Consider the following 262,772-nt stretch of genomic DNA (forward strand, 5'->3'; position numbering starts at 1 on the left):
TTAACCCGCACAACAAGGAACCAAGGTGGGTGCTCTGACAACTGTCACAAACGTCCCTACCAGTCCCTCATCTGTCGTGTGGGGAAATGATCGCCTGGGGGCTCGCTGCGAGCTGCTCCTGGCCCCAGGCTCCATGTTATCCTGGACCTCACAGACTTCACTCTAACAGGGGCGCGACGATCTTTCAACTCAGAACCCAGCTCAGCAGCTCTTCAAACGTCTAGGTGTTTCCCTCTCCAAGTGGAATTACTGGCATAAATGGCCACAGGCCCCTCTAGGGGAAGTCCTGGGGGATGGAGTCCTCTCTTCAAGTCAGCAGTCCCTGGGATGAGAACGGGCTCACGCCTGGAAGCTGGGTAAGGGGCTGTGACATTTTACTGAAGCAACTTTCCTCGGCTCCCGAGCTCTGACTTCAGCTTTATCTGGTTGCGTACACTGCGTAGTTCTCCGGCTGGTTGGCTTCTGTCCTGCCCCTGATGCCATGTCCGACTGACCGTCACTGTGGTTCTTCCAGCTCAGCACGTCAGGGCCGCCACTGCAGTCTCGCTGCAGTAACTGCCCCCAGTTACTTCTGAAGTTAAAGTCGCCATCTGGCCTCTATCATGTTGCCACCTCGCCATGCTCACTGCTATTAGGGAGCCCAGTGCTCCCTGTAACGACGTCTCTGCCCTCCACCCCGTCCTGCACAGCCAGCACGGCCCTCATCGCATTTGGAAATGGAGGGTCTCCTGGGCTTTCCTAGGCACTGACTAGGTTTTCTGGGCTCCTGGAGCTTATCTCCTCTCCTGTTCCACGTCTCTAAGCACCGGGATGCTGTTCCCAGCTGTCTGCCACAACCATTGGGCATTTCCACTTCACTTCATGTGGGATGCTGCTCTTTACAAGCTTGCAAAGGTGCTACAAGCAGTCTGGGGTCCTGGCCAGGGTGCTGAATCCTGTATCATGGTTCAGTGACGCTGTGTCAGGGGACTCTAACCTGGTCTCCCGTGATGGCAGTCCTCTCCTGGGTCCAGCGTTCTTTGGCTCTGCTCCTGATTTTGCTCCCCTGGTCCCTCCAGCATGTTTCCCATGTTTGCAGATCCAGCACTTTCCCAGCTGGGAGATGCTGCTGTGCTGGGGAGTGGAGATGGATGCACAGCACAGGCACCGTCCCACAATCATCTCCAAGCACAGAGGGTGTATTTGCCTGTGACAGGGGAAGACAGGGGAAGGGGCACACCTCTTCAAGTGCAAAAGATTTAGGAAGGCTGGGATTCAAGGTTCTGAGTGCATTAATCCAGATGACACTCCCCCAAACCTCTGGATCACAGCAACCTTCCTTGGGTTGGGCCTGCAGGTGGACCTGGAGCACTGCGACTTTTGTGATTAAGTCCTTACTCTGATCCACAGCTTTTTTTTGGTTCTCTGGCTGTAGGAGAGTTACATGGTGACAAAGAAACCTTTTTGTCACATTTTCCTTAAATGGGTGATCTTCTCATTACCTTGCCCTCAGCAAGAACCTTCTGGTTCCAAAGCCCAGGTGATTCCTGCTTTTCCCAACCTCCCTAGTGCCGGAAACACTGCATCCACTGTGCCCCCCATGCTCAGCTCAGCCCCAGTCACTGGCAGGTAGGGGGCTCCCAGCTCTCAAACCCCATCACAGAGGCCACTCTTAGAACACTCCTGGTCCCAACTGTCTTATGCTGGTTTCTCTGGAAACAGACTCTGAAGCAGAGATCAGAGTGTACAGGCCTTTTTTGGAAGTGTTCTCAGAAGGGGAGTCCTGAGAGGGAGTGAGGGAAGGAAGACTGCATTGGCGAGCAGCTTGTCATCAAGGCATCTACTCCTGGGGCTCAAGCAGATCCTCTGAGAAACTTGGGAGGAGGCAAAGCTCTCCCAGGTCAGATCAAAAGAAGGCTGGCTTACTGCAGGAGCCCCCAAGGTCTGGAGTAGGATGCAGCAGCTATCACTGGGGGTTGGACCAAGGTGGGGCTGCTGCCCTAACCTTCCTGTTAAACCCCAGTAAACACCTCCTGTGAAGGTCTTGAGAAGATAAACTCCAGGAGATGACTGAGGACCTGGAAGGAGGCTCGAGTAGTCTGGGTGAAGAGGGTCATTAACTTTTCTCAATACACACGTCAACATTTCTTTAAGGAAGTGAGGAAAAGTAACAAAGAGAACAGGCCTCTCTCTTTATTATGCTTGTATTCTGGTGTGTGTATGTGCTTGTGTGGTGCTGGGCGCTCTGAAGCCAGAGGAAGGGAAGAGGATGTGAAGTTAGTAGACACAGAAGATGCTCTGAGGATGGTAGCCTGGGGGCAGGGAGGGCAGACAGGAGTGCACTTGGCCTTGTGAGAAGCTGGGAGCCAGGGTGGCCGAGGTCCGGGACCAGCAGGTTGGCAGCTGGAGGGATTGGGTCTCACCCGGACTGCCCGCCCCTCCAGATCCCAGGTCCCCTGCAGAGCCTACTCTGAGGGGGCTGAGTTGGGCCAGGGAATTCTTTTCCTTTTCCATCTTTAGCTTTGCGTTTCTTAAATCCCTGTGCATGTGTCTTCCCTCCCACGCCCCCGCCTGGTCCCCACACCCAGCACTCGCCGCCCCCCGCACACCCGGCTGCTCGGCCTGGTTCCCCTGCAGCAACCAGCCCGGTCGCCCCTCCGGTTGCTTCCCAATGCACTGCCTTCCTGCTCCCGCCGCCGGCCTGTACCCCGCACTCCCCGCCGGTTCCTCCCTGCCCGGCCAGGAGTCCGGTGCGGTCCCTGGGATGCTTCGCGGATACAAAACCTGCCCCTCGGGCCTGGGATGTGGGCGGAGCCTCCCCGCCCTCTTCGCCCTGAACCAATGGGCGGCTGGGATCGCGCCTTTGGCCGGACGGTGACGCCTCCGCCCCGCGGCGGGCTTTGGGCGACCGGGGCAGGGGGCGTGGCCTCCCCGCCCCCGCCAGCTTCCCCGACCAATGGGCGGGGTGTGGGCGGGGTGTGGGCGGGGCCGGAGGCGGAGCGCAGCGGGCGCGCGGGCGCGGGGTCTGGCCCGGAGCGCGGGGACTGCGCCGCCGCTCGGGCTCCGGCTGCTCCGCGGGGCTCGGCTCGCGGATCCCGGCGGACCCAGCATGGCGGTGGAGGAAGAGGGGCTCCGGGTCTTCCAGAGCGTGAAGATCAAGATCGGTGAGCTCCCAGGAACAGGCGGGGCGGCGGAGTCTTCGGGGGGCTCGCGGCGGGCTCCCCCTGTCCCCAACCCCTTCGCTGGGGTCTACGGCCCTGGCGCTTCCCGGCGATGCGCGCTCCCCGGTTGCGGCCCCCTCCTCACCCCGGGAGAGCCTACCCGCGGCCCCCTCCCCAGCACCAGAGACGCCCAGAGGCGGCCCTCTCCCCGCCTGCCCCGAGGGCGGCCTGGGCCGAGGGGGCCGGTGGCCCTGGGGGACTCAGCTCCCCGCCGCTGGCGTCCCCTAGTCCCCGGAGGCAGGGTCGACTGCAGCAGGGGGAGGTGCTCCGCCGGACCTGGGTCTGGTCCCCAGGGACTGCGTATCTGCGTGTGCACGAGTGCGCGCACGGGGGCTCTCCGGATGCGAGAATCTTAGGTGCCAGAAACACCCAGCTTGGGGTTCCGCGCCTCGCTGAGTGCGGCTCCCAGACACTTCCTTTGCTGGGGACGTGGGAGCTCTTTCACCTTCCCTCCGGGGCGAGGGGCCGAGCGGGTGGCTGACCGGAGCCTGGGTGTGCGGGCGGCTGTGTAGGTGGATGTGTCTCTGTGTGTGTCTGCCTGTGACTGTGTGCCGGCGCTCTGGCCCAGGGCTGTCTCAGGGCAGGGCTCCAGGACAGCCACCCCCTCCCCCTTCCATTGAGAACTGGCGGAGGGAGCTCTTGGCCACCAGGGCCTGCCATTCAGGTCGTGTCCCCAGAGCCGCGGGCAGCTCACTGGACCCAGGAGCTGGGGGAGGGGCTGGGAGGCTGTGTCTGGACTTCCTGGGTTTATGTGGAGAGACTTGCTTTTTCTGACTGGGAAGGGTGATGTACAAGCTCCCCCAAAACAAGACCGGTGCCTGGAGTGACCGTTACCCGTCATTGCCATCGGCGTGCCAGCTGAGAGGACAGCTCTCGCTGGAGAGAGCTTCTAAGGCCCACAAGAGCTGCCCTCTCAGGGTCCTTCTTGCTCACTGAACCCCCGGGTCCTCCACATTCCCATGTGAAAAAGGGCCTCTGGGAACCATGCCAGGCCCACAGTGACTGCTGGAGCGTCAGTTGTTGATGACATCTGATGCTGCTTAGGAATTCCAGCCACCCCAAATCAGCGTGTTGTTTCCTGTCTGCTTTATTTTGGTTTATGGATCATCGCTGAGACGCTGTTGATATTTGGCTCAGAAGCACTGCAGATTGGATGGGGCCACACTTCAGCCCTGAGGAGCTTGCCTGGAGAGGGTTTCTCTTGTTTACTTGGTTGGAATTTGCTGTCACTTTCTGCCGAGAGGTTCAGCATGGCCCTCCACCTGAAGTGAGGCAGGGAAAGTGCCTCTCAGCCCCAGGGCCAGTGAGCATGAGGGGGATTCACACCAGAGGCCTTGAGCTGCTTCCTTAATCAGGGGACAGGAAGGGGTGGGGCACGGCCGTGGGGGTGTGCCAGGCTTCTGGGTGCAGCAGGCAGGAGGGGGTCTGGGGACTTTGGAGTTCAAGCCCCGCACGGCCAGCCTGGACTTGTGTCAGGAAGCCGAGAAAATTGACTTCTTTCCAGAATGGCCCAGTCTGAGAAGCAGAGGGTGAGCAGGCCCCTGCAGGTCCAGGAGAGGGACTCTGCTGGCCTGGCAGGACGCCCTCGGGGAGGCTCTGGACCCACACAGATGGGCCAGGCCTGGAGGGAAGGGGCTTGGAGATGCTGCTTGGTTAAGCTCTCTCTCTTCTGTGTGTGTCACTTTAAACAAGTGAGAGGAGCGCCCGGCTCAGTGGGGGGTTAGTGCAGCCACTGAACATCTGCTGCTCCAACCCACTGGGGACTGGTATTATTAGAGCTGTTGGAGACCCCCCCTCCCTGATGTTTGGGGATTGCAGCAGACAGGATGAGCAGAAACGCCTGTCCATAGTGGTCCCGATCCCTGGGCATGGTTTCAGTTCTCAGAAGCCCCTGCCTTCTCCTGCCTTTGAGGGTCTTCACCCGCCGTGTGGGGTTGTCCCCTTTGTCGCTGGGGAGCACAGGTAGGGCCTCCTCCTGTGCTGGAGCAAAGAGGCGGTCTGGGCCTTGCCGCTGACTTCGAACCTGGGCCTGGCCCCAGAGGGGGAGTGCGGGAGCTGGTCAAGGGGCTTAGTCTTGTTCCACTGTGAGTAGGAGAGCCTGGCGGGCGGTGCCCCGAGCTTTCCACTTCTTTCCTGCTTCCCCTGCTGTGGCCAGTCTTGACTCTGACTTGCCTGAGTGCTGGGCCATGGAGGCAGGCCGATGAGGAGGGACACCAGCATTGACCCGGAGGAGGGGCGGCTATGCAGGCGGACCCGCCTCCTGGCTCTGGGGGACCCTGGCCGATCTGCCATTCATTCTGAACCCTGTCTTGGGGCTGGCTGGCAGCATGCCCCAGTCTGCTGGTGGCCTGCTGGCTGGAAGAAGCAGGGCAAGCACCCCCCCGCCCCTTTCATGGCCTCATTTTTCCATTTGCAAAATGCCGACAGTCATTGTCTGCAGCATCCTGTGGGAGCTTCCCTACCCCACCCCCGCCCCCCCAGAAAGAGACTGAGGAATTCTCCCTCCAGTTATACCGTCAGCAACATCACTGTTCCTAGTGCTGAGAGGAAAGGCAGAATGTTTTGGGGAGCTGAAGAGCTTTTCGGGGTGGAGCTGTAGTCCTCAGTCTGGAATATGTAGTGGTGCTTGGTCATTGAGAGGCTAACTCTGGGGAAAATGGGAAGAATCTCTTCCTTTTTTCCTCTTCCCCTTTCTTTTTCCTTCCACCTTTTGTAAATGAGATAATACATGAGAAAGTGCTGGGAAAAAGTAAGGTATTTTTATTGTAACTATTTCAAGTCCTTGTCTTAAAGAACCTGTGTCTTTCCCCACTTAAATCTTGCAGTTATTTTGGATGGTTCTTCTGCACACTTGGCTATCTTACCCATGGTCTATCTTTGGTAACAGCAGTGTCTCATGTCAAGTAAGACTGAGCACACTTCCTATGAGGCTACTTTGAGGAAGTGTGCTCTTCTGACTTTCCGTGAGTCAGGGCTTTAGCCCCGGGGGGGAAGCGACTGCGGGCAGGATGGGTGCAGACCCCCATGGGGAGCCCCCTGCCCCGCGCTACCGTTTGTGCCTGGCGCTCCTCTGGGACTTGTGACACGACTTGACTTTCCAGTGATGTTTCCCTTTTCCATGATAGCTACTCCTTGTTTTTAAAAGTGTCGTCTCAATAAATGTGTTCAGTTAAGAGCAATACAGAGGGGTTTCTCTCAAGCTAAAAAACAGATAATCCTGGCCTTGCACTTGAGGATAAGAAAAGCCCCCTTAGCCCAGCCTGTGGTTGGACTGTTGTTGGGTTTGAGGGCATCTGGGATCTGTGGTGAGTGTCAGGTTTGAGGGCATCTAGGATCTGTGGTGAGTCCTGAGTGAGGCCACGGGAAGGCCTTCCTTCTTGGGTCCAGAAGTGGCCCCCTTCTCCCAGGCGCTTAGAGCACCCGCCCCTTGTTCCTTCTCCATCTCCTGTCTCCTCGGTGACAGCTGAAGCCCTGTCACCGCCAAGGGCAAGGGCGGCCTGGGTGCAGCACGGGCATAGCAGGGAACCTCCGCGCCTCCTTGGCTGGCTGTGGGCCTGCCCACTGGCAAATACATCCTTCGAGAAGCAGGAGTCCCCTTGGGCCAGGAGGGAGCTGGGAGGGACCCTGGGTGGCCTGGCGAAGAAGCCCTGGACCCCAGGGGTTGAGAGTTCAGGATTCCAGGTCTGAGAGTGACTTTCAACCTGATTTCCACCGTGGGAAGCAGTGGTATGCCCATCACAGGGTCTGTGAGGCTCAGATGAGGGCTTGTAATTTGAAATGGTTTTTAATAGAAGGGCTTCACAGGGCTCAGTCGGAGGACACGGTCTGTGAACATGATGGGTGATGTCACAGTGTGTGTGTGTGTGTGTGTGTGTGTGTGTGTGTGTGATAGAGAGAGAGAGAGACAGTGGGAGGAGGGGCTGTGCTGGCCACACACGGTTCTTGGCGTCGGGGGTTTTATATTCTCCGGAGCTCTCTGATTCTAAAATTAACCTGGATATTCTATTAACCGAGCTAGGCTCTCAAGCTATTTTCAGCCCCTGAGGACCAGTGTGCAGGCTGGCTCTGCCTGGGGCAGTGAGGTCGGTCCTAACCCAGCCTGTGGCTCTGGGCTTCCCAGGAAGGGGAGTGTGCTGGCGTGTGGGTTGGGGCGGGGTGCACACCTCAGGGTCTGGGGTGCACACTCTCTCGCTTCACCTGTGTTCTCACAAGCCCGCGGTGTTGCTGTCGCCATCAAGGGAGGGAGGTGAAGTCTCCCACCACAGTCCCAGCCTGCCAGCTCGCGGGGCCCTGTGCTGCCTCCTCGCCGTGCAGTGAGCCTGGACAGCAGGGTCACCCATCCCCACCGGAGGGGACAGGCCTGTGTGAGGACGGGGTGCGAGGTCCCTGGGCGCAGGCGCTGGGACAAAGGTGGGGGACAGAACTCGTGCAGGTGGGGTTGGACAGGAGCAGGGACCGAGTCGGCTGCCCCCGTGGAGCCCGGCTCGCAGGGAGCAGGGCCTCGGGGGCAGGGCCCTGGGGACAGGGTCGGCACTTGGCAGGAAATGTCCGGACTTCTCCTCTCAAGCTAACGAGGCGCATGCTCGAGTCCACACTCGCACCCTCCCGAGGGCGTTTGGGAGTCAGCGCATCACACTATGGAAACAACCCGAGTGGGAGCAGCGAAGCTGAGAAGCGGCGCTTGGAAGTCGCACCTGAAAGTGGAGGCTGCAGGCACCCCTCCTGCTTCCAAGGGAGGAGGGTCCACTGGGTTCTGGTCGCTCAGGAAGGGCGGGCGGCCAGAGACGGAGTACTGGGCAGTTGCTGGCTGACTGCAGCTTCAGGCACGGCCAGGCGGGCTCAGCATCCGCGTGCTCTGCCGCAGGGAGAGGAGGAGCGGCCCCGGGCATGGCCCTTTGTGTGCTGCTCAGTGAGCCAGTGTGAACAAAGGCGCCGCGGTGCTCTGGTCTTGATGGGAGGAGCAGCTGGTGCAATTGGAAGCTGCTTGTTCAGTCAGTCCTGTAACAGGTTAGGGCTCCTGCCGAGTCAGGAGAGGAAGGCGAGGTGGGGAGGTGGGGTCCTTGCCGGCTGCCTGTCCTCTGCACCCTACCATCAGGATGGGGGTCTGTGTTCCAGCTGCTGTCGGTTGCTGGTGATGCTCAGAGGACTGAGAAATGCCAGTTGAAGGGGTGATTACACGATGAGCCAGGAGGGTTCTGCAGCTTTCAGAGAAATGAGCTGGAGCCCAGCCGGGCCATGTGACCTGCAGGAAGCCGCGGGTGCGACTGGACAGACAGCGGCGTGAAGAGCCCGCTCGGCTCTGACGGTCCCCCAGAAGAGCAGGGAGACAAACACCTGTGGAAACGACCCCACGCATGTCTGTCCACTGGACCCCAGCTGGGGAGTGTGGAGACACATCTGTAGGAAGAGAAAATAGATCTGTTGGAAGAAGCAAGACCATTACTGTTGTGTATATAGATGGCTAAACGAAGAGTTAAAAATCACAGCCACTTAAAATGTGAAGGGAACAATGCTCTGCAGAGGATACCGGGGCCCAGGAAGATGACTTCCTGGACTGCAGAGGCTCACGCAGGCAGGACAGGTGGCGGGCAGCCACCCAGCACAGGGTGCATAAGGCAGGAGCCTCGAATGGACGCGGACACGCAGGCATCTTGGGCTGCAGCCCTGTGGTTAGGAAACTCTAACCCGGATGACAGGGAACTTGGAGTCCCGCCGTCCACACAGAGGACCCTGTGCTTTTCTTTAAGTGTGAGGCAGCTTCCAAAATTCAACAGCTTTACACATTCAGGTTGCAGGGTAATCGCACGCTCTGTGATCAAGTCTCCCGACTCCACGTGCAGCTCGTGCCAGGGGTGGACCCACATGTGTTCCCACACGGTGCTGCTGGGGGGCTCAGAGCGGCTCGGCATCAGTGTCCGGGACGCTTCTCTGCTGGACGTGACGGATCAACAGGAGAGTGGGGACCAGGTGCTGGCCCTAGTCCTCCGAGTGTCTGCAAACACTCTCGTGTTTCTGTACACAGGGTGGCTCCCGGCCGGCCAGGTCTGTCCTAGGATTTGGCCTTGTCCGTTTTGGTCTTTGAGCAAGCCTGTAGCCTGTAGCGGGAATGGTCAGTATCCCACAAGGACCCCTTCAGTGAGGCTGCCTGTCCACCCCGAGGCCCGCCTGCTCTGGGGGTCTGGAACCCCCCTCAGGTTCGATCTGTACTATGCCCTTCACCCCTAAGTCAGACCAGGGGTGTCTCTGGGGCCTGTGTTTTCCTCTGCATAGTTTCTGCTCCTGTTAACTGAATGGTTTCCAAAGCGCAAGAAGTGGCTGTCTCAGCCCCATTGCCAGCAGGATGGAACCCGAAGGTACACAAAGTCGCCGCAAAGGACTCAGGGTGACTCGGCGTCTGGAGCCTCAATCAGTCGGGGCTGTGCTCCGCTAGCCTTGCTGCCCCGGCGCTGCTCCAGAGACAGTCCCGCTCGCTTGGTGGCCGCTGGTTCCTCCACAGGACCAGGACCAGGACCAGGGCCTGGGCGCCACCCTCTCCTGGCACTGGTTCCCCCTCGGCCGCTCTCCAGAGCTGGTGGGATCCCAGGAAGGGGCCTGGGCTTCTGGATTTCCAGGACATTTGAGGGAGGGATGCTGACAATTAACCTTGTCTGGAGCTTTGTTTTGAACTTGACAGTGGATCCGGTTAGGTATGATCTGTGTGTAGAGTCAGTTCAGTTCAGTTCAGTTGCTCAGTCGTGTCCGACTCTTTGCGACCCCATGGACTGCAGCACACCAGGCCTCCCTGTCCATCACTAACTCCCGGAGCTTGCTCAAACTCATGTCCATCGAGTCAATGATGCCATCCAACCATCTCATTCTCTGTCGTCCCCTTCTCCTCCCACCTTCAATCTTTCCCAGCATCAGGGTCTTTTCCAATGAGTCAGTTCTTCGCATCAGGTGGCCAAAGTATTGGAGTTTCAGCTTCAGCATCAGTCCTTCCAATGAACACCCAGGATTGATCTCCTTTAGGATGGACTGGTTGGATCTCCTTGCAGTCCAAGGGACTCTCAAGAGTCTTCTCCAACACCACAGTTCAAAAGCATCAATTCTTTGGTGCTCAGTTTTCTTTATGGTCCAACTCTCACATCCATACGTGACTACTGGAAAAACCGTAGCCTTGACTAGGTGGACCTTTGTTGGCAGAGTAATGTCTCTGCTTTTTAATATACTGTCTAGGTTGGTCATAACTTTTCTTCCAAGGAGCAAGTGTCTTTTAATTTCATGGCTGCAGTCACCATCTGCAGTGATTTTGGAGCCCAAAAAAATAAAGTCTCTCAGTGTTTCTATTGTTTCCCCATCTATTTCCCATGAAGGGATGGGACCGGATGCCATGATCTTTGTTTTTTGAATGTTGAGTTTTAAGCCAACTTTTTCACTGTCCTCTTTTACTTTCATCAAGAGGCTTAGTTCCTCTTTGCTTTCTGCCATAAGGGTGGTGTCATCTGCATATCTGAGGTTACTGATGTTTCTCCCAGCAATCTTAATTCCAGCTTGTGCTTCATCCAGCCCAGCATTTCACATGATGTACTATGCATAGAAGTTAAATAAGCAGGGTGACCATATACAGCCTTGATGTACTCCTTTTCCTGTTTGGAACCAGTCCATTGTTCCATGTCCAGTTCTAACTGTTGCTTCTTGACCTGCATACAGATTTCTCAGGAGGCAGGTCAGGTGGTCTGGTATTCCTATCTCTTGAAGAATTTTCCACAGTATGTTGTGATCCACACAGTCAAAGACTTTGGCATAGTCAATAAAGCAGAAGTAGATTTTTTTTGGAACTCTCTTGCTTTTTCGATGATCCAACGGATGTTGGCAATTTGATCTCTAGTTCCTCTGCCTTTTCTAAATCCAACTTGAACATCTGGAAGTTCACAACTCACATATTGTTGAAGCCTGGCTTGGAGAATTTTGAACTTTACTTTGCTAGTGTGTGAGATGAGTGCAATTGTGCGGTAGTTTGAACATTCTTTAGCATTGCCTTTCTTTAGGATTGGGATGAAAACTGACCTTTTCCAGTCCTGTGGCCACTGCTGAGTTTTCCAAGTTTGCTGGAATGTTGAGTGCAGCACTTTCACAGCAGAGTCAGGGCCTTTATTTCTGTGTGACTCTCCTTTCCAGAGGCCACACAGAGTGGTCCTCCAGGACCTCCTCACACTGGTGGCTGAGGATAGCTGCTTGTGCCCCTGGGTCATCTTGTAGCTTTGTCTCGTGATTTTTTCTTTTAAGGAAAAGATGTCATTTTCCTTTTTCATTCTGTGGGAGGGACTGGAACGGCCAGTTGACCTGAGTTTGTGCTCCGGCCTTTTTCACGCTGCTGGACCTGCCTGCAGGGCCCTGGACATGCCGGGGAGCAGCAGGTGTCCTTGCGGACACGGTAGCGTCCAAGTCTGGTCGCGACTCTGTGCCGTGTGTAGGCACATGTTTTCTCTGGCCCCTCCCCCAAGGCTCAGAGAGGCCAGGTCACTTTCCCAAAGTCACACAGTGAGAGAGGGGACTGCCTCAGTTGTCTGATGATGAACTTGTAATTACCCAGGTCAACGAGGAACAGCCTCTAGGGTGTGTTGTCAAGTCACTTCCTCAGCAGACAGCTGACTTCCCTCCAGGGCCTCCCCTTCCCTGAGAATCTTGGAAAGAGCATTTGGGGACATTCTCAGCCAAGCGACACCTGTGAGGTTAGGACAGCGAGGTCAGGGCCTGCTGACCACCTCCCAGCCAAGGTGCTGGACAACTGAGCAACTTCACCTGAGATCACGCTTCAGATGCGGGACTGGGCTCCGCGGGGACAGAGCCGGGGGCTGGGCTCCGCGGGGACAGAGCCAGGGGCTGGGCTCCCCGTGGACAACCTGCAGGCTGCTGTGTGGTGAGAGCAGCACTGTTTCTTCCTGGCGCCTGCCCTCTGGCTTCTGACCATCCCTTCCTCCTGCTGGCCCAGGGGTGGCCTTGTGCAGGAAAAGCTCCCAGACTGGGTAGGCAACAAGTGGTGGCCGGGGCGGGGGGGGAGGGGTGGGGGGTGGGGGGGAGGGGGGCGGCGCTGTTGAACTTGGGGGTGGGGGTGGGGGAGGAGGTTCTGTCCCAGCCTCGAGCCACTGGACCTCTGGTTGTTTGGGCCCAGCTGAATGGGGGCTTTCCAGGGAGAGCTCAGATGGAGCACAGAGCTGTCAGCAGAAATGCAGGAGCACGACCTGGTTCCAGGAATCCCGCCAGTGTGCAGACCCCAGGGGCTGCTGCTGCACCGACTCCTTGTGGAAGACTGCAGTGGGCTGCTGTGATGGGTGGGTTTTCCCATGGCCTCTGGGGTGCGGGCGGGCTGGGGATTTCCAGATCGTTCAGGCCTGTGGCTGGCAAGCTCAGCCTCCTCCGACCGCCCTGCTGGCCTGTCCTGGGGCTGACCGCCATAAACAGTTTTTAACTTACGATCAGACAATTGGGTATTTTATCTGCTTTGTAGGGGTGACTTTCAAGGGCAGAGAGCTCTTTGTATATGATGTTCACATAGAGGACACACCCCACCCAGGTGCAGCGTGTCCAGGGCCTTCTGGCAGCGTGCAGGGTCCCAAGGCTCCCCCAGAGAGGGCTATGCCCCTGAGGCCAAGGGCTTGGCTGGGAGCAGGAATTGTTTGCCTTTAGCACCTCACGGGGGCTCCTCTTGTCAGAGCATGATTGTGCGTGCGCACACGCCCGGGGGCTGTCTGGGGGCAGTGGCACCAGGGAAGCAGCCTTGTCTGTGCAGCAGGTGCGTGAAGTTTAGAAAAGGTTCCAGTTCCTCAAGCAATTCTCACTCTTGTTTCTTCCGCCGGGCGTGGTGACGGCTGCAGACAGGGCTCATGTGGGCCGAACCCGGGGGTCTGTGGGGGTGTGCTTGGGGGCACCTGCCATCTGAGAGCCCTGAGGGTAGCTTGGCCAGGTCCCAGCCTGCTGGGACCTCGCTACTGGGACACCTGCCTTTGCCGTTTCTGTGACTTGAGTGTTTTTTCTGCAGTTGTTTTTGATTTCTTCATGTTTTGTGTTTGTATCAGAAACCGTTGGCATTTTTGGTCTACAAGCCAGGCTCTTCCTGTAGCTTCTTTCCTGCCTGTGTCTGGCTGCTCTCTCTCCTGGCTCTGCTCAGGTGGGAGCCCCCAGCCCTTGGCGAGCTCCTAGGACTCCGGGCAGGGCCGGGCTGCCAGGAGACCACGGGATCAAGTGAGAGAACTTGGTTAAGGCGAGGGAAGCACCGTGAGCAGGGCGCATGAGCTGTGGTGGGTGGGGAGCTGGGGCCCCCCAGTGTGAGGCTCCTGTTTCCTGCCCGCCTGCCCTCGTGCGGAGCCCAGCTCCCTGGAAGCGGGCACCCTGCCTGGTGGGACCCGAGCCCCAAGCTGGGTGGGCTGCAGCTGCCTGACCACCCCGGCTCTCCTGGCTGTGCCCTGAGACCTGGCGACTCCTCTGTGATGCCTCCCAGGCATCGGGAGGGGCGGCCAGAGGACCCTGCGCCTCCTGAGCCCAGCTGGCCCCATCCGTCTGGAGTCCATGGCTTTCCTTTTTCTGTTCATCATTTCCTGCTCTGCTCGGCTCCGCCTCCGTATCTGGAGAAGGAGTTTCTCAGCGTTTGGACCCGAGCATGTGCTTGTGCGCGTCCTGACCGGAAGGAAAGGATCTCGGGGGCAGAAAACCCATGCCCATGGTTTTCTTCAGTCTCCGGACTTTCTGTTTGCTTGTTTCGTGGCGGGTGTTCCGGCCTTCTCCGCAGGGCCTTTCCCTCTCCGCCAGCGTCTTTCCCAACAGGCCGGCCTTCCCGGCAGGAGTGACGGGGAGGGACAGGCTGAGCTGCCCGAGTGGGGGCCTCTACGTCTTTTCTGCCGGCGCCCGATTCAGTGTGATTGCAACAATTTAGGTCTGTTCGTTCCGAAAGCGCTCCTGCCGGCCAAGCTGACTCTGCTACGGCTAACTGGGTTAGGACCCCAGTGTGGTTTCATGACGTAGGAGTTTCTGCGGCCAGAAGGAGCTGTTGGCCCGAGCACGTGGATCGCTTCAGCCCCCTCGTGCTGGAGGCCAGTCTGGATTTAGTCCAGATTTAGTGTAACAGGGCCTGAAAGTGGTCAAGGCGTCCTTTTGGACAGAAGATATCAGGACAGCTGGGAAGTTGCTGCGTGTCTGATCTGGGACATGTTAGAGGCCTGAATACACGTGCTGGTTCTGAGTCAGGGATGGGGTGGCTTGGTGGGCAGCACATGGAGGTCAGTGTAAGGGACTGGCTTTTCAGGGTCACTCCCAAGCAGCAGCGGGAACTTTGAGCTTGGCCTGATGTAATCACAAGGACTGGTTGCGGGAAAATTAGTTTTCAGGATCTCTTTTCCCTGCACATGGTGCTCAGGGGTGATTCCAAATCCCCTGGACTGACCTTTATGTGAAGTTGGCCCAAGGGTGGGGTGACATTTGCCTCCCTGCCTGTCCCACGGTAGCTGGACACCACCTTCACACAGGCCTGTGGAGTCATAAACCGGGCATTTCTCAGGCCTTGCCTTCCAAGGGTTTACAGACTGAATGGTAAATGAGACAAACCCATGTGCACACTCATGCGTTCTGGGAGTAACAGTAAGTGGGGTTTTCAGGCCTTGGGGGGCACTGAGGAAGACTGGATGGATCTGCCTGCTCCTCCTGTTCCCCCAGGAGTGGGCGCCCAGGTGTGCACACACATGCACAAGCGCACACACAGACCCGTGAGATGTGTGCACGGCACGCGCTGCACACAGCATGCTTTCCAAACCTGGAGAATTCTCAGAAATGATAGAAACTGTGTGCACAAAGATTTCTAAAGACAGTGACCCCCGTGGAACAAGAGCAGTGCCTACTTTTGTCATTAAGAATATGCTAAATGTCAGCACATTGCTTTCTGTTGTAAGGCGCGGCTTGTCCGAAGGTGTCCCTGCCCTGGGCCCACAGCCCCGGGGGGCGCTCCCCACGGCAGACGGGCAGACGACAGAGCTGTCTCGTCCCGAAGGCGTCTAAGGCTCCTTGCAGAGCAAAGGCGGGAGGGCGGCGGGACAGGATACTGCTTGTAGGTCCCCTTTAGTGTGTCTGTGTTTCCAAGGTGCGAGCCTCCTCAGGTAAAGTAGAGCCTGGACGGGGAGCCTGCTCGGGACCCGGCTGTGGTCCCGCACTTTGGTCTTCTGTCTCTTCCTCCTCAGGGTCCCTCGTCACCTGTGCGGTCCTCGTATCGAGGGCGCAGGGTGGGGGACAGAAGAGGAATGGCCGTGGAGAACACGAGTTGCAGGTGAGGCTCTTGACGGGGGCGACGTGAGGGATCGGTCTTCTGGGAGGCCCCTACCTGGGGCGTTGGCTGGCTCCGGGAGCTGAGTGACTCAGACGACACCCAGGAGCAGGGCAGAACCAGCAGGAGGCCCGCTTGTTCCTGCCTCGAGAGCAGACATCTGGGGATGGGCGATAGCCTCCCGTCAGTGCTCCAAGGGACCGCTGCAGGCTCACGGTCCCCACGGGTGCCTGGGCCAGTGTGTCTAGACCTTCTGCTTTCCTTCAGAGCCCAGTTCTAGCCAGGCAACCACCCCATGGGGACAGGTGGCTATGCTCAGGGACTTTTTGTTCATCACGCTGGTGGACCCGGTGGGTGGAGACCCTCCCCTGCAGTGCAGCGCCTGACTGTGCATGGGCGAGTCCCGGAGAAGGGGATGTGGTGGACCCCCGTGAACACCCGGTGGGTCCTTCACGCTCTCCACCTCGCCTCAGGAGTGTGGGGGCAAGGAGCAGCTAGGTCCCGTGCTTGCGTGATGGAGAGACGCCGGCAGTTGGACCAGCAGGTGCTGCCTGACGGCTCGGGGTGTGGGCGAGGAGGGCCGGGCCCTGGGTCCTGTGCAGGGACCCTGTGGCCAGGCAGCTGGGGACACTTCTACTCTGTATCCTATGGCAAGTCATGACCTCTGTGTGCCTCGGCTTTAGCGTCTAAAATGAGGGCACTAAAAGCTATTTCACAGGATTGTTACAGGGTTGAGTGTAACTGTCATGTCTTTCCCCTCCCTCCCTTCACTGGGAGGAGAGGGCTCAGAAGGGTTCAGACCTGCTGGAATCACAGCGTTGGGTTCTTGAGCCAAAGGTATTTTCGTGAGCAGTAGATCCAGGGCTGGGCTGCGGATTCTGGGGGCGGATGTGGCCATGTTGGGAGGGCCGGGCTGGAGAGGGTGGGCTCGTGTCTGCACAGGGGCCTGGCCACACCTCCCCAGCCGCGGGGCGCCCCCACGAGGGAACCCCAGGGTGCCATCAGCTCGGCCGTGGTCCTGGGCCCACACGTTCGCTTTGGAGTGCGGGTGCTTCTGTGGGCCGCCGACTGTGACTTCAAGGCGAAGAGCCCCCTGAGGAGCACAAGCTCACAGTCAGCTCGGACCCGCGGGAGCTGGTGCTGCGGCATCGCCAGGAGGCGGTTTCCGAGGCGGCAGCGGCCGGAGGAAGTGGGATGGGCTTCTGACTTCTGAGTGTGTCCCGGGGCACTTGGTGTGGTCGGAAGGTTCACACGAGGCTGCGTGTGTTTGGGGAGAAACAGGAAGAACAGCCCCCGTTAGGGACTTTAGGTGACAGTTGATGTTATTTACCATGTGTTGAATTCTGTAACTTTTTTTCTGGATCATTCTGTGGTTTTATCTCTGTGGCTCGATGTTCTCATGACGAGAAGTGGGCGTTAATGACTCAGTTAGCTATTTTGTAAACCTGGGGTGCTGTCTGCGGTCTCTGCAGCCCCCGCTGGGTGTGGACGGTGGCCCCCGTGCTGACTCTGCCCGGAGATGCTGGGGCGCTGCCCTGTCTCTCGTGGGGGACGAGGTGTAGACGTCACCCACCAGCGAGGGGAGCCCTCGGTGGGCTGGGGCGTTCTGCTGTAGCTGAGCCCCTGCAACCACGGCCTCTCCACTGGCTGGGCTGCTCTGTGCAGGTGGACACTGGCCAAGGGGGCGTCCAGCTTCAGTCTCCAGTCCTCGGTGAGTGGGGGTCATTCGCGGGTGACTTTGGGGGATCTGCTTCTCTTGCACTTGGAAATGGGACTACTGAGGCGTCAACACCAGACAGGGTGGAGGACGTGTTCAACCCCCTCTCAGCTCATTCCAGAAACTTGCCCCAACTTTATTAATGGGTAAGAGAAAACAAAGGCTAGTGAAGAGTGAAGCAAAACAAGTTGCTTTGATAAATATAATCAAATGTATAATAAGGTTCCACTCAATGGGGCCATGAAGTTTGAAGACCAACCAAGAGCAAGGCATTTTTTAGAGGTGGGATGAGGCCCTGGCCCGTTGTGCAGCATAAGCAGTTTTGTGGTCCTTCCCTGAGGGCCCCAGAGTGGGACACGCCCACTTCCACAGTTCCTCTGCCTTTAACTGTCCTCCCTTATATGAGAAAGGCTGAGGTGACCCAGAGTCCTTTCCAAGATAGACGTGGGCTCAAGTCTAATAAAGGAAACCCCAGGAAATCCAGAACAGACGTCAGCACGTGATCAGGGGAAATTGATTTTAAGCTCCTCAGATAAACTGCGGTTTGGCCTCCTCGTGCGGTAGCAAACGGCAAGTCATGCAGAGTCCCCAGGCCTCGGTGTCTGCTGGGCGTCATGGGTAAGTTCAGGAATAGCGTGCTAGCCAGCAAGTCTCTAGTAGACAGTCGTAGTCCTGAAATGTGGGCGACACGGGCTACAACCTGGCTTTCTCACTCGTCTATTTCTCTCTTAGAAGTTTGTTAAAAGCAACGTGGTTTTTCCTGATGGGCGGCAGGGATTCGGGTGTCTTTCAGGCTGGTTTGATGTTCCTTTCGTTCGTCACCCCTCAGCAGATGGAGGGAAGGTGCTGGGGCTTTGAGGGGACACCGCCTAGCCATAGCTGCCGGGTAGAGTGTGGGGAATGAGGCGAGGCTGTTGAGGGGGAGACCCCCTTAGGAGACCTGACGCTGAATAAGCCCCACCTATGCACTGCAGCCCGTGGGACGCACAGCCTCTGGGTCCTGTGGGTGTACCATCCAAGCCAGTGCTGCTCAGCCCGCTGCCCAGGACCACGGTCAGGAGAGGCTTCTCAGGGCCTCCAGCTTCTGTCGGCCTCTGGCCCTGGTGTCCCTGCTCTCTGCCACCCCTGCCCATCCACCTGCCGTGTCCCCTTGCACGCCCTGCCCCGAGGCGAACCTCTGCCTCCCCGAGGGGCAGGACCGCCTTTTGAAACCCTTTGCTCTGAGACCCTCAGCCTCTGCTGCCCCCAAGGATGAGAAGGCTGCAGGCCCCCTGGAGGTGGGAGAAGACAGGGACCTTCACCCGCTCCTCCAGTTTCTGCCCCTCGACCCGCGTGGATCCACGCAGGGCAGTGGCTCCGGAATGGGGCCCCGTGGTCGTGTTTTGAGGGTCCCAAGGCCTGAGATTTGCTCACTTGCTTGGTCAAAGCTGAGCCGGCCCCCGCGGTGCGCCCTGCACGGTCGTCTGCAGGCCGGCTGCACTCAGCACTGGGGGGCAGCTGTCCTCCTCCCCCGCAGCCAGGCTCCTGAGGGTCAGAGGCTGTCACTCTCCAGGCGGAGTCCCCCCGCCCTGCCGCAGCCCACAGCATGGAGCTGACGCCCAGGAGACACGGGGTGCCCCCCTGTATTTGCACCAGCTAGTCCTATCCCGCAGAGGCACCCCATCCGCAGAAGCCGGGACCCCAGGAGCTGGTCTCTCTTGGCTTCTGCGGCTTCCACACTCCCACCCCCCACTTTGGAATTGGAGGGAGGGGGAGTCTGTCAGCAGAAGTGAGGCCAGGCGTGTTCTGTGTTGAGTCGCCGCTACTGCGCGAAGTGACCTGGCCACAGCTCCGCGGGGTCGACAGCCCCCAGACTGCCCCAGGGAGGCCCTGATGCCCGGCCAGGCACAGAGGCTCAGCACACTCTGCTGTTAGTTCGGAGGGGCTTTGAGCGGCTTGTGTGGTTACAGCCACTTTGGAAGGAGCGTGTCACGCATGTACTTGAAGTGCTGAGTCTTTTTATGGTGTTGCTGGGAGGCCGGTCCTGCGTGCAGGCGTGGGGACGGGCCATGCAGCCGCATCTTTCCTGGAGACCCCAGCCCCCTGGAATTTTCCCCAAGCACATTGGTGGCATCCACAGGGTTCTGTAGTTCTAGCTGTTCCACCTGGAGCAGCCATAAGTGGGGACAATGTCAGCCCCGTGTCCTTGGGCCCACACGCCTAGAGGTTGAGAGTCAGTGAGGAGCCCCGTGCAGACAGGCTGAGCTCTGAGAGAGTCAAGACAGAGGTGGCTGTGAACGAGCCATGAGGGCCTGGCCTGGCCTGGTGTCCGGGCTGATGGGAGGAGCCTGTAATGAGTGGAGTGGGGCAGTGGACCGAGAGCAAGGTGGCAGCACTGCAGAGCGCCAGCTGTCTACCGTACCGAGACCTTGGCACTGCAGAGCACCAGCTGTCTGCCGAGACCTCGGCACTGCAGAGCGCCTGCTGTCTACCCAGACCTCGGCACTGCAGAGCGCCTGCTGTCTACCGAGACCTCGGCACTGCAGAGCGCCAGCTGTCTACCGAGACCTCGGCGCTGCAGAGCGCCTGCTGTCTACCCAGACCTCGGCGCTGCAGAGCGCCAGCTGTCTACCCAGACCTCGGCGCTGCAGAGCGCCTGCTGTCTACCCAGACCTCGGCGCTGCAGAGCGCCAGCTGTCTACCGAGACCTCGGCGCTGCAGAGCGCCTGCTGTCTACCCAGACCTCGGCGCTGCAGAGCGCCTGCTGTCTACCCAGACCTCAGTGCTGGAGGTTTGGACCAAAAAGAAGCCGCCAGACGTCCTGCGGCCACTCACAGAGCCAGGAGTCTGGCCGGCCATGGGCTCTGCAGAGGCATGTCCCTGGGAGCGCCCTGGGATTCTGACCCTGTCAGGCTGTGGGCGCCATGCTCCACGTCTGGATCCGGGTCTGCCCTGACCATACATGCAGCTCTGAAGGGAATGGTGACCTGCCCACTCGCTGCCGCTTCAGTGTGCTGGACGCCTCCCTGTGATGGAGTGGACCTTCCCTGTGATGATTGTGGAACCAGGATTTTGTGCAAGGACTCTGACTGACATCGGACCTTTGGGGTGGCTCAGGCATGCACACGCTGAAGGGCTTTCATTGTCACTGGGGGTCATGACACCCGCTGTGGACCCAGTGGGAGTGGACGCTCGGCAGGCGCCTCTCCCCGAGGTTCCAGCCCCAGGAGAGCCATGGTGTGGTGACCATGTCAGCCCCCACGTTGGGAGGGCTGAGCGGGAGCAAGAGGCTCAGGTGGCATGCAGGTGACAGGAGCCAGCATCTTGCGGGTGGCGTGTACCGGCTTCCCGACGGGGACGTGGGGTGGCAGCCACCTGAACTCTGACCTGGCACTTGGGGTCCCCAGGAGGGTGAGGGTGGGGCCTCCAGGGACAGGAGTGGGGACCCTTCCACGGGCAGTGACGGGCTGGGCGGTGGCATGAGGGCCGCGCGGGGAGGGGGCACGGGACAAGCCGCCAGGTCTGCCAGGCTCCGCTGTGGGTGCTCGGGATGTGCGTGGGCCGTGGGCTTCTGCTTCTTTGGCGCCCTTTCTCTGTGTTTCAGGAGTTCTGGGTGGTCGTTCTGCTGTTTTGACAGCTCACACCATGCTAGCTGCTTCCTGTGTTATTAATTCAGGGACATGCCCTCTGCCCTCTGCCTTCCCAGCCTTCATCCCCGTCTCCCTGCCTGGCCTGACCTCTGCCCTCTCTGGTCTTCTGGCCCGGTCCCCAGCCCTGTGGCTGGAAGCACCCCACCTTTCTCAGAAGCGGTGGTGGGTGTTAGGCAGGGCTCTTCTGTGAATGCAGGTCATTTCAGTTCATGAAAAGTGGTGAATTGGGCCGTGGTTGGTTAGCAAGCAGGCAGGCTAGGCCAGCCAAGGGCTCAGATTCTGGAGCTAAACACGTGAGTGCTGAGAGGAGTCGCTCCGGGGCGGGGGGTGGTGCTCGGCCCGGACGGCACGCGGCCGGCCAGTGGCGCGGCCGGAGGGGTTTCCGTAAAGTCCCGTGTTCTGCTCGGGTGCAGTACACCGTGAGTGGGCAGTGGGTGGTTTAATTCAGATAAGAATAAATTAAAGAGTAAATGTGGAGCATTCAGTTTATTAGGTGTCGTGAGATTTAAGCCGGGAAAGACTGTGTAAGAGGTGAAGGGCTGTGTGCCCGCTGTCTGCGTGGAGGCCCTGCTCTCTGGGGTGGGCGAGCTGTGCGTGGAAGCGAGTCATGGAAGTGTGCTGTCCCCTTGGGTGGATGAGGGGTGGAAGTGTTAGCTTGCGTGTGTGTCTCCTTTAGTGGACAGATGTGATCGACTCTAAAATGTTGGGTAGATATTCCTAGGTTCCTAACAGATAAGACAGTATTGCAGAGGACATGGAGCAGATCAGAACACATATGAGCACCTAATTCATAACAGAGACACACTGTGGTTCCCTGGAGAATGTGACATTGCCTTCTTTGGCCGTCTGGCTTGAAATAAGTTACATCCTAACTCTAACCATAATAGACAAATTCCAGATGGATTATAAGGCTGCTGTGGGTCCAGGCACGACACAGCCGTCCTCCACGGACTGTGCACCTGCTCCACATGGGCACAGGGCTGAGGACTCACCCCGCACCCCACCCCCTCTCCCAGCTGCCGGGCGTGAGCAACATTTTGGAAACTATTGTGAATAACCTGCAGAATGCGGGAGGACTTCTAAGTTGTCAGTGAACTAAACAAACGACGGATGTGATTATGTAAGAACACTGATCTCTGTCTGAGTGACAGCGGCTGCGTGCTCGCGCCCTGGACAGCCAGCAGGCCTTCGCTGCTGGAGGCACAGCCATGCCACCCTCTCTGACGTGGAACCTGATCTCGCTCTTGGCTGGTCTTTCCAGTAATGAATGAGAAAGGAAAAACCAAAGTCTTAATTTTACTGTTTCCTCCTGTCCTAAAACTGCCACGAAGACTCAGACCCAGTGGCTGGCTTGGGCTTGGCTTGCGGCTCTCTGCAAGCAGCAGATTACAGGCCGTCTCTGCGGGTGGGTCGCTGGAGTGGGCACGGCACTCCTGGAGGTCGCCAGCATCCCCGACAGCCGGGGTCCAGGGAAGCGCTTCTGCGAGGCTCTCAGCCCGTGCTCACGGAAGCTGGGCGGGCAGCAGGTGGGCCTGGGGCTCTGAGGCTGCGCTGTGGGGCTCCGGGCCTATCTTGGCTGCACATGGCAGGAGCCCACCCCTGGGCTGGGTCCGTGAGCCCAGCTCCCATGGGAGAAGCGAGGTCTTTGGAACAGACCTACCGGGCCTGGATCCCGGGATTCTTCTTGCTTGTTGGCGCCTGCAGGCCTCTCAGACCCTCACGCTCTGATGGGATGAGAACCACCTGGAGGAGGCCTCGGTTCTGGACACGCCCCCACCCAGCACTCAGCCTGCAGCCCGGTCGGTGCCCAGGGACAGAGCAGGGGCCACGACCTGGGGCCTGGGTCCTGCTGCATGTGCGCTGGTCAGCCTGCTCTGCACCTGCTGGCTCCCGCAGCGGTGGGCACGCTGATTGGTGAGCTCTGCGGGGCCCTGACCCGGCCGCGGCTCTGGGCAGGGCCGTTGACCCGTGATGACCCGGAGCCACATACAGCTCCTGGGCAGCCAGTCCACAGCCTTGCCCTCTGCTGTCTGTGTGTTTCTCGGGACCTCTAGTCATCCACAGAGACTCTGCTCCCCGAACCAAAAGGGATGACGACGGGGCTTCTCGGGGGAGCGGCTGTGTCAGGCCTGCATGGAGCCCTGAGGGCAAGAGTGAGGGTGAGTCCCTGGCAGGCTCCACCCCTGCTGCGGCCAGCGCCTGTCCGTCCCCGGTGACTGGCGAATCTACAGTGGGAGTGACCGGGCTCGGGAGCCGCACTGCGGAGGCTCGGCCCGGCATGGAGCTCAGCATCCTGGCCTGGAGGCCTGCCCTGCTGGTCGGGGATGCCGCCGTGATCGGGACCGTCCTGGACCTCGCTTCGGTGGCCTCTCGCACCCAGGGGCGCACACTGGGCTCTTTCTCGGGAAGCCTCCACCAGCCGGCGAGCAGCCGTTGTCAGAGGAATGGAGTCACATCGGAAAGCCCCGGCTTGGCAGCCACAGCCCGGAAGACGCTGAGTACCCAGTCCTCCAGCTCCAGAGGGGGTGGACTCAGCTCGCGTCTCAGACACGCGGCCTTCTGACTAAGAGGCACCTGCAGCATGGGCAGCAGCCCAGAAGTCCCTTGGTTCAAATCTGCCTGGTGGCTCTGGGCCTTGGTTCCCTGGCAAGTGGGTGTTGGGTGGCTGCGCCCGGAGAGGCTGTGAGGCAGGCAGTGGCTATCAGGTCATTTGACTCTGCTGGTCAGTGATGGACCCTCCAACCCCCGAGGCACACGGGCCCCCTTCCCCACCCTGGGGGCACACACACACTCACCCCCTCCCCTCCTGCCAGGAGACACGTGGTCCCAGCTGGCTGGTGGGTCTTGGACCCTGCTGCTGCCCTCCCGCCCAGGAGACACTTCCTGCCCAGGAGACACTCGTGTGGATGAATCACGGCTGAGCACAGAGCCTGCAACCCTTTAGAAGTAGTTCTGAAGCTTTTATTACTTCATTCTGTGAACCCCTGGTGAGGTCCCGCCTCCCCCGCCCCTGACCTGTGTGTCTTCCAGCTGCTTCTCTTCTTGTGGCCTCAGGCACAGTGAAGCCTGTGTTCCGGAATGTTCCCTGGGGTGTCCCGCCTCCTCTGGCTCAGCCAGCCTCCAGCCTCTTCTGGCCTGCTCCTCCTGCGCCCCTCGCCGCCTGCAGGGGTCCCGCCTCCGGGGCGCCCTCTGCCTCCCAGCCTCCCCACCTCCATGGCTCCAAGGAGCTGCCCCCTGGTCTCTGGGTGCGGAGCCCCGGCTGCAGTCCAGCTGCCTCTTCCCGCTTTCAGGGTGCCCTCTTCCGCCTCCTGATTCCTCTGCGAGGCGGTGCATGTGGCTGGCCACAGGGTTCCTGCTCATCCAAGAAAAGACGGGTAATGAGCCCAAGGTCCTCCTGCAGGCCCAGGCCCCCTGACCTCTGAGTGGGCCCATTAGTATCAAGCATATTCCTTGCTCGCCTGTTTGCTGAGAGTAGCCTGGCGTCTTGAACAGGGGGGTGGGGGGCGGGGCTGGCACCGCGGGTACAGGTGACCTCCGCGAAATGGCAGAGGCTTGAGGACCAGGGCTGTGGGCCTCAGGAGTCCTCAGGGGCCCAGCTGAGGGCTGTGCCTCGTTGCGGCAGGTCTGCTGTGAGAACGAGACGCCTGCCAGGGTTCTGGTCAGTGCTGCTCCAGTGGAGCTGCCGCGGCCGGCGTGCAACACGCGCGCTCACGCAGGTCCCGCATGCCTGCTGGAGGTCACGCGAGTGAGCAGACCGGCTGTGTCGTGGCTGCCGTCCTTCCCAGAGACGTCCCGACTGGAACAGGAGCTGCTGCGGATGCGGGGGGTGGGGTGTGCTGAGCGCAGAGGGTGTGGGGTTCAGGCCCTCCAAGGCCCCCACACTCCGGAGGTAAGCACAGAGACAGCTGACCTGGGTGAGGTCTGGCCGGTGTCTCGGACCTCGGGGTCCCCCCGTCTGAAAGGGTCTGGGCAGTGGCCCCCCCCAGGCTAGGCTCAAAGGGTGAAGGAACACCTTGCACTTAAAATTCTTTCCAAAACTTTGTGTTTTATACCAGATGTACTAGTGCAAGTTCTGAATTTATAAGAAAGAAAATGGTTTTTTTAATCTTTTGTTAACATCTAAGAACTTTCATTTCTCAACTTCTAGCCAGGACTATTTCAGAGAAAGGTGTGGGAAAAAAGAAAGAAAAGCAAAAGTAGCACCAGAGTAGACACGGTGGGGTCAACTTTGGATCACTTCTGGAAAACAAAGCTGGATCCTCCCTCTGCGGATGGAGGCCAGGTGCCCGCCCCTGCTTGCCGAGCCTGGCGGGCCCACGGCCACAGTGCCCTTGGCGACTTTCCCCAAAATCATATTTTCCAGATTGTCTTCCCTCCTGGAATCCAAAATAACGCTAATGCCAACTTTTAGGAATGTTCTGCTGGTCAGAATCCAGGAATCTGCACCCCGGCTGGCGGACCACTGGCAGCTTCTGGCCGTGGGGTCCTCAGCCCCTCCGGGCCGCACCCCACAGGGTGTTGGAGCTAGTCAGGAGCGTAGGTGCACACACACTTGGAAAGGTCAGAACTTGACAGCCGAGATCTCAGCTCCCGGCACCTCGTCTTCACGGTTCCGTCAGAATTGGGGTGCCAGCTCGGCAGGGTGGGTGTGGGGGAACTTGTCCTGCCAAGGAGGGGGAAGAAGGACAGGAGAGAGGCTGGGAGCGGCTTTGAGCCCCGAATAAATGGAATGGAATCGGGTCCTACAATAAGAGCCTTTTGTAACAAATGGACAGCAGAGCACACAGCATTTTTACCTCTCAGACTAGACAGGTGCACAGTTTTGATGACTCGGTTCTAGCAAGAATCTGGGAAGGAGCGTTTTCAAATGCGGTGGTCGGCCTGGCAGTTCGATAGATGTGTGTGAAAGTTACAAACTGTGGACCAGTGAACACACTTGAGCAGTGAAAATGGGATGGGACCTGCTGATGTGAGGGGGGCACTTGAGCCCTGAACTGACACCCAGTCAGACCACAGGGGCCCCTGGGCAGAACAAAGTTGCCTGGACCTGGGTAGGGGGAGGGAGGGGGTGTGAGGGGTGACGTGCTTAGTTGCTCAGTCGTGTCTGACTCTTTGCTCCCCGTGGACTGAAGCCCACCAGGCTCCTCTGTCCATGAGATTTTCCAGGCAAGGATACTGGAGTGGGTTGCCATTTCCTTCTCCAGAGGATCTTCCTAACCCAGGGATCGAACCCGGGTCTCCTGCACTGCAGTCAGATTCTTTACCGACTGAGCTAGTTGCACACAAACCTGTGAATGTGCTAGAAACATTAAATCGTTCATTTTAAATGGGTGAATTTTGTGGTCTGCTGACCCTATCTCAATACATTTTTCTGTTAAAAAACAAAAATCAAAGCATGCAGGTACACACCTGTAGACCCTCGCACCTGTAAGACGGCTGTGGGGGGACGGCCAGCTGTGGGGTGTCTCGTCCATGTCCACTGCCAGGCATTGGACCCCTTTCCTGGCTCTTCCTGGGTCCCCTCCCCATCTGAGGTCGTGGAGGCACGTCTTGTGGTCTGTTTTCTGTTCTGCACTGTCTGTGTCCCGGCACCTCCTGATCCTGCCCAGAGGCTCAGGGACCCCAGGGGGTGGCCTCCCTGCCCTTGGGGAGCTCGAGTCCAGGAGGCCTCATTCTTCCGGAAGTTTCCATGCTGTCTTCACCTTAGTTTGTTGCATTAAAACAGCATCTTGTGATACCCCTGCCATCTCTTTTATCTCCTTCTCCCTCTCAGCTACCTTGACTCCTTATCCCATGCCATTTCCTGATAACCTCCTGGACATCCCCGTGCAGTTAGTAACGCATGAAGGACTAGAGGGTGGAGGGTCTGTGGAGCCGAGCTGGGGGGCCCTGACTTGGGATGAAGCTGCAACAATCTGGCTTCAGCTCCTGTTTGAGTTGTCACGGTGTCTCACATAAGGGCATCCTCGACCCTATTGACTTAAGTAGCTTCCTTAGTTTGTTTTCCAGAAGCTTCTTTTTGAGCTTGGTATGTGAAAATTAATTGGGGGATTTGCAGTTTACAGATGTGTTCAGGCCTGTCGAAGCAGGCGGTCACAGTATGTGGTTTCTGGGAGGACACCCAGCTATTGCAGTCCCTGCTCCTTCTTTGAGGGGCCCAGATGAGGCGTGGGTGCCAGGGATGCCAGTGACGGGTGTCACTCCCTGAGGCTGGTCCAGGCCAGGGTGTGGGCGGAGGCCCCCGTGTGACCCCCACACCTGTCAGATGGTGTGGGAGGATGTGGGGGCCTGTGACAGGGCTGTGGCCTGACTGAGCGTATGTGCCAGCCCTCTCCCGTGTGTCCTGCCCCCGAGGGACCCTGAAGGGCGGGGCCCGCGTGCCCCCACGCCCCTCACATGCCTGCTGGGCTCCTGATGCCCGACGGCAGGTCCAGCTCCAGGTCCCGTCATCCGGGCAGGCTCGTTAGGAGGCTGCCTAGGTGTGTCCCCAGGCCGGGGAGACAGCCATAAACACCCTCCTCTTTGCTGGTCTTAGCAGCCCTTAGAAATGCAGCATTAGGTGAAAAAGTATTTCCTAAACAGAGGCACAAAATTTCAGTTTCCAGGGAGTCAGAAATACCTGTTCACCACAACGTTATAAAATAAAGGAGATGCGTGGTTTCTTTTTCCCCTGACTTAATTTCACAGCTTTTATTTCAGGACTGAGTTGTTGTCCAAGAACACTATTTTTATTTCTGGCTTAATTAGAAAAGCACAAGAAAATAATAGCATACCCTTTTTTTCTCATTGGGAAAAGACCGGCATCTAAGTGAAAGCAAAGTTACCTAACGTTTTGTGTTTCAGGTGCTGAATATGTTGAATTCAGTTCAGATAGAAGATCTAAGTGATTCTGGGGGTGTGTTGTCCACAAAACCGGCCTGAGCGTGACCCCCACCCAGCTACTTTGTGCCTGTGGCTCTTTTCCTCTGGAGCCTCAGTGACACTTGCCTTTTGACCCCGAGGACCCCTTACTGGCAGCCCAGAGAGAGCAGCGCTCCGGGTGGGCAGGTGGTCTGCGGGCTCTTCCGGGAGCGGCTACGTGAGGTGCCGCGAAGGGCAGCAGCGTGGGGGGCCCTCACCCGCCCCTGCAGCCCATGTGTTCCCGCTGGCTCAGACGCTGGGGGCTTCTGCAGGTGTGGGGGCACTGGGCCGGGGAGCCTGGAGGGTGGTGCCCGCTCCGCGCCCTGTACTTGCAGGGGTGCGCGGACCTGTGCCCCAGATTCCCCTCCCTCGGCCCCACAGGACCATCCATTCAGCCGGAGATGCCCAGCACTCAAGGTGACCCGTGCCTGGGCCATGGAGGAGACGGAAGCTTCTGGGGTGGGAGGAGGCCTCAGGCAGGAGGGGCGCCCCCGCATGGCCTGGGCTCGTGCTTGTACTTGGGGGATGCTTCCGCAAGGCCTAGGTGGTGATGAGATAAACTCTGCTGGTCTCAGCGCAGGAGGGCAGGCAGGGCCCCTGGGCGGGGCCGCCCCAACCTGGCCAGTGACCATCATGGTGGAGACGTGGCCCAGCACGACTGACCTTCTGAGTTCGCAAAAGGCGTGAGAGTTGGGAATTAGAAACGTGTGAAACCACCAGTGTTAAACAGCGTCAGGTAATTCAGAATTGAAGTCACCGCGTGGGGACAGCCGGCCCGAGGGTCGCCCACTGCAGTGTGCCCGTGCCCTGGCCCAGCTGCCCATGGCCCGCTGGAGCCCTCGTTTCCCCGCCGCACGGTCATCATTCTCAAGTCGGAGGGCCTTTGCGTCCGAGTCAGATGCACCAGGAGCGCAGGGCAGGGTCTCCTCACCCGGGGGGACGCCCAGGGCCTCCTGGGTGCACTGCAGCCGGTGCCTCGCACCTTTGGGTCGTCACCGTGGGTGGGGTGGGGAGGTGCCACTTAGCCCGAGCACCTGAGCATCTGAGCGCTGCACCGTCACCTCTCAGGACATCAGGGCAGCGTACGGGCTGGACATGCAGCCGGGAAGGAGCTCTGGTGGGCAGCTGGTGGGCAGGCTGCCCTGCGGGCTCTTGAAGCCTCTGTCACCGTGTGGGATGCTGGAAGGTCAGGCCAGCCAGGGCTTCCTGGGTCACCTGCATGGTAGCGGGGCCTGGCCTGTGGCTCCAGGCACAGAGCACCAGGGTCCAGCGGCCAGGGTGGAGGCTTGTGGCTCTGACCTTCCCCAGGAAGCCCTGCAGTTGCCACTGGTCTGTCAGGGCCCTGAGGCCAGCCCAGACCGGAGGGAGGGACATGGGAGTCCCCCCAGGAGGGGCGGCACAGGAGCTATGACGCCCCGTGCTGTGTGTCTGGGGAGAGGCTGCCACGTGGTCAGTGCCCAGCAGACCAGGTCATCACAGGTTCGCTCCTTGACTCGCTGGAACACAGGTTTCGGGAGTGCTCCCCGTCTGCCCAGCCGTGCTGGATGCAGAGAGGAAGTGGGAGCAGGCGTGACTGTGGCTCACGGTGAGGAGCTGGTGACCAGAGGCTCTGGGGTCCCTCTGCCTCGTGGCCCAGAGTCCAAGGGGCGACTCTGTGGTGTCCGTGCAGGGAACAGAGCCCCTTCGGTCTCTTCCCGGGGCCCCTGGCTGCCTGGGGGGCCATCACTGGCCCCTCCTGTGCTGCGTGCTTGTCACAGGTCGTCACTTGCGTCCCCACCCGAGTGCAGAGAAGAGCCCCGGAGGGCGTTTCTGCATCTTCTATAACAGTTTCTCGGAAGACATGCCTGCCTGTCTTTTCATAGTGTTTCTTCTTGGAGAGCTGGTGTGTTTCATTTTTTGGTAAATCCTGAGAATTGTGTGTTCTGCCGTTTCCACGTGTTCATTAGCTCCTGGGGACTCAGCGCCCGGGTGTGTCATTGACCCACTCACAGTGGGCTGGAAGGTGTAGCTCTCCTCTCTCCTACCATATGTTAGACTTTAATTTCCTTCTAGCAGCCTTATTTTATTCTTGTCTTTCATGTTGTCACCGGTTCTTTTTGGAAATTGGGGGAGATCTGAGATGCAGGTTTGCAAGGCTTCCTACGTCCTGGGTATGCCCCCCCACTCCAGTACCTGGAGCTGACCTTGCTGCTCTGGGTCAGCACCTTGGTCGTGTGCTCTGGGTTAGGCAGCTCAGCCCGGAGCCCTCCTGGCTTGTAAATCAGCCTGCGCTAGAGGAGGCTGCCTGTAGCTTGATTCAGAAATCTAGCCTCATCTGATTGTGGGGATGTTCGTTCTTTTAATGTGTGTGTGTGCTCGGTCGCCCAGTCGTCCAACTCTTTGCGACCCCATGGACTGTGGCCCACCAGGCTCTTCTGTCCATGGAGTATCCCAGGCAGGAATACTGGAGTGGGGGCCGTTTCCTCTTCCAGGGCATCTTCCCGACCCAGGGACCAACCTGCGTCTGTTGTGTGTGTCTACTGTGTTGGCAGGCGGGGTCTTTTTACCCCTGAACCATCTGAGAAGCTGTTCTATTTAATATCAAGTGTTAAAAGAAAATAGCAAGGCAGTTAAAAACATATTCAAGGAAATAGAATGAAACTGATCTCTGGCGGGAAATGGGCGTTTATGTGGTTACAAGGAGCTACACTGGCCGCCAGACTCCACAGCCCCATAGGCACTTGGAGAGAGAGACGGGAGCCCGGGGGCTGTGTCTCCCTCACCGGGTCCTGCCCCTGTGCGTGGGGAGGGCTGGGGAGGGCTGTCTCCGAAGGACAAGGGTCTGGGGCTCCTGTGGCTGGTCACGTGTGGTTACAGACTTTGGCCTGTAGCTGAGCTGAGGACCAGCCTGCGTAGTAGGGCAGAGCAGAGGTCCCGTGCTTCGTGGACACGGCAGATCTGAGGCCCCGGCTCACTGCTGGGCGTCTTCCCTGGGGCGGGTGAGGGCAGCAGCCGAGGTCAGAGCCGCTCGGAGGGGAGCCTGTGGACGTGGGGGTGGGCCGGCTGGACCAGCAACAGCCTCTTGGGGTGCAGACCACACTGCTGCCCCTGCAGGACAGTGGGCTTCCTGGTCTGGGTTGAACCTGGTGGAGCTGTGGAGACCACCCACAGCCCGCAGGAGGCCCGCGCCTCTGCCAGGTCAGGCTGGAGACTAGCCGTCTGCGGGGCTGGGTCTTTCTGGCTGTGATCACCTGGAGTGTGCGGGGAGCGTGGCCAGCAGTGGCCAGGAACCACGGCCTGATGCCTTAATTAGAAACAGGTTTGCTGCTTCAGCGCTGATTTATTACTGGTTTTTAGGTGCCACCTTTTATGTCTGTCAGTAAATTCAGCATTCAGGGATGATACTTGGCACAAATTTGCTGTCTGGATCAAAGCCACCAGCAGACAGTCATTCTGGGTGAACAGTATACATTTTGGAGTCGTGGTTAACAGGAGGAACACGTTTGGTAATGTGACTTATTTGGCTCTTAGAATGAAACCAGAGTTTACTTTCCTTTTTCTTTGCAGGCATTTATCCATCCATTCATTTATCAAATAGTCAGCACCTACTGAATACCAGGAGTGGCTTTGCCTTCTTAGGTAAACAGCTCCACACATGAGAAAAAAGAACACATCTATCTTCTTATTTGAGGGGCGAAAAGGCCCCATAATCTGTAGTCAGGAGGAAAACGACCTCCAGCCTGTGGTATAAGGGACGCACATGGAAGAGACGTCCTCTGCTCCAGTGAGGCCGGGACCTGCCCCTGCCCTGTGGCCATGGCAGGGTCCCCAGGTGCAGGGCCAGGCGGACGACGTGGCCAGATGGGGTACGGGCCTCCTCCCAGCCCTCCTGGCCTGAGTCACTTGTTAACATTGGCTCAGGTGCCTGGCTGGTCTCTGATGTTGCCATCGTCATAGCAACCAGGATGTTTCTGTAACCATGGGGGTGGGGTGGGGGGTGGGAGGCCATGCTCAGCATCTCACAGTTTTAACTGGTTGTTCAGAGAAGGCACTTCCATCTCTTCTGTTCTTGAAGAGAAGTGTCAACTGCTGCTGCTTGTGTTTTGAGGTTCTTAGGAGAATAAACAGGAAAAATCCCCGCCCTGTGTTTTCCACTAGAGGCCATCTCCAGTAAAACTTTTTAAAAAAGATTTAATTCTACTTTTAAGAAACACAGGCACTTGCAGCTAAATATCTCATTTCTTGCAAAAAAAAAAAAATTCCAACAGGAAGTGCAGTCACATCCTAGCAGTGTCAGCAGGGAAGTCAGAGTGGTTTCGGGGGAAGGTTTGTGAGCAGCAGTTCGGGAAGCGGGCAGGAAGTCTATGGGCCCCTTCGGATGCGTTTCGTCACGGTCTGCATGCACCTGCGTGAGTACATGTGAGTGCTTGCATCTGCCAGGAGCCTCTGGAAAATCTGTCTCTAGACACTTCATGACGGGGCTGGAAGCTGCCTGGAATCACGCACCCTTCTCGGCTTGTCTGTGTTTCTATGCCCAACTCCCCTAGAGTGGCCTGGTGTCCAGGGCCTTGCAGCATTGAGGTGTCATGGGGGTAATCGTAGGAAAACATTCATTGGTTATTTCTTTTTCTTCACCATCTGAGTCACTGATGATTCCCTGACGATTCCCACAGGAAAACCCCACAGAAGCTTTTGAGTTAGAGGAACCTGGGACGTGTGTCCTCACGCCTCATGGTTGAGAAGCTGAGGCCCAGAGGGGAGGCCTGGGGTCCCAGGCACGTGTGTGGCAGGTCCCGGAGTGCAGCAGGTGTGTGTGTTCAGGTTGCAGCCGGGGCTGCTAGGAAGCCTCAGAACACTCGATTTATTGGCACAGAAAACATCCACTTGGTTATTGCATGACTTCTTTACCCTGTTGCTCTCCTCCGTCCCAAGTGATGACATTAATGAGAAGCTTGAAAGAGAGGCTTCGGGCTCGCAAACTCGCCTCTGCCCGTCAGAGGCTGCGGCAGGAAGCTCAAACTGCGTGTTTCCCCGAGAGCAGAGTCAAGTGTGTTTGTGGGGTGTAGGTGTGGCCGTTCTGGGTGCCGAGCTCTGAGGAACTTCTGCTCTGGTTTCGGTTTGGTTTCTGTTGTTGTTGTTTTTCCTTCAGCTCTAACCGGGGGTGGGGGTGCGGCCCCTGGGTGGTGCTGGCAGGTGTCGCCGCCTGGGACTGCTCCGGTGGTGCTGGGTGTCAGACCCGGCCCCCTTCCTGGCCCTGCGTCTGGGGAACAGGAGGCCTCTGGGAGGCAGGAGCTCCTTGAGGGGCTTCCTTCCTTCTTACAGGGGAGGAGAAGCCCCCTCTGCTCCCACTTGGTCCACAAGCAAAGGGCCGAGGTGGCCCGCAGCAAGCTCACCCCGGCTCCTGGCAGAGGGCCCAGCACGTGGGACTTTGCCAGCGGTCTCCAGTCAGACCCAGGGTCAAAGGCACCATGGGCTTGTGGCACCAGGCTGCCTGCAGCTCGTGCCTTTTCTCCCAGCACGCAGGGGAGGCAGGGGCACAGCTGGTCCCCTGGACTTCTCGCTGGCGCTGTTGTTTGTGTGTGCACGCCGAGTTACTTCAGTCGTTCCCGACTCTGTGATCCTTGGTTGTTGCCCCAACTTTGACCTAATACTGTCAAATTAATCAGAATAAAAAGAGACCTGGGGATTAATAGATAAGCAAAGTGTCAGCCTCGAGAAAGAAGGGAATACTGAGTCAGGCCAGGACGTGGGTGAGCCTTGAGGACCTGGCACTGAGTGACGTTAGCTGGACCCAGAAGGGCAAACGTGGTGATCCTACTTCTGTGAGGTCCCTGGATCGTCAGGGTCACAGAGACAGAAGCTGGAAGGTGGGCTGCAGGAGGGGAAATGGGGCTTGTTGTCTCATGGATGAAGAGTTTCAGTTTTGTGAGATGAAAGAGTTCTTGAGGTTGATTGTGCAAGTGTGCTGTAGTTAACGGAGGATGCTGCTGAGCTGTATTCTTAAAGGTGACTGAAGTTTTAAAATTTCTGAGTATCTTAATAATTTAAGGTCTTCCCTGGTGGCTCAGATGGTAAAGAACCTGCCTGCAATGCAGGAGACGCAGGTTCAATCCCTGGGTTGGGAAGATCCCCTGGAGAAGGAAATGGCAACCCACTCCACTATTCTTGCCTGGAGAATTCCATAGACAGAGGAGCCTGGTTGGCTACAGTCCATGTGGTCGCAAAGAGTTGGACACGACTGAGTGATTAACACACACAATGATTTAAACATTAAAAATATTAAAGGGACTAATCACTGATTCAATGGATATGAGTTTGAGTAAACTCCGGGAATTGGTGATGGACAGGGAGGCCTGGCGTGCTGCAAGAGAGTTGGACACGACTGAGCGACTGAACTGAACTGACTGAATGTGGGTAAAAGGAAGCAATCGTTAATTTCTGATGGATCCCTACTTTTACAGGAATCCATTGTTTTAGAGGTTAATGTATGTCACCTTCATGTAACAGTACAAATGGTTTTTTCTTCAGCACTTTGACTGGTGGTGACAAGAAAATGTACAGAATATACAGAAGTGAGCAGGTGCCTTGCTGTGGAATAAACCCATCATTGGGAAAGATGTCTGAGATTAACTAGGAGACTAAGTAATTCCATGCAAAACTGATGGTAGATTTACATTTACTTTTAGGTGAAGCCAAAAATCTTCCCACATACCCGGGGCCAAACAAGATGCGTGATTGTTACTGCACCGTGAACCTAGACCAGGAGGAGGTTTTCAGGACCAAAATCGTGGAGAAATCACTCTGGTAATGTTTGCTGCTGCTCTGCTTGATGCTGATGATCCCTCATCTTACGTCTCCTTGTCTCTTGGCTCACTGGGCGGTTATGATGATGGTCCCTGAATGCTTCTAGTGCCCAGGACTGGGTGGGAGGATGGATCAGAGGCTGTTTGTCTGCTGGGAGGTGGGTAGGAACGTCCTAAGTTCAGATGAACTGGTGCAATAAGAGGGCAGATTAAGGATTTCAGAGCATAAACATTTGGGAAGCTTTTTTAACCGTCTTCCTTTTCCTAAAGAGGCTCAAGATGAGTGTAGAAGTCACTGCCCACAGAGGTCAGAGGCCTCGAGAGCGCTTGCTGATGGAATTTGAGGTGGGGGGAGGTCAGAAAGGGAGCGTCCAGGCCTGGAGACGAGGAGTTTGCAGCAGGAGAAGCAGGTCGGCTTGTGTGGGACCCCCGAGAGCCTGTTCAAGCCCCGCTGGTTCCCCGTTGGTTGGTTCTGGTGGGGTGTGACTCGCATTTCCCACCAGCTCCAGGCCCCCTGGCCCTGACCCCACCCTAGGGACCCCACCCTAGGGTAGGAACTGTAACGCCTGTGACCACAGCATGCTGGGGGCGGTGCCTTGCTGCCCCGCAGGTGGGTGGGGCAGGGGTGTGGGTCTGGAGAGACAGCAGAGCCGGGTGGGGTCCCGACTAGACTAGAGAGAGGTTCTGGCTGCGGCCCCACCCTTGGGCTTAGAACTGTGGGTTGTGTGGGTCCATCCACAGAGCTATTTTGGGCTTGAGAACATTTTTAGCGGATGAATTATATCCTTGCTTATTGCTGCTTCTAAGTGGGAACAAACAGCACGTTCTGATGACTTAATGAACTTAAGTTTTAGAAACCACTAAGATCTCCTGCCCCCGAAATGTGGAGACACTTCCCTTCACCATCTGCCCTGTCGCTGCCCACACTGGCAGGGCGGCTCCCGAGGCCCTGTGTTATTTCAGTCCACACTCCAGATCCTCTGAAGGAATTTGTTGAAGCAAAAGAAGACTGAGGAATTTGTCAAGAGTCAAGTGTGGCTTTGGGATAACCTGCAAGGGTTATTTCTGTGAGCTCCCCAGGAGAGGAGTCCTTCTGTGTTTAAATAGTCTCTGTTAGAGGATCATAAACCTAGAGAATTAGCATCGATCCCTGTGAAACTGGGCTCCCTGCAGACCTGCTGGGTAAGGGTCTCTGGGAAGCGAATCTGTTGAGGAACCTCTGCCTCAGGTGAGGGCGAGAAGTGAGGACCAGTCCTAAAAATATTTCTTATGGGTTTAGAAATAGAAACCATACTTTCTGGTTTTAGTGGCACAAGACACTGTGCTCTGGGGGCAGAGAGGGGAGACTGCGGGCTGCACAGAAGCCGGGCTGCAGCGGTGTCGTCCGGGTGGTGCGGCCAGAACCAGGGCAGCCCTGGAAGCTGGCCCAGGGGCCGGGTAGCTCAGGAGGGCCGGGTAGCTCCAGGAGGGCCGGGTAGCTCAGGAGGGCCGGGTAGCTCCAGGAGGGCCGGGTAGCTCAGGAGGGCCGGGTACCTCAGGAGGGCCGGGTAGCTCAGGAGGGCCGGGTAGCTCCAGGAGGGCCGGGTAACTCCAAGAGGGCCGGGTAGCTCAGGAGGGCCGGGTACCTCAGGAGGGCCAGGTAACTCCAGGGGGCCTGGGTAGCTCCAGGAGGGCCAGGTAGCTCAGGAGGGCCGGGTAGCTCCAGGGGGCCTGGGTAGCTCCAGGAGGGCCAGGTAGCTCCAGGGGGGCCTGGGTAAATCCAGGGGGGCTGGGTAGCTCCAGGAGGGCCCAGAGCACACGCTCCTTCTGACCCTCACTCACCATTCATGCTTCCCGCACAGGCAGTGTTAATATGCTAGCTTTTAAGGTTAATGTATTCATTAGCTCAAGTAATATTTATTGAGTGCTGATCTAATATACAAGATAAGGTCAGGAGTGCTGAAAGCAGAAAGTTAAAGCTGATAGCAAATAGACACATTTGCGCAAAATAATTCCAAGAGCCTAAAAATATACGAAACAATAAGCAAATGGGACCTAGCTAAACTTAAACACTTTTGCATAGTTTTTGATTCCTTTTTTAAGGAAACCATAAGCAAAATGAAAAGACAACTTATGGAATTAAGAGAAAGTATTTGCAAATGACACTACTGACAAATGATTCATTTCCAGAATATATAAACAGCTCATATAGCTTAATATCAAAAAACCAAATAACCCAATCAGAAAATGGGCAGAAGACCTCGACATTTCTCCAAAGACATACAGATAGCCAACAGGCACATGAAAAGATGTTCAACATTGCTAATTATTAGAGGAAAGCAAATCAAAACTAAACTATGCAAGACACAAGTTGTTTTTTTAGTTAAAAAACTAAAAACAGAACTACTGTGTGATCCAGTAGGCCCAGTCCTGAGTGTACGTCCAGAGAAAGCCATAGTTCAATAAGACACATGCATGCCAGTCTTCACTGCAGCTCTGTTTACAATAGTAAAAACGTCCAGACAACCGAAATGTGCATCAACAGATAAATAAAGAAGGTGTGGTACACACACACACACACACACACACACACACACGCGCGCGTGCATAATGAAATACTACTCAGCCATAAAAAAGAATGAAAGAATGCCATTTGCAGCAACGTGGATGGACCGAGAGATTGTTACACTGAGTGAGGTCAGTCAGACAGAAAAATGAATATCATATGGTATTGCTGACATGTGGAATCTTAAAAAAAAAGATACAAATGAACTTACTTACAAACCAGAAATAGACAGATAGAAAACAAGCTGATGGTTACCAAAGGGCATGACAGGGGAGGGCAGAGAGGGATTAACATATACACACCACTATATGTAAAACAGATAAACAGCAAAGATCTCTTGTAAGCACAGAGAACTATATTCAATATCTTGCAATAGCCTATAATGGAAGAAAATCTGAAAAAGAATATGTGTGTGTGTGTGTGTGTGTGAATCACTTTGCTGTGAACCTGAAACTAACACGTTGTCAATTAACTATACTTCAGTTTAAAAAATGGTTTATAATATGACTGTGTTTAGCATTGAGGCGAAAATCTTATTCACACTGGTGGGGGCCAAGCGGGTCTCCCCAGACCTTGATTCTGCAGTGTGAGGGCAAAAGCAAGTAACCTGCTCTATTAAAGAAGTTAGCGAGGGAAACTGCCTCCACTCAGTGCCAAACGCTTGAAATCAGAGCTGGCTCTTGTGAGTGTGTAGCCTGAATCCATACCACATCTGTGGTCTGGAAACCACAGTCCACGCACGTATATTAATACAGTCCAGGGTTAGTGGTTTGTAACACCCGCTGAGGCAATGATGAACCAGTCGAAAGCAAATCCAGTCTTCTCCTTCAACCCACGTCTCCGGATTCTGCAGTATAATGTTCCAGGGAATTTGTGCTCAGAGGAGAAAAGGCACAGAGGACACAGGAATAAAGCATCATGTGCATTTCCCAAGAGAAGCAATGGATAGCAGAAGTAGACTTGCAGAGTTTGCAGAATGTCAGCTAGCAAAGTTTAGCGAACACAGATACCTGGACTCACATGTCCTGGGGGACTCTCAGGGTCGGATGCCTCGGGGGAAACCAGCCTCTGTCCATCCCGGGCCACCTCCAGCAGGTGATTCGGGAATAGTTTCTGTCCTCCCAAGCGCAGCATCTTCCTGATGTTGCAAGTAGACTGGTTCACATTTAACTTCTTACAGCCATACTTTTTAATCATTTAAATGACAAATCATCATTTCTTTACCTTTAATTTAAATGTTAAGGCTCTATGAACCTTGGCCGTCAGGGTTGGGGCTGGATGGCTCCCTGCTTGGGGCCATGGTGCGCCTGCAGAGGCATCCTGGGGTCCCCGGGCTGGGGCAGATGGGACTGAAGACTGCCCGTGGAGGAACCCATCACCTTATCCAGTAAAAGGAGCATGTTGATACCACGGGCACACACACACGCACAAAGTAAAACAGAACTCTTGAGGGTCTTCCCTCATAGCTCAGTTGGTAAAGAATCCGCCTACAACGCGGGAGACCCGGGTCTGAACCCTGGGTTGGGAAGATCCCTTGGAAAAGGGAAAGGCTACCCACTCCAGTATTCTGGCCTGGAGAATTCCATGAACTGTGTAGTCCATGCGGTTGCAAAGAGTCAGCCACGACCGCGCAACTTTCACTTCAGTGCTGGGTTGGTCTAGTCCTTTGCAGGAGTATTCCACAAAGTGGCAGATCTTTATTTCCATTGGTCCACATAAGGGATCACTTTGAGGATGACGCTGTCCGCTTCTCCCCAGGGCGGGTCGGAAGGGGCTCCTGCTCTGACCCTCGCTCCCCCAGGGGCGCCTGTGTTAGGTGTGCTCTGCCTCCTCCCCCATCCCTCCAGGCCTCGGCTGTGTGACCTTGTGGGCCTGCAGCCCTGACCCCGGGCCCTGCCGAGTGCAAGGCGGGCACATCCTGCCCCCGTGTTTGGTTGTGTCTGTCAAGCAAGGAAGGCAGGTTACAAAGTTGCGTTAATAGTAAGAGGCCTTTTTGCTTAAACTTTGGGATGCTCTAAAAATGGCCTGGAGTGTGAGGAGGTAAAGGCCAGTGTGGTTATCATTTCTGAGTAGTGGGATCACAGGTGGTGTTTTGTTCTTTTGTTTGTAGGTATTGTCCATTTACGTAATTAGAAGTTTCTTAAACAACCGCTTTCTGGACCGCAGGGAGGAGGAGCTAGAGCATCGATTGGGCTGTAATTACAGAATCTCGGTTGGCCGCTCTTGCCAAGGACTTTCCCAAATGAAAGGCTGTTCCCTAGTGGATGGGCGCGAGCTTCCGGTTTGCAGCCAGAGGGAGCATGAGGGTCAGTGACTTGAGAGGGTCCTTCTGTTCCTTCCAAGAGATGCAAATTGCTCGGAAAATAGAGCTTTGTGTGATGGGAGTGACTAGACCCAGAAAGGCCTCCGCAGTCTTCCGAGGGAGAAGCTGTTTGGGGTTAGGGTGTGACAGGGGAGAGGAAGTCTGTGGTTTGAGGGGAAAGACGTCATTTTCTCAGATGTTTTTAATGAAAACCAAGTTGTTGACTAGAAAACAGCAACTGACATTATGAGACTGTACAAATAGCATCTTCTTTGCTTACATTTTTCTCTCTAATTTCTCAAGTTAAAGCTTAAAATATTTTTGACATCAATGCAGGTCTCAGGTCCAGACGTTTCATATCACCTGGAGTGGATATACCCCCCACAGTCCCGGGGGCTCTAGGGGGACCCTCCCCACAATCCCGGGGACTCTGAGGGGACCCCCCACAGTCCTGGGGCCTCTGAGGGGGACCCTCCCCCCACAGTCCCGGGGGGCTCTAGGGGGACCCTCCCCTTGTCGTCCTGGGGGCTGTCTGGTCCAGGGCGGGCCTGCAGCTCAGAGCATCCCCCCAGCACCTTCTCCATCCTCCCTGAGCCCCTGAGTCTCAGGATGGGGGACTTCTCTCTGAGCTCCCAGATGCCTTGCTGACCACGGTGTCCAGGCACCAACCAGGCCAGGACCCTGCAGGAGAGACCGTGGCTGGACCCCATCCACCCCTCTGAGGGGTCAGTCTGTCCCTGTGGGCCTGCGGGCCGGGCAGTCTGGGGGTCAGTTAATGGGACCCCTGGGCTCCCCCAGGGCTTCCCAGGCTGCTGCCCCCTCGCCCTCAGGGGTCTCCCCGATACCCTCCTTCCCTCGGGGCCTTTCTGAAGCTTCTGGGGTCTGGTGGCTTCAGTTGCTTTAGGGAAGAGGGCCATCCAGGTGTGACTTGTTGGTGAGGACACATGATTTCCCTGGGGGGTGTGGGGTCCCCTTGTGGGGTGTGAGCTGGGTGGTAGACCCCACGTGAGCAGGGGCTTCCAGGCGGGAAGACAGTGTGGGAGGGGAGAGGAGCTGCCCTGGCCACGGGCCCCTGCCCACAGTCTCATGCAGATGTGAGCGGCGGCCAGAGAGATGCGGCTGACTGTCCATGCCCTTGTGTGGATGGAGCAGCTTTCTCTCCGGAAGCTGGCCTGCTCTGCACTCTGGCCGTGACCCCTGACTGGGGGAACCTGAGCTTCTGGAGAGGATCTGGTAGCCTCAAACAGAAGCTGTCATAATGCAGGCTCACAGGCGCCGAGGGCCATGCTGCCTGGCGATTTTAAAGGAGTTTAAAACCGTTTAGAGGAAGTGCGAGAGGGACTCTGAAGAAGCTAGAAGGGGTTTCTGCTGCCTCTGGGAGCTGAGCAAGATCATGCCCGGGGTGGCCGGGCGTCGCAGCCCTGGGGCAGCTGTGGGTGAGGTGAGACCACCCCCCGTAGCACTGGCCCTGTGGATGCAGGCCCCGCCCTTCTTGACTCGTCTCCTGTGGACGCTTAGATACGGTGTTTGGCTTAATGAATTTCATTCCAGGTTTTAGGGAATGGCTTAACCAACGTGCAGTTATTAGCCAGACGCTGAGCTGCTTGATCTGGCCGGCGCCCTTTCTGGAGGCCTGGCCCTGCCTGCCTGGCTTCCGGCTCTCACTGCGCTGCAGCGTGGTCCTGAGCCCACTTCTGGACCCCAGGCTCTGTGTGGGCTGCCCTGTGGCACATCTGGGGCTCATGGGAGGCTCCCCTCTATTCCATGGCTCCTGCCCTCCCCTCCCCGAGACCTGGGAAACCGATGCCCGTGTTTGGACATAGGACAGCAAGAAAGGGGAAAACCGGGTTCTGTTTTCAAGGCTGGCCCTGGTGGGGGCGGGGCGGTGCCAGCCTGGCATGGTGTTGGAGGGTGGGGAGTGGGAAATGACTGCTGGCAGAGGGAGGTGTTTGCACATCTAGGCTCAGGGAAAGGGGAATCTGCTTTTGAACTTCTCCCTGTAATTAGCAAGGAAGGCGCTCTGGCTGACCTCAGGGCAGGGCACTGCTGGTATTAAACCCTTGTCATACAGCCGTAGTTCAGGCCAGCTGGTCCCTGGGCTGCATGTTCCCTTTATCTGGAGAAGCCTGCAACCGTGCCTCTATGACCTGTGTGTAGAGATGCCTGGGCAAAGGTGCCAACAGAGGGGGCTGGAGCTGTGTGGCCCCCTGGGTCCCCCAGAAAGGAGAGACCGTCTGACAGGCACATTAGGGAGTCTCACCCTGCTCCCCACCATCCACAGCTTCCTTTATCTTGGAAAAATGCTTCCAACTCTGTCCCCATGAAGAGACACTGTGGGCTTTCCCTTGACCAAGAGGGAGTGGCCTGGACCGTGATGGCCCAACCTTGTGCTCCCCTCCCCCCCGAGGACTGATCCCCCTAGGATGACACCCCCAGGACTGACACCCCCAGGGCTGGTCCCTTCCAGGACTGACACACCCAGGGCTGACACCCCCAGGCCTGGTCCCCTCCAGGACCGACACACCCAGGAACTCATGTCCCCCAGGACTGACACCCCCAGGGCTGACACCCCAAGGACTAGTCCCCTCCAGGACTGACACCCCAGGATGGTCTCCCCCAGCCCCGGTACCCCCCAGGACTGGGGACGTGGCTCACAGAGTCTAACAGTGTCCCTCTGTCTCCGTCTAGCCCCTTCTATGGAGAGGACTTCTACTGCGAGATTCCGCGGAGTTTCCGTCACCTGTCCTTTTATATTTTTGATCGAGACGTTTTCCGGAGGGATTCCATCATAGGTAGGTCCCGACCAACCAGCCAGGTGTATTCTTCATTTTCTCTGCCTCTTCTGAATGGGGACTTGTTCTGGAGGAACTGGGGCATCTCCTGGACATCCCATCTGAGCCAGAGAACTGCACCAGCGTCTCACCTGCCCTTGCTGGCTGTCCCCGGCTGGCCGTCAGCGGGTGCGGGGCAACACCCCACGAGCTCATGGAAACACATCCGGAGCCGTCCCTCAGGGCTAGAGTGGGGTCCCTGGACCTGCCCCCAAATGATTCCCAAGGGCTCCTCCAACGACCCCAGCCCCTGCCTCTCCCTGACGCCCAGCACCCACCTGTGGGGGGCTGTTCTCAAGGTGTTGGGGTGCTCAGAGGTGTTGGGGTGCTCTCAGAGGTGCTCTCAGGTGTTGGGTGCTCTCAGAGGTGTTGGGGTGCTCTCAGGGGTGTTGGGGTGCTCTCAGGGGTGTTGGGGTGCTCTCAGGGGCGTGGGGTGTTCTCAGAGGTGTTGGGGTGCTCTCAGGGGTGTTGGGGTCGTCTCAGGGGTGTTGAGGTGCTCTCAGAGGTGTTGGGTGCTCTCAGGGGTGTTGGGGTGCTCTCAGAGGTGTGGGGTGCTCTCAGGGGTGTTGGGGTGCTCTCAGGGGTGTGGGGTGCTCTGAGGGGTGTAGGGTGCTCTCAGAGGTGTTGGGGTGCTCTCAGGGGTTGGGGTGCTCTGAGGGTGTAGGGGTGCTTCAGAGGGTGTTGGGCGTGCTCTCAGGGGTGTTGGGGTTCTCTCAGGTTTGGGGTGCTCTCAGAGGTGTTGGGGTGCTCTCAGGGGTGTGGGGTGCTCTAGGGGTGTTGGGGGTTTCTCAGGTGTTGGGCGTGCTCTCAGGGTGCCTCAGGTGTTGGGGTGCTCTCAGGGGTGTGGGGTGTCTCGGGGTGCTCTCAGGTGTTGGGGTGCTCTCAGAGGGTGTTTGGGGTCTATCAGTGGTGTTGGGGGTGCTCTCAGAGGTGTTGGGGTGTCTCGGGGTGTTGGGTGCTCTCAGAGGTTTGGCGTGCCTGAGGGGTGTTGGGGTGCTCTCAGAGGTGTTTGGGGTGTCTTCAGGGGTGTTTGGGGTGCTCTCGGTTGTTGGGTGCTCTCAGGGGTGTTGGGGTGCTCTCAGGGTGTGGGGGTGCTCTGAAGGGGTGTAGGGTGCTCTCAGAGTGTTGGTGCTCTCAGGGGTGTTGGGGGTTCTCTCAGGTGTGGGGGTGTCTCAGGTGTTGCGTGCTCTCAGGGTGTTGGGTGCTTCTCAGGGGTGCTCTCCAGGTGTTGGGGTGCTCTCAGAGGTGTTCGGGTGTCTCAGGGGTGTTGGGTGCTCTCAGGGGTGTTGGGGTGCTCTCAGGGGTGCTCTCAGGTGTTGGGGTGCTCTCAGGGGTGTTGGGGTGCTCTCAGAGGTGTTGGGGTGCTCTGAGGGGTGTTGGGGTGCTCTCAGAGGTGTTGGGGTGTTCTCAGGGGTGTTGGGGTGCTCTCAGGTGTTGGGGTGCTCTCAGGGGTGTTGGGGTGCTCTCAGGGGTGTGGGGTGCTCTGAGGGGTGTAGGGTGCTCTCAGAGGTGTTGGGGGTGCTTCTCAGGGGTGTTTGGGGTGCTCTCAAGGGGTGTGGGGGTGCTCTCAGGGTGTTGGGTCTCCAGGGTGCTTCTCAGGTGTTTGGGGTGCCTCCAGAGGTGTTGGGGCCTCTTCAGGGGTGTGGGCGTGCTCTCAGAGTGTCGGGGTGCTCTCAGGGGTGTTGGGGTGCTCTCAGAGGTGTTGGGGGTGCTCTGAGGGGTGTGGGGTGCTTCCAGGGGTGTTGGAGTGCTCTCAGAGGTGTTGGGGTGCTCTCAGGGGTGTTGGGGTGCTCTCAGAGGTATTGGGGTGCTCTCAGGGGTGTGGGGTGCTCTCAGGGGTGTTGGGGTGCTCTCTGTGGTGTTGGGTGCTCTCAGGGGTGTTGGGGTGCTCTCCTTGGTGTTGGGTTTTCTCAGGGGTGTTGGGGTGCTCTCAGAGGTGTTAGAATGCTCTCAGAGGGTATTGGGGACTCTCAAAGATGTTCAGGCACTCTCAGAGGTGCCAGAGTCCCAGATGCGCCAGCATCCTGGAGAGAGTGAGGCCACCTTAAAGGGGCAGCGGCCCAGAGCTGCCCTGTGGTGGGTGCACCTTTGTCCCAGCAAAGCCCCATCAGTTCCTTGGCCCCAGAGACCCAAGCCCCCAAAACGGGCTCAGCTGTAGCCTCGGGATCCAGCTGATCATTGGTGGCCTGGCTGCTCCTGGCGGGAGCAGTCTCAGTCCTTGCTCTGGGGCAGAGCAGTTGACTCTGACAGCCCCTGACCCTGCAGCCTCCCACCCACTCCTGGGGCGTCTGGCTCACTCCACTTACCACTCACACGTGACTGGTCAAGGGTGTTTATGTCCAGGCCAGCAGCCCTCAGAAAAAGTCTGAAGGCAGTGCTGGCGCTGAGGTCCTTTGAGGAAGCGTCTAGCAGAGTTCCCAGCACATGGATCAGAGGTTCCCACACTTGTCAAGATGCAGATGCTGGTTGCTGGGTCTGGACAACAAGTAGCATTCTTGGAAACTGCTGAGTTTTAAGTAGAGGTCACCAGGGTTTGTTTGACAAGTGCATGGCCTGGATCACACAGGAACTCAGGCAATTCATAACTTGACTTGTTTAAGATGGAGCTGTGGTTGGGCTGCCAGCGGGACCTTTAACTCTCGATCCGGAAGGCTTTCCATGTGGGGGAGGCGGGGGACACTTTCATGCCGCTCACCCTGTAGGCCTGGCCACCTTTGCCCTCAGGATGGTGCCCGAACGAACCCTTAGCAGCTGTCAAGCCCTGGTGATTCCTCCTCGAGGCCAGACATGGGCTCCAGCCTCTACTGAGAGGTGCCTTTGTCTGGTGCCTCCCGACCTGGAGCCCACCTCAGGCCCTTCCCCGGTGCCCGTGTGGCCACCACCGTTGGCCAAGACCCTGGTCAGCAAGAGGCTGCCCCTCGGTGCATGCTATGTTCACCGTCACTGTGGGAGCGGCTCTTTTGTGTCCACTGGACCTCACTTCCCGTGGCCTTGGGCTCCCTGCGCAGTGCCGAGGGTGTCTCTGTCCAGCTGATGCTGGACACACCAGGGTTTGTTCAAGGAGCAAAGCGAACAGAGCAGTGGGTTTGGAATGTGACGTGTTACCTGACGGAGCAAAATGCCAGGCTGGATGAAGCACAATCTGGAATCAGGTTTGGTGGGAGAAACATCAATAACCTCAGGTATGCAGTAACACACCCTTATTCCAGAAAGCAAAGAGGGACCAGAGAGCCTCTTGATGAAAGTGAAAGAGGAGGGTGAAAAAGCTGGCTTAAAATTCAGCAAATTCAAAAAACAAAGATCATGGCATCACTTCATGGCAAATAGATGGGGAAACAATGGAAACAGTGACAGACTATTTTCTTGGGGTCCAAAATCACTGCAGATGGTGACTGCAGCCATGAAATTAAAAGACACTTGCTCCTTGGAAGAAAAGCTATGGCCAATCTAGACAGCATATTAAAAAGCAGAGACATTACTTTGCCAACAAAGTTCTAGCTAGTCAAAGCTATGGATTTTCCTGTAGTCATGTATGGATGTGAGAGTTGGACCATAAAGAAGGCTGAGCACCAGAGAATTGATGCTTTTGAACTGTGGTGTTGGAGAAGATTCTTGAGAGTCCCTTGGACTGCAAGGAGATCCAACCAGTCCATCCTAAAGGAAATCAATTCTGAATGTTCATTGGAAGGACTGATGCTGAAGCGGAAACTCCAATACCTTGGTCACCTGATGCAAAGAATTGACTCATTGGGAAAGACCCTGATGCTGGGAAAGATTGAAGGCAGGAGGAGAAAGGGACAACAGAGGACGAGATGGTTGGATGGCATCACCAACTCGATGGACATGAGCTTGAGCAAGCTCCGGGAGACAGTGAAGGACAGAGAAGCCTGGCGTGCTGCAGTCCATATGGTCACAAAGAGCTGGACATGACTGAGTGAGTTGAACAACAAAGATGTTTATTAATCATTCTGTTTAAGGCACCTGCTATTTTTAAAGATAACTAGCAAAATCATGGTTTAGCAATTCCTGGTGGCTTTAAAATTGGGATGTGTCAGGGTGCAGCCAGATTTAGAGTTTTCAAAATCGTTCTCACAGCCATAAAAATAAGAGGCTGTCTGATCTCCAGGGGTAATTTAAAGTTATGACTAGCAATTATGTTGTTACCAGGATGAGAAACCACATTCTAGGGTATAAATTTGTGTCACAGACACAAGCACAGTGTCACCGGCTTCTCACGTCTGCCGTGTGATCTGATGGCACGGCGCCCGGTTCTGCCCGTGCGGCCCCCATGTGGGCCCCCCCCACAGGCCGGGTCCCAGGTGCCCAGGGAGGCTGCAGAGATGCTCGTGCCAGTGTGATCAGGGCCGCCGGCTCTGGCAGGGTGGCTGGTGGGGCTGGCCGTGCTGGGCCGGGCTCCTCCCACCATCCCCCACTTTTGTCAGGATGGGAGGGGCATCCTGCAGTTTCTCTGAAAGGCGGGGGCTTGCTGTGAGTCCTTGGGCCCCTTGTCTGCAGGCCGGTTTATTGAGCTGCAGTCTGTGCACTGTGCCCGTTGCAGGGAAGTCCGCTTCTGCCCACTCATCACCAGATGGGGGTGGGGTTGCATCCCTTTTTTTGTGACTGTAAACAAAGCTGCCCTCAACTTTCTTGTCTAGGTGTTTGTGTTGACAAATGGTTTTATTTCTCTTAGAAAATACCTAGAAGTGAGATTGCTGGGGCATTCTGTAGGCTTTAGAAGACAGCAGAATTTGCCATCTCGAATAGGCCATTTTGGTATAAGGAATTGTTTGAGCTGAAGGCAGTTGAGAAGAAGCGGACACATGGAAATCTCTCTGCTCTGCAACCCGGGACAACTCTAGACCCTGATCAGCCTGGAAGCGACCCCCGAGGAGCCCACGTAGCGAGCCCTCTGGACCTCTCGTTCCCTGAAGCTCTTCCTCTGTGTCATCACTCCTCTGAAAATCCGTGACTGTTGTTTTAGGTGGAGATGCTCCGGGTTGCTGCTGCCTCCTGGAGTTACTCATCGTCAGGATTCCCCTCATGTATCTGAGATACATGTTAATAACCCTGTCTGTTTTCCCTTGTTAATTTTTCTTTCGTTACAGAGGCCAGAGACCCTGAGAGAGTAGGAGGAGAAAGATTTTCATGCCCTGCAGTGTGTTTCCCTCTGTTAGAAACTGACTCTGCTTTCCTAATGCGCCGTCTTCAGTTCTTTCCAGCACTGTGTCATCTTCCTTTATTTTCAGTTCAGTTTTGCCATTCTGATGTGTGTGTAGTATCTTACTGTCGTTTTTACTGTTTTTTCATAATGAAGAATTATTTGGGCATCTTTTCATGTGCTGATTTACCATCTATATCTCTCCTTTGGTAAATTGTTCACATCTTTGCCCTTCTAACTGGGCTCTCTTGCTGAGATTTTCAAAGTTTTTAAACTGTATTCTGGATACAAGTCCTTTATCAGATGCGTATTTGCAGATATTTTCTTCTAGCTTGTGGCTTGTCTTTTCATTTTCTTACTAGTGTCTTTTAAAGAGCAGAAGTTTTTAATTTTGATGAACTCCACTTTATAAAAACATTTTTATAGTTTGTATTTTTGGTATCATATCTAAGAATTCTTTTCCTACCGCAGGGTTATGAAGATCTTCTGTTTTTTTCTTCTAGAAAGTTTTTGTTTTTAGTTCTTATATTTAGATCTATTTCAAGTATATTTTACATATAACAAGATTTGTTTTTCTCCTTATAGATGTCCAGTTGAATTTCCGTAGCATCTTTTGAGAATCAGTTGACTTTACACGCGTGGGTCTGCCTGTGGCTTCTGTGTTCTGTTCCCCTGATGTGCACTCCTTTCCTCACACCAACATCACACTGTCTCAATTCCTGTATTTTCACAGTAAGTCTTAAATCAGTCCTCTGAGCTCATCAGCTTTGTCCTTTTCCACACTTGTTTTGCTATTTTAGGTCCTTTGAATTGTCATTTACATTTTTGATCTGCTTCTCAATTTCCAAGATAATTGAGATTACGTTGATCTGTAGATTAATTTGGGGAGAATTAACACTTTAAGAAAATTGAGTCTCAGACCATCGAGCATGGCATGTCTCTCCACATCCTTGGGTCTTTAATTTCTTTCATCAGGATTTTGTGATGTGTTTTCAGCATACACATCTTGCATGCACACACACATATATTGGGGAGTGTGTGTGTATGTACATGTGTGTGTGTATATTTATATGTACATATATTCCTATATTTATGTTTATACATGTGTGTGTACATGTGTGTGTGTGTATATTTATATATACATGTATCCCTATATTTATGTTTTTGATGCTGTAGACAAAGATTTCTCATGTAGTACACCAAAAGCTCAAGCCATAAAACCATCACTTTATGGGTGTGTGTTAGTGTCTTTTCAATTTCAGTTTCCACTGCCATTGCTTCTGTGCACAAATATACTTGATTTTTATGTACTGGCTTTGTATTCTGTGGTTTGCTAAACACAGCTACTCTACCAGCTTTTCCTGTAGATTCTGTAAGTAAAGGCTTATTTCTTCCCTTCGAGTCTGCAGGCCCTTGTTTCTCTCTCTGCCTCCGTGCACCTGCTGGACGCCAGGGTAACAAGAGTGCCGAGTGTCTCTGCCCCCGCCTGTCTTGGGGGGGCGTCCAGCTGTCCTTCCTTAGCTGCCGTCCTGAAGGTGTCACCCTTGGCTGCCCCCCTTCCCCCGCCCCTGTGCTGTACCTGTCCCCCCGTCACATGCCGCTTCTTGAACTACCTGACACGCTTGTCTCTTCTGAGTAGACCCCAGCAGGTATAGTGCCGCCAGAGGAAGTAACACATGGGACTTTCAGTGGTGGGACGGCTGTGCGCCTTTCCTCCTGAGTGGGTCCTGAGGCTGTCCTCCTGAGTGGGTGAGGCCCAGGGGACATAGTGACCTGATGTCACCCAGATCAATCAGGGAAGCGACGGATTATGACACGCTGGGCACATTTAAGTGGTTTGCAGGTCAGTGCTCCCCAGGACAGCCTGTGGAAGCACCGCCTCTCACATGTAAAGAGTGCACGTCCATATGTTCTTGACGTGGTCAGCCTCTAGAAGGACAGGCTGGCAGCTGGTGACAGAGGTGACCCCAAGGTGGAATCTCTGTAGCAGGGGAGAGACAAACTTATTCTTGGCTGTATTTTATATCCTTTTGGATGTTTCAGATTTTATTCTGTTTCTGTATTACCCACTTAAATTTGAATTAAGTACTTTCAAACATAGAGTAGTACTGATGTGTAAGTTGTAGAAGTCGTTTGAGTATTAAATATGTGACTCCTCCCTACTCCGGTAAAAAATCCTGAAAACACTGTGGTTACTTAAAATCTCAAACTTCGAATGTAGCCCTCGTATCCAGCTGAACTAATCATGGAGTCAGAAAATTTCTTTATCCCTTTTCAATGAAATGTGTTGCCCAATTCAGTTCCAAGAAATGTTTGTTTCTTGTGGCTTTATGCCTGCAAGACTCAAAGTCATATTCCCATCAGGGAAAAGGGTAGAGTTTTGTAGGAGCCAAGCAGAGAAGCAGCAGTCTTCTCCTGGGGGCTCTGCCTGCTGACAGGAGGTCAGAGGTGGGGGAGCCCACGTCAGGCCCTGGCGAGATGCCCCCCGAAACCAGGCGTGGTGGTGGGGGAGGAGCCTGGGTGGGTCGCTGGTGCTGACTGCAGGAAGGCCCTCCTGGCTGTGACCGGGCCCTCTGCCCTCCTGCGGCCTGTTCTCTGCGGCAGCCTGTGCTGCTGTGTGACGGGCACCCTCTGCCTCCTCACTGGCACGGGCTCCGCATCTGACCCTGTGTGCTGTGCCCTGTGAGGCCCGTGGTGGGCAGGATTCGGCTCTGCATGGCCAGAGCTGAGCCAGCGAGGTCGACGTGAGCAGGGTTGGGGCTGACCCTTGGAGCCGGGTGTGGTGCGTCCACTGTGCACAGAGGCTGGCCTTGAGCCACCGCGTGTGACGGTGGGAGGTGAGCGGAGGCCCGTGGTGGACGTGCCGATGTGCTTCGGGGACAGCGGGCAGGGGAACGAAGGTGAGGCAGGGGACGGCACCGCAGCCCCCAGCTCTCGGGATGGCATGTCCCTGTTTCATTTCTAACTTCCCACTGTGCCCGGCAGGTGCATCTGTCGATGTCTGGAGTCCAGGGTGTGAAAACTGCAGGGCAGAGACCTTGTCTCACCCACCTGGGCACTCCAACTGCCCTTGCAAAACTAGACAGAAGACAGACTAACAAGAAGAAACAAGCATTTTCAATTCCTCTTAAAGCACATGTGGCGGGGAGATACCTCAGCAATGAGGAGGAGCTGGTGACGTGGGTTAGCAGCGCATCTTAGTGAAGGGACAGCAGGTTTCGGAGGAGGGTCGAGACAAAGGAGGGGCTGGGGGGTGCGGGTTGTGCGGGGCCCTCGGGGCTGACGCCTGCTCACTGCTCCGGCTCTGATATCACCGCCTGTCTTGTGGGTGCGTGTCCTGAGCCCCCAGAGCCAGCAGCAGGGCATCCTTCTCCTCAAACCTCCCCACTCCTGGCAGACAGGGCCAGGCCCCAGCGAGGCCGCCTGCAGGTCCCAGGGTAGCCATAGAGGGGGGTGCATCGTGGGAAAGCCTGGTGGGACAGCGTCTGGGAGAAGCACGAGGCAGAAAGACAGGAAGGCAAGGTGCCTGATGAGGCAGGAGACCCAGAGCCTCCCAGGACAGGCCATCTGTTCAGCGACCTGCCGCCTGCCCCCAGACGGTTGCTGGATGAAGTGAGAGGACAGAAGGTTTGGGGACCCGCTGGGCAGGCCTGCCTGTGAGGCTGCCAGTGCCCCTGTCTCGTGGGAGCCGGCATGTACCTTTGCGGAAGCCCAAGATGGAGCACTCCTCCTGGGAGAGGAGGACTGTATGTCCTGGGTGAGGGCAGGGCTGGCCCACTAGCTCCGGGCTCTTCACTAGTGTTGCCTGTGATGACGAGACTGTGGTCCTGAGTTAGGCTATGTGTTCTGAGCTCCAAAAGGAAACAACTGAATTTAAAAAGCGTGTAATTGTATGTTGTCCTTTCTTGTTCCTATTTCTGCATGTGATTTACTGCATGTTTAAGACGCGTGTACATGTGTATCATGTGCACGCACATGTGTACAGGGGTGCTCACATGGCCAGGCTCCCACCTCCCCTCCCGTGGTGGGCAGCGTGGTCCCCATGCTCGAGGCCACGGAGTGTGGGGACATGTGGGCAGCCTGGTGTCCTCTGTCCCCCCAAGCCGTAGGCATGCATCTGCTAACTGCCCATGTGCTTTTTTGGAAAGAAAAAGGTGAATGAACGATGCATGATGGTTGTAGATATATATTTAAATACTCAATTCTGTGCCAGGTAATATACATCACACACGTGTATTTATGTATATGTTTTCACTGACGTTCCGACTCCTCAGTACCAAGCCTGCGTCAGGAATGTAAAACTTGAGAGTGGGCATCCTCAAACTTTGGGACCCCAGGAGTTCCCTGGGGACTTTGTGGAAATGCAGATTCCAGGAGGAATTCCTCTGGAGATTGCTCCACCCCGGAAGCTGCTTTCTCATCTGGAACAAGCCCGGGAACTTGCATTAGGAAGCCCTGCAGCTGTTTCAATGCAGGGGGCCCATGATCATATGTCGAGAAACACTGATTCATAGACCCGGTAGGGTGATAACTAGCTCATCCCTCAGGCCTGACAGGAACATGTGTGCACACATGCTATATAAGCTAAACACACACGTGCACACTGTGTGAACCAACTGTGCATGCTCCCATGAGCCAGGTGTGCACACGCGTGAGTTCTCAGCCGTGGCTCAGGCAAGCACACACAGTAGGTGTGCACACGCGTGAGTTCTCAGCTGTGGCTCAGGCAAGCACACACAGTAGATGTGCACACATGTGAGTTCTCAGCCGTGGCTCACGCAAGCACACACACACTAGGTGTGCACACACGTGAGTTCTCAGCCGTGGCTCACGCAAGCACACACACACTAGGTGTGCACACACGTGAGTTCTCAGCCGTGGCTCAGGCAAGCACACACACTAGGTGTGCACACATGTGAGTTCTCAGCCATGGCTCAGGCAAGCACACACACTAGGTGTGCACATGCGTGAGTTCTCAGCCGTGGCTCACGCAAGCACACACACACTAGGTGTGCACACATGTGAGTTCTCAGCCGTGGCTCAGGCAAGCACACACACTAGGTGTGCACACGTGTGAGTTCTTAGCCGTGGCTGACGCAAGCACACACACACTAGGTGTGCACACATGTGAGTTCTCAGCCATGGCTCAGGCAAGCACACACACTAGGTGTGCACACGCGTGAGTTCTCAGCCATGGCTCACGCAAGCACACACATTTCCAGGGGATGTGCGGCAAAGTCCTCAGCAGACACCACCCACCATGTGCCACAGCATGGATGTTGGGGCAAGAGGGGCTGTGACGTGGCTGTCTTGGGTTCCTGCCCCCTCACCCCATCCCACACATCCCGCCCCAGGCCCAGGCAGCACCCCTGGCAGAGCCGCCCCTCCGATCTGTAGGATTTCCACCAGGTGCCCCTGAGCCACAGTCTGGGTGACATGGGATGAGGAGCCCGCCCAGGTTCAGGCTGTGGACGCCATGGCAGTGACAGGCTGTGTTTGGGTGGACGTGGCACTTCCAAGACAAAATGTGGCCTCTGTGACCTTACTGCATTGTCCATCTCCCGATGCACTATTCTGGGTTTCCGCCTGAGATGACTGACGCTGACTGTGGAGATCCCGCTGGCAGGGCAGGTTGGGCGGGCAGATCGGCCCTTCATGACTGGTCTCCTCTGCGTTGGTCTTCCAGGAAAGGTGGCCATCCAGAAGGAAGACCTGCAGAAGTACCACAACAGGGACACGTGGTTCCAGCTGCAGCACGTGGATGCCGACTCTGAAGTGCAGGTGAGGCTCGCGGAGTCCACGGGACCAGGTGCCTCTGGTGGAGGCGATTGTGGCCAGAGAAACAGACGCAGGATTCTGGTCTTCAGCGGAAACAAGGGTTAGCAGACTGCCCCCTCGGCGTGTCCTTCTGGGTGGTTCATTTTGTTTGTTCATCGGTTGCTGTCAGACTTAGTTGTGCAGCTTAAAAATGTAAAATGCAAAAGACCGTAACAGATAATTGAAGATAAAAAGAGAATAAGGTGAGAAAACCTAGAGCTGTGGGCCTCTGTCTCCTGGAGGCACCCGCGCGTGTTCCTGGCTCCCTGCCCCAGGAAGGACTGAAGGGGTGATGAGGGCCCATGGCCTGAGTGTCCCGAGGGCCCACCCAGTGCCCTGGCCATGTGTTAACTGGGAGTGCCACCTTGACCAGGCCCGAGGCTTCTCCCCCAGCAAGGCCACTGCCCGGGCCCAGGGTCCAGGAGACGCTCGTCGGGGGGCCTGCTTGCGTCTTCTCTTCCCTGGTGACCCTGCCTGTGCTCCTCGTCAGCCTGTCCCCGAGCCCAGGCTGTGCCTGGAGTTCCAGGACCAGAGCCTCTGCAGGGGGTGTGGCAGCTCGGGGCCAGTGCTGCGCTCAGGGGAGCGTGGCCCTGGTGCTCTGGGCCTCGGCATCCTCACCATAATGCGAGGCTTTGTAAGCAGCAGGGTCACGGGCCACATCCTCTAGGGGGGCCCACGAGGCCTTCCCGGGGGTCAAAGAGCAGGGTCACGGACCACATCCTCTAGGGGGGCCCACGAGGCCTTCCCAGGGGTCAAACAGCAGGGTCATGGACCACATCCTCTAGGGGGGCCCACGAGGCCTTCCCAGGGGTCAAACAGCAGGGTCATGGACCACATCCTCTGGGGGGCCCACGAGGCCTTCCCAGAGTTCAAACAGCAGGGTCATGGACCGAATCCTCTAGGGGGGCCCACGAGGCCTTCCTAGGGGTCAAACAGCAGGGTCATGGACCACATCCTCTAGGGGGGCCCACGAGGCCTTCCCGGGGGTCAAACAGCAGGGTCACGGACCACATCCTCTAGGGGGGCCCACGAGGCCTTCCCGGGGGTCAAACAGCAGGGTCACGGACCACATCCTCTAGGGGGCCCCACGAGGGCTTCCCAGAGTTCAAACAGCAGGGTCATGGACCGAATCCTCTAGGGGCCCACGAGGCCTTCCCGGGGGTCAAACAGCAGGGTCACGGACCACATCCTCCAGGGGGGCCCACGAGGCCTTCCCGGGGGTCAAACAGCAGGGTCACGGACCACATCCTCCAGGGGGGCCCACGAGGCCTTCCCGGGGGTCAAACAGCAGGGTCATGGACCGAATCCTCTAGGGGGGCCCACAAGGCCTTCCTGGGGGTCAAACAGCAGGGTCACGGACCACATCCTCTAGGGGGCCCCACGAGGCCTTCCCAGAGTTCAAACAGCAGGGTCACGGACCACATCCTCCAGGGGGGCCCAGGAGGCCTTCCCGGGGGTCAAACAGCAGGGTCACGGACCACATCCTCTAGGGGGCCCACGAGGCCTTCCCAGAGTTCAGACAGCAGGGTCATGGACCACATCCTCTAGGGGGGCCCACGAGGCCTTCCCAGAGTTCAGACAGCAGGGTCACGGACCACATCCTCTAGGGGGGCCCACAAGGCCTTCCCAGGGGTCAAACAGCAGGGTCAGGGACCACATCCTCTAGGGGGCCCCACGAGGCCTTCCCGGCGTTCAAACAGCAGGGTCATGGACCGAATCCTCTGGGGGCCCCTGGAGGCCTTCCCAGGGGTCAAACAGCAGGGTCACGGACCACATCCTCTAGGGGGGCCCACGAGGCCTTCCCGGGGGTCAAACAGCAGGGTCACGGACCACATCCTCTAGGGGGGCCCACGAGGCCTTCCCGGAGTTCAAACAGCAGGGTCATGGACCGAATCCTCTGGGGGCCCCACGAGGCCTTCCCGGAGTTCAAACAGCAGGGTCATGGACCGAATCCTCTGGGGGCCCCAGGAGGCCTTCCCAGAGTTCAAACAGCAGGGTCACGGACCACATCCTCTAGGGGGGCCCACAAGGCCTTCCTGGGGGTCAAATAGCAGGGTCACGGACCACATCCTCTAGGGGGGCCCACGAGGCCTTCCCGGAGTTCAGACAGCAGGGTCATGGACCGAATCCTCTAGGGGGGCCCATGAGTCCTTCCCGGGGGTCAAACAGCAGGGTCACGGACCACATCCTCTAGGGGGGCCCACAAGGCCTTCCCAGGGGTCAAACAGCAGGGTCACGGACCACATCCTCTAGGGGGCCCCACGAGGCCTTCCCGGAGTTCAAACAGCAGGGTCATGGACCGAATCCTCTGGGGGCCCCACGAGGCCTTCCCAGGGGTCAAACAGCAGGGTCCCGGACCACATCCTCTAGGGGGGCCCACGAGGCCTTCCCGGGGGTCAAAGAGCAGGGTCATGGACCACATCCTCTAGGGGGGCCCACGAGGCCTTCCCTGAGTTCAAACAGCAGGGTCACGGACCACATCCTCTAGGGGGGCCCACAAGGCCTTCCCGGGGGTCAAATAGCAGGGTCACGGACCACATCCTCTAGGGGGGCCCACGAGGCCTTCCCGGAGTTCAGACAGCAGGGTCATGGACCGAATCCTCTAGGGGGCCCACAAGGCCTTCCTGGGGGTCAAACAGCAGGGTCATGGACCTAATCCTCTGGGGGACCCACGAGGCCTTCCCGAAGTTCAAACAGCAGGGTCATGGACCAAATCCTCTAGGGGGGCCCACAAGGCCTTCCCGGGGGTCAAACAGCAGGGTCACGGACTACATCCTCTAGGGGGGCCCACAAGGCCTTCCCAGGGGTCAAACAGGAGGGTCACGGACCACATCCTCTAGGGGGGCCCACGAGGCCTTCCCGGAGTTCAGACAGCAGGGTCACGGACCGAATCCTCTAGGGGGGCCCACAAGGCCTTCCCAGGGGTCAAACAGCAGGGTCACGGACCACATCCTCTAGGGGGGCCCACGAGGCCTTCTTGGGGGTCAAACAGCAGGGTCACGGACCACATCCTCTAGGGGGCCCCAGGAGGCCTTCCCGGAGTTCAAACAGCAGGGTCATGTACCATATCCTCTAGGGGGCCCCACGAGGCCTTCCCGGAGTTCAGACAGCAGGGTCATGGACCGAATCCTCTAGGGGGGCCCACAAGGCCTTCCCAGGGGTCAAACAGCAGGGTCACAGACCACATCCTCTAGGGGGGCCCACGAGGCCTTCCCGGGGGTCAAACAGCAGGGTCATGGACCACATCCTCTAGGGGGGCCCACAAGTCCTTCCCGGGGGTCAAAGAGCAGGGTCACAGACCACATCCTCTAGGGGGGCCCACAAGGCCTTCCTGGGGGTCAAACAGCAGGGTCATGGACCGAATCCTCTAGGGGGGCCCACAAGGCCTTCCCGGGGGTCAAACAGCAGGATCATGGACTGTCTGAATCCTCTGGGGGCCCACAAGGCCTTCCGAGAGTTCAAACAGCAGGGTCATGGACCAAATCCTCTAGGGGGGCCCACAAGGCCTTCCCGGGGGTCAAACAGCAGGGTCATGGACCGAATCCTCTAGGGGGGCCCACAAGGCCTTCCCCGGGGGTCAAACAGCAGAGTCATGGACTGAATCCTCTGGGGGCCCACGAGGCCTTCCGAGAGTTCAAACAGCAGGGTCATGGACCGAATCCTCTAGGGGGGCTCATGAGACCTTCCCGGAGGTCAAACAGCAGGGTCATGGACCAAATCCTCTAGGGGGGCCCACGAGGCCTTCCCAGGGGTCAAACAACAGAGTCATGGGTTGAATCCTCTAGGAGGGCCCACGAGGCCTTCCTGGTCTCCTGGCCCAGTGTCTGCATGCCTCCTCTTGGGCCCAAGGCCTCCGCTGAGCTTGCAGCTGTGTGCTGGGGCTCAGAATTTCTGCTGCGGACGCCTCGTGGCCGCTGGGGCAATGCCCAGACTGTGACAAGGAAATGGCACACAGGTGCGTTGAGACGCCCAAGGTGTGGTGAGGGTGCTCACGCTTGGTCGATCTGACTGAGGCCCATGTGCTGTGGGAGGCGGAGGGGCCTGTGATCACTCAGAACGAGGGGTGATGCCCGAGTCCAGGGGCGGTCCTGACTGGGATGCCTATGCTGGTGGAGGACAGAGGCCGCTGCTGCTCGGGTGCCCAGGAGGCCCCTCCTCAGGAGGGTTCAGACGCGTGTGCTGCATGAGCTTCACTCTCGTCCCCGCTGTTCTCCACCTGCAGCCGCGACAGACCCACTGCTTAGTCCCCAGACTTAATGCTGCTCTGGTGGCAAGTGCAGGTTTCCCTTATTTTTGCCTTTTTGAAAAAGCTTAGCTTTTAGTTCTGAAGGTGTTATCGAGTCGTAGGAAGTCACAGGAAATGCTGCCCAGGGCGTGCTGGTTAGCCTGTTTACACTCAGAGACACATCGGGACGAGGCCCTGTCCCTCCCCGGACCCCGCCTGGCGACGTCTGTGCACCTGGGCAGGGCCCCCGACACCACTCGGGTCCCGCCAGTCCTGGGTGTGCCTGCGTGTGCCCTCGTGGGCTGACGTGAGCACGCGTGGCACCTTCTGTGGATCTCAGCCACGCTATCTGAACCACAGCTGGTTTCCTGGAGCCAGCAGTGATGCCTCACTTTCATTTCTGGTTTTAGTAACTTGTATCTTCTTTCCCTTTTTTTTAGCATGGCTAGAAGTTTACCAATTTTACTGTTGTTTTTTAAAAATCACTTTGGTTTATGTATTTTCTCTATTGATTTCCTGTTTTTAGTTTCATTGATTGCTGCTTTGATTCAAGTTATTTGTTTTCTTCTGGCACTTTAGATTTAATTTCTGTTCTCTATCCTAGTTTCCTAAGGTGGAAGCTTAGATTATTGATTTTTAGACCTTCCATCTTTTCCAATATCTGGATTCACTGCTTTGAATTTCCCGCTAAATGTTGCTTTGGCTACATCTCATAAATCTTGATGCTTTATTTCATGTCAACTTATGAAAAGAAACAAATTCAGTGTTTTTTTTTCCTGAAACTTCTGCTTTGGCCTCCTTGTTATTTGGAAATGTGTTGTTTAATCTCCATATATTTTGTTATTTTAGCTATCTATCACTGAGTTCTAGTTCAGCTTCCAGTGTGGTCTGAGAGTGGCTGTGATGCTTTCTAGACTAGCTAACGTGTATTTAAAGCCAGGTTGGTCTGTCCCAGTGGACGTTTCGTGTGGGTCTGTGATGCTGTTCAGTCATTATTCCCCTTAAGTAAGACTGGGAAGTCTATGAAGTCAGTGTTTTCAATGCTCTGCCCTGAGTCTCTCTTCTCTCAGACCAGCATAACGCAAGAACCCTTGCCGAAGTCTTAGTACGTCTTGCCTGGGCTCACAGCTAATTAGCAGGATTCAGCTGACCCTCGTGTGGGAGGGGGACCACCCCAGCCCTCAGCCTGGCAGGGGTTCTGGAGCCACCTCCCTGGAGAGGTGAGGGCCTGGCTCCCGTTGGGGTCAGAGCAAGCCCAGGGGACACTTGCATGTGCCCCCAGGCAGCCAGTGGCCCCTGTGTCCGTGGGAGGTTTTGGAAAGGAACTTGGAGACAGTGACCCAGTGCCGCCGTCTTCTAAGGAGAGCCAGTCTAGTTTAACGTCACACTCACTCCCAGAAGCACCCGCACCGCACTCCTCCTGTTGGACTTTTGGGGACTGGTCTTCCCCACTCTGTCTGCAGCCCTGATAATGCCCTGGCTGTGTCCACCTGTCCGTCCTGCCCACTTGCTGTCCTCAGCCAAGGGCCCTTTGCACACACAGCCCCAGCCCAGCTGCGTTCCTCCAGCCTGCCCCCTCCTCCCAGAGCATCCGTGAGCCCTGACTTCATTCCTGAAGAGCAGGGCTGAGGCTCCTGACCTCTGACCAGCCTCGCGGCAGACACCAAGACGGCAGCAGGGCTGCCCTTTCTGCCCACGGCCCCCGACATGCCGTGAGCTCAGCCCAAGCGGCAGCCGGACACGCTGCAGACACTGCGCCCTCAGGGCCTTTCCTTTTCTTTCTTCTGAAGCAGCGCTTGCTGTTAGCAGCCTGCCCAACATAAAGCAGGAGGGCTGGAGGAGTAAACTCTGGGATCTGAGCTGGGCAGGGAGACGGGCCGTGGATGCCTTGCAGGGTCAGGTGTCACCAGTCCTTGATGGGAGCCTGCGAGCTCCCGCTGCTCATGGCCCCTGTGACCCCTGTCCTTGTGCCTTCCAGGGCAAGGTCCACCTGGAGCTGAGGCTGAGTGAGGTCATCACCGATTCGGGCGTCGTCTGCCACAAGCTGGCCACGCGGTAAGACCCGGGACGGCCCCACGGCCGGTCTGCTCGGCCCTGAACCTGACCGCTGGCAATGGGTCAGGATTCCCAGAAGCGGGGCTTCCCCAGAGACGGTCTGAACATCCTCGTGAGGCACATGCTTACCCTGGGGGCGGGTAAGCATGTTTGGTTTTTGCAAATAATCAGTCACTCAGGGTGACGTTTAGCAGAGGTTGGGGTCACGCCCCTGGCTTTATACTCAAGGAAATGGTGAGTTGGGGGCAGAGTTGGGGTTTGACCTCTGAACTCAACCCCCATATCTCAGCTGCTTCTACCCATAATGTTTGGTGAGTGTGCATGTGTGCATCTCTTTGTGTGCAGGTGTGTAGGAATGAGTGTGCACACCTGTGTGATTGTGTGCATGCAAATGTGTAGGAGTGAGTGTGCACCTGTCAGTTTGTGCTTGCAGGTGTGTAGTGGTGAGTGTATACACTTGTGTGAGTGTGTGTGCAAGTGTGAAGGCATGTGCACCTGTGGGTGTGTGCCTGCAAGTGTGCAGGAGTGAGTGTGCACCTGTTGGGTCTGTGCCTGCAGGTCTGTAGGGGTGAGTGTGCATGTGTGTGTACAAGTGTGCAGGAGTGAGTGTGCACTTGTGGGTGTGTGCCTGCAAGTGTGTAGTAGTGAGCGTACATACCTGTGTGTGTGTGCAAGTGTGCAGGAGTGAGTGTGCACCCGTGGGTGTGTGCCTGCAGGTCTGTAGGGGTGAGTGTGCACCCGTGGGTGTGTGCCTGCAGGTCTGTAGGGGTGAGTGTGCACCTGTGTGTGTGGGGTCAGCTCAGGCGCATACCCCAGTGGGAATGTGCCTTTTCCACTAAGACGGGCTCTGGGCAGATGGGCTCTGAACAGGCTCGAGTGCCAGGCTGTGCAGTGATGTCCCTGGGAGGAGGGCTGATGAGCCCACGACGCATCTCCTGTGTGCATGTTGCATCCTGGGAGGCAGCATGTCAGGTTTCCTTGTTCTCTGAGATGTTTGGGTGGCTGCAGTCAGGCTGGCCCCTTGCTGCTTGGAGCCTTCCGAGTGCTGGTCGGTGAGGAGGGGCGGAGCCGGCTGGCAAGTGGCTGTCTGGCGAGCGGCTGTCCCGGTGTCCAGACACATCTCCAAGACACCAGGTGTGGGAGGAACTGCTCCCCGACTAAGCTGCTGCCAGGAAACCTTTGTCCCTGAGGCTCCAAAGTGAACCTACCATCCTGCCTTCTTCCTGATTTACAACTGGATGTGATAAAAATCCTTTAGCCTTGAACTTGGGCCTTTGGCAGAGTGTGGGGCAAGTGAGTCCCTCCTCCTGCTTCCAGCCCCAGGGCCGCAGCTCCCCGCCCCCCGATTGAGGACCTCCTCCCACCCTCCCACCCGGAGGATCACCGTGTGTGCTCCTCCCAGGGAGGCGCACCCACTGTCCCCCTGCGGCTGCTGGGCTACCGAGCCCCCTGCTTCTCAGGGTGTCAGCCTCTCACACAAGCCCCTCCCCAGGCCTTTAGGGGTGTCACCCTCACAGAAGCCCCCTCCACGAGCCTCTCGGGGTGTCAGCCCCTCACACAAGCCCCTCCCCAGGCCTCTCGGAGTGTCAGCCCCTCACACAAACCCCCTTCTCAAGCCTCTTGGGGTGTCACCCTCACAGAAGCCCCCTCCCCAGGCCTCTCGGGGTGTCAGTCCCTCACACTAACCCCCTCCCCGGGCCTCTCACAGGAGCCCTTGACTAGCTCATGGCTTCACGCCCATCCCTGGAAATGTGCCTGAGATCCTGGTTTAGTGAGAAGTTAGTTCACGGAGGCAGGAGGATGACCCCAAACCAGGTCTGTAGCAGGGAGAGAAGTGAGACATTCCAGAAGAAGCGTGGAAGGGAAAGACCTGAAGGCGCTCGCTGACCTTCCTGAGGCCCAGCCCGTCCAGTGGGCAGAGGAACGGAGAGAGGCCGCCACTTGCGGAGCGGAAACAGCGGAGCTCTGACCGGAGAGAGGCGGTCCCGTAAAGGGTCAGGACCGCCAGGCCCCTCGAGGGGCAGAAGCCACCCAGGTGCCCACCTGCAGGAGTGAGCGGGACCTCGGTCTCCCCGAGGCAGGAAGGCGGGACACTCAGACCCTCGGCGTCTGATTGGGGTTAGGGCTCTGCTTCCAGCCAGGATGGGACGGTGGGACGTGTGCCCTCTCTCACCTCAAAGGACCAAAGAGCTGACGCCGTCTGCACCAGGGGGACGCGGGCGGCCCCCACAGGAGGAAGCAGACGAGGTCACCGCAGGCCCACTCTTGTCCTGGACGTGCGTTGGTGACGCACGTGAGCTCCCCCAGCAGAGCCCAAGGCGAGTGAGAAGAGACGCGGGGCAGGGCACTTGGTGGCCCTCCCTGGACCTGCATGAATGGGCAGGGTGGAGCCCCTCAGGGCCAGGTGGGCAAGAGGGCTGAGGGCAAAGGGGCCGCAGAGCTGGGGGTCATTCGAGTCTCCCCCAGCCCAGTGGAGAGCACGCTCTCACTCAGACACTCAGCAGACTCGGGGCCACGCCGGGCAGTGGGGCCAGACTGTCCCCAGACGAGGCCACCGGCGCCTCCCGGACAGAGCTGCAGAGCAGTCTCTCCAAACGAGAGACCACAACCTCTGATGGCACAGAGGAGCACAGAACCGGGCACCGACAGCGTGAGGTTCACAGCATCCAGCATCCGGCCAGGAGCTCAAACAGGAGCAAGGCCTGCCCCGCAGCAGAGCCGGGTGACAGGTGATGGACAAGGGTGGTCCAAGAGCTGGCGTGACCATGATCCAAACCCAAAGGGAGCCAGGAGCCAGGGCACTTGATGGAGCAAAGCCCGAGATGGGGTTTCCCTGTCCGAGGAGCACGCTGGAGGCAGCACACGGGCCAGGGCTGGGAGCCCCTGCAGTGCTGCACCCTCAGGCCCCCCGAGAGCACAGACCGAGTCCCGCTTCCTGCCTGACAGGGCTGCATAGACCTCTCTCGAGCTCCTGGGGATGGAAGGCAGGGGACTTGGCGCTGTGGACAAAGGACGTCACCTGCCGTACTGTAAACAGAGGGCCTTGCACCTCCAAGCCAGCAGCCACTGCAGCCGCCCCCAGCAGCGCCCCCACCCCGAGGGTCTCAGGGTGGACAGTCCAGGACTCTGGCCTCAGGGAGCCGAGGTGCCCATCAGAGGGATGATCTCAGTGAGCCCAGACTCCTGCCCGTATCTTCCCATGTGTGGAAAAGCACTAAACTCCTTAACCCAAGGTGTCTGGGTTTAATTATCAGTGACCTTTTGATGTTCTGACCACTGGTCTTTGTTGCAGGAACTCCTTTGTACCCTGGCACCTCTCACCTGTTCAGAGCCGTCTGAGAGGCTGCCTCCTGGGTCAGGTCCTCAGAAAGTCCCACGTAAACACGACCCTCAGCCCTTACACTGTGCCGTTTTCAGCCAACACTGGAAGCGTGTCTGTCCTTCCCGTGGGTGCACACACACTTCCTCTTGCCCCCAGGTGTTTGCTGCCCGCTGACCAGGGTGTCCATCTCTGTTCACTAGATGGAAGCCCAGGGAGCGCTTTGCAGGGACTTGTGGCTCTTGGCCTGAGCTACTGAGACATCTGCCCTCTCCGACCTCAGGGCGGCTGTGAGAGACGGCCCCTGGGCCTCAGGCGCCCTCCTGACCCCCGCTTCTCTCCTCAGCATCCGCGAGTGCCAGGGCCTCCCCATCGTGAACGGGCAGTGTGACCCCTACGCCACAGTGACCCTGGCGGGACCGTGCAGGCAAGTACCGCCTTGGCTGCAGGGTGGGTGAGGTCACTGAGGCGGGGCTTTCCTCAGAAAGCGGGTGGGCCAGGCAGGCTGTGTAGGTCTCACTTCCTTCTGTTTCCTTCATGGCCTAAAGTTTGTAAGAAGAAAGCCTTCCTGTTCTTCACGTGGGTGTCTCTGGCTCAGTAAAGGGTCCTGATTTGCATACCATCAGGTGCTGGAGACACAACCGCGTGTGGTCTGTGCCCTGGAGGGCCGGGTGGCCTGTGCCCTGGAGGGCCCAGCCTTGGTGGAATCAGCATCAAGTGTTTTCCATCCGATCCTTCTCCTCAAACGCAGGTCAGAAGCGAAGAAGACGAAGGTGAAGAAGAAGACCAACAACCCGCAGTTTGACGAAGTGTTTTACTTTGAGGTCAGTGTTTCAGTGGCACAAACACGATCGATACCCACACCCCAGGGTCTTTGGCAAAAGGGCCCTCGGTCACTGCTGCAGAGAGTTCTGGGGTGCTGTCCCTCATCTGGAGTCCCTCCCACCCTGCAGTGTGAACTCCCAGGAGCTCCTTCCTTCCCTGGGCAGAAAGGCTGTTTGCTGCTTCCAGCTTGACCTGGTTTTGTGTTGAATGATGACAAATCAATACTTTCCAAATTACCAAGACTTTGGGGTTTTTTGGCTGGCTTGGTTTGGGTTTTTTTGCTCCACCCAGTCTCCCTTGAGCAGCAGAGGGAAGCTTGTTTCACCACAAGTAGTGAGGGTTTTGGGGTGGAAGTAGTGCATTCAAACGAGAGCCCCCAACTGCCCCTTAGAACCAGAACCACCAGTTAGCTGGTGGGTGAGGGCCAGACTGACACAGAACTGCCAACCGCTGGCTCAGAGGTGCCAGCCCCAGTAACGCTCAAGGGGCCATTGTCCCCCCACAAAGGTCACCATAGGTGAGCGTGAGGATCTCACTGCCATCTCCGTGGTTCACTGCCCAGCGCAGAGAGGGTGGAGCAGCCGTGCCCTCATGCGGCGATATGGCATCAGGGCTCCCGGAGCAGAGTGGATGCACCACCGTCCAAGGGGCAGTGGGCAGGGCTTCCGGAGTGGGGCTTGGAAAGTGCATGGAGCACTGGAGCTGTAGGAAACTGGAGACGCTAGGGTGGAAAGGTGGAAGGGGACTTTGCAGATGAACTTGGAGGGGTGGGTCAGGATGCGCAGGGGTCACTGGCCTCTTCCGCCTGGGCCCTCAAGAGGATGGGCAATGTTGGCCTCATTGGGTGCCTGTGGGGGGCCAGGGGCACAGCCTGAAAGCCTGGATGAAGAACCAGTGCCATCCTGGGACGCGCTTGTTGCAGCCAGGAGCAGGTGGCCAGCCCTCCCTCACGGGGTGCGTGTGCAGGGCAGGGAGGCCTGATGTGCTCTCGTCCCCACAGGTGACCAGGCCCTGCAGCTACAGCCGCAAGTCCCACTTCGACTTTGAGGATGAGGACGTGGACAAGCTGGAGATCCGGTGAGTGGGGGTTCGGGGCTGTTTCCCAGGCGGCGTGCCTGGGCTGCTGTCTCCTGGATCCCTGCTCTGTCTATAGAAACTGGGCAACATCTGTGATACCTTATGGTGAACCATGTTGGATCGCAACCTCCAAAGATTTAGCTTCGGGCCAGGGGCCAGGCTTGATCACTCTGCCCCTTGTGTGGCAGAAGTTTTATTACAGTGAAAAAGGAGAGAGAAAGCTTCTGACACAGACATCAGAAGGGGAATGGGGAGTGCCCCCCTCACTAGTCTGATCAAGGCTTTATGTACTTTTGCCAGACCCACTCCCACAGCATACTCTTAAGATAGCAAGGTTAGTCAGAGGGTTCCTGTTAAGAGGAAAAAACGTGTCCTTGAGCAAGATATTGTTATATAATCATTAGTACAGAGCTTTAGGGAAAACATACCCTGGAGCAAGATGAATTGTTTTGTTGTATTGTTGTGTAATCATTAGCTCTAGGCTTAAAGAAAGTTAGTGTTAAAGACTGTTGTTATAACAACTCAGAGTTTAAGGTAAAATGTCTTATGTGACTAAGATAAAGCAATGTAGAAAAAAATGTTTGTCCCTTTCTCCTCCTAGAAGGCCCTGGACTCCTTATCAACCTACCTAAGATTTAACTCTCTCATCTATAGACAGGAACATCAGTTTTCTGGATCATTTTAACACAAGGATGCCAGGTGGTGGCTAGAGGCCACATGGTCTGTGTTCACCTTGCAGTGTCTTCCCAGGCGCAGAGCAAAGGTTCCAAGTCCCTCTGTGTGTGAGGCCTGGCCTGGCACACGGTTCCACTGCTTCGGGGCCCTGCGGTGGGGCCTCTAGTGCACAGCCCAGCATCCCTCTGGGCCTCGCCAGCCCTCTTGCCTCCCTGGCTGCTGCACCACCCCCGTGTCTGGGGACAGATCATAAGCCTGAGTCTGGGGTGGCCACAGTGGGTCTGACCACCATGCTCGTGAGAACCATAGGGCTTCTCCAGATGTGACACCGTGTAAGCTTGCTCTCCTGTGGGTCAGGATTTCCCTTGAAGCCCGAGGTTCTGACACTCAGTCGGGGACAGGCTGGGGTCTGTCCTGCAGGGCCCGTGGGGTGGGGCTCTGGGTGAGCAGCTCTCCCGCCAAGGGCCTGAGCAGCTTGGACCTCAGGCTTCAGCTGTGCTCAGAGTGGCCTGCGGGCCTGTCCTGCTCCAGCTCTGGGCTTCGGGGTTCCCGTTGCCTGGCCGCCTGGTCAGAGGCCTCGTGCTTTCTGCCTTCCAGGGTGGACCTGTGGAACGCCAGCAACCTGAAGTTCGGGGATGAGTTCCTCGGGGAGCTGAGGGTCCCGCTGAAGGTGCTGCGGCAGTCCAGCCCCCACGAAGCCTGGTGAGGTCCCCGCGGTCTGGCAGCGTCTGTGCTCACGGCCCTGGGTGCCAGCAGGCGGGCCCTCAGGTGCCCTGAGACCAGGACCCCGCCCCCTGCCTCCTGCCTAGACTCCAGGCTCCTGGGCCCACGGGTTTCGTCACCATGTCACAGGGAGAGAGCAGACCCCAGGTTCGCAGGCTGAGCCCCGACAGTGGCTTCCCCGCCCCGGCCCACCACTGGGGTGGGGGCAGGCGTAGATCACTCGCCTCACGCCTCACCCCAGAGCCTACTCACCTGCCAACACGTGGGCAGACGTTGGTGCTGTGCCCCAGGGAGCATCTGCCCCAGGAAACTGGAATTCCTATTTCAGTTCCCAGGCAGCCCTGCTTGAACAACAGCCTGCCCTTGGGATGGGGCTGGACGGGAGGCCAGCAGACGGTCAGTGCCTCAGTTGCTCGTACCTCAGGCTGCCTGGCATGGGAGCTCAGGGCAGCTGGGTGCTGCAAGGCCATGGGTGGGCCGGGAGGGCAAGGGTGTCCGTCAGGAGCACCGCTGGGTGCCCTGTGCCTGGGGCCACCCAGCCCATAGTACGAGCCCTCCCTCCCTACTAATGTCCATTTCTGAGCATCTTTCCACCCGGCGCTGCTCAGGGATGGCTGTTCTCAGGGGTCATTCTCCAGGGTAAATGGTTTTACTGCAGAGTCTCCTGCACTGCTCATGGCCATGTCTGTTCCTCCCACCCCACACCCCCACTTCTGAGTCTGTGGCTCTGTGATCAGCCCAAAGTGAGCGACCGTAGGGGCCACCCCCAATACAGACCCTTTGAGGGGATCAGGTGGGGGCCGCCCCAGGTGCAGGGACTCTGTGGGAGGGGTCGGGGTGGCCCCTGGGAGGTGGGTCCTGCAGTATCCGCGAGCCCTCTCACCTCAGACACTGACCCAGCCCATGTCAGGAGGACCACTGCAGCAGGGTCCCTGGGGAGCGGCGGCCTCATGCCACCCGTCCGTGTGTCCCGCACCAGGTACTTCCTTCAGCCTCGGGACAGTGGCAGCAAGAGCTTGAAGCCAGGGGATCTGGGCTCCCTGCGCTTGAATGTGGTCTACACGGAAGACCACGTTTTCTCCTCTGACTACTACAGCCCTCTGCGGGACCTGCTGCTGAGGTCTGCGGACGTGGAGGTACCTGCGTGGCCCCCATGGCCCTGCCCACCTCCACCCGGCACCTGGCAGCCTGCCCCCACTACCAGCCCTCAGCCTGGACCTCCCAGCCTGCCTAGTGCTCAGGACTGTCTGTGTCTCCCTTTACTGGGGGTGGGGACCTACACCCTACAGGAGAGCCATGGGAACCCCAAAACCCCACAGGAGAGCCACGGGAACCCCCACAGTCCACAGGAGAGCCTTGGGAACCCCACACCCTACAGGACAGCCATGGGAACCCCAAAACCCCACAGGAGAGCCACGGGAACCCCCACAGTCCACAGGAGAGCCTTGGGAACCCCACACCCTACAGGACAGCCACGGGAACCCCAAAACCCCACAGGAGAGCCACGGGAACCCCCACAGTCCACAGGAGAGCCTTGGGAACCCCACACCCTACAGGACAGCCACGGGAACCCCAAAACCCCACAGGAGAGCCACGGGAACCCCCACAGTCCACAGGAGAGCCTTGGGAACCCCACACCCTACAGGACAGCCACAGGAACCCCAAAACCCCACAGGAGAGCCACGGGAACCCCCACAGTCCACAGGAGAGCCTTGGGAACCCCGCACCCTACAGGAGAGCCATGGGAACCCCCACACCTACAGGACAGCCTCGGGAACCCCCACACCCCACAGGACAATCACAGGAACCCACACACCCCACAGGACAGCCACGGGAACCCACACACCCCACACGAGAGCCACGGGAACCCCCACACCGCACAGGACAGCCACGGGAACCCACACACCCCACAGGACAGCCACGGGAACCCAACACACCCCACACGAGAGCCACGGACCCTCACACCCCCAGAAAAATCACAGAACCCCACACCCCACAGGACAGCCACGGGAACCCACACCACACACGAGAGACACGGGAACCCACACCCCACAGGACAGCCACGGGAACCCCACACCCCACAAGACATCCACGGGAACCCCCACACACACACATGAGAGCCACGGGAACCCACACCACACATGAAAGCCACGGGAACCCCCACACCCCACAGGACAGCCACGGGAACCCACACACCCCACACGAGAGCCACGGGAACCCCCACACCCCACAGGAGAGCCACGGGAACCCACACACCCCACAGGAGAGCCATGGGAAACCCCACACCCCACAGGACAGCCACAGGAACCCCCACACCCCACAGGACAGCCACGGGAACCCCCACACCCCACAGGACTGCCACGGGAACCCCCACACCCCACAGGATGGCCACGGGAAACCCCACACCCCACAGGACGGCCACGGGAACCCCCACACCCCACAGGAGAGTCACAGGAACCCCCACACCCCACAGGAGAGTCACGGGAACCCCCACACCCCACAGGACAGCCATGGGAACCCCCACACCCCACACGAGAGCCACGGGAACCCCCACACCCCACAGGAGAGCCATGGGAACCCCCACACCCCACAGGACAGCCATGGGAACCCCCACACCCTGCAGGACAGCCATGGGAATCCCCACACCCCACAGGAGAGCCACAGGAACCCCGACACCCCACAGGACAGCCATGGGAATCCCCACACCCCACAGGAGAGCCACGGGGACCCCCACACCCCACAGGAGAGTCATGGGAACCCGGCAGGCCCAGGACGTGCGGTGTCTCTGACTGTGGCCCCAGGGTCGCGGGTGGGCCCTCTGCATAGCGGCTGGTACTGCTGTGGGCGGTGGGCGGGGCACCGGGAGCGGGCCGGGCGGGCGGGGGCTCACTTCCCGCACCCTGCCCCAGCCTGTCTCCGCGTCGGCGGCTCACATCCTGGGCGAGGTCTGCAGGGAGAAGCAGGAGGCGGCCATCCCGCTGGTGCGGCTCTTCCTGCATTACGGCCGGGTGGTGCCGTTCATCAGTGCCATCGCCAGCGCCGAGGTCCGCAGGACCCAGTGAGTGCCAGCCGGGCCCGAGGCCCTCTGGGGTCCCGGCCTGATGCGGGGCTGGGCGGGGCCCAGGCAGCTGCAGGCAGCCACGCGGACATCACCAACACGCTGGCTCTTCTAAAATTTTGCCTCTTCTCCTGGAAACGAGTTGGGGGGGCGGGAGAGCGGGGAGCCGGGTGCCTGGGGGCAGCTCAGTTCCGAGGTTGGGACTGCAGGGTGAGCAAGAAGCCCGGGTCAGGGGCCGGGTCCCTGCTCCCCAGGGCCTGCAGCTGTTCTAGGAGGCGGGCTCTGCTGGGAGCAACGGCTCAGAAAGACCCACACGTGTCTGTGGCGTTGTGGCAAGGCCACCCTCTGCCCCTGGTGCTGTCCTGTGCCCTAAAGACCAGATGAGGCTCTCGAAGTGCAGGGCCCGGGGGGCCCCGTGGTGGCTGCAGTGGTGGGGGGTTAGTTACACAGCAGGCAGGCCTGGACCCCTGGCTGCTGCAAGGCGTCCATTGGTCAGGGCAGCCCCCCACTCCCTGGACGCCTCCCTATCCGTGCTGTTTTCTAGGGACCCCAACACCATCTTCCGAGGAAACTCGCTGACATCCAAGTGCATCGATGAGACAATGAAGCTGGCGGGCATGCAGTACCTACACGTCACCCTGAAACCCACCATAGAGGAGGTGAGGGCCAGCAGGAGGGGAGGCCGGCGCCCCCGGAGCCCAGAGCTGTTGCCGCCACGCCAGCCTCCCCCGCCTCCCAAGGGGGCCTTGGAGCATCCCAGAGCCTCCCTCATTTTCTCAAATTAGAAAAATACTTCAGAAAGTCCGTCATTCCGCTCAGACAGGAGGACGCACGGGAGGACGCCTCCTTCCCCAGTCCTAGAGGCCGCTCCTCCGGGTCCCCTTTCCCGGAGGGGCGTTTCCTCAGAACCGTTTCACAGGAAACGGGTCCTTTGCAGTTGCGAGGACTGAGACTAGATTCCGGTTTGCTCTGTGAACCGAGCCCTGAGGGTGCCTTGTGGTGACCCGTGAGTGAACCCATGGGAGCTCACCCCCCTTGAGCTGGTGCTCCGTGGTCTGGCCAGGCCCGCTGGGACCTCCGCCCGCCTGGGCCCCAGATCAGCTCATGTGTGGCTTGTCCCAAACGCTCTTTGTAGATTTGCCAGAGTCACAAGTCCTGTGAGATTGACCCCGTGAGGCTGAAGGACGGTGAGAGCCTGGAGAGCAACATGGTGAGGCCCGTGTGCCCTGCCGCACACTCAGGATGGGCAGGGTGTGGGGCCAGGGTGCCTGACCTGCAGCGCTGTGGGGGCCACTCAGGCACCAGCCGCCACACTGCTCCAGGCCCGGCCCGCGGCTCACGCTGTCTGTGCCTCTAAGAGCCCAGAGGGGTCCTGGCCTTTGGAGGTCGCATCCCGTGGCCATCTATGGGCCCTTGGTCGGCAGGGGGGGCGGCCACAACGTGCCCCTCCGCCCTCCCTGGTTGGATGCAGGGTCTGGACTCCACAGCGCGCTGGTCCTGACCCGTGGCGGGAAGTCTTGCCTGAGGGCCCTGGGGGCTGCGGGGCTCTGAGCAGCCAGCTCCGCAGTCCCGGGATGGCTGGGTGCAGCCGGCACTGCCCTGCGCCTTTGCAGGAGAACCTGCGGCAGTTCGTGGACCGCGTGTTCAGCGTCATCACCAAATCGGGGGTGAGCTGCCCCACCGTCATGTGTGACATCTTCTTCTCTTTGCGGGAGGCGGCTGCCAAGCGCTTCCAGGGTGAGTGCTCGTGGGTCCCTCACGGAGAGGCCTCCAGGCCCCGTCAGGGTTAGGGCTCCGGCCGTTGCTGCTGGGAGGGGTCGGGCACCATCGTGGAGGGCCCCCTGTTTGCACCCCCAGCTCTGCCCCCGCTGTCTACTCTCCCCTGTCTATACCCGCCCCTGGGGGAGTCAGACCCCAGCCCGGCCCAGGGAGTCGCAGCTCCCAGCCGAGCTTTGTCCCCGTGGCTCCTGTTTTCTTCCCCGCCCTGGTTTCTCCCTGTGGCTCCAGAAGCCCAGGCAAGTCTGTCTGTCTGTCTCCACCACAGATGACCTGGATGTACGGTACACAGCTGTGAGCAGCTTCATTTTCCTGCGGTTCTTCGCTCCAGCCATCCTGTCCCCCAACCTCTTCCAGCTCACGCCCCACCACACGGTGAGTGAGGCTCAGGCAAAGCACACGGGGACTAGTCAACCAGACCCGCCCAGCCGCCCTGACCCGTCCAGCTGCCCTGACCCGCCCAGCTTCCCTGACCTGTCCCACTGCCCTGACCCGCCCAGCCCTCCTGACCCGTCCAGCCCCCTGGACCCACAGGGGTTAGGGAAGGTGCTGCTAGCCGAGTTGGGGAAGGTGCAGAGACAGCTCCACGTGGTAACTGAGTTATGGATGAGCCACAGGCCCTCAAGTCCTTATCTCCGGAAGGTGCTGAGACATTCTGATCTAAGTCATGTCATTAAAACCGTCGGATGGTATGACCAGGGCTTCAGCTGAGGGCTGACGCCACCCCACCCACCATGGGAAGACAGAGTGTGTCTGACCTTGGGCATATTCAGTCATATTCAGGCCAGGTGGTCAGCATGGACTTTTGGTGAGCATGTGCGCTCCCACCATGACCCTGAGCGAGGCCCACATCCTCATGCACAATGTGCCAGGCGGCCCCAGTGCTTGGTGGAAAGCCCAGGGTGATGGCCCATTCCTGGGTTTGAGTTCAGCCTGTGAGCGATGTGGAGGGCGAGGGGCCCCTGGGCAGGTCCTGGGAGATGTGGCCAGAGACCGGCCCCTTGGCTGGCAGCGCTGGGCGTGAGTGGCCCGAGGGCCCGCCTTTTCAGCAGTTCCCAGCCGTACAGGTGGAGGGTCTGCAGGGACCTGTGAATCCAGCAGGCTTGTGTTTAGCTGCTCCCTCACGGATGACAGGCACGACGGGACCGCTTTTAGGGGTGCGCTTCCTTTTATTGGTGGCAGTGCTGGGCTCAGCACAACTCGTCTGAGAGACCGTCACCTTCTTGTCTCTGGCAGGACCCACAGACATCGAGGACGCTGACACTTGTTTCGAAGACCATTCAGACTCTAGGCAGTCTGTCCAAGTCCAAGTCTGTGAGTCACTGACTTTAATTCTCTTTTCAATACAAAGGAGGACGTGGAATAATAGGATGAGGAGAGTCACCACCTGGCCTCCCCATATGAGGCTGTAAGAGCACCTTTTGGGAGGAACAGAGTAACAGCAGGTGGTGGTGGCATCCCCTGAAGGTGTGACGTCACCCATGGGTGGTGATGTCATGTCACCTATACATGGTGACTGTCCCGTTGGGCAGTGATGTCACCTGTACATGGCGACTGTCCCTGCAGGTGGTGACATCCCTCATGGGTGGTGACATCACCTGTACATGATGACTGTCCCTCTAGGTGGTGACCGTCCCCCATGGGCCATGATGTCACCTGTACAACAAGACTGTCCCTGTAGGTGGTCACATCCCTCATGGGTGGTGACATCACCTGTACATGGTGACTGACCCTACAGGTTGTGATGTTGCCTGTGGGTGGTGATGTCTCCTGTGCATGGCGACTGTCCCTGTAGGTGGTGACATCACCTGTACATGGCGACTGTCCCTGCAGGTGGTGACATCCCTCATGGGTGGGGACATCACCTGTACGTGGCGACTGTCCCTGTAGGTGGTGACTGTCCCCTGTGGACTGTGGTGCCGCCTGTGCATGGTAACTGTCCCCTGTAAGTGGCTGGCACTTCCACTGCTGTATGTGGATCTGCAGACGTGTGCCCTTGGCGGCAGACACTACCCAGCCCCACTGCACAGCTGGGCATTCTCAGCCTGAGCACTTTAAGGAAGTTGAGGCGCCTCCCAGTGACCAAAGCCTTCACACACAGCCAGAGGCAGCCCCTCCTTCCCCAGGCCCGAGCTCATTTGTCTCCCCTTCACTGGGGCTCCTTGAGACTGACTGCGGGGCCCTGAGGTCCACACATGAGGACCGTGGTGCGGGTGCTGGGTCCTCCATGCACGGGCTGTGACGTGGCCTGCTGCTCAGAGGTGGGCCCATCAGGCTTTGTCGGGAAAAGGTAGAGCCGCGACCCACAGGGGCTCCCGCCCCTGCCCTTCTCCTATGTCCACAGCCCCGCGTGACCCCAGCCCCCAGCCCTGCAGACAGTGGCCCCTGCCCCCCTACTGTGTTCACGGCCCCACATGCCCCACCCCAGCCCTGCAGACAGCAGCCCCTGCAGGCCAAATGCTCAGCTTTCTCAGAACCTAAGTGACACACACAGAAGCAGGCCCAAGCCCCATGCTCTGTCTGTCCGTCAGCCCAGCATCTGTCAGCCGAAGCAATGAGCGGGCCCCTGCCGGGCTGAGGTCCACACAGATCCCCTTGTAATAAAGTGACTCATGTGGACAGAGACCCCCAGGTTCCTCCTGCCGTTGACCTGACTCCTGAAAGTGAGGACCCCCCCCATCCCAGCAATGCATCTAGGAGCCACATGCCCGCGAAGGGTGTTGAATCGTGCGTGACAGGTCTCACCCAGGACCAGGACCCTGTGTAGTTGGCATTTTAAGCACAGCTTGAGTGGAGCCCCTCCTGTGGCGTGCGGCAGGTCTCTGCAGCAGGGGCGTGCCTGCACTCCGCACTGCTGGAAAGAGATGCCGGCCTCTTGTTCTCAGCCCCGAGCTGAGGCTTGTTGCGTCCACACTCCAGGTCTTTCAGGTTTGGGCCAAGCGACCTCAGGCTTCGTTTAAGTGACCTTTTCTGTTTTAGGCCAGTTTTAAGGAGTCCTACATGGCTGCGTTCTACGAATTCTTCAATGAGCAGAAGTACGCTGACGCGGTGAAAAACGTAAGTCTCAGCATCAGTTACACAGACTCCCAGAGGCGGAGGTGGGTGACTGGTGGGAGGCTGAGCTGAGCGGGGAGGCCGTGAGGGGCCAAACCTGGAGGTGGGGAGCTGGGAGGGAGCCGGGGTGGCTTCGAGCTCCGGGAAAGGGGAGGGTGAACCTCCACGAGTCACCTGGGGCCTGGCGGCTCTCTAGAGCAGGCGCAGCTCTGGGTGCAGCGAGACCTTCCCGGGAGGGGCAGGCTGAGGTGGGGCCCAGCCTCTGTGGTTCCTTGAGGGGCTCTGCCTGCCCCTGCGCTCAGACCCGCCTCTCCTCTGGCTGCAGGAGACGTAGGGTGCCCAGGCAGTTTTTGCAGTTTCCCCATAACTGTCTGCTTTCCATCCCACTTCAGTTCCTGGATTTGATCTCATCCTCCGGGAGAAGAGACCCCAAGAGCGTGCAGCAGCCCATCCTGCTTAAGGAAGGGTGAGGCGGCAGGAAGGAGGCTCGGGGCCAGGGGGCCTGCCCGCGGGGCCAGGGGTGTCCAGAGCTGCCTGGGGCTTTGGTCTGTGGCTCTGAGACACCTCAGAGCTGCACCCCTGTGCTTGTTCTCTGCTGAGGCAGAGAGGAGGAGAAACACCCGTCTGCAGGGCGGGGGTTGGGGGGAGACTGAACGGCCCCCAAGTAGTCAGAGGCTTCTGCCTGGTGGCTCCCTCAGCAGAGTGAGGGCCCCTGCCCTCCATCAGCCCCCCATGCAGGAGCGTCCCCCGCCGGGGCCCAGAGCGCAGGACGCAGCCCAGAGCCCCTGGCTTCCTACTGTCTTTGCCTCCAGTACATGCTTGCAGGGCCAGGGCCTACTGCCGCACTGGCTCTGGGAGCACCTTCAGCCCACGTTTTGAGGGCAGGAGGTGGGCTCCTTGTTGGAGCTCTGGGAGACCAGGGTTGTCAGCAACTTGCAACCTGAGGTTGACAGTTGACACCAACCCAGGGGCTAAACTTATCACAAGTAGAGGCCTTCATCTTTTGATTGTTAAATCCTGTCCCTTGGAAATAAGATACTGAAACCCCATAATCCGTATCAAATGTCACAGGAGTGGAAGTGGCGAGCTATTCTGATTTTGTGACTTTGGCCTGCGGGGGTGGGCAGACAGGTGCCCTGGCCCCAGCCCTCGGCCACTCACCCACCAAACTGGCCTGTTCACGGCAGGTTCATGATTAAGAGGGCACAAGGGAGAAAACGATTTGGGATGAAGAATTTTAAGAAAAGATGGTTCCGCCTGACAAACCATGAATTTACCTACCAGAAAAGCAAAGGTAACAAGACAAGGTCACTTTTTACTTGTTTTCACATATTTTATTCCAAGGGATCAGAGCCTCACCTTGGGCCCCGTGGGGCTCCAGGTTGCTTTTGGGGTGAGCACTTCCTTACATGGGAGGTGGGGGCTCTGAGAGGGTGGCCTGGGTGGCGTGTCTCGGGCTGGACACCCTTGTCCCGTATGGGTGGCCTGGTCTGGATGGTGGGCATCCCCAGGGGACTCGAGGCCCGTGGGAGCCTGCGGGGGGACCGGCCCCTCCTGGAGCTCATGGCGTGCTCTGCCGCAGGGGACCTGCCTCTCTACAGTATCCCCATCGAGAACATCCTGGCCGTGGAGCCGCTGGAGGAGGAGTCCTTCAAGATGAAGAATGTGAGTCCCGCACCCACCCCGCCCCACCCCAGGCCCTGGTCTGCTCCTGGACCTGTGAAGCAGAGAGCCCACCCTGCCCATCGGGTCGGCCAGGACCCATGGGGTTTCTCCCAAAGTCAGCTTTGGGCGGAGGCTGTGGGGCCCTCCATCCTGATGGGCCTCCCACAGGCCCACCTCTGCTGACCATCCGAGCGCTGGCACACAGCTTGGGGACCCCCGCTTTGCCTTTGCTCCCCTGACACTGTGGGGGCCGTGGGGGTGGAGGACAGTGCCTGGCTTCTGCCTGGCGAGCAGCGCCACACGCTGGGGAGGAGGAAACACAGCCACCCTGCCCCTCCTGTCCCCCTGCGAGCTCCGAGGGGGGCACAGGGGCCACACTGGCCGCCAGGACGACCCACTTTCCGAGGGGCTCGTCTCCGGGCGGCAGGTCCCTGCAGCCTCGTGTGGGCACCGTGGGGTCCTGGCCCTCCGTCCCCCCTCCCTCAGCTGTCTTCCCAGAGCCTGATCCGAGGGCTTTTCTGGGTTGTCTGTTTTTCTCAGAAAATCTGCGAACTTAGGTCCTGTTTATCCTGAGTCTGCTGCCATTTCTCTTCTCTAATTCTGTTTCTAATTTTTAAAATATTTTTTATATTTTTTCAGTTTCATTAGATGCATTTTGTGTAAGTCATGTGCAGTCTTTTTTGAAGGCAGATGGGGTGTAAATACTGATAGATAAAACTTGAAATCCTACACACGGTTCACTGGTCTTCCTAAGAGACCCTGACTGTGACCGGGAGGGTGGCGGACAGCGTGGGCCCCGCTGTCCAGCCGTCAGTGGGCGAAGCCCCGTCGGGAGTGTAGGCATCTGCTCAGCGGCCCCAGACTGAGCCTCTCTTCTCTGTGGCTTGTTTCCGTGTCCCGAGGGCTGGGTGGAAGGAGAGATGACCCCACTGGGTCTCCCTGAGGACGGTGGTGGCCAGGACACCCCTTCATCAGGTGGATGGAGCGGGCAGGAACCACCTGGCCAGGCGGTCAGCGCCTTGCGCTCTCCTCTGCCAGACAGTCGTCATCCTCAGGGTGCTCACAGGCCAAGTGGACGGCAGGCGGAGCCCAGCAAGGGGCCTCCGCATAGTCGGTTCCCCTTTATGTGTTGAGTCGTCATGGTTTATGGTTCTGGGGACGTTCCGGTTGAGCAGGATCCTGAGGATGGTCATCTGGAGCCCTTTGCACAAGGGACCCTCCCGTGAGGAGGGGTTTCATTTCAGTGTTCAGACAAGTTGCCTCCCATGCCCTTTGGGGCTCAGCGGGGTGCCCTCTAGGCTCTGGGCATCTGCGTCCTGTGTCCTCCGAGGTCACTGAGCACCCTCGTGTCTCGGGACCACTCCCCCATGACCATGCCGAGGAGGAGGACCTGGAGCTGGCTGGGAGCTGACCCCCTTGCGTGGGGGCAGGACCGGCCTGGGCCGACCGCGGCGCCCCAGACCCGCCTCCCCGCCTCCCCATTGTTGCCCCAAGCTGCTGCCGCAGCCCCTCCAGGCCCGAGCGTCCGGTGTCCACCAGTCCCTCTCCCGGCTCAGAGACCCTGGCCAAGTCTGATCCTCCCACCCCACGTCTGTCTGCCCCCGGCGCTGGACCCCTGCAGGAGGTCTGGTTTGCGTAGCTGCCTCCAGCTGTACGGGGTGGGTCTGCCTGGCCTCTGTCTGGTCTGAGGCCAGCCCCGTGGCCACAGAGGGTTAGTGCTGGCTAGGCGGATGGTCAGAGGCAGCTGCCCTCATCCCGCGCTGGCTCCTGACCTTGGCTTCCTCCCTGCCCCCAGCGCGATCTGAGGTGATGTCTTGGGCTGGGAGGTGGCCCCGTGGCAGGTGCGAGGGTGGTCCGCACCCTTGTCCTGCCCTGTGTGTGTCTGCACAGCATTGCGGCGCCCCCCAGGCCGGTGACAGGTGCCCCCAGGATGGGGCTGGGGGCAGCCCACTCCCAACGACCAGGGAGGGACACGGTGTGGAACCGTACCCTGAAGCAGCCAGAGTCGCTCATTCCATCAGGTGTAGAGTGATTCCTTAATGATAATAATTAGAAGAATTAGTGTGAGAAGTATTAGAGGAAATTCCCAATTTCAGAGTTCTTTTCTCTTGCTGCCTCCCCAGAGGTGTTCCCACGAGCTAACTGTAGGCCAGCGTCCTCCTCCACTTGCGAGACGTTTTCGAAGGCCTGGAGAGTGCAGGCCCTGTCGGAGGGCCCAGCCAATGGGGGGATTGGAACAGAGTGCCTTCCTCCAGGGTGTTGCCTCTGTCCAGCTGTATACAGATTGTGCAGTCTGCGGCCTGTGCAACAGTGCTTGTGTGGGTAGGGCCGGCCAGAGGAGCCTTGGCTATTCTCTCAGGAACCTGAACTCCAGCTCCTCTGGGAATCCTTCAAATCCTGTTCTGTCTTTCCTCTCTGAGCACACCTCCCCACCTTGCAAAGGCCACCTTGGACTTTGATACCCTAACTCTTGGCCCCCTGCGCCGTCTGACAAGTCCAGCCTGACAGCCCTCCCGGGGCCGAGCCTGCCGACCTCCCTGCTCTTCTGTGGGCGGCCTGGCTGTGTCTGCTGGGAGTGCCCAGCCCTGGCTGCCCCAGGGCCTTTGCCCCTGCTGCACACTGCCCCCACTCAGCTCAGTTAACTCCAGGTGGCCCATCCAATTGCAGCTGGAGGACCATTTACCTAGAGGTTCTCTCCTGACCCTCGCTAGCCCTCCTCCCTCACGCAGCCCCTGTGCCCTGGGTTCACTCTTGTCTTTGGCTGGCTAGACGCTCACAAGAGCAGAAACTCCGTTTGGGCAACTGAGTCCCCAGAACTTTGGACAATGCCTTGGACGCAGGAGTGTTTGTTGAGTGAATAATAAACAGGAACGGCAACAGAGGCTCTGAGAAGCCTCAGGGGGGACATAGCATCTGCCTGGAGGGCAGAGGAGGGGCCCCTGGCATGGCAGGCTGAGAGGGGCACCTCTCGGATGGACAACAGCACGTGCACTGGTCCTGAAGCCGGTCTGGGGATGCAGATAGGAGGCTGGACAGGTCTGCTGGGGCATGTCTTGCACAAAGTCCGTCTCACTCAAGGAAGAAGGAGGCCCAGGGAAGCTGGCACTTTTGTGTAATGGCCACGTCCACTTCAGCCATCCCGGGGGCAGGCTGGCGGTACACCTGGGGCCCAGGAAAGGCAGCGCCCAACCCAGCCGAGCAGGGCTGAGCCAGCCAAGCCTTGCCGCCTCACCGTGCCCCCATGCAGCCTGGGCGGGTTGGCACGGCCAGTGGCAGCCCTCGCGGTGCAGGCCGGGGGCTCTGCCGTGCGCCCCCCTGAGCCCTCCTGCTCTCAGATGTTCCAGGTCATCCAGCCCGAGCGGGCGCTGTACATCCAGGCCAACAACTGCGTGGAGGCCAGAGCCTGGACTGACATCCTCACCAAGGTGAGCCAGCGCAACCAGAAGCGCCTGGCCGTCTACCACCCGTCCGCCTACCTGAACGGCCACTGGCTGTGCTGCAGGGCCTCCTCGGACACGGCCGCGGGCTGCTCCCCCTGCACTGGGTAGGTCGTGACCAGTCAGCGCCCCAGCCCCAGCAGGGGTCAGTGAGGGGCCGGGTCCTCCATCCTTAGGGGCCGCTAAGTGACCAACATCACAACTGACCCTCCTCCTCTCCACCGCTCTCATGTGTCTGTGCAGCGGCCTCCCAGCAAACATCCAGCTGGACATCGACGGGGACCGAGAGACCGAACGCATCTACTCCCTCTTCAGCTCGTACATGAGCAAACTCGAGAAGATGCAAGGTGAGGCGGGGCTGGGGGGAGCCAGCGTTACAGCGCTGGAGCGGAGGAGGCTTCTGCAGGCTGGTGGCTGTTCTGGAAAGTTACTTTAGGAACAGTTTCTGTGGGTAATTTTAAGATGGGATTTAGCTTGCCGCCTCTGAACTGCAAAATTCTTGAGAAGGTCCTATGTCTTAGTAACTCCCATGCCCCCAGAGGGTTTCATTTTCCAGAGAGACATGAGCATGTGTGTGTGTGTGTGTGTGTGTGTGTGTGTGTGTGCATGAGTGTGGACCTTTTATGTTGTGTGCATGAGTGTGGACACTTGTGAGCGCATGTGTACATGAATGGACTGTGAATGGACAGTTGTGAGTGTGTGTATACATGTGTGTGGACCTGTGTGAGTGTGTGCACATGAGTGTGGACCCGTGTATGAGCGTGTGTGCATGAATGGACAGTTGTGAGTGTGTGTATACATCTGTGTGGACCTGTGTGAGTGTGTGCACATGAGTGTGGACCCGTGTGTGAGCGAGTGTGCATGAATGGACAGTTGTGAGTGTGTGTATACATGTGTGTGGACCCGTGTGAGTGTGTGCACATGAGTGTGGACCCGTGTGTGAGCGAGTGTGCCTGCCCAGCAGCTCCAGGCATGTCGATGCAGCTGCGTCTCTCTGGGTGTTCGTTGCTCTTCTTGCCCTACTGAACTAAGCAGTGTAGGTGGGACAAGTCAGGAGGCCCAGGGGCTTGGCTGGGCTGCATCACGAGAGGCAGATGCAGGACGGATCCCCCAGCCATGCCCTGGGGCCGGTGCTTCTCAGAGCTGGGGTCGGACAGTCTGCAGTGGGCCCTGAAGCCCCCCAGAAGGAGCCTGGAAACAAGACTGTCAGACTCTTGTTGTCCGCTGGTCTGGCCTGGAAGTGTCCGTGTGGCCTGCTTTGACAGGCATGCAGCTGCCTGTCCGTGAGCTCCGCCTGCTGTTCTTAGGCCCACCTCCCTCTGTGCACAGCGCCACACAGCGACCCCTGTGCCCTTGCCCCTGACGCACCCACAGTCTCACACCCCCGTGGCCTGCAGGTTCCCCTCCACCCAACAGCCTGTGCTCGCCTCTGTCTTTGCGATGATGGTCGTCTCAGAGCACTTCACCTGTGATGCACATGAGCCTTGAGAAGCAAGTCTGGTGTGACTCATCCCCACACCCGGAACTCAGGAGGCACTCGGCACCTGTTTGCTGGACGGGTGGATGGACGTCCAGCAGAGGGAAAGGGGTCTTGAGCACCTCGCCTCCCTCCTGGGCAGCAGTGATCTTGACAAGCAGGGTACACAGGATGTCAGTAGGATTGGGGACCGTGTCCCCCACTTCACAGAGGCGCCAAAGCACTGAGTCACTTTCCACGGTCTTCAGGCCTCTGCCTGGAACCTCAGTGCTTCCTTGAGGCCGACAGTCTGCCTTCAGAGGCTCTCATCCCTTTGGGATCTTGTCTGTGTTCGCCAGACTGCCCTGAGCACTCAGCCTGTGGGCTCCTGTGTACCAAGGCCGCTCCCCTGGAGAAGCAGCCTCTCGGGGCTTGGACGTGGCTGTGTCGCTGTCACCCGTCCCCAACCCTCACGCACGGACCCTGCTCAGTGCTCCCCGGGAGCTTGGTGATGGTGCAGCTGGGGCCTCGGGCGGGCGGGCCCAGAGCAGGGCTGGCAGGATCCCTGCTGAGGGGCTGGCGTGGGGCCCCGGCTGCCATCAGAGCCGTGCAGCCGGGGTCCTGGTGATGGTGACTGGCCACCCTATCTGTGCCCCGGGCACAGACCCGGTCATCTGGGCCTGGGGAGGGCTCGGAGTGACTCCAGACGCAAAGCAGCACTGCATGCAGGCCCAGGGCCGCCGTCCGCCCTGCGACCGGGTGGGCCTGACCTTCCGTCTCGGGGCGCAGACACTGATGTGTGGCTGGGCCTGTGGGTCTTTGTGTCCTGCATCACCTGGCCCTTGGGTGTCCTCCCGACTTCAAGTACCTTACCTCCGTTGTCACCTGGCAGAGTCCACCTCGCCGCCCTCTGGTCCTCAGGATGTGGCTGGCCCATCGGCAAGTCCGCATGTTGACCTGTCCGTGTCTGCCCTGTGCTTCTCCTTCTTCCTGGAGCTGTTTCATAAAACCATGCCCGCTGCCGGCGGGCATCAGCACGAAATCCAGCACTGCCAGGCTCGCTTTTGGGAGCCTGTTAAAGAGGAGTGGGTGAGCTTCCTGGCCTCCAGATGCTCGGGGTCTGTTTTTGGTCCAGTCACAAGTCTGGTGTCTGACATCGGGCTCAGAATTAAGACCTGCTCCCCCAGCCTAATCTTGGGCCCTCCTCCCAGCCTCTCCCAGCGTGCTCCTGTCACCCTGGCCGTGCTCCCTGACGCCCTGGGACGGTGCACGGCGCTGCCGCTGCCGCTGCATCACTTAAATCGTGTCTGACTCTGGGCGACCCCGAGGACTGCAGCCCGCCAGGCCCCTCTGTCCGTGGGAGTCTCCAGGCAAGAACACTGGAGTGGGCTGCCATGCCCTCCTCCAGGGGAGCTTCCCGACCCAGGGTCGAGCCTGAGTCTTCTGCCTTGCAGACAGGTTCTGTATCACTGAGCCACCCGGGGAGCCCCAGTGCTCAGCACACAGACCCTAATTCAGAGCCACGTTGGCATCCCCTGCGAGACCAGCTGGCGCATCGCCCACCAGGCAGCGCCGACTTCCTCCTCCAGGAAGAGGCCCACCGACCACCCTGTGAAGCAGTTCACGCAGCCCCATCCTAAGGCGGCCTGGGTCTCCCTGCCTGCATCCTGTCCCCAGCCCCACCCCCCATCCTCGGGGTCTCCCTGCCTGCACCCTGTCTCCACCCCGTCCACCTCCCCAGTGTGGTCCTTCCGTGATTCCCATCCTGCTCTCAGCAGCCCCGTCTCCCAACACGGCTCACTGAGGCTCGGCGCTTCAGTGACTTGCTCCAGGCCAAGCAGTTAGCACAGCAGGGCTTCGGGGAACAGAGGCAGGCTGACGCGGGCTCGTCAGCCGGTGTGTCCCCCCGACTCTGGTGCCCCCGGGTCTCTGCTTCTTTATCTCTTAAGTGTGGAACCGTCATCTTCCTCACACCGTGTTCCCTTTTCCCTTGAAAGTTTAAATCTGTTACCCTTTGCACAGACTCGTGGTTTTTCAGTAAGAATTAGGAGATTCCTTCTGAGTCAGTAAAGGCAGTGAAGCTTTCTGTGACAATGGTGATGACAGTAATAGTGATGATGGAGGTGGTGATGGTGATGATGGAGGTGGTGAAGGTGATGTGATGGTGATGAAGGTGATGGTGGTGACGATGGTGATGATGTTGGTGATGGAGGAGATGAGGTGATGAGGGTGATGATGCTGGTGATGAGGGGATGAGGTGATGAGGGTGATGATGCTGGTGATGAGGAGATGAGGTGACGATGGTGATGATGCTGGCGATTGAGGAGATGAGGGTGATGATGCTGGTGATGAGGAGATGAGGTGATGAGGGTGATGATGCTGGTGATGAGGAGATGAGGACATTAGGGTGATGATGCTGGTGATGAGGAGATGAGGTGATGAGGGTGATGATGCTGGTGATGAGGAGATGAGGTGATGAGGGTGATGATGCTGGTGATGAGGAGATGAGGTGATGAGGGTGATGACGTTGGTGATGAGGAGATGAGATGATGAGGGTGATGATGCTGGTGATGAGGAGATGAGGTGATGAGGGTGATGATGGTGATGTCAGTGGTGGTGGTGACGATGGTGATGATGCTGGCGATGGAGGAGATGAGGTGACGATGGTGATGATGCTGGTGATGAGGAGATGAGGCGATGAGGGTGATGATGCTGGTGATGAGGAGATGAGGCGATGAGGGTGATGATGCTGGTGATGAGAAGATGAGGTGATGAGGGTGATGATGCTGGTGATGAGGAGATGAGGTGATGAGGGTGATGATGCTGGTGATGAGGAGATGAGGTGATGAGGGTGATGATGCTGGTGATGAGGAGATGAGACGATGAGGGTGATGATGCTGGTGATGAGGAGATGAGACAATGATGGTGATGATGCTGGTGATGAGGAGATGAGGTGATGAGGGTGATGATGCTGGTGATGAGGAGATGAGGAGATGAGGGTGATGATGCTGGTGATGAGGAGATGAGACGATGAGGGTGATGATGCTGGTGATGAGGAGATGAGACAATGATGGTGATGATGCGGGTGATGAGGAGATGAGGTGATGAGGGTGATGATGCTGGTGATGAGGAGATGAGGTGATGAGGGTGACAGTGGTAGTGATGAGGAGATGAGGTGATGATGGTGATGATGCTGGTGATGAGGAGATGAGGTGATGAGGGTGATGATGCTGGTGATGAGGAGATGAGGAGATGAGGGTGATGATGCTGGTGATGAGGAGATGAGACGATGAGGGTGATGACGTTGGTGATGAGGAGATGAGGAGATGAGGGTGATGATGCTGGTGATGAGGAGATGAGACGATGAGGGTGATGATGCTGGTGATGAGGAGATGAGACGATGAGGGTGATGATGCTGGTGATGAGGAGATGAGGAGATGAGGGTGATGACGTTGGTGATGAGGAGATGAGACAATGATGGTGATGATGCGGGTGATGAGGAGATGAGGTGATGAGGGTGATGATGCTGGTGATGAGGAGATGAGGTGATGAGGGTGACAGTGGTAGTGATGAGGAGATGAGGTGATGATGGTGATGATGCTGGTGATGAGGAGATGAGACGATGAGGGTGATGATGCTGGTGATGAGGAGATGAGACAATGATGGTGATGATGCGGGTGATGAGGAGATGAGGTGATGAGGGTGATGATGCTGGTGATGAGGGATGAGGTTGATGAGGGTTGGACAGTGTAGTGATGAGATGAGGTGATGAGGTGAGTGATGGGTGAGAGTGATGATGCTGGTGATGAGAGATGAGATGAGGGGATTTTGATGCTGGTGATGAGGAGGAGATGATGTGATGATGAGACGCATGATGATGCTGGTGATGAGGAGATGAGGTGATGAGGGTGATGATGCTGGTGATGAGGAGATGAGACGATGAGGGTGATGATGCTGGTGATGAGGAGATGAGACGATGAGGGTGATGATTCTGGTGATGAGGAGATGAGGCGATGAGGGTGATGATGCTGGTGATGAGGAGATGAGGTGATGAGGGTGATGACGTTGGTGATGAGGAGATGAGGCGATGAGGGTGATGACGCTGGTGATGAGGAGATGAGGCGATGAGGGTGATGATGCTGGTGATGAGGAGATGAGGTGATGAGGGTGATGATGCTGGTGATGAGGAGATGAGACGATGAGGGTGATGATGCTGGTGATGAGGAGATGAGGTGATGAGGGTGATGACGTTGGTGATGAGGAGATGAGGCGATGAGGGTGACAGTGGTGGTGATGATGGTGATGTTGATGATGAAGTTTATGATGGTGCTATCAGTGGTGATGATGATGATGATGGTGATGCTCTGCATCCCAGACCAGGGTGAGGGGCCTCATGCTGGCTCACCTGGGCCAGGCAGCGGGAGTGCAGGACTCAGCTCAGGTGTCTGGGGTCAGATGGGGTCCTGGTGGCCACAGTGTGGTCTTCAGCAGGAGTGAGGTGGTCTTAGGAGAAGTTACCTGTTGAGCAGGTGGGGCAGTGTTTCCTAGAAAGCTGCCGGCAGCAGGCTCTCCTGACCGCCCTGGGGCTTGTGCGTGCCCCTCGTGGGGCATCCTCGTAAAAGGGGGTGGAACCCAGCACCCCTCCTCAGGTGGGGCTTCCTTGAGCACATCTCCCCAGACTAACCGACCCTGCCTGGCCCAGGCTAGGACAGAGCCAGCTCACCCCAGAGAGGGTCTGGGGCCTGGTACTCAGCGTCGGACCCTCAGCCTGAGGTCCCTGGCTGCTTCCAGCCCACGGGCGTCTCCGCAGTTCAGGGGCGACCTGGCTCTTGGCGGCTTCTGTTTCGTGTGCATTTGCACGAGCGGTTGGTCCTTCCTGACGTGCTCCAGGGGTGGCGTGTCTGGGCCCCCCACACTGACCTCAGCCCTCCCTGGTGCTGCAGAGGCCTGCGGAAGCAGATCCGTGTACGACGGGCCAGAGCAGGAGGAGTACTCCACGTTCATCATCGACGACCCCCAGGAGACCTACAAGACGCTGAAGCAGGTCATTGCTGGGGTTGGGGCCCTGGAGCAAGAGCATGCCCAGTACAAAAGGGACAAGTTCAAGAAGACCAAGTACGGAAGCCAGTGAGTATGGGGTCTCGGTGGTGCGGGGAGCCCAGGAGCACTGCCTTGGACCACCTGCCTATGGGCAGGGCAGGCTTCCTGCCTCCTTCAGAGCAGGTCCCTCTGGACTGTGTCCCAGAGCAGTGCCTTCTACCCCCACCCCCAGACCCTCAGGCCCCCAGGCCCCCTGCCTCCCGAACCATTTGCTTCTGAAGTTAGGCTTCCTTGGGCCAGAGGCCCTGCCTCCAGGAGCCACCTTCAGCCTCTCTCCAGGCTGGCCGTGGACCCCACCCCACGTCCTGGAAGGGACGGACGGCAGAGATGCAGACTGAGCCAGGCCACCTGCACTCCGCGCCACTGGCTGCAGGCGGCTCAGCCAAGGGTCCCTGTCCTCCTGCTCTGAGTGTGCGGTGATGAGAGTCCATAAGCATTGGAGCCCACAGATCCATGCAGAACTCACCCAGCACACACCTGGCGTGGGCCCAGCCCCCCTCCCTGCTCCCCCTTCCTTCCAGGGAGCGCATGGGTTTGGTTTGGGAAGGGAAGGGGGCCTCTGGAAGAGATCCCAACTCTGGCCAGGCTGCGAGGGTGCCCAGCGTCTCCAGGGATGCCGACCGTGTCTGCTCCCTGCTCCACAGACACTTGCATCACCTTCCAGACCCTCTAACACCCTCTGTCAGAGCCCACGCCAGCCGTGTCAAGATGCTGCCTTTTCCTAAACGTGGCAGACCTGCCATGTTGGAAACAGCCGTGACTCACAGCTGTGCCAGCATCCGTAGCCAACCGGACGCGGCACCGCGTGGCCGCTCCCGGAGCTCACAGTCCGCACACGCCTGCACGACGAGCCCCACCCTCTGGGACTGGGCTCACGGTGGGCGCGTCCCTGGGTGGTTTCAGGCTGATTGCTTCCCTTGCTGGTCTGCATTTTCTGTGCATGTTACGAGGGTTGTGCATCACAAGCCAAGGTAGGAGCAGGCAGTGAGAGCTCAGAAGTATGCCAGGCACGGGGCAGCCCGTGCTCACGCTCCCGTCCCCACACCCTGTAGGGAGCATCCCATTGGAGACAAGAGCTTCCAGAGCTACATCAGGCAGCAGTCTGAGACCCCTGCCCATTCCATGTGAAGTCTCTGCACAAGCTCTCCCAGGATGGCCCTGAGCTGCACCGAAAGAGCCTTGCTGGGGGAGGAGAGAACCAGACCAGAGGGCAGCTCGTCGGACGTCCAGCTCACAAACTCCTGAGGCTCCCGGGCCACTTCCGGGCGGCCGCGCACTTGGTCACGTCGGTGGCAGGTGAGCTGGCCCTCCCAGAACACGGTGCTGACAACACCACAGCCTGCAAGGCGCGTGCCCGGGTCACACGCACGCTTGTCTCTGCGGCACTAAGGCTCTGCTTCGCCAGAGCAGGGACGTCCTGAACATTACTCTCCTGCGAGCCTGTGTCCGGGCAGCCACCAGCACAAGGCCTCCTGGTTTCAGCTTTGACGTTGGTGCCACCCCTGGCCGGAGGGTCAGAGCCACACGGAGATCCCAGCTGGAGGATGGCCTTGATCTTTGGGAGCAGGAGTCCTCTTGCAGAGATTTCCTGGGGGTCCCAGCCTTCATTCCCACCTTGCTGCTGAAATGCATCCACCCAACTGCTGCATCAAGGAGAGCTGTGCTGTTTGCTGTCAGTGGGACTTAAAGCAGAATGCCACCCTGGTGGGAGTTTGGTGAAGTTTGTAAAAATGGAAATGTGCAGTATTTTCAAGCTGTTTTTCTTAATATTTTTAAAGAACCGTTTTAAATTAGCTCTTTGATATAAAGTATTACTAACTTGGAACATCCAAGCCTCTACCATTCAAGGGATGTGCCACCTGAGGACAAAAAAGGGAATGGGTGTGTCTCATGGGTGACAAGGGAATGGGTGTGTCTCATGGGTATCACCCCTGTTCAGAGGGTCAGAACCACATGGAGATCCCAGTTTGAGGACGGCCTCGATCTTTGGGGGCAGGGGTTCTCTTGCAGAAATTTGGTGACAATGGGTGACAAAAAAGGGAATGGGCATGTCTCACAGCGGCCAAGTCAAGTCCCCGAGAGAAAAGGAAGGGGGAACCGCTGGGCCAGCGCTGGGCGGCCTCGGGAGCAGATGCCAGGCCCAGGCAGAGCTGCTGCCTCTGACGCCCTCAGGTCAGCCAGGCTGAGCCTGAATTTGGAAAGCCCCATTCAGACCCCTGGGACCCGGTACCCTGTGCCGTCTGTCACTGGAGATCCAGATGTAGATAGAAATGTTAGCAGTTGTCACAAATGGTGGAAGAAAATGTTGCAAAAAAGAAACTTGCATCACACAACTATTAGGCTGCTCCAAACTGCAATTTTTAACATGAATTTGTAACTTAATGTTTCTAAGATACTAATGATGTGCGATGTATTTTACTGGCTAATTAAAACAGACCTTTTATTCTTTCTGAGACTGATTTGGTTTCACAGGAGCACCCACTGATAATATGCACCTGTGGAGATGGGGGTGGGTGGTGGAGCGGGGCAGGAAGGAGTTTAATGCCACTCACGTGATGGCAGGTGAGGTTCCCCTGATGACCAGTGGGGTCCTCATGATGACGGGTGGGATCCTTCTCATGACAGGTAAGGTCCTCTGACAGCAAATGAGGCCCCCCTGACGACAGGTGAGGTGCCTCTGATGACAGATGAGGCCCCCCTGACGACAGGTGAGGTTTCTCTGAGGACAGGTGAGGCCCCCCCAGTGACAGGTGGGGTCCCTTGAGGACAGGTGAGGCCCCCCTAATAACAGGTGAGGCCCCCGAGGACAGGTGAGGCCCCCCAGTGACAGGCGGGGTTGGCTGGCGGGTCCCAGGCCTCCTGTGAGCTACGGTGCTGTGAGATGTTCAGGGATGGATGTGGGAAATGGGGATCAGTCACTTTGGCTTCATTCTGAACATTGACAACACACAGTGCTGTCGGCCAGGTGCTCAAGGAACCTCTGCTGTGACTTGTCCCCCATGGTCCCAGAGGAGAAGAAAAGTCCGTGCTGAATAGATCATCAGAGCCTTTCTGTTAGACTGTGTTACAGGCTGAACTGTGCCCCACACAGTGTGAAATCCTGACCCCCAGGACCTCACAAAGTGACTGCATTTGAGACAGGCCTTTAAAGAGGTGACGAAGGTCACCTGAGGTCCCTCAGGGGCCCTGGTTCAGTCTGACTGATGTCCTTTTAAGAAGAGGTGATTAGGACTGAGACACACACAGGGGATGACCCCGTGAGGACGTGGTGAGGAGACGGCGTCCACACTCCAAGGAAAGAGGCCTCCGGAGAGCAGCCCAGCCACGCCCGGACGTCTGACCCCTGGCTCCAGACCCAGAGTGTCTGCTGTGGACACTGCCCAAGGCCTGGTTATGGACACGCCAGCAAAAGGCCCCACTTAAAAGGCAGGGAAGGGTTTCGTCAGCACAGTTCTGAGGATCCTGTCCCCAGGTGGCGACCCACCCCCTCGATGTCACATTTGAGCGAATCTCCCCTCATCTGGTGTGGGGAGGACACAGGGTGCCACCAGGGCCCAGACTGCCAGCCAAGTAGCGTCACCACCGCCCCCCAAGTCCTTCGTCCCTGCGAAGAGTCAAAGGATTCGCTGAAGGCTCTGCAGACGTGGCTCCAGGAGCCCCGGGAGCCACGTGCTGGCCACGACCGCTGGCCCTCTGCCTCTGCTGCGGCTGGGCGCCTGGGGAGGCCGCTTGGAGCCACATCCTGGGTGGCCTCTGCCCCTGCAGTGATGTCACAGGGGCCACCTAGCAACAGGGCCGGTGCCCGTGGGCAGCTCCCTGTGGGGCGACGCCATGTGCTCCAGCTGAGGGCCACTCGGGAGCGCCACCCCCCACTCTGCTGTGACCAGAAGGCGGGGAGGATGGACAAGGACGGCATGGCCGCCCACAGGAGGCACCGGCCCGGCCCCGGCGCCCCTCCCACGGGCCTGGGCACCGCACACCTCAAGGCGGCCAGCGAGATGGCCGAGTTGCAGCGGAGCCGGAGTGTGGGCGGCCTGCTCCAGAAGGGGGACCCGCCGAGCTGCATCAAGAAGCTGTGCAAGGAGCTAGGTGGGGGCAGGCGGCTCACCCAGAGCTAACGTGGGTCCCTGATCCCTGCACGTGGGGCTGTGGGGGCCCATCCTAAGGGCCGGGGGCTGTGGGGGCCCATCCTAAGGGCCGGGGGCTTTGGGGGCCCATCCTGGGGGCCGGCCTGGGGCTTCTGGGGGGCCTGCTGTAAGTTCCGCTGAGGGCAGGAGGAAAGGGTGAGGACAGAGACCTGGCCCCTGTGGCCTGTGAAGGCATCGAGTACTTTGGGAACACCTCTGGCTCTTGAGGTGGCGTGGAAAGTGTCTCGGGTTCATAGTGAGGCTCCAGGGCGAGCCTCGATTCCACTGTGGGAACCAGGGGCCTCACAGGGGCAGCGGGGAACCTGTGGGGCTGGAGCCGCCCACCATACATGGCACAAATGAGACTCTTACATTGTGAACTGTGCACATTTGCATCTTATGTTGTCTGTTTCCCACTCCAGCGTGTTGCTAACCCTGCAAGCGGGCAGTGGTGTGCCCACGGTGGGGATGGGTGCTCGAAATGCACTGGTGCTGACGTGGACCTGCCCCTCGAGGGTCAGCTACCCCGAGGCAGCAGGCCCTGAGCTGGTGGAGAGACGGGGAGCTGCCAGTCACGGGTGGGGCCCCTAGGTCGTGGTTCTGAGAAGGCCACGCCAGCAAGCGCCCTTTGCCAAGACCGTCATTCAGGCCCAGGAAAAGAAAGGGAACAGGAATGCGACTGGCCGCTTAAGCCCTAGGAGTGCCATTAAGAGGCCGTGGTGTAAAAATACTTGTTTTCTCAGCTTAAAAATCCAAAGCTGTGTCGGAGGAGGAGGTCACCGCACAGAGGCCACTCCATCTCCCCCACCCACCATCCAGCACGGCCGCTCTGTGTAGGGATCTCAGGAGGGCTGAGTCCCCGAGAGGAGACCAACCCATAGCCTGCTCAGAAGCACTGCAGGTGGCAGTGGGGTCTCCCAGTAACACTGGCCTCAGACCTTCCTGTCCAGCACCGCGTGGTTTCCCGAAGTTGGACGGCCGGGCGTGCCGAGCTGAGCCTCGTCCTGCCCTGCGCCCACCTGCCCCGAGGCTCCAGGCCCAGGAGGTCCCGGACAGTTCAGAGGGGCTGGAACACAGCGGGCCTTGCTGCCCACGTGGTCAAATGGAACAAGACATGGCCCCCCTGAGGGAGCGCCAGAGACCCACCCGGCCTTGACGCTCGCATGCAGGGATCACGAGGGAGGAGGCTGGTGCTGCCTGACCTGTGGCTGTCAAGACCACAGGGTCGCAGACGGGGGGGCGCCGCAGACATACCAGCCAGAAGGTGCAGAAGCCGCTGGAAGCCGCAGAGCCGTGCCTGCACTCTGAGCGCCTCGCCTGGGACCCGCACCCTGGCAACCAGCTCGCCAGAACCTGCCCCGGGGCCGCCGACCAGCCCCTGCTCCCGATGGCCCTCCTGCAGGGCGTGTCCCGGAGGAGGAGGGCCGTTCAGAGGGTGGGCTCCGGGCCTCGGGCTACTCCACATGGTGGGACCCGCTGAGATCCACGGGCCGGAGGAGGCTCTCCTGCTGTGAAGGGAGTGAGGGGCGCCCTCGCTGCAAGGCAGTGTCGGTGTGGTCGTGCAGAGGGTTCTGCGATGTCAGCCCCTCGCCACCTGGCCTGCCCACCCTACACGCTCATCCCAGACCTATGGGGGCGACTCAAGCTCAGACAGTGACCTGTGAGTGGTGTGAGGGTCGCTTAGAGCCCAGCTGAAGGGAGGCAGCAAAGGGGGGCTCTACCTCCAGGCCAACTCCTGACCCCCTGCGCCCCCTCCTGACGCTGCTCGTGGGGCCCAGGGGAGCAGCCCTCCCGTCTGCCTGGAGATCATTACAGACCCTGCAGACATGCCCAGAACCTGCGTGAATGCAGGATCTTCCTTAGAAGGCAGATGGGGGACCCACCAACACGAGTGTTTCCCTTTCTGACGATGCTGCGCTGGAGGAAAAGGCGGTTGCTCATTCTGCGGCTGTGGCGGAGCAGAGAAGAACCAGCTCTTCCTGGTGATGCTTCCTCTCCTGTCAGTCCACGCAAGAGGAGGGAGCTGTGGAGAGTATGTGGGCCAGCCCATGCACAGACACGTGTGCACACACTCACACACACAGGGATAGGGTGCCAGCACACACGCATGCACACACTTGCACACACAGGGACATGTGTGCCGACATACACGTGCACATGCCCGCACGCCCAGACATGTGCCCCAGCACATGTGCTCACACACAGGCACACGCACCAGCACACACGTGTGCAAACTTGTACACCCACAGGCATGTGCGCCAGCACAAAGGCACACACGTGTGCACGCAGTCAGGGGCTGCTGAAGATTTTCCAGAAGTCACCTTGGAGCACTGCCTGCAAACAGCGGCTCCTGACTGTCCGGGCCCTTCCTGCTGAGAGCAGTGGAGCTCTGAAATGACCTCTGAAGGCCCGCTGCGGCTGCACCCCTGGCCTTCAGGACTTTGTCTCCGGGTGGCCAGGGCCTGCCTGGGGACAGCACAGCACAGGTCAGTAGGCGCCCTGGAGCCTGTGCGGGTGCTGGAAACGGAGGAGGACGCACAGCACCCAGTTCTTACCTGCAGGGAACTCAGCCCAGAGGCGAGGGCAGGTCCACGAATGACCCAGCCCGGGGCGTGGGTGCCGAGTACCAGGGAGGCCAGGCCTGGCAGAAAACTCCCTCCACGGAAGGTCACTTAACCCTGGGCAGGGGGCCCAGGTCCCCATGAAGGACGGCGCTGGAGGATGTCAGGAGCCAGGGACACAGGCTCAGGGCTGGGGGAGGAACAGCGTGCGAGGTGGCGAGGGCCAGCGGATGAAGTGGCACAGCTGGCAGGGTGCCCACAAGGGGCTGGCCCTGACCCCATCCCTGGCGGTGCCCCAGCCCCGAGGCCTGCGAGCTGAAAAGACCCTGAGTAGCCAATCTGGCCACCAGACTCTGTAGGAGACCCTCCAGAACCATGGCCGCCAGAGGCGCCCTGCCGGGCGTCCTGCCCAGAGCGCTCCTTAAAGTTGGGAGCCTCCTAGACTGTGCCAGCTGCAGGACCAGGGCCCAGGGTGTGTCTCAGGCTGGGGTGGGAACCGGGCCATCAGGGGCAAGGGGTTCTGGAGCAGCCACAGGGCGCCTCAGGCTCAGGGGGCCTGAGAGGTTGTGGGGCTGGAGCGCAGCAACCTCGGGGCCCCTCCGAGGGTCCTCTGAGGCCCCGGGGCCTGTGGGAACCCCCACTGTGAGCTCCAAGCTATGGAGCAAAGAGCTTGCATCTCACCAGGAAGCCACAGCCTCCTGCTCGGAGCTCAGGGCTCACGCTGCCCCATGAGGCCCTGAGACGCGGCCCCCCTGCTCCCCATATGTGAGGCGCCCTCCTCTGCTCATGGACAGACCCCGCAGCCAAGAACCCGCCCCCGCAGTGCCCTGGGCCGCTGATGCTCAGATGCCGCCTCCAGGGGGCCACAGACCAAGTTCCCCCCGCCCCCACCGCTGCTGCCTCCAGGAGAACACAGCAACGCCACAGGCTCCCCAAGTTCCACTGAGAGGGCAAGGCCCCACAGGGACCCCCTCGGCCCAGCTGCGACCCCTCAGGGCCCCTCACTAGCCTGCAAATTGCTGATGGGGATGTCAGGGCCAGTGGCCTCCCGGGCGAGGATGCCGGGGGACTTGGGTCCAAACGGGAACAGAGCCAGGCTCCCTGTGGGTGGCTGTCAGCATCCTTGCAGACTGACCGCAGCTCTGCTGCCCCTCCTCAGAGTCCGAAGACCAGGGGAAGGACGTCAGGAGTGAAGCAGAAGATGCCAGCTGGTGAGCGGCCTCAGCACAGCGGAGGCAGCCATGCAGATGCGTGCGGGGACGTGGGAGGCAGGGCGGGAGCCAGGCCTGGAGGCCCTGAAGGAGGGCAACAGGGTCCAGGGAGGCTCAGAGGGGCGGGCCACCCAGCAAACAGCAGCGCGGCTTAGCCCGGCCCAGCTCCTCAGCACTGGCACCTCTCTGGTGTCCTTCCCCAGGATCTCCAGAAAGAAAGCTTGCCCTCCGGGAGGCTGCCAGGGCCCCGGGGCAACCCTCGCGCTGGGCGGGTCTGGGTCAGGACGGCCCCTCGGAGCCCTGCGTCCCTGCCTCCGCACCTCCTCTCCCCCCAGGGCCTGCCTTGCCCACCGCCCCCGCCCCTCTGCCAACGCAGGGGCACCGCACGGGCTCCCAGGGTTAGGGTTAGGGTTAGGACGAAGCTGTCCAACTGTCTCCACCCCCTGCAGCCAGGCCAGCCTGGAGGACAAGCAGGACGGGGCCCAGGATGCCCGCGGGCAGGCGCCGGAGGACGCAAAGGTGGAGGAGGCCAGCACCCGCCGCGAGCAGCCGGCCGGAGGGGAGGGCGCAGACGAGTGCACCCCGGAGGCCAAGGTGAGCCATGCCCCCCGCCCGCGCGGCCAGCCCCCGGCTCAGCCCTGCCCACTTACCTGGCCTGTCCCGCCGCCTCCTCACAGGAACAGGAGCCCGAGTCCATCAAGCTAGACGACCTTCTGGAGAAAGAGGCAAGACAGTCCCGCTTCAGTAGTGGAATCAGGCGGGGAGGCCGCGGGGCGTGGTCCTGCTGTGGACGCCGGTCAGTCCCCCGGGCGGAGCCGGGCTTGCGTGGACCGGCCCTGAGCGCCCTTGGCACCGGGCTCTGTGCTCCGCCCTGGGGCACCTTAACCCCAGCTTGCAAAGCAGCACCACACTCAGGGGGCAGGGAGTCCTGACCGAGACACCCTCAGCTCAGCCTTGTGGGGAGACCCAGCCCAGCCCGCAGCCCGGGGTAGAGCCCTCCCTGGACGCCGCCCACCCCCAGGCTCGTGGGGGTGGAGAGGAGCTGGGCGGTCTTGTCAGGGTTTACACCGGTGGCCCTGGGCCTGTGTCCGGGGGTTCCGGGGTTCCCTCCACTCCCAGAAACACTTCTCCCGGTGTCGACCAAAGCGCTACCACAGGAGCACTTTCGGGGCTGAGCCAAGGAGCCTGAGGGGCAGAGACGTGGGGCAACCGCCACACAGACCCCAGGCCCTCAGGCCCTGTGTGCATCTGCACCAGGCGGAGGGCTGCCTGCAGATGGAGCCCAGGAGAGCATGTGGGCATGCAGCGTCCACCCAGCTCTCGGCGTGCCTGCCCACCCAGGCTCTGGTTCTCAGCAGGTAAAGGTGGGGGGCCCCTCTGGGTCATCAGGGACCTGATATGAGGTGACCGAGGGTGCTGGGGAGGCCAGACCTCCCCGCCCTCTGCCAGAGCTGCCGTGGAGGCCTCGCCAGCCCCACTGCCAGGAGCTCCCACCACACACAGCCAGGGTGTGGTGACCCCGGGGTAATGAATGCCCAGATCTGAGCACCACGGGGCCTCGAGCCCACGCCCCTCCCAGGAAGCTGCACTCCTCGCCCCTCCTCAGCCACACCCGTCATCCATGTGTCTCTGATTTCCCTCCACAGAAACCATCTGTGTTTGTGGACATTGACCTGGGAGACCGTGCCGAGGAGGTAAAGCGCCAGAGCCGAGAAAGCCGGGCCACCCACAGGGAGGCAGCAAGCTCGGGGCCCACAGCGGTCCTGGGAACGTGCCCTAGCAGGGTGTGCTGGCCGCTGAGGAGAGACAGGGCCTGGGGTTTGAGGGCTGGCCTGGGGACCAGAGGGCACCCGGGCCTCTTTCTCACTCCCTCACGCCAACCCACACGCGTTTCTGCGCCACCAGCAACACCAGGGCCTGGGTCAACACTCGAGGTGCCCGGGGGCCTCAAGAACCTCTTGTGGGATTGTGGTCCAAGCCAAGAGCTGGAAGATTTAGTCTCCACATGCAGGGAAGGCTCACACAAGTCACCATGCCTTTCCATGACTCAGTTTTATCATCTGCAAAATGGGAATCTTAATACTTGCAGCCCAGCATTGTTCTGTAGCACCCTCAGAACACTGCCTGGTGCCCAGAGAGCCCCTGTATCAGGTACTATCTTCCCCACCACCACCATCGTCCCTGTCTCCACCATCATCAAGACTACCACCCCACTCACTGTCTCCATCAGCATCAGCTTCACTGCACCACCTCCAACACCACCATCATTTCAGCACCACTCTCTGTAAATGGAAGTGGTTGACCCAGTGGCCTGACTGGGTCTTTCCAACACAAATATTCTCCGTTTCTGTTGTAGTGAGTAGCCGTCTCTTTGGAAGCTTTCTCTAATTCGCCCCTGCCTCGGGGCTGCTCCTTTCCAGGTGGTACTTCCTAGCTCTTTGCCCTCAGAACACGATGCACGGTGAAGAGAGTCGGTGACTGGCTCACCCCAAGGTTACCATGGCTCGAGAAGGTTCAGCCAGGGGCACAGCTGGGACTAAGGGACCAGGCCTTCTGACTTGCATTCCAGGGTCAAGGGCATGGTTCCTTGGTCTGGGTCCCCTAGCTAGAAATCCCTGCCTGACGGGGCCTGCTGCATGGGAGGACGCTCAGGGCTGTCTCCATGGCCCCATCTTGTTCTCGGCGGGTCCAACAGGTCCAGCCTTGGTCCCTAATGCCTCCCACCCCGTCCCCTCAACTGCTCCCACCCCACAGGTGATCACGTGCATCACGAAAGAAGAGAAGCAGTCCCAGAAGGACATGGGGGATGTGTCAGAGGACGAGTGAGTGAGGAGTCCACTCAGGGGAGGTGGGCTGGGGTCAGGGGAGTGTTTGTCCCAACGCCTCCACCCTCTGGGGTAGAGATCATGAGGCTCTGGAGCCAGGAGGAGGCATGATGCTCGCCCAAGGGCTGTGGGTCGATGGTATTTTAATCGGTACAGAGAAGCACAAAGAAGAAAATAGCTATTCATCCACTTCTCACCTGAATTAACTGTACTAATATCTCAGCTAATTTGCTTGCACAGTTTTAAAAAGAAAAATTTCTCTGTTTACCTTGTAAAATTGATGTTTAAAATAAATGAAGTCACATGAAATAGCACAACAGAGAGGAAAAGTTTAAAATACCCAAGTGCCACCAACTGGAAACAGTGGGGGCATCTGGGAGCCTGGGCCTCGAGGGACCAGGAGCAGAGGCTGGAGCGTGGGCGAGCTGGGGCGGGGGGCCCCCGGCCACACTCCTGTGCTTCCAGACGTGCTTGGCCGCAGCATCCCGGGCCTTTGCGACTTGGCGGTGGCTGTTACTGCCTTTCCTCGGGTTGGGTTCCGGGGGGACAGTGTCCCTGTGAGGAGGTCTCACCCCCAAGTCTGTGCTGATCTCTGCTCACACGGCCAGGCACACAGGTTTTACCAAGGTGTCAGGACTGCCTGGCATAGCCTCAGATCTAAGCTTGCCAGGAAAGTCTTCCTTAAGCTAATGTCTGCTTTTCTCATCGTTTCTTACTGGATGTGGTGATGGACTTGGTCACCCTGGACACAACCTGGCAGCTCCTTTTCTGCCCCAGGCCAGGCGGGCCCAGGCCCACCTCTCAGCCTCCGGGTCTGGCTCCCACACTCTGTGCTCAGCGGCCCCAGAGAACCTGTGGATGGGCCATGCCTAGGAACCAGGCCTCGGCGGCCGGCAGCTGCTCGGCCAACAGGACAGGGTCTGCTCATAGAGGGTGCCTGGATATGCACCAGGGAGGCGGGGTCACCTGCCTGCTCACCCGCAGCCTCAGTCCGTCCAGTTGGCCCCCTCGGGCACCCAGGTGCCTGTTAGGGGCCCATTGGGGCACTTTGGCCCAGAGCCATGGAGGTCCCTGTGAAGAGGAGTGCCATCTGACCCCAGAGACAGCCTTGGTTGGAAGTGGAACCCCCAGAGTCCCCCCTAGCAGGAATAGGCACAGGCCACAGTGCTCTGGAAACACTGGGCTGGGGTGGGCACTGTCCACCCGTGATGCCTCTTCACGGCTGGCTGTGGATGGATGGGGCAGCAGGCTCAGTGGGCCTTCAAGGCCTCTTGTGCTCAAGGGGCTCCTGTTGGGCTGGAGAAGCCGAGGCAGCAGAGGGGAGGGCCCCAGAGGGGCCTGGGAGCTGTCTCTGGCTGGCGAGCTTACCCACGCGGAGTTGGTGGGAGGGGGCAGAGTGCCTCTCACACCCTCCCCTCGGTCTCCAGGTCCAGGACCAGCTGGGTGTGCTGCATCCCATACTCCACCAGGAAGAAGGTGAAGGAGAGCGCGTAGGCTGGAGAAGGTAACTCAGGCTCAGGGAGGGGCCGGGCGGAGGGCAGGCTGCCTCCCGGGTCCTAACCCAGACCTGCCCCTCTGGCCAGTAACTGGGCTTCCACTTGGCTCCTGGGCCTGCCAGACCGGGAGGGGCAAGGATGCAGACAGCTGTCCTGAAACACCAGAGGAGCCTGCTTCAGAGGCGCCGTGACCGCTTCACACACGATGATCCATCACTGGGAAGCGATGAGGCCATCTTTTAAAGACGCAATAAAAAGTGGATGAAAGATGTTGTACCTCTCAAGGGCCTCATCCCTTCTTGCCACGAATCTTGTCCCACAAAATGTACATCAGGGAGGAGAAGCAGCTCAGGGACTTATCTCCCAGGTCACGTGGTCACACCTCCCAGGTCACGTGGTCACACCTCCCAGGTCACGTGGTCACACCTCCCCTCCCAGGTCATGTGGTCACACCTCCCAGGTCACGTGGTCACACCTCCCCTCCCAGGTCACGGGGTCCTGCAGCACCACACTTAGCCCCAGACCCCCCAGGGGCCTGGCCCCAACCACAGCTGCCACCAGGGCACAGCGGGACCTGGGCATTGGTCCCTGAAGACCAAGGGGCGGGCATTCCTACAGCTGGACTGGGAGCCCTAAGGACCGCACGGAGGAGGTGCAGCCACAGGGAGATGCTGCCTGCAAGGGGAGGGATAGAGGACCTGGAGGGGAGCCGCACCAGGGAGATCCCACGAGATCTGCGGCTCCTTTGTCCAACCAGCTGGGGCTTGGCAACCTGCCTCTGGCCATGTGTCTGACTCAGTCCAAGACTGAGGACACGGTATCACAGCGCTTCCTGAGGACGCGTCCATGGCCTCCACCAGCAGGCACAGCCTCCCAAGCAAGTGTCCCCATCATCCCTGCCCCTGGGTGGCAGCTCCCAGCTCTGGCACCTGGTCACCAAGATGGACACCGAGAGAAGCTTCCAGAGAATTGCCCAGAGGAGGCCACAAGCCAGGAGTGTGACTGGTCCCCAACCAACACTCGCCCTTGTCCATCCCTGGCCACCACGGACAGCTGGCCTGGTTCAGAGCCACGGAAGGGCCGGGCACAGGGCAGCCCCACACATGAGCATGTCTGGCTGCAGGTGGTGACCTTCGCCTCCTGGGTCAGCTGGGGCGCCTGCAGGGAGCCAGTCGGGTGGCCCGTGAGAACCGGCAGGGCAGTGTGGGTGTGGAGGTGGCTCCTGCCCACTGGCCAGCCTCTAGAAAGGCAGGTGGACCCTGCCTGGGAGCCTTCGATCTGACCCCCAGGCCCACTGAGGCCACAGAGAGACCCCTACCTGGGGAGCTGGGCCACAGCCAGCGGAGGCAATACCGTGACCTGGGTCACCCTTGATGAGCGTGGAGCCCTAAAGTCACTGCTGGCGGCGGGATCGCTCGCTCCAGTGAAGGAGGGAGGCCGAGCCCCCACCCTTGCTGCCTGGGGGCCGTGGAGCTCTCTGTCCATCTCGGTGCTTGGAGCCCCACCCCCATGGACTGCAGGTGGGAGGTGGGCATTTACCCCCGGGAGGGCCCCAGTCCTCAGGGCCCCTGACTCAGCCTGCGAATTTGGGCCCCCGGCCTGACCCAGCTCCCTCCCCGGCCCCCACTGGCCCACAGCTGCTCAGACCAGTGAATTTAAGGCCGCAGGGCCCCCAGGGCGGGCCCAGCCCAGTGGCTCTGGTGGACACAGTGCCCCTGGGGGCCTGTCCCTGCCGCCAGCCTGTTCCTCCGAGGGTTGCTAGTCTCCCCCAAATCACACATGCACTTTCACTGTGGGCAATGTGGGACCTGGCAGAAAGCGTGTAACCTGTCCCCTTGTGACCTTCATACCACCACCGGCTGGATTTCTGTTTCTCCCTCAAATACATAGAGAGCGCTGTATATGGAGATATGTAAACACAGCTTTTTTTACAAAATTGACACCACATTGCACTAGTTTTGGGGTTTTATTTTTTTTGTTTGTTTTGTTTTGCTTTTACAATTTTTCCTTCTATGCTCATAAACCATTTCCCACTATTGTTGGTCAGTGTTTGCCAAAAGCTTGCCTTGTGCCAAGTGATACTCAGGGGACACATGGTGGTTGAACAAACCCTGGGCTCTCAGAGCCTCCATTCTTGGGGGAGACAAGCGTGGATGCCCAGCGTGTCCTGACTTACCGCTCGCTGACCAACAGATGTCAGCTGCATCTCCTGGAAAGCGGAGCTTCACGGCCGCTCCACCCAGCACAGGCACCTGCCAACAGGCTGGTAGATTAGGAGGAAACGCAGGTGGTGGGCTGGGCGGGGAAGGGGCCTGGGGAGGACGAGCTGACGGTGGCGCTCGTGGCCACAGCAACGGACCCTCAAGGGCGGGTGTTTGCTCTGCACCCCTTGACCTGCCCTGCACGGACTGGCATCTTTCACGTCTACACGGTGGGCCCTGTTATTCCCCCTGCTTTTGCAGCAGGAAGGCGGAGTGGCGGCGAGGGATCACTAGCAGGGCACCCCCACCCAGGCAGCTGCCCTCAGGAGCCACAGTGCCCGAACATCAGCCTGTCTCTTCCTGCCGCTCCAAGGAAATGGATGTGCAAGGGCCATGTCCGGGCCGTTCTCTCTGCTCCCGCCGGGAGGGCGGCTGCGCTTGACTTGAGCGCCCCCTGGTGGCGGGCCGGCCCTCCAGCCTCCCTCTGACGCCCAGCCGGAGTCACGCTCCCAGACCTTTCAGGGGAGGCGAGCTGACATCTCCTAACCTTACACACCTTTCACCTGGAGGCGAGCTGACATCTCACCTTACAGACATGAAATCTCCTCTGCTCAGTAACGAAGCAGCCGGAAGGAGGCTGTGTTGGTGGCCAGCGGCGGGCGGACGGAGGGGCCTGACCCAGGCACCCTGTGCGGAGCTGCCCTGCTCTTGTGTCCAGGGCGCAGAGGTCAAGGGCCCTGGACCCCGGCCCTCCCTGTGCCGTGACCTCGAGACCCACAGTCCTGGGAGCTACGGAGGACGGATGGACAGACTTGCCCTCTGTCTAGAGTCCTGGGCACCTCCAGGGGTGGACGACACTTGGCGCGTGTGGGACCCAGGCCCCAAAGAGAGGCTCCCGGTGCTGTTCTGACGTACTTCACGCGACGAGACAAAATGCAGAGCTCGCTCACCAGGGCACCACACTCAGAGGCCTGTGCCCAGTGTCCCCACAGTGTCCCCAGTGTCCCCACTGTGTCCCCAGTGTCCCCACAGTGTCCCCATGTCCCCACAGTGTCCCCAGTGTCCCCTGTGTCCCCAGTGTCCCCACAGTGTCCCCAGTGTCCCCATGGTGTCCCCAGGTGTCCCCACAGTGTCCCCACAGTGTCCACAGTGTCCCCAGTGTCCCCTGTGTCCCCACAGTGTCCCCAGTGTCCCCACAGTGTCCCCAGTGTCCCCTGTGTCCCCACAGTGTCCCCAGTGTCCCCACAGTGTCCCCAGTGTCCCCTGTGTCCCCACAGTGTCCCCAGTGTCCCCAGAGTGTCCCCAGTGTCCCCACAGTGCCCCAGAGTGTCCCCAGTGTCCCCACAGTGTCCCCATGTCCCCACAGTGTCCCCAGTGTCCCCACAGTGTCCCCAGTGTCCCCTGTGTCCCCACAGTGTCCCCAGTTTCCCCATGTCCCCACAGAGTCCCGACAGTGTCCCCACAGTGTCCACAGTGTCCCCACAGTGTCCCCACAGTGTCCCCAGTGTCCCCAGTGTCCCCACAGTGTCCCCAGTGTCCCCAGTGTCCCCACAGTGTCCCCACAGTGTCCCCAGTATCCCCACAGAGTCCCCATGTCCCCACAGTGTCCCCACAGTGTCCCCAGTGTCCCCAGTGTCCCCACAGTGTCCCCACAGTGTCCCCACAGTGTCCCCATGTCCCCACAGTGTCCCCACAGTGTCCCCAGTGTCCCCAGTGTCTCCACAGTGTCCCCAGTGTCCCCAGTGTCCCCACAGTGTCCCCACAGTGTCCCCAGTGTCCCCAGAGTCCCCATGTCCCCACAGTGTCCCCACAGTGTCCCCACAGTGTCCCCAGGCACCCTGAGCCTGTCCAGACACCCTGCTGTCCAGGCTGGAGGGCCCTTCTGGGACGAGGGTGGAGCTGAGCCACGCCGGCCTGGCCACAGTGGGGAGCTGCTGAGGCCTTGGGAGGTGAGGGGCAACCCTCAGAGGTGGGGAGCAGCAGCCCAGGCCACACAAGGGGAAGAACTCACCTTCTGTGCGTGAGTTGTCCTTCTGCGAGCACAGCCTGCCCGAGGACTCCTCTGAGGCCTCACACAGAGCCCCCCGAGCCCGGCCCAGGGCTGGTGCCGCTCTCTGGGGCGTCCCGGGTCCCAGGGCCTGCCTGACGTGGGCTCCTGGAAAGGGCAGGTCAGCAGTCAGTGCTGACAGCTGGAACCACAGGCCAGAGAGTGGGCCAGGAAAGCGCAAAGTGTCCCCACCTGTCCCTCCTCGGGAGGAAAGCGGGGTGAGCGCGGTCTCCAAGGGGCTGTCCGGGGCAGGGGACACGGACCCGAGTCCCCCAGGGCAACAGCAGTGCCCACCTGCTCGTCTGCCTCACCGTGTGTTGAGGGCTGCTCCTCTCAGCTGCAAACACCCTCCATGGGCCCGAGAAGTGGGAGCCAGAGCCTCGGACGTGGGCCGGGGGGCGTGGGCGGCTGAGACGCAGAGCGTCCTCAGCCCACAGGTGCGGGGCGCTGGGGCAGAGACCTCCCCTCTCCGGCTCATCCGGGCCCGGCTCCTGCCGGCTCCTCCCAGGCCCTCCCTGGCTGCAGGCAGCTGCCCTCGCCTCAGTCCACACCTTGGCTCATCCTGGACTCCATGCGCTTCGGAGAGTGAACAGGGCCCTCAGACCTGGGTCCGTGCTTCCCGAGGAGCCTGGCGACCACGTGGGCCGGGAGTAAGACTCCAGCATCTTCAGTGACCAGTACTGACCGCCACCTCGGGGCTGCACCGCTCGGCCCCCACCCCAGCCCGTGTGCAAGCCCTGCTCAGGCTCCATGCCCACCGGCCCCAGCCCTACAAGCAGGCCTGCCTCGCAGCTCTCCTGGAACAAAAGGGTCTCACCCAGACCCTCCTCCAGGTGTGAGCTCGGACCTCATTCCCCGGGGCTTCTGGGGATGTGTGCCCCAGTCAGTGTCCAGCGGCCTGGGGGCCTCCCACTGGGTCCTTGCCCCCCAGGCAGGGACTTCCCTGGCCTGGAACACCAGCCCTGTCTCCTCTGTTCCCACCAGAATCATTGAGGGTCCTGCCAGGGCAGCTCCGGCGTCACCCGGGCCACGGAGTGGCGGGCGGGGAGGGGCACTGGGTGTAGGTCTGACGGGCAGCCAGCAGCCCCAGCTGCTGACACACACGGTCCTGGCCCCGTTATACCTCCACCCCGACAGGACAGGACAGGATGAAGCAGGGCAGCTCAGACACCGCGGCCCCTGCAGGGGTGCTCACTTAACCTGAGCCAACTCAGCCGACCACTTGACCACGTTAATAACCTAACACACCTTACTTCTCAACCCAGCGGACTGCCTACCCAGCTGACCACGTTCGATACCTACTACCTAGCCCTTCTAACTACTTAACCCAGCTGACCGCCGATCCAGCTCACCACCTGCCCAGCTGACCATCTGCCCAGTCCCTCTAGACTGGCGGCTGGCTCCCTGGGTGAGGGTTCTGCTTGTCACAGGGACAGTCCTTGGGCAGCCCCCACCACGCTCAGACACCCCCGTGGAGAACAAGCCAGATGCATTGTGGACATGAAGACTGCCGTGGGAGCCACGCCGATGCTCTGAAGCGACTCCGGAGGGGCGTGCAAGGCTCTGCGTGCCTGTGGACATCTGTCCTCTTGCTCTGTGATCCTCCGCAGCTGGAGTGAGCTCACCCAGACGGCCTTCTCGTTCTCTGTTTCCCTGTCACCTGTCGAGGGGAGGTTTCCTGAAAGCAGCGCTGGCCTCATCCCTGTGCGCGCGTGTCTGCAGGTGGCTGTGTCCGTCAGCCTGGCTCGCACACTCCGGGCGACAGTGCCCCAGCCTGAGTCTGCTGCTCACGGCGTCCGTCTGTGGCTGCTGGCAGCACTCCCAGGGCGTGCCCTGTGTCTGCTACAGGCTCTTACTTTCCTAATTAATTAAATTGGGGAACATTTCCTGGCTTTCTGGCCCCCAAAGATATTCTAGGCTCAGCTTGTGTTTTCCCTGACCCAGTGGGGAGTGGGACGGGTCAGGGGCACCCATTCAAAAACGAGAGCTCACAGGGGATATTCCAGGCATCATTGAGAAAGCTGAAAGGATGTTCTAATAGGAACATCGATACGATGGTCAAGAGCAAGGGTGACCACTCCCCAGGGAGGAGCTAGGGGCCTCCAGGCCGGCCAGCAGGGCAGCTGCGGGTCCAGGTGGGGGCCCCACTGTGACCCTGAGGAAGGAAGGAAGGGCAGGCAAGCTTCCAGGGGCCTGAGGCTTCAGCTCAGACTTCCCCTCACAGGGGGAGCAGGTGGGCAGCAGGCCCTGTGCCCCAAGTCTGTGACATCCTCAGCTCCTGGGTGTCCTGGGCGAGTCCAGAACACACAGCCACTTGCCTGGAAGGTGGCTCTCCCCCTAGAGCCTGAAAACGTTCTTCCTGAGAAACCCAGCCCAGCCTCCCCGACCTGGCCTCTCACACGTGGCCTCTCCGCCTGGCCTCTCACATCTGGCCTCCCCACCTGGCATCTCCGCCTGGCTTCCCACACCTGGCCTCCCCACCTGGCCTCCCCGCCTGGCCTCCCCACCTGGCTCTGCCTGGCCTCCCCACCTGGCCTCTCCGCCTGGCCTCCCCACCTGGCCTCCCTGCCTGGCCTCCCCGCCTGGCTCTGCCTGGCCTCCCACACCTGGCCTCCCCGCCTGGCCTCTCCGCCTGGCCTCCCCACCTGGCCTCCCTGCCTGGCCTCCCCACCTGGCTCTGCCTGGCCTCCCACACCTGGCCTCCCCGCCTGGCCTCCCCGCCTGGCCTCTCCGCCTGGCTTCCCCACACCTGGCCTCCCCACCTCCCCCGCCGGCCTCCCTGGCCTCCCCGCCTGGCCTCCCCACCTGGCTCTGCCTGGCCTCCCCGTCTGGCCTCTCCACCTGGCCTCCCCGCCTGGCCTCCCCGCCTGGGCTCCCCACCTGGCCCTGCCTGGCCTCCCACACCTGGCCTCCCCGCCTGGCCTCCCCACCTGGCCTCTCCGCCTGGCCTTCCTGCCTGGCCTCTCCACCTGGCCTCCCCGCCTGGCCTCCCACACCTGGCCTCCCCACCTGGCCTCCTCGCCTGGCCTCTCTGCCTGGCTTCCCACACCTGGCCTCCCCGCCTGGCCTCCCCACCTGGCTCTGCCTGGCTTCCACACCTGGCCTCCCCGCCTGGCCTCTCCCACCTGGCCTCCCCGCCTGGCCTCCCCACCTGGCCTCCCGCCTGGCCTCCCCACCTGGCTCTGCCTGCCTCTCCACCTGGCCTCCCCGCCCTGGCTTCCCACCCTGCTCCCCGCTGGCCCTCCCCAACCTGGCTCTGCCTGGCCTCCCACCGGCCTCCGCCTGCCTCCCCACCTGGCCTCCCCTCCTGGCCTCCCCTCCTGGCCTCCCACGCTGGCCTCCTTCCTGGCCTCCCTCCTGGCCTGGCCTCCCGCCGCCTCCACACCTGGCCTCCCCCCCTGGCCTCCCCGCCTGGCCGTCCCCGCCTGGCCTCCCCGCCTGGCTTCCCACACCTGGGCCCCCCGCCTGGCCTCCCCGCCTGGCCTCCCCTCCTGGCCTCCCCGCCTGGCCTCCCCGCCTGGCCTCCCCTCCTGGCCTCCACACCTGGCCTCCCCTCCTGGCCTCCCCGCCTGGCCTCCCCACCTGGCCTCCCACACCTGGCCTCCCCTCCTGGCCTCCCCGCCTGGCCTCCCCGCCTGGCCCTGCTCCTTGAGACCCTGGCCCCTCCCCACAGTGACGCTCACCCAACACTCACCTAACCTCAGTGGATGATCCCTTCAGTCCTCGTGTGACACTTCTGGAACAGGCACTGCCATTCGCTCTGTCCTGCTGATGGCGGCCGGGGCCATGGAGAGGTCAGCACCCCGGCCGGAGCCACACAGCAGGCGAGCTGGCCGGCAGCTGTAAGGTCGGTCGGGGCCTGTGCCCTGCCTCCGTCTTGGGCACACAGGCGCAAGGCCGGGGCTGGGTTGTGTTCAGGAAGGCTCCGCTGTAGGGCAGCTGAGCATCCAGAAGGGACGGGGTGGCAGGTGAGGGCCACCGGGAAGGTGCTGGCCGCGGGGCTGGCTGAGCCAGGACAGAGGTAGGAGGGGAGACTGCATTCCTGGAGCGAGAGTGTCAAGGTGGGCCACGTGGAGACCCCGCCCCCGAGGCAGCTGTGTCTGAACCCATGGACCAAGGGGGACGTCACCTCACTGGGGGCAAGGACTTGGTGGTGGGGTTAAGGCGGGGCTCCTGCTCTGTGGAAGCGGGCCTCTGTACCAGCTGGCTGAAAGGAAGGCAAGGGAAGGCTGGGCTCAGAGGCAGGCGGGGCTGGAGATGCTGTGCTGCTCGGTTTGGGCCCCAAGGTCCGGCCACCGGTGCTGGGAAGAGGGGACCCCCGGAGGTGGCCCTGCAGCCCTCGGAGCCTGGCACGGCCTCAACTGACCCCCAGCTACTGACGGGGGGCGCCGAGCTGGCGGGGGCTTGAGCTGTGAAGCCTGTGATCAGCCAGAGCTGCTCTCTTGGGGTCGAGCCGTCACCCTGGGGCCTGGCCAGCTGCGAGGAGAATGCAGAGTCCGGGGCCGCAGTCCGAGCCAGGACCCTGCAGCCTGCCTGGCAGCTCAGGGCTGAGATACGCTGGACTCTGGCCTGGACAAACACGGGCTCTGCAAGCAGCAGGGGCTGAGCGCAGGACCGGGAGCCCGACCATCAACCCTGCTTCCCTTCCCGCTCACCGCCCCGCCCCCACTGCCCACCCCAACCCCCAAACCCCAACCCCCCAGCCACGGACCCACACTTCCTGGCACTGAAGTTGTGTCTGTCTTTTCCAACTCTGGGCTCTTGAAAAATCCTCTGATGAAAACCTATTGCATGTGGATGTCTTCTCCACAAGCACTAAGGAGCTTCTCGCTGGCTGCAGTCCTGCCTTCACCACCTCAGTCCCACCCAGCCCTGCTGGGTTTTAGGAAGCTAGTCATTTGTGCAAATTCCATGCAGCAAGGGGCTTTTCCAATCATGATCACAGTTAGCGAAGTTGCTGGGTTTCAGCCGACCTCTGGCGCCGGGCCTGGCGTGGAGAGGGCGCTCCACGGCTGTGTGCACACTTGTGAAGCCGAGGCGCAGCTCCTCCGTGCCAGGCACTTCTCTGGGGAAGCAAAGAGAAGATGTGAAAACAAACGCACGTCCCAGCCTCCAGCAGCTCACAGCCAACAGGAGCCCCGAGCCTCCTGAATGCAGTTTACCCCAAACAGCAGTTGCCATGGCAACAGAAAGCCAGCGGCGGGGCCAACAGCACCCCCAGTTTGGCTGCTGAGAGACAGATGTCTGGGAGATCAGGCTACCAACACTTTCCTCACTAAAGGGGAAGAAGCTGGATCTTCTGGGAGAGATTTAAGAGGACAGTCTGAAATCCAACAAAAGCAAGGGCTGCGGAAAGAGGCGGGCTGCTGGGCCAGAAGCCAGCCCCCCAAGGCTCTGTTTATTCTGGCTTTGGCCAGGCCGCACTTCGCAGCAGGCAGACAGCGGCCAAACCTTTACTGGTCAAACAGCACACGGGGGCCAAGTTTGCTAGGAGAGCAAACAGTGGCCCGGGGCCAAAGGCGGCTTTGGGAGCTGTTTTCCACTTTTCCTCCAAGCAGCTGGAGGTCCTGGGGCGGAGGCTCCCAGTCTTGCTTGAGGACTGGGTCCTGACCTGGAGTTGAGACCTCAGGGAGGCAAGGACAGGCCTTCCCGTACTAGGACCCCGGGCAAGCCTGGGGGTTGGGGTCAGAGGACAGGGAGGCCCGCTGACTCCTGTGAGCAGGTGGGCGGGGAGCTGGGTGCCAGGCCCGCCCAGGACGCTCCTCTGTGGCCCTCACCTGCCCAGGCCCAGCGGCCCCATCCCGCGGCAGAGGGTGGGTCTTTTCTCGTACCTTCGCTCCGGATGGCTACAGGAGACCCTCCACCAAGGTGCCTGGCCAGGGGCACCATGGCTAAGCGGTCAGCACTTCACGAGTGGCCTGTCGGAACCATGAGCTTAACCAGGCCATCTGAGGCAGCACGCCACGCAGAGGCCCAGGCCACGGTCCCCAGGGTCTCGTGAGGGCTGCCCAGGTGCTGTGATGGGGGAGGACCCAGGCCTGGGCACTGCAGCCAGAGGTGGCCAGGCTGAGACCCCGGGAAGCTGAAGAGATTGGGCTGAAGGGCCAGGTTGGCCCTGGGTTCCAGACAAGCAGGAGCGAGCCTCCCCACACTGGGTGGGGGTGGGTGGGTGGAGTGGGTGACGTGCGGACATCTGAGGACAGAGTCCAGCACAGGCCCAGGTAGCCGCCCACGGCTCTGTGGGGACACTGCCCATCCAGGACGCCTGCAGAACAAGGCGGGCAGGCGGGTTTGGCCCTGGGCCCTCTGTGGTTGCTTAGTTGTTCAGTCATGTCCACCTCCTTGCGACCCCATGACTGCAGCACGCCAGGCTTCCCTGTCTTCATCGTCTCTTGGAGCTTGCTCAAACTCATGTCAGTTTGAGCTCATTGAGTCAGTGATGCCATCCAACCATCTCATCCTCTGTCATCCTCTTTTCTTCCTGGCTTCAATCTTTTACCGCATCAAGGTCTTTTCCAATGATTTGGCTCTTTGCATCAGGTGGCCAAAGTATTTGAGCTTCAGCTTCAGCATCAGTCCTTTCAATGAATATTCAGGACCGATTTCCCTTAGGATGGACTGGTTGGATCTCCTTGCAGTCCAAGGGACTCTCAAGAGTCTTCTCCAGCACCACAGTTTGAAAGCATCAGTTCTTCGGCACTCAGCCTTCTTTATGGTCCAACTCTCACATTCGTACAACTGCTAGAAAAACTATAGTTTGACTATACAGAACTTTGTCGGTACCTACTCACATTTTTTAAAGTATTTTTTTCATTGGTGTAAGATTATCGAATTCAAATTAAAGAGCAATAAACTGAATGCACCTGAAGTGTGTAATTAGGTTGCAGTGTGCGTTTGAACCCAGAAACCTCACTGTGTCCATCACACCTCTCCAGGACATCCCGGAAGCCAGGTGTCTGCCTGCAGCTACAAGTTTTGTACGATCTGAACCACACATGTGGGCTTTTTCCAGCCTGGCTCCTTTCACTCAGCTTTGTGGCTTTGAGACTCACCTGTCCGCACACGTGTTTCTTCCCTTTCATTTCTGAGTAGCCCTGTGCTCCATGAGGCAAACGTGTCACCAGATGACAGACATGCCGTCTGTTCATGGCTTCAGTGATTCCAAAGGAAGCTTCACATTCACACCTTGGTGTGGACATAAGTTTTGTCTGCTGAGTAAACATCAAAGGGTGGAACGGATGGTTGGGTGGCAGCACTGTGTAGGTTTCTGTCATTTGTCTTTTTCTTAATAGGAGGAGTTTTTAATTGCAACGATGTCCAATTGATCAATTTTTAAGATTATTTCATGCTTTCTGTGTTCTAAGAAATCTTTGCCTGTCTCCTGTGTTTCCTTGCAGAAGTTTCATGGTTTTAGAATTTACATTTACATGTAACCCATTTTGAGTTGTGTGTGTGTGTGTTGTAAGAGACAAGGGACATGTTTTCCTCCGTATAAGGACATTCAGTGGATCCAACACTATTTGTTGAAAAAGCTTTCTTTTCCCTTTGCGTTGTCTTAGCACCTTTGTTGAAAATTGATTTACCATATATAGTAGGTCTATTTCTTTTTAAAGATGGATTTTTGAAAGGAAAATTCCAAGACTCTTTTTTCTAAATTTGGTCCTACGTCCTCCCCCCGCCACATTTGACTCACCTCCATCCATTCTGTTTGTCTCAAAGTTTCCTTAAAAAGTTAAATATATATCTACCAGACAACCCAAAATTGCTCTCCGGGGTTATCCTGGAGAAACAAAAATTTGCATTCACAGAAAAGTCTGTATTCAAACGTTCGCAGCAGCCTTACCTGTGAGAGCTAAAGCCCAGAAACACCTACGTGTCCTTCCGTGGTTAAACAAGCCCTGGCCCATCTTGGAAGCAGTGCATTGCAATTACATTACGCTCCTGAAATGACAAATTATCGTGATGGAGAAACCTCAGATTTCCCCAAGGGCTGGGGAAGGACAACATGAAGGAGTCCTCTGTGGGGATGGAAGAGTCTCATGTCTTGAACATGGCTTCAGGGTCTACACGTCGCGGGATCCCTGCACAAGGCACCCCGGAAGGAACGTGCGAGCCTGCAAAGACTGGCCCAACCCTGTGAGCTCCTTAGTCTAGTTAGTGGTGTTACTGTGCTAGCTAGTCTAGTTAATGGTGTTAACTGTCCTAACTAGCCTAGGTAACAGTGTTGGCTGGTTATTTAATGGTGTTACCTTGCTAACTTGTCTAGTTGATGGTGCTAACTAGTATAGTTACTGGTGTTACCTGTACTAACTAGTCTAGTTAACGATGTTAACTACATAAAGCTCCTAGTTTTGAACATTTACTCTTGTCAGGTAAGTTTCCACCACTTGCGGAAACCCAGCAGTGGGCATGTGGGACCTCTCTGTGCTATTGTGCGACTTCTTATGAAGCTGTAATTCATTCAAAAGGCAAAACTAGAAATATATATACTTAGAAATAAATCTGACAAAAGTTATACAAAAGACCCATAGGCTTAGAATGTAAAAACACTGTTGAGAGAAATTAAATGAATAAAGAAATAAATAAATATTTATTTAAATAAATAAACATTGAGTTCATGGAGTGGAAGATTCAATATTGTCAGAATCATCAAAAGGCCAATCTCCCCAAATTAATCTGCATAATCAGCACAGTCCCAGCACTGTCCTAGCAGGTTTTTAGTAGAAATTAACATTCAAGCTAATTCTAAAATTTGTATAGAAATGTGTAGGACTTAAAGTAACCAGAGCAAGCAGGAAAAAAGAACAAGGATGGAGAATTTATACTGCATGATTCCAAGATTATTTTAAGTAACGCTGATCAAGAGTGATATATCATCGTCATAACAGACCAACAGATGAACTGGATAGAGCAGATTCCAGAAACAGACCTGCTCAGGCGCAGTCAGCTGGCTTGGCAAAGGTGCTGATGCAATTCAAGGGGAAAAAACAGTCTTTCCAGAAATGACCCTGGGTCACCTGGATGTTCATCTGCAACAAAACAAAGAAAACCCCTTAAAACCCTCACCTCGTTGCAAAAAATATAATACAAAAATTCACATGAGATTAACAAATGTCAAAAATTAACCTAAAAGAGATATTAAATCTTAATGTATGAGCTAAAGCAACAAAACTTCTAGAAGAAATATATAATAACATCATAGCAATCTTTCATTTGGGAAAGATTTTTTAAATATGATGCAAAAGTTTAAACTATATAGAAATTATCAATAAATTAAATTAATGTTTTTCCTTCAAAAGACAGGGAAGAAAATGAAAAGGCAAGCCACAGAATGGGAGGAAATATTTGCAAAACATCCAATGCACAGCTTTTATTTAGCACGTATAAAGAAGTATTACAACTAAATAATAAGAAGACAAACAACTAATTTAAAAGTGAGCAAAAGATTTGAAGAAACCTTCACCAAGGAAGATATCTGGATGGAAAAGATGCACAAAAAAGGCAACAAACATCATCTAGTCAACAGAGAAATGCAGATTAAGAACATAACTAGACACCACTACAAATCTGACTCTTAGTGACCCCCATGGACTGCAGCCCACCAGGCTCCTCTGTCCATGGGATTCTCCAGGCAAGAATACTGGAGTGGGTTGCCATGCTCTCCTCCAGGGGATCTCCCCAACCCAGGGATCAAATCTGAGTCTCTTGTGTCTCCTGCATTGGCAGGCGGGTTCTTTTACCAATAGCATCGCCCGGGAAGCCACAAAGCCACTAGGAAGGTGAAAATTAAGAAGACTGACGGCAGGTGGAAGTGAGGTGCGGGGCTGCTGGGCTCTGCAGACAGAGCGTGTCAGATGGAAAATGCCTCAGAAAGCAGTTTGGCAGTTTCTGAAAAAATCAAACCCGGACTTTCCATTTCCAGGTACGTCCATTACAATCTGGGAGCCACTTAGATGTCCGCTGGAGGGTGAGTGGATAAGTAATGACGTTCAAACAGCACTAACAAGGGACAACTGACTGGGTGCTCAGGGTGATCAAGGTCAGGCCGTAAACACACAGGCACGCCCCCTTCATTCACAGGGAAGCACACCAGCCTGCCGTGTTGGTCTGGGGAGGTCTGGGGTCCTTAGGCTGGAGGGGCAGGAAGGGCAGGCAGAGTCTGGGGTGATGGCTGCACTCCTGATCACCCCAGTTATGGCGACGGTCTTATGGTGTGTTTGGGCGTCAAAGCTTACCAAAGTGTGCGTCCTACACATGTGAATTTATGTCAAATAGATCTCAGAAAAGCTGAAAAATGCACAATAAGTGGCATCCAGTTGTGATATAAGGGGTTTAGGTCAGTAGAAGGAAGAATCCCGCAACAGAGGCCATGGGTCTCCAGGGCCAGTCACACGACATCACTCCGTGAGTCCTGCTCAGGGGCATCTGAAGGATGAGGCGTGGACATGGGTCACACTGGTGACCCGTGTCCTCCTCCCGGAAAGTAACATGGAGATAGCAGAACAGCATGATGTCCCATTTTGGAGTGTGTGCTCCCCAGTCTACAAGGAACTTTCCTCTCCTGACACCTGCCTCCCAAGTGGCTCTGCCTCCGCGTCTGTGTCTGCCTCTGCCTCCCGTCCACCTCCCGTCCGCCTCCCACTACCTTACCGTCCGCCTCCCGTCCTGTCCACCACCCGTCGGCCTCCCACTACCTCCCCATACACCCCACCATCCACCTCCCGTCCACCTGGCCTTCCCCTCTAGGAACAAAGCGTGCCCCCCCACCCCCACCTACACAACTCCAGACCCACAGACTGTGCTCCCCCCGACAATGGACTTCTGTCCAACTCAGAAGCTACTGATGAAATAAAACTGCTGTTAGGGCAGGACAAGTAACTTCAGCACGAGGCTTTCTCTGCCCTGTAGCCGCTCTACGGGGCCCTTCAGAGTGCGTTGCACACGCATCACTCACGCTGGTGCCCCTTAGGAGATGCAGGAGTGCCTGCCTGCCCCCAGGAAAGAAAGCCAGTCTCCTCCTGGCACTCATGAGGTGACTCTTTAGGAGACGACATTCCTGTCCCAATCCTGTAAGGAGTCGCAAGACCCATCACTCACCTTGGTGGACGATGTGAACCGTCAATACGTGACTTTGACGCAAGACCCTTTGTCTCGCTTATCTAGCTGTACTTTGACCTCTGAGGGGCAGAATGTCCTCAGAGATTCTGAAAGACTGTCTGCTGAGTTTTAATCCTCAGGTTGGCTCAGATAAAATTTTCCACTTCTTTTTTAGATTGACCACTGATTAGGGGAGCGGAGCCTGTAGGCCAGGGCCCCAAGCATCTCTGCGGTCCAGGAGGGGGACTGAACCTCTCTTTTGGCTGAGACACTACTGCTGGCTCTGTCTGCTGGAGCCCCTCCATCCCACTAGTGTGGCCAGGGCTTTGACTCTTCTGACCTTGGCCCAAATCCTAGCCTCCCAAGGTAGGGCTCTGGACATCTCCCTAATCAAACACAGCCATCCCCTTGGCCTCAAGCCCTTTTCTTTCCTGGACAGAACAGTGGGGCATGGTGACCCAGGGGTGTGACAGTCAACACCAGCACCAGAGGTCCCAGAACCAAGTGGACCTGGGACCCTCGAGGGGCAGCTGGGCGTTGGGGCTCCCGAGAAAGGCGGGCAGGGGAGCTCACAATCACATCCTGGGGTCACAACCCATGGGGGTGCAGAGGCCGTCTGTGTCTGTCACAGGTGAGGAGGCACAGAGCCTGCCCGGTCCCCCTGGCCTCTGCCCCCCAGTCCCCCTCCTCCTGGGGACTCGGGTCCAGGCTCCGCCCTCAGCTCCAGCCTCTGTTCTCACTCAGCTGGACCCCCACCCCCCTATGGATGCCCCCCAGGCCACCCCCCAGGTGGATGGCACCCGGCCCAGGCCACTCACGCTGCACAACAACCCCCCTTCCCCGGCTCAGTCCCTTGAACAAGCCTATAGAAGCCCCACACACAGGTCAGGGATGTGATCTTCCTCCCCGTGGTCTGCCCGGGATGCCGCTCCGTGAGGCCTTCTGGCTGGGAAGATGAGACACATGGTCAGCAAGTAAGAGGATACACAGAAATTCCACTTCTCTTCTCACTGCTGGGCCACATTTGGAGCGAGGGTTTCACAACAGCTGGAAGAACGCAGTGCTTCCTGTTCCGGGACCTTCAGGGTCTTGTGGGTTTTACCGCAGTCAGACATCCCTTTACCAGGAAGAGGAGTCTGTGTGGACATGCCAAGGGCCACCCGGGCCAGGGCTCAGGCTCCGGGACACTCGCTGGGGACCCGGCCTGGGATGCTGGCAGAGCGGGACCTGGAAGTGTCCATGTGTTGGACATGGAAGGCCACTGCCCACCAGAAATGAGGACAGAGGGCCGAGGGCTGGCGCCAGGGTCTGCTTGGCTGGGGTCTGCATGTGGTGCTGAGCTTGGCCTCAGGGACTGGAAACTCTGGCAAACGCAGACGTGAGTGAATCTCCTTAGTCATCCCATGGTTGCTGCAGTCTCACTGGAGCAGGGCCAGCCACGGCACGAGTGCTCCCCCAACGAGTGCTCCACAGCAGGAGTGCTCCCCAACGAGTGCTCCACAGCAGGAGTGCTCCCCAATGAGTGCTCCACAGCAGGAGTGCTCCAACGAGTGCTCCCCAACGAGTGCTCCTCGGCACGAGTGCTTCCACAGCTCCCCTGCACGAGAGCTTCCACAGGAAGCTTCCACAGCTTCCTGCTCCACATCAGGAGTGCTCCCCCAGCGAGTGCTCCCCAATGAACGCTCCCCAGCATGAGTGCTCCCTCAATGAGTGCTTCTCGGCACGAGTGCTCCCCCAACGAGCAGGTGACCACCCTACACAGGAGGGTCACCTGGTGGGGAGGGGCAGGATGGAGGACTTCCTCCAAGCTGGACTCCTGGGGGTAGAGTAGGAGGGGGTCCGGGGGAGAAGGCCCAGCTCTTGTCCTGGAGCTTAAGTCCAGATTCAAGAAACCCAAACCCGTGAAGGGAAGGGAAAGGAAGGGAAGGGTGCAGGCAGGTGGGGCGGAGGGACTGGGGTCTGGAGAAAGCTTAGCGGTTTCCTGCCTCTGCTGCATCTGAGGCCCACTCAAGGACTCAAGGGCCCCCTTGTTGCGTGAAGCCCCGGGGCAGTGTTGCCCCATAGGTGCAGGGTGCAGTGGTTGTCAGCCAGGACAGCCGGGTGCAGCAGAGCGAGCTCTAGCCTTGCTCTGACCGTTTTCCAGGAGGACGGAGGCTCAGAGGCAACTCCTGGGGAGACGCCAGGTGGTCTTCAGACTTGTAGGAGCAGATTCCACAGGCAGCATCTGCAAGAGCCTCAGCCTCTGGGGCTGATCTGGTCCCCAAAGACCCTGATATAGCAGCAAAACAAGAGCAAGGGCCGAACAAGATTTCATCTGTAAACTGAAAACCTCAGTAACTGCCATAGTGTAAGGACGAGCTCGCTCAGAAATACAACTCTTTCTTTCACGTGTATTTTATTGATGTAAAATGTACATAAAACACAATTAACTACTTTAAAGTGTATAATCCAATGGTACTTAGTGCATGTACAATGTCTATAACCACTACTTCTCTCCACTTCTCTCTAGTTCTAAAAATTTTTGAAAATGTTCACCCCAGAAGAACACTCTCAAACCATTAAGTAACCCCTGCCCCTCCCACCTGTCAGCCCCAGGCACCACCGTGCTGTGTCCCGTCTCTAAGGTCTTTCCATCTCTAGACATTTCATGTAAAAGGAAGCTTACACCTTGTGAATGTTCATGTCTAAATCCTCTCACTGAGCGTAATGTTCTCGGGGTTCATACAGCCGCACTGTTTTTATATTCAGTGGAAACTGTACTTTGAGTTTTGAATTTTGACCTTCTCTGGGCTGGTGATGACTCGCTCTTGATGCTGGGCAGGGGCGAACGCCCCATTACCCCAAGGTCACGAGGGCAAATGGCCCGCACACTTGCTGCCACTCTGTACAGACAGCCACTCTGATTTTCACTTTCAGTACAGTGTTCAATAAATCACATGAACTCTTCAACACTTTGTTATGAAATAGACTTTAGTGTCCTGAGCATGTTTGAGGTAGGCCAGGCTAAGCTACCAAGTAGGTTAGGTGTATTAAATGCATTTTTGACTTAAATATTTTCACTCACGATAGATTTATAGGGACACAATCCCCACTGTAAGTCAAGGAACAGCTGTGCATGTCTGTATATATATATACACACACATATACACTGCATTTCTTTATCCATTCAGCTAATGAAAAACATTTAAATTGTTTTCGTGTATTGGGTATTTTAAATATGTTTCAATGAACATGGGGTTTCTTTTGAATTAATTTTATTTTTTCAGTGTTGGTGTTTACAGCTAATAAATTTCCCTCTGAGCGCTATTATTGCTACACCCCTTAAGTTCTGCTATAGTGTGTTCCTTTTCCATTCTTCTCTAAGTATTTCCTTTCCAATACTTTGGCCACCTGATGCAGAGAGCTGACTCATTGGAAAAGACCCTGATGCTGGGAAAGATTGAGAGCAGGAGCAGAAGGGGGCGAAAGAGGATGAGATGGTTGGATGACATCACCAACTCAGTGGACATGAGTTTGAGAAACTCCAGGAGATAATGAAGGACAGGGAAGCCTGACACGCGGCAGTCCATGGGGTTGCAAACGGTCTTACATAACTGAGTGACTGAACAACAAGTATCTTCTCAGAGGAATTTTCCAGTTTCCCTCATGATTTCTTCTTTGATCCATTGACTGTTTATATTATTTAGTTTCTATGCATTTGCAAATATTCCTGTTTTCCTTCTGTTGTTGATTTATAGTTTCATTCGATTATGACCAGAGAAGATAGTGTGTATGAGTTAAATTTTTTAAAATATACTGAGAATCATCTTGGGGCCTGACCAGCGTCTCTCCTGGGGACTGTCTCACAGGCAGCCCGTGTGTCTGGTTCCCTGCGGGCTCCTGTGGTCTGGTCCAGCTGGTTGACAGTGCGGTCAAAGTCCTCTGTTGCGCTTTTCCGGTAAGCGGCCTGAGCTGACCCCTAAAAATGGTGCGCTATTCACTCGACCCAGGAAACCCCACAAAATCATGCAAATCAAGAGGTTCAAATCTTCGTGTTCATTTTAAGAATACTCGTGAAACTGCCCAGGCCATAAAGGGTATGCATATTCCAAAAGCCACCAAGTATCTGAAAGATGTCACTAAAGAAGCAGTGTGTGCCACTCCATCGTTACAACGGTGGAGTTGGTAGGTGTGCACAGGCCAAACAATGGGGCTGGACGCAGGGTCGGTGGCCCAAAAAGAGTGCTGAATTTTTACTGCACGTGCTCAAAAATGCAGAGTAATTCTGAGCTTAAGGGCTTAGATGTAGATTCTCTGGTCATTGAGCACATCCAAGTGAACAAAGCCCCCAAGATGCGGTGCAGGACTTACAGAGCTCACGGTCGGATCAACCCCTGCATGAGCTCCCCCTGCCACATTGAGATGATCCTTACTGAAAAAGAACAGAGTGTTCCTAAACCAGAAGAGGGGGTTGCACAGAAGAAAAAGATATCCCAGAAGAAACTGAAGAAACAAAAACTTATGGCCCGGGAATAAATGCTGCAGAAAATAAATGCAAATAAAAGGGAAAAAAAAAAGTCCTCTGTTTCTTTCTTGATCCTCTTTCGAGTGTTCCTTCTATTATTGAAAGTGATTAATACTCTTGACCTATTTAACAAATGTTTGCCCATGAAACAGTTATCAATCCAGTAAACGAACTCGCAGTGAGTCACATGTATGGTCAGTGGAACATTCAGAGAGCAACTACTGATTCATCTATGTAACAATGTCTGTTGCGCACAGTATAGCGTGCAGGAAATACAAAAGCAGATGACCTACCGCTCAGGCCAGTCAGCAGAGATGATCTGGGCGCTGGCAGCCGTACCACAGAGCACAAGGTCCTAAGGGTTGTGAGACGTGCCAGTGACCAGCACTGCACGTTTAAGGGTCTTTCAAACCCAACAGGGGATCCCTTATGGTCGGGAGCAGATTCAGCTGAGAACTGGCCCTGAGCTGAGGGCGGGCAGTCTGCATGGACGTCAAGGACAGGTCCATGCTGGTGACGGAGGGCAGCTGTGCGGCTGAAGGGGAGCTGAGGGGACAGGGAGCTGTGCCAAGGCCTGCTGCGTCCCTCTGCTCCTGGGTTAGTCACACCTCCCGGGGGAGAGGACACAAACGCGCAGGAGGGGCACGGCATGGTGACCACAGGCTCCCTGCAGACAGCGGCTTCACCCGCAGCATCGCTGCTGCTCGGGTCTCAGGGCGGTCACTCCTGGCCTAGTGACTCCACTCCCACGGCGTGCTCTCCACCGACGCGGAGCCCGCCCCGCCTCTCCCTGGACACCCATCTGCTGCCTCCTCGGCTCCCGGATCAGTGGCGCTGGGGCGGACCCAGGCCCACCTTGGTGGCCCCAGCCCGGCCCAGCCACGGGAGGGCAGGGCGCTCCTGCCTCCCAGCCTGGCCGCACCTCCCACACAGCACGGGGCAGCCCGGCGGGCGGGTGGAGACGCGCTCCTGGGTAAATGGCGGGTGGTGACCGCAGAGTCGCTGAGAGTCAGGGTGTGTGGCTCACCACAGCAGAGCAGCCACAGGAACAAAGGGCCCAATGTCCTGAGGGAATTAGGGGCCCTAATCCTGCCACATCCACCTAGGGATTAGCCCTTCACTGCTCACAGGGGCGGACACACGAGGCTGTGAGAGAAGTCACTTGTTCCCACACGTTAGTAACTCAGCTCCGGAGAACCCAGCTACCGACCCTCAGAGCAAGCGCGATAAGATGTTCCGACCCTGGCTGCATAACACAGGCTGAAATTACATACTTGTTTCCAGGCAAATCTAAAGAAAAGCCTCTAAGCCCATTTTAAGACCTCTAGAAGGAAGTTTGCTGGACACAACTCTGTCTATGAAGGCCAGGTGTTGACACGGAACAGGCCAAACACGAGCCCAGAGCTGTCCCGCGAGGGCTAGGCGCAGCACCCAGGTGCGGGGACGGGCACCTGCCCTCGCTGACGTCCCCGGATGGAGCCAGCAGGACCAGCGTGAGAAGCGACGCAAAACCTTACCCAGGAATGAGTGAAAGGAAACCCACGAGCAGTTCCAAGTAAGCGTTCTGGTCCTATTGCATTTGACGCTGTGGTGTGCCACGTGTATACAACTATTTTAACTATGACTTAATGAGAAATAGTGAAGAATCTGCCTGTCATGTGGGAGACCCAGGTTTGATCCCTGGGTTGGGAAGATCCCCTGGAGAAGGAAATGGTTACCCATTCCAGTGTTCTTGCCTGGAGAATTCCATGGACAGAGGAGCCTGCTGGGCTAGTCCATGGGGTCGCAAAGAGTCTGACACCAGTGAGTAACTAACGCACTAATGAGATAATTAAATTACAAAAGATGACGTAACACTTCCCAGTTCCCCCGTCAGTGGTGGTCTCACCCCAACCTGGCAAGCCTGCACTGTGGGGAGGGGTGCTGGGTCCTCCCTGAGCACAAAGGGCTGACGTGCAAAATTACGGGGGTGCACACAGCAGCCTGTGCAGGGACGACCAGGTCCTACTGAGGAGCCCCACGATGAGCTCGGGATCGCTGCCAGCGACCCCGGAAATGCACAGGAAACCGGGAGCTGCTCTACTTCCGGTCAACAGTTGAAGGAGAGGACTTGGGGCCAGGAACTGAGGTGCAGTGTGAGGCAGGAGACACTGGGACAGTGGGTCTTCTTCCTGCTCTGGGAAGGCAAGCTGGCAAGATGTGAGGAGGGATTTAAAAACTCCGAGCCTCTCCACACATCAAACCCCATGAGGAAGTGGCTTAAAGGACAAATAATAAAGCTGTACGTTTGCAAACAGAAAACCACCCAAAATGTCTAGCGACAGGTAGTTCTAGGCGTATCTATTTTATGCTTCATTATCACTGACACTGGTAACATGCACATTTGTAAAAGTATGTGCAAAATACCTTATCTGAAGAAAATCAGAACACAAATAGTGTACGAGCAACACCGAAAGTGTGTAAATGTGTGTGTATATGTGGTTAAGTGTGCGAGAAACAGGAGAACCCAAAATAGGTAAGGCTGGTTTAAAAAAGTAAGCGACACTGTGTCTTAATATTTTCATAATAAAATAAAATTATCTTTTTTATTGACTTACAAGGTTAAAGTCAACGTTCACTTCATCTAGTCAATAACCCCATTTTTTAGAAGAGGAAACATGTAGCTCCGACTGCAGATGGATGAGTCAGAGTGCAAACTCACGTCTGTAACTCAGCACCTTGATCAATTCACAAAGCACAGAAAACATGACCATCTCCACTCCCCAGGCTGAGGCCAGGTTCCGGTTCATTTAAGCCTCACACACCCCTAGCAACGGACACAGAATGTCACCTTCTGCAGCAGCGGCTGAGCTCCTAACTGTGTCAGTGTCTTGGAATGGAGCCTCTTGTGGGGAAGAGCAAGAAGCCCAGTGGGGGAGGGGCTGCAGGTGGGGCCGCTTCTAACCACAGGGCCTCCTGTGCCCCAGCCTCTCTTTGCAGTGGGGTCACACCCCAAAACAGGGAAGGGACAGGTGGGTGGACGGGGGTGGATGGCAGGGGCAAGGGTGGATGAGGTGGACAGGTGAGTGGACAGCTGGGTGCACCGGGTACCACCTGCAGCCAGAGGCCCCGCTCCTTCCTCGGTCTCCCTTGGGTCCCATGCTTGCATCACCCTCATCTCCCTTGCAGGAGAGAGAAACCCATCACCCTCCTACCATCGAGTAGTCGGTCAGTACACATCAGTGGGTGAAATTCCACATTCACCCAAGAATAAAGACAGCGACAAAATGTCAGGTGGATTTACCCCTCCAGGCTGGGCCTCTCTTGGTGAACTCCATCTGCAGGCTGGCTGACAACTGGCCGCGAGAGGTGGTGGTCACATGAAAGCGGCCACACGGAGACCTTAACAGACAGTGACGTGGGGCAGGCAGTCCCAGCAGGGCTGCAGAGGAGGCAGGGCCAGGCTCCTCCCGGGGGGCCCGGGGGCTTCCTGGGAGAGGTGGCTGAGAAGATTGAGCGGGAGACTCATTGCATTTTGTGTTTTGTTTTGTTTTTTTTAAAGCAGTAAAAACTAAAGGAGAAAAACTGTCACCTTCACGTCCGTGCCAGATAAAGCCTTTACTAAGCTGCGGCTGCACAACTCCACCCTTTGGAGCAGGGGAGTGAGGGAGGAGGAGAGGGCAGGGCACCCGGTGTGGGGGGTGGCCTCAGCGAGCAAAAGCGCAGACCTCCAGTCTGCTTACCTGGAGCGGGAGGGGGTGCGGGCAGTTTCCAGGCGGGAGGACACCGGCATGCCCGCCTTTTGGCGCAGGGTCAGTCAGTTCCGTCGCTCAGTCGCGTCCGAGTCTTTGCGACCCCATGGACGGCAGCATGCCAGGCCTCCCTGTCCACCACCAACTCCCAGAGTTTATTCAAACTCATGTCCACTGAGTCGGTGATGCCATCCAACCATCTCATCCTCTGTCGTCCCCTTCTCCTCCTGCTTTCAGTCTTTCCCAGCATCAGGGTCTTTTCCAATGAGTCAGTTCTTCAAATCAGGTGTCTACAGTACTGGAGTTTCAGCTTAAGCATCAGTCCTTCTAGTGAATATTCAGGATCAATTTCCTTTAGGATGGACTGGTTGGATCTCCTTGCTGCCCCAGGGACTCTCAAGAGCCCTCTGCAACAGGCGCAGGGTCAGCCTCAGTCAAGCCCTGGACACAGGCACTCTAGCTGTGCAGTTTCAGTCTCGTCGCCCACCCACCACTGAGGACTGCTCGCAGCTCGGCTGGAGACCCCAGGCCTCCCCGTGACAGGTGGAAGGGGGTTCACTGTTCTACAGGAACCCCTCGGGGTCGGCTCCCAGGCCCAAGTTTAAACCAAGGCAGAGGTGGGATTGGCTGCAGAGGCTCTAAGATGAACCAGATGCAGTCTTAAACACTCGGCCTCAGCAGCGCTAGAAATATTTGCGACAATCTCTGAAATTTATCGAGCACTTGCTACGAGCCAGGAACTAAATAAACACATTCCACACACTGCTCTGCTGGGCCACAGTGACCCTGCAGAGCTCCGGAGGCCAGGGTGCGTCCTCCGCCCACCTTGGTCACGAAAGGGTGAGCTGACAACGACCCTGCAGAGCTCCGGAGGCCGGGGCACGCCCTCCAAGCCACGGCCAAAGTGGGTGCTGACCTGGAGGCCTTGGGGGCCGTTGTCTCTTAGGGCTCAGAGATGACCCTCCAGGAGGAGAAGGAGTGAGTTCAGGCACATCAGGATGGTCCTCGAAAGTCTGCGTGGGGGTTAATGACAACGCAGCGCAGCCTGAACCAGCAGCTGCCACTGGAGAGAGCCCGTCCGCGTGACAGGCGGTGGGCTGGACACCACACCCCTGTAAGCCCCACGCTGAGGCCCTGGGGCAGCTGGTCCCCCAGGTCTGGGCAGAAGCCAGTCTGCTCCAGCCTGGGGCCGAGAACTTCCGTCCACACGCTTTTCTAGGACGGGCTTCTGCAGAGCTTCTGTCCTCAGGACACTCTGGGTGGAAGGTTCTCACCGCTGTGATTTCCGGACCCTCCTGCATTCAGAGCCCGTTTCCTGCCTGAATCCGAGCTGTGTCCACTGGGCCCTACCCCCCACCCTGCTAAGCCCCAGAGCCGAGCGGGTGGTTACACTCCCAGCCACGTCCAAGGCAGCTTCTGCAGAGAAGGTCAGCACCTGCTGTGCTGGCCCAAGCTGCTTCCTCGGGGAGAAACTCCTGGGACCCCCCCAGGTGTGACGCCCACACTTACCTGTCCTCCAGGTGGTGGGATGATGCCCACCAGGCCGGGAGCTCTGCCCATGCTGCCCCTCCAGTCTCGCGTCTCGCTGGGCCCCCTTTCCTTCTCCTCCTCTTTCACCCCACACACTGGGACATCACTGTGGGGTGAGGTCTGCGCAGCCATCTGGTTCCTGGGGCGGCAGGGTGGAGAGACGGAACCAGGGTCAGCCTTGGCCACCGCGCCTCTAGAGGCAACAGATGGAGCAGCCATGTCCCCAGCCATCAGGATGCGGCAGGCTCTCGCATCCTGTGTCGGGAACAACACGGCCCACAGGCCATCGTGTTCACTCAGTGAGTGAGGGCTTCACCCGGGGCTCAGCGGGTGAGGAGTCCTCCTGCAATGCGGCAGACACAGGTGATGGATCCCTGGGTTGGGAAGATCCCCCGGAGAAAGAAATGGCAACCCTCTCCAGTATTCTTACTTGGAGAATCCCATGGACAGTGGAGCCTGGTGGGCTACAGTCCGTGGGGTCGCAAGAGTCAGACACGACTGAGCGACTAAGCATGAAGTGACAGTTGAGATGATTTTTGATGACTGCATCTAGAGGAAGAGGACACAAAGGCCGAATTCGAAACCTCCATCTGCGCAGTCCACCAAGCTCTGGTGGCCTCCGGCGTGACCGTCCTGAAACCCTCCCTTGGGCATGGAATCCTGCCGCCAGCCTGGCTCTGCCCCCAGAGACATCCCGAGCACAACTGACGTGTCTGTGAGCTCTGCCACGCAGCGTCCAGGTTTCACAAGCACCGTCTCTACACCGTCAGGTCGGAGTTGAGAGAGCCGGCCGTGCGGCATCGCCACCCCTCCAGGACCTGCTTCAGAGCTCCACAGGTGGAATGAGCCTCCGCACACACCCGAAACTTCCGGACAGCGGCCGCCCACCCACATCTACCCACCGACGGCCCCCATGGTCTTCCGTCTCCTGGGGTTTTACTTCTTAGGAAACCGCTCTCTATGATTTGGAACCATAATTGCAGAGGAAAGGCACAGAAACACAGCAGGATTATCTAATTTGCTTGCCAAGGACATGCTGCTCTTCTAAAATCCTCTTGTTTTCTGCATGCCAGTCATGGGCCAAAATGTCAGTGTCCGTCTGACCAGTCTGAGAAGGACAGACTGGAGGGGACTTGCAGCTGTCGCTCTGGGCCGCCAGCTTTGTGGAGCTCTGAGCCCGGCAAGAACTGAAAGTGTAGTTAGGACGCAGGACCCGCTCTGAGCAGAGATGCTCTGAGCTGCACTTTCACGGTAGCGGGGCCTCTGATCACGGAGGGACTCAGGCAGGCGGCTCCCGAGATGCAGCCACAATAAGGAACTGACTTCTGATCAGCCAGGAAGTCACTGCCCTCAGCGCACGCGTAATGCGCTCCAGATGCCGTGGCACCGCCGGACGCCAGGACGGAAGGTCGTCCATCCACGCTGGCGGGTCGTGCGGGCGGCCGGCCCCTAGCCCCGCCCCCACACCCTCCAGCCTTCCCTCTGGCTCCTTCTCCCATCCCAGCACCGCATTCTTTCCAACTTCAGGGTCTGCTTGAACCAAGCAGGAGTTCTCCTTCCACTGAACACAGCACACAGAACCGGGTGTGCTGAACGGTGAGAGGCATTAACAAAACGTGCTGTGTTTACGTCGTGGATCCAGAGGGGGACGCCTTTGACCCTCTGTGCGCCAGGAGTCCCAGGCTGGCGGGAAAGCAAGGCTGACCTGCCGTCTCACCCGCACGCCGCCTGTGGCCGAGTCCCTGCCGGGCAGAGCAGGGCCCGAGGCTTCACGAGGCCTTCTCTGGCTGGGGGCGTGGAGCACAGCGCTGAGGCCTGGGCCCGAGTCAGACTGGCCCTGCGGATCCTGCACCCGGCCCTCATCAGGACAGGAGCTCAGGTGAGGCCATCAGCGGGACGTGCGGCGCCTGTCGCCTCCGCCACTGTGTGTCCTGGTCAACCCGGGAACAGCCTGAGTCTGAGAAACGAAGCCATGCAGAGAGACTGTCCTGTGAGCCTGAGCAGACGTCAGGGGACTGACCACCACCCCAGGGCTGGCTGGCAGCCTGTCTGCGTCCGGGGAAGCAGAGGACAGCATGCCGGGCGGGCAGCCCCGAGGGCCTCTGCATGTCCTGGAGGGCAGCTGTGGTCCCATGACGACTGAACCTGTCCTCCCGACATCTGACCACGCTCCCTGGACCCTGAGACCTGCTCCCTGGGGGCCCAGAGAGACGGCACCCAACTGGCATCCAGACCAGCTGGGCAGATGGCTCTCCTGGAAGGAGCAACTGAAATAAGAAAAACCTGAATGTTCTGGCTCAGAAAAATGGAGGAGACAGAGGAAAGAATCAGTGAACTGAAAGCTGAGCCAACAAGAACCACCAAATCTGAACAACAGAGAGAGAACAGACCCGAAACCAAAACTCTCAGAACGTTAGGGACTGCAGGGCTATGGCTTTGTGTCATAGGATCCTGGAGGAGACGAGCGTGAAGACGGAGCTGGAAATGCTAAAGAAAACATAAGTAAGGACAGAAACAGCTGAGATTTTGCAAAAGGCCTTAAACCCACAAAATTAAACTGGGAAAAAAGAAAGGATTCCAAAAAGGAGAAATCCACACCAAAAAACCAGCAAAATCAAACTTCTGAAAGCTGAAGACAAAATGAAATGATGTTTTACACATTTAAATCAACAAATTTAGAAAACCACTCACATTACAACATTGTCTCATGAGAAAGCAAGAAAGCCTAAAGGACAGAGCCTGGCATTTTCAGACGCTAAAGGAAGGATAGGCCTAGAGGCCTGTATCCGTGACAACAGCTTCAGGTTGAGGGGAAATCAGAGAATCTCAGCGGAAGGGAAACTAAGAAGACATGATGCAGAAATCCTTAACAAAGCATTAGCACATAGAATTCAGCAACATGTAGGAAAATTTTATGCCAGGGACAACTGAAGTTCATTCTAGGGATGCAAAGCTGTTTCAATATTTTAAAATCATCCAGTGCACTTCACCATATTAACAGACCAAAGAAGAAAAATTACATGATCCTATCAGTAGGGGACACACACAGAAAAACCATTTGACAAAAATCGGCACCTATTCATGCATGATAAGACAAGTACCAGGAGTAACATCATGAATTGGGCAGGGTGGCAAGAGTCAAGCCCAACATAAAAAAAATCAACTGTGTCTTTATGTATCAGTAGAAATACACCTACATGTATATGGTCAAGTCATTTTCAGCAAAGGTGCCAACGTAACTCGGTGAAGACAGAAATACCTTTCAGCAACTGTTGCTACAACCGCTGGGTATTCAGAAGAAAATCAACACTGACCCTTACCACCCTGCACACAAAAACTAACTCAAAATGGATCCTAGCCCTGAGTGTTAAATATAACACTATGCAGGATTTCCAGGAAAAAAATGTGCAGTTTGGGTATACACAAAGATTTCTTTGGATCCTAAATGCACGAGCCATGAAAGAGACTTGATCAATTGGACTTCATCAAAATTTCAACAACTTTGCCTTTGGAAAAGCAACATTAAGGAAACAAAAAGGAAGTAGATCAGAAAAGGAATATTTGCTTTTTCCCCTACACTGAAAAGACATTGATGTGATTCAGCAACACTATCTGATGAAAAAATACTGACAATGGAAAATAAAAGGAAATATCCTTAACATGTTTTTGCCTTTTACTTTGGTGGGAAAGCCTCCTGAACGTGTGCTCATTGCCAGGTTTATTCTCCTCTCTTGGCTGCACATCTGAGCTCATAAATCCTCTCCATGAAGACAAGCTGCCTCCACCTGGAAGCTGCCCAGATGTTTTTGCCCAACACATTTCAACATTTCTTTAGACTTAGAGATAAGCAAAGAGAAGGGGGTGGGGAGGAAAGTCTTACTGCATCGTTGGGCCAACTGCCCAGGGCAAATCCTTCTGCTGGGGCGGGTAGGGGAGGGAGGCAGGGAGAGGTGGAGACCCCCAGGCAGAGAGGGGTAACGAGCACAATGGGCCCAGACAGGAGTCCCGGACCCTGAGCCCAGCTGGTCCTGGAGACCACTCTGGGCTTGTGCTGAGCAAGCTCTCATGGAGGGGCTTACGACTGAACATCCGATCCATGCGGCACCGAGCCCAGGTCAGGCTCCCAGACTGTGAAGCGGCTCAGACTTCAAGTCCAGGACAGGAGGCGACTGTGGACTGTGGGCTTGGAGGGGTTCCTGATGAGGTGATGAAGCAGGGACAGAGCGGGGTCCCCGGGTGAAGCACACAGCTTTCAAGGGTCATCAGGGCCATGGCAGGAAGCCTCTCTGTGTCCACTGTACTCAGCAGTCTAGAAGTCCCACCCGATGCAGTAAGACCAAACGGAAATAAATAAGAGCTGGGACACCAGAAGACGAAGGGAGGGGTGGAGAAAGGAAACAAAGCTATTACCACTGATATGTGACATCTCTAAAAATGTCTGTATTATGGTTTTACACACATCATCTGGGGCCCTGGGAAGTAGGTCTGATCACAAACATTTTACAGACAAGGAGCCAAGGCTTTCAGAAGGTAATGAGTGGCATTGGGAAAACTGAATATCCACACGCAGAAGAATGAAACTGGACCCCTGTCTTATATCATACACCAAAGTTAACTCAAACTGGATAAAAACTGTAGAACTCCTAGAAGAAAATGCAGAGGGAAAGCTCGATACCGGTCTTGGCAAAGGTTTTGGGATTTGATACCTAAAGCACAAGTGACAAAAGCCAAAAATAAACAAGTCAGACGACGTCAAAGTAAAAGCTTCTGCATGGCAGAGGAAATAATCAACAAAACAAAAAGGCAACCTATAGAATGGGGGAAATGTTTGCAAATCATGTATTTGGTAAGGGATATTGCTGTAAGGAACTCATACAACTCAACAGCAAAGCAAATAATTTAATTTAAAAATGGGCAAAGGACCTAAATACACATTGTCCAAAGACAACATACTTTGGACAGTGGTCAACAGGCACATGGAAAGATGCTCAGCATCACTAATCATCAGTGAAATGCAAGTCAAAATCACAGAAAGATATCTCCTCACATTGTCAGAATGGTTATTGTGAAAAAGGCAAGTAACAAGTGTTGATGAGGATGTGAGAAAGGGAAGCCTCCTGCATTGTTGGTGGGAATGGCGTTGACAAGACATGGAAACAACTTAGGTATCTGTCAATAGGTGAATATCACATTATGGTTATAAGTGCTATACATTGTAACATACATATATACATATATTTATCACATACATCACATTTTATTTATCCATGATTATCATAAGTATACACACATATGTATATTGGATAATTATGCATATGTAAAATGGATAATCACTCAATCACGTCCACATGGACAGTAGCCTGCCAGGCTCCTCTGTCCACAGAATTCTTCAGGCAAAAATACTGGACTGGGTTGCCATTCCCTTCTCCAGGGGATCTTCCCGACCCAGGGATTGAACCTGGGTCTCCACTGCAGGCAGACTGTTTACCGTCTGAGAAGGACTGATGCTGAAGCTCCAATACTTTGGCCACCTGATGTGAAGAGCTGACTCATTGGAAAAGACCCTGATGCTGGGAAAGATTGAGGGCAGGAGGACAAGGGGGTAACAGAGGGCAAGATGGTTGGATGGCATCACTGACTCAATGGACATGAGTTTGAGCAAACTCCAGGAGTTGGTGATGGACAGGGAGGCCTGGCGTGCTGCAGTCCACGGGGTTGCAGAGAGTCAGACATGACTTAGTGACTGAACAACAAACTGGATAATAATTATTCAGCCAAAAGAAGAGGTAAATTCTGCCATTTTACACGACATGGATAAAACTTGAGACCATTACACCAAGTAAAATAAGTCAGAGAAGGAAAACACAGTATGATCTCACCTGTATGTGCAGATCTAAAGCGTCCAGTTTGCAGAAATGGAGAGTGGAATGGCTTCCCCATGGGGGCTGGGCTTTCAGGAGATGTTGGTCACAGGATACAAGCTTTCCATTACAAGGTGGATAAGTCCCAAGGGTCTGATGGGCAGCCCACAGCAGCACCCGCAGTTAACAACACTGAGCTGAATATGTGAAGTCTGCTGAGAGTAAATGTTAAATGTTCTTAGCACACTCGGAACAACATGGTCACTATGTGAGGCAACACATGTCAGCTGACCTTAGTGATGATCATTTTACAACAGATGCATGCATTGAATTACCACGTTGTACACGTCAAACTCACACACTGTTGTTAATAACATCTTAATAAAGCTCGGGGGGGAAAAGACCTGGATCCAGCAAATGGTGTGTTAAGAACATAAACACAGGTCTGGTTGATTCCAGAATCAGAGCTTCAAGTCAAAAAACTTTCCCTAACACCCAAAAGAATGGACTCACAATTAGTAAAACAAAAATGAAATGACAATGTTGGGTAATAAAATGAATATACAAAGCCAATAGCCTTTCCAGATGCTAGACTTTACTAGTTAGCCAGGAATGGTGAGGGCGGAGGATCCTTTTAAAATAGCAACACAGTCCACTAAACCTCAGGATTAATTAGGTCAAGAAATGTGACAAAATTCATATTGAGGAAACAACAGACATTGTAAGGCAAAGACTTGAGCTTCTTGAAAGATGTAAATGTAATACCAAAAGCAGAACCAGAGATGGGAAGAATGGTAGTCCAAGTGCATAAAAAACAGAAGACGTACAAAACCCCACGGTGCACACATTTGTAGAGAAAGTGAAAACACAGAACTCCACCACAGGGCGTGAAAAAGAGTGTGTCTGGAGGAGCACCGCGTGCTCTCGGAGCCTTTTATTGGTTGAAGTGTTTGGTCTGATGAGTGAAAAGCGTGGGGGAAGCAGGGATCCGTGATGGGGGTGACCCGCCACAGACGCTCCGTTTTGGCTGAATGTGCACCGCAGCTCACGCGTGTCCAGGCGTCTGTGCCTGACGTGAAACCTGCAGTGAACAGGTGACCAGTTGTAGAGGCCCATGACCCAGTACCAGCCAGATCAGTTCTCATTTCCACTTAGGAAATACCATGAAGCCTTTAGGATAATATTTCAGAGGAGTTTTTAGTAAACTTGGAAAGTACTAACAATATTGCTAAGTAGAAAAAGCATGTTGCAGAATCAAGTGGATAGCCCAAACACTTTTTTTGCGAAATGTAAATGTTGATATGGGGTTTCCCAGGTGACTCAGTGGTAAAGAATCCGCCTGCCAATGCAGGGGACTCAGGTTTGAGTCCTGGATTGGGAAGATCCCCTGAATAGGAAATGGTAACCCACCTTTCTTCATGACTGGAAAATCCTATGGACAGAGGAGCCTAGCAGGCTATAGTCCATGGGGTCACAGAATTGGACATGACACACGAAATTAAAAGACGCTTACTCCTTGGAAGGAAAGTTATGACCAACCTAGATAGCATATTAAAAAGCAGAGACATTACTTTGCCAACAAAGGTCTGTCTTGTCAAGGCTATGGTTTTTCCAGTGGTCATGTATGGATGTGAGAGTTGGACTGTGAAGAAAGCTGAGCGCCAAAAAATTGATGCTTTTGAACTGTGGTGTTGGAGAAGACTCTTGAGAGTCCCTTGGACTGCAAGGAGATCCCACCAGTCCATCCTAAAGGAGATCAGTCCTGGGTGTTCATTGGAAGGACTGATGCTGAAGTTGAAACTCCAGTACTTTGGCCACCTCATGCAAAGAGTTGACTCATTGGAGAAGACCCTGATGCTGGGAGGGATTGGGGGCAGGAGGAGAAGGAGATGACAGAGGATGAGATGGCTGGATGGCATCACCGACTCGATGGACATGAGTTTGAGTGAACTCCGGAAGTTGGTGATGGACAGGGAGGCCTGGCGTGCTGCGATTCACGGGGTCGCAAAGAGTCGGACACGACTGAATGACTGAACTGAACTGAGCACGCACACACACACAAGGATATATGCATGTATATGTTGATATGACATGCATATTCATGCATCTAAATGTGTTAAGATATCGAGTATGAGTGAAAGTCTTAACAGTGGTGATCTCTCAATGATTTTATTTCCTTATTTGTGTTTTTCAAATGGTGTGCAATTCACATGAATTTGGATGGCATCACCGACTCAATGGACCTGAGTCTGAGCAGATTCTGGGAGACAGTGAAGGACAGGGAAGCCAGCCATGCTGGAATCCATGGGGTCACAAAGTGTCAGATATGACTTAGCGACTGAACAACGACATTCCAAATATCAGATGTGCCCCATCAGAAGTCCTATTACTGCAAACATTTACTTGGAATAAGACATTACCTACTACAGCCAGCTCTCCTTCCTTAGATTTTAAGTGGGACTTGCCTATATTTTTTTGATCAATGGTTTTCCCACCAAAATGAGGAGGATGGCGCCAGCGTGGAGATCTGAAGCCGGGTCCCTGTCCGGGGCGGTGGGGCAGGGGTTTCTGTGACTGCCCTCAGCCACGCACCCTGCTCTTCTCGTTCTGTGCTACCCTGCTTTCCAGAGGAAGGCAGTGACCCATCTCCTCGGGGCTCAGAGTGTGGAGGAAGTCTACCAGGAATTTGAGATTGTCCATAGATGGGTACGTTTTATTTTAAAAGTTGCTAATTATTTCAGTGTATTGTAGAAAAAACGTGCAGCAAGCACCATGAAGCTGATTTTACAGATATATTTTCAGGTGGCACTGGATGTATTTAAGATTTTAATCTATTAAAGGTGCATGAAGTAAATACTAAAAATATTATTATTTTTAGATATGGCAGATACTCAGATATGGCAAAACTTTGGAATTAGCATGCAAAAGACTGAAATTTGAGAAACACTCATGTATGAAATAATGCTTGGGCTCACGGAATAAATACCGTTATGTTGTATCTGTGTTTTCATTGCTTGTAAATATCTTGAAATACCTTTGCACACTGCTTTCTATATAGGCACCACTTGTTCTGAAACAGAATAAAACCCCACCTCAGCAACATAAGTGGGTTCCAGGGAATCCAAACAGGCAGATCGTGGACTACGTTTCTGTGAGGTTACATGACCAGGGCAAGCTGGGCCAAGCCTCTGGCTACATCTGACCAGATGCCACCTCCTGGTAATGGTCCACCTCGCTCTGGCTTCATGTCTAAGTGGACGGCTCTTGTTGTTACTGGGACCTGCAGCGGACAGGGACATACGGCAGACAGGGACAAGCTGCAAGTGCTTACTTGACATCCACCAAGCATTTTCGATTCAGAAGTCTGGGGAGTGAGGGCTCAGACAGCCCCTCTCATTTCCTCATGGGCGTTTCTATGATCCTTTCTCCTTTCTTCAAATATAAAATTTGACAAGTAGGTGCCTGGGGTTGACAAGTAGGTGCCTGACAAGTAGGTAGATGGAGGTGGAGTCTTCCTTTCAACAATGCTTTTGGGCAAGGTTGGCTATGGTATCCTTGCCAAGATTTACTTTTGGAAAGTTTCTGGAACTAGCTTCTGAATCGGTTTCCACATTGCTGGTAAGAGCTTAAAAGTCATGTGTGGGTTGCCACGTGGATCAGACTGCTTATTAACTATCTGATCTTGTGCAAGACACCCAGTCGCTGGACGCCTCAGTCTCCTTATTTGTACACTTGATACGAGACGCCTCTCCCAGGGGACTGCTGTGGGCTTAAACAAGACAGCATACGTATCACATCCTGAAGACAGCAATTATTGTCGAGATCATTTTGTTATTCTGGCTCCTCCACCGCGACTACCCTCATATCTACAAGTGAAAACTTTCAGATTCAACCGGTTCCTTTGGGGACATCATCTTTCTGCACTTCTCAGTGCTTCTGGAGTATTACAATCCTGCATCTCTGCTTGCTCTCTTAAAACATCTATTGCAATTATAAACATGGTATTTGAATACAAGTGACCTGCCTCATGTTTACAAACCTTGACTTTTCTCTCCTTTTAAAATAGTGTAAATTCATCAGAGCTTGAGCAACAGCATGAATTTGGAGGCCTCCTGCTCAGCACATGGTCTCCGTGAAGATTCTTTGCTTCCTCCCCCATGAGGCACCCCCACCTCAGGACACGTATCGGTAATCGGACAGGGATGGTCTTTTTCTCCAAATGCCTCATCATTTTTGGAGAGCCTCGTGCTGGACTTCTATTGTTTTTTATTGGGGGTAGTATTATTGGGGCTTCCCTGATGGCTCAGATGGTAAAGCGTCTGCCTGCAGTGCTGGAGACCCGGTTCGATCCCTGGGTCGGGAAGATCCCCTGAAGAAGGAAATGGCAACCCACTCCAGTACTCTTGCCTGGAAAATCCCATGGACAGAGGAGCTTGATAGGCTACCGTCCATGGGGTTGCAAAGAGTCGGACACGACTGAGCGATTTTACTTACTTATTTATTATTATTATTAGTGGTTTCGCAGGTGGCTCAGTGGTAAAGAATCCACCTGCCAACACAGGAGACATGAGTTTGATCCCTGGGTCAAGAAGATGCCTGGAGGAAGAAATGGCAACCCACTTCAGTACTCTTGCCTGGGAAATCCTATGGACAGAGGAGCCTTTTGGGCTGCAGTCCATGGGGTGGAAAAGAGTCAGACATGACTGACAGGAGAGTGCGCATGCAGGCACAATTTGGGGTATTATCCTGGCTTCATCTGAGCATTTTCCCCAAGACTAGCTCTCCTTCTGGCCATTTTCCTGGGTCTGTTTCTTTCAGAAAATGCTCCAATAAGGCACTGATAACCAAAGTCACCAACAAAGGTCCTCTGCCTTTGCCAGGAGGCTTATTTGGGGAAAGTGAGTGCAAAGCCACATGTGCACTTACCCAGAGAGGCAGACACTCAGACACTCGGACAGACCGTCTTTGGAGACTCCAAGGCCCTGGTTGCGGTGGGCAGGCTGCCCGGGCCACCAGCGGCAACCTCACAGGGAAAGTATGCAGCGAAACAATGGAGCTGTGAGCAAATGATTCACGCCTCTTCCAGGAACACCGTGAACAGACCAAACACAGTAATTCCCCTGTGAAGGCTGCATTGAGAGGCAGCGACCTGCCAGCACTGCATGCCTTCCCGCCTGTTTCCGCATCTGCCTGGGGGTGGGGGCACAGGGCCGGCTCGGAGACACCAGTGGGGCATCCGCCCGCAGGCCCCGCCTCCCGCCCCCCCCCCCGCCCCCCGCCAGGTGCTCCGAGTCCGCTCCAGGAATTTCCAGTGAGGCAGCGAAGGGCCAAAACAGGAATCACGTGTACATGAGCAGAGAACACTCACAACCTGAAGCCATCGTAAAATGCTCATCACAGGGAAAGTGGGAAAGCAAAAAAACAAATGAAAAAAAGAAGAAATCACCCAGAGAAAACTGCAGTGAACATTTTTGCCATATTTTCTTTGAGAAATTTTGTATCATGTTGTTGTTGTTTAGTCGCTAACTCGAGTGTGACTCTTTGCTACCCCATGGACTAAAGCCCACCAGGCTCCTCTGTCCATGGGATTCTCCAGGCAAGAATGAAGGAATGGGTTGCCATTTCCTGCTCCAGGGGATCTTCTCAGCCCAGGGGCCAAACGTGTCTCCTGCATTGGCAGGTGGATTCTTTATTGCTGAGTCACCAAGGAAGCCCATCATAGTTCAAGAAATAGTTGTCCCCATACAGCAGAGGCACAACCTTATTATGACACAGAACACCTGACCATCACTTGCGGACGGACAGACGAATGTCATTAACTCTGGATCAGCACACCTCCATCCATCAGCAGAACCCACCAAGGGTTGACTAGTAACCTCCCACTGGGACACTTGAGTTGTTTGTATTTTTCACAATTACCCATAATGCTGTCCTGTAATGAATATCTCGGGGCACAAAGAGATAAATGTCTTTAGCACTTTTGATGTCTGTTTCTTGGTTGGCCTTACACCAAACTGGTGTTTTTAATTGAACAAAATCTATTCAAATATTGAAACACTGGCATTTTGTTGGAGAGTTTTGGAGAAAAGTTTATTTTTCTACCCTGAGGAGCTGTGCAAAAAATGTTAAAGCATGCATTACACAGAGTTTAAGAGAGTCCACCAAGAGAGTTACGCTTTTTTCCCCTATTCATGGAGCACCTGCTATTGCAGCCAGTATCCGAGGTGCTGGAAAATGTGCACAGGAAGCTTGGAATCCTCAGCGCACGCGAAGTCTTCCCCAGGAAGCCGGAGCCCATGAGCAGGGGTGGGTACCATCCTGAAGAGGCACCTGCTGGGTGGGGGGGAGGGCCTGCAGAACCGAGGTCCCAGGGTGGGAAAAGCTCCTGCCACATAGAGAACAAAGCACTCACAGGACATGTGACAGCATTCTCATCTCTTTCTTGGAAACTTGGCTCTAATTATTGATTTTTCATTGCTTCCCATACAGCTTGATATGTTTTGCTTCCTGAAACAACCCTGCAGGTTCCACAGGCAGGAGAAAAGAGAGGCTGCCGCCAAGGGTGGGGTGCGAGGCTGTGGGGGCGGCCGGGCACCTGGTCACCGGAGATGCTGAGACCTTCAGGGCCAACTCGGCCGGCGGGGGCGGCCCTGCCTGTGGTCCCTAATCTCAGAGCACTTTTTTCATCTTCCTTCAGTCCGGGGGTGGTTATGATAAAGCTTATTTTTGCTTTGTTGGAGCCTGAGGTCCAATTAGCAATGATGTATTCTTACTCCACACCCTTTCAAGTTTGAAATAAGAACCTCAGGCCCACAGGAGCCAAAAGCCTTTGTTGTGTTGACAGTTCAGAGCATCTAAGCTCCTGCTGTGCTGCAGGGAAAAGGACATCTCAGCGACAGGAATCTGCTTCTAGACTGGGCCAGGGGATCTGAGCATCCTGCAGCTGTTTCTGAAGCTCCCGTCCCTGCCCCCGGCCTGTCTGGATGGTGACTCTGGTGACTCTGAGCCCTGGTCACCACCAGCCGTAGGCGGACCTCGTGATCGAGCCTGAGGCTCCCTGGTGTCCTGTGGTCTCTGCATTCGCTGGGAACCACCTGCTGGCCCTTTGTGCGAGCGCTGCTCAGGTCCTGCACCCGACCCCAGCCCCTCCCCAGAGAACCAGGGACTCGTCCACACGTGGCCCAACAACAGAAGCACAGCGTCTCCGTCCAGATGCTCTGCACTGGGAGGACGGTGACTCGGCATTCCAAAGGGCCACCTTCCCTCCCGAGCCAGGACAACGAGGACGGCTCCACAGGCGGGGGCCACACTCGGCATGCGTCCACACTTGCCAGGTTCAAGAGCAGACCCATGCCCGCGAAGGAAGCAGCAGAACCCTGGCTCCCCAGGGGGGCTGTGGGGAGCCACTGAGAGGGGGTGAAGATTACATGGCATCCGGTCCCATCACTTCATGGTACATAGATGGGGAGACAGTGGAAACAGTGTCAGACTTTATTTTTGGGGGCTCCAAAATCACTGCAGATGGTGATTGCAGCCATGAAATTAAGACGTTTACTCCTTGGAAGGAAAGTTATGACCAACCTAGATAGCATATTAAAAAGCAGAGACATTACTTTGCCAACAAAGGTCTGTCTTGTCAAGGCTATGGTTTTTCCAGTGGTCATGTGTGGATGTGAGAGTTGGACTGTGAAGAAAGCTGAGTGCCAAAAAAATTGATGCTTTTGAACTGTGGTGTTGGAGAAGACTCTTGAGAGTCCCTTGGACTGCAAGGAGATCCCACCAGTCCATCCTAAAGGAGATCAGTCCTGGGTGTTCATTGGAAGGACTGATGCTGAAGTTGAAACTCCAGTACTTTGGCCACCTCATGCAAAGAGTTGACTCATTGGAGAAGACCCTGATGCTGGGAGGGATTGGGGGCAGGAGGAGAAGGAGATGACAGAGGATGAGATGGCTGGATGGCATCACCGACTCGATGGACATGAGTTTGAGTGAACTCCGGGAGTTGGTGATGGACAGGGAGGCCTGGCATGCTGCAATTCATGGGGTTGCAAAGAGTCGGACATGACTGAATGACTGAACTGAACTGAAGATTACACTGTTGCTGTGGTTTAGTCTCTAAGTCGTGTGGGGCTCTTTTGCAACCCCGAGGACTGTAGCCCTCCAGGCTCCTCTGTCCATGGGATTTCCCAGGCAAGAATACTGGAGTGGGTTGCCATCTCCTTCTCCAGGGGATCTTCTTGACCTAGGGATCGAACCCCAGTCTCCTGCATTTGCAGGTGGATTCTTTACCAGTTAACCATCGTGTAAACATGAAGCCTACATAGGATGGTCGATTTATCAATGCTTTATAATCCATTATATGCAAGTTTTACCTCCCAATTCTCCACACCCATCAGGATGCACAGTCCAGGAGCAGTGTCGCGACTGGGCTGAACCAAAGTGCCCACGAGGACCCGGCTAAGGTCTTGGGTTCTCTTCTCTGGTTGGCTCTCTCGTCGAAAACTAAATTCTGCCTAAAGTTCCAAATTGTCAGAGTTATTCTTTGGAACGATTTCCCTCCACACAGCCTCTTCCTCATCCTCTTTGCTTTACTTCTGCCCCAACTCTTAACAGTTAAAATGTCTGATAACCTCGAAAATAACTTTTCCAGCCAAATAAATCTCTAAACCTTCAGTTGCTGCTGTTTGCATGTTTGAAGACTGTCTCTCAGAGGCAAAGACCCTTCAAGGTACATCGGGATGGAGTCTTTGACTTTGTCCCAGAGGACAGGCCCCACCAGCCTGGACCCCAGCTCCACTTAACCGACAGGCTCACCTCCCACATGCCAGAGCTGCTAGCATCACTTTTGCGGGCCCTTCACTGAGTGGACTGCAGCTGGGTCTGCATTCCCATGTCTGCTGTGTTGGAATCCATGAGTGGGCTGGGGGCTGTCTGTTCCCTTGCAGCGGGTGGTGGTCCTGCACCGAGGCCACCTGCATCTCCCAGTTAACTGCACGCCTTGCACGTGGGTCGGGCACCACAGCCAGCTGCCGTAGATGGGGACCCGACCGATGCTGACCCCCTGGGGTGCTGGGGCTATGAGCAGCAGCATTCCCCCCAGCTCCGCCGGTCCGCCAAGCCGACTGCTGTCTCCCTCTCACCTCTCAGGACAGCACCCTTCTCCCACCACAAAAGTGCGGGAAGGAACGTCCTCGCTGCCAGTCAACTCCTTTGCACCTGTCTCTGAGGCAGGAGTCTTCCTACTTCTTCCAACTTTTCCATCTAAATACAACTGGTGCATCTCAGATGTTAATACGTGATTCCACAGTCAACTCCAGAGTCCTGTCAGGGTGTCCTGAAGCCAAATCTGGTGAAGGATGACCTGCCTTAGGTCATCCAAGGACGTTCAGCTGCCTCAGGCCACAAGGACATTCCTATAAGAACAACGCCTCCTACAAGGCAGCTCAGACCCGAAACCACAGATGTCTGTGCTTCCAGCGGCTCTTTTAAACCAGTTGCCCAGGAGATGGGGTCCCGAGGACCAGCGGAGCTCTGACGTCAGATGGGGGTTTCAGCTAGAAAGGGGGACGAGGGTGGCCCTGAAGCCTGCAAACCTGACTCGACTCTGGCTTCACAAAATTTTTAGCTCTGAGACCTTGAATAACTTACTTAACCTGATCTCAGATACCTCATTTGTGAAACAGGTATAGCAACACTTAAAAGGCTAACACTGAGGAGTCAAAATAAGATATTTAAGTGATAAATCATTTGATAAACTATCCATCTGGGTAAAACAAAATTCCTACACTTTATTGTTCATCCCATGTATTAGAATACATTTCAGATGAAGCAAGGATTTATATTTGAAAGAAGAAAGGAAGGAAGGAAAGAAGAAAAGCAATAGAGGAAACATGATTTTTCTGCTGTCAGTGTTTTTACAACTTTACAATCTTGAAAGGAAAACAGGCTGCTCTAAGGGAAACCTGGTTACCTCTCTGGATACAAAATCCAGACAACTGGAGAAAAGGTAATAAAATTAACAGCATCATTTTAAACTCTGTCAGATGATATCCTCACCACCTGGGACTTCCCAGGTGGTCCTAGTGGTAAAGAGCCTCCCTGCCAATGAAGGCCACAGAAGAGACGCGGGTCCCATCCCTGGGTGGGGAAGGTCCCCTGGGGAAGCAAGTGGCAACCCTCACCAGTATTGTCGCCTGGGAGATTCCAAGGACAGAGGAGCTTGGTGGGCTAGAGTCGGTTGGGAGCCCCAGAGTCAGAGGAGACTGAAGCAGCTTAGCACAGACACACACATCCTTACAGCCCAACAACAATAATTTACATTTGCTACACTACGTATGAGCACTCTTTCACATGCAAACAGCCTTTTGAAATAAACATAATAAATAAAGAAAAATGGGGGAAGTTTTCTGCGCACTTGACCAAAGAGCAGTCATTTACTTCACGTATAAAAGGCACAGAGAAGAACAGGCTCCAGTTCATGGCAGTAGCTCCCCATGAACCCGTCTTTCCAAACATAACAAGTATAAATTCCAGATACAACATAAAACCAAGTGCTTGCAGGTACCAGGGTGTGACAGAAAGCAGGCACCTGCTGGACCTTCGTGAAGACAAAGCTGTTCTCTGGCTCTGCCGCCCTCGCCTCCCGGCCCCCGCCGCCCCAGCCCCACTGGACTCCGCGCCCGAGCCTCCGCCTCCCTCGGCGCCCCAGGCCTCCGCCGGCCTCCGCGCCCCGGCTGCGACACTCCACAGTGCTCCCGCTGGAGGGGGATGCGAAGGAGGCCACAGCAGTCTCTCTGCTTTAATGTTTACAACTGGCCTGAATCTTTAATTACCTCAAAGTTTTTCAAAATTTAATTAAAAATGAATTTTTGTCATTTACAGGATTATAGAAAAAAATTAATCCATGTGGTCATTGAGATGTGTGGAGACACATGTACAGAAAGCCTTTGCCAAATTCAACATTCATGATTTAAAAAACCCAGCAAACTAGAAGAACCCACATTAGAAGAACACAGCAAAACCAGAGGATAATTGCTTCAGTTGATAAAGGGCATTTACAGAGTCTACACTTAATATAATGATTACAGTGCAACAGCAGTTTTCTCTTAAGATGGGAAACAAGGTGAGATGACTGCTCCCTAATTACCCAGCACGCAGTGGAGGGGTAGCCGGTGCAATACTTCAAGAAAGATGACAAGCATCTCAGCGGATGCCAAAGGTCAACAGTCCGTTTATCTCAGCTCCTCAAGCTGACCGCTTCTAGCTGTCCTCAAGTCCAAGGCAGATAAAAGGCTGGGCTAGTGGATGCTCATCCTCTGCCTTCCGTTCCCCCGAAACATGAAAGGGTTTGGCGAGCAGAGCTCCTACATGCCACACTGGCCCTCCAGGCAGTGAACCGGCTGGCAGCAAGCTTGTCCTGCTGACGACCCCTTTGTCCTCAGCCGAAGCCCTCACCTTGACTGTGTGAGAGGCGCGGTCACGGGCTGTGGCTGGGCTCCGCTACTCACGGGGTAAGCCGGTCAGACTCAGGAGCCACGAGGGGCTCCTTCGGGTAAGTCACTTTGGAGACGCCCAAGGTCTCCCCCAGACCCCTGCCTCCAGCTCCAGCCTCAGTCCCCTCGGGGCACATGCCCCACACAGCCTCGTGGGCTACAGATGGAGCACCCCCCCCAGGCTCATCTCCTCCCCCAGGCCCACCCCAGATGGGAGGAAGCCACCTCCCCCAGAGTCACTTCTCACACCACTGTCAGGACCCACACTCCAGGTGTGCCATCTGGACAATTCATTGCTTAAGATCTGCCCCATTAAAGAAGGTAAGTTCTTTGCAAAAGGCCCTATATTTGAATTTTTCATTTATTTTGTGCCTCTCGTCTCCACATCTCCCATGGTTCCTGGAAGATGATGATGTGAACTTGATAAATAATCGTCAACTCAATGAATGGATGCAAGAAGCCTGGGAGAGGGTCCAGGTGAGCACTGGGTTGGGGCCGCAGGACTTGGGGGGCACAGCTGATGGGCCCTGAGTCTCTCACACGTGATCCCCCAGGAGAGGGGGTGGCAGCTGCACCATGGCCTTGACCCGAATTCCCTGAGCCCAGCCCACCCTGGGGCATGGGTGGGTCTAGGACCCAGAATCCCGTCTCTGGAGGAGACGGCCACGGATGTGGGGGGGCGGGGGGCAGCCCCAGCACCTGAAAGATCACTTCTCACAGGAACTATGGCTGCATGTCTTATCAACGGTTGATGACACAACTGTTTATCAGGACATCGCCTCGAGCCATTCACGCTGGCACAGAATCTCAGCAAAACTACCTGACGGGCCTGGGAGCCGCGCGGCCGAGGGCACCCTGGGGAGGCATCTGCTCACTTGGTGCAGAGCTGTTCGGGGTTTGTGTGGGTGGGGGTAACGCCCCCCCAACCCACCCCCGATCTGCGAATGCGCCCTTGTGGCCCATGGGACTGTGGACGTGGAGGATCTGAGGCCGGGCAACAGTACCGATGGCGAGTGTAACCTCAGAGTCCTGAGGAGGGAAGGAGGGAGGCAGGTAGGTCGGAGTCAGGGAGGCCTCGGGGTGGGGGTGGGGGGAGCTGACCCTGACTGCCGACTCGACCGACGCCGGGGCTCGTGTGGCGGCTGCAGGCGGGAGCTGACCCTGTACCGTGGACGCCGACCGACTCCCGGAGCTTGCGTGGTTCTAGCCCCACCCCCGCCCGGGAGGAGGACAGCCAGCCCGGGGGTCCGGGACTCAGGAGCAGAATGGCGGTCACAGCCGCGCGCATGTTCAGAGCTGAACTTTCGGACTTCCTGCCGACACAAGGTGCTCCCGCGGGTGGGCTGATGGGCGCGGGGCTTGGGGGTCAGGGGTCACTGCAGACCCCTGGGACGGAAGGCTTCCAGGCAGCCAGCTCCCACGAACACTTCACGTGCTTGTAGCCTCAGTCAGGTTCATCCAGGGGAGCTGTCATGGCCCCAGTGCGGGGTCCCAGCCTACCTCTCCATCCAGCCTTTGCACCCTCCACACACCCTGCCTCCACTCTTGGGCGCAGACACTCCCCCGGGCGGAGGGCGGCCAAGTTCCTGGGGGTTTGGGCCCCATCCTCTGGCCCCAGTGCACGGGTATGCCCCCCAAGGTGCCCTGGGCCATGCCTGACCCCTCCCCGCGCCCAGCCCAGAGCCTGGCCTGGACCAGAAGATGGCAAAAGAGCCGCTGAAACAGCAAGAAACCACCGGGGAAACAGCCGGGGAAATCCGCACTCTGATATCTGATGACCGGGAGGAGTCACTGTCACTTATTTTCATTGTAAAATGCGAGTTGTGGTTTCCTGGGGGTGTTTTTAGTTCTTATCTAGCTTTTAGAAATACTTTCTAAAATATTTACAGATAAAATAATATGACGTCTAGGACTGGCTTAAAATAACCCTATGAGGAAGTGGGTGGGGTGTAGACAAAACAAGGCCGGCGGCGGGCCGGATCCTTGCGGTGGGGGTGGGCTGGCTGTGCGTAGTCCTCGGTCTCAGCGCGTGTGGAGCCCCCTCCACCGCACGGACCACTCTGGGCGCCCGTTCCTCTGCGGGGCTGCTTGGACCAAAGCCGAGGGGCGGGCTCTGCCCTCGGGAACGGCGCACAGCCTCCACCTGGGTGGACAAGGGGCCCTCGAGGCGGCTCACTCACATTAATCTGGGGCGAACACACCCTGGCCGCGGACACGGCCGTCTCAGCCGCGCACACGCGTCCTCCTCCGCCGTCCTCCAGGCCCGCCTACACCAGGCACCACCCTGTGGGCGGCTCAAAGAGGGAAGACCAGCTGGTGAAGGGCCTCCCCTTGTCCAGCCCGCCGTGTCCCTCACCTGGCATCCTCACAATCCAAGCCCCAAGCCGCCTGTCCCGTCCAGACCAGGGGCAGAAGGCCACCTCCTCCAACGCCGGGCTTTCGCTGCAGCCGCTGCCCGGGCCGCTCACACCTCCTCGCCTTGTGTAACACAGGAAGCGGCCTGTTTTGATAAGACGGAGCAACAAGCTGGGAAATCAGATAAGCTGGGCTGCACAAAAGCGTTTCCTCTGCCGCATTCCAGCCCGAGACGGGTCTCGGGTCTCGCTTGGAAAGACCGGGGGCGCGTCGGGGGCGCCGGGTGGCCGTCACCCCTCGTGGCTCCGTCACCACTGGGGGGGTGGCCGCGTTGGGCTGGGCCACGTGCCAGACAGGCCATGGGTCCTGCAGCCGCTCTCCCGCTTAAACACGCTGCAGCGCTTTCTCTCAGGCCCTTGACGTGTCAGCGAGGTCAAATGGTCCTTTATCCACTAGCTCTGTGGCCTTTGGCCCAAATCTCAGAACCAGAAACAGGAAGTCAGGTGGAGACTTCGGTCAGGCGGAACCCCAATTTCTGCAGCCCCAGCCAATGGGCAAGACCTCAGGTAAACAGCAGCCTGCAGAGCCTCGGGGCCAGGAGGTCAGCCCAGAAGCTCAGGGCCCAAAAGGCCCAGCAGCCTGGGAAGGGGGTGCCTGAGGCGTGGCCGGATGTGGGCACGGCTGGGGACGGAGGCCACGGGCCCTGGGGACAGCCTGTGGCTGCTGGGTCCCCAGGGCCGGCGCGCCAGGAGGGGGCCAGGGTGTGCAGGCCAAAACCGCGTGCGAACTGAGCCACAGGCAGGAGGCGCAAGCAGGTGCCCCCGGGGAGGGACGAGCCAGCACCACGGTGCCACGGCCTGGATCACTGTGAAGCCACCGGGGCCCAGCACCAGCTCACACAGCCAGGCTTCCCGCAGGCGCTTCCTTCAGAGTCTAGAAGACACCTGTGGGCCCTGGCAGAAACCAGTTATTGGTAATTACCATGGTGACGATGACACTTTGCTTCCTCCAACCCCCCGGTGTCCCCAGGACCAGGCCGTGAGAGCCAGCAGGGCCACATGGGGGCCTGAGACAGAAGCAAGAACATGCACCTCTGGACATGTGCATGTGTGTGTTTAGTAGTTTTTCTGGAACATTAGAAGTCTTTGAGAAAGACACTGAAAAATTGAAAAGCAGATACATTGAAACTCACAATATTATGTTTAAATATTTTACTTATATAAAAAAAATTTATGTAATAACCATATTGAATTTAGTGGAATGGAAATAAAGGCACTGATAATATTTTCAAAATGCACTTCTAAATCAACCATTAACAGCCATGTTTATGGGGGAAAAATGACACAGCCATGTTTATGGGGACACGTAGGAAATATGAGAAAATACAGTGAACACGTCAACATTCACACCAGCATCACTCACAACAGCCAAAGAGGAGACACAACCCAGGTGTCCCTCAACTGAAGAAGATGCAAACAAAACATGGTCCATATACTCAATGAATGATTGCTTTTCTAAAGGTGTCACATGCAGAGAACAAGTGACCTTAATACTGAGCGGACAACCTGGACCCGTCAGGAACGGGACACACTCCCCAGCAGTGACACGGCAACTTCTCTTAACATGAAAGATGACAGCAGCTCATCCATACCCTCCCCCACGGACCTGGAGTCACTGCAAGACCGGAGAGACGCTGAACTGGATTCCAACTCAGCTCAACCACTTCTGCCTCTGATACCAGGGAAAATGCTTACCCTCTCTGAGCCTCACACCCCTCGTCTGCAAAATGGAAATGAAAGCAAAACAGTGTGATGAGAGTGCTCAAAACACAACTGACCCTCAAGCGGTGGCTGGGTCCCCCACCTCCCCTGGGGACACCGCGGTACTCAGACACCACGGACCTGGGATTTCCAGCACCGACAGGACGCTCAGTGCTCACCAAATCCTCTCCAGTTTACAAAGATGCGCTCGATTCACACACAGGGTCCTGCAGCCCGTGTGGGCTGTTCACCCGTGAAGTCCCTCTGCAGTGCCGTGGTCCCTGACCAGCAGGCGGCAGGTGGGGGTGCCAGCCTCCCATGGGGAGCCTGTCGGGTGGAGGGAGGGCAGCGGCCTGGAGAAGGGGGCAGCGGCTCAGACCCGCGTCTGCCTCTGCATCCCCCCCACATCGCAGCAGCTCCAGGCCGCCCACCTCACACTTAGAAACCACACGTGCATCAAGTGCAAGGGCAGCAAGTCATCTGTTCTGTTAAATCCCTGGACGGCATGAGCTCATTCTCGGCACCAGAACACCGGCCTCCGCGCCTCGGGGGCCGAGGGATGGAGGGTGTCCAGGCCCCACTCGGCTCTGGCTTCCGCGATCACAGAGCGTCTGGCAGCAAGAGCACCCATAACTAATGGGTTGTTTCCCTTGCCTCTTTCGATAAAAAGCAGGAGAAGGAGATGTGATTTCATGTGGAGCGTGAATCACACACGTCCCGGAGTGCAACAGCCTGGGCAGGAGGAAGGCCTCGCTCCACATTCTGGAGTGAGTGCCGCCCCCACCAAGCACAGAGCCTCGGTTCTCAGTCACCTGGGACAGTCACCTGGAAGCCGGCTGTTTAGAGATCAGTTACCCCGCCCTGCTCAGCTCCCAGGAAATGTCCTCATCAAGTAAACAGGCTGCTTGCAACCTTGGGCTTCACGAGTTGCAGGGGGGGGAGGTGGGTGACTAAATACCAGGGCATCACCCGGGAGACGTGCCCTGGACAGAGGACAGACAGGCCTCCCCAGGGAACACAGCGCTACCTGTGAAGATGGGGGTGGCTGGCCTGTACCACGGAGTCACCTCCACGTCCAAGCCCCGAGACCCTCGTGACTTTCAGGGAGGGGAGCAGACCCCGAGGCTCCCCTCCTGCTCACAGACGGCCAGGACGGGTGGGGGGAGCGTGCACAGCCTCACGTCCCCGGCCAGCACCCGCCGGCCCTGATTGGCAGGGCCCGCCTCCAGGTCTGAGGTTCCCTGAGCACCAAACACGAGCAGATTCCACAGCACACTGCCAGGGATGGAGCGGCAGAGGTGGGTGCTGCTAACCGTGGAGTCTTAAGAACGGGACCAGGTTCACCGCCTGGAATTTGTTTTACAGATGCAACAGCCTACAGATCTATTCTTGGCTTCCAAACAGAAATTCCAACAAGAATTTTCTTGTTCTCCATTAAGCGTAAAATAAAGAGCTGTTGAGGAAGCAGACCCACTCTGAGGACGAGTGGTCCTCAGGGAGGCACCTGCAGGCCCACTCCGCCAGGTGTTCTAGGTGGGCACTGACCCCAGGGCGTTCGTGAATGGGGAAACCCACTGTGAGGGAATCAGGCCTGTGAACCAGCTTTCCTGTTACCTGGAGTCACAGCTCCAGTCACCGGCCAGAGCAGGTTAAAGGCTACTTGAGGACAGACCACATTGTCTGATAGTACAATGGCCTCTTCTCGGGGAGGTGAGCACCATCTGTGTTGAGAAAAATACCCCAGACTTGGAGATCTGGCCGGACAGCATGTGGCGAGACCCCAGCATCAGCCTGTCCTTTTGCCCAGCCCACCAGGCGTTCACCGGGGCCCAGCGTCCTGCGGGTCACAGAGGCAGGCTGCAGAGTCACTGTGGGGTTAGAGCTTCACTGGCAAAGGGGCGCGTGACTTCCTTCCACGCGACCCTGCGGGGCACACAGCACCTGAGCATCCAGCCCCGCAGCCCTGCACGCAGTCCCTCAGCGGCTGTGGACACCAGCTCCTTAAAATGCTCCTGGAACAACTTCACTCTCTGATTCCCTCGTTAATGAGAGGATAAATATTTGACACTTGTTCATTCTGCATCTGTGTGAGAGTCAGGTTTTGAAATATTTAAAACTACAGCATGTCACGCCCACAGACAGAGGACAAACCACACGGGAGGCAGCCTGGGGTCAGGAGCCTGCGGAGACGGGCCTCCCGGCTCTGCCAACCTCAGGAAATGAACCCAAGTTCACACGCTGGTGTCTTGGCTGCATGGGGATGGCCTCACAGGTCACCGCTCACCTGTCCTGCCCTTGAAGGTGAAACCAACTCCACAAGTGTTAGCTGGTCAACCCCAGGGGCTCCCGCGGCTACTGGAAACATTTTTGATCCTCTCCAGAGGATGATTTCTAGGTGTCTTCAAGCTCTCACTGAACCAGGTTTTTTTCATTAACTAAAGCAAAGCTCATCAGTTTGTGTAAAGGTCAAGGCTCAGACCAGCTCATCTAGGCACCCATGTCCATAATCCCAGATTGTTTCTGTCGGCAGGTGGTGGGTTCAAAACTGAGGCTGCACACGACTCCGGGGTCCTCAGGCGGCCTCCCCCATGGCGCTGTTAGACCAGCCTTGGAAGGCAGATCAGACCAAGACACCCAAGCATCACCCTCCCCGCTTCCTACAGGTGCACAAGTTCTGGCCGCAAAGGACTGACCCGGGTCCCCACAACAGAAGCCACTGGTGTGACTTGGGTGGAGGCTCGGGCCGCAGCTCATCAGACGGTTGGCAGGGAGGAGTGGCCCGGAGCCCTGCCTGGCCCACCCGCCTGGACACTGACCTGCACCCGTCACCAGCGAAGGGGACGAGCTCGGGGGATGTCACTACTGTCTTATCATGACCCCTCCTTTCTGTCAGCTGAATGACCAATGACACAGCAGGCCTGGCCCCTGGCCGGGCGCCCACCCCTGGCCTCAGCAGAGACCAAGTCATTCGACTTCAAAGATCCTGACGGCTGTTACAGACAGAAGCACCCAGTAACTCGGCCCGACAGACAGGCAGCCCTGAGCCCCTCTGGGACTGGGCCTGACTGGCCGGAGACACCACACGCTCAGCATCCTCACACCAGGGGAGGCACCTCCTCTGAGCGCGAAGCTGGGGTGGGTCTCACGCCTGGCCTCTGCATCTACGGAGGCCCCTCCCTCTGCACCTGGTCTCCCCACCCGCAGGGGCTCCAACATTCGATACTCACGGGCTTGTCGTAGCAGTAACTTGTGCTTGCTGCAAAAGACAGAACAGGTGCAGAGATGCAAGAACACGGTAAGGGAACATCCCCTGCACCCTCCATAGGTAGCTGCTCTCAACCACATGTCCCCAGGCACGTGGCAGCCCACGGGCCCATGGAGGCTGCATCCCCTCACAGATGGGATCCATGCCGCTGCAGCTGCGCATGTGCATCCAGTGACCTGGGCAACAAGCGGAGGTCAGGCCACCACGCGTCACCTGCACTCCAGGGACGTGCCAGCTCCAAGCCCTGCTTCCCAGCACCCTGAAACCGTGGGAACCTTGATGTTTCAGCAAACGGCAGCTGACCAGATGGTCAGTCTTACATGGAGACTCGGGAAGTCACAGAACCAGAAGATGGGAGGCTGAAGGGGAGGATCCCGGGCCCCACAGAGCCTGTGACTCAGCCCCGACGGAGGGGGCCGTGTGCCCGTGGGTCAGCCCCGACGGAGGGGGCCCTGTGCCCGCGGGTCAGCCCCGACGGAGGGGGCCCTGTGCCCGCGGCTCAGCCCCGACGGAGGGGGCCCTGTGCCCGCGGCTCAGCCCCGACGGAGGGGGCCCTGTGCCCGCGGCTCAGCCCCGACGGAGGGGGCCCTGTGCCCGCGGGTCAGCCCCGACGGAGGGGGCCCTGTGCCCGCGGCTCAGCCCCGACGGAGGGGGCCCTGTGCCCGCGGCTCAGCCCCGACGGAGGGGGCCCTGTGCCCGCGGCTCAGCCCCGACGGAGGGGGCCCTGTGCCCGCGGGTCAGCCCCGACGGAGGGGGCCCTGTGCCCGCGGGTCAGCCCCGACGGAGGGGGCCCTGTGCCCGCGGGTCAGCCCCGACGGAGGGGGCCCTGTGCCCGCGGCTCAGCCCCGACGGAGGGGGCCGTGCCCGCGGCTCAGCCCCGACGGAGGGGGCGCCCGCTCAGCCCCGACGGAGGGGGCCGTGTGCCCGCGGGTCAGCCCCGACGGAGGGGGCCCTGTGCCCGCGGCTCAGCCCCGACGGAGGGGGCCCTGTGCCCGCGGCTCAGCCCCGACGGAGCCCCGACGGAGTCCGCGGCTCAGCCCCGACGGAGGGGGCCTGTGCCCGCGGCTCAGCCCCGACGGAGGGGGCCCTGTGCCCGCGGCTCAGCCCCGACGGAGGGGGCCCTGTGCCCGCGGCTCAGCCCTGATGGAGGGGGCCCTGTGTCCGCGGCTCAGCCCCGATGGAGGGGGCTCTGTGCCCACAGCCTGCTCTTGGCGCCTCACGCCTGCACCCACCTCTCTTGCCCCTTCCTGCCCCATCCAGGCCCTTCCTGCTGGCTGCTTCACGCCGGAAGAAGCCACCACTGACCCTCCCAGGAACAGTCTTCTCACGGTTGCTCTGCCTCAAGTTAAAATCAGCTTGCAGTGTGTTCAGACATACTTGACTAACAAAATCTGCTTGGGAGATGAGTAGATATGAAAAGAACACTTCCTATCACGCTTTGCAAAATCAGTCTTTGTCACAATGATAAGGTTAAAAGTCCGCCCGGAGCTCTGCGGGGCGGCGAGCAGGGCTCTGCCCTGACCCCCGAGCCTCCCGCCCAGCCAGTGCCAGTGACTGAGGAGGAAGCCCCAAGAACTGTGACTTCACCGGAGGTCGCTGCAGCAGAGTGAGACCTGTGCGCCTGGGCTTCAGATCTTTAGAACACAGTCTAAGCCAGCTTACACAGCTTTCTAACAGACACCTTATCAGCCAGAAAGGAAAAACAATGTTCTGAACAGAAGCTAGTGACCCGAAAACTCTAAAACTGTAAACTTTCCTGTGGTGGCGTGTTTATCTACCCCTCCGGCACAACGGCGCTTCTGTTAACGGACACAAGGGGCATCTGTGGCATTCCGTCTGCCCAGCAACCTTGCCGTCTCGGGGAGCTCTGCGTGCCAGTGAGGCAGCTGAGTGCACAGTGCCAGGGCCACTCAGGCCAAGCGGACGCGCCCGTGGAGCTCCGGCGGGGCCCCTCAGAACCACGCGGCTCCTCGGGTTTCAGGACAGCACCGTCTCGCTGCTGCCAGAGGACACGTCACCTGCCGGCACAGGGGGTCCAGCACCACCAGGGCCCGAGGTCAGCGCCGGCCAGGACTTCTCAGTCACCCAACCGATGGGCCCCACACACAGCCACACTGGCCTTGGTGGGCACACCTCTGAATCCGGGAGTCCCGGCAGTTGGCCCAGGAGGCCGCGCCGGGCCCACGCTGCATCCCAAACAGGCAGCCCGCGAGGCCTGCGGGCCGGGGAGGCTGTCCTCCGAGAGCCTCGGCCTCCGTGTACTCAGCCCCACAGGTGCCTCTGGTGCGCGAGCCCCCACGCATCTCGTGTGCTAGAGCTGAGTGCGCGGACGCCGCGGGCGGAACCAGCGTCTGCTGACCAGCAGCAGCCGCTGCAGCCAGACACACGACACGGAGGCCACGGCCCCTCTCTCACGACCCTTATCTGCGCTGTGCCCGGATAAGGAAACGGGGTGTAGAAAGGTGACCGCCAAAGGCTCCCTGGGGTGTGAACTGCATGTGGGCCCAGAGCCCCCCCACCCCTGGCTGCCCTCACCAGGCCCAGCCTCAGGCCAGGGTGCTAGTTTCAGACAAGCAGGGTTAACCAGGCTACTTCAGCAGCCTCGCCTGGGGATGGCTGTTGTTTCCAGCAAGACCCTAGAGCATTCCACGAAACCACTTCACACAGAGCTCGGCACAAAACCACTTGTAAGTCACAGGCTGCCAGGGAACCCCCAATGGGGCAGAGTATGGGGAGCAACCACCCTGGTCTGCCGGGGCTGAGGGGTCCTGGGACCCAGGGCTGAGCTTGAAGCAGCCTGGGAAACCCTGAAGGACTTTTCCACAACAGCAATTTCACCTCAGTGGGGCTGGACCACGTTGACTCACGATGGTTAGCAACATCTTTCAAACTTTTGGACCATAACCCACAGCAATAAATACATTTTACATCAGGATCCAGCACGTACTCTGAGAAATACAGTGGAAATAAAAACTCACATCTGATAAAACTCTGCTACCCTCCACCCTATGTCGTTAAAAACTGCAGGTTAACAAAACACTGAAACCAGGGCCTGAACCCGAGTCTACTGCATTGCAGGCAGACTCTCTACCATCTGAGCCACCAGGGAAGCCCCAAGTACCTACCAGTGGGTGCAAAACATGGTTTGGGGGTAAAAAAACCTTCATTAAACTATGTCTGGAGGGTTCTGTTCTGGACAAGACAGTGTCACGTGGCCCAGACTCAACTTCCTGTCTGATTTACCAGGCAGAGTCTGAAACAACTGCAGAACCAGACAAATCTAGGAAATGACAGTATTCCAGACACTGCCATCAGGCAATGAGAGTGACCCTGCAGGACAGAACACAGGTGAAGGTGGGCCCAGACCTCTCCCACTGCAGGGAGGGGACCCCAGCCACCCATCCCTCCCGGGAGACTGCTGCCCAGAGAAGGAGCTTCTGAGACCGCTTTGGCTGAGTTGCTACAATCTCGGGAAGACTCCCAAGACTGGGAAAGAACCACATGAAATGATCAGAGGCGCCAACCCCGAGGTTCTCACATGGCCTGGACAGTTCCAGTCCCTTCTGCCAGAGTGGGACTCTTCTGTTCATGGGCTTTGGAGCATCCCTGGTCCAGGGGCCCTGCCGCGCGGCTGCAGCAGGAGGGCATCTAGCTCTGCTCCTGCCTGAAGAGGCTTCAGGCGAAGCTCCAGAGACAGAAACAAACGTCGGAGATGAAGAAGACCCTGCGTGGATGGATGGATATAACGCTGCAAAAGAAGAGATTGGGGGACTTGAAGGCCCAACAACAGAAAATACCAAAATCATACAGAGAGAAAAAAATGTTAAAAAGAGCATTTAGTAAGTTCTGGGAAAACTTCAAGTAGCCATATGTATGTGCCACTGGAGTTCCCCAAAGAGGAGAGGTTTGAGAGACATAAACAGCATTTGAAAAATAATGGCCAATTTTTTTTTCCAAATTCAATGAAAACTGTAAGCTCACAGATCCAAGCAGCTCTGGGACCTCCAATAACAGAAGTGCCACCAATTAAAGATCTGGTGTAAATCACGACTGAAGGATTTTCTGCCTCCCCCAGATTTTTGAAAGCAGTGCTTCTCCTCAGTTAGGACAAGCAGGAAGATTAACGTGGTCAATATTCTGTGTAAGCGCCTGCCATTCCAAGCCGGCTTGGAGTCCCCGCTGAGGTGGGAGGCTGGGAACGGAGCGCAGACTCAGGGGCAGACGTCCGGGCTATTAAATTGTTAATTCTGTAGAGGTTGGGGGAACATCCTTTTCCCTGAAATTAACATATTCACTTTCACTACCCCACCTTCAAACCTTTGACCTCAAGGAATCTGCCAGCAGCGGCGCTCATCGGCCCTCCAGGGAAGGTGGGGTGGGCGCAGGTGCGGACTGGAGGTCGGGGTGGGGGTGCCTCGCCGCCCCTTTACTGTCCCGCGCGGGCGCGTGCTCCGGTCAGGACCCCCGAAGCGGCGCCGCCCGGTACTCGCCCCGGTCCCCCGAGGGGGCTGCTCTGCTTTGGTTTTGCTTCTGTGGATTTTTTTTTTTTTTTTTTTTGCTTGTGACTTTGCGAAATATTGGTCCCCCAGAACGAAAGAACACTGCTTTCAGTTTAAATAGCTACTGGGAGCCCTCGAGGTTTTCCAACGTCATCACCGTGAAAACAGAAACTACAGAAGGACATCATCTCATCTAGCTCCCTGGACCCCAGTGCGGCTCGCTGGTGTCTCTCCTTTGGTGGGTAGTGGTCTTGAGAACACGTGCCCCGGAATAAAGTCTTCAAAAAGGACGCGGAGATCTGGGGCGCGGTCGGGGGACGGGGTGGAAAGAGGTTTGAAGCTGCTAAATGTCCGTCTGTACCTGACAGGCTGTACTCGCGTGACCTCCTCTCCGCGTTCGCACCGCCCGGTTACATAAACTTAACCCGCGATTGGGCGCGGGGTCCGGGTCCGGGGGCTGGGGAACTCCCCGCCTTCGTCCCGAAGACCCGCTGCCCCTCCGGGCTTTGATCTTCCTGAGAAAACCCGCTCGGCCCGGCGGAGAGGCCGGCGCGCCCCGCCCGCCCCGCGCGGCCCCGAGGCCGGTCCTGCCGCGCGCCCCGCCCCCGCCGCCGCCCCCGCCCAGCCCCGCGCGAGCGCCGCGGTGCCGCCGCCGGGATGTGACCTTCAGAGCCGCTCGCACAGGATGACCGGAGCCACAGCCCCTCGGCGTCCGCGCCTCGCCACGGCCCCCCGGGCGCTCTGACCGCGCGTGCCCGGCTCCCGGCCCCGGTCTCAGTGCCGGCCCTCGGCCCCGGCCCCGACCCGCCCCGCCCCGCCCCGCCATGCCGCACGGACCCGTCGCCGCCCTGGGCACCGCGCTGCTGCTGCTCCTGCTGGCCTCCGAGTCGGCGCACAGTGAGTACCGCGCGGGGCCGCGGGGCGCGCCGGGCCGGGAGACCCCCAGCACTCCGCCCCCCTGTAGGGCGAGGGGCGCCTCGGCACCCGCACCCCAACCCAGCCCGGTTCACCTCGGCCCCGCGCGCCCCTCCGCCCCGTGCGCCTCGGCCCCGCGCGCCCCGGCCCCGGCGCCGCCGCGCTGACGGAGAGTCTCCGCTCTCTCCCCGCTCCTCCCGCCCACGCCCGGGAAGCCGTGATGCTGCGGGCGCGCGAGGCGGCGCAGTTCCTGAGGCCCAGGCAGCGCCGCGCCTACCAGGTCTTCGAGGAGGCCAAGCAGGGCCACCTGGAGAGGGAGTGTGTGGAGGAGCTGTGCAGCCGGGAGGAGGCCCGCGAGGTGTTCGAGAACGACCCCGAGACGGTGAGCGCGGGGCGGCGAGGAGTGCACCCGGAGCCTTAGGGCCGCGAGCGGAGCGTCGGGGCAGGCGGGTCACCTCGACCCCCGCTCCCGCGGCACCACCCTTCAGGGGACACTGTCCGCGCGCACGGGCGGGAGCCTGGGGTCCGCGGCAAACCCTTCTGCGGGCACACCGACCCTTATACAGGGAGGCGGCGGCGGCGGCGGAAGGGCAGGGTGCGGTGTGCCGCCCCGGCCACCCGCAGGCCTCGTCCTTTCGAGCCCCTGTTCTCCCGGTGATGCCAGCTGCCCCTCAGCGCGGGAGAGGCGGCCGATGCCAGTGGGGGGGGGGGGGTCCTGTGGACGCTCGCAGTCGCTTCCCGCGGCAGGCCTCGGAAGGCAGCCGCCTTGAAGGAAACTGCAGCTCTGACAGCTCAACCAGAAAGAGTAGGGTCCAGTTTAAAACGTAAACGAAATAAATGGTTGAAGAGCCGGAACAGTTTCCTGCCTCCCTGCCCCCTTGGCCAGATTAGAGGTGGGGGTGGGGCTGTCCACAGATCCCTATCTAGAGGCGGGAGCCTCAGCTTCAAAGACGGAGGGCTGGACATGCCGGAGGCAGCAGGTCCCACGCTGGGAGGACTGGGAGGACGGAGCAGGGCTGGCACATGCGGGAGGGCGGGCCGGGCAGCCGCAAGGTGCACCCTGGGAACCGCGGCGACTGCAGGAGCCTAAGGTGCTGGCTCAGGACGGCTCAGTTCAAAAAGTTTCTATTAAAAGTGTCGTGAAGACGGTGGGGCGACAGGCAGCCGACCACAGGGAGTGGCCCTGGGTGCTCTGTGCCATCTTAGGTGGGGCAGAGGCTGGGGTGTGTGCCCAGGAGCTCCCCGCTGGGAAGTAGGACTGGTAGAGGGGTGGGCTCACCCTGCCTCACTTCACACCCTGAGGTCAGGATGATTTCACAGCTGTTTTTGGTTCTACTGGAATATTTCTTTTAAAGAATAATTCTGGGGTGGAATAAGCGTCTCATGCAATGAACAAATGAGTGTGAAGGATGCAGGCTTTTACTGTAACCCATGTTTCTGACTGGCTGGCTTGACCCAGCCCGTGGTCCCCTCTCTGAAACAAGCCTGATGGCGATGACCGGCCCGTGCCCTTCCTTGGCCTTGGCACAGCCCGCGGCTGCGGTGGCTGAGCTGTGACTGGTGACTCTCCCGTGTCAGCAGTGGCATGCTTTAACCCGTGTGAGCTGCAGTCCTGCCCTGCCCCGTCTCTTCTGCCTGTCCTCCCATCTCTGATAAGTCCTGCTGGCCCTGGGGAGCTTGCTCCGCGGAGCGTTTCTGAAGGTCCCACGCGGGCTGTGTGCTGGCTGCTTGGGTCATTGCCTGACTGCGGGGTGTGTGATAAGTGTGTTCCTGCCAGTCCCAGGCCCAGCCTGGAACACTGGCTCATACAGAGCACAGGATGGGGCTTGCAGGTGACCAGACTTGAGGGCAATGAGACTGCTTCCCGCACCAGCCCTGCCCCACCCGGGCCCTGCTCCTGCAGGCAGGAGAGGCTTGGGCTGAACACACTGCACACTGGTCACCGTGCACCCTTCCCAGAGCCCACCCCGCCCCACTGTAGCTGTTCTTAGGTTTGCTATAACCTTGTCTGTGCTCAGTCGCTCTGTCGTGTCTGACTCTGTGTGACCCCAAGGACTGTGGCCCACCAGGCTCCTCTGTCCACGGGGAGTCTCCAGGCAAGAATACTAGAGTGGGTGGCCATGCCCCCTCCAGAAGCTTGTCTGCAGTGGATGAAATGAGGGCAAGGACAGCAGTGCTCACAGCAGCGACTTTAACACAGGGACTTGGCACTCCCTCTGGCGTCCTGCCCCCTCCCTTCCCAGGGGAGTTGCCTCCCACACCCGCCCCATCCACCCCATTGGAACGCGTGGACTCCTTTCACATCAAAGCCGCGTGTAATTTTCCAGAATCCTATCCTTCCTGACCCATCCCCGAATCGCAGTCACACCTTTCCCTTTATTAGCAGCTTCCCGGGCGGACGAGCTCTTTCTGCGTTCACTGAGGGGCACTGGCTTCTGGAGGAGCCAGTTCGGGTCGGGTGTTGGGGCTGGAGCTTAGGGGACTTCCTCATGTTCTGCTCTGGTCGACCAGATGCCCCTCCAGGCGTCCACACCATCCTATCCTTCACTTTGAGGAGGTCCTGGGTCCCAGGGGTGGGGAATACCCTGCAAACACAACTCACTGCTAATAAACCTTTGGAAAAGCAGCGCATCAAGTGAAGTGGTCCTGTGACCTCGCCCATGGCCCCCGGCTCCTGAGAGTCTGGGCTCTCCTGAGAAGCATCACTCCCTTGCCCTCAGATTCCTGGCTCTTTGTGATCGTGTGTGGGTGTGACCTCGACGAGGCCCTGGTCTTAGTTCAGGAAGTCGCAGGAGCCCGGTGCGTCCTGACGTGTGACGGGGAGGCCACGGCCTCTGGGCTGAGAGCGCTGCCAGCTCAAGGGGCTGGCACTGGGACAGCCCGTCCTCACCCGCCAGCCACGGCAGGACATCCTCCATGCGGCTGCCCCATCACAGCCATACACGCCTGCGGGAGCATTTCCCACAGGCCCTTTGCTTCTGGCAGAGGGGCAGCCTGTCCCGTGTCTCCGGGGTTGCGGGCAGAAGATGGGGCGGCCGCCCTGTGCCCGGGCCGGGTGGGGGCTCCAGCACCTGGAGCCAGCCCTCTGGGCCACGTGCCCACCCTGGAATCCCTGGAGGTGGTGCCCTCTGTGCTGGGCGTGTTCTGGGCGCTTCCTGCCCAGGCGGATTGTTCCACCCTGCACCGCCTTCCTCTCTGTGGATGAGCCCCTCCTCTGAGCAGGTAGCTTTGGGCACCTTCCTGATTCCAGTGGCTGTGGAGCCCTGGAGAGGAAGGAGCCTGGGGCCTTCCTGACCAGTCCAGCGCTTCCCAGGCTTCCCTCCAGGGACGGATAGTCTCCTCCACATTCTTTCAGCATCGGGAGTGTCCCACCCTGCCCTCCCCTGGAGCCCTGTGATTAGGCTCCCTTTTCTTATCTTGTTTTCCTCTCACATTGTTACTCTGTCTTCCCAGCACTGTCCTCCTCCTGGGGTCTTGTTCAGAGGACTTGGTGCTGGCCGCCCTGCTGGACTCCCCAAGTTCTCCTGAAAGCTCACCAGCCCAGCACAGTCACCTTCCTACTTAGGTCCTTCAAGGCAAGCGGGCACTAGAGCCCATACCACTGCCCTTGGCTTCAGGAAAGGATTCTGGACGAAAGACTCACCCAGCCAGACCCGTGGCTGAGGCCCAGTTCTGCACCTCCCAGCACAGGGGCCCCCTGAGGCCTGCAGGTTGGAGGGGGTTCCAGGTCTTGGTCCTCCATCCCCTTGTTTGTTTGAGATGCAGACAGTCACACTCTCACGTCCGCAGCTCGGCGAGTGTCACGCCCCAAAGTCTCAGCATCTGGTGCAGCCGGAGCCTGACTTCTGATCTCACGTCCCTCTGTCTCTCTGTCTCTGTCTGGCAGTGTCTGTCTCTGTCTCGCTCCACCTGCCTCCACCCCTGACTCCCTCCCCCTCAGACGTGGGGGCTCTGTGGTGGGCAGGTTCCCTACCAGGAGGGTTTTCTGGGTGCAGTGGGTTTCAGAGCCCTGTGAGCTGCTGGGCTTCTCTGAGCTGTGCTGGCCATCCAAGGACACCTGCCTCCTCCGATCCCAGCATCTTAGGGACAGCTTGGGGGGGACACCCGAGGGAGGGGAAAACCCCTTCCCTCAAGTCTCCTCTTGTTGCAGTGGCCTAAGGAGTCTCAGGGGCACAGAAATGGGGTCCCAGCAGGAGGGGATGGGGGACCTTGTCACCCCCAGTGACCTCCAGGACAGCCGAGGCCCACCTGCCCCCCACGCCCCGCCCCACCGTGTCAGCAGCTCCCTAACACTGCCTCAGATGCTCAGACACACTCCTCTCTGCCCCCTGAGGGTCCATGGAGGATGGGACTAGGCCCCCACCGGTGCAGACTCAGCCCCAGCTCCTGTCTGTCCAGGAAGCCCCCTGTTCACTGTGGCCAGGCGTCCCCCAGGGCCTGGTCCCTCCCAGGCTTCCTCCATTGGAAGCCAACAGGAGCAGGTTCTCTGAGTTGCCCGTTGCATTTTCTCTGGAGTTGACTCCACATGACCCAGAGGCCTGCAGACCACTGGTTAGACGGGTGGCACGCAGGGCCCCCACGCGGGCCAGCCTCTCCCTGGATGGCCTTGGGGGAGGGACAGCTCTGTCTGGCCCCCCTTTGCTGCCCCTGAATCCTCATACACGCTAGTCCTGGGGGGTCAGCTCAGTGTGGAGATGGGCCCAGCGGCCTAATGACAGGGCAGGCCCCTAAATGATGTGTCATCCGTGACCATGGGCTCAGCGTCTGTGGAAAACCTAAAGATATTCTCAAGGGCACTGCAGGTCTGCCTATGGGACTTGGGAAGAAAATGACCTTTAAGAAGCTTATGCTCGAAGCCTGGTTTTTGAGATTCCGAGTGGCTGGGCTGGGACGTTCCAAACCCAGCGAGGCTGTCACTTTACTCCAGCTCTGCCGGTGCGTGTGGGATGTCCTCACGCTGTGTCCGCTGAGCTCAGAGGTCGGAGCTGTTTCTGGGCTGCAGACTTCGCTGTGGTTTGAGAGTTAGTGTAGATGTTGGGGTTCCTGGCCCTGTGGTGGTGATGTCCGTCCAGTGATTTCACTGCAGTCCACGTGTGTACGCTTGTAAATTGTGACCCTGGGAGAGTGCAAGTTATTATGTTTTAAAGTAATTTTTAAGGAGGAGTTGGGTATGGGATGACCCCCAAGCCCTCGCGCACTCCTGACCACAGGTCTCATCCCTGCCCGGCGTCTGCTGGCTCCTGCCCTGCCCTTCTGCTGCATGGGCTCCTGGCAGACGCCCCCTGCTCGCCAGGGGCTGGTGGGCGTGTCTCTGTTGGCAGCGGGTGGGCAGCGTCGTCCCTCCCCTGGTCACATGCTCTCCAAGCTCCCCAAGGCGGCCACCACATGTGGGCAGGGACGGGTCAGAGGGAGCAGGAGCATCGCTCAGAGTTGGAGGAAGATGCGTCGTTCCCTGTCACTTTGTAACACGTCAGCAGGAGCTTACTCTTCTGGGGCCCCAGGAGGCTCCACGCCTGCTTTTTTCATCTCCTGCCAGCATATTCACAGCTGCCAGGAAGAGCACCTGGACATCAGGCATGTCACTTCTGTGCCACCAGAGGGTGTGGTGAGGCCTGGCACCCGGGGAGGCTTAGGACCCAGCAAGGCCTGGACCCTGGGGAGGCTTAGGACCCAGCAAGGCCTGGCCCCTGGTGAGACTTAGGACCTGGGGAGGCTTAGGACCCAGCGAGGCCTGGCCCCTGGGGAGGCTTAGGACCCAATGAGGCCTGGCCCCTGGGGAGGCTTAGGACCCAATGAGGCCTGGCCCCTGGGGAGACTTAGGACCCAGCGAGGCCTGGCCCCTGGGGAGGCTTAGGACGCGGGCCCTGGCGAGGCTTAGGACGCGGTGCAGCCTAGTTGTTTCCGGTTGTTTCCTGTCCTGCCAGTGAGCACCCCAGCCACTCCGGTGAGCATCATAGCTGCATTTGGCCTTGAGAACAAAGGTGTCTCCAAGCAAGGCTGTGGATGGTCAGCCAGTGCCGTGAAGGGGAGCGCCCGCAGCCCTGAGAGGCCTCTGCCAGGAAAGCACACGAGAAGGAAAGAAAGGCCTTCGTGTTGCCCATTTCCCAGAACATTCTCATTGACTTATGAAATTTTCACTTTGCAGGCCATGACACATCTATTTGCACTCATTTTTCAAATTCAGTTAGTCTGGTACTTTGGCCTCATTAGAGTGGTTTAAGTAAGACTGTGTTTCTCTCTCATGTAGAAGGTGGAAGGCAGGCTGCCCAGGGCTGCTCCACGTGGGGCCCAGGGCCTTACGTGACCTGTTTGTGCTCCGCTGCACTGGTGCGTGGCCTTTGTCTTCCAGGCCTCCTCGCACAGCGGGCAAGATGCTGGAGAACCAGCCATCACATGTGCATTCCAGCAAGGAGGCCAGAGAACCAAAGCACCCCATCTCTACTCTGTTTTGCTCCCTGTGTGTATCCCATTGGCCAGGACTTGGTCGCACGGCCACGCCTAGTTGCAGGGGTGGCTGGGAAGTGTAGTCCTGCAGCTGGCTGCTCTGTTGCTCTAACTGAATCCAGGTTCTGTTACTGGGGATGAAGGGAGAATTGGATGCTGGACAGCAGCTACAAATCTCTGCCGTGGGGGAGCAGTATTTGGAAACAAACCTGTTTTATGAGGTCCATTTCCGAGAGTATTTTCGTGCCTGGCAGGAGACACTGTACTGAGCCCGCCAGGAGGTTTGCACAACACGCCTCACACGCGGGCCTTTCAGCTGCACACTCACAGCCTGTGCTGGAGGGACCAGCCCCTCCGGTCCCTGGCTCATGCCCCACCCTGGGCCTCGGGTCTCCCATCCGCCGGAGCCTGTCAGCTGCCTCAGGGCCCCGCTGACGCCCGGGCCTGCCAGCAGCTGGGGTGCTGCAGGTGCCCGGGGCAGTGGGGACTCTGGGGCCGGGGGGGTGAGGAGGCTGTACGATGGGATGTGCCGGGGGCAGGGGCGGACTGCAGGAAAACTGTAGTGAGGGGCGCTGGGATCTCCACACCCCGAGGGTCACGGCCACCTGCCCCAGCCCTGAGCATAGCATCCAGGGCAGCTTATCCTGACACTGATGTGATCGGACCCGGAGGACTGGGCTTCCCGACCCCTGTCATGCGGGGGCAGGCTGGGTGGGAGGGGATGGCTGTGGGGATGGAGGCAGCCCCGGGAGCCACACACACACACACACACAAACACACACACGCGCACACACACACACGCGCGCGCACGTGCGGAGCTGCTGTGGGCCCCGGCTCACCCACGCCTCTGGCTAGTGACATCAGGGCTTTGTTCCAGGACCTCCCTGCAGCCTGTGCATCAGTGTCTGAGGACAGAGGGGACGCAGCGCCCTCGCGGGGTGCCTAGGGGCCCACCTGGGGTCCTCCGGGAGAGCAGGGCCTAGGGCATCCAGGAGGCCTGTGGCCTCAGAAGCAGTGTCCGCGTTTCCTTCGGTCTCATAGAGTCTCCCGCGCCTCGTTGGGAGAATCTCAGGAGAGGAACTGGGGAAGGAAGGGAAGAAGGCTTTGTCTGAACCGCCAGGAAGACGTGTGGAGCCCCACGGGGTCCGTGGGCACCGAGGGAGCTGGGGTGCCCGCCTGCAGGAGGGGCTGCGCTGAGCTTCACGCTCTCGGGGGCCAGCTCCTGAGCAGTGGTGGCCTCCTGGTGAGACCGGGGTGTGAGCGCTGGCTGGGCCTTGGCGGGCCCTACCCACCGGCTCCTGGGGAGAACGCCTGCGTCTGCCCTGTCGATAAGCAAACTGTCGTGACACCCGGGTCCCAGCCTGCTTTGACAGAGAGTAGAGATCTTTGGAGCTAAAATTGCGGACAGCTACAGGTTAAAGGAAGCAATAAATTCTCAGTTCACTGTTTGGGGAACAATCGCATTTGTTGCAGTGTGATGTGAGACTCCTGTCATGTTGTGTAGCCCAGGTAAAGGTCCCGGACACTCCAGACAAAAGCATTCAGGCACCACCGACACGGTGTGTCTGGAGGGCAGCGTCTGCAGAGGTCAGTGGAGCTGGGGCTGGGTGTCCCGGCTCGTCTGCGCTCAGGGCGGGGAGTGTGCGTGGCCGGTGGAAGGTGGGGCTGAGTGGAGGCGGGAGTCCCAGCCTCACCTGGGCCCCGCAGGGACGTGGCTGCCTCCGAGGAGCTCAGGGTGAACAGCTCTCCTTTCCCCTTAGGGGGACGGATCATGAGGAGCAGAGGGAGAGGAGGAGGCTCGGATGTGCTGTGCCGTGGCAGAGGACGTGGCCAGAGCCCACGGCAGCCTCACTGCAAACCCAGGCGGGCCCCGCTGCCTTGGGTCAGCTCCTGGAAGGACCTTTGGCCACATGTTCCTGCGTTTACTCCTCCAGTTCAGTCAGTCAGTTCAGTCGCTCAGTCGTGTCCAACTCTTTGCGCCCCCATGAATCGCAGCACGCCAGGCCTCCCTGTCTATCACAAACTCCCAGAGTTTACTCAAACTCATGCCCATCGAGTCGGTGATGCCATCCAGCCATCTCATCCTCTGTCGTCCCCTTCTCATCCTGCCCCCAATCCCTCCCAGCATCAGGGTCTTCTCCAATGAGTCAACTCTTCGCATGAGGTGGCCAAATTACTGGAGTTTCAGCTTCAGCATCAGTCCTTCCAATGAACACTCTGGACTGATCTCCTTTAGGATGGACTGGTGGGATCTCCTTGCAGTCCAAGGGACTCTCAAGAGTCTTCTCCAACACCACAGTTCAAAAGCATCAATTTTTCAACACTCAGCTTTCTTCACAGTCCAACTCTCACATTCATACATGACCACTGGAAAAACCATAGCCTTGACCAGACGGACCTTTGCTGGCAAAGTAATGTCTCTGCTTTTTAATATGCTATCTAGGTTGGTCATAACTTTTCCTTCAAGGAGTAAGCGTCTTTTAATTTCATGGCTGCAGTCAACATCTGCAGTGATTTTGGAGCCCCCAAAAAATAAAGTCTGACACTGTTTCCACTGCCCCCATCTATTTCACATGAGGTGATGGGACTAGATGCCATGATCTTATTTTCTGAATGTTGAGTTTAAACCAACTTTTTTCACTCCTCTTTCACCTTCATCAAGAGGCTTTTTAGTTCCTCTTCATTTTTGCCATAGGGTGGTGTCATCTGCATATCTGAGGTTATGATTTTCTCCCAGCAATCTTGATTCCAGCTTGTGTTTCTTCCAGACTAGTGTTTTCATGATGACTCTGCATATAAGTTAAATAAGCAGGGTGACAATATACAGCCTTGACGTACTCCTTTTCCTATTTGGAACCAGTCTGTTGTTCCATGTCCAGTTCTAACTGTTGCTTCCTGACCTGCATACAGGTTTCTCAAGAGGCAGAGAGGGCTTTTTCACAGCCGCAGGGTCAGTATTAAAATGTGTCGCGTTACCATCAGCTCGTCGTGATTTGGGGAAGTGGAGAACATCTGTCTGCAAAGCTGCAGCCACGCGGCCGCCTATGAGAGGCGGGCAGCCGCCCCACAGCCTCCCTCCTGCCCGGCCCTGGTCTGACCCCTGGCTTCCTCACCCTGAGCAGGCCCTGCCTGCCCCCACCCTGACTTCTCTTTCAGAACCAAACCCCTCCACCCATGACAAAGTCCAGTGCCCTCTGCTGTCCCGCTAACCCCAGAAAGATGCCACGACCCACAGATCCCGGGGGACCCGAAAGCGCTCGTCACAGGGGCCCAAACCTGCCTGCCTGTCTGTTCCTGGAGCCAACTGGTGCAGGACTGAAACTGGGCAGGGAAAACGCAGCCCGGCTTGTTGGAGCGGAGAGGGCGTTTTACAAGAAGCACCCCTGCCAGAATGTTATTTCTAAAAGCATGAACTGACTGCATCTACAGGGCGCCCCCACCCCACCCCCAGGCCCGGGGGCCCAGCCCAGTGAGTGGAGGTGACAGTCACCTCCGCAGCGGCCTGGAGTCTCAGCTCACTCATCTGTGACAATGGGCTGATGAGAGCGACCTTCCTGGGAGGGTGGTCATGAGGATTAGACACCAGCAAGCTGGTGACATCGGGTCACTTGGTTTCCTTGGGGAGGGGATTTAGGACCAAACGGCTCCGCCATCAACCCTGAGGGGCGTCAGAGGCAGGGGCGGGCTGCTGTGACCCCACCCCGTGGCAGCTGGAGACAGTCTCCCAGACTCACTGCCCAGCTCCGACCTGGTGAAAGGACGTGCCCTTCACACCCTCTGTCCTCTTCTGGCCTGGTTTACAAACACAGTAGCTCCTGGGAGTCCTCCCGCCGGGTCTGAGGCTGGGTTCTTTTGGGCGTTTCTCATCCTGAAAGACACTTTACCCACGTGGCATAGCTGCTGTCAGTGGCATTATGCTGCTTATGGCCGGCGGGGTCTCGGCATGCAAGCAGGCATGCAAGCACCCTGCAGAAGCCCCGGGGCTACTTGGGCCTCCCCGCCCCCCCCCCCCCCCCCCCCCCCCCCCCCCCCCCCCCCCCCCCCCCCCCCCCCCCCCCCCCCCCCCCCCCCCCCCCCCCCCCGCCCCTCCCTGCCATCTTAGAGGCAGAAAGCAGCTTTCTGGACCGTCCTCGCCCTCGCCCTCTGCAAGCACCTGCCTCCCAAGGGGAGGGTGAGGTTCCTAGCCGAGCGGCCGTGGGGGTGCCCAGACACCAGGCACCCTGCCAGTTAACCGCTGCCTTTCTTTTTCTCTTTCCACAGGAGTACTTTTATCCAAGGTACTTAGGTAAGTTGAAATCACGGCCTCCTTTAGTTGGGGAGGAGAGGTTGCTCAGACCGCGTCACTGAGTTGTTCCTGAGGGACAAAGCTCCGTGACAGTGAGGTGGGACCTCGTGGGCTCACAGGGCAAAGCCTGGTCTGTGACCCTCCCACCGTGGTGACCACTAGTGTCACTTGCAGCCAGCGTCGTTGTTGGCAAACCTCCACATCGCTCTGACCCCCAGCTTAGCTGGTTAACTGGGAACACGGTTGGTTTAGTCTCAGGACTCCCCCCGTGACGTTTCTGAAGGCCCCGGGGAGCTCTTGCCTGTGTCGGCTGTGGCTGTTGACACCGTAAGAGTAACTAAAGCTGAGAACATTAGAGATGATTTTGCTTAACTTGAACAAGATTGTGCAAGCAAGCCGCCTTGGCTGTCAAGCAGCGACATCTCTGTCAATGTTGGGGGGAGGGGGCCTGGAAAGCCCCGCTGGACTTTGCGGGGAGCGAGAGGAAGACGGCCCAGTCTCTTCAGGGCGATCTGGAAGTCCCCGCGGAGCTGCTCCTTGGTCCGTGCCTCTTGGGGGCTCTTGGGATGTCTGTACTTGTGGTGAGAGAGGTATTCGGGGCTCTCCCTTCTAACTGTGTCGAGTGCCTTTTGGTCACTTTTCCATTGACCTTACAGCCTCTTAGAGGTGCCTCTCTGGGGTGCACATCTGGTGGCAAGCAGAGTGGACCGTGGTCGGCCCTGAGCAGCCCAGCCCAGGCCCCGTGTGGCCTTGCTCCTGGGTGCGTGGGTTTGTGTCCTCAGGAAGGGTGCCGTGGTCCCCTGGGCTGCCTCCAGTGCTGTCCACTGCCGTGCCCACGTCCTCCGCGTTTGCTTGGGCAGCAGCGGCCTCCTGAGAGGCCAGTGCAGTGGCTCAGCATCCGTTGTCCCAGATGCTCGTGGTCGCTCCCCCGCCCTGGCCCGGGGCGGAGGCCCAGCTGACTGCGTAGCGGGGAGGAGCTCGGTCTCCATCAAACCCAGGGCGCTGTTCCAAACAGGGGTCGGGTTGAGATGGAGCTTGGGTCTCTGCCACGGTCAGAGAGCATCCAGAGGGCCACCAGAGAGCCTTCTGAGCAATAGCAGGACCCTCCCCACTCAAGGTTGCAGGGGCCAGCGCCCCTCAGACAGAGCTCTGCCCGTTGGAGGCACCTGCTCGTTTTTGGTGTTAAAATGCTGTGTCAGCATGAGCATGTCAGAGGGTGACGCCCCCTCCCTGTCTTGCAGAATGCATCCGTGAACATGGCTCTCCGTACAGAAAGAACCCAGCTTTCGTCACCTGCGTGCAAAGTAAGCGTGCTCCTTCCTTGCAGCCCCTGAGTCTGGGCTCTCAGGGCCTCGCGGTCATTCCCAGGGGCCCCAGGTGTCCCTATGGCCTTCAGAGCCACAGCCTGAGGTCAGCCCCCTCTGCCCTGAGCCAAAGTGTGTGCGGCATGAAGTGCTGACCTCTCCCGGGTAGAGGGAAGGCCCATCTGGGCCCACCTCCTGGTCAGTTAAGTCCCCTTTCACTACAGTCACTGGTTCTGAGAATGTTCTCAGCTCACTTGGTGGGCAGCATGCTTGGTAAGCGGGGTGCACTGGCAAACTCCTGGGCTTTTTCCAGTTTTTTATTGTAACAAACAAACCAGAGTGGTCTCCTTGTCTCCCTGAGCACCTCTGCTGGGTCAGCGCCTAGGAGTGGGAGTGCAGAGGGAAAGCTGTGTCCTTCCCCAGTTTTGACGCAGACCTGGCCCGTTACCCCTACAGAGGGCGGGAGTGCCCCCCAGTACCTGCACCTACCAAATGTACTTCTTTTACTTTTTATCTTTTCCAGTAGGAAAGTGGGGAAATGACCCTCAATCTCTTCAGTTTAGTTTTTCTTACTCATGAGTGAAGCCGAGCTTCACCTGTTTCTTTCTCTGCGAATGGTTTGTTCATATTCTTTGCCTACCTTTCTCAGTTTGTAGGAACTGTTGAGTTTGTAGGAACTGTAGAGTTTGCGGGTTAGCCGTTTGTAGTAAAGGTAGCAAGATTCCCCACCCCCCCCCCAGGTTATCACGCATCTTTATTATTATTATTAAGTTATCATACGGTAACACTGACATTTTTGGTGTCCGGTCACATGGCTTTCGATCCACACGTACACACATCTCAGCTGAGCCTTGACTCCAGGCCTGGCTGTGGCCTGAGAGTTCCATGAAGCAGACACGTTATCTCTGCCCCCGTCAGCCTCTGGTGCAGCCGTCTGTGACCCAGCTGTCCCCACGAGGGCAGTGTCTCGGCTTTCTCTTCTGAGCATGCCCTGCCCAGGTTATAACTTGTCGTTGCCCTCACATTTCTGGAAGGAGGAGCAGAAGCCACGAGACTGGCCTCCACTGACCATAGCAGATGCCGCGCATTCCAGTGCAGAGGGCGGCCTCTCTGCCTTGCACCCTCCCACCGCCGGCAACAGGCAGATAACCCCTCAGCTCCCTCCTGTCGGGCCTGGGTCAGGGCTCAGCCCAGAGCCTGTCCACGGGCTGCCCGCATCCACCGAATTCCTCAGAAGCTTGGGACACCCGCAAACATGCTCCTCACTCTTCCCCAGAGATGAGCTTCCCAATGAGGCAGCAAAGGAAAGTGGGTGGAATTCTTCCTGCGGGGAGTTGTCCACCCCCAGGAGAAGGTGGGGTTGCCCTCTCGGCCTGGGGACCCTGAGATTTGTAATGGGCGGTGTTGGGCATCCTAGGCAAATTCCAGGCGAAGGTAACAAACTCAGGCTTGTCCTTCTGCAATAACTTAAGTCTAACCGAGTGTGTCTGGTGGGGACGCGCCCGCGTCCAGCCGCCCCTCCCGTGGGGCCTCTGACGTGCTGGGTGCTGCAGGAGGGTGGCGGGACCATCCGGCTCGGGAGCTGCCTGGCCCTGCGCACGTCCCCCACTGCCCAGGGGTCCTGGGCACGCTCCGTGCGAGCTGGACACGGGGCTGCTGAGCGCTCGGGGAGCAGGGGCCACTGCTCGCGTCTCGGGGGAAGCTGGGCAGGGGGTGGGGACCTGTTCCTGCTTCCTGTGCCTGCCGGGGCCCTGTGACCTGCTCCCTGGGAGGTCCGTCTGGCTCTGGGGCCCAGCCAGGCCTCGCCTCTCCCCTGAGGCCCCAGGGTGCAGCCCCAGCCTCTAGCCTGGTAGGTGGGCGGCTGCTCCCTCCAAGCTGACCTGAGTTTCCTGGGGTCAGCCGGGGCCTGGCCGGCCTGGTCTGTGACCGCCTCCGGGGGAGGTGGGGTTCGGTGTGGCCAGCCAGTGCCCCGGACCTGCTTTGGCGCTCTCCCAGCTCAGGGCCCCCTTCTCTTTGCTTTCCACTCAGAGCTGCCTGACCAGTGCTCTCCAGATCCCTGCGATAAGAAAGGGACCCAAGTCTGCCAGGACCTCATGGGCAACTTCTACTGCCAATGCAGAGACGGCTGGGCAGGGCGACTTTGCGACAGAGGTGAGGCTGCGTTACCTGGGGAGATAGGGGTGTCAGGAGCCCCCTCGGGGCCACCAAGGGCCTGGGCTGGCAGGGCTGGGCTCTGGCCCCCCTCTTCCGCTCCTGCCAGGGGACACAGCCACCGCAGCGTGTCCAGCTGCGACAGGAGTGAGGAGATGTCGGGGGCAGGCCAGCTGTGTGGGGACACAGGAGCTGGTCGGCTCCCAGGAGATGGGTGGGTGGGGTCCTCAGCCTCTCAAGTCCTCCCGGAGGCGTGGATGTCTGGACAGTGCTGGGTGTCCTGCTGCTACCCCAGGCAGGGTGCCATCCAGCTTGAAAAGCCACGGTGCTGGGCCCCGAGCAGTGCCCAAGCCAGGCCAGCTCTTCCAGGGCACTGTGGGGGAGGGCACGCCCTCCCTGAGGCAGGCTCCCTGTCTGGGCCCCCACTGGTTGGAAGGGAGTCAGGAGCAGGTTCACCTCCGCCCTCCCTGACTTCCCGGCATGCTGGGTCAGCAGAGAAGCTGCAGTAGACCCTGGGACCTGGTTAGAACCCTTGGGCAGCCCCTCGCTGCAGAGGGAGCCCTGAGCCCCTCAGAGCCTCCCATCCGGACACAAGACTGTGCCCCCCACCCAGGGTCTGAGGGTGGATTCTGTGGGGCTGGGGGTGCAAATGTTGCCGAGTGTTCCAGGCGGTCGTGGGTCACCTCTGGCCCCGCGTCCTGTTCCCAGATGTCAACGAGTGCAGCCAGGAGAACGGAGGCTGCAGCCAAATATGCTACAACCAGCCGGGCAGCTTCCAGTGTGCCTGCCACGGGGGCTACACGCTCTCCCCAGACAGTCGGACCTGCCACGGTGAGCCTGACCCGGGACCCCCGGCCTCTGTCCTCGCCCGTTCGCCTCTGCAGTTGCCAGAAGTCAGCAGGCTGAGGCCTCGGCCGCCTGGCTCCTCTGCGGGAGGCTGAGGTTGTGGCTGGCTCCGTGGTTCTGGAGGGAGGGCAGGAGGGCGTCCTGCAGACACGGCACATGCCCAGGCTTGTCCGTGGCCACGAGCCCCAGAGCCGGGACACAGGCTGATTCACTCAGATCTGTGGACGGAGCCCGCCCCGCTGGGGAGGCCTGTCTGCTGCTCTGGGAGAGGCGGTGGGGTGGTTGCCAGGCCTCCTTCCCGGCCACGGAGCCTGCAGACGTTCCTGTGCACATCAGGGCCCCAGACGCCTTGTGGGGAGGTGTGGGCAAGATCAGAGCTCACAAATGGTAGAAAAGGAAGGTGCCTTTAATCAGAGTGCTGGCAAGCTGGGGAGATGGTGGGCTCAGCAACCCCCAAAACCACCTCTGGAGACTCGGCTTGGCCTTGAGAGCTTTTAAAGGGATGCAGGAAGGAGCCTCATTAGCCACTGAGATGGGGGTCAGCGTCCTGCTGCCCACACAGCATGCAGGCCGCTCAGCTCTCCTCACGGCCCCTCCAGGCACTGTCTTACTGTCTGGTCACACAGTTTGTTCATGAGGTTACTGAAGGGGAAGCTGGGGAGAGACCTGGTCATCTGTTCTTTATTTCTCGTTCTTTGATCCGCAGAAAGAACCATTACGTTAAGCAGGGTGCTGTGTGAAGGTTGTGCTTGGGCCAGAGGTGGGGTGGAGCAGGGCAGGGCCTGGTTAAAAGCCAGTTACATGCAGTTTTGCTAAAGTGATGTGAAAGGGGGCTTCCTGCTCAGGGCGGAGTCCTGCAAAGGGCTGCTCACGAATCCGCACTTACAGAACGTCGCTGCCTCTCTGAGGGGTTGGGCTGATGGTCTGCTTTCTGTAACTGCCTCCTGCTGACACGGGCACCATGCTCTCAGAGGGAATGATGTCCCTGGAGGCCTGGAGCGTCTCTTTGCTGACGGTTTTAGTTGCCTCCTTACACATATGGGCAGAACAAACGATTCCAATGCCCACAGAGACACAGATTGTCGTGAGCGATAGTGTGAATCCCATTCTCTCAAGGCCACAGGTTCAGTTCTGCTCAAGACAGAGCCGCGTCTGGCATGTCTGCAGTCTGCTCATCGTGCAGTCTGCCTGTGCCTCTGGCGCCAGTTACAGCCTCTGTGAACCCACTCAGACATGTGCATCCGACGCTGAGTCTGTGACTGTCGTCCTGATCAGGACTGCTTAGCTTCATACTTGGTGGGTGGGGGGTGGGGGGGCCTGCAGGGTCCTGCTCGATGCCTCCAGGATCCTACCTCACCACCCCCGCCCCACTGGCTTCCCAAGGCCCCAGTCACCAGCCTTCCTCTGAGAAAGGTCTGCTCTGGAGTGAAGCAGAAGGCAGCTACCCTGCACCCCCACTTCTGCAGTCTGGGGCTGCAGTCTGGGGCTCCCCACATCCAGCACCCGGGGCACCCCAAGAAACCACTGCAAGCTGCCCACTCCCCAGAGGCACCCGTCTCTCACCCCACTCTCCAGGGGCACCTTGCCCGCCCGCCTCCCTCTCTCCATGAATTCCCATCTGTCGCGGCAGCACAAGGGGTCAGGGCCCGGGGGGCCGGGAGCCCCAGGGGGGCCCCGAGCACAGACGCGGGTTGGCTCTCTTATCTGGAGAAACCACTTCCAGTCAATGCACATCGGTGCCTCCCAGGCCTGACGAGACGCGGGAGGCATCCGTGTGTCCCGGTGGCAGTTCCCACCCCGCCCCCCCGGCCCTTCACAACCATCTGCCTCCCCTGAGAACGCGCTTCCTGGCAGGGCGTGTTGCAGGGCTGTCGTTGTGAGGTGTGGAAGGCGGTGCTCAGGGACCCAGGGCTTCTCCCCTCACTTCTCCAGGGGCCCTTCTCTACTCAGACTCAGCCTCTCCTGTGCCCGCAGCTGCCGGGGCAGTTCCGGGGCCTGGCCCAGACTGTGGGGCTCAGATTCTAGGGGAGCCCTGTGCTGTCCGTGTGGGTGCCCCAGGCACTGTCGCAGCCCTGCGAAGGCGCCCTCTTTGGAAAACCCCGAGGGCCGGCTTTGAACCGCTTGTGTACCTCACAGACCACCCAGGGGTGAGGCGGCCTCCGGCTCTGAGTGAATCCCAGCATCCTGCATCCCTGACTGAGGACAGCGGGGCAGGCCCTATGCCTCCCCTGTTAGCAGGACTGGTCTCTACTTAGCCTGATGGCACGGGCCCCACCCCAACACCTGTTTCGGGGTGTGCCTGCAGATGCTGGCCCCGCACCTCCCTTTCTCTTGGCATCTCTGTTTCCTTAGGATCCCTGCAGTGAGGCATCTTCTCACCATGTCCTCTGTGGTCAGCCCTGAGATGCTGAGAGCGAGGGGGTGGGGACTCTGCGCCTGTGGGGCTGGGCTCTAGGGGTCTGCCCTGAAACACTGCCCAGCCTTTGCGGATGAATCTCTGGGCACTTTCTTGGCTGCGAACAGGGGACCACCCAGAGGCTGGTCATTGCTCATGAACTTTTATGGAGCCGGTTAGGTAGAGCAAGACTGCAGGGTGGGCTGCGAGCTTTCCCTACGATTGTAGTGAAGTCTCGGCAGCTGAGGGCGGGGGCTGGTACTGCTGAGACGGCACGGTGTGGGGTACCTGCCTGTGGCCCCCAGTGTGAGCGTGGTGCCTACCCGCTGGGGACTTCGCTTGGCACCTCCCGCCCCTGGATAGCTAGGGCTGGTCTGGACCCACTGCCAGCCTGGCCCATGTGGGCTCGGCCCAGCCTGGCTCCTGCAGTGCCTATAGGTTGGGCAGCTCGGTGCAGATCAGTCCTGACAGTGTGGGGCCCGCGGGCTTACAGGCTCCCTGTGGGGAGCACATGGATCATTCCCACCGTCTCTGGGAGGAATCTTAGTTTCCGCGTCTGAAAGCCTATGTTTGCCGAGCTCCCTTGTGACAAGTCAGGAGCAGCTGTGAGTCTTTGCGTACTTTGAAGTACCAGTTGCACTTTCTAGAAATTCCCTGTCTCCTTAGGAACCAGCTCTTGGCTGCAGGCTACTCCTGCTGATACTGGTTTGGCCATGTGGCAGAGGGGAGGGAGCCTCAGGACAGACCCTGATGGTCACTGACCGTGACTGTGGTGCTGGTGTTCCTCGGGCAGACCTCAGTGTGAGGCCCATGCTGTCAGCGTGGTGGCCGGGGGGCTCTGGGGATGCGGGGTGGGACTTTGGGTTAAAAGGCCCCAGAGGTACTTTTTTACCTTCCTGGACTGCTGTCGTTTGAATTCAGCAACAACTTTGTGCACCTGGCCGGCCAGTGCCCTGCAGAGACAGGAGTCAGCCTTCTCAACCAGGACCCTGCTTCTGGGCTGGGGCTGAAAGCCCAACGGATGGACGGACGGGAAAAGGGCGGGGGGAGGGGAGGGGAGAAGGTGGGGGAGGAGGGAGGGGAGGGGGGAAGGGGGGGGAGGAGGGGGGAGAGGATGGAGGGGGGAGGGGGTGGAAGGGGGGAGGGAGAGGAGGGAGGGGGAGAGGGGGGAGGGGGAGGGAGAGGAGGGAGGGGGGAGGAGAAGAGGGGGAGGCGGCGCTGCACTGACACCGCCAGGCCAGGCCGGGCTCCCCCCGCAGAGCTGGCCGCCTCTCTGTGGTTCCTGGCCAGCGGGCAGCAGTTCCTTCCGGGCCGGCCGCCAGCAGGCCTGGTGGACCTGATGCAGCTGGTTTTTCCTGCAGACGTAGACGAATGTGTGGACGTGGGTGCCTGCGGGGCGGCACGGTGCCAGAATCTGCCGGGTTCCTACTCCTGCATCTGCGACGAGGGCTACGTGTTCAGCTCGCAGGAGAAGGGCTGCCGAGGTACCTACCTGAGGCCACACGGGACACACACGCACACACAGGGCACCGTGTTCCAGGGAGCGCCATGTGCCGCGTGCCCCTGGAGGGTCTGAGTACCTGCACACACATGACGTGGCCCCTGCCTCACCTGCACACGCGTGACATGGCCCCTGCCTCACCTGCATGCGCATGACATGGCTTCTGCCTCACCTGCACACACATGGCCCCTGCCTCACCTGCACACGCACGACATGGCCCCGTCTCACCTGCACGCATGCGACGTGGCCCGTCTCACCTGCACACGTGTGACGTGGCCCCTGCCTCACCATACACGCGACATGGCCCTTGCCTCATCTGCACACACATGTGGCCCCTGCCTCACCTGCACACACATGATGTGGCCCCTGCCTGACCATACACGTGACGTGGCCCCTGCCTCACCTGCACACGGCGTGACGTGGCCCCTGCCTCACCATACACGTGATGTGGCCCCTGCCTCACTATACACGCGACGTGGCCCCTGCCTCACCATACACGCGATGTGGCCCCTGCCTCACCTGCATGTGCATGACATGGCTTCTGCCTCACCTGCACACACGTGGCCCCTGCCTCACCTGCATGCGCACGACATGGCCCCGTCTCACCTGCACGCGTGCAATGTGGCCCCTGTCTCACCTGCACACACATGATGTGGCCGCTGCCTGACCATACACGTGACGTGGCCCCTGCCTCACCTGCACACACATGATGTGGCCCCTGCCTCACCATACACGCGACATGGCCCCTGCCTCACCTGCACGCGCACGACATGGCCCTGTCTCACCTGCATGTGTGCGACGTGGCCCCTGCCTCACCTGCACACGTGACATGGCCCCTGCCTCACCTGCACACGTGACGTGGCCCCTGCATCACCTGCACACACGTGACGTGGCCCCTGCCTCACCTGCACACGTGACGTGGCCCCTGCATCACCTGCACACACGTGACGTGGCCTCTGCTTCACCTGCACATGCACAACGTGGCCCCTGTCTCACCTGCACATGCGTGGCCCCTGCCCCACCTGCACACACGTGACGTGGCCCTTGCATCACCTGCACACATGTGACGTGGCCCCTGCCCCACCTGCACACATGTGACGTGGCCCCTGCATCACCATAGACACGATGTGGCCCCTGCCCCACTTGCACACACGTGGCCCCTGCCTCACCGTACACCCAATGTGGCCCCTGCCTCACCTGCACACACGTGATGTGGCCCCTCCCCACCTGCACACACGTGGCCCCTGCCTCACCATACACGTGACGTGGACCCTGTCTCTTGTGCAGCCAGCCCCTCCCCAGAGACACAGGGAGATGGGCCGGGCAGCCTGGATCCTGGGTGCTGCCTTCTTTCCTGCCCCCAGGGCACCTGGCCCAGCCATGTCCAGGGGCCCAAACAGCCACACTGCCTCCCACCACTTTCCTGCCTGGGGCCTGTGGCTGCCCCTCCACGAGGAAGGAGACAGGTGGTCCCAGCCTGCCTCCCCAAGCCCCCCAGGCCATCCCGGCTCCCCCACCCTGGCCACTGTCCTGGGCACAAACCTGCGCCCGAACCATGAGCCTGGCATCCTGTGCCGACCTGGCCGTGCTGATGGCCGCCATGCAAGCATGCAGCCGTGTCCCCAGAAGGAGCCGGCGGGCTGGGTGGCAGTGTGCGCCTGGGCCACCTGGGGCCCCACACTGGGCCTCGCACCCGCTGAGGTGTGATGGGGGCAGAGACTCTGGCGACCCTGTGGGCTCAGGGGCTCCCTGTGGCTGCAGACGTGGACGAGTGCGCAGAGGAGCGCTGTGAGCAGACCTGCGTCAACTCCCCCGGCAGCTACACCTGCCACTGTGACGGCCGCGGGGGCCTGAAGCTGTCCCGGGACATGAGCACCTGCGAGGTAGCCCCGGGCGGCGGGCGGGGGCGGCAGGGCCCCAGGGTTTCGCACCCCCGCCTGCTAGCCGTGCCGCCCCCCCACAGGACATCCTGCCCTGCGTACCCTTCAACGTGGCCAAGAGCGTGAAGTCCCTGTATCTGGGCCGCATGTTCAGCGCCATGCCCGTGATCAAGCTGCTCTTCAAACGGCTGCAGCCCACGAGGTGAGAGGGCGGAGGGCGTCCGGGCCCGAGGGAATGTGGGCACGAGGCTGCCTGGTCAGAGCGCCCACCACCCAGCGCGGCCATGCGGGTCTAAGAGCTGGTGCCAGCCTTCCCTGCCCAGCGACTCACTGCCTGCGTCGGCATGCGGATGCACCCAGTCTGCCCACCTGGCGCTTCCTGAGGCCGGGTGAGCCCTCGCCAGGAAGGGCCACACGCCGCAGCCTACGAGTGACCCTCTTGTTCCCGCCGGCCCGCAGACTGGTGGCTGAGTTCGACTTCAGGACCTTCGACCCCGAGGGTGTGCTGTTCTTCGCCGGAGGCCACCGGGACAGCACCTGGATTGTCCTGGGCCTGCGGGCTGGCCGGCTGGAGCTGCAGCTCCGCTACCAGGGCGTGGGCCGTGTCACCAGCAGCGGGCCCGTCATCAACGACGGCGCATGGCAAACGGTGAGTGGGGCCCCTGCAGCCCTGCCCAGGACCCCGCAAGGCTCGGCAGGCACGGCTCCAGCAGGGCAGCCCCGGCAGGAAGCCTGTACCCTGACGGGCGCTATCTCATCGCAGAAGCTGAGCTGGCCTTCCACCAGGACTGCAGTGCTCAGCGGACCCGCTGCACTGGGGACACCTGGCTGTGTCTGGAGATGCTTCTGTTTTTCACAACTATGGGTGGGGGCTCCGGGCTGCTGGATTGAGGCCACCGGGGCCACTGGGCCCCCGCAGCACATGGGGCTCCCCTCCCCAAGGGTCCTCCAGTCCAGACTGTCAGCTGCACCGCGGCCAGAACGGGCTGAGATCTGGGTTCCTACCCTGCCTCATGTGCTCTCAGTGGAGGTGAGGGTCGGCCGTGACTCAGCAGCATCCCGGGCTCTGCCTCTGGGCCCGCTCCAGTCCTGACGACCTCCAGGGCTCACACTTGGCTGCCTCTAGATGGAGGTGCCCTGATTGCACAGAGCCTGGCCTCTGGCCATCGGCTCTCTGTCAGTACCACAATACCTGGAGCAAAGTGGCCTGTGACACACAGGCTTCCTCCCAAACTGTTAGAACTGGGCTTTTAGAAGTAAGTGCTTGAAAGAGAAATGGGAAAAGCATTCTTTTTTCCTTTAGAAGCGAAGATAAAATGGAAAAAGTTGCCCTGGCCTCCACGAATAAAAGCACTGTAGACATTTGCTAGTGTTTCCATCCCATCAGTGGGTCCAGTTCCTCCACTCCTAGACTCTTAAACCCCAGGCACCATCACGACAGCAGGAGGAGACCTTCTGCAAAGGGACAGATAAGACAGTCACTCTTCAGGGAAGCTGTCCCCGGGGTTGAGGATGCTCCACATGTGGGAACCTGCTGCCCTGAGCTCGAGGCACATGAGGGGCCTGAGGGGGGCCAGGGGAGGCAAGACCAGTGGGTGCATGGCCCCAGCACCCCACCCACCCTGAGACACACCCGGCTCTTGAGCCACAGGCCCGGCTCCATGATGATCTGCCTGCTCTCCGGCCCCCGCGAGACCCCGCACCCCCCACTCACCGAGTTTGCCTTCTCACCAAACTCAGACCCCGCACCTGGATGCTTCTCCACCTGAGCTGAAAAGGAAACCAGGGGCTGCTGGGGCTGAGCAAGATGCACCAAACACAGAGTCATAGGCTTTAAACTCTCCTACAAGGAGAGCAGGGGAGAGGGGAGAGTTCTACAGAGAATTCATATGCCCACTCAGTGTCCCGTCTGTGCCGGGCACTGCCCGGCTGCAGAAAATGCCAGGGTAGAAAGTGTGCTCCCGTCTAAACGTGCTCAGCTGAGGGCAGAGAGGCGAAGGGCCAGGGTGGAGCAGAGACCCTGGGCTGACATGGGGGGGAGTGACCCCAGGCTCCTGAAGCAGCTCTCTGGCTAAGGCTTGAAATGAGGCCCAGAAATGGGGAGGGGATGCCCCCTCATAGGAAGGGGGATGAGGGGGTGGAGCCGGCCCCTGGGGGTGTTGGCGGGGCCGGAGCCACACCATGGATGCCAGAGAGGCAGTGTATGTGGTGAGCCTGGACCCCCGAGGCTGGGGGTCTCCTGGCCCCAGGTGGTGCTGGGAATTGGTACCCTAGGTTGGGCCCCCTTCAGAAGGTGCGCGTCCACCCTCATGGCACCTGTGCTTCTCAGATCTCTGTCGAGGAGCTCGAGCGGAACCTGGTGATCAAGGTGAACAAGGATGCTGTGATGAAGATCGCCGTGGCCGGGGACCTGTTCCAGCTGGACAGAGGACTGTACCATCTGAACCTGACCGTGGGGGGCATCCCTTTCCAGGAGAAAGACCTCGTGCATCCTGTAAGCTCTGTCCTTCATCCTTGGGGTCTGAGGCAGAGAATACTGTTCTTAGTCCCTGGGGTCCGAGCCCACGGTGGGTGAGGAGAACAGGTAACCATGCTGACCAGGTCTAGCAAGGGATCTGGAGAAAGCGAACATCTCTAGACTATGACAAGCTGCAGGGGCAGCTATTTCACGTATTTTGCTGTCTCTTTCTATGAAATTCATTTGCGTTTTCGTCTGCACTGATAATGAAAATGTCTATTTTGCAGAGGAGATAAATCACAATGAAATTATTCTCTCACAAAAAAAAACAATGAACTTTTAAACACATTTTGTAGACAGTTGCCAAGAACATTTTGGGTTATTAACACTGTTGAGGTTCCTGTAGGGGAAGTAAGACCTAACGAGAGGTCGGTGTTGGCCATTTCTCAAAGTCCTGTCCCTTCTTGCCCCCGGCGTGCTGTGTCTTTGCCAGAGCCCCTGGCTCCGAGTCAGGTTTCCACAGCGGGCAGGAGACAAGAGTCCACACGCTGAGGCTCCGAGTGGGCAGCAGTGTTGCAGCGTGTCCCCCCGCCCCGAGGGCTGGGGGCTGTCCGATACCCCGGAGTCCCTCCCAGTCTTCCAGACGAGGCTGGGCTGGCCTGACCTGCTCAGGGCCGTGGCAGGTGCGGCTGAGCTGGAGCCGTGCTGCGGGGGCCTGGCGTGAACACAGGCATGTGAGAGTCCCCTCACCCTTCCTTCCAGGAGGCGGTTGGCACCCCGAGCCTGCCAGGCGAGGGGGGACCAGGCGCAGGTGGGGGGCGGGGGCAGCCCTGAGTGGGTCCAGGGCGGAGCGACCGCCCACAGCAGAGTCCATGCCCGCGGGCGGTGGATTGCCACGTGCGTGACCAGCAGGGCGCCGTAGGACGGGCGGCACCAGGGAGCCACTGGGGTCTCTGTCTCCAGATGAACCCGCGTCTGGACGGCTGCCTGAGGAGCTGGCACTGGCTGGACGGTGAGGACACCACCGTCCAGGAGACAGTCAAGGAGAACGTGAAGATGCAGTGCTTCTCTGTGACCGAGAGGGGGTCCTTCTTCCCCGGGAGCGGGTTTGCCTTCTTCCACCTGGATTACGGTGAGTCTCTGCTCCTGCGAGCGGATGGCCGCGCTCAGCCTTCTGGCCATAACTCCCCGAAACAGACGGCAGCGGCCAGTCCCCCCCAGGCAAGCGCCTGAGGGACAGACGCCCTGGGCACTGGGTTGCGGGGAGAAGGGGACGGCGGAGGGCCTGTGGCTGAGACGGGACGCTGGGCTCGAAGGGGGAGCTTCCGGGGAGGTTCTGAGATGGGACACGCTTGAGCGCATCTGCAGTCACAGCGCTGTGGGCTGTGGGGAGGGGCGGCACGGCCCGGAGTCCAGTGCTCCAGGCTCAGCAGAAGAGGCCCCTGACGGGAGGGCCTGAGGCCCCAGCTGTGACTCTGCCTCAGAGAACTAAGGCTTTTCCAGCCACTGCGGAGGCTACAGAGGAGCTTTTCTGTGACCCCAGCGAGAGGGGGTTGGACAGGGCAGGCAGCCAGGGTCCTGGGTGGCTGCAGGGGACAGTGGTTCACCCAAAGTCCCTCCCGCTTCTGTAAAGCAGGGCCCTTACTTCCTACGGCCGCTTCCCTTTTAGTATTAGTTAGCGACAGTTTAAAGATCAGTCATCCTCGCACGCTGATGAGTGGGCACCTGGCCATCAGCTACACATGAAATGAGCGAATGTTCCAAACGGCAGGACTGTGGCCGCAGCTGCCCTGAGGGGTTGGCCTGCACAGTGTGAACCATGGGGAGTGAGGGGCACAGCAGTTCCATTTGAGTCTGGCCTCAGGATTTCCCCAGAGTTCCTCGGGCAGGGCCAGAGTTAACTTCTGCCCCCGGGAGGGCACCCCTGTGCCCGGAGGCGTCGCTGTGCCTGGGCTCGTGGCCTTGGTGGCCTTTGACTTGAGGATGTAGGGCGGCTCTGTGTCATGGCCTGGGAGACACCTCGCATGGACCTGTGAGCCTCTTTCCTTGGGGCGGCAAGGTGTGCGGAGCCCCGGCTGCCCACCACCCTCCTTGGCCCTGGGGTCTCTCCCCTCCCCACTTCCATCTCCCCTCTAGCCAGGCTCCTCCTGGCCGCCTCTCCAGGGCCTCTCCTGGCTCTGCCTCGCCCCCCCCCCATACCCTGGCATGCCCCCAGTGCCTCTGTTTCCAGACTCTGAGCCTGTCATGGTTGAAGGCGCACATATGACCCTCACCACCCTGCATGGCCCAAGTTAAAGGAGGGTCTGTTCGGGGAGAGATGGGACCTGCTCCCCCCTCCCCATTTCTGTCTTGGCTTTACCTGTCACGAGCGTCACCAGATCATCCAAGGGGAACCCTTCACTCCTGACTGCAGCTCGTACGGAACACACACCGCCCCTTCAGCCCTTGCTTCTGTGCACGCAGACCAGGGCGTCCTTGTGTTGGTTAGGGTCACACGTAACATGCTGGCCTGTGTGCCCGCCGCGGAGGCAGCCACTTGGCTGCAGGGCTGAGCTCTGCAGGGTGTGACAGCAAAGGCCACAGGGCAGGCAGCACTGGCGCCCCCCTCGTGCTCCTCAGGCTGGGCCGTCCTGTCCTCGTTACGACACAGAAGGGACATGTCAGGAGTTACAGGCACCGTTCTCGGCAGCAGGTCGAGGCTGTGGACTCAGTGGGTCTTAAAGCCCCAGAAGCCGTCGGGCAAGGGGCATGCGGGTAACCCCCCTCGGCACCTGAGCAAACCTCCCCAGGGGAGCTTAGGCGCTGGCCCCTCAAACACACTTCTGGCAGCCAGGCCCCTCTCCCCACCTCCGTCAGGGGGACCCCACAGAAAGCGCTCCTCTCCCCACCGTCAGGGATGCAGGAAAACTTGGAAACAGAGGAGAAGGCTGGGTTTGGGGTTTTGTTCGTTGCCTTTTCCCATTCTATGTGCATTCAGTTCAGTGAACAGTTTTCAGAACTGATCATTACGTCCCTCTCTGGGGTGGGGACCCACACACAATTCAAGCGGCTCTCGGTCCGCTGGGGGAAGAGAGCAGCACGGGGCGAGGCCTGACCTCGGTGGCCTTGTCGACCTGTGGCATCTCGAGAGGTGGAAATGCTCAGAAACCGGGGGGGTGAGGTTTCCTTCCGGCGCCTTCAGCAGCAGTTGCTCACCTGGAAGGATCTGCGAGGTGGTGTTTGTGTCTGAGACCCGGACCCACCACGGCTACCAAGGGTGCTTTGGAGCATGACATACATGACACACGGCAGGTGACTTGTCACGCACACGCATGCCTACCGTGTCCTGTAAGCAGCGCCTGCCCCGCAGAGGTATCGATTATAGCAGAAAAGTGCGGCTCCGGACGGGAATATTGGGCGCTGTCGGGCACAGTTTTCACTGCCTCCCCAACCCTTCCCGGTCCTTCAGTTTGTGGGGCCGAGCCTGCGAGGTGGGTGGGCGGGCTAAGGGCTGAGCCCCACCCCATTCCTGTCCCGGGACGGGAAGTCAGGTGCCCAGGGGGTGGTCCCGGCCGGACTGGGTGGGGCAGCCCAGTGGTCACTCAAAGGGGTTCTTGGGGAGCGGGCAGGTGGCCATGCTCCGGTGCACTGGGGCCTCTGGAGACCGACACTGGGCTCCCGGTCAGTTCCTGACTGCTAGCCAAATGGCTGACTCTGGGCCACTGAGCCCCGAGCTACCGGCTTCCCGTTGCCTCTGCCGCCCGGGGCCCCGCGGGGCCCGCCGCCTCTCTGCTGCACCATCTGGACGGCCTGGTGATGCACGGCCTTCCTTGCAGCGCGGACGTCGCCGGCCGGCGGGACGGAGACCACCTGGGCAGTGGAGGCCGTGGCTCGGGTCCGCCCCGCCGCGGACACCGGGGTGCTGCTCGCGCTGGTGGGCGATAGCCAGGCCGTGGCCCTCTCTGTGGCGCTGGTTGACTACCACTCCACCAAGAAGCTCAAGAAGCAGGTACCGCTTGCTGCGGCCCCCACCCTCGCTCTGAGGCGGAGCCGCCTGGAGGCGCAGCCCCGCCTCTCGCCCTCCAGGTTCCAGCGGCAGCCGCTCAGCCGCGTCTCACTGGCTCAGGGATGGTGCTGGAGTCCTGCAGGCCGGCTGTGCAGTGGGGAGACCGTCCTGCCCCCTCAGCGGTGTAGATTATATGAATTAATCGCTTGTATTTAAGCTAAATGATTTTGCTCACAAATGATGTGTGTGAGTGTGCAAACAGGCCGAGCCTCGCCAGGCCGCCCCTGGAGGCAGGCAGGGCTCTGAGTATCTGCCCCTGGATAGGCCACCGTCACCTCCATGCAGTCCCCACCCCACCCCTGACTGTCATTGTGGTCACCACGCTGGCTGTCTTCTCAGAGAACAGGCAAGAGTAGTGGAAATGGGTTTATTCTCCCGCCTCTGTCCCAAGAGGGGTGTGTTCCCCATGTCAGCCTGCCTGAGGGAGCCATCAGCTCCCCTCTTACTGCAGCTGCAAGCTGATGGTCATGGATCCAGGCTTGGTCCCTCTGCTGCTTCTGTGGTAGCGTCACATGCAAGGGGCAGCTCCGCCCTGTGTCTGGCCACGGACATGGTGGGAGCCACGGTCACCTCTGCCCAGGCCGACACATGCGTGTCCCTGTGACCAGAGCGTGCTTCCCCCACCTCCCACCCGGGGACATGCAGCTCTATATGTTGGTCCTCAATCACGTTGGAGGGGATCCAGGTCCCCCTAATTCACACGTGTAGAAACCGTGTTCTTGTCACGCTCTGGTCATAAGCGACCCTACCCACAGGAGACCCACGGATCTCGGCAGGACAGGAGGGCCCACGGACACATGGCCACTGGCCCTTCTGCCCCGGTCAGCTGTGCCTCTCCCCACAGCTGGTCGTCCTGGCTGTGGAGGGCGTCACCCTGGTCCTGATGGAGATCAAGGTCTGTGATGGCCAGGAGCACGTGGTGACTGTCTCTGTGAATAAGGACAGGGCCACCCTGGAGGTGGACGGCACCCAGGGCCAGAGGGAAGTGAGCCCAGCGGGGCTGCAGGAGCGGCTGGCCGTCCTCGGGAGACACCTGGAGGGCCCCGTGCTCACCTTCATCGGGGGGTTGCCAGGTAGGGGCCCTGACTCACTCCCCCAGGCAGGGCCGGGCGCTCTGTGGGGAAGGGAGGCGGGGGGGGGGGGGGCCAGCCGGTGGCAGCAGCGCGTGCTCACTGGGTGTCTGTTCCCGCCCAGCCACTGTGGGGTCAGGCTGACAGCATGCTTAGGGGAACACGCATCGGCCTGAAGCTGCCCCCCACCCCGCACCCCCCATGGGCATCAGATGGTGGGTCTGGCCAAGGCCGGTGGGGAGGGCCAGCCCAGGGGCCGCACGGGGAGCTGGGTGCCCCAGTGCCCCGACCCCGAGGCCTGGTGTCCAGCTGCCCAGGCAGCAGGCCAGGTGAGCCTGCCCCCCACATCTGGAGGTGGTATCCCGGCAGAGTAGGGGAGGTGGGAGAGGCTGGGCCTCCCACTGCTCAGGCGGTCTCGACTTGTCGCCGACGGAGGATCACTGTCTTGGCCGCCAGACTCCAACTGCGTTTAGTTTTAGTAAACAGCTTTGAAGAGGATGAGAGAGCCTGGAAGCCCTGGGCATGACTCATTCGGGCCGAGGAGATAACATTTAATGGATGTGACTATCTGTGTGTCCTCCTGGGGGGTCGGGGTGCTGTGCCAAGCCTGGTGGCAGGCGTCTGCTGCCCGCCGGGGCTCATGGCTGAGCTGCATGATGTTCTGCCGGAGACGCAGCGCGGCTTCCAGGCTCCGGGCAGCTCACCTGCTGAGACACGCTTGCTCTTTTCCCGCGGCCCAGATGTGCCCATGACCTCGGCCCCGGTCACGGCCTTCTACCGCGGCTGCATGACGCTGGAGGTCAACCGGAAGGCGCTGGACCTGGACGAAGCCGCCTACAAGCACGGGGACATCACGTCCCACTCCTGCCCTCCCGTCGAGCCCGCCGCCTAGGCTTCCGGCCGCAGACGCCCCGCCCCACGCACGCCGCAGCCTCCTCTGGACGCGGAAGGATGGCAGCGCGCCCGCGCCCGCGCCGGAGACCTGAACCCGCGCCCGCCGAGCCCCTCGGCGACTCCCTCCCCGCGTGTATCATACGTGTACAGAGAGGACTAACCTCAGCGCCGCCTGAGCGGACCCGGGAAAAGAAATTCTGTTATTTTTATCACCAGATGCTTCTTTCTGACGTAAAACTATGAAGGAAATAAAATATTTACAGAACCTTTCTAGCTGTGCGTTGGCGGTGTCCGCTCCTTGATGCTTCGCGGCGGCCGTTATGGGGTCAGCGGCTGGGGGGATCCGTAAGTCCAGGGGCCTCACCCCTGCTGCTGCCCGAGGTCCTCCTGGTGGGGACGAGCCCCTTCACTGGGGAAGAGACCGCGCCAGCGCCCGCCTGCGGGGCTGGAAGTACGGCGGGTCAGCACCTCCGGCTCCCGGACACGCCCACCCAGCCTCAGCTCTCCGGTTAAACCCGGGCCCTGTTTGCTCATTTTGAGGGGCCGGCAGTGAGCCGGGTCTGCAGGAGGTCAGGCGGGCGGGCCTCACGCTCCGGCTGCAGGAGTAGGGGCGGGGCAGCCACGGGGAGCACGCGGGACCCACGGGTCTCGGGAGACAGAGCCCGCGGTTTGTAGCTGCGGCAGGACACAGCCAGAGCCGCGGGCACCATCACAGCACAGGCTCCGGGGGCATCTCCAGCACCTGTTGGCTTGACTCCATCCCCAAAGTTGATTCCGTTTTTTATAATAGACTGAGACTTTTTTCTCAAAACTAAGATTACTTTTTTTAGACCCCAAACCCCAAAATGTGTCCTGAAGCAGGCAAGCAGGCAGCCAAGAGTCCGGGGGGCCATCTGCTCAGGTCTTGCCCGCCACCCACGGCCTCCTGGAGCTGGCCAGCATGGCTCTGAGAAATGGGGGGCGAGCACAGTCCGCTGCCCCCGCAGGAGACCCCCTGCTGCTCACCGTCTGACCACGTGCGGCCTCGGGAGCCCAGAGCCACTCGGGCTGATCCACCTCTCAGCCCTGGTACCACAGCTTTCCCGCCGAGCTCTCTGCTTTTCATCTACTCTGCAGACGGCTCTGGAATGTTCTCATGGAAGGCTCCCCCAGTCAGCTGGGAGCCCGCACCTGGCCGCCCCTTCAGACAGAGGCCAGGACAGCCAGAGAGCAGACAGGACGCATGTGGAGCTCTGGGGCAAGACACCACAGACACCGGTGGAGGCCAGCTCTCGAGGCCGTCTGCCCACCCCGGTCCCTCTTCCCCCCTGGGAGAGCGAGGCCCAGCCTGTTTCCTAGCGTGGTTTGCATAGACTTCCACTGGGCGCCAAGGGTTGTGCTAACTACGGCCAAGAAAAAGCTTATGGCCAGTTCAGAGCCATGGGCTGCAAGACAGCTCCCAGCTGTGCGGGCCAGGCTGGCGGCCTTGCTGCTGCCAGGTCCAGGGCCAGGCTGCACACGGGCCTGGGGCAGACACAGAGCTCCATGACTTCTGACTGTGCTCCAGGAAGCGGAGGCAGGGTAGGTCTGACTGTGGTTCCGACTGTGCTTCATAGAGGAGAAGCCAGGGTGGGTCTGACTGTGCTCCACGGAGGAGGAGCCGGGGTGGATCTGACTGTGCTCCACGGAGGAGGAGCCGGGGTGGGTCTGACTGTGCTCCACGGAGGAGGAGCTGGGGTGGGCCAGACTGTGCTCCAAGGAGGAGGAGGTGGGGTGGGCCAGACTGTGCTCCATGGAGGAGGAACTGGAGTCGGTCTGACTGTGCTCCAAGGAGGAGGAGGTGGGGTGGGCCAGACTGTGCTCCAAGGAGGAGGAGGTGGGATGGGTCTGACTGTGCTCCATGGAGGAGGAACTGGGGTAGGTCTGACTGTGCTCCAAGGAGGAGGAGCCGGGGTGGGCCTGACTGTGCTCCATGGAGGAGGAGCCTGAGTGGTTCTGATTGTGCTCCATGGAGGAGGAGCCGGGGTGGGCCAGACTGTGCTCCATGGAGGAGGAACTGGGGTAGGTCTGACTGTGCTCCAAGGAGGAGGAGGTGGGGTGGGCCTGACTGTGCTCCAAGGAGGAGGAGGTGGGATGGGTCTGACTGTGCTCCATGGAGGAGGAACTGGGGTAGGTCTGACTGTGCTCCATGGAGGAGGAACTGGGGTAGGTCTGACTGTGCTCCAAGGAGGAGGAGGTGGGGTGGGCCTGACTGCTCCATGGAGGAGGAGCCGGAGTGGTTCTGACTGTGCTCCAAGGAGGAGGAGCCGGGGTGGGCCAGACTGTGCTCCACGGAGGAGGATCTGGGGTGGGTCTTACTGTGCTCCATGGAGGACGAGGTGGGGTCGGTCTGACTGTGCTCCATGGAGGAGGAGCCTGAGTGGTTCTGACTGTGCTCCACGGAGGAGGAGCCGGGGTGGATCTGACTGTGCTCCACGGAGGAGGAGCTGGGTGGGTCTGACTGTACTCCACGGAGGAGGAGCTGGGGTGGGCCAGACTGTGCTCCAAGGAGGAGGAGGTGGGGTGGGCCAGACTGTGCTCCATGGAGGAGGATCTGGGGTCGGTCTGACTGTGCTCCAAGGAGGAGGAGGTGGGGTGGGCCAGACTGTGCTCCATGGAGGAGGATCTGGGGTCGGTCTGACTGTGCTCCAAGGAGGAGGAGGTGGGGTGGGCCTGACTGTGCTCCATGGAGGAGGATCTGGGGTCGGTCTGACTGTGCTCCAAGGAGGAGGAGGTAGGGTGGGCCTGACTGCTCCATGGAGGAGGAGCCGGAGTGGTTCTGACCGTGCTCCAAGGAGGAGGAGCCAGGGTGGGCCAGACGGTGCTCCATGGAGGAGGAACTGGGGTCGGTCTGACTGTGCTCCAAGGAGGAGGAGGTGGGGTGGGCCTGACTGTGCTCCATGGAGGACGAGGTGGGGTGGGTCTGACTGTGCTCCATGGAGGAGGAGGTGGTGTTGCCAAAAGAGTGAACAATGGATCACTGGACAGACAGAGAGCCCAGCAACAGACCCCCAGAAAGAGTCACCTGATCTTCGACAAAGGAGTAAAGCTAACACAACGGAGCAAAGACAGTCTCTTCACAGGGGTCTCTGTACCTTCCTGTCCATTTTGCTGTGATTCTAAAACTGCTCTAAAAAATAAAGTCCACTTAAAACAAACCAACCTATCATCAAGAACATCTGTTCATCGAGGCACCATAAAGAGTGTGACAAGACCAGCTGAGGAGGAAACATCGGGATCCACGGTAACCAGTCAACGTGGGGTAACCATGTTAACCAAGAAAGGGCAGAGTTCCTCCTGCAAATCAGTGACAGCAATGACCCAACAGAAGACCGGACGGTGCTGGACAGGGCAGGAAGTGCCAGTGGGCAAGGTGTCTGTCCACAGGGCCAGCTTCGTCAATAAGGGGGAGATGCGGGCAAGGACAGCACAGGAAGGAACCTCGGCGCCCACAGCTGTGGAAGGTTCTCACATAGAGTAGGACCTGATCTTGGCAGCCTGGAGCTAAGACTGGTGTGGGCTGACCCTGAGGACCAGGGCTGGGCATTGTCCAGCAAAGTCCAAGTCTCCCGTGCACCCTAAATCCACACCAGGAGCCCCACATACACATAGGAACCCCAAGACCAGCCAAGGCCACCCACAGCCAGAGGGGCAGTCACGGGTCCCCGTCTGGGGGCAGAGCCACACGTGTCTGTCACAGGCACGCAGCTCAGCAGAGGACAAGCCATGCACAGCAGAACCGTGGCGGGTGGGCGCCAGGATGGGGGGGGGGGCGCTCTGAGGAGCTGCCGCTCACACTGGGGTTCTCGGCGTGCTTTCTGTTCCGTTTATAGTAGTCATTCAGTTTCATGATTAAAAAGTTTGAGCAAAGAGGGAAGGGAAAGAGGCAGGTGCCACCCACGAGCTGCTGAGGAGTGAGGCCCTGCCCACTCCTCGCGGGCACCGGGAGGGCATGCCTGCTCCCGCCAGCTCCGCGTGCTCACCCCACGCCCAGAGGGCGAAAGACTGTCAGAACAGTAGAGGGCAGGGCTGGGGGGCGCTGGTGACTGCAGGCCACTCAGCAGACAAAGCTCTCTCCCAACGCTGCTGCTGTGGGCGTCTTGCTAACTAGCACACACGGTCCCCTGGCCACGCTCGAGGAGCGCATCCTCTGGGACCCAGCTCACACCAGAGTGGTCACTCTCCAACAGTGTGCGGCTCAGCAGCTTTTAGCACCTTCACAGGGCTGTGCAGCCAGCACTCACGTCCAGTTCTAGAACATTCCGTCACGGCAGCAGGGAGCCCTGTTCCCATCAACAGCCTCCCTGGCCCTCCCACCCCCAGCCTCCAGCCAGCCCCGTGGTGGTGCCCGGGGGTGCAGCAGTTACGCCCTGTGGGCATCAGGCCCAGGGAGAGCCTTCTGGGCTGGGGAGACCTTGGCGGAGATGGTCCCTGGGAAGGGCGCCCGGAGCACGCTGAGGCCAGGCCTGGGCAGGTGCCATGTGCCAGGCGGGGGAGCTGCCCTGGAGGCTGGGGGGCAGGAGGGGGCACACGGGTGTGCAGGGTGGGGACGTCCCGGGAAGGGGGAGGGAGCCTGAGCCACCAGCAGGCTGGGGCTGAATCGTTCACATTCTTTGTGGCTGGGCTGAGGGATAGAGACATTTTTGTGGCAAGAACAAAATTGCTGGCTTTGGAGTTTAATACTTTTTATCAGCTCCAGGCGAGATGAAAATACCTGGTGGGGCAGACAGCATGATCAGGAGATGCAGGGGTGGACAGTATGGGGAAACGCTGAGGCCGCTGACCCCAGCTGGGCTCGTGTCAGAGGTCAAAGGTCAGCCCGTGTTCTGGGGCGCGGGTTTGCTGCAAGCCTACAGCATCTGCTCTGCTGTTTGCTCCAGGGGCTGCGTCTTCACTACCTGCAGCCCTGGACCAAGGTCCTCCCCGTCCAGTCACATGTGGGTCCGGGAACCACTGAGTGAATTGACATCGCAGACCACAGACCCCTGGCTCCGCTGAACACTTCGGTTCTTAAACTCTGGGCGGATGAGGCACTTGCTGTGGGGCCCCGGATGGGTCAGCGGGACCAGTGGACATCCTGACCTCAGGCAGCGCGAGGGGTCAGCCCTGGTACCCGATGGGACCCCAGCAGAGGCCCGCACTGAGCTCTGCCGTTACCCGTTGGGGAAGCCAGAGGCCTGACACCTCGGGTGTTTGCCAATCATTCGTGGGATTTCTGGCTCCAGGATGCCCCCGGCTCGGGCTCATATCCGAGTGCACAAACTGAGGGGGCGGGACAGGGCACCGAAGGAGGAGAGGAAAGAGAACTCCTTCCTGGTCTTGAGTGCTGCCCGGCCCGTGGACTCGGGGTTTCTGCTCGAGCGTGGCACCCCGCCCTCTCTAAGCGCTGAGCCGACCACCCACGAGAGCAGCTCTGGGGCTCGGCCCCGACATCCTGTCTCCTCTCCTCTCCTGCTCTTGCCTGGCAGGGTGGACACCAGGTAAGATGCCCCCAAAGGGCAGATGCCAGCACCCCACAGGGCAGCAGCTCTGCTGGCGCCAACACCAGGGGTTAGAGGCTCCAGCCTCGGGGCCGCCGAGGGTCCTGGGATCAGGCAGTATCCCCACCTTGACCGACACTTCCAGGAGTGACAACAAGGGGCACGTGAAGGTGTTTTCACACCACAGCACGGAGCCCGAGCAGGCTGCAGGCAGAGCAGGAAGCCCTCACGCTGACCCACGGCCCTGTGCCCAGAATTCACTTTCAAGCAACATGGTTGCAGGCATTTGAACATCACGTGTTTCTGCACTTTGAACCCAAAACACCGAGTGCGTGAAATCAAGGATCCTCTGGACAGGAAGGACTCCTCCTGGAGCCCACCTGACCCAGACAGACGCGGTCTCTCTGGCTCCAAGGAGTGCTTGTCCACCCAGGACTGGGAGGTGTGGTCTGTGTCATTCTTTAACGCATGCAGGGCGGCGATCAGGGAGGGCGGCTGAATGGGCAGGCCCTGACCCTGAGCAGGCCAGGGGGCACCACACACGCAGAGCCCTGAGTGCCTGCAAGGTCCACCAGGTGTCCCCAGTAAGCGTGGACTGTGCATCTGCAAACAGACACCACACAGGGAAGGTGGGACGACAGGACCTCACCTGACATGAAGCGAAGCGAGCAGACACGCGTGACGGGGCTGGGGAGGGGGCTCCTGGCCACTTCCCCTGGACGGCGGGAAGCCAGGCGTGCCTGCAGGGGGAGGGAGGAGCCGGGCCCTGGTCCTCAGCCCGTTGGGGTCACTCGATGGCTCCTGACTTGTGCACAACACCCTGACATACTCCTCAACATAAATAACTGTCTCGGTGACTATGAAATTCTTTATGAAAAGTCCCTAAATTTATACGTGTAACTTTTGCAAAGTCGGGAGTTTGCCCCCTTACCTTTGTGACGAGGACAGGTCACATTAGGGAGAGGACAGCAGTTCGTCCCCAGCTGTGGTCCGGACGCCCCCTTCCTTCCCTGCCCAGCACCCAGGCCATAGGGGCACCTGCTGGGCCGGAGCAGAGCCGGGGACTCAAAAAGGCTGTCGCGTGTCGCGTGTAGTAAGACGACCTTCCTCACGCTAAACAAGGCCTGTTTGGTCCCTATGAGCCTCAGAAACGAGAAGAGTTTCCGTGTTCTCTGCACAGTCTAGGCAGGGAAACACAGCCCTGGGAATTCTCCTCTCATATGCCATTGTGTCACGTGATGTTCAAACCAGGTTTCTTTGGTGGAAAATGACCTGCCCAAGTCTCAGGGCTGGGCCAGACTCATCCTGCAAGGGCCTGCCTTGGGCTCAGGGGTGCCTGTCCTGGGGTTCTGGGAGCACACTCGGCCACTCCAGGCCCCAAATGCCTGCCGTCGTGACGTGACCCCTCCAGGAGGGAGAGCTTTGCACAGAGGCTAACTCCTCAGCCAGCCGCCAGCACAGCGAAGGACGTTTCAAAGCCTCCCAGTGGCTGCAGGCTCCATCTCAGCCAAAGGAATTACTCCACCTAAATTTTGATGGGTTTGTTTTTAACAATATGCCCAAAGCGAGTCAAAGAATTCAGCAGGATTGGTCACAATGACTTTGACCTAAAATTCCAAATCGATGATGAGTGGCCTTGCTGGGTTTGTAACCTCTGGAGCTGAAATTCCAGGACAGCCGGGGGTGGGGCCGCGTCCTGTCCACAGAAGCCACAAGGCCAGCTGGGCTGGGTCCACCTGCAACACGGCCCATGAGCCCACGTCTGACAGAACGCAGGCGAGTTCACTTTACCACGCTTTGCGCACACTGCCTTTCTGTTGTTGCAGACTGAAGGTCTGCAGCCACCCTGAGCGGAGTGAGCCTGCTGGCACATTTTTCCAGCAGCATTTGCTCACTTCATGTCTCTGTGTCCCATTTCGGTAATTCCTGTGATATCTCAAACTCTTTATTATCATAGTTGTATACTGACTCCTGATCAGTGGGCTTTGACGTTACTATTGTGGTTGTTTAGGTATTTTTTAGCAAGAAAATGTTTTCAATGAAGTGATGTAAATGTTTTCAATGAAGTGTAGACACAACACTGCTGACGGCAGACGCGGGGACAGGGCCCACACCACCCCCGGGTGCGGGGGCCAGGGAGTCCGTGCCCACCCTCCCTGCCCGCTCACCCCGGGGCCAGACACTACACGGGTCCCTCCCCGCTCTAGGGACGAGTCCACAAGCTCGGAAGAGGGAGACGCGTGTGAACGTGAGGACCGTCCTGAACGTGGGGGCTGGAACGGGTCTGTTGGACGGAACTGCGTCCCTGCCGGCAGGGGGCGCCAGAGACCGCGTCTTGTTGCGACTTGGCTGCCTCCCCCTCCCCCTTCCTCCACTCCCCTCCTTCCCCTCCTCCCCCTCCTCCTCCCTCCACCACTGCTCCTCCCCAGCCCCCTTTCCTCGGGCTGTAAGTGGGGACTCAGGTCTGTGAGCAACTCCAGGCCTGCGCTCACCTTCCTCGGGCTTGTCTGGTCCGGGCAGAGCTGCTCCCAGGCGGCCCCTGCAGGGGTTTCTCAGCAGAGAGCCGGCATCTTAGGGGCACCTGCTCTGCAGGCTAGAGGCCCATGTGGGGTCCCCCCGCCGAAGAGCAGACCCGGCTCTGCTGGACACCCCGGGGGCTGACAGTCGGGACAGACACAGCCCCAGGAGCTCGCCCAACCCCCAGACACCACTGGAGCAGAGCCCAAGCGGACCCCTGGCCAGCACAAGCTGTGGACGCGGAGCTTACACTCAAGCCCGGAGGACTTGCCCTGGGCAGACGCGCACCAGGAGGGCCGTGCTGAGGGCGGCCACCCTGCCCTCCCTGGTGTGGAGTAAACCACACCAACCACGGAATAATCCAGTGGGAACCACAGAGAAAGCCACACATGAACAGCACATCTCCAGGGAGGCGGCCCTCACAGCGCACAGCCTCGCTGCCTTTGGTAACGTGCATGATGACGGATGAGGAGGACAGAAGAGAAAAAAAACTGCCCTGGAAGCAGTGAGGCCAGAGCCCTGCCGCTTCAGGGGGAATTTTAGCTCCGCTGGGGGTGTGGTCTCACGAGGGGTGGAGCAGCCTCACCACTGGGGTCCCCTGCTCGGTCCTGGCCTCTCCTGCACAGATGTGCCAGGGAGGGTCTGCAGAAGGGTTTGCAGGAGGGTCTCCAGGAGGGTCTGCAGGAGGGTCTCCAGGGAGGGTCTGCAGGAGGGTCTCCAGGGAGGGTCTGCAGGAGGGTCTCCAGGAGGGTCTGCAGGGAGGATCTCCAGGAGGGTCTCCAGGGAGGGTCTGCAGGAGGGTCTCCAGCAGGCAGCCACAGTGGGGAGGGGGCTGCTTTGTTCTTAAACAGACCAAACTACTGCTTTCCATCTCTGCCCTCTACATCACGGCGTGTAGGGAGGGGGCTTCTCCCTGGGAAGGAGGTGGGTGGGGGCGCTGGGGGGGTGTCGGCAGCTGGAGCTGGGCTGAGGCTGCGAGTCCTCGGGAAGAGGGAGGTCGGAGCTGGGTGAGGCCACGAAGCCACCGGGCAGCTGCAATCAAACAGAAAAGCCTCCTTAGCTCACAGGAGCCCCTGGGACCCCACTTGGGCTCAACCCCCAGGCCCAGGCCTGCAGGCAGTGACTGCTTCCTGATGAGGCTGCGTTCCCAGGGGCCACAGGAGGCCCTGACTCAGCCCCACGGGGCCCCCACCTCGCCTGTGGGACACCAGTCTCGACACTCAGAAGGGTGGCTGTCGACCACCTGACACTGGACACACGAACATGCGAACTCTGTCCCAGGAAAAGGCTGCCCAGCTTGTCTGGGACCCTGGGCTTACTCAACGTTTCATATTTTAAGGGAAAAATGAAGAATATCAATGTTTTCCATAGTGCGTGATGGTTAATTTTATGCATCAACTTGGCTAAACCAGTCAGTGCCCAGGTGCCAGACTACCATCTAGATGTCATCTTGAGGGTGTTTTGTAGCTGTGATGAGCATGTAGACCAGCAGATCACACTCTCTGTTGCGGGTGGGCCTCATTCAATCAGTTGAAGAGGAAATGACTGAGGTCCCCGAGTGAGGGAATTCCGTCTCCAGACACCTTCAGACGCAAACTGCAAAACCGACTCTTCCCGGGGCCTCCGGCCTGTGGCCTGGCCTACAGCTTTCTAGCACTCTATTTCTCTACCTGTAGGTCTATGCCTGCCCCACCTCCATCTATAAATACATCTCTCTGTGCATCTACTCTGTGAGACACGCTACTGGCTCTGTATCACACGCTACACGCTACTGTATCTCAGGAGACCCCACACTAACACACCTGGATGCAAAGTGACCCTGCAAAGAAAATGTTGGGGCATGGCACAGGTTTTAAACAAACAAAACTTCCAGTTTCTTCCCGTTTATTCCCGCCAGCCAACAAACCTCTTAAATTTCTCTTTTTTCCTTAACTTCTAAGGGTTAAAAATGCCTGCTTAAAACCAACTTGAAGTAAGTAAAGCAAGCAACCCCTTCGGCGATGGGACAAGGTGAGTGCATGCAGCCTCTGGTCTGAGGCGGGGCCGAGCGGGTCCTTGCTCTCCACCCATCAGGAACTCAGGGCCAGGGGGCATCTGCCTGCCTGCCCCTCCTCCTAGAGACCCTCTAAGGAGGCTCTGGGATCCAAGGGCCCTGGGCCCCTGCCCACCTCTGTTGCTTTCTCTCTCTCAAATTCACACTTCTTTCTGACCTCGGACAACAGAGGAAATCTCTAGAGAACATCCTCTCAGGTCTGCAGGGACCCCAGCCCCCACTGTGCACATGCACACTCTGTTCTTCATTGGAAATGAGCCGCTGAGAGAACCAGGGAGTAAACCACACCAACCACGGAATAATCCAGTGGGAACCACAGAGAAAGCCACCAGAAACCATGGAACAAGCCACACAAACACAGAGTAAACCACCAGGAACCACAGGGAAAACCACCACGGACCCACAGAGGAAACCACCAGGAACCACAGGGAAAACCACCAGGAACTATAGAGAAAACCACCACGGACCACAGAGAAAACCACCAGGAACCACAGGGAAAACCACCACGGACCACAGAGAAAACCACCATGGACCACAGAGAAAACCACCAGGAAACAAGGAACAAACCTCCAGGAACCAGGGAGGAAGCCACCGCAGAGCAGAGTTAAACCAGGCTCTGCTCACTCAGGCGATACCATCAGGAGGGCAGACAAAAAGTCCTTTAGTGAAGGATGCGAGGCCCTTATTTACTGGATGCAAGGCCCTTAGTGACAGCATGTGAGTTGGTTCTCGGTGGGTCCTTACTCCTGACCAGGCAGCCCAGGGAGTGAGGAAGGTGAGTTCCCTTCTGCGATTTTCCTTTCGACTAACTGCTCAAACCAGCTCCCAACAGCTGCTCGCTCCCTCTGTCGTGTAGGAGTGTTTTCCGCTGCCAATGACTGGATGGAACACTTGCAGAGTCCCTTTCCTCCTCCGCTGGAAGCAGAGCTGGGAGCAGCCATCTGTCCTTCTCCTCCTGACGAGACACACACGGCATCTCCTCGGAGTCTGATTACTGCTGTGCATGGAATTATGCTCCTACACGTGTTGCTGGTGAAAGCTAATCAGGCCCTCATCGTCATTGGTACAGACCAGAGGATGTGCCAAGGCCACCCCCTCAAAACGGAAGCCCTCTGCCCCCCGAGGCCACAGGACGACAGTTGAGGACACTCTGGCCGTCGTGCTGGGGGTGTGCTGGTGGCTGGTGGGTGGTCCGGCAATGCCGCTCTATGAACAAGGCTTCACCCCACACGCCTCCTCCCACAGCACCCCAGGGCCCCCAGAGGTGTGTTACCCTGTGTGGTGGCTGCTGTCGAGGGTAAGGAATGGCTGGAGGCTGGCAAACCCGCAGGCGCCACTCGGGGACTCTGGCACATCCCGGGGGCCAGGCAGCTGGCCCACCCAGTCGGTCTGGCCAGGAAATTGCAGCCAACTTCCAGGGCCCCGGATGGGGGTTAAGAAAACTGAGGCCCCAAAGGGTCAGCTGGCTGGGTCTCCAGGGCCACAAGGAGCAAAGGACACCCAAAACGCACCCCCGGGGCCGTCAAACGTCCTGCAAGGGGCCTGGGGACGCCCCCCATGCCATCCTGCCCCCCTTGCTGGTCCACACCAGCTGCACCGCCCCCCACAGACCCCCACACTCCTCCAGCCCAAGACCCCCGCCCCCGTGTCCCGCCCGAGCAGCACGTCCCAGGTGAAGGCTGCCGTACCGTGAGCCCCGCCCCGGCCGGGGCACTCAGCCTACCTGCAGGGGCAGCGGGTAGGACGAGCAGGTGGGGATGGCCGGGGCCCCGGCGTGGAAACCCGAGTAGGCCAGGATCTGCTGGGTGGGGTCACAGAGGACCCGAGGCGCTATGGACGGGCCGTAGGCCAGATGGGCCAGCGGGACCTGCCACAGAGGATGGAGACGTGTCGGCTGAGCCTGGCTCTGGGCAGCCCTGTCCGGCGGTCATGCAGGACACAGCTGTCATCCTGTGGGGTTCCCAGGGGACAGCGTCCACGTCCTCCCACGGGTCTCCCTCTGACCAGAATTAAAGCCCACCTGGCACCTGCCTGCCAGAGCCGTGGCAGCAGAGACCTTTGGGTGGCGAATGAAGTGTCTCCGTTTATGATAATTCCTCAATTATAAGATGCACTACACTTACAAGAGCATCTACTCATAGATGTAAATTCTAAGGAGTCACTTTGCTTGCTTTTCCCAACACCCCAGAGCTCTGGGTTTGCGAGAGGAATTTGTCTGGCACATGGCTTACACACAGCTGCGTCCTGTGTAATGAGCAGCCTTTCTGGGGGGGCCACATTCCCCAGAGAAGCTGCAGCGGTTTTACCACAAACTCAGTGAGCACAGGGCCCCTTCTGGGAAGCCCATCAGGCTGACCACCGTCCCTGGGGACAGACCAGCTGCCTCCACCAGGCTCACAGGGCCCAAACCAGACTCTGTGCAGCCATCAAGACTAACCTCCCTGTCCTCGAAGATTTGCCAGGGGAACACCCTGACTGGCCACAGCAGGAGAAGCCCCCCGAGAGGGCCCCACTGACCCCGGCCATCCCAAGGGCAAGATGATGGGCTGGTTGCTGAGCCTTATGACCAAGCAGAAGCTGGGCCAGGGGTCTGCATGGCCCAGGGTGGGAGCTGGGGAGAAGGGTGGTTACGGGGGCATCGGGGTCTCCCATGGCTCCCAGGATTCTTCTGGGGTCAGGAAACCTAGAAACACATCACAACCCTTGAGAGGCTCCAGGCTAAGCTGAGAGATGCGGGCAATGGCCAGTCTCCGGGGCAGTAGTAACAAGCGGCCCGCCGGCCATTCGCGGGGGCGTTTGGAGGTGAGTTCACACGGCCTTCTCTCTAAAGCTGGGTGACGGGAGCGTGGTTGCTGGTGCGGGTGGTCGTGCACACTCCCGGGTGTCGGGGGCCTCGTGTGTGGCACCTCCGAGGATGGGGCGGTTGTGGGAGGTGCCCCGCGGGCTCCGCTTGAGAACACGGCCTGGAGCAGCCGGTCCCCTGGGGAGAGCCGGCTAGATGCTGAGGCAGACTCTCGGGGACGCACACAGAGTTACCTCTGCCTGGGGACGTGCAGGCCCGAGCCCTGGACCCGCGGGGCGGAGGCGCTGGGATTCCGCGGGCCGCGGGCCAGGGCGGCGTGGCAGGGCCGTTAGGGATTGGGCTCCGCGTCCCGCTCTATCCCGGAGCGGGCTCAGGCCACTCACTCCTCAGGGAGGACGAGCTGAAGGGCCGAGGCGGCGGCCAGCACAGTGGGGGCACTCACCGCGTCCTTGAAGGCCCCCAGGACGGCGGCGGTGATGACCCCCAGCAGCAGCCCCAGGACGTTGAGCACGGCCGAGGCCCAGAGCAGCCAGTAGAGCTGGAGCGCGTCGCGGCAGGCACCGACGCCCACGAACTCGTGGTAGGCTGGGGGGCTCCGGGCGCTGCACGGCGGGGGGCATGCGTCACGCCCAGTCGCGGAGGCGCTGCCTGGGCGAGCGGGGCACAGCAGGGGCCTGGGGCCTCTGCAGGGAGATGCAGCAGGCAGCGGACCCCGAGGCCATTTTCACCCAGGAGCGCCCCAGGCCTCTGAGAAGAGCAGGACACACAGCCCTGCAAGCCCTGCACTGGCCCAAAACTCCAGGGGTCCTAGGCTTCGGGGGGTGGTCCCCACAGAATCGAGATTTACCTCCAGGGCTGGACCAAACCCCAGAACAACCCCCCAGCCTCAGTGGGGGGCAGGGAACACGGCTCTGAAACACCCCAGGGCCCCGCGCCTGCCACCAGCCCCTCCCCAGGGAACCAGGGCCAGAGGGGGCGGTGATCCTGACCCCAGCCCCTCCAGAAGCAGGGTCGCGGCCCCCAGCACAAGCCCCCCAGGAGGCCTCCCCCGACACGCCTGCCCAGGCCCCGGGCCTGCACCTCCCGGCCCTGCAGCCTCTCACCCCTGGCAGTCGTAGAGATCGCAGCAGTAGCAGGTGTTGCTCTTCACCTTCAGTGGACACCCGCCGTTCGGGGAAGGACAGGTGACCTGCAAGCAGAGAGGCAGCCAGGTGCTTACGCCTGCCCGCCCTCACCCTCACCCTCCCCCGGCACTCTGCCCCCCAGCCGGGCAGCCGCCCCTCCCGAGTGCGTCTCCTGACCGCCCGGTCTTCTACCGGGTCAGGTGCAGAGGCTGGTGGGCAACACGGCCTCCCTACAGGGGCACATAAGGGACCAGGTGAGCGGCGCCTGCTGCTGGACAAGGTGGGGGAGAGGGCCTCGGCCCTGTGCCTCCAGGGAGGGGCCCCTCCGGGTGGGAGACCCTCCAGGTGGGCAGTAAGTGGGGCCGGGACCACCCAGCTGCGGAGGGAGGCCAGGGACCTTAGGGAAGACTTGAGGGGAGGAACGTGCATGAGTGAGGGCAGGGACTCGGGCAATGGCCCCCACGGACTGGACGAGGCCCCAAAGCTCCCTCCGGGAGCGGGCCAGGCCCCCGGAGAAAGGCTGTCCCACTGGGTGGGCGGGTGGCCACAGAGGCCCTTCTCCCTGAAGGCAGCATCCCCAGCAGCCACGAGGCCTCCACCACGCGCCTGCTCCTGCCTGCTCCCCACCGCCGCCCCACGCCCCTTCCTGACCTCCGCACACAGCGTCAGAGGCTGTGTTTAACCAAACTGACCAGTCTTCACAGACTAGACAGTGAGGTGAGAGATGGCAGGACAGAGGGGCCACGCGGCCACCACACCCCCGTCACTCCCAGAACAGACGTGAAAGCGCCCTGTGTCCTCAGCCCAGGACGGCCGGCGAGCCGGGGCTCCCGTGAGTGTGGTATCTGAGCCTTATGTTGCACTAATTAGTCATTAAAAGGCTCATCTCAAAAGCCACACAGACTGGACACGTGGACGGGGGGCCACTGTGAGTCCAGGGTGAAGGTAACGCCAGACGCCAGGCTCCTCACCAGACAGGTGGTGAGGATGCGGCAGAGGCACGCTGGGGCGGGACAGCCCGATGTGGGCAGGGCCGTGGCCCCAGGGAGAGGCCGTGGGTCAGAGGGAGGACCAGCCCCGGCCCTTACCTCTGTCTGGTAGACGTCGTGTAGGTAGCCAGCTCCGCTGGAGTAGAACTGGCACCTGCCCGCCATGAGGGGCCTGGGCTCCTGGAGGGAAGTGGAAAGGGCGGCCTCAGCCTGGATTGGCAGCCACCGGGGGCGAGTTCAGACCTGTCACCGCAGGCTCCGAACCCGAAGGAGAGAGGCCGCGGCCAGCGAGAGCCCCCTGGGGGGACGGGGCAGGAGCACCGCGGCTCACCCCAGAGCCGCTGAGAAGGCGGGGAATTCGGGTCTAATGGCAACCGGCTACGGTGGGGGCAACAAGGGGAACGCGGGGAGGACAGCTCAGCGACGGGACAACACGCGTGGACACAGACAGTGAGGGTCACCGAGCGGGGTCCGCACGAGCAAACTGAACTTTTGAAGATTTCCTAAACGCACAGAGCACCTGAAACCTGAAGCCAGACGACTGGGGAGAGAGGACTCACGATGTGCCGAGCGGCGAAGACGCCGTCCACGACGGCGCAGCAGAAGGCCGCCACCACGCCAAAGCTGATGAACACGATGGCCGCCACCAGCTGGAAGCAGAGACGGGAGCGGCTTGGGCGTGGCGGAACCTTCCAGTGCCCACCCCGCTCAGGTCCTGAGTCCCCCCGGAACCCCGCAGCAACTCCGCGGGGTCACCTCCCACCACGGCTGCTGGAGACCTGCCATGCTGGCCGGGGCGCCCCCCACCCCCAGCAAGGCCTGCCCTGGTCGCTGCTTGTTTCATGGGGCACAGGGGCCGCAGGCACACAGGGAGCTCGCGCCCCCCCCCGCCCCCGCACAGCCTCGCAGATGAGCCGGGGCCTCCCAGAGCCCGGCAGGTCTTTGCTGTAGCAAACTCTGCTACCACGACCGTGATTGTGTTCCACAGAAAAGCCTGGGCTCAGACACGAGCGTTTCTGCAGGACAGGCTCCGGGGACCCAGGGGCCACAGATGCCGAGGGACACAGAGGGCACCTTCGCATTCCAGAACCCGGGGACGAGCGGGTCCCCCCCAGTCTGACGCATGCCCTTGACGTCCCCAAGGACACTGCCCGTCTCTGCCATGCGCCTCCTCCGATCTGACAGCAGACAAGCCTCACTCACTCCCCGCATTTGTTACTTGTGAGGCTGAGAACCTGTTCTCACATCTCAGATCGCCCATCTCTTTAACACTTTTTTCGATGTTTCTTGTGAAACAATTTCAGGTTTATGAAAACAAACAGCAAAAGTGGAGAATTCCTGTGTCCCCTCCTGTTAGTCACTGGTGTCAGCCCTGCACCAGGACCCCTTCCAGCGCCATGCAATCCACAACATGAGGGCACGTTCTCCGTCCTGGGAAGTACGTAAAGCGACTGGAACTTTCACCCAACCCTTGTGAAAAACAAGCTGCCAAGTGAAGTATCACACTCATGCACATGGCATCTCATCTTCAGCTTCGAGAACGTGGCCAGAGGCTGCCCGCTCAGCCATGGGGCCGTCCCGAGGGGCAGGGGACCCACGGGGCTGTCCGAGGGGCAGGTGGCTGGGCGCCCTCCTCACGGCCCCTCCTCGCCATGCAGATATTGGGTCTGCCCAACACCTGGCTGGCAAGCCTGCTCCAGCGGACAGGCACACAGCCTCCTGTGGGGGTGCTGCCTCCCCACCCCTCCCCCCGGGCCCTGTGGCGTCTCTGAGCAGCGGAGCTGTCCCTAGAGCCGGCTCTGCTGGACCGGCGGGTCTACATGCAGCCATCACTGGGCCCTCTTGGCAGTGGGTGTCTGCCCAGCCCATGTGCCTGAGCTGAGTGCCGGCCCCGGGCCGGGAGCCCTGCTGGACTCACCACGGGCGGTGGGTGAGCAGAGCCGTCGTCAGACCCGCTGCCCCGGGGAGGCCCTCGGGCACCACCTGGTGACCTCACAGACCCGCGCTCCTGGTCCCGACTGGCAGCTGGCCCCAACCTGCAGTCTTGGCCGAAAGACCCTCACACCACACTGCCTCCCAACTGCCTCCAGGCTTCACAGAAAGCACACAAGTTCCAAGGTACCCTGGCACGCAGGGCCGCCTGCCTGCCGCAGATGTGTAAACGTGGTCTGACTCAGTTTGCACAGGTCCCACGACCTGAATGTCCTCATCAACCTTCAGGAAACTTTCGAAGTCAGTGCTAGCATGATCACAAGCATGATAAACTCGGCTCGGGGATGACCGCACGCGTGGAATTGCCCGAGGCGACGGCGCTGGGAAAGACATTGGAAGTCCTCCCAAGCCCTCGGCTGGAAACAGGAAACCTGTCAGGACTAGCGTTAGGAGGGCGTCCTCTCAGCCGAGACCTGTACATCCTGGGCTCCGTCACAGCCCCTCATCCTTCCCAGGCGTCACGGCCCCCACCAGCTGCTAGCGGTTTAACATCAGCAGAAGGACCGCTCGCCCCAGAAGGTGCCTCTCCTGTGTGAGGGCGGCCAGACCCCTCAGATGTTGCAGAGAGGATGTATCTGTTGCCCTGGCAACCATAGAACGCTCTGGGTTATGCTCTGAATGCCGCTCCCCGTCCAGCCAGGGCCTCTTCTCCTAGAAGAGGGACAGCGGTTACTCAGTAGCTAGAAGGTCATCTTCAAATCTCCGCTGGGCCCACCGTCTACATTCCAACAAGGGCAGGCGGCTTTAAAGTGCAAATACCAAGCAGATAAGGTTGTGATATGAAGAGGGCTGCCCAGAGCTGGCTGGAGACGGGGTACTTTGCCCCGACAACAGGGCCCAGGCGAGAGGGGACACGGCCAAGCCAGGACCAGGGAAAGCGAGGGCTGTGAATCTGCACACTGAAAAGGAGAACCACCGCAGACCTCAGGCAAAAGCTGGAACGTGGACCCGTCTCATGCTACATACAAGACCAATTCTCAGTGATAAAGAATCCGCCTGCAATGCAGGAGACGTAAGAGAGGCAGGTTGATCCCTAGATGGGGAAGATCCCCTGGAGGAGGGCATGGCAACCCACTCCAGTATTCTTATCTGGAGAATCCCATGGACAGAGGAGCATCATGGGCTACAGTTCATGGGGTCACACAGAGTTGGACATGCCTGAAGCGACTACACAGACATGCTCAGACCAGACTTAAACGTAAGTGATAAAACTCTTAGACCTTGGGTAATCTTCATGACCTTGGAATTGGCATGCAATTCTTAGACCTGACACCAAAGCATAAGCAACAAAAGAAAAAGTAGGTAAAATGGGCTTCATTAATACTGAAAACGTTTACACCTCAAAGGACACCATCAAGAAGGTGAGAAGACACCCCACCGGATGGGTGGAGCACCCGCAGGTCACCTGTCGGGTAAGGGACTTGTGTCTGGAATACATGGTGCTGACAAGAAGACGAGACCCAATTTTAAAAATGGCCAAAGGACTCAAATAAACATTTCCCAAAAAATGATGTACAAAAGCCAACCAGAACATGAAAAGCAGCTCAACATCACTCATCAAGGAAAGGCAAATCCATGACGAGCCCCCCGCCACACCCGCCAGGGTGGCCAGCACAGAGACAGAACAGCCCACACCTCATCTGCGGTAACTCTGGCTACAACCCTTTGAGGAGCTGCCAGGCTGTTCTCCCGAGAGGCACCACCTTCCCCACATCCTCACACACCACGGATGCCCAGGGCAGCCACTGCAGCACTGGGGACGCCGCAGGAAGACGGAAGCGCGTAGAGGCGGAAGCACCAGCACGGTCTGATGTGAGACGAGGCAGAAATGGCACATCCCTTCTGAACCTCACAAAGGCCCGCCACACTGAACTGGCAAAATTAACTAGCATTCTTAGAGCTTTATTTCCAAAGGGGCTCATCAGCAAAGCTGATTCCAAATGGAAACAGTCAATAAAAAATCAGGTTTCTAGTACCAATCAAGGCTGGCACGCAGAGCCCATGGACAGACAGCTGTGGACGTGCCCTCTGCAAAGCCCTCTGAACCACAGTCCTCCTGGCTCTCCACTGACCCTGTCTTTTCCCAGTCTGGGAAAGGCTACACACTGTCATACCGCGGAGGCAGGAGAACACTCGAGGGCCCCTGACTCAAAGACAAATGCTCATACATGTGTGGTTTTGCCTGAAGTTTATACACAGTGACTTAAACTAATGACCAACCCTACACTTTTCTTCTGGTGCCCCAACCTTAAATGCTAAGGCAACACATCAGGCTGTGGGACGTAACCCACAGTCCCAGGTGCGGCTCGCTTAGACTAGGGTGTGAATGGCACTGACCCAGTCCCATGGTGAGGCTGGCTTAGACTAGGGTGTGAATGGCACTGACCCAGTCCCATGGTGAGGCTGGCTTAGACTAGGGTGTGAATGGCACTGACCCAGTCCCAGGGTGCGGCTCACTTAGACTAGGGTGTGAATGGCACTGACCCACTCCCATGGTGAGGCTGGCTTAGACTAGGGTGTGAATGGCACTGACCCAGTCCCATGGTGAGGCTGGCTTAGACTAGGGTGTGAATGGCACTGACCCAGTCCCAGGGTGCGGCTCACTTAGACTAGGGTGTGAATGGCACTGACCCACTCCCATGGTGAGGCTGGCTTAGACTAGGGTGTGAATGGCACTGACCCAGTCCCAGGGTGCGGCTCACTTAGACTAGGGTGTGAATGGCACTGACCCAGTCCCAGGGTGAAGCTCACTTAGACTAGGGTGTGAATGGCACTGACCCAGTCCCAGGTGCGGCTCACTTAGACTAGGGTGTGAATGGCACTGACCCAGTCCCATGGTGAGGCTGGCTTAGACTAGGGTGTGAATGGCACTGACCCAGTCCCATGGTGAGGCTGGCTTAGACTAGGGTGTGAATGGCACTGACCCAGTCCCAGGGTGCGGCTCACTTAGACTAGGGTGTGAATGGCACTGACCCAGTCCCAGGGTGAAGCTGGCTTAGACTAGGGTGTGAATGGCACTGACCCAGTCCCAGGGTGTGGCTGGCTTAGACTAGGGTGTGAATGGCACTGACACAGTCCCAGGGTGTGGCTCACTTAGACTAGGGTGTGAATGGCACTGACCCAGTTCCGGGGTGAGGTTCGCTTAGACCAGGGTGTGAATGGCACTGACCCAGTTCCGGGGTGAGGTTCGCTTAGACTGGGTGTGAATGCACCGACCCAGCCCCAGGGTGAGGCTCACTAGACTAGGTGTGAATGGCACTGCCACAAGTCCCAGGGTGAGGCTCGCTTTAGACTAGGGTGTGAATGGCCACTGACCCAGTCCCAGGGTGAGGCTCGCTTTGAACTAGGGTGTGAATGGCACTGACCGCAGTCCCAGGGTGAAGCTGGCTTAGACTAGGGTGTGAATGGCACTGACCCAGTCCAGGGTGAAGCTCGCTTAGACTAGGGTGTGAATGGCACTGACCCAGTCCCAGGGTGAAGCTCACTTAGACTAGGGTGTGAATGGCACTGACCCAGTCCCAGGGTGCAGCTCGCTTAGACTAGGGTGTGAATGGCACTGACCCAGTCCCAGGGTGCAGCTCGCTTAGACTAGGGTGTGAATGGCTCCCACTAAGGCCCAACTCTCCGTGTTACAGTGCAAAGCTGGGGCTTAATCTGGGGTGCTGGATTGGGGCAGGGCTTTCCTAGGAACATCTATAGCTAGAGCTGTGAGGGGGCATGCCCCCGCCCATATCCCCCCCCCCCAGCTTCCACACACCCCACTCCCACTCTCCACTGCCCACACTCCCCACCACATGCCCCACGCCCACACTCCCCCCCACACACTCCCCACTGCCCACAATCCACCCACACACTCCCCCCACACTCCCCCCTCACATTCCCCACCCCCACACTCCCCTCACTTCCCACTGCCCACACTCCCCCCACACGCCCCATCGCCCATGTTTGAAACAACACAGATTCTCACCATTTGTTTTCTGTTCTCCACCAGGTTGATGCCAATAATTCCTAAGAAAGCTCCGAAGCCCAGCTGACGCCGAAGGAAAACAAGGGAGAAAGCGCTCAGGTCACACATCTGACAGCCCAAAGCAGACACGGAGCAGTGGCCACCCACCTGAGGACGTCCCGTCAGAGAGCACGGCTGGCCACCCCCACCCCCGGGCCGGAAGCACTAGTGGTGGGGCTGGGGATGGGCTGGGGTGGCTCACACCCGACGGGCGGGCCTCTCAGAGCCATCAAAGCCGGTGATCACAGGGAAGCTGCTGTGCCCTCGGCTGTGTTCTCAAATACTGGAACTCCTACGGTGACAGACTTTATTTTCTTGGGCTCCAAAATCACTGCGGATGGTGACAGCAGGCATGAAATTAAAAGACACTTCCTCCTTGGAAGAAAAGCTATGACCAACCTAGACAGCGAATTAAAAAGCAGAGACATCACTTTGCAACAAAGGTCTGCCTAGTCACAGCTATGGTTTTTCCAGTGGTCATGTTTGGTTGTGAGAGTTGGACTATAAAGAAAGCTGAGTGCCGAAGAATTGATGCTTTTGAACTGTGGTGAAGACTCCTGAGAGTCCCTTGGATGGCAAGGAGATCCAACCAGTCCATCCTAAAGGAAATCAGTCCTGGGTGTACACTGGAAGGACTGATGCTGAAGCTGAGACTCCAATACTTTGGCCACTTGATGCGAAGAGCCGATTCATTGGAAAAGACCCTGATGCTGGGAAAGACTGAAGGCAGGAGGAGAAGGGGACGACAGAGGAAGAGATGGTTGGATGGCATCACGACTAAGTGGACATCAGTTTGAGCAAACTCTGAGAGACAGTGAAGGACAGGGAAGCCTGGCGTGCTGCAGTCCATGGGGTTGCAAAGAGTCGGACACGACTGAATTGAACACATCAGAGCTGAACACTGAGTGATGTGAACAACACATCAGTTGAACTGATTCTGGGAAAAAAGTGTCACAGGCCCCCACCCCAACATGGAGAACATCTTCACAGGGACCCAGCCTCTGCGTCAGGGGGTCAGAGGGAGGCCCGTCCCAGGGTTTCTCCTGGGCCGTTGGAGGAGGACAGCTGACCCCTTGGGGAGGAACAAGAAGGCGGAACCAAGGCTGTTCCAGACACAGACAGGCTGACACCCGTCACTCAGGTGAGCAGGTGGACAGGTGACTCTCGGGAATGTCCACTTGCCGCTCGGCCTTGGCTCTTCGGCCGGGGGCGGGTGACGTGGGTGCAGCGGGGAAACCCCCAGGGCTGTGCACGTCTCGGCGCCCAGGGTGCAGACAGCCTCACACCCACTGTGCCCACCCCGGGGAGAATGTCTTAATTTCTGAAGAGCGGAGTTCCAGCAACGCCGGGGGTACTGCTCAGAGCAGTGGGAGACAAGCCCCGCGCGGGCACCCAGGGCGCCCTGAGACTCAGCACTGGAGCCCCCGGATGGTGCCCTCAGCTCTGCCTGCCCGCTGGCTTCCGAGCGACCGTGCGGAGCCGGCGGGGAGGGGGCAGCAGGCTGTGGCAGCTCTGAGGCCATGGCACCAAATTTAATGCGTGGACATCAGACCTGCTGTGTTCACGAACGCCGTATCTGTGAGGACATCCGTGAGACGGACATGGACCAGTAATTCAAAAATTCTCAAGGAGTGAGGAAAGACGAGCAGTTTCTTCCAAATATTGCAGTCCCTCTCCACCATCCAAGAGAGCAAAATCCCCTCCAAAATAAATGAATTAAAATACGTCTTGTTGCCGTAAGTTCCACGTTTTCGGATTTGAAAAAAAAAAAAAACCCTCTTTCTAAAATGTTGAGGTGCTTGCACCCTCTCACCCAGTTTCTGCTTGAGACACACCCTTCACTACGGGGCTGGAGCTGTGTGTCCCCAGAAGTGACTTTCATCCTCATGTGCCTTGAGCAAAGCTCATCCGTCGTGTCCACCGTTTGCTTTCAAAACCATCCAGCTGAAGCCAGTTTCACCCTGGTCACTGCCCAGGAGTCAGGTTCTCCGCAGAGCAAAGCTCTGAACACACCCAGGATGTTCTGAAAGTGACCTCAAGGTGAAATCCTGAGCCACCGAAGCTTGGAGAACATGGAAAACCTCCTCGCGGTTGATCCTGACACGCTGCAGGTCGTCTGGAGGACACATCCTCACAGCCGCCGGCCCCCAGCTCCCCCGCCCCGGTCAGGACACAGGCAGGAAGCCAGGCTCTCGAGAGATCTCACTGAGAACGCCATCCGCACAGACAGTGTGCGTGGGGGTTACTCGTAAAGGGTACACAGGGAGGTAGCAGATTTATACAGCACAGAGCATAGAGAATAATACAAAGATGAAACGAAGGATGTTTGTAAAGTATTCTCATCCTTGCTAAAATGTCATCAACATCAGTACTCATCTGGATAATAATTTTAGCGAGAAATTAAATACGCTTTATTGTTAAGGTCTCTGTGTCTCACTGTGTGAGACTCCGCCCGGGCGTCGCGTCTGATAAAGGGCAAGGCCACAGTGCTCCCTGGGTGCGACGCCAACGCCGGGAGCAAACCTCACTGCCAACAGTGGACACGACTTCCTAGTTCTGAGCCTTGATGATCTCGGATTTGGGGGCTGCTGTTGCCAGGTCTGGCTAGGCTGTGACTCTGCCGCGGGGGCTCATTGCCCAGAAGCAGAGGTGTGGACCGCGTCAGCTCATTTTTCTGCTGCTCCCATGTGGTCGTATTAGCGTACCTCCATCCAGGCCTCGTGGCATCTTTTAAAGTCCAAGGTCAATTCCAAGAGGGTTGACTCCCTCTGGGGACTTTGGGGACACCCTGAGGAGGGCCTATCGCACTCCTTGGCTCCGACTCCTTCCCCCCTCCACTTCTCAGGACCCGGCACCCCACAGGGCCATCTGACAAGGCAGGCAACCACCTAAATTTACACCTCTGCGGGGCTGGGGTGGCGCATGTGAGCATCATGCGGAAACCTGTATCCTGGGCCCCCAGACCCGCCCCCCAGGGACCCAACACTCACAATGATGCCGGGGTAGTAGCCGCCCACAGTCACGTTCTCAGTCCTTGTGGTCGCGGCCAGGCCGACGGTCAGGATGGAGGCGGACACCACCAGCAGAGCCCCCACAAACCACAGGGTCGTCTTCTTTCTTCTCACAAACCCTTCTGGGGAAGGACACGGAGGCGCGGGTCAGTGAGGTGCTGGGCTCGGGGAGGGTCCCAGCACCTCACAGGCATCCCAGCTGCCACGGCTCCTGCCTGCAGCCTTCTGCTCGCGGGCAGGGCCTGGGAAGCGCTGCATCGGCCTCCATCCTCCCCGCCCCAGTCCTGAGAGCCGGCCCGCTCGCCTCCCCCTCCTCTGCCCACCCTGACGTCTCGCCCACTTCCTCAAGGTCACCTGGTGAAGAGCACACAGACCCCACCGGTCCTCCTGAACGGCTGCCCTCACCCGGGCCTCGGTCCGGCCACCAGCTGTGAGAACAGGAGCCTGGCCACGCTCCCCTGAGGCCCCCACTGCACCCAGAGAGTCTCTAGCCAAGGTCAGCAGCCACGCAATCTGTGTCCACTTCCCTAACGCTGTCCCCCAGACAATGGGCCCTGAGAGGGTGGGGACTCTGCCTTGTTACCAACGCCCCCCTCTTGCCTAGGACAGCGCCCACACACGGCGGTTTCTCAGTAAACGTCAGGCTGGCCGAGCCCTCCCTGGATCCCAAGTCCCCCAGCCCTCCACCCCGGCCCCAGCCCACAGCAACAGCCAGGCAGCCACTGGAGCAGGTGCCTGTGCTCCCAGGCCTGGACCCCACCCCAGCTCCAAGGCTGGTCAGAGGACCTCTGCACCCGCCTGGACCAGGCCGAGCAGGCTGGGCACAGTGAGGGCGCCCGCCCCCTTCCGGGCCGCCCATGAATCCACGCTGCTCTGGGGGCGCACCCTTGTCCTGGGCTCCACCCCGAGCCAGTCCCGCTCGCTGGTCCTCCTCTAGGTCTCGGCTCAGCGCCAAACTCGCAAGACGTCGAATGGCAGGTGCAGAAAGTATAAAAGTGTGCAGGGCTCGCCACCATCCTCCTGTACATCCGCCTCCCTTGCCCCTGTCAGCGGGCCCCCATTATTGGATGTGGAAATGGGCCAGCTGAGAGGTGGCATTTCCCAGCCTCTTCTGCTGGGTGATTACATCCTCCGCAAATAGTCTCCATTTCAACAAGGGTGTCAGGTGGAACCTACGGGAAATCTCTTAAAGGAACCATTGCCTCTGCCTTCCTCCCCTTCATCCTTCCCACAGCCTGGAGTGTGAGCACAAAGACAGAGCCCCTGCTGCCATTTTGCTCTGCGGGGGAACCTCGACAAGGGAAGTCACACCCAGAAAGACGCAGAGCAGAAAGACAGCCCTGGCTCACCCACCTCCAATCTCTGCTTAGGTAGCAGAATCACATCTCCAGACTGCAAGGCACTATTGTGGACGCCCTGGTATCTGCAGTCACAGAACCCAAGAAAGCAAGAAGGGAACCCTTCCATCGCTGGCACCTCCCTCCCCCAAGCCTTAACTTCTGGGTTTCGTGTGGAACTAACTTCCCCTCACGTGTCTCAGGGAAGGCAAGAAGGCTTGTTTACAATAATCATAATTGTAATACTAATAATTATTACCATAATCAAATCTCAGTTACTCCTATCCCTACATGGTCATCAACAACCACACAACAGAGGCAAAGACAGCTAGGCAGAGGGCCGATGAGAGACCCCACACCGAACCCATCCAGGCTGGTATGTTTTGTTTGTTGCAGAGTTAGCTGTTTTGATCCCTGTGACTCCAAAACAAAATGAGATGAAAGAAAAACGTGGTGCTTCTTCCCACACCAAAGTTTTCAAAATTGATGTGCATGTGTGTGTGTGTTTGCAAGCAGCTGTGCATTTGACCACAACCACCATCTCAGATCTGGACCATCCCATGGACAGAGGAGCCTGGCAGGCTACAGTCCATGGGGTCACACAGAGCTGGACATGAGTGACATACAGATATACTGTCTCAGATGACCCCGGGCCCCGCCAGCAGCACTCACCCGCCTCCCCGCGCGCGCCCCCTCCCTGACCCGGACTGTGCATCTGAAGATTTACACGCTGTCTGCAGTCCCACCAAGAAAGCTGAACGGCAGGCCAAGGCCATGCCACCCAAAACCAGATTGTCACGTACTCAGAAATAAATTACCCAAAACCCTGAGTCAACGCGCTCACTCAGAATCGCTTGGTCAGCCTGGGAACACTGCTCTACCCACTGGGCTGGCTGGGGCGAAGCTCTCAGGGAGGTCACTTCATTCCGGAGGTCCTCCACCCTTCACCTGCTCTTTCACTGATATTTTCTGGTAGTTTTTATTGAAAATATATAAGACCTGTTAAGGGTGAACCACTTAGGGCAATGTCCACAGGAAGCACAGCCCAGATGCGCATGGACGATTCACACCTTTGGGACCCAGTGGGCCCGGGGGTCCCCGCAGAGGGCTTTTCCCTCATTCACAGATATTCGCTGCATCTTCCTGGTAGAGTCACAAGCATGCAGAAGCAATCACTTATTTTTCCTTGCATATATTTAAAGCCTGAAACCAAGGATTCAAGTACAAGCTGGTTTCCCCCAGAGATCGAAAGGTCAGCGGTTACGACTGATCTGGGGTGTCTTGGAGGGGGAAGAGACCAGTGAAAGGCAAAGCCACTTCAAAAATGGGTGAGTGAGAGAAAGACAGACACCTCCCCACAGGTGACACCCTGTCCTGGGTGATTAACTTTAGAATGGCAGGTACACTGAAATAAAGGCCAAAGAAGTTAAAAACACATCTTCTTCTAGGGTTTGGAAAATTAACAAAGCTGTTACCTTGGACATTGACGCGACAATCACACCAGTGACACAGGGCCGTCCAGCAGCCAGAGGGGCCCTCTAGCCTCCGCCCTGCCCGCCTGGCCTGGGGCTCACCTCTCCTACACACAGGCCATCCTGCCCAGCCCGGAGCCCACGGGGAGCCCACAGACGTGCTGTCCCCTGGGCAGTGCTCGCCCTCGACCGCTCTTCCCGAGGGCCCAGACCAATCTCGGCTGTAAAGCGTGTTTTAAGAGCAGGAAGATGCCTGAAATGAAATTTTATGGGACTAAGCGTTTGACAAAATTATCAAATGCCCTCCTCCTCAGAGGACTTTGCTATTTTTACTATTCTAATGCATTATATGTTCATCATGTTCAAAATAATTAACCGACATCTCAGTACCTGATTCACACCAACTGTCTGACTGTTGTACCTGGTCTCTTAGCTCCGTGGGCCCGTCTGACTGACCCCCTCACCTCCCTGTGACGACACTCTGGTTCCAAAGGCTCTCAGCTCCGCTTTGATCGGCCCCTTTAGGAAGCTCCATGATGAGTGGTGAACAGTTTTTCTGGGGCCTCGTCAAGTCTGTTAGTGATGTCCTGACAGACTTCGTCAAAAGCGTCTCCTTCCTAGGAACCATCTTCAATCTAACTGCACCGTTTCCCCACGTTTCCCCAAGTCTGACTTTCCCTGTGAAACCGCTACATGATAAACAGCACACGGCGCGAGCAGCCCTTTTGTCAGGGTTGTGTCATAGCTTCCGAGGGAACATGCGGTCTGGGAAGACAGCAGGCGGGGAAGGGATGGTTCTGAGCGGCCCCGATTCAATGACACAGGCTGCAGTATCTGGACTCCAGGCACAAGAGAGACAACAAGGCTGGATCCCAGCCTGCACTCGGCGTTACAGACGTGGGGCTTCACGTAAACATCAGGCAAGAAGAAGCAAGTTCAAGAAAGGAAGGTGGGCCATGTTCCTGACCACCATCACACACGTGCACTTTTAGGTCAGGTTTTGGAGAGGAGGGGGTCTGTGCTGGAGGAAAAACCAGACTCCCTGGCATGTTCCTTCGACCTTGCTGCCAGCAGGAGTCTCACATGTGCTTTGTTATAACTGAAGCAGCCTAAGGTTGTGCCCTGCCTGTCAGCTAAAATCTCAACTATTACGCTTACAGCTGTGCTGGCAATTTACATGACCTGTGCCCAAGATGTTGTGGGGCTGCCAGACACGCTGAGTGATTCCAGGTACCCCCAGCCCTCTGACCCTGAGAGCAGGGGCCATGGAGCTCTTGCTTGACATGGGGTTCCCACACCTGTATCCCCTCATGCTGAATGCATGACTGAGCCTTGGTTCCCTGATCTGCAAAGTGGAGATAATGACAACTCCCTGCTTGCCCGCCACTTCAGTGCAGTGAGAGAGTATAGATGAAGGTTCCAGACATGTTTTTATGTGTGTGATAGCTAGAGGGTTGTGGTTGGTGCTAACATTAAGATGGCTCAGCCCAGGGCTGCTCCTCTCCCAGCCTTCCCCCCCAGCCTCCTCCCAGCCTCCCCCCCAGCCTCCCCCCCCAGCCTCCCCCAGCCTCCTCCCAGCCTCCCCCAGCCTCCCCGCAGCCTCCTCCCAGCCTCCCCTCCCAGCCTCCCCTCCCAGCCTCCTCCCAGCCTCAGTGACCAGGCGCAAGGATGGAGGAGACCCAGTCACTGTCCCGCCCTCTGCACCTTCTTCACTGAGTGGAGCTGGAAGGGTGCATCACAAAGTGGGGGGCAGTCACCTAGTCACCCCCTCCCGGCGGGCAGGGCCCGGGCCACCCAGAAAGAAGGAGCTTGTTTAATCTCAACAGCAGCCATGGGGACAAAGCAACTGTTCCAGGGAAATGGACGCAGGGACATGCCCTCAGCCAACAATTTCCCTTTAATTCCACTTCTACACGGAACACATCCCCAAGGGTGTGAACGCAGAAACGTAAGGTAGAAGATGTCCATAATCCCATCCCAGCCACACTAAAGTTAGTATTTTTAAGTAAAACACCAACGCTCAGCATTTTTTAAATTTAAAGTTCCTCCTCAGAAGAAAAATCTAAAATGTTATTTTTAAATCAAGTCATTCTAATATAATAATGGCAATAACCATAAGTAGTTAATAACTATAATAACAACTATCTGTTATAATCAGTAACTGCATTTGGTTTTGGAGAGTGTTGATCACAGAACTGTTTTCTTTTAGAAAGAAAGAGCTCGGCACCAGAGGAACGGAGCCCGGCTCACCTGCTCCTGCTCCTGATTCCTCCTGACTCCTCAGTTATCATTTAAAAATCAAGTGACATCACTAATCTGGTTTTTAAAAAGACTTTGCAGGGCTGGGAGTTTAATCCCACATTTCCTACTGGATGGTCCACGAAACCCTGCAGGACCCAGGTGTCTCCACCCCCATCCCAGAGCTTCTTTGGAAGTCTCCCGTCTCCTCGTCGGGAAAACAGCCCCCTCCTGGCGGCCTGCCGGCGGCGGAGAATAAAGGCACCGGCCTCCTGTATCCCAGCCTGGCTTGGCTGCATCAGGCTGGGAGGGAAATCCTGGAAATTATGGAATCGTCTGGGGAGGGCGCGGGGAGCCCAGCCGCCCCAGGGAAGCCCAAGGAGAAAGAAGCTACCTGGCCCCAGGCAACGACCTTTTCCTAGAAAATTTTGGAGACTCAAGTTGGGTGGAAGTATGAAAACAGAGTGCGTTGTCCCGCTTGTGCGGGTCGTGGTCTACTGTCTGCAGTAGAAGACGGTGGAGAAGAGACGGCAGAGGCTCGCGCTGTCGGGACCCTGAGAAAAGAGGTGGGAGGGGGCCCGTGGGAGCTCGGCACCGGAGGAACGGAGCCCGGCTCACCTGCGCGCTCACCTGTCGTGTCCAGAAGGGCCATGGGCCCGGGCACCGGCGGCGGGAGCGGCTGCATCCCGGGACTGCTCTCCCGCTGCTGCGACAGTGACCGTGGGCCGCGGGGCCGCGAGGACCAGCCGGGAGCGCGAGCCCTTAGGTCCGCTCTGTCTGGCCGCGGAGTCCCACCCGCGCCCCGCCTCGCCCCGCCCCAGGCCCCGCCCCTGGCCCCGCCCCGCCCCGCCCCCGCCCCTGGCCCCCCTCCCCCCCCACCCACCCCCGGCCTTGTCGTGGGCAGACCTTCAGAGATGGGACGGTAGGTAATGCTAAGAACCTGCGGAAAGGGGGCTGCTGCGTGTGGCACATTGAGAACTGCTGTTTGGAAAGGAAGGTGGTTCCTGGCTGCTCTGCTGCGCTGCGATCGGTCGCTAAGTCACGCCCAACCTTCTGAGACCCCATGGACTGCAGCCTGCCAGGCTCCTCTGTCCATGGGAGTCTCTAGGCAAGAAAACTGGAGTGGGCTGCCATTTCCTCCTGGGTCTTCCTGATCAGGGATCGAACCCGCGTCTCCTCCCTGAGTTTCTTGCGTGGGCAAGTGGATTCTTTAGAAGCTTAAGGACACGCCCAAGACCTGTGGTTCTAAACCCAGAGAATCAGCTAAAGATATTTTTTAAAAAATTCACTGCTGCCCTGAGCTCAACCCAGACCCATCGACTCAGAATATCTGTCAGTGAAGTCGCTGTGAGGAATCCTGGTAGTTCTGAAGGGGCTCCATTGTGGGAGAAAGCCCTGGCGCGGGGGTCTGCACACGAGGGCTCTGTGTGTAACAGCGACGAGGACCGGGGTCACTGCGGGTGGGGCTGCACACACCAGCAGGAAAGATCCGAACGCAGCGCGGAGCGAAACCGTGCGTGTGTGGTGCTGAGGCGAGTGGAACACCACCTGTGCACGGTTTGTGAGTGTGAGAAGCAGCACTGTTCACCCGCACGTGCCCCGCATGAACTGCACCCTAGATACCGTCCCCTTCACTCGGGAAGGACGACGGACGAGGGGACAGAGGTCCTGGTACAGTGGGCCCTCAGCGGAGAAGGGACAATGGAGAAGAAATACGGTACCCAAGGGCCATGTGGGCCTGAGAGGCCACGCCTGCTACCAGAGGGGGGACAGTGTGAGGCCAAGGAGGCGGCTCCGGTCCCCACCAGAGTGACGTCCTGCCACCCGAGGGCGTGACAGGGGGCCAGGCAGCCGTCTGGGAAAGACGCCCTGGGCAGACCAGGAGGGCGGCCGGGCGCACAGGGACAGCAGGAGGCCCCACGGGAGTGCCCAGCTGAGCCCGCGTCAGAAGGTCGCTGGGAGGGCACCTGCGGGGCAGCAGGGTGGGCCCGGGAGGCCTGCAAGGAGGCTCAGGTCCAGGGACGGTGACCGTGGCACAGAGCAGGGCGGGGGTGCGGGTGGTGGGACAGCCACACGGGCCTCATTCTGTGTCTGTTGTCCCAAAGGTCTGCTGAAACCATTCTTAAAGAATGTGCTCGTGTTGCCAGAAGTGATACCTTCTCCAGTAAATACATTTCCTGCAGGAGGCTTTAGATGCCACTGCAGCTGGGCAGGTCTTTGGAAATTGTCTCTGGGCCCCCTGAGCAGGGGATCCTGAGGAGCACGGCAGGTGTCTGGGTACCCCCGAGGCACCCCATCGGGGGTCCCGGACCCCCCTCCCGACCCAGGTGAGGAAACCGAGGCCCAGGAGGCAGATGGACGTGACCAGAGCAGACTCTGCGTGTGCACCTGGGGCGGGCATCATTAGAATCCACCCCAGACTCCCCCTCACGAGCCCAAACAGCATGACTGGGTCTGAGGCTGATGACGCTGACCGACCCTGGTGTCCCCGCCTCGGCCTGAGGACGCCTGTGTCCAGCCCAACTCTGCAGGGAGCCATAGTCTGGGATCGGGGTATTTTTGAAACATAATTTAATTTAGCTCTTGCAAAGGCAATTATGAGAAGATGAGGAAATCTATCTTCTACTGGTCTGAGGACAGTCAGAGGGTCTGGACCAATTATTACTGACATTAAGAAGATAATTGATTAAAACAGTCATGACCCCTAGCACCAGGTTCCTTCCTGCTGTGTGTGAAATGTTTGAAGACTCTAAGGTTCCCTACCTCCACTGCCCTCACCTGAACTCAGGTCCCCACTCCCTCCAGAAACAGCCCACATCCCCTCAGAGGGTCTCACCCAGAGGCCCTGAGCCAACCTGGATTCACCTTTCAGGTGGGATTGGCAGGTGGAGGTCAGAGACGAGGATGATGCTAGTTGAACACATATCAGACACTTCACCCTGCTCACATCTCCCTTCGTTAATTGGTATAATATTCTACCCATTTCACAAATGAGGAAACCGAGGCACCAAGAGTTTGAATAACTTGTCTAAAGTCAAGTAGCTGGTTGGTGGCAGAAACAAGATATGAGCCAGGTCAGTCCTATTTCAAGGTATAATTACGTCCTCCAAATAGGAAAGCATGTATTTACCTGACTACAGACATTTAATCTTTTGTTCATGCACTCAACAAATATTTATTGAATTTCCTCTATGTTCAAGATACTAAGAGAACCATGAAGATAAGTTATACAGACCTGCCCTTTAAGAGCTTTAAAGGTGAGAAGTAGGAGAAATAAAACATGCTGTTGTTTTATTATAAAACATAGAGCAGATGATGACGATAGCACTCGTGAGAACCGTCACTGGAGGAGAAATGGGAATCCCCAGGGGTATGGCCTGGCCCCAGGGGAGACCGAGGCCTCCTGATGACCAGTGTGGCGACCTTGTCTCGCACCGGAACCCCCTGGGCGCCATTAATAATCCCAGCGCCCGGAACTCAAACCAGAGCCCCTGGAGAGAGAAATCTGAGGGGCCCGGGTGGCCCGTGAGCAGCAGGACTGGGTACCAGGCTTTCGGGGCAAGAGGATGCTGATGGGGGAGGGGGTGCAAGGTTAGGGGGGCCATGTTGCTTCCAGCCTGTTGGGGGGGCAGCTTTCCAGGGGCCCTGGGAGCAGGGCTGTTGGGAGGATGAGAAATCACCATCAAGTCCGAGGATTCCAGATGGTGAGGTCTTCCTGGGTCTCCCTCATGCCTGGGTGGCAGTGGGGGGACTCTTTCCAGCACGAGGAGACCCCCTTTGCCCCTGGAGACCCGTCCAGCATGGAGGAGATGATAGGAGGCCTGCTCAGCCCCAGACAGCAGGAAGAGGAGCAGATCCTCCCAGGGCCTGGCCTGTCCTCATGACCCCCACGGCGGAGGTCCACGCCCGTCTGGCTGGCCCCTGCTCCCTCTAGGCGTGCTCTGTCACAGAGGCTCTCGGTCCACGCCGCCGGCTCTCCCCACTGGGCTCGGATGGCTGGTGTTGCTGCCGCCTCCCCGCCTGGAAAGAGGGTGGGCGTCCAGGCCACAGCGGGGGCCACCCAGAGCTGCTGGGCCCAGGGTGGCCCAGCGCTGGCCGAGCTCCCCTCACCTTCTGGCCATTGCCTCTCAGTTACCTGGGCTTCGGCTTTGGAGAAACCAAAGACAGGAAGAGTCCAGGGGCGCCTGCCTGTCCACCCCACCCCAGGCCTCCCTCCTCGGAGGGTAGATTTCATGGCTCCAGCTGGAACAGGGCAGAGGAATAAGAGTCTAGAACTTCATTACTTGAATTACAATCAAGGAGACTTAAAAGTGCATGGCTGGCCGGCCGCCCGAGAAGGGAGGATGAGCCCTCGACACTGCCCGTGGGGGTGGTGGGCAGGTGAGCCCGGTGCCCACTCAGTCCTGTTAGGAAACCAGGTTCACTGAGGCCCTGCTTAGAACCGCGTCTGGCTCACGACAGGCACCCAGTAACACCGTGAGCACAGAGGCCGAATGAGGGCGGCCCCGCCCTCTCGACACTGCTCCCACCCCAGTGGGCGCCCCTGTGGATGCACCCCTCTCCGCGGGGTCCTCCCAGCCCTGCCCCAGGAGGACCCGTCACCTCCATCTGTCTGAGCAGAGAGGTGTCAGCAGGCTCTGAAACCAGGGCCAGCCCTGAAAAGAGAGGCATTAGAAGACCCCCACGAATCAGCCGGGGAACCCCTTTGGCAGCCGCAGGCCTGGTGGGGTCCAGATGCAGGGGTCCTCGGCCCCGTGCCGGCGGGACCCTCGTCACCGAGGGAGCGTGTGTGGCAGCCTGGTCCAGAGCCCAGGAGCTGGCATGGGGCAGGCCGCAGAGCACGGCTGTAACCGATCACCCTGCGGAGCTGGGGAATGAATAATGCAGACGGGAGGCCAGGAGACACGGCCCCGCCCGTGCCCGGTGAGGCAGTGAGGCACAGGCCAGACAGGAGACGCTCTCGGGGACACGAACAGATTAAGTTACGAACACTCTGGGCTTCGCAAGAAAGCCTGTAACGGTGATCTCCCAGCCCCTAATGAGCCTGAGCAGGGGGCTCACCTTTCAGGCGCACAGTTCCCATGGGAAGCCGACTCCCGACTCCCCAGAGGGAGGGTGCCTTCCAGGCCTGGGATCCGCTCTCTCCTTGGACGTGCAGGACGATGCCTGTGTGGGCAGAGCCGTGCCCCCCACAGGCCTGGCCTCCCGCCCACGGCCCTTATCAAACTCTGACGTGCCAGGGAAAGGCAGCCGCCCCCGGTGACCTGGACCCGCAGGGCCTGGCAAACAGCTGGGACAGGGAGCCCCCCAGGCCGACTGCCCCCATCATCTCAGGCCCTGGGCCTTGATAAGCTTTCTCCCCACAGCCCTGCATCTTGGACGAAAGGCGGCTGACCTGCAAAACCCTTGTTCCCTCTCACTGTGGGAGTGAGGTTTGGTTTCTCCAAAATCAAATCAAGCCTATTTAATCTTCATTTGAAATTGTCTGCATAAAGCCTGAGAGCCTAACTAATATTTATTTTAATCTTATGCTTTCAAATTGAGGTTTTCCTTTCAAATTATTCTTCTCTTGGCTGGCAGATGGCCTGTAAGGTGGATGCTAGGTTTTCACTCAGGCCCAACCTGCAGGTCTGGACACTTGCGGAGGAGCTGGTCCTGTCATGAAGTAAGAGGAGGTGACCTCAGCCTTCGCTGAGCTCAGGTTGCATGATTATTAGCAGTTATGTTTAGTTATTGTATTTATCAGAATCAGCTCATATCACCAGAATCTCCATGGAGATGCCCTCGGGGGAGGGCCTCCTTCAAGGCAGCTCTGCCTCTCCCGGGCCTCAGCTCCACTCAGACAATATTGGGACGCAGCTTCAGAAAAAAAGGGGATTTATGTGTATACACAGTAGGGCCTGACGAGCTACCGGGACCTGCCCAGATGGGGAGCAGAGCAGAGCATGCAGACGTGGAGGCTGCGGGGCTGTGCCAGCAACTCTGGATCTAGAGAGAGATGGGGACAAAGTATGTATGCGTGTGTGCATGAGTGTGCATGTGTGTGCATGAGTGTGCATGCAGCTATTGTGTGCATGTGTTCATGACTGTACGCATGTGCATCTGTGTGCACATGTGTGCATGAGTGTCCATGAGTGTGCGTGTGTGTGCACATGTGCATGTGTGTGCATGAGTGTGCTTGTGTGTGCATGTGTGTGTATGAGTGTTCATGTGTGTGCATGTATGTGTTCATGTGTGTGTGAGTGTGCGCGCATGTGTGCACATGAGTGTATATATGTGCATATGTATGCATGTGAGTGCATGAGTGTGTGCGTGTGTGTGTCTTATAAATGTATATGTCTGTGTGTTTGTTGTATACTTGTGTATATACATGTGTGTGTGGATGTGCATGCTTGTGCATATATCTATGCATGTGTTCACATGTATTTGTGTGTACGTGTGTATCCGTGTGCACCTGCATGTGCATCTGATTTTGAAGGAGAGTGTGCACCAGGACCATAGCACAATCTAGAGAGTGCATCCCTATTTTTAAACTCTATTTTTACCCTTTTCTACTTACTTGGATAGAAATTGCATGTTTTGTTTTTTATTAATACAAACAAAAGTCTCAGTGAAGTCATTTTCAGCTTCTCCAGGTCAATAAGGAAATATGCTCAGTGGGGGTGGGGGGCAGTGGGGGACATTCTTACACAGTCTCATCAGAGCACATGGCAGGGTGGAAGAGGGGCATCTCCTTGGGCTCCGGGTGTGGAGACGCCCACAGGGCCCCAGGGCCCACCCCTGCTCCCTGCAGGGATCCTGAGGATCGAGCGCAGAGGATCAAGGGAGCCAGAGATGAGGGCTTCTCCTGGGGGAGCGGTCCGAAGACCCAGGCCGCAGTCACCCGCCCAAGGCAGACGGTTGAGCTACTGCTGCTGCGTTTGGAGGCCACTGGCAGCCCTGTTATCTGGGCTGGGTGGCCTGTCCCCTGCCCAGCGTGGCGGAGGACAGCTGGAGTAACAGCGAGACCCCGCCAGGCCTGCCTGGTCAGGGGGTCTGCACCGAGACAGCCCCCGGCAGAGGTCCCGAAGACTCGCGAAGCGTCACCGTGAGCACGACCAGGAGCCTCTCTGTGCCCCTCCCCTCGCCTCAGCCCGGGCCGGGGTTTCGACTGGCCGGGAGCGGGAGGCCATCCCTGCAGCTCAGCTGGGAAAGACGAGCAAAGGGATCAGAGTCCCAACCTCACAATGGGGAGTTTAAGTTTGTGCTTTGGGCGCTGCTTAGGGTGTCTGCAGAGTGGGCGGGGCGGGGCGGGGCGGGGAGGGGGCCGGCGGGGCGAGGGGGCGGGGCGGGGCGGGGAGGGGGCCGGTGGGGCGAGGGGGGGGGGGGGCGCACCAGGGCCCTCGCTCCTACCGCCTGCGGGGAAGCCTGCCATCAGTGTGGGCCTTGGTGATTCATTTTTTTCTATGTGATAGTTTAAGTTTTTAAAGTTTTTAAAATAACAGTAGGGTGACTACAGGACTTTTGCTGCCTGTGTGGGTGGCGGGGTCCCAGAGCAGACCACGAGAGAGAGATAGCTGAGGTCCAGTCTGATGGTTCTGTGACTGTGTCCACACAGACCCGCTAGTTACTGGAATAACTGCTGATCCGAAGGTGGAGTGTATCGTCTGCCACAGCTGTGCCAGATTTAAAATGCCAAAAGTACTGAATAAGTTTTTAGTGTAAGTATGTCCCATGCAATATTTGGGACACACGTAAAAATGTTGCTTGTTGTTTATGTGAGTTCAGCTGTACCCCAGTTGTCTGGCTGTCCAAGCGCAAGTGGAAGGCAGGGGGTCCCTCCTGGGAGTGCTGACTCCCCATCAGGCCACTTCCGGCCCCTGAGGGTTAAATCACCCTGTTCAGGCCATGGGGGCATGGAGCAGATGAAATGGGTTGAGAAAGGCCAAAAGTGGCATTTCCTGCCCCTGCCATAGGGGACTGAGGTCTACAGCCATCAGATGACGGTGTCCTGTCCTAGGACGCAAAGCCAGCATCAGTGTCTGGGTGGCAGTTCCAGGTCATAGACCAGGAGCGCCAGACGGCTCTGCCGGGCCCTTCCAGGACGTTCTGTGACCAGCGCACAGGAGAGAGACCCATCCTGCGGGTTTATTCATCATGGAAGGGCTTTAATGTCCTCGGTGCAAAAGGGGCCAAAGACACACTTGAAACATCCTCACCAGCAGGCTGCCCTCTCGCGTTGATGGACAGCCATCTGACCCACACCCACCGGAGAAGCAGCTCCAGACAGACAGGGCCGACGGTTCCCAGTGGCCAAGCCACAGCCTCCAAGGTCCGAATTCTCAGGATCACCTCTCCCAAGGCTGCGGGGCCGCAGGTGGCGGGGGCGCTAACTGCACTGACGTGGTCTGAGGGAGGGGTCTGCCCTGGCCATCAGGCAGCCAACCCCACAAAGCCAGGCCGGCCCAGAGCTGGCCAGGCTCTGCAGGCCCAGAGGCAGCAAGGGGGCTGGAGCAGGCCTGCAGGGAGACAGCTCTGCCCCCAGCTGCCCAGACGCGCGGGTTCGCACGCAGGTGTCGTCAGGGTTCGCACGCAGGTGTCGTCAGCGGGAGATGGTCTCAGGAGGAAAGGAAGCCGCGGCCAGTCTACCCCCGGGCCCTACACCCTTCCCTCCTCCCCGACACCTGGGACTCAGCGCCCCCGATGTGCAGGTAGGGACCAGCCCAGCCCCACCAGTGAGCGGGCGGCTGCGGTGGGTCCAGGAGCTGGGAAGTGAGGGAGACAGGCCAGGCCTCCGGTCCGGCCTCTCCGGGGGGCCCACAAGCCCTGAGGCCAGCGTTTGCCAACCTTTACGCCAGCCCAGAGAAGCCAGGGCCTGGCAAGCCCCCGTGAAGGTGCCAGGAACCCCAGCCCAGCCCCTCTCCCGCTGCCCAAACCACTGCCAGCTTGCACCCTGGTGAGCCGTGCATCATGGGGGACTCCACCCAGGAACCAAAGCTGGATCCTTTCTGAGAGAAGTGGCGCCAAAAAGTGTACTGTTTCCCACTGGCGCCCCTGACCCGGTGTGGGAGGTCTGGCTGGACCGGCCTTCTCCTCCCGTGCTGAGCGGCTGGTGGGAGGGCTCGCTGACCCACTGGGCACCGTGGCCAGCCTAGGAAAGCAGACACATGCCCGACTTGGACGAGGGGGCTGCCTCCTGCCCAGAGACGCCCTTCATGTCGTCCGGCATCTGCCCGTCGGGCCGCCACACGTTCAGGTCCCCGAAGATGCCTGTCTCGATCATCTCCTCCTGCCAGGGTATGGGGCAGGTGCCCGAGGCGAACTCCTGGAAGAATTCCGTGTCCGCTTTGTCAAAGGCCACGCCCTTGACCGTGGAGAAGGCACCCACATCCTGGATGTTCTTTGCATAGACAGTCCTGGAGTCCGGGACGAAGGGCGGGGTCAGGATCCCTGTGGGGGGACAGGAGACCCCGGGCCTAAGCCGACAGCCAGGGACGGGGGGCTGCTTGCAGAGAGCCCCATGTGTCTGAGCTCCGCCACGCTGCCCTGGCAGAGACGAGCCGTGCGCGCCCCTCCCAGGGTGCCGAGCAAGGCTGGACACTCAGTCCGGTCCGGACTCCTGTCGTCAGAACCTGCCGCCCCCTCCGCCCTCCTCAGAAGCCCATAAGGAAGGTGGGCACCGTCCCCGCCTCACCACCCCCACCCCGCCATGACCCCGGCCCTGCACCGGGCTCCGGCCTGCAGGTGGACCCAGACGCTCAGGATAAACGCCTGCCCTCTCGCCCCACCCTCGTCTGCGTGGACCCCAGGCCGCGTCAGCCCGGCCAGGTGTGGCCTTGGGACAAACGTCCAGCTCCAGCTTCCCAGGTCCTGACCGCTCAGGCTGCCGGGCCCCCTGCACACCGCCAACCCTGCCCAGGGCTGGTCTGGGTAGCTCCCTGGGTGCCAGCACCTTCGGTTCAGCTGGGGCTGCCTCCACCCGACCCTTCCCTCAAAGGTGACTCCTAAGAGAGCGTTGGGCTGTGGGGTCACAGGCTCGAGCTCCTGGGATGTGACTCGGGGGGTGTGGTGGGTCCCACGTGTCTCTCCCTCAGACACATGTGCACACACTCACATGTGCACACACTCATAAAGTGCACACACTCACACATGCACACGCTCACTTGCACCTGCTCGTAAAAGACCCGGCAGCAAACCCGGGTTGGATGATGACTGGAGAAATCCCGCTTGACTTGGCTCGTGGGTTCCTTAAAGGAAGCACCCAGCCACGGGTTCGGGTGCTTGGCACAAAGGTGGGTCAGGGCGCCTTCAACAAGACCTGTCCAACCCGTGCTGCCTCTGAGGGTGCCCGAGGCCCAACCCAAGAAGGTGCAGTCCAGGGCTTGTTGTAACGATCAGGGGCAGGGTCCGTGGCACCGTCGGGCAGAGGTGCTGGGGTTTTGCCCAGGCCACCTGCCCTGCTGGCTTCACAATGAGCTTCTGGATGCCCATGGGACGGGGCAGTCGCAGGGTTCACCCAGCCCCAGCCCCCCGCGGGCAGTACCGGCCTCCAGCTGCCGCCAGCTGACGTCTCTGAAGAGGGGGTGCGTGCGGAGCCCGTCGCAGGAGCCGTCCCGGAACCCCAGGCGCTTCTCGGGGTCCTTCTGCAGCAGCGCCTCGCAGAAGTCCTTGCTGGCTGGGCTGAACTTGTCGGGGTAGGTGACTGCTTGCTCCAGGACCCTCTGCTTCAGCTCTTTGTTCTCCACCTGCACGGCGGGCACAGCACCATCCACCCAGTCACAGCGCGGGGCCCCTCCCGCCGCCCAGGCCCCCCGCAGCTGCAGACAGCTGTGCCACGGCCCAGGCGGCCCAGCCTCAGGAGGGGCGCACACCACCCTCCTACAGACTGGCTCAGCCTCGTGGTCAGGGCACGAAACCCTGAAGGTGGAGACCTGCACCCCCACGACATCCCCTCTAGCTGCTGAGGGGCAGGCGTCCACGGGGTCCATGGGGCCACAGCTCAAGCCAGCTCCCCAGAGCAGAGCGGCCACTTCCAGTGGCTCCATCAGCAGGGAGCTCCCTGACAACCGCCCCGGAATTCTCTACCCCACCGCAGCCAAACGCTGACTGGGCCTCTTCCTGTTGGTCAGATTTGCCCTTCCTGAAACTCCTAAAACTTCACAGGGGTGGGAGCATCTAGAGTCACTCTTCCAGGTCCACATTCTTGCATTCACCGTGACAGGTTCGAGACCTTTCCATGTCATGGGTGTATCCAGGGTTCCTCACCAATGAACAGACCAAGGGTGGACCACAGAATATTCAGAGGGACCACGATGGACCAGACAATGGACAGACAATGATAGTTCACTTTCTCATAAAAGCTCCTTATGTTGGTTTTCCCCAGAACACAGGGACCTTGGCAGGGCTGTGGGCTCGACACAGGCCCTGAGGGGGCTTAAGTCCCGAGGCCAGTGTGGACCCCATCCTGCTGCTCTATGCTGCTCTTCTGAGCTAAGGTCAAGGAGACTCGCTGGTTCAAGGCAGAGGTGCAGACACAGAACAGCCCTGCGCGTTTGTCAAGGGGGAGGTCCTCACTCTTGGGGGACCCGGTTTGTTCTCGCAACTGTCTCGGGGAGAGGCGTGGGACTGAGTAGGGGTGCCATGGGGTTGTCAAGCAGAAGAGATGGACGGTTGAGACCTCCAGCCAAGCCGAGGGGCCGCGGGCACAGATGACGAGCCTCATCTAAAGTGCCGTCCACCCCAGGCCTCCTCACCCCAGCTCCAAGCTGGGTGGTGTGGCACCCATGGACAGGCTGCTTTGCTTTTCTTGTTCTGAACATGGACGGGGCCTCTGGACGCCTCTGCTCACGGCCCTGCTGGGCAGGGCAGAGCGCCCCAGGGAGGCGATGGGCCACCCCAGGACAGGAGTGGGCCAGGGAGGCCCGGCCCAGAGCCCCTCAGTGCCCACTGCCCCAGGACACCCGGGGATGCTGCCGTGCCTGGAGCAGGGCCTGCGGTCAGCACCGGGGAGGACAGCCCCCAGGCCGAGCTGCTCCTGGGGCAGGGCTGGCGTCTGGAGACCAGGGATGACGTCACCATGTCCCCCTCCTGCCCAGGGCGGACCTGCCCCGAGAGCCTAGTGCTCCCCCATGGAGGGCCACCGCCAGGTCAGTGGGGGGCGCTGCCCCCGTGACGCCCCACACACAGGACCGCTGGCGCGCCTACCTTCTCTCCGCGGGCTCGGAAGGGCCCTCTGGCCGCGATCATCTCGTACAGTGTGACGCCCAGCGCGAAGTAATCCACGGAAAAGTCGTACTCCTCCCCCTGCAGGAGCTCGGGGGCCATGAACCCTGGGCAGGAAAAGAGGGACTCAGCGGCCAGCAAGAGGAGCAGACACCCCGGCTCCCTGGAACCAGCAGCGTCCTTGCACTGTGACACATGGGCAGACCCCCGCCCCCGGGAGGTGCCCCCCGTCCTGAGTGTCCCCTAGGCACGGCTGCTCCCAGCAGAGAGCCCCCGCCCAGGGCGGGTCTGCCCCACTCTGGCGCCCACAGCAGAGGGAGCGGATGTCTGGGGCTCGCGAGGGGCCTGCAAGTCAGCGGGTCTGTGATCAGAGGCAGGCGCTCGGTTGCTGCCCAAAGGGGCCCAAAAGGAAAGGCCAGAGTCCCAGTGTCCAAAGAGCGGACTGGACGCTAGTGGCCTGTGCTTTCCACCTCTGGGGGGTTGGGGTCACGTGCCAGGCCCCAAGGATTGAAGGGGGCACCCTGGAGCCCGCCCCAGCCTCCAGCCCTGCGTGCCCAGTACCGAGGCCAGCCTGGCACCTGGGGAGGTGGACAGGCAGCATCTGGGGCCCGTGGGGCACTCCTGGGGCAGGGGGTGCTCGGGAAGTCGGGGGCTTCTCTGCTTGGATGACTGGATGTCCCCCCAAACCAAAGCTGAACGTGTGTCTATTTCTGGCCTCTCTGAGCCCCGCAGAATCTGCCCGTGTTTATGGCGAGTTCCCAAGGGGGCGTGACCACAGGACATTCTCCCAGGGGCTGCAGGTGAAGTTCAGATGAATCACTGGCCCCGAACGCAGCCACTCATCAGGGAATCACACTGCCGTCCAGGTGCCGCAGACGCAAGAAAGACACGTTCACCAACCACTGTTCTCCGTGGAAGCGTCCAGGCGGAGGCCCCGCAGAGACGCAGCGCCCCGGCGGCAGAGAGCCCGCTGGCCCCTGCCCTCCGCGCCACCCGCTCGGACCCACAGACGCGGTCTTCAGTGGTGACGGTGACAGCCGCCGCGTGAAGGAAGGACGAGTGAACAGGGCTGCCGTCCGGGCGTCAGCTCCTCGGGGGGACCCTCCCGTCTCCCTCTCGCCCCGGCGGGGCCACGCGAGTCCCCACTTGGGTGGACTGCGGCTGGCCGGGGCTGGAGGGAGCGGGGCCGGGGAAGAAGGTACGGAGGGCTCCGTGAGGCCTCACTGGACGCCCCTGACCCCAGGCCCTGCGGGGCTGCTCGCGGTCACACCCGGCGCCTGACCTCAGAGGTCAGACGGAGCGCCTGCCCGGCCAGGCCTGGCGCCCCCTGGCGGCCAGCAGGGCCTCCCGCAAGCAGGGCGGGCCACACCTGCGGTCCAGCGGGCTCCGTCCTGGCCCCGGGGAGGGGCCCCTGCGGTGTTCTCCTAAGGACGCGAGTCCCAGGAAGAGGTGAGAGGCGGCTCCCTCACACACTCAGGCCCAGGGAGGAACCTGAGATCTGGCCCAGGATCCGGAAAATTCAAGACAGAACCTTTTCCTAAATAAAGCCCTAGATGAGAAAGACCTACCGTGGGGACAGACAGCCCCCAAAGGAGCTGAGAGCACAGGATGGGGCAGAACAAAGCCCATAGGCCCCGGGCCCAGGCCCTCTCTTTCCCCAGAGCTGAGTACGCAGGGAAGGAGCAGATTTGCTGAGAAAGCCTGCAGAAACCCAGGGCCATCGGGAGCAGGGAGGGCATGGCGGTCTGCTTGTGAGTCTGGGTGCCTGGCGGTGAGACCTCCACGCCATCCCTCGCTGTGAAGCCTCTGCTCCCACCTGCCAGGGGTGAGAGGGGATGCAGGCAGGACCCCCCAGGCACGCTCGTGTGAACACACACACACGCTCTGGACAAGGTCAGCCCCCCTACTGCACGGCCTCCCTGTGGCCATGAGGCGTGGGGAGGGGTGAGCCGGGCACCCCCCGAGGCCATCTCCCCGTCTGCCCCCTGGGATGCCCGCAGTTGAGCCCCTGCCCAGCCCCGCCCAGTGCCCCTTCCCTCTGCCCTGCCGCCCTCAGCGCAGACCCCAGGCTCTGTCCACGGCGGCGCTGGGAGGCTTCTGTCTCCAAGGGTGGGCGGGGTGCCACTTCCGCACAGCTGTGCAGGCCCCTGGCTGTTTCCCTGCCTACTCTGTGGTGAGGGAGCAGTTTTCTGACACCCCAGCGTTCACCATGCCCCCACCCCAGGCCACAGGACCCCAGGATGGGCCCTGCCCCTGCCCCCAGAGAGGCTGCGCCCCCAGAGAGCCCTCACCTGGGGTCCCCGCATAGCCCTTGGTCTTGGTCTGCCCTTCCTTCAGCTCCACGGCCAGCCCAAGGTCGGAAATGCGGACGTTGCCTGGAGAGCAAACACAGCTCAAGTCACCTACAGCCCCACGAACAGAGGCCCGCAGTCTTCCTGGAGCCGTGGAAGCCTTGGCCAGCTTTGCACACACACGCACACCAGGCACGCATGCGTTCACAAGCACAGCACAGGCACACACAGGAGACCCCACTCCTCGCCATGGACAGACGGGGGCGCCCAGCAGCGCCTGCCTGGAGTCCGGGGCACCGGCCCCCAGCCAGCCTCTTCTTTGAGCTCTGCAGCCTTGGCCTGTGGGGACAGCGAGTGTCCCTCAGCCTCTGATGGGGAGGGGACCCTAAAGTCACTTGCAGGAGGCCTCGGCCTCGGGAGTTGCTTTGTGATAAGATGCCCAGTTTGACTCCTCACAGAGGCAGCAAGGAACGTGATGAGTGAGGACTCGGCCATGGCCCTAACTGTTTACTAACAGCTCCACACGCTCCTGATGCCTGGAACAACTCCTTGCAGCCCTGGGCGCCCAGTCACGCTCCGGATTTCCCCTGGGGATAATCACTGAACAAACAATAAACAGACGTCAGCTGGGTCTTTGTGCTGTGGAACTATAACAAGCATTTATCAAAGCTGGTCCCTCCCCTACTGATGACTCGTCAGGCTGCAGAGGGGAGTCAGGGGAGGGAGGCAGGAGGGGAGCGAGGCTGGGCGGGGAGGCCAGGAGAGCAGGGAGGGGAGACAGGAGGGCAGGGAGGGGAGGCTGGGCCGGGAGGCAGGAGGGCAGGGAGGGGAGGCCAGGCCGGGAGCCTGCCGCACCGTCATCGTCCAGCAGCACGTTCTCGGGCTTGAGGTCTCGGTAGACGATGTTCCGCTGGTGCAGGTGCTCCAAGCCGCTGACGATCTGGGCCGTGTAGAAGACGGCGCGAGGCTCCTGGAAGCCGGGGTTCTCCTCGTCCACGTTGTAGATGTGGTACCTGGGGGCAGACCGCGCAGAGTCCGTGCGTCTCTGGCACAGCCACAAGCCACGGGCCCACAGTTCTGACAGGAAGCAATATCTTGGGGGAACGGTGAGGGCTGAGGCCGTCCCGCCTGAGGAGCCCGCGGCAGAGCTGGGACCCTGGCCCCAGTGTCCTCGCCCCCTTCGTCCTCTTCGTCTAGCTCCAGAGCCACTACCAGCAGAAGCAGGCGGTTCTCCCAGCCCCCACCGCCCCGGCCCACAGGGCTGGGAAACGGGCCCCAAAGCCACTTTACAGCCACCAGCGAAGGAGCCAGGCAGAGGGAGGTGCAGGCAGGCCGTGACCAGCCCGAGGCCCGTGCGACGCGAGCAGCTGACCCAGAGCCTAGGAGCCTGCTCCAGCACGGGGTGCAGCCTGGTACAACGGAGTACGGTGCGGAATAATAGAATATAACGCAGTGTAACAGGGCCGCGCCACGCAGGCAGCGTGCTGCAGCCGGGGGTACGCCGGGACAGGGTGAGGCGGGCAGCCTCGCCCAGCGTGGCACGGTGCAGCGTGCAGGCTGACGTGCACGCCGATGCCACACTGCCACCCCAGCACCCTGCAGGGCGTGGTGGGCGGGTGAGGCAGGCGGAGCGTCAGGGTCCTTCTCTTGTTGTTTGCACGCTCCAGACCCTTCGCTCCTCCTCCATGAATGCATGCAGGTGACTCAGCCAGAGCCTCAGCCCCTCACCTGGAGAGGGGACCAACAACTCACCAGGCCAAGTTTCAATGCAGGAGAACCTGGACAGGGGCCGGGGCCCAGCAACGGCCCCACACCCTCAGGAGGGACGTGTGAGTCCTTAAGTGTCTCAGAGGCCCTAGCTGACTCTCCACAGCAGGCATGGACCACCGGTATTTATCTTTATCCCCGTCTCACAGACCAGCGCTGGCCAAGAGTGCCCGAGCTGCCCAGCTGACCGGCAGGTCCTTTCCCCGCCAAGAGCCCAGGGTCGGGCCCCCGGGTCTCCCGCAAATCCAGACCCTCTGGTCCTCCCTGCGGGCTGATGGCCAACGTCGCCACACCGTGCTTCCATCTCTGCCGTCACCCCCTGGGGCCCCCACATCTCACTGAGACCACAGACGCCTCAGGGACTAGCAACCAGAAGACAGAGAGGAAGGCTTGAGGATGACAGGGCTTCTCCTCATCACTCATTTTCAGCACGTGGGAAGCAGCCCCTCTGGCCCCAGAGACGCTGCACAGTCAGCCAAGCCCTTCCAGCCCCGCTCCCACGAGGCCGAGAGGTGCCTTACCGAATGTCACCTCCGTTCATGATGGTCATCACCAGGCAGAGGTCCGTCTTGGTTTCGAAGGCGTAGGCCAGGGACACGATGAACCTGCTGTGCACTTTGGTTAGGATCTTCTTCTCCACCATCGCACCCTGCGGAGCGGGTGAGCCCCAGGTTCAGGCAGGAAAGAAAAACCGCCCCATACAGCCAAGTTCCACCAACCGGAAAATGTCCCAATAAAACACGGAGTTGCAGGTATATTTTTTAAGAGGTTGTACAAAGCGACTGGTTCAAAATTGGGAAAGGAGTACCACAAGGCCGTGTATTATCACCCTGTTTATGTAAATTATATGCAGAGTACATCATATGAAATGCCAGGCTGCATGAATCACAAGCTGGAATCAGGATTGCCAGGAGAAATATCAACAACCTCAGATATGCAGATGATACCACTCTAACGTCGGAAAGTGAAGGGGAACTAAAGAGCCTCTTGAAGAAGGTGAAAGAGACAGTGAAAAAGCTGGCTTAAAACTCAACATTCAAAAACCTAAGATCATAGCATGTGGTATCACCACTTCATGACAAATAAAAGGAAAAAAAGTAGAAGCAATAACAAATTTTGTTTTTTTGGACTCCAAAATCACTGCAATGGTGACTGCAGCCATGAAATTAAAAGACACTTGCTCCTTGGAAGAAAAGCTATGACCAACATATACAGCATATTAAGAAGCAGAAACATCACTTTGCTGACAAAGGTCTGTATAGTCAAAGCTATAGTTTTTCCAGTAGTCATGTATGGATGTGAGATTTGGACAATAAGAAGGCTGAGTGCTGAAGAATTGATGCTTTTGAACTGTGGTGTTGGAGAAGACTCTTGAGAGTCCCTTGGACTGCAAGGAGATCCAACCAGTCAATCATAAAGGAAATCAGTCCTGAATATTCATTGGAAGGATTGCTGCTGAAGCTTCAACACTTTGACCACCTGATGGGAAGAGGTAATTCATTGAAAAAGACCCTGATGCTGGGAAAGATTGAGGGCAGGAGGAGAAGGGGGAGATAGAGGATGAGATGGCTGGATGGCATCACTGACTTAATGGACACGAGCTTGAGCAAGCTCTGGGAGTTGGCGATGAACAGGGAAGCCTGGTGTGCTGCAGTCCATGGGGTTGCAGAGAGTCGGACACGAGTGAGCGACTGAACAACAGCAGCAGACCGGTTTCGAGTAACTGTGTGACGCACCTCACAAGCCCCGTTTCGCAGGGACAGGATACAGCCCAGGGACCCGTCACGCGCAGGGACTTCGGGGTTCCTGGGGCCTCGAGCAAGGGGGCTCCTGCCACCAGCCTTGCAAACGCCCCTGAGGTCACACGGGTCCCTGGGCACCTGTCAGCACCGGCCTTCCCTGCCAGCTCTGCCTCTGCAGACCCAGCCTTCTCCTCCCATCCAGGCCTCTGGACAATGGAGATCAGCCAGGCCCACTGGCCAGCACCCTCCCAAGCCACCCTGCACCCCAGGTCACTTTCTACACTCATCTTAAAACCCTATGAAGTCCATTTAACGTGCTTCTAAAAGTTGTGCTGGGTAAGGAGAAGAGCCCTTCTTGATTTGGGAAGCCCTTTCTCTCCACTGCATAGGAAGATCTTAGGCAGATTTTACTTTGTAAAAGTTCAGTAAGGTTCCTGAACCCAGGAGAGAAGCATCTTAATACCCTAACGGCTGGGTTAAGATTGCAGGTCGATGGCCCCGAGGGCCACTGCTGCCCCAGAGTCCATCGGGCAGAGCGCCTTCAGGGGGCCCTGGGCGGGGTGCTGCGGGGGGGCTGCCGTTCTCGCCAGCACGGGAATGCCGGTGCCGGATGGAGCGTGGAGGAGATGAGTATCTGAGACACTAAGCCGCTTTCTCTGATCCCACCCGAACGGAGCCTGATGCCAGAGGCAGAGCGGGGGGGCCTCTGCCCCTTGTGCATCCCTGCCCCCTGCCCCGGGACCCGGGCAGCACTGAGCCAGGCGCCCCGGCCTCCCCGCACCAGCCCTGGGGATGCCCTGGGCAGCCTCCTCACTGTGCAACCAGGGAGTCCTAGGAAGCCAGAAGAAGGGGTCTGGGGAACTGATCCAGCCTCCCCGGCACTGGCTGCTGTGTCTCATAGGGGCGCCGACAGACCGAGGACAAGCAAGGTGGCACACCACCCTTGCCAGCTATGCCCAGGCCGTGCTTCGAGGAGGACAGCCACCCGGCCCGTCGCAGTCGTGGGGCTGGAAGCTTAGAGCAGCTGGACAAGCCTAACTGCAGGCCCAGCGTGGAGCCTCACCCGCGCCCGCAGCTCTGGCCAGGTGCTCAGCTGCTGCACAGACAGGCGGGCCCGACCAGGGGGCGCAGGGGCCCGACCCCACCCAGGGCCGCCCCCGCAGCAGCACAGCCCACCTGGTACCCCTTCCGCTTCTTCAGCCGCTTCTTGTTCAGCTTCTTGCACGCGTATAGCTTGCCGGTTGCCTTCATCTGGCAGGCGAACACCTCCCCGAAGCCGCCCCGCCCCAGCACCCTGAAGTCTAGGAACCAGTCCTCGCCCATGGGCTGGGCCTCCAGCCACTTCCACTGCAAGAAGCGCAGGAAGTAGAGGCTGTCCAGGAACTCCTGGAAGGGGGCCTGGCCTAGGTGTGCCAGGACGGCCCGCAGCAGGGGCTGGAAGAGCCCGTCCCCCACCCCTTCCCGGGCCCGCGCCACCGTCTCTGCATCCAGAAAGCCGCAGAAGAGCTGGGCCTGGGGGTCCAGGTACTCGGCCCGGATGGCCTGGGCCTTCTGCGGCCGGAGGGTGTCGTCGGCTGTGTCGTAGTCCTCGATGTCCTTCCAGAGCTGCAGGGCGGCCCCGTGCTGCTCGTGGGCCCGCAGGAACTGCTGGAAGAGCCGCTTGCCGATGGGCTGCTCCAGGCACACGCCCTCGAAGCCCAGGTCCAGACTTGTCCGGAGCGCCTCGCACTTGGACAGTGGGGGCAGCTTGAGCCTGGCCAGGTACTTCCTGTCCCGGGAGGCCGGGCCACTGCTCGCATCCAAGCTGCCCCGGGCCGCGATGAAGGCCGAATTGGCCACCACTGTCTCCAGGGACCCGAAATCCATCCCGGCGCCGGGCCCTCTCCACGTCTCGCTCCCGCGTCCCCAGCCGGCCTGACCCGCTGTCCTTGGCCTGTGGCCCGTCCCCGCCCTCGGGACGGGAGGCTGACTGGGCGGCAGGAGCCCCGGGAAGCCCGCTGACGCAGCTCAGGCTAAATCCTGGCCAGAGTGGAGGACGTGCAAGGCAGCGAGCAGGTGCCAGAAAAAGACAATCCCTAAGCTGCTCGCAGACGGATTAGCCAGGCCGTGCTGCCCACTCCTTCCTGCGAGGAAGGACACGCGGGGCCCAGGCCCGCCTCACGATTCCAGAGCCCCTGCCTCATGGGAGCGCCCTGTCCAGCCCGCTGGCCCAAGCAGACGGGCCGGACCTCATCTGTTTCCTGGTGGGGGCACCGGGGCCCAGGAGGAAACTCAGTTCACGAACGTGGTTGGTTTTCCCCACTGTGTGCCATTTTTGTCTTTAGAAAAGCAGTCAGTGAGAAGACCAGCCAAGGATGGTTTAGAAATAGACTTCCCAGACGTCCACAGGTGAGACACTGCCAGGGGACCGGAAGTGTGAGGACTGACATTCGTCCCGACCTGACACCGACAACAGCACCCTCGCCCTGAGGTAGCCCCGGCTCTTGCCGAGGAATCAGCGCCTCGTCAGCCCCGGCCCTCACCTGTGTGGGTGGTGGAGCAGAAATGCCAAGAGAAGCGTTCAGGTGAAAACAGAACAGGACACAGGACACACCAACTGCACCTGGGGTTGAGGCCCCATGGAGAGAGGGGATTGAAGAGGCCAGGGACACACCTGGGGCTCACCTGGGGCTCCTCTGAGACTCACCTGGGACACACCTGGGACACACCTGAGACACATTTGGGACACTCCTGGGACATGCCTAGAACACACCTGAGATATGCCTGGGACACACCTGGGACACATTTGGGACACACCTGAGACTCACCTGGGGCTCGCCTGGGCTCACCTGGGACACATTTGGGACATGCCTAGAACACACCTGAGATACGCCTGGGACACACCTGGGGCTCACCTCGGTACAGCCAGGCAGCAGGTGCTCAGTACCTACAGGAAGGAAAAGAATGCCAAGGATGTGATGGGGGCTGGTGACGGTTTGAAGAAGGAGGTGAAGGGCCACAGAAACGCAGAACGCCCCAGGAGAAGAGGCCAGGTAACCAGCCTCACGGTGCAAGGACAGGGAGACTGCAGGGGTGGGAGAGACGACGGACTCTGCAGCATCTGGGGAGGCAGAAAAGAGGACTTGAGACTGAGAAGGCGGGTTGGCACATCCAGCCCGGCACTTCTGGCAGGTGACCTTGGGCTGACCGCTTCTACCCCTTCTTACCTTTTCTTTAACCCGCCAGGGATCGGATGGGACAGCAGCCCCGCACATGCATGGGCCTGAGTCCCTTCTTCAGCTCTTCTCACTCTGCCCTGAGCTTCAGCCTCCCAGTGGCGCCAGGCAGTCAGATCACCTGGAGAAAGAAGGATCGCTCTGGTGGGCCTGGGGCGGGGCTGAGCCTGAGGTCAGGACACAGCCCGAGAGGCAGGGTCTGAGGACAGCGAAGCCCGCTGGATGAACTCTGAGCTCCCTCCTTAGATGTGTCTATCACGGGACTCAGGGACTGGAGAGCAAACCCGGCTCTGAGGGAGTACACAGAGCTTCCCAGACTCATCGGGCCCTTCTCCAAAAGTAAAGCTTTTATTCAGAGTGACTGTAGACGCACGTGCAGTTGTAAGAAGAAACGCAGAGACCCCCACGCCCTTGCCCCCTCCCCCACTTAGCACAGGATTGACGCATGTATACCGACGTGGGCTCGGCCAGCACTCAGGACCCCTGACACCACATGGCCCCCCGTTTATGGACAACCCCCCCTTCCCTCCCTGACACTGTCCTGAACCCTGAAAACCACTCAGCTGTTCGCCATTTCCACAAAGCTGCCATTTCAAGAATGTTATATGTTGCAGTGCATGGGGTCTCAAAGAGTCAGACACAATTCAGCAGCTGAGAAACAACAAGTCCACATGAGTGGAGCCGCACGTTATGTAACTTTGGGGACTGGCTCTTTTCACTCAGCGTGACTCCCTGGAGGCAAGCAGGTGGCTACCCGCACCCGCAGGACTGCTGAGTAGTATTCCACGGTGTGGGTGGACCACGGCTGGCTTAATCATTCACTTGTTGAAGGACATCTAGGTTGATTCCAGTTTGGGCTATCATAAATAAAGCTGCTATAAACATACAGATATCCATGCCGATATAAAATTCAATTTCTCTGGGATTAATGCCCAAGAACATTTCTGGGTCACGTGGTACTTGCAATATTTGCATGTTTAATTTTTTAAGAAACTGGCAAACTTTTCCCCAGATGGCACAGGATGAGATGGTTGGATAACATCACCAACACAATGGACATAAGTTTGAGCAAACTCTGAGAGATGGTGAAGGACAGGGAAGCCTGGTGTGCTTCAGTCCAGGGAGTCGCAGAGTCAGACAGGACTCAGCGGCTGAACAGCAACTGCTATTTTACATTCCCACCAGCAACATATGAACGACCCAGATTCTCAGCATCCTCACCAGCGTTTGGAGTTGTCACTATTCTTTATTTCAGCTCTTGTGATAGGTGGTACCCCATTGCGGTTGTAATTTGCATTTCCTTACTGGCCACTTACGTTGAACATTTATCCAAGTGTTTATTTCCCATCTATGAATCCTCTTTGGTGAAATATCTCTTCACATCTTTTGACCATATTCTAACTGGACTGCTTGCTTTTCTGCTATTGTATTTGAGGTCCAATTTTTCAGTTTCTTTCTTTTACAGATTGTGATTTTGGTGTTAAGTCTAAGACTCTCTGTCTAACCCTAGTTCTTAAAGATTTTCTCACAATTTTTTTTCTAAAAGTTTTATACTTTTACCTGTAAATCCATGACCATTTTGAGTTAATCTTTTTGCAAGCTGTCAGCTAGGTCAGGGTTACTGGGCGTTCAGTTGCTCCAGCTCCGTGTGTTAAAAAGGTCATCTTTGCTTCGGTGAGCTTCTTTGGCACTGATGTCAAAACCTGCGGGCGCACGTGTGTGAATCCACTTCTGAGTTTACTGTTGTGTTTATTGGTCTCTGTCCCTCTGTCCCTCACTGTCTTGATGACTGTGTTTAGATCATGAGCCTTGAAATTGAGTAGACCAAGTCTTCCTACCTTATTTTTCATTTTTAAAATATTTTCCAAAAAAGTAAGTATTCCAAATAAAAAATAAAATATTTAACTTTTCTAGTTCCTTGGTCTTTCTAAATAAATTTCAGAGTAGCCTTATCCCTAGATACAGAAGAAGATCTTGCCTGGATGTTGATAGAAACTGTGCTAAACACTGCCTCAGTTTGGGGAGTGTTGACACGTGTGTGGAGTCTCCCAACCTGTGAGCGCAATATGCCTCCGTTTGCGTAGACTTCTGTCTCACTGTCACTGTGTGGTTCTCAGTATAAAAGTCCCGTACGTGTTTTACTAGATTAACACCTAAGTAACTCCTTTTTGTTTCCAGCAGTTGCTTTCTGGAGTGTCTTGTGTGTCTTTGCCATCCAGAAGATCGATCGCAACGTGGCATGGGTTGGGGGTGCCTATTAGCGGTTCTCTCAGCTTCTTGGGTCTGAAGGTTTACTCCTCAGCCCCCCTTTCTTCTGCCCTTGCACGACCCCGATGACTCGGGCGTCAGTCTTTACCACGGCTGGGCACCGAGCTCTGCACAATTTTTTCTGGTTCTAGTTTCTCTCCGTTTGTTCAAACCTGGAAACTTCTTTTTTTTTTCCGTGTCACTGATTCTTTCCCCTCTCCCCTCCCCTCTGCAGAGGAATACATTCTTTGAGCTTTTTAGTCCGGCTTCTGCATTTTTTAATCTAAAATTTCCATTTGGTTCTTCTATGTATCTTTGGTTTCTTTCCTTAAACTTCCTACTTCTGTTTTCCCATTTGTTTCAAGCGCACTCACAGCTGCTCACTGAAGCAGCTTCACTGTGGCAGCTTCACTGCCTGTCCATGATTCCAGCCTCTGTCACCCCAGTCTTGACACGTATTGACTCTCCTGTCTTGATTCCTTTTGAGATCTGCCCGGGTCTTGCTCTGATCAGTGATCATCCACTGACACCTGGGCATCCTCCTATCGTCCAGCCCTCAGTTTCCGCTGGCTCCTCAGACCCCTCAGCAGCAGGGGAGAGGGGTGGCTCCTGCTCCTTACGGCCCCCAGGTGGGAACCTGGGCTGAGCCCCACATTGTCTGGGGTGCACCCTTTTCGGGGCTCATCTGCTCAAGTGGTCGCACAGGCATGCTGGGCAGGAAGCTGCCCTCTCCCAGTGCCCCCCCCCCCACCGCCATGGACACGTCCCGAGAAGGTCATTGTGATAACACGTGTGCAGCTCAGCACACGCGTTCACACTTGTGGGAATTCAGAGTCTAAGTGTGGAAGGTTCAGTCCCGAGATGAAGCCCCGGAGCATCCGCACGCCCGGGCCAGGGCAGCACAGGGTCTGTGTCCAGCAGTTGCTGCCCTGCGCCTCGAGCCTCCTCGCTTGGGGCCCCAGCTCCATGGGCGTGGACAGTGAGACCGAGGCCCGAGGCCACACTCTGCATTTCTACAGCCCTGAAGTTCCAAAGCCGTGATTGTGAACAGTGTGAAGGAAAGCGCCCAGGATCTGCCCATTAAGAAACCCAAGAAATTATGAGTCCAAGCTAAAATGCTACAATTCCACATGAATTTTTATCATTTTGCTGACAAACTCTAAATCATCCTAAAGAAAATGGCATAATGGCTGAAGGGTTTTTCATAATTCTTTCCCTAGAAGAAACCTTCTGATTTGACCCTGTGGGTCCCTCAGAGTGAGTGTGATAGTGGACAGTGGATGGACAACTAGAGCTTTGTGCGATCCCCGTCAACCCAGCCAGTTCGGACGTGGTGTCTGTGAGGGGTTGTGGTCCATCACCCCTGCCTGGTATCACCTCTTCTGCCTCATCATGGAGGTGGTGTCACATCCCTGAGCGATGTCTGCTCCCCAGGGAGCAAAGGTCATGGCCCCGGCTATGTAGACCGCCAAGGCTCCTTGGTTCTGACCATACACCGCAGGGGTCTGGGGGGTGGCCAGACACTCAGGCCACCCGCAGGTCAGCTAGCTCAGAAATTCGGGGGTGGGACCAGTGTCAGAGGCCAACAAGGCTCCCAGGCAACTTGGACGTGGCTCCAGGTGGTGTGTCCGCTGCCCAGGCACGGCCATGGTCCTGCAGCCATAGGCGAGGCCCCTGGGAGCTCCCGGCCCACCGGGCCTGTGTAGGTCAGAACCTGCCTTTGAACAGCATGCCCGGGGCCTGGCATCGTTCAGTCTGAAAAGCACGTCTCCTGCAGGGCGGTGGACCCCTCTGTGGCTCTCAGGGCAGCACGGGAGTCGTCACCAAGTATCGGGACCCCTGAGCCCCCAGCCCGCCTCCCGGGGCACCACTGAGCTTGGCTAGCCCACAGCAGCAGTGACAGGAGAACCTGGCTCCCGCCCCTCTGGGACCCCCGTTGTCGCCCGCCACAACCTCAGGCTCCTGCCCCTCAGCTCAAGCCTGTCGGCCACGGCTGGGCCCCAGGTCCAGGCCTCGCTGACCTGCTCTCCTGCCAGCCCCTCCCGAGCGCCTGCTGGTCTCCTTGCTCGCTTGTTATCAGAGCAGATAAAGTTCCCACAAGGGCACGCACGAGGAGGGGCTGGCACTGGGGGCGCTGTCCCGACATGCCCGGGGAGGCGGCGGAGGGCACCTTAAGGCAGGCCCGATAACACCTGCCGGGGCCTCCCTGGGCTGGGCGCCGCGGTGCCCTTGGGCTCCGAGGAGGAGACCTTAAAAGCCGGGCACGCAGCCTCCCCGCAGCCCTAGCAGCAGCGGTCAGTGATGGCGGCGCTGCAGGAGAAGAAGTCATGCGGGCAGCGGATGGAGGAGTTCCAGCGCTACTGCTGGAACCCGGACACCGGGCAGATGCTGGGCCGCACGCTGTCCCGCTGGGGTCCGTGTGTGGGGCCTGGGAGAGGGCAGGGGCCGCCCCACGGCTGTGAGGGGCTAGCGGTCCTGGGGTCCAGACAAAGCCCTCCCAGCCTCCCGTCCCTGCCGGCCAACCCCGAAGGCCTGCCCAGGCCCTGACACCCCTGACCCTGGGCACTCGAGAGCGGGGGTCAGCTGAGGACAGGCCCCAGAGGCTCAGCCCTGGATTTTAGAGCAGCCAGTTTAAAGCTAGTTTCCCAAAACTGTAATTTTTAAGAAGAGCTTTAAGTGAAGGGGTGCGGGGTTATTGGGGTGAGAATGCTCCGGGAGCAGGTGGAGTGCCGACCCAGAGGTGACACGGTGAGCGCACGCACGCTCCCAGTGACCCAGCTCCTGCCTTGCCTCTGCCCGCAGTGTGGATCAGCCTCTATTACGTGGCCTTCTATGTGGTCATGACGGGCATCTTTGCTCTCTGCATCTACGTGCTTATGTGCACCATCGACCCCTACACGCCCGACTACCAGGACCAGCTCAAGTCGCCAGGTAACCGGCGGCGGGCCCGGCTCCACCGACCCCTTGGGGAGGACATGGAGGCACAGGCACTGGGGGACCAGGAGGCGGGGGCGGGCGTCCAGCACCGAGGCCGCTCTCCCAGAGGACCCTGGCCTCCTCGCCGACAGGAGGCCAGCAGACCCAGGGCTGGAGTCTCGTCTAAGGGGGCAGCCGCTCCCCCTGTGACGGGGCTGAGGCGGTGCCCAAACAGGGGGAAGCGCTGGGCAGACACGTGGGCAGGGGACAGGCGGGCAGCCCCTCTGGAGCCTGGGGACGGCATCTGGACCAAGACCTCCGCACGCAGCCTGCTGACCCGGACTGAGGGCAGACAGCAAAACAGAGAGCGGCGGGAAGGGGGCTGAAGGAAGCTCAGCTTTTCCAGCCCAGCGACTCAGCATTTGTCACCCCTGCGTCCTTCATGCTTTCTGAGGAAGAAAATAATCCAAGACCACCCAACAGCGGTGCTGGGCTGTGCTTGGAGGGGGCGGGCCCACCACCCTCAGGGCTTTGTCCACAAACCCTCGTGACAGCTGGGGTCAATCTTTAGAATCAACAAACGGATTGGACGTGGAGGATCTCAATGCAATCTCAGAACAGGATATAGTAGACTACATGCTTGAAACCACACCATGATAGAGTTTGTCTCAAACCCGCAGACTGGCAGGCAGGGTGAGGGGCGGGCCTCTTGCAGAGGGAGCCCTGGGGCCTAACCAGGCCTCGTGCAACTGAGCGGCCCCCTGGCTACTGTGCAGAGTCCCGGGCCTTCCTGGGGGCACCGGGGGAGGGCGTGGGCCTTCGAAGTCCTGGGCCCCAGCATCCTGGGCGCTGCCTCCCCCAGGCCAGGCCAGCAGGACAGCAAGCAGCCTAAACATGCAGCCAAACCCCAGGCGTTGTGTCCTCTCTCCAGGGGTGACCTTGAGGCCGGACACCTACGGGGACAAAGGCCTGCACATCTCCTACAATGTGTCTGACAACAGGACCTGGACAGGGCTCACACAGGCACTGCGGCACTTCCTGGCGGGTAAGGCGTGACCCGGGCCTTGGTCTCCACTCTCCTTTCCTAAGGAGCTGGGTGGGGCGTGGGCTGCTGCTCCGGCAGGACCACAAGTGTGTCCCCCCCAGGCTACTCGCCTGCAGCCCAGGAGGACAACATCAACTGCACGTCCGAGAGGTACTTCTTCCAGGAGCACTTCCTGGCCCCGAACCACACTAAGTTCTCCTGCAAGTTCACAGTGGACATGCTGCAGAACTGCTCCGGCCAGCCGGACCCCACCTTCGGTTTTGCAGAGGGAAAGCCATGCTTCATTATCAAGATGAACAGGGTGAATGTGGGGTCAGAGGGGAGAAGGGCCCCCGCCCCCCATCCCTGCAGCCCCCAGGCTGGGTGGGGAGCCTGCAACCCTCACCAGGAAGCGGCTGCCCAGACTTGCCACCTGCTTGACCGGCGAGCCGTGGAGCCCAGGGCAGTCCTGTGCGCAGGACAGCTGGGAAAAGCCAGGCGGTCGGCACGGGGAGGGTGCCTGAGAATCGCCGGGGCCAGGCGCTGAGGGATGGGCCGAGAGGACCCGGCAGACCTCCGGAGGCCACCCACAATGCACGGTCAGGGATCTGGGGGCATGGGGTCTGGCCAGGATGACGCTGTTCACCTTCCTCTCTGAGAGGCAGCAGAGGCCATAGACCTCTGCTCTACGCTCAGCCCGGTCCAGCCGGGGTTTGTTCCCTGGTGGGCACGCAGAGCAGGAAGGCCGGGGTCTCCGTGAGTAAGGCGGGTGCTACTCTGGGCCCTGGGCACCAGCAGGGGGACCCAGGGGCCGGGGTTTTCAGAGGTGGAGCCAGGCGTGGGCGGGGAGGAGCAGGGGGCCGGCCGCACAGGTGCGGGAGGTGGAGGCCGCGGCTTGGGCTCTGCCGACCATCCGGCTCTGCCACCCAGCAGCCAAGACCACAGGCTTGGAGCAGGAGGGGGCACACCTGCCGAGTCCTCAGAGCAGGACCCCCAGGCCCTCCCCGCCCCCACACTCACAGCCGCTCCCTTGCAGATCGTCAAGTTTCTCCCCGGCAACAGCACAGCCCCCAGGGTGGACTGCGCCTTCCTGGTGAGTGACCCACAGGCCACAGCCATCCTGTTTGGACTGGGAACCCCTTGGGAAACACTGATCAGGCTTCCCTAAAAACATCTCAGAGGTCGCCTAATAAACCAGGTACATGGATGGCAGGAACCTTCACGCTAAGTGGTTTTTATCGTAGGGATGAAAACCCAGTAAGAAAAACCAGCACTTGTGATCGTTTTGCTTCAAAAAAGCATCTGAGACAGTGTATCCCCAACAGACTTCAGGATGTCTGTGGCAATTTGGAAAACCCAATGCACTTCTACCGCCCTTTTTTGTCCTTTTGTTTGCTTATTTACAAAGCGATGCTGATTAACACCAGCACCACTGATTAACAGTGTGAGTTTACATGCTGCCAAGAATTGCCATTACTTTAGTCCAGTTTTTCTCAAATGCGTTTTAAAGTACAACATGGATAAAACTAAACTTGTCTTCACTGAGTATTTTCTAAAGCTTGCTTTCTCAGTTACGCCCTGGGCCCAGGCCCTTTGCCGTCTGCAGGGACAACCCACCAGGGTGACTGCACACTTTGGTGCAGCCCCCAGGCCGTGGGGTGCATCCTGTTCCAATTTTCCGTTTTTAGCTTCCTTGACCACACATGTGTAGGCTGACTTGAGGTTTTAACAGACAGCAAATCGCCCCTTCCTGCTCTCAGACGGGATTGGGGTCCATTGGGCCGCGCAGACCCTGACAGTGGACGAGGGTGGCCCCGGCAGCAGGCAGACGCAGCCCTGGTCTCAGCAGGTGGGCCACACACCTCGTGGGCTGCCAGCCCCACACACTCAACCCTGTCACCTCTTTTATCCTACGAGGGTTTAATCTGGAAGGTATGACTTCGGTAAGTCACCGGGGTCTTGTGAACTAACACGTTACACCATGAACGGATTCCTGGTTGTTGATACCAGACTAGATCTGGTTCATGCCAACTGCTCGTGCAATCACCTGCTTTGCACACATGCACACACACATGCAGAACATGCACGGATACACATGTGCAGAGCAAGCATAGAGGCACACACATGTGTAGAGCAAGCATGGATACACACGCACGTGCAGAGCAGGCATGGCTACACACGCACGTGCAGAGCAAGCACAGATGCACACGCATGTGCAGAGCAGGCATAGAGACACACGCATGTGCAGAGCAGGCACGGACACACACACACGTGGAGAGCAGGCACGGACACCCATGCACGTGCAGAGCAGGCACAGACACACACGCACGTGCAGAGCAGGCACGGACACACACGCACGTGCAGAGCATGCACGGATACACATGCACGTGCAGAGCATGCATAGAGACACATGCATGTGCAGAGCAGGCACGGACACACACGCACGTGCAGAGCAGGCAGACACACACGCACGTGCAGAGCATGCACGGATACACACGCACGTGCAGAGCAGGCACGGCTACACACGCATGTGCAGAGCAGGCGTGGCTACACACGCACGTGCAGAGCAGGCACGGACACATGCACGTGCAGAGCATGCACGGATACACACGCACGTGCAGAGCAGGCATGGCTACACATGCACGTGCAGAGGCACAGATACACACGCACGTGCAGAGCAGGCACGGCTACACACGCACGTGCAGAGCATGCATAGAGACACACGCATGTGCAGAGCAGGCACGGACACACACGCATGTGCAGAGCAGGCACGGACACACACGCACGTGCAGAGCAGGCACGGATACACACGCACGTGCAGAGCAGGCATGGCTACACATGCACGTGCAGAGGCACAGATACACACGCACATGCAGAGCATGTACGGCTACACACGCACGTGCAGAGCAGGCATGGCTACACACGCACGTGCAGAGGCACAGATACACACGCACATGCAGAGCATGCACGGACACACACGGGCGTGCAGAGCAGGCACGGATACACATGCACGTGCAGAGCATGCATAGAGACACACGCATGTGCAGAGCAGGCACGGACACACACGCATGTGCAGAGCAGGCACGGACACACACGCATGTGCAGAGCAGGCATAGAGGCACACGCACGTGCAGAGCAGGCACGGATACACACGTGCAGAGCAGGCACGGACACACACGCATGTGCAGAGCAGGCATAGAGGCACACGCACGTGCAGAGCAGGCACGGACACACACGCGTGTGCAGAGCAGGCACGGACACACACGTGCAGAGCAGGCACGGACACACACGCGCGTGCAGAGCAGGCACGGCTGCACACGCACGTGCAGAGAAGGCACGGACACACACGCGCGTGCAGAGCAGGCACGGACACACATGCGCGTGCAGAGCAGGCATGGCTGCACGCGGCGTGCGTGCGCCAGGCCCGGCCTTCCCCGCAGCGGCCTCTCACCCGCAGGACCAGCACCGGGACGCCCCAGCTCTGCAGGTGGACTACTTCCCGCGCAGTGGCTCCTACAGCCTGCACTACTTTCCCTACTATGGGAAGAAGGCCCAGGTACGTGGGCCCCAGGGCCCGACAGCAGCCGCCGCTCGCGAAGTGACAGCCGGGGACTTTTGCCTGTGAAAGGAACCCAGGCTGTACCTAGCCCACCCTAACCACTTAACCTCCGGGGGTCTCCCAAGCCCACATTCTCACCCAAAATTGACATCAAATCTCATCTTTTACTTTCCAAGGGCCTTCTTAGACGACTGCATATCCACTTAAAATCATTTCCCCCAAAGCTCTTGCTTCATCCTCTGTGTTTAATTTTTATCAGGTATAGTTTGAAGTTGAATTTGTCATGGGTCCTTCCCTCTGGGCCGGGTCTCCTCATTTCTAAGCAGGAGACATCTGTAGCTCGTTGAGAGCACTGCCTCTGCGTGCCGAGCACCCGGCCGCCCTCTCACAGGGACCCTAACTGGAGTCTCTTCAGCCCCACTACAGCAACCCACTGGTGGCCGCGAAGCTCCTCAACGTCCCCAAGAACAAGGAGGTGGTTGTCGTATGCAAGATCCTGGCAGAGTACGTGACCTTCGACAACCCCCACGACCCCTACGAGGGGAAGGTGGAGTTCAAGCTGACAATCCAGAAGTAGAGGGGACAGGTTGGCCCCCCAGGCATAGGGCGACCCCAACGCCTTGTCCAGCGGAAACCGGCACCGGGGCAGCTCCGCACCAGACCGCCCCGCGCCAGGCTCGCACCATCAGGATCCCATCAGACTTCTTCCCTTTCAGGCAGATTTGTGGCTATGATAAACGGGCTCACACGGGGACCACAAGGCGGCCGCTGCACAGCTAAGACATGGGCGGGCTCGCCTCAGCCACGTGGACCACATCATTCTTGCTGTAACTTACTGTTCCTACATGTGACTATGAACGCCAGAAATGTGACTTAGGGTTTCAGGCATTCTGGACATCGGCTTTAAAAAATACAACTCCTAAACTGTAAAAATCAAGTTTATTAAATCCACTCTTAACCTACCTAAAAGAGTCGTATCTTTCGTGATGACAGGGAAGAGTAAATCAAAAAAATTAATGAACTAAAATTTAGTTAGCTGAATTAACTTAAAAAGAATTAACTAAAATTAACTAAAAAATTCTCTTTCTGTAACACTTTCAACTGCAAGTTGGGGAAGTTACGAACCAGCATGGGAGGGGCTGCCCCAACAACGCGGCCAGGGTGCAGGGTGTTGCCACCTGGTGGAGCCCAGACCCCAGAAATGGCCTTCCGCCCAGCCCAGTCTCCCCTCCAACCTCCAGGGCGGGGCTCTCCAGCCCCAGCCCCTTCAGAAAACCCCGAAACAAAAACATTCTGTCCCAACGATGTATCTGCTATTATCTGTCACCCAGAGCCCTAAGCCCACAGAGGAAGCCCCACGGAACCGGGGGACTGGAGACTTGGGCTGGGGATGTCCTCCCTGCTGACCCTGAAGCGGCAACTCTGAGCCACCTGGGAAATGTCAGGTCAGGGACCAGGCCATCTCAGGGATGTCACGACACACTGGAGGTCGGAGGCCAGGAAATGACTTCAAGGCCTCGATGGGGCCCGGGGGGGCCCGGGGGGTCCACGCACAGTAGGCAGCTTGCCCAGGCTCCCCCTACAGACCCTGGGACATGGGGCTGCTGACCCGGTTTGGGGGGGGATCGGTCCAACTGCTGAGGGGCTGTCCCTGCCGGAGGCGGGGAGGCAAGTACACGGTCTCAGACCCGGCTCCGGCTGGCCACAAGGTGCCCGTGGACAGGAGGGCTGGACCTCACGTCAAGTTGCTGCTGACTACACAGGCTGACCAGCCCTAGGGTAGGGGAGGCTGGGCTCCGGGGTCAGAGGTCAGAGGCCTAGGTTCAAGTCTGGATGCTTCTCCCACCAGGCCTTGTACCAACGTCACCAAGGCCTCAGGTGCTGGCCAGGCACTTGCAGGAGCTTGCGAACACCTCCTAGGCACCGCTGCTGTGCTAACACCAGAGCCAGGGCTTGGCCCGAGTTGCCCCAGGCCGTGCTGTCTGCAGACTCAGGAGTCACTAGCTCATAAACGTGACCACCCCGAGAGGTCACAGGCCACCACCACAAGGACACGGGGCAGAAGGAGGCTGGTGTGGAAGCCCTGAGGTGTGGCACTCCAGAGTGACCGGGCCACGGCCGAGTGCCCGCCAGGAAGAGCAGTGAGGTGAGGATGCCAGTGCCTCATCCTTGCCCACGCTCCCCGCCCGCCACAGACCCTCAGTCCCTGCCCCCACTTGTGTCAGCTCCGCAGTGCCCTGGAGGAGCTGCAGCACCACGCTGGGGATGCAGCTGTGGTGGGTCTGTCCTCACCCACGTGGCCCACCCTCGCCCACACGTGGCCCGCCTCCCCTGCACACGACCTGCCCTCACCCACGTGTGACCTGCCCTCACCCACATGTGACCTGCCCTCACCCACATGTGACCTGCCCTCACCCACACGTGAATCACCCCCACCCACGTGGCCCACCCTCGCCCACACATGGCCCACCTGCCCGGCACACAACCTGCCCTCACCCACATGTGACCTGCCCTCACCCACACGTGGCCTGCCTCACCCACATGACTGTCCCTCACCCACACGTGAATCACCCTCGCCCACACGTGGCCCACCTCCCCTGCACACGACCTGCCCTCACCCACATGTGACCTGCCCTCACCCACACGTGGCCCGCCTCACCCACACGTGACTGTCCCTCACCTGCACGTGAATCACCCTCACCCACACGTGGCCCACCCTCACCCACACGTGACCTGTCCTCACCCACACGTGGCCTGTCTTCACCCACTCGTCACTGGCCTTTCCTCACCCACAGGTGGCCCATCCTCACCCACACATGACCCACCCTTGCCCACCCTTGACCTTCCCTCACCCATGTGACCTGCTGTCACATACACGTGGCCCACCTCACCCACACGTGGGTCAGCTCGCCCGTTCGTGGCCTGGACGCTGCCCTGCCCTCTGCCGCACCCCTCAGCACACAAGTCCACCACAGTCGGGATGACAAGATAAGCTGCCACAGTCTCTGGGAGACAGGACTGCTCAAGTCCACAACCTTCTACTGAACCTTCGCTCGTATCTTCAGACAACCTGAATAAAGGTTTGACCTTGCCAATCTTACCATCTTACTCTTTTTCTGAAAGTCAAAGCCTTAAATTCTGTTTCAGCTCCTGGGATCAAGGAGGAAGGCGAGGAAATGACTCGCCTGGTCATCTCACCGTGGGCACATCCCCTGCGAGGGCATCACCCCCATCCTCCCACCCCAGCTTCCCCGTGCTTTTGACCTTTGGGAGATGTGTCTGCAAAGGTCATGTCTCATAAGGATTCAAATGTTAAAGGTAGTGGTGCTAGGTTGTGTCTCAGTTCAGTCCAGTTCAGTTGCTCAGTCGTGTCCAACTCTTTGTGACTCCATGGACTGCAGCACGCCAGGCCTCCCTGTCCATCACCAACTCCCAGAGTTTACTCAAACTCATGTCCATCAAGTTGGTGATACCATCCAACCATCCCATCCTCTGTCCCCTTCTCCTCCTGCCTTCAATCTTTCCCAGCATCAGGGTCTTTTCAAATGAGTCCATTCTTCACATCAGGTGGCCAAAGTATTGGAGCTTCAGCTTCAGCATCAGTCCTTCCAATGAATATTCAGGATTGATTATATTCAGGCCATGTCTGACTTTTTGCAACCCCATGGACTGCAGCCCATCAGGCTCCTCTGTCCACGGAATTCTCCAGGCAAGAATACTGGAGTGGGTTGCCATTTCATCCTCCAGGGGATCTTCCTGACACCCATGTCTCCTGCATTGAAGGCAGATTCTTTCCCACTGAGCCTCCTGGGAAGCCCCAAGGTGATGAGTATGGTTCTTCCAAAAACAAGACAGGGAGCAGACGCTCTCCCCGCCGCCAGCTGCAGAGAGAAGGCGCCACGTCAGCCGTGTCTGCAGGACCACCTTCCCTGCCCGCGCCTGGGGCCCTGGCGGGTCCTATACCTACCGCAGGGCGGGCCGGGGCCGCGCACGGCGGGTCCTATATCTACCACAGGGCCGGCACCCACTCCTCCCTGCAGAAAAGGGCCTGGTGGTGGTGAGCTCCAGAGAGCATCCCAAATCACAGGGACACACGGCTTGTTTAAAATGCCCATGCGCACTTTATTAATAAAAACTAACAGTGCCAAGTTAAACAAGTCAAACAATTAAAGTCTCTTTATTCCACAAAATATTACAGAAAAGTTTATTTGTGTTCCAATAAAAAGACTATTATTTTAGAACAGGCAGCTAATAGCAACTGTGCAGTTAATGGTTCTTGGTGAATAAATTTTAAAAGAGACTACTGCCTGTCCTGAAATTCTTTTTTCTTTTTATAAAAAAAGAACTATTAAAAATGATTGACAAATTTTGAGTTAAAAAACTGTTAAAACATTCTCTATATTTAATTTCAACTTTATAATAGATTACAGGAAGATGCTTACGAAACAAATACAACATTTGTTTCAGTACATGTCTTTAAATGATAGACTTATAAGTATGTAAACAACTATATAATAAAAAGTTTCCAAACGCTGCCTGTAAGAAATCAGGCAAATTTTACCATAAGCAATAAACCCTTCCAAGCTTCAGTTTCCATAGCTGCACCAGCATGGCAGTAAACTTTTACCAAACAAAACAAACAAAAACAAAAAGGGACCTTGCAATCCATTTGCTGCAACACAGAGCAAAACCAAAGTGTAAACCAGATGGAGTCACGCAGTCAATATAATTTAAGGGAGACAAAGTCATAATAAAACGTCAAGAAGCAGAGCCGGGCGTCTGCCGGGCCCACAGTGCCCCCGGGGCGCTGCGCTGGGCCCGCCGCGCGGCATGGAGGCCGCGCAACTTCTCCAGCAAACTCAGCAAACTGTGAGGGGGCGAAATGAACTCCAAACTTAAAAAACAGCAAACGAAAACACAAAATCCGAAAGAGTAGAGGTCGTGCGTCGGTGTCAAACACAGGCGGCTTGTCGGGACCCCCCGGAGCACAGCCAGTGGCTTGTCAGAAGCGCCCTGAGCCCGGGGGTCGCCAAGCTCTTCCGGGAGGAGGACGGCAGGACGGAGGTCTCTCCCCGGCGCGCACTGCTGGCCGTGGGCGGCCGGCTCAGTCCTCCTCTTCGTTCTCGTTGAAGTCCTCATCGTCCTCATCGTCCTCGCCGACGCACGACACCGGCGTCTCCACCCGGGACCCACTATACTGCGACCCGCTGGAGCTCGTGGCCAGCGCCCCGTCTGCGCCGTTGGCCAGGTCGCTGCAAGGACAGGGGCGTCAGGGGCCGCACACCCAGCGGCACGGAACCCGCCTCTCCCAGGCTGAGCTCACCATCACCCTCACGCAGCATGACGGGGCGAGCGGCGTGGGCGGGCTCCTGTTTCTCACCGCGGCAGGAACAGAAGCCCCGGTGCACCAACCGAGACCCCAAGACCCTCCTCCGAAGCCCCCATCAGGACCGCCATGACCTCCGGGGGAGGAAAGGAGTGGGACGTGTGATGCGCGTGTGTGCATTCACAGGTGTGCACACAGTTTTCCAACACTCAGCATGTTTTCCTTTTAAGAGAAAACCACACACGTGTGTCTTAATACCTTCTACTGGTGTTTACTGATGCTGCCCTGGAGAGAGGCAATGGCACCCCACTCCAGTACTCTTGCCTGGAGAATCCCATGGACGGAAGAGCCTGGGAGGCTGCAGTCCATGGGGTCCCTAGGAGTCAGACACGACTGAGCGACTTCACTTTCCCTTTTCACTTTTATGCACTGGAGAAGGAAATGGCAACCCACTCCAGTGTTCTTGCCTGGAGAATCCCAGGGACGGGGGAGCCTGGTGAGCTGCCGTCTGTGGGGTCGCACAGAGTCAGACACGACTGAAGTGACTTAGCAGCAGCAGCACTGATGCTGCCCAACAAAACCTAGGACGTATCATGCTCTCTGACAAAGTAACCCCACATCTGGGAAACCCCCATCTGGCAATCATGTCGGAAAGAGCGAAAAACACAGGCTGAAGCTGTGGCTGCCTGCAGCCAGGAACCCCCTGAACGCACGACCAGAGAGGGTGGCTCAGTAATCAGGCCCCAGGGTCAGTTTTTCTTCTGAAATGGTATTTCATTTTGTTAAATGGCTTTCATCATGTTAAAAACACTGACAAGAGCCCAAAAGTTCATTAAGAGAAAAAATTCCTTTAAAAGGAAAGTTTAGAAAATACCCAAATTCCACCTCTCAGAATAACCAGTGTTCAGATTTTACAGACTGGGCCATGCACAGTGGCAGACTCAGAATTTAAAACCAAACCAACCTCTGTCAAAACGCAACCAGGTGCAGGCACCCCAGAGAGGCTGGGAGCTGGGACCCTCACGGGGAGCCCGCCCCTCCCCTGGGCCGCACTGAGGCTGAGCTGGGGTCATGCAAAGGCCACACAGCACCGTGGCCACGGAGCCTCCGAGGCAGATGCACACAGGGTTTACTAGCCAATCCGGTTTTGTTGGACCTACACGCTTTTGACTTCATGTGTATGAGAAACCAGACATTCTTTAATGTTCAGGACTGATATAAACATGTGTAAGGCACAACATGATACTACGTAAGACCACTGTTCTGTCCATACTCACACTGAAATCACCTTACATTTATCTCTAAAAAACCAGGAGAAACGCCGAGGCCTGAACCGGCCCTGCTCCGGGGGCCTGTGAGGTCACGGCTCAAACACACTTTGACTGAAATGATAAAAGTTCCTTCAACACGCAGAGGAATGCACGCAATAAACGGTAAAATAAGAAAAAGCAAGGAACAATACTACACGTACATTGTGACTTCAAGTGTGTTGAAAAGAAAAGGGAAAAAAAATAGATGGAGAAACAGCCTGTCACTCAGGCTACCAGCCACGCGGTTCAGCTGGTTTTGCCGCCACTGCACTGAGTTACTTCAATAAAAATAAAACCCATGTACCGTTACTGATCATTAGGGGAAAAAAACTCATCAGGAGAAACAGCTTCTCTGCCCAGAGGAGCAGCTCCAGCGACCCTGGGACCCTGGGATGTCCACTGCGCAGGGAGCCCCGCTCCAAGCAGGACGGAGGCCGCTCACACTAGACCCGGGCCTCCCACCAGGGAGGGTAGGCACGCGGCTCCCAGGGGCGCAGTTACCTGGCAGACAGCCTCGTGCCATTAGAGGTCGACACCGCTGATGCGACAAAGACACCACCGAGGGATCCCTGAGCCATTTCTGGAAAGAGGAAGAAAACGACGCAAACGTCAGGAAGCAGAGGGGCACAGGACTCGGGCTGAAACAGGGCCCGATGGCTCCAGGCCGCTCTGCCCCGGTGCCCCCGCCAGAGGGAAGCCCATGACTGCACTGCAGGGCCAGGAAGGGAGATGGCCTCCAGGATACGGGTGGGCCAAGGAGGCTCCCTGGCCCTTCCGCCCCTCTGCCTGGCGTGACCCCACCCCCACCCCTCCTCCCGGGGTCCCCCGCCCCTCCCAGCGTGACCTCCGCCCCTCCTCCCGAATGTGATCCCCGCCCCTCCTCCCGGCATGACCACTTCGCCAACAACAGGTGGGCAGCTGGAGTCAGTGGGGCAGCTGCTGGCGTCGGGGGGTCGGCAGGCAGAAGCCGCTTCACGGACATCCTGCAGGGTTCGGGAGCCCCCAGGCCAACCCAACGCAGGCTCACGGGGGAACCCACACCAGATGGGCACAGGACGGCCTCTCCTCTCACCAGAGTGCCCCACGCTGGCCAGAACCCCCAGCTTGGCCAGGGGCAGCAGGACAGACACCGGGACCCCTGGCTCAGCCGAGGACCCTACAGGCACCTGCCGCACCCTGCGCCCCCTCAGCCCCCACCCCCCTTGCTTCTGCTTCCCCAGCGGGCGGGCGCCCCCCAGCCCACTGACCGGTCACATAGGGCTCCAGCGCCTTCGGCACCAAGCTCCTGGCCACCCTCAGGTCCTCGGGGGAGCAGCTCCCGGACTCCAGACCGCAGGCCATGCCCATGCGCTTCAACACCTCGATGTCGTCGTGGATCTCAAACGTGTTGTCGAAATTGAACAGGTACTCAAACCTGGAGGCGACGGTCGCCGTCAGAAAAGCACTGTCTCCAGCACGGAGCGCGATGCCTGGCTTGGGGCCCCGAGCCCCCAAACCTTTCCCGACACACAACCCACTGATCGGCCGCAGCGACGCCCCTGGGACAGTGCTGCCTGCCGTCCTGACAGCAATCCTCACAGGCCCCACCGCCCTCCTTTCCAAGGGTCCGCACAGGCAGTGGAGGAGGAAACCCGCCAGTGAAATCCCTGGGAGCCGCGCCTGGCGACCTGTCAGACAGGCAGCGCGATCGGGCAGGCCCCGCCCACCTCGCCGGGCAGGCCCCGCCCACGCAGCCTACTTGTCGTTGGAGATGCTGCAGTCGATCACTGTCTTCTTGCTGGTGTTGACGATGATGAAAGGCAGGTGGATGACCGAGTTGGGCGGGGGCGGCCGGCTGGCCTGCTGCTCCACCTGGCGGTTCCTCTGCACCAGGTTCTTGAAGGCAATTTGCTAAAAAAGACGCACAATTGGCACACGCTCATACCCACAGCCACCCAACAGCTAGTCTCTCCCTGGGCATATGAGACAGCCCTGCCCGGCCCCAGCCAACACCAAGAAGACTGGCCCCCCGAGAGGTCAGAGTGGCTACCCAGGGAGCCACCGGCCAGAGAAAATACACCCAGAACCAAAAGCCCGGGGGACAGACCACGGGCTCGCGGTGGGTGCCTGCAGCACCCAGCAGCCTCCCAGCAGGAGCCCATACCTGCAGGATAAGCTCTTGAAGCTGCGACTGTTTCTGTTTTATTCTTTCCAGTCTTCTCTGTCTCTCCACCTTCAAAGACCAAACACCAAAACAAAACCATCACGGTTCATTTCTGAAACATATTTTAAAATCCAAGACAACACTCAGTCACCAAAGACATGAGCCCTGAGCCTGACGGGGTACAGGGGCCCAGACGAGGCAGCTGCTGCCAGGCGCGCGGCGACTCCTCTGTCTCAGGACCATGCCGCCTCCGCCCGGCTCCCCCTCCTCTGGGCGTGGATACGACGTTCTTTAGAGCCCCCACAGGCCACGACGCAGCGTGTACCCACCCCAGGTCACCACCAGCGCCCCAGGGCCCGCTCGGCGCCCCAGCGCGGCGGCCGGCTACCTCCAGGCTCTGGCACTCCTGGGCGGAGTTCGTGGGCAGGCCAATCCACTTGATCTCCTTCTTCTCCTTGGAGATGATGTTCATCGCCATGAGCACGTTCAGCGCGTCGTACACGCGCCGCCGGATGTTCTTCTGGTCGTAGGCCTGGCAGAGACATGGGGTTTCCAGACGGCCCAGGACCACGTGCAGGGACCCTGGACATACCTGAGGCCACATGCTGCCCCCCCGCCCAGGGCGGCCCCCACAGGGCCCACGGGAGCGAGCGGATGCCGCGGGGATGCAACAGCATGGCGGCACCCGCGGGTCAGGAAACGCCCCTCCTAAGGGTTCCGGGGCCTCCTCTGCACCCGCGGGGGGCGGCCTGCCTGGCGCACTCACCGACTCGCTGGGCAGGATGTGGCTGTCGGCCGCGCTGAACTCGGCCACCAGCTCGTCGGCCACCTCGTTGTAGGACGTGGTCCCCTTGCGCTGCACCTTCTCACACACCTTCATGGAGAAGTGCCGCAGCCCCTTCCCGTTCTTCTCGCCTTTCCGGTTACGCTTCCTGCAGGCACAGCACAGAGCGGCCGCGGCCTCAGCTCGCAGCGCGGGCCGCATCCACACCCGTGTCTGGGGGCCGGCTCGTGCCGCCAGGGGCCCCCACAGGCCATGCCCAACAGAGGGGTGGGAGCCTGGCTCTGTCCCCCGTACAGGGACCCCCCTCCTTTAAAGGCCGCAGGACAAACTTCCACATGACCGGGCCCCACACGTGTCTCTCCAACTCTAGGGAAAAGCAGAGCAGGACCTGGGACAAGTCGGACGGGTGTCCAGATGCTAAACGGTGCTTCTTAAGAAAACATCATCGGACATAAAGAGCTACGGAAATTTTACTGCAAATTTCAGAATTTGGGGCAAATGCGGCCTGGCTGAGACGAGGCCCCGTGGCAGCCGGGAGGGAGACCCAGCACCTGACCTGCTGAGTAGGCACGTCAGGGGAAGGGCCGGCCAGGTTCCCCACCGAGGTGTTTCAGGGACTGATGATTGTTGCTTTACAACAATAGCTTTTTGTCTTTAAGGAGAGTCGCACAGCTGACCTCTGAGTAAAACTGTTTCACGTTACTTTGCCTTTGGAGGAAAGGATCAAGGCAACAGTGTGACCGCGGCATGGGGCTGCCCACGGCAACGTTTAGCAGCAGGGGGAGAGGTTGGAAGGCCCGCCCGTTTCCTGGGGTCCCACAAACGGTACTCTCCAGCACAGACAATGCGTGTAGAAGCCAGAGCCCACCCCCTCCGTGGAGCCACCACCCCCAGAACTCAGGGCGGCTGCCCGCGGCCTGGCCTCTCGAGGCCACATGGGGCCACTGCCCGCTCCTCCGCCGCACCAGTGCCCACGCGCACGCAGAGGCTGGGTGGGGGGAGTTCTCGGCAAGTGCTCACCCGGCAGACCAAGGTGAGGGGTCTGAAGGCTGGTTCTGGGAGACAAAGTGAGTGTTAGGGGTGTGTGGGCTTCCCACCACGATAGTGTTTGGCGCTGCAGGTCTCTGAGGCGTACCAATTACCTACAGTCAAAAGAGACAAATTCACAACAGTCAGAATCTCCCACGCACGACGCTGTGCCTCGTCACTTCCTGTTACCTACGGCCACCGCTGAGGTCATTAAGCAGAGGCTGGAGGAGGGTCCTGAGAGACCCCGGAGCCCCGGCTGCCGTCACACACCTGCTGCACATGGCGGCTGGAGATGACCCCGAAAGACCCGCACGCTCCACTTTTACTCCCTTCCCCCGTGACCCGGACAGAGATGAGACTCTGCTCCACTGGGGCAGCAATGAGCCCCAGAGACAGAAAGGAAAGGAACCCAGGGCTAGCGGGGCTCACTGCGGTCACCCCACTGCTCGCCCACCCATGCAGGGAGCCCTGGGCACCCCAGCCAACGCAGGGCGGGGGCAGGGGGCAGTGCCACCGGGGCGGAGGCGGGCACCCACAGCTCGTGCACAGACACCCGCCCGGAAGCCCTGACCCGTGGCCCCACGTGCTCGGGGCTCCAGTCCCATGTTCACGGGGACGTGCACACTGCCTCGTCCAGCCGAGCAGGAGCTCAGCTTCCCAGAGACTCGTGCCTGAGCCCGGAAACCACGTGGAAGCAGCGCTTCCCGGTGACCGGCACGGGAGCCCCGGGCCCCCAGCACTGGGGGTGGGGAGCGGGCCACGGCTGTGCTATTTTAAGCTGGATGCTCCCACTAGTCCACTGCTTAGCAGGATAAGGGCTACCTGCCGCAGCCCTGACACAGCTGACCTGGCACTTTGCAAATTATCCCTAAGCCCAGGTCACCTATGAATATCAACGATCCACAAACCACGGAAAGGAAAACAGCTCAGCTGAATTCCAGTCTCTTAATCCATGTTCCCAGCGATCAAAGCATCATCAGTATTTCACTCTCATTCAAGAGAAATGAAATCAAACAGCGAGTGTTCTAGAAAGTGATCAAACGGCACATGTGTTCCAGAAAGCGAACCAGGGTGGAAGGCGCGAATCCCCAGAGCTGAGGCCTTGCAAGTGAGTGCTGAGGGGGCCCTGGGTCCCGGCTCATCCCCTCGAGAGCTGTCCTTCCAGTGCTCAGAACAGGCTCCGGACGGCAGCCCCGCCCACAGCCAGGCTGCTGCCGACCCCCCACCTCGGTCCCTGCACCCCCGACAGCGCCCGCTCTCCACCCGCCTGGAGAACACCCCCCTCAGCCACAGCTGCTCTGTGGGCAGGACAGGCGCCCACCAGCTGCCCACGCACAAGGCGGCCGTCCTGGACGCCGCAGGATACGGGGGTGGGCAGGGCACCCTGTGAAGGTGGCCGTCCTGGATGCCATGGGACACGGGGGTGGGCAGGGCACCCCATGAAGGTGGCCGTCCTGGACACCGCGGGACACGGGGGTGGGCAGGGCATCCCGTGAAGGTGGCCGTCCTGGACGCCGCGGGACACGGGGGTGGGCAGGGCACCCCGTGAAGGTGGCCATCCTGGATGCCACGGGATACGGGGGTGGGCAGGGCACCCCGTGAAGGTGGCCGTCCTGGACACCGCGGGACATGGGGTGGGCAGGGCACCCCATGAAGGTGGCCGTCTTGGACGCCATGAGACGTGGGCAGGGCACCCCATGAAGGTGGCCGTCCTGGATGCCGCGGGATACGGGGATGGGCAGGGCACCCCATGAAGGTGGCCGTCCTGGACACTGCGGAACACGGGGGTGGGCAGGGCACCCCATGCCTGCGGGCGGCACCTCAGCCTCACAGAGGACCCCGTGGTGCTCATTCTGCCCTCATGCCCCGATTTCCACTGCTCTCCGCCGACCGACCTCTGGTGAGAACCCCCAGCTCTCTGCGCACAGCCTCTGTCTGCGCAGCCGGAGAGGCACCAGGACGCGGGGAAGAAGGCACCGCCTGACTAGCTCGGCCCTGAGCTGGCTCTGGGAAGCCGTGGGGGAGAGTCCGCTGAGGAGCTGAAGGTTGGGAGGGCACCGACAGAAATCTCCGTGTAACTCCGGCTCCCTGCTATTTAAACTGGAAACAACAGAACCGTGCCTACGCTCACCGAGCTACGCTCAGCCGTGACTCTGCTAGGACACAACACACAGTGCCTATAAAATAAAATAATATGAATTATAACTTCCATCAGAAAGACATTTATTGAGTATCTGTGATGTTCCAGGAAGGCCCAGGCCTCCGCGTACTACGGACTTGGAGCGTCGCAGCAAAGCTGCTGAGGCAATGTGGTCACCGACATGACGGGGCTGAGCGCCAGGGGCTGGGCCAGGGGCGTGGGTGGGCCATGAATGCCCCGCCCCTCACGGCCACAGGTCACCTCAGGGAGAGGCTGCCCAGCCCGCAGGCAGAAGCTGGTGGGGGCTCCTCGGGGGGCGCTGGGCAAAGCCCTGGGAGTCTGACCCCTCCCGTCAGCCAGGGAAGTCGAGGGAGTTGTGGGCCGCATCCGCAGAGCCCCGAGCCCACGAGAGGTCGGCCCAGACACCAGAGTCGAGTCCTGGGCAGGCAGCAAGCCCCAGCCACAGAGGGTACCAGCCCACCCACTCAGCCCACTCCACCGAAGTGCACGCACCGCCCCAGCAGACCCCATGAGGGCAGAGGCAGGAGTGGCCGGGAAGCCGCGGGCAGGCAGCCGTGAGCCAGGGGGGTGCCCGGCACTGGCTCCATGCCCTGGAGACCACGGGCCTTGGATGGCGAGCCTCCCGGCCTTACCACTTGCTGAGCGATGTTGACGTTGGACTGTCCAAAGGTCTTTGGCAGGAGCTGCTTCCCGAGAGAGTTCACTGCGGAGGGGTGGACGGCAACCAAGGACACCACGCCTGCAACGCAAGGGGCGACCTCGCAGCGGCCCTGTGCCAGGGCTCAAGGCACCAGGCTGACCGCCGCTCGGGCGGGCCTCCTGCCCTGGACCATGTCAGACCCATGGGGGGCTGCAGGCACCTCGGCTGAGCCTGACTCCCAAACCTGGGGGCTGTGCCCACACCGCCCTCTCCTGACCACCAGCCCCAGGGCACACCAGGCCCTCACATGCAGGGCTCAGGGCTCCGCTGCACCCAGGCTGCCCCCAACCTGCCCAAACCCCGTGAGCTGCCTGCCCTGCTAACAAAATGTTCTGGGGGGACGACAGGACCCGGCGCTCACAGCTCTGACTCTCAGAGAACGTCAGTCAGAACTGAGTGCAGCCGGACACCTCCCCACGCGTCTGCAGGTGCGCGCAGACTCGCAGGCTGCTCCACCTGCAGCAGCACGTTCCTGCCCAGGAGGAGCGACCCCGAGGACACTGCCCCCCACACTCGGACACCCGGACACAGAGCCAAGGGGACAGACACTTTCCGGCTCCGAGGACACAACGGTGGGCACGCGTCCACGCAGAGCCCCCGCTGCCCTCACGTGCCGGGGGTCCCGGCGCCCGCATTCAAGGGGGTCCCGGCAGGGTACGCAGGGCTGCCCGGGGCGGGAGGAAAGCGCGTGCCCCGTGCTGTGCTCACGTCCTCGCTCGCTTCCACTTCCCCTGGCTCTCTGCAAACAGCACGCGACTTACAAGCCAGGCAGATGCTCGGCCCAGACCCCCGGGGCGTCGGGGACACAGATGCACGGGCGCCCTTACCTTTCCCAGGACTGAGGTTCTGGTCTATGAAGACCTTGAGTTCCCCGTTGGCTTCAATTAGACCGGCCTGCGGGGACAACAACACAGTGAGGCGGCGTCGGGGCTGAGCTGCCGGCCGGGGGCGCGGGGTCACCCGCCATGATCAGCTATGTCACCCGCGTGAAAATGACTGTTTCTGCCTTTAAGCTCGACCCTTGGGACAACGCAGTACTGCTCTTATCACCGAACTGCACGTCCTTTTACCAATCCCGTCTGAGGTCGGCGAGGGGGACCGCGGGGGGACCACTGGGAGAGCAGACTGGCGCTTTGGCCTGACCACAGGGCTCTGGCTCGATCAGAGCACCGGACGCGCGGGCGGTCCTGATGCGGGGATGGACCACGTCCCCCCAGCTGTGCCCCCAGCCTCCTGCCCTCGAGGGCCCGCGCCCACCACCCACGGGTGTGCCGGCTCCGCAGCCAGGGCCGGGGGGCAGGGGACACAGAGGGCGACGGGGCGGGCCCCCTGCTGCACCCCGACCTTGCCGCCTGGGCCCCCGGCGGCACAAGCAGGGCCTCACCCCCAGAGCTCTGGCCCAATTTAAATGCCGTTGGTTTAGCACAAGACATTTTCACTCGAACCCTGATCTTTCTGAAAAGCAAATGAGAGAACATAAAGAGAAGACCCCTGGCAGCTCCTCAAGTCTAGCCCAGCAAGCACAGGGCTGGGCGTCGCGGGGCCGCGCGGACCCGGACGCGCCTCAGCCTTGCTGCACCAGGACGGGGTGGGGGGTGGTGCGCAGACACCTGAAGGCCACCTGCTCACAACGCCCAACGCCCGCTGTGAACTCAGGCGCGCTCTCCAGGGGTTAGCCTTGTCCCTCATGCTGAAGGATGACAAACGTCACGTGAACGTCCTTAATTCCTGGGGTGCAAATCAAGAGGAAGCCACTGCTTGATGGAGGACACAGCTGGGGTGGGGGGGAACGTTCAGTTCACAGAGAGACACATCCAGCCTCCAAACCAAAGATGCAAACTAAAACTGAAAGCAACTTAAAACTTCACCCGATGGGCGGCGCGAGCTTGTGGGTTAAGTTATCATCAAATTTGGTGCTGAAAACGGGGCGTTAAAATGGGTGGAAGCAGGTGTGACCGGCACGCCCGTCTGGGGAAGTCGTCTAAGCGTGTCTCAGACACAGTGCACACGTGTGCAGGTGCCCACGCGTGTCCATGTGCAGTTACTCCGCTGAGGACCCAGAGTGGGTTATTGTGGATTTGTGCCAATGTGAGATTTAACTGGAAACCACCAGATCCCTCTGCTGTGGCCGGGCCTTGGGGGACACAGCAGAGGGGACGTGGCGAGTCAGCCCACCATTCGGGACTCTCACGAGCCTGGCGCCTCAGGCCACCACTCAATGGTTTCACTTCTGAACGCCCATTCGTGCCGCCTAGATCTGGTTTTGAAAGCCTGGGGAAAACTGCAAACAATCTAGAAGGTCGCATTCAGGGTCTTCAAATGTTCTCCACCCTACAGAAATCAAAGCTGGCATCGTGGGTCACAGTTTATGTAACAAAAGCACATGGGCGGAACTGCTCACCAGAAAAGGGCTTGTGCTCCACGCCAGGGGCCCGGGGCACACACACGTGCTTCAGTTTTGCAAGATGAGCTTAGGGAGAAGGTCTCATTTTTTATTATTTCCCATCTTAGCTCACTTTTCAAAACTGGCCACCTATGATTCCCCAAAAGATCAAATAAGCAGCTGCTAAAAATGAGTAGAAAAACGAGTGATTCCAGAGCAGCGGCAGCGCAGGGCCATGAAGCGGGCGGGGCAGGCGGCTCGGGGCGCCCACATGCGGGGAACACACCTTCACAAGTGACGCGTCCACCCCAAGACGGACAACACAAGCTCCTAGCAATTCCTCTCAGACACAGGCCGGCAGATGACTGCTTTTTCCCACTTTCCTGGGTTTTCCAACTCGTACAACTCCCGTCACATTTACAGCCACAAGGAACACTCCCTGAACTGTTTAAGTAGCTCACATTTGCTCCTCGTGGAAGTTTTGCTAAATGGAAAACCCGAGGTCTGAGACAGAAAAGCCTGCTGGGGCGGCACCGTCAACCAGCACATGACTCTTCCCGCTGAGGAGGGGACGCGTCGCCAGCCCCGGTGGCGAGTCGGCGGCAGGATACTCCTGAGGGGCCGGCACGCCCGCACCTGTCTCCAGGGCAGGGAGGCCCAGGAGGTCAGCCTAAGGGGCTGGCTCTCCCATCTCCAGGGCAGGGAGGCCCAGGAGGTCGGCCTGAGGGGCTGGCTCTCCTGTCTCTGGGGCAGGGAGGCCAGGCGCTCAGCCCCCACCCCTGGGCTGCAGGCAGAGGCCCCCCGAGGTGTGTCCAGCGCTGCTCCCCAGCCCCAGCCCCAGCCCACACCCTGGGCAGCACACGCCTGGCAGACAGGACCCAGGACACGGGTGTCGGAGGTGCTGTGTTTGCGAGCCCAGCAGATGGACGGGGTTTGCTGCATCAAACCAGAATCCCCTTTAAAACTGGATCCTGGGAAAACAGGACTCTGACGGACAGTCCTGAGCTCAAACGACAGAGGCTGAGAGAAAGAAGACCTAGCTTCAAACTGGACCCTCAGAACCACGCGCCACGCATCAGCTCAGAGCCTGGACGGGCCACGGCCGGGGCACCACGGCGGCCCGCTCCCGCCAGGCGCTCGGTGCCGACACGCCGGCGGCGGGCGGGCGGCTGACGGAGGAGAGGAGCTGCGGGGAGTCCCCGCTCCACCTGGGCCAGGGCAGCACCACCCCCAGAGGCCTGGCCCTCACGCCGGCAGTGACCCCAGGGCTGTGCCCCCAGCCCAGCCCCACTTAACAGCACAAAACCACAGAGACAGAAACCAGGCCTGGCGTCTGAACAAGAGCCGTCCGCTCACTCTATGCTGGAGAAAAGCGAGACTCATTCAACCACAGAGAGAACAGCTTTAACAAGGTGACTGCGTGCAGAGAACAGCCCCCGGGGTCGCACTGTGCCAGGCTGGGTCCCCCTAGCGCCCTGGGGACGCCCTCGGCCCAGGGATGGGGCCAAGCAGCGCCCGAAGCCCGGGACACAGGCAGCACCAGGCGTGACACACTGGGCACCCCAGGGCCGCATGTGTAGCTAAGCCGTGACTTTCTGCTGTTCGCACCATTTCAGAGTTTCTCCAATTTTATCTCGTGTGGAGAAGTTAACTCAAATACAAAAACCTGTCGTAAGAACAAGCACAGCAGTGCTGCCTCGCTGCTCAGCGGAGCAGGCTGGGCACTCTCGCTCGGATCTCGGGCGGGAAGATAAGGGCCGCCGCCCAGCGCCCGGTTGGCTCGCCCCGGCGAGGCCTGGGGACCAAGCAGGTGCCCGCTGCCCTGGCCACTGGGAAGCAACACGTAGGACGTGTGTTTTCAGACAAGCTCCCTAAACCAGACCTCGGGAGCTCAGGCTCGACGCAGTTTCTTTGGGTTTCCTGCCCTTGACAGGTAGATCCAGGAATGGTGCCATGAACTTGGAACACCATGTGCAACCACAGAGCAGCTACGGCCACGACCACAGGACAGCTCGGGGCTGAGCCGGGCTCTCCCACAGCCCAGGGAGAGGGAGGTGCGCGAGGGTCCTGGAGCATCAGCGCAAAAGCAGGACTGTGACTCCACACAGCAACCGCCCCTGCTCATCGCGGACCTGCGTGACACTGGACGAGGATGAGGACGGGTCCTCCCAGGGGATGGCGGCCCTGCACCCTCCTTCCCCGAGAGTCAGGGGCTGTCGTGGGCCCTCCGACGGCCCTCCGCCCAGTTCCAGAACAACCAGAGCCACTACGCAGGCCCTTTATAACCACAGTCTTCCAGAGGCCAAGAGCTCCCAGTTGCTCATGGGGCCACTGACTGGAGCGGGGGAGAGCTCAGGCAGGGGCACGTGGGCACCACACGCTCAGCACACACACACACGCACGCACACACACCCAGCACACATGTGAGCACACACATATACACACGTTACACAGTAATCACATGCACATATAATCAGCACACAAGCACACACACGCTCAGCACACATATACACACATGCACACATACCCAACACGCTTGAGTACACACATGGCACACACGTGTGCACACGCACACACCCAGTACGCACACGTGTACACTCTTAGCACACATGTGTGCACACCCAACACACGTGTACACACAGCACATGCCCAGCACAAACATGTGACACGCTCAGCACATGTACACATATTGTACACAGGTTCAGCACACATACATGCACTCAGCACACACATCACACGTGCGTACTCTTATCACACACTGATGTGCACACATGCTCACGTGCAGACATGCTCAGCACACACGTGTACACACTCAGCACTTATCTGCACACTCACACACCTGCACACACATACACGCACATGCTCAGTACATGTCAGATGCCGTCCCCCCGTACATCACACAACTACAGCGTTCAGTACAAGATGTATCTGATAGTGACAGTTTCCACTGTCAGATGGAAATCCATGCCTGCATTTCCACCCCAGGAGCGTCCCGCACGTTGAAAACCCTCTGATCAGGATCTTGTCACAAGACCTGAGGCACAAAATAAAACCTGCAGACACCCAGTTCCGTAAATCAAAAACCAATGAACCACATGATCACTCACCAGGGCAACAGGTTCCCACGGGGGAGGGAACAGGCAGCCCTGGACAGCGCCCCCAATGCCACAGTCTCCCACCCACAGGCCTCGCTGACCTGGGGGGTCTCACTGCAAGATTCCTGGAAATACCCCAGGTGCACACGAAAGTCCCCAAGCTCCAAGGTGAGTCCCACAAACCAGGGCCGAGGGCCCGGGGGCAACGACGGGGCGGGGAGTGAAGGATGACGCCGAGCCCACTCTTCAAAGGGGACGTGGGAACAAACCCTGAGGCATTAGGCTTTGTCCCTTATCACGGGAACAACAGTGTCTGGTCCGCACCTCTCTCTAAACAACAGAAACTTACACCTTTCTGTGCGCTAGAAACAGAAGCCCCAGGACAGGTAGCGGCTCAGAGCGCAAGCACGGCCCCCACCCCACCCTCTGGGTTCAGGGAAGGGCACGCTTCTTCCTCGACTCAGGCCCACCCTGCCCGCCACCACCCCTGCAGACGCCACAGCCCGAGCAAGGCAGACGGCGCTCGGGGCCCGCGGTTTGGAGGTGCAGGGTTCTGAGCCCGATGCCTGGAACAGGGCGGGGAGCATCTCCAGCTCCCCGGGGGAACTCAGTCGGGGAGACCTGCCCACCCCACGGGGATGCCCAACGCCACCCCTCCCCAGACCCTCAACCTCTTCCGCTGGGACCCCCGAGCATCAGCTCCAGCCCCCCAGGCCCCAACAGCCCCCACGGAGCCCCCAGAGCTCTGCCCCTGTGCCCTGGCGTCCCAGCCCACCCACTTCACCTCGAGGAGCTTCGACTTACATCCGAGACCACAGTGAAGCCCCGTGACCTAAGTCAACGCTGGCTGCAGAGTCATCTTCCCAGACTCAAACGTCACATGCGCCTTAGACACAGACAGCAGGAGAGGAGCCAAGCTGCCATCCGCCGACCACCAGCCCGGGTGAGACCTGGCTCCAGCACACAGGATGGCTCAGCTCAGCGCAGGCGAGGCCACCTCACCTGTACCCCACTCTCAGGCCGGTATCACCTACTCCAGAGGCACCTCCCTGCCCCACCCACCACCGGGCCGCCTGCGCTCCGTGAGGCTGCGTCTCCAGGAGGGACCGAGGACAAGGCCGCTGGGCAGCGCTTCTCCTGCAGCCAGGCGGGGGGACAGCCATCTGCCCTGACACCCCCCAGGCCCCTTGGAGGAGTCAGAACCCTCGGGGGTTCACACAGCAAGGCAGGCAAGCCAGGCAGGTGATAAGTCAACCCACAGCACACAGAGATTATGACATTCACCACAGACACGTCACCCGGGATGCCGAGCTCACCCCCACGAGAGGACTCCAAGTGTGCTATTCTGACCCCACAGATACGGACACGCTGTGCCTCGGGCTGTGCCTTGGGCTGTATTTCCAACTCTGTGCAACTGATGAGTAAATAAGCAAGCAGCCTCTCTCCCCTGACGCTTGCAGAATAGCGTGTTCCAAGA

At 58.6% G+C, this 262,772-nt stretch overlaps 9 protein-coding genes across 22 annotated transcripts in view; 5 read left to right on the forward strand and 4 right to left on the reverse strand.

Annotated features, from left to right (window-relative positions):
* Positions 1 to 2,987: 2,987 nt before the first annotated feature.
* RASA3 (RAS p21 protein activator 3) lies at positions 2,988 to 88,060 on the forward strand. The gene is made up of 24 exons (XM_043477394.1): positions 2,988 to 3,143; positions 34,398 to 34,515; positions 42,050 to 42,153; positions 53,037 to 53,131; positions 59,371 to 59,447; positions 63,113 to 63,193; positions 63,518 to 63,590; positions 64,592 to 64,668; positions 65,941 to 66,045; positions 67,046 to 67,202; positions 68,976 to 69,124; positions 69,669 to 69,783; positions 70,260 to 70,334; positions 70,738 to 70,861; positions 71,169 to 71,275; positions 72,137 to 72,214; positions 73,880 to 73,957; positions 74,347 to 74,420; positions 75,142 to 75,248; positions 75,537 to 75,619; positions 78,955 to 79,163; positions 79,300 to 79,403; positions 85,456 to 85,639; positions 86,665 to 88,060. Exons 1-24 carry the CDS (start codon positions 3,089 to 3,091, stop codon positions 86,738 to 86,740), a joined length of 2,505 nt encoding a protein of 834 aa, XP_043333329.1. The 5' UTR covers positions 2,988 to 3,088; the 3' UTR covers positions 86,741 to 88,060.
* A 130-nt stretch (positions 88,061 to 88,190) lies between these two features.
* On the forward strand, positions 88,191 to 98,099 carry C9H13orf46 (chromosome 9 C13orf46 homolog). Of its 5 annotated transcripts, XM_043477398.1 has the most exons (8): positions 88,191 to 89,701; positions 93,460 to 93,511; positions 93,961 to 94,105; positions 94,189 to 94,236; positions 95,158 to 95,205; positions 96,266 to 96,333; positions 97,764 to 97,840; positions 97,920 to 98,099. In XM_043477398.1, the coding sequence occupies exons 1-7, from the start codon at positions 89,104 to 89,106 to the stop codon at positions 97,828 to 97,830; spliced, it is 1,026 nt and encodes a 341-aa protein (XP_043333333.1). In that variant the 5' UTR covers positions 88,191 to 89,103; the 3' UTR covers positions 97,831 to 97,840; positions 97,920 to 98,099. The 5 variants fall into 5 exon arrangements, 4 of the variants coding, with proteins under 4 accessions (XP_043333333.1, XP_043333331.1, XP_043333332.1 ...); XR_006271122.1 differs by lacking the exon at positions 97,920 to 98,099 and having other exon boundaries at positions 95,158 to 96,333; XM_043477396.1 differs by lacking the exons at positions 97,764 to 97,840; positions 97,920 to 98,099 and having other exon boundaries at positions 95,158 to 97,723.
* A 12,604-nt stretch (positions 98,100 to 110,703) lies between these two features.
* LOC122447193 lies at positions 110,704 to 143,736 on the reverse strand. Of its 3 annotated transcripts, XM_043477682.1 has the most exons (4): positions 123,373 to 124,483; positions 123,259 to 123,285; positions 122,922 to 123,081; positions 110,704 to 111,109 (listed from the first exon to the last, which is right to left on the reverse strand). In XM_043477682.1, exons 1-4 carry the CDS (start codon positions 123,489 to 123,491, stop codon positions 111,014 to 111,016), a joined length of 402 nt encoding a protein of 133 aa, XP_043333617.1. In that variant the 5' UTR covers positions 123,492 to 124,483; the 3' UTR covers positions 110,704 to 111,013. The 3 variants fall into 3 exon arrangements, 1 of the variants encoding a protein (XP_043333617.1); XR_006271160.1 differs by lacking the exons at positions 110,704 to 111,109; positions 123,259 to 123,285; positions 123,373 to 124,483 and adding exons at positions 128,822 to 129,015; positions 142,476 to 143,736 and having other exon boundaries at positions 121,700 to 123,081; XR_006271161.1 differs by lacking the exons at positions 110,704 to 111,109; positions 123,259 to 123,285 and having other exon boundaries at positions 121,700 to 123,081.
* A 9,059-nt stretch (positions 143,737 to 152,795) lies between these two features.
* GAS6 (growth arrest specific 6) lies at positions 152,796 to 182,635 on the forward strand. Its single transcript, XM_043477681.1, has 15 exons — positions 152,796 to 153,071; positions 153,305 to 153,471; positions 163,794 to 163,818; positions 165,060 to 165,122; positions 167,151 to 167,273; positions 167,982 to 168,104; positions 171,876 to 171,998; positions 173,777 to 173,898; positions 173,979 to 174,097; positions 174,355 to 174,544; positions 176,225 to 176,389; positions 177,317 to 177,485; positions 180,169 to 180,341; positions 181,243 to 181,471; positions 182,209 to 182,635. Exons 1-15 carry the CDS (start codon positions 152,999 to 153,001, stop codon positions 182,358 to 182,360), a joined length of 2,016 nt encoding a protein of 671 aa, XP_043333616.1. The 5' UTR covers positions 152,796 to 152,998; the 3' UTR covers positions 182,361 to 182,635.
* Positions 182,636 to 190,844: 8,209 nt separating this feature from the next.
* On the reverse strand, positions 190,845 to 212,167 carry TMEM255B (transmembrane protein 255B). The gene is made up of 9 exons (XM_043478341.1): positions 212,033 to 212,167; positions 206,335 to 206,477; positions 203,306 to 203,368; positions 197,907 to 197,996; positions 197,446 to 197,526; positions 196,337 to 196,422; positions 195,676 to 195,835; positions 194,154 to 194,297; positions 190,845 to 191,409 (listed from the first exon to the last, which is right to left on the reverse strand). Exons 1-9 carry the CDS (start codon positions 212,085 to 212,087, stop codon positions 191,263 to 191,265), a joined length of 969 nt encoding a protein of 322 aa, XP_043334276.1. The 5' UTR covers positions 212,088 to 212,167; the 3' UTR covers positions 190,845 to 191,262.
* A 7,367-nt stretch (positions 212,168 to 219,534) lies between these two features.
* Positions 219,535 to 231,473, reverse strand: GRK1 (G protein-coupled receptor kinase 1). The gene is made up of 7 exons (XM_043478055.1): positions 230,580 to 231,473; positions 228,183 to 228,310; positions 226,750 to 226,907; positions 225,895 to 225,978; positions 223,586 to 223,710; positions 221,925 to 222,126; positions 219,535 to 220,831 (listed from the first exon to the last, which is right to left on the reverse strand). Exons 1-7 carry the CDS (start codon positions 231,267 to 231,269, stop codon positions 220,533 to 220,535), a joined length of 1,686 nt encoding a protein of 561 aa, XP_043333990.1. The 5' UTR covers positions 231,270 to 231,473; the 3' UTR covers positions 219,535 to 220,532.
* Positions 231,474 to 237,085: 5,612 nt separating this feature from the next.
* Positions 237,086 to 243,326, forward strand: ATP4B (ATPase H+/K+ transporting subunit beta). 2 transcript variants are annotated; one of them, XM_043478243.1, is made up of 7 exons: positions 237,086 to 237,278; positions 237,668 to 237,796; positions 238,713 to 238,826; positions 238,928 to 239,127; positions 239,842 to 239,898; positions 242,269 to 242,361; positions 242,780 to 243,326. In XM_043478243.1, exons 1-7 carry the CDS (start codon positions 237,167 to 237,169, stop codon positions 242,939 to 242,941), a joined length of 867 nt encoding a protein of 288 aa, XP_043334178.1. In that variant the 5' UTR covers positions 237,086 to 237,166; the 3' UTR covers positions 242,942 to 243,326. The 2 variants fall into 2 exon arrangements, with proteins under 2 accessions (XP_043334178.1, XP_043334177.1); XM_043478242.1 differs by having other exon boundaries at positions 237,091 to 237,278; positions 242,263 to 242,361.
* Positions 240,052 to 242,256, forward strand: LOC122447556 (putative protein CRIPAK). Of its 2 annotated transcripts, XR_006271276.1 has the most exons (5): positions 240,052 to 241,000; positions 241,059 to 241,375; positions 241,487 to 241,657; positions 241,768 to 242,081; positions 242,140 to 242,248. XR_006271276.1 is itself a non-coding variant. In XM_043478241.1 (4 exons), exons 1-4 carry the CDS (start codon positions 240,787 to 240,789, stop codon positions 242,002 to 242,004), a joined length of 939 nt encoding a protein of 312 aa, XP_043334176.1. In that variant the 5' UTR covers positions 240,052 to 240,786; the 3' UTR covers positions 242,005 to 242,256. The 2 variants fall into 2 exon arrangements, 1 of the variants encoding a protein (XP_043334176.1); XM_043478241.1 differs by having other exon boundaries at positions 241,768 to 242,256.
* A 3,136-nt stretch (positions 243,327 to 246,462) lies between the features above and the next one.
* The window catches only part of TFDP1 (transcription factor Dp-1), a 17,953-nt gene continuing 1,643 nt past the window's right edge, over positions 246,463 to 262,772 (reverse strand). For all 6 annotated transcript variants that reach the window (XM_043477919.1, XM_043477920.1, XM_043477915.1 and 3 more), the window contains exons 3-12: positions 256,645 to 256,711; positions 255,750 to 255,856; positions 252,948 to 253,069; positions 251,910 to 252,075; positions 251,532 to 251,675; positions 251,144 to 251,212; positions 250,739 to 250,890; positions 250,248 to 250,414; positions 249,502 to 249,580; positions 246,463 to 247,616 (exon numbers count right to left, since the gene is read on the reverse strand). In XM_043477919.1, the coding sequence (XP_043333854.1) occupies positions 247,469 to 247,616; positions 249,502 to 249,580; positions 250,248 to 250,414; positions 250,739 to 250,890; positions 251,144 to 251,212; positions 251,532 to 251,675; positions 251,910 to 252,075; positions 252,948 to 253,069; positions 255,750 to 255,856; positions 256,645 to 256,711 (1,221 nt within the window). In that variant the 3' untranslated portion in view covers positions 246,463 to 247,468. The remainder of the gene's footprint in view (positions 247,617 to 249,501; positions 249,581 to 250,247; positions 250,415 to 250,738; positions 250,891 to 251,143; positions 251,213 to 251,531; positions 251,676 to 251,909; positions 252,076 to 252,947; positions 253,070 to 255,749; positions 255,857 to 256,644; positions 256,712 to 262,772) is intronic.

This window comes from Cervus canadensis, chromosome 9, assembly GCF_019320065.1.
Source record: "Cervus canadensis isolate Bull #8, Minnesota chromosome 9, ASM1932006v1, whole genome shotgun sequence".
Lineage (NCBI taxonomy): Eukaryota > Metazoa > Chordata > Mammalia > Artiodactyla > Cervidae > Cervus > Cervus canadensis.

Excerpts from the sequence above, each read along its gene's own strand:
- RASA3 (XM_043477394.1), top strand. The coding sequence starts at position 3,089 with ATGGCGGTGGAGGAAGAGGGGCTCCGGGTCTTCCAGAGCGTGAAGATC. Across the intron at positions 63,194-63,517 it reads ACCCTGGCGGGACCGTGCAG|GTCAGAAGCGAAGAAGACGA; the intron begins GCAAGTACCGCC and ends CCTCAAACGCAG. Across the intron at positions 70,862-71,168 it reads GGCTGCCAAGCGCTTCCAGG|ATGACCTGGATGTACGGTAC; the intron begins GTGAGTGCTCGT and ends TCTCCACCACAG.
- GAS6 (XM_043477681.1), top strand. The coding sequence starts at position 152,999 with ATGCCGCACGGACCCGTCGCCGCCCTGGGCACCGCGCTGCTGCTGCTC. Across the intron at positions 153,072-153,304 it reads GGCCTCCGAGTCGGCGCACA|CCGTGATGCTGCGGGCGCGC; the intron begins GTGAGTACCGCG and ends ACGCCCGGGAAG. Across the intron at positions 174,098-174,354 it reads AAACGGCTGCAGCCCACGAG|ACTGGTGGCTGAGTTCGACT; the intron begins GTGAGAGGGCGG and ends GCCGGCCCGCAG.
- LOC122447193 (XM_043477682.1), bottom strand. The coding sequence starts at position 123,491 with ATGCAGTCATCAAAAATCATCTCAACTGTCACTTCATGCTTAGTCGCT. Across the intron at positions 123,286-123,372 it reads CTGTCCATGGGATTCTCCAA|GAGGACTCCTCACCCGCTGA; the intron begins GTAAGAATACTG and ends GCCGCATTGCAG. Across the intron at positions 111,110-122,921 it reads TCCCACCACCTGGAGGACAG|ATGAACATCCAGGTGACCCA; the intron begins GTAAGTGTGGGC and ends GTTTTGTTGCAG.
- C9H13orf46 (XM_043477396.1), top strand. The coding sequence starts at position 89,104 with ATGTCACATTTGAGCGAATCTCCCCTCATCTGGTGTGGGGAGGACACA. Across the intron at positions 94,106-94,188 it reads AGTGCACCCCGGAGGCCAAG|GAACAGGAGCCCGAGTCCAT; the intron begins GTGAGCCATGCC and ends GCCTCCTCACAG. Across the intron at positions 94,237-95,157 it reads ACGACCTTCTGGAGAAAGAG|AAACCATCTGTGTTTGTGGA; the intron begins GCAAGACAGTCC and ends TTCCCTCCACAG.
- GRK1 (XM_043478055.1), bottom strand. The coding sequence starts at position 231,269 with ATGGATTTCGGGTCCCTGGAGACAGTGGTGGCCAATTCGGCCTTCATC. Across the intron at positions 228,311-230,579 it reads AGAAGCGGAAGGGGTACCAG|GGTGCGATGGTGGAGAAGAA; the intron begins GTGGGCTGTGCT and ends CCCGCTCCGCAG. Across the intron at positions 226,908-228,182 it reads ATGAACGGAGGTGACATTCG|GTACCACATCTACAACGTGG; the intron begins GTAAGGCACCTC and ends GTCTGCCCCCAG.
- TMEM255B (XM_043478341.1), bottom strand. The coding sequence starts at position 212,087 with ATGCAGCCGCTCCCGCCGCCGGTGCCCGGGCCCATGGCCCTTCTGGAC. Across the intron at positions 203,369-206,334 it reads GCTACTACCCCGGCATCATT|CTGGGCTTCGGAGCTTTCTT; the intron begins GTGAGTGTTGGG and ends CTTCGGCGTCAG. Across the intron at positions 194,298-195,675 it reads TGGGGGCCTTCAAGGACGCG|GTCCCGCTGGCCCATCTGGC; the intron begins GTGAGTGCCCCC and ends CCTCTGTGGCAG.
- LOC122447556 (XM_043478241.1), top strand. The coding sequence starts at position 240,787 with ATGAACGGATTCCTGGTTGTTGATACCAGACTAGATCTGGTTCATGCC. Across the intron at positions 241,376-241,486 it reads CACACGCACGTGCAGAGCAG|GCACGGCTACACACGCACGT; the intron begins GCACGGACACAT and ends CGTGCAGAGCAG. Across the intron at positions 241,658-241,767 it reads CTACACATGCACGTGCAGAG|CATGCACGGACACACACGGG; the intron begins GCACAGATACAC and ends GCACATGCAGAG.
- ATP4B (XM_043478242.1), top strand. The coding sequence starts at position 237,167 with ATGGCGGCGCTGCAGGAGAAGAAGTCATGCGGGCAGCGGATGGAGGAG. Across the intron at positions 239,128-239,841 it reads TCATTATCAAGATGAACAGG|ATCGTCAAGTTTCTCCCCGG; the intron begins GTGAATGTGGGG and ends GCTCCCTTGCAG. Across the intron at positions 242,362-242,779 it reads ACTATGGGAAGAAGGCCCAG|CCCCACTACAGCAACCCACT; the intron begins GTACGTGGGCCC and ends GAGTCTCTTCAG.